The sequence below is a fragment of the Microcaecilia unicolor genome, chromosome 6, assembly GCF_901765095.1.
Source record: "Microcaecilia unicolor chromosome 6, aMicUni1.1, whole genome shotgun sequence".
NCBI classification, from domain to species: Eukaryota; Metazoa; Chordata; class Amphibia; order Gymnophiona; family Siphonopidae; genus Microcaecilia; species Microcaecilia unicolor.
The window spans coordinates 146,957,522-147,239,090 of NC_044036.1; the positions used below are offsets into that span (position 1 = coordinate 146,957,522).

General features: G+C 43.8%; 2 protein-coding genes across 2 annotated transcripts; both read left to right on the forward strand.

The window, feature by feature from the left end:
* Nucleotides 1–379: 379 nt before the first annotated feature.
* Nucleotides 380–215,227, forward strand: FRMD4B (FERM domain containing 4B). The gene is made up of 23 exons (XM_030205557.1): nt 380–541; nt 34,920–34,985; nt 38,460–38,554; nt 49,961–50,053; nt 77,873–77,957; nt 120,401–120,457; nt 121,225–121,247; nt 143,605–143,688; nt 152,380–152,445; nt 154,789–154,846; nt 158,284–158,370; nt 192,156–192,232; nt 193,766–193,904; nt 194,310–194,451; nt 198,012–198,145; nt 198,233–198,352; nt 198,732–198,960; nt 199,521–199,577; nt 200,187–200,334; nt 202,186–202,311; nt 203,538–204,340; nt 211,127–211,262; nt 213,848–215,227. The coding sequence occupies exons 1-23, from the start codon at nt 380–382 to the stop codon at nt 213,966–213,968; spliced, it is 3,108 nt and encodes a 1,035-aa protein (XP_030061417.1). The 3' UTR covers nt 213,969–215,227.
* Nucleotides 215,228–242,436: 27,209 nt separating this feature from the next.
* LMOD3 (leiomodin 3) lies at nt 242,437–268,352 on the forward strand. The gene is made up of 3 exons (XM_030206943.1): nt 242,437–242,865; nt 262,893–264,401; nt 267,379–268,352. Exons 1-3 carry the CDS (start codon nt 242,572–242,574, stop codon nt 267,403–267,405), a joined length of 1,830 nt encoding a protein of 609 aa, XP_030062803.1. The 5' UTR covers nt 242,437–242,571; the 3' UTR covers nt 267,406–268,352.
* The last annotated feature ends 13,217 nt before the right edge of the window (nt 268,353–281,569 follow it).

The following is a 281,569-nucleotide window of genomic DNA, read 5'->3' on the forward strand; positions in this document are numbered from 1 at the left end:
GTATTATTCTCTTTTTGTTTGTTAATAATCTTTATTTCCATGCCGTTTCGTTTCCTTTCCTCTGCATAAGAGGAGTGGGGTTTACAGCCAGATCATGTGGAAAGGGGGTTGAATTCGGATATCTCCCGCTAGCTGCAGAGGTTTGACTCTGATGTCTGTAAGGAAGGACGAGGCTGCTCTGTGAGCTTCTGGTCGAGCTCAGCTACTACAGGCAGCTCCAGAGTTTGCTCAGGAAGCACTGACAGGGGGAGTTCGTCTGAGGCTTAACCCTGGACTTCTCCCCACCCTGCATCCCACGGAGCAGCTGAGCATCACTCGGTCAGCGGCCAGAAAGCAGAGGAGCTGCAGTGGCGCTGCCCGGAGAGATTTCCCCGGAGCCATGGCTTCTGCCTTCCTGTGTGGGGTGGAAGACCTGCTGTACAGCGGCAGCCGGTTCGTCTGGACCCTGACCGTGTCCACTCTGAGGAGGTGGTCCACGGACAGACTGAGGACGTGTCAACATCTGCTGAGGACCTGGTGCGGGCTCCGGGATGTCTATCAGGTACAGAAAAAGAAATGTTCCAGCGCTCTGTGCCGTGCACAACCTGCCCTTCCTGGAAGTTGGCTGCTTATTACTTCAGGTTACAGGTTAAAGATGCTGCGTGTGCACCCAGAGGAAAATGCTTCCTTTACCATCCGCGCAAATACCACATACCTCTAAGAATCGCGGCGATCTTGAAATCAGAGGTATTGTTAAATATACCTAGATCAATTCTTGGCATGCTAGGGGGGGGGTATCCAGAATGGGTTTGAAGATGTGGAGTAATGCCCGTCTCTGTCGCAGCTTTTGCTTTGTTGATACCTTACGGGACCATTCTGGGTTCAACTTTTCATCCAAAAAATCTGGCGCACAGCCAACTTTTCTACTGGATGAAGGGAGCGGTGAGGTTGTAGCTCTACTTTCTGATGAGCTGGGCTGCATGAATACGTTCAGAGAAAAGCACTTCATCGATGTAAGTTAAGAGCAAGTGAGAGAATTAATTCAGAGGAGGGAACTGTATAAAGTTCATTGAGGAGTTGGCTAGCCAAGTCCCGCTTACTCTTCTGTTCCTTGGGTTGGCTAGCACTCCTGGTGATGCAGGAGCAGCATTTATAGCTCCTCCTGGGGTTGAATTGTGTAGAGAAAGAAAAGATTCTCAAACACCAAGAAACGGAGTCCATGAAAATGTGGCAGAAGCAGACAGGAAATATTGCACAGTGTTTGGGGTGGCAGAAGCCTGATTAAAAGGAATTTCAAAGAACACCTGGCCAGGGTGGCTATGCATGCAACATCTTATAAACTCTAGAAGGAAACTGTCTTTGGTTCAATGCAAGCACTAAGGCAACTGTTATAGCAATACAATTGAGAGACTGAGGTCATACTCAGCATACCCTAGTTTAGGAGTGATGTTCATTAGTACCACCTTGTATTCCAAAAAAAACAAGCATAAAGGGCTTCCAATGTAAGATCAAACCATATACTTCATTCAAGGGTTCTTGTAAAAGAGGTTTTCAGCAGCTTTCTAAATAGAGATGATTTCAATCAATATATACATGCAGTAAAGAGAGGTGCAGGATTCTTTGACCCTCTTATATGCCATTTTATGGGGGTGATGTTATAAAGTGTAAAATAGCTTTTTACATGCTATAAAATTCTGGTGTGTATAAAATTAAAACCAGAAAACTTAAATACTGCTATAATTACCTGGAAGAAGAGTAGTAGAATAATTACCAGATTTATTGTGGAATCCCTCAGCATTCCTCACCTATTATATAATTCAACAAGGTGATAAAAGGACCAGTTTCACTGTGATCCCTTACAACATGGTCAAGAAAACTCCACTCAAACACAAATAATGCAAAAAATACTGGTTTTTGATGAAAGTTTGCCAATTTATTCTACTGCTCTTCTAGGTAATTATTGCAGTATTTATTCTTTGTTTTTGATCATTTTTCCTGCTATCCCATGTTCTATTTAGAGCTTATAAAATAGCCTAGGGATATAGGCTTGTAAAAATATGTAAAGGTACCAAATGTGTAACATGTACTTTTCTATGGAAGAAGTAGAGGTGTTCTCAGGGGTCAGAGGTTAAGCAGAGCTGGGCGGAGTTACGAGACGTTTGCCTATGTTCTAACATACACATGTTAGTCAATCAGACCATTGTGCCCGCCTCAAGGCAGGTGCAGATGTCTGTGGTTTCAGATGGAGAAACAGATTAGGAAGGGACAGTACCAAGAAGAGAAAGTGTACTGGAGCCATAATAAGTAGTAACAAGGAGAAAATCTAAATGTAATGAGAAAATGCCCCAGAGCAGAGGCCCTGAGTGGATCGGAGTGGACCTGGGAGTCACTCCAGAGAAGGCTGTGAGGATATGCAGATAAGCTGCAAGTCCTCCACAGCACCTGAAAGGCAGACGGTGGGAGAGCCGGGCACCTCTCAGCCAAGGAAAGGTTTACCAGGGATTGGGCTGAAGCCAGCATTCCTCCCCCTGAGGGTTCTGCAAACCTCTTCCTATCTGTCCGAAAGACCAACCCGAGCAGGTGAACAATTCTGCAAATAAACATGCAGATGTATTTTTTTCCCCAATGAGTTCATAGTTCACAGAATAACACCTCCCAGTCCTCTGCCCCAGGTCTCCAGGGTTTAATGTACCCACTTGCTGTGCTATGTTGCTCAGGAAATGCCTTATGTACCAAAGCAACGGGAACATCACCTACGGCACTACGTACCCTCTGGAGATATTGATCACAAGAAATACACAGAAAGCACAAACCGTCCATCTGTGAACATCTCACAGCACTGGCAGGGCCAAGTCTGTCACAAGAAAGCTTCCCCAGATTTAGGAGAAATCTTTCATGTTGACTGTCTCCTAAATTGGTATCTTTCTGTTTTGCTTCTGCAAATAATAAGTCTGCTCAAGAGGTGAGAAAGAAAAGCAATAACTAGCTGTACAGGTCTGTTTATAGGTTCTGTGTGGCCCGTGGGGAGAACAGAAACCCAGTGGGAATTTGCGTTACAGTTATATTGCTTGCTCAAAAGATTCAGGTACAAAACAACCTTCATAGGCACCAAAGGGCTGCTTTTACTAAGCGACGGTAAGCCCAACGCAGGCTTACCACTCGCTATAACGGAAGTACCGCTGGGCTACTGCAGCAGCCTGGCAGTACTTCCCACCCCTACTATGCCGTCATTTCCGGCGCTACAAAAATTTGTAGCGCCGGACTGTACCCAGTGGTAATCCTGCCCGGTTGCCACTGCATTATCATGGAAGCCCTTACCGCCACTTCGATGGGTGGCGGAAAGGGCTCCCCCCACACCCGAAATGGCCGTGCGGCAAGCGCTTTACTTGCTGCCTGGCCATTTCCTGCAGAAATGCGAGACCGGCCCTTTTACCACCTGTGGTAAAAGGGGGCCTTGGCGTACATGTAAAACACGTGCTGACTCCAACGCCAGCCCCCTTTTGCCGCAGCTTGGTAAAAGGGGGCCAGACTGAGCTAATGGGACAATATTGCCTAAATTGCAAAAAGGAGAGGCTCCAAGATCAGAGCAGTAGGGGGAGGTCAGGCTATTGACTACTAGAATCTCTACAGATCTGAGGGTGTTGGTGGTGCAGAAACAGGGGTGAAGACACTGGCAGTAAGGGGACCTTTTACTAAACTGCATTAGGTGCTAATGTACGCCAAATGCAGCTAAAAATACGAGAGACGTATGTGTTAGGCGGTGAGAGTCTGATATATACGGACGGGGAGAGGGATCTTGGGGTGATAGTATTTGAGGATCTGAAGGCGACGAAACAGTGTGACAAGGCGGTGGCCGTAGCTAGAAAGTTGCTAGGCTGTATAGAGAGAGGTGTGACCAGCAGAAGAAAAGAGGTTTTAATGCCCCTGTATAAGTCGTTGGTGAGGCCCCACCTGGAGTATTGTGTTCAGTTTTGGAGGCCGTATCTTGCTAAGGATGTAAAATGAATTGAAGCGGTGCAAAGAAAAGGTACAAGAATGGTATGGGATTTGCGTTACAAGACATATGAGGAGAGACTTGCTGACCTGAACATGTATACCCTGGAGGAAAGGAGAAACAGGGGTGATATGATACAGACGTTCAAATATTTGAAAGGTATTAATCCGCAAACGAACCTTTTCCGTAGATGGGAAGGCGGTAGAACTAGAGGACATGAAATGAGATTGAAGGGGGGCAGACTCAAGAAAAATGTCAGGAAGTAATTTTTCACGGTGAGAGTAGTGGATACTTGAAATGCCCTCCCGCGGGAGGTGGTAGAGATGAAAACGGTAACGGAATTCAAAAATGTGTGGGATAAACATAAAGGAATCCTGTTCAGAAGGAATGGATCCTCAGAAGCTTAGCGGAGATTGGGTGGCAGAGCCGGTGGTGGGAGGTGGGGCTAGTGCTGGGCAGACTTCTACGGTCTGTGCCGTGAAAATGGCAGATACCAATCAAGGTCAGGTATACACAAAAAGTAGCACATATGAGTTATCTTGTTGGGCAGACTGGATGGACCGTGCAGGTCTTTCTCTGCTGTCATCTACTATGCTACTATGTAAATGGAGTACTGTGGGATGCACTTAGGCATCCTACAGTAACTCTGAAATGTGTGCGCAGTAACTGCGCTAAAAATTATTTGAATTTTTCTCAGGGGACATGTCATGGACAGAGAATGCTCATACAATCGGCTACTATTTTTCAGTTACTTTTTGGATATCCACATGTAATCAAAAGTAATCATATATATACTATATATAAACTATATACAAAATTATCTGTAGTTGGATATATATGATTACTTTTGATGGACAGAGAATGGGCATTCCTGCACTAACCAGTTAGCAGATCTACATTACTGCGCACTGACTGGTTAGTGCAGGAATCAATAGCACATGAATCCCTTACTACCTACAAAACTGGGTGGGAGTAAGTGCTCACTAGGGAATGACATGAGAACAAGGATGGGGAGAGAGCTCACGGGGATGGGGCGGGGACAGGGCAGGGATGGGGCAGAGCCCACAGGGATGGGGACAAACTTTGTCCCCCCCCCCTCGTCTCATTCTCTAATGATGATGATGTTTTAATTTTTGGGGAAAAACAAGTAAAAGTGCTGGCCAAAGCTAGTAAAATTGCATGAGGGCTCCTGTGCATTCCTGCTACCAGTACATCTTTTGAGAGGACATTTTCTATTGTGGGAAGGACTATGGAAGACAGAAGAGCTAGACTGATTCCTGAGATTGTTGATGACTTCATATTCATCCACAGATTTAAAAAATCATAACAGTGCTTTATAGGGCATATTTCTCCCCAGCTAGGACATACAAAATTTTGTACCCCTGTACATTTTAACAGGGTGGATCAGGGTTGCTTGGGGTAGTAAAAGTCAGCTATTGTTGGGGTTGGAAGGGTAGAGGATGGTGGGGTGGGATTTTTATTATAGTTGTTCATTGTTATTCTTGTTTTTTTTATTTGTGATTTATAAACAAGAGTTCTACAGAATATTGTTCCTTTATATACGTTATTAAAAAGATTTAAATATAAAATAAGGGATCAAGGCTTGTGCATATGAGGACAGAGCCCGCAGGAATGGGGTGGGGATGGGGACAGGGTGGGGATAGAGACAGAGCCTGCAATGATGGGGCGGTGAAGGGGACAGAGCCCACAGGGGGAAAACTTTGTCCCTGAGTCATTCTCTAATGCTCATGTGGTAATTTTTGAAAAATAGCTGCACACTAATGTCAACATTAGCACATAGCCATTAATAGAAAAAATAGAAAATCAGCTATTTTACAGCAGCAGTGAAAATGGCCTTAGCGTGCAGGAAAGACCCACATAAGGGTGCACTAAGGCTACTTTTTGCTGCAGCTTAGTAAAAAGGACCCCTAAAGTAGTTAAGCTACTGTGTCAAAATGACAGGCAATTCCGGACTGACCAGACTTGGTGGTCCAAGAGGTTCTTATAGAATGCTACGCTATTTTAAAATGATTCAACAGTGCAGGTGCTTGTGGAAAGTGTGCAGGGGATTGGTGCAAAAAGTACAGCAGTGCAGGTGCTTGTGGAAAGTGTGCAGGGGATTAGTGCAAAAGGTGCAGCAGTGCAGATGCTTGTGAAGAATGTGCAGGGGATTGGTGCAAAGGGTTCAGTAGTGCAGGTGCTTGTGGAAAGTTTGCAGTGGATTGGTGTAAAGGGTTCTGCAGTACAGGTGCTTGTGGAAAGTTTGCAGTGGATTGGTGTAAAGGGTTCTGCAGTACAGGTGCTTGTGGAAAGTTTGCAGTGGATTGGTGCAAAGGGTTCAGCAGTACAGGTGCTTGTGGAAAGTGTGCAGGAGATTGGTAAAAAGAATGTAGTAGTGCATTTGCTAGTGTTAACAGTGTAGGAGGTTGGTGTAAAGGATGCACCAGTGCAGATGCTAGTGGAAAGTGCACAGCAGTGTGGGAGGCCAATGGAAAGGCCAGTATAAAGCTGATTTGCCTTACAAATACCTTACTTGGCACTGGGAATAGCAGGATTCTGTGCACCCCTTCCATAAGGCTGTGTTTCAGTGTAGTAGGGAATGTACTAGGATTTCAGTAAGTTTTTTAGCGTCATCTAGAGGGCTGAAAGAGCAATGAGGAGTAAGGATGTCTGAGGAATTATGAGAGTGTCCAGAGAACCTGAAGCTCCACCATCTTGTCTTTCGAGCAAGTCCCTCAAACAGGGGCACTGGTGCATCTCCTTTTGTGAGGCAAAGGGACGCAGTGTAGAGTCCTGATATGGTGGCCAGCCAGTAACACACTTCTGATTGTGGACCTGGCACAGATGAAGTTTTCTCTACCTTAAACAAAAGGATTTATTTATTTTGACTCTCTTTTGTGAAATGGCCTCTTCTGATATGTGTTACCTCAATACAATGTACAGGTTGATATTTGATATGGCCAATATAGAGTGAGGAGGAGTAGCCTAGTGGTTGGGGCTCCTGGCTGACAACTAGGGGAGCCTGGTTCTTAATGATATACATAATTTACAAAAGGCTCTATTTCCAGTGTTCCTTTTATAAGATGCTATAACTGTTTTGCGTGGTTGGACTTAAAAGTCCATTTTCTGATCTAGACCCCCTACACAGAATTGTCTTCAATTTATTTATTTATTTGTATATTTATTGGAATTTATTAACCACCTTTATGAATAGATCCATAGTCTGACAGATCTATTTCCTTACCTATCCCTGGTTAAATTAATTCATTTCACGGTGATAATGTCTCCAGAGATCTTTTCATTCATATTCCAGATATCTCAGAAAACATTTTTTACTAGCAGTCAGAGGCATTTTCATGATTCATTTCTACTTAAAATGTAGATCACACATTTTATTTTCCTGCTACCTTTTTGAAAAGTACAATAAAGGACCCAGGTGGGTGATATTTGAAGAAAGAAATGCATTAGATAATGAAGCAGCTAGAGACGAGGGTTTACGTCGACTGTAGTCAATGACACATGTATTTTACAGTCTTTGTATGATGCAAGAGATTAGATCTATATCCAATTATAAAGTATAATGCAGCTTTGGGATTAAGTGAGGACAGTGAGTAGTGTCACAAGAAACTGGCTGTATAGGAGGAGAGAAGGTAGTTGAAATTTTTCCCTGACTACCTGAAACCCCCATCAATAATAAGTGATACTACAATCAAGGTAAGGTATACACAAAAAGTAGCACATGTGAGTTTATCTTGTTGGGCAGACTGGATGGACCGTGCAGGTCTTTTTCTGCGGTCATCTACTTTGTTACTATGTTACTGTCCCTTCTTTAAAACTCTATAACCATCCATCAACATATCTACATCTCCTGCCATCACCTCGCATATTACTACCATTCACCTGCACTCATTCCATACTTTTATAATCAAACAATATGAATATACAAAAACCAAAACACACAGTTCTTGTCAACTTTTAATGCGCGTATTCTACAATCACCAATCAACACACACACATACCATATTCTACATGCCAGTGTGTCTTCTTTTTCACAGCATCATCACTTTGAAATGCACTGCCCTTTGCCCTTCATACCACACTTTCATATTTGAAATTTTGAGGGCAACTGAAGACGGATCTTTTTTTGCTCACTTTCAGTGTTGCATTGGGGACAGCAGTGGCCTAATGTGATCAATCTGATTTCCACCTCCAGCTTGGTTTCTTTTAGTAGGTGGTGATTGTATTCTTATATCCTTTTCTTCTCTCTTTGACCTCTCCTCCTTTTGTCCTATCATACTGATTGGCGTTCCATTCCACTCTAAATATTATTTATTACTAGTACAACTACTAACCAACCCAACCAACAGACGTTCACACTATCTGTAACAAACAGCAAATGCATTATTTACAATGTATTGTAAGCCACACTGAGCCCGCAAATAGGTGGGAAAATGTGGGATACAAATGCAATAAAATAAAATAAATAAATAAAAATATTACTTATAATCATCAACCAGTTAACCAACACACAAAAACACCATACTGTCACAATCAGCAAATACACATATGTCACTACAGCCATTAACCAACTGATTCGTGAACAGAAATACACACACACACACATAACGTGTCACTATCACCAAATACACTTATGTTAGTAAAACCATCAATCAACACATACACACACCCTACTATCATCATCAACAAATGCATGTTTACCATGTCCTCTAAAAATACCTAAACCATTGTTAATCAAAACTTACAGTAAAATACAAGAAGTGACTTTGAACTTTTCCAGTACAAGACTTGGAAACAGAGCGTGAAATATTCACTACTGAGTATGATGCAAAACACTCTAAATTAGGGGTGGGCAGCTTTGGCCCTCAATGGCCACAACCCAGTAGGATTTTCAGGATTTCCCCAATGAATACGCACAAGATCTATTTGCTTACAGTGGAGGCAGTGCGTGCAATTAGATCTCATAAATATTAATTGGAAAAATCCTGAAAACCTGACTGGGTTGCAGCTTTCGAGGACCAAGGTTGCCCACCCCTGCTCTACATGATCTAAGATTAACTTTTTGGGAGGCAGCAATGGTAAGTTTAGTTTGATTTCTTGCAGGGAAACTGACCTGTAGGACATTAAAGTTGAGTGGTTTCTGATATTATTGAGAAGGTGATTAATAAACATTTTCAAATAATAAAAATAACTACTGTACACACTTTGATAGCTTTCAGGCTTGAAGGTGGTGTATATGAAAATATTGAAATAAATAAAAAGGGGGAAAACAAATTATGAGAGGGAAAATAGAGATCAGCAAATATGGAAATTTCTATGCATATATGTTCAAAAATACATATTTGTATTTCACTGTCAAAATATGTGACATATATATTTCTCCAGTGCCTAGAAATCAGTGCTCTACCTTCAGAAGAATGTTAATTTAGGATACGTATGTTTCAGCAGGGACAGAAAAACAATAGTCAAGCTGTTCCATTACCAGGAGATGGCAAAATTCTCTAATCCTCCATGGAATATCTTAACTGCATTGTGTTGTTTAGAAGAAGAGGGTCTTGCTATTTATTTATTTATTTTAAAAATGTATGATCCACGTTATCTAAAAGTCTTAGTTGGTTACAAAATGCATAATAAAATCAGCAAACACTAAAACATATCATATAAACCGATGACAGCTTAGGGCCTCTTTTCTCAAGCTGCGCTAGCGATTCCTGTGCGGCAGTGCCGACGGAGCCCATTCAGAGTGAATGGGCTTTGTCAGCATTACCACACCAGTAGCTGTTAGCACGGCTTGATTAAAGAGGCCCTTGGTCTACAAACGATTGTTGGATTAGGCAAATAGAATGACATCTCAGGAAATGCCTGCAAGCATGGCATTGGCTTGGGGTGGGGACAAACGGATTCAGCATTATTATACTCGTGCTTTCCTAGCACTCAGAGTTGACTTGACGTCCAGCAGAGGATCTATTGACCCCTGAGGAAGGCTTTTTGCCAAAACACAGACCGTGTAGGGTCCCAATAAACTTTGCTTGGAGCTCTTACTCCGGTGTTTTGGCTCGTCACTTGGACTTGTTTTCTTTCACCCTGTGTTTGGTTTTGGGGACAAAGGAGTAACAGAAGAGTCCCCTAAAGTTCTTTCCTACCTCTTCCCTTCAGTGGTGTGGGCCTCCCTCATGCTCCGTCCTGACCCTCCCATCCACTTCTGTCTCCCTCTTCCCGCAAAAGTAGACGGTAGCTGTTCTTTGGCTCACATTGGCTATTGATACCAACTGGATTTGGGTTGATGACCCCGCATAATGGGTCAAATTCGCCCCAGGGCATTGCATGTCTCTTTCTTTTCCCACTCCACAGTTTTTGTGCTTAAATCTCACACCTGAATTATGAAGAAGTAAAGAAAGCTTGTGCGTGCTTTTTGAACTAACTAGTTTCTAATCCTCATCTTCTAGGGCTATTGGACAATCTAGCCAATCACAAAGTGTTTTACTAACATGAATACATTGTTGTTGCCATAAGGGTGTGTTTATAGGTTAGTCAGTTCGGAAGCTTATTTTTCTCTAAACACCACCTGTCCTTTCATATCAGTGCTGCCTTCTCCATGTAGAATAATGTCAGAGTAGAAATGATCCAAAAAAAGTATTAATCACATTTGAGTTGCTACACGAAATAGTGTGAAAACTGAGGGGTACTTTTATGAAGCTGCGTTAAGGTTTTGTTAATGTCCAATGTGCTGTTAAATCTTCCAGTACTGTAAAAAGCCTATGCTACCTGCTTATGCGTGACGGGGGCACAACCAAAGATTGGCCTGCTGTGATAGCTAGTACTCCAGCTCAGCTATCAACAGCACAGTTGCTGTCAGCGAAATTTGCGGCTGTGCTCCCCCTGGACATCCAATGCCCCCAATGTGAGTCCCCACCCTATGAGATATCTCCTGTCCATTCCCCCTCTCTCAAACTCCACTGCTTGATGTTTCAAACTCCGCCATTGGGCCTAAACACCTTCTCCAGCCCCGCACCCCCCAAAGCTGGACCCTTACCCCCTCCCCCACCCACTTTTACCTTCCCTAGGACCTACCTCTGGGTCTTTATCAGTAGTTCAGTCAGTGGTGTAGCCACAGGTGGGCCGGGGCCCACCCACTTAGGGCTCAGGCCCATCCAACAGTAGCACATGGTAATGAAAATGCTGCTTCCAAAATACTGGCACCTTCGCATGCTCAGTTTTCAGCGCATGCCTGCTGCAGACTACCAAGGTGGAGACGGAGAGAAGCATTTTCCCACCAGCTGAGATATTTTTTTGATGTGGGGGTGGGGGAGAGAACATTTGGTGCCCACCCACTTCTTGTCTAGGCCCACCCAAAATCTGCTGTCTGGCTATGCCCCTGAATTTTCAGTAGTCCTGGCCAGGTCTAGAGCCCGAGGTGAGGGGGCACATTTTAGCCCTCCCCCCCTGGTGCCACCGACCCCCCCCCCCCCCGCCATTGCCGACATCCCCCGCCGCTGCCAGCACCATCAAAAACAACTTTGACCCCCCCCCCTGCTGATGACCCTCTCAACCCCCCCCCCCCGTCCCCACCCGCTGTCGCCTACCTTTGCTGGTGGGGGACCCCCAACCCCCACCAGCCAAAGTCTTCTTTCTTCGTTTGGTTTCTGAGTCTGACTTCCTGCACGTACAACGTCCCCCGCCAGCAAAGGTAGCAGACGGCGACAGCAGGTTGATAGTGGGTTGGCGGCGGGAGGGGGGGTTGAGAGAGTCATCAGCAGGGGGGTCCAGGGCCAAATCTACAGGGGCCCAGCCCCCTGTGGCCCCATAGTAGCTACGCCCCTGCTCTGAGATGCTGTCAGTGAGTAGAACTGAATTAGAAGATTTCACATCATCACTGAAAATCAGCTCCTAGCATGACCTGACAATTAACTGGCTCTACAGTTGATTTCCATGTGAGTAGAATGAGCCAAAGAATCCTTGTGATGAACAGTAGCACAAATTCATTTAATAAATATCGGTAAGAATCATGGCTTAATTTGCACTTGAATAGGAATTGACCCTTGTTTGGTTTGCTGCCTGCTGAAGATTAGGGAGGAATGAGGGAGACCCTTTTTGCATGCATTTTGTGTTCAGAACCTTGTTATTTCACGCACTTGCCGGCTCTGAACATTTTGCAGTAGCAAATGCAGGCGGTAGTCTGGTTCTAATGGTCTCTAGCACCCGTATTTGCTTCTGAGCATCTGCCTGGTGAGCATAGAAAGTCAGGATATTTGCAACCAAGTGTGGCTTGATTGTCCAGGCGTCTGCTGTGAGCAGCTCTAGTATCGAGTTAACAGGGAAGGTCAGAGTCTCCCTGGAGAAGCTGCCTCCTCCCGTTCCGGGTGCAGAGATCTCTGATAGGGCACCGAGCAGAAATTGACCCTATGACACTGTCATAGCTAGCTTGAGAAAAAAATGAGCCATGTGCTGTTTCCCACGCTGCTGTTCTACTGATTTTTGACCGTGCAATAAATGTGTTTCCTTTACTAATTAAAATGCTTAGTTAGCACTGTTTCTCAAGATACATCAACGGGGATGTCCCAAGTTACATGCTGAACATGATTGACTTGCTAGCCAGAAATGCTGACCCGTCCTCAAGATTATATCTCACCCTGCACTACCCCAGCTGGAAAGGCTTTAAGCATGGATCTATTCAGGCGTCAAGCTTTCCCTTAATCAGTGTGCAACTATGGAATGCACTTCCTAGAGACATAACCAGTCAGAGAGACTACCTTACCTTTCGCAAGGCACTAAAAACGCATCTGTTTACCAAAGCATTTTCTCCGGGAACAATGTAGGACTATAGACTCTGCCAGTTGGCATACATGGATCCTGTTTAGTCCTATTCTTTTGTACTGTTATATGTAAAGTATCCTTTCTTTCTTGCCCTTCTACTCCACTATTCTCATTTGTATCTGATATCACCCGGAGTTCTCTCTCTCTCTCCGGTTTATGTAAGCCACATTGAGCCTGCATGTTTGTGGGATAATGTGGGGTATAAATACATTAATAAATAAATACTGAAAACAAGTTTGCAATATCTGTCTCTCTCTTTTGTTGATCTTCAGTTCCCTCTCCTTTCGTTTCAACTGGAACTAGCTTCCACTAGGGTTACTCTTCCATGAGCCCTTTATGTTCAACTAACCCTGTGATCGGTTTTAAACTTCAACTAAGAGCCACAGAGCACAGATTCCTCCACAATCCAAATTTTTGTCCAGAAAGTGTGGTTGTTGAGCAGTAACGGGAATTCCCTCGGTTAGGGTCTGTGGACATGCCCAACAGAGTCTTTACAACCATGGCTATTCCACAAAGCTGAAGCAAGAGTCATAAATTCAATTATCCAGCACATCAGGGCACAGGAAGGTTACTGAGCCACTAGGTTGACTCCCTCCATTTCTTTTCAAAGAAACTTTAAAATAAACCAATGTATCAAGCAAGAGAACTTGCCAAGTGGTTTAATATTTCTGTTTTCGCAAAACATGATTCATGTCGGAATATCTCCCCCCTGAGTTGACAATTGCTTCAGATAAGTTAAGTGATTTCTTGAAGATTCATTTAAGAGTGCAAGTGTGGTAAATATGATTGCTTAAATATGAGTTCACAGGAATCGATGGTGGGTGAAGCTTGATGATATGATCCTTTTATAGTTTAATATATTAACATGTAAAGGTTAACACAAAGTTTTGTCTGATACATTGTAGTCGTACTTGTTTGACTTAATATTTCTCTGGCCATCCTCAGTCAGACCTCTGAATGAAGCAATGAATTTCTCTCTCATTGTTAAGAATAGTTTTAATCTATGGTTGGTTATAATTACATATTAACTAGTCTAAGAGCCTGTCACAAATTATGCGGGTTCATAGTCAAAATGATTTAGCCAGGCAGGAAAGGATCCCAGTTGCATTTAGACCCCTAAGCCCAGCTCTAAATGCGTAACATTAGAAGCACGGATACCAAGTTACGGTAGTATTCTGTAAAAAAAATCTAGTCAGCTCCTACCACACATCCTCGGGGCACCTAAAATTACCCTTAAATTATTCTTGTACAAGCCTCCTCCACAGCCCCCCAAAATAATTGTTTTAAATGGCACAGTTTATCTTGTATAGAACATTCAGAAACGAGAAAGCACAACAAGTCAAAAAGAAAATATGCATGCCGTAAGGTTTTATGGTTTCATGGAGAAGTTCATAATGAAATCCAGGTCCTTCTCTATATTTTGCAAGACAAAAACTGTATTTAATAGTTAGCCAGAGAAAAGGAAGGTGAAATAGATGTGACAAAGCGACATGTGCCGGAAATGTGAGCTTGTCCAGCCTACAAGCTGAGCTGCCAAGTCGTTCTGTAAATTTAGCTTTCCTCACCATGATCTTTCCAACTATCTTGGCTAGACATATTTCCATCTGAGTTCATTAGAGAACTCGTGTGGAATAGTTGGCTTAAATGAAACAAGTTTCAGTTTTGTGTTGTCTTTAAGGCAGACAGACACAAACATTATAACCAGACTGTAAACTGACAGCTCATTTCTTACAGGAGGACAGCATGCCAGAAGGAGAACAGAGCCTTCTATTTACCATGATTTACTTTCACACTCAGTTCCCCTTCTTATTCTGTGCACAAGCATGTTAGATTAGAAATGTAATTCCAGCTGTTTACTTTAAATATTAGTCAAACTGGAAACTCAGTCTGCCCTCACAAAACCTTCCACTGAAGCATCTATCTTTACTATGCAATCTGTTCAAAAATCACCTGCACTTACCCCGGTGTTTCTACATCGTTATGACCTTCTCTTCTCAAGTCAACATGCGCCCCCATCTGTTTCCTGATCTTTGCACTGTGCTTCCTCTTTACCTTTTCTCTCATCCCCTCCTTCCATTTGCCTTATTAGGGATGTATATTCATTAATGCACCTGAAAAAATAGAGGCTGATATTGATAGTGGTCAGTGTTTTTTTAAAACACTAATGCTGCAAGTCACAAAATACTCACATTCAGCTCCATCCTTCTGTGGATTAGGAATTGGTTATTGGATAGAAAACAGAGGGTAGGGTTAAATAGCCATTTTTCTCAATGAAGGAGGGTGAATAGTGGAGTGCCACAGGGATCTGTAGTGGGACCAGTGCTATTTAACACATTTATAAATAAACTGGAAATCAGAACGACAAATGAGGTGATTAAATTTAGAGATGACAGAAAACTATTCAAAGTTGTCGAAACACAAGTGAACTGTGAAAAATTGCAGGAAGATCTTAGGAAACTGGAAGACTGGGCACCCAAATGGCAGATGAAATTTAATGTGGACAAATGCATAGTGATGTCCATTGGGAAGAATAAAATGAATCATAGTTACCTGATGCTAGGCTCCACCTTAGGAGTCAGCAGTCAAGAGAAAGATCTAGGTGTCATTGTGCTCAATTCTGGTCGCCATATCTCAAAAAAGATATAGTAGAATTAGAAAAGGTTCAAAGAGGAGCGACCAAAATGATAAAGGAGATGAAACGCCTCTCATGTGAGCAACGGCTAAAGAGGTTAGGGCTCTTCAGCTTGGAAAAGAGATGACTGAGGACAGATACAATAGAGGTCTACTAAATCCTGAATGGTGTAGAATGAGTAAAAGTAAATCATTTTTTCACTCTTTCAAAATGTACAAAAATCAGGGGACACTCAATGAAATTACATGGAACTACTTTTAAAACAAATAGGAAGAAATATTTTTTCACTCAAAGATTATTTAAGCTCTGGAGCCCGATGCCGGAGGATGTGGTAGCAGCAGTTATTGTATCTGGATTTTATTTTTAAGGTTTGGACAAGTTCCTGGAGGAATCATCCATAGTCTGCTATTGAGACAAACATGGGGAAGTCACTGCTGTCCCTGGGATTTGTAGTATGGAATGTTGCTTCTCTTTGGGGTTCTGCCAAATTCTTGTGATCTGGATTGGCCACTGTTGGAAACAGGATACTGGGCTAGATGGGCCCATTGGTCTGACCCAGTATGTCTATTCTTATGTTCTTATCTAGTATCTGGAAACCAGCTGGCACTGAACATCTGGAAATCAGTGCTATCAGTGGTATCATTCAATTAGGGGCAATAGTTGGACCAGCCTTTTTGCTGTCCTTACGTTCAGCTCCAGCCAAGCTCCGTCCAAAGATGGCCTTTCACTGTCTGAATAGAACCCAGGCAGTCAGAGACAATGTTCAGCAGCACGACCCAGTTAGTACCAGTGAAAATATTTTGCTGGCTGGCAATTGTCCATTTAGCAGCACCTGTGAACCAGATGTGCCTTTGAGTATCAGCCCAGTTTAGTGCATGCAAAATTGATTTAATGCACATTAACCTACAGATTAACATGTGTAAAGCCAATTTGCACTTATTAGAAAGCTCTAGTAAAACAAATGTGTGAAACAAAACCAAAAAAAGTCTGAAAATTTGGGGAAAAGGACAAACGAACTGAAAACGATCCAATAATGCTGTTGCTGCACATATCTTTAGCTTTTATGTCAATGTCAAATGTAAGGCTTATTTATCATAATTTCCCTGTAGCAAGAGTTCTATGTGATTTACAAATTAAGAAAACCCAAAGTAATCCTAAATGGTTGATAACATTGTATACTTGAAAACTAACAATTAACACTAAAAATAATATGCCTTAAATCAATACAGTATAGATTCTTTCTAAGGTCTCAGTAACTAATAGAGGAATATTTCGCACATTACTAACAAGAATAGAAATCAATAACAATGTCCAAAAAAATGTGTCTTTGCCAGTTTACAAAACTTTAAATAATTATTCTCAATTCTGAAGAGGATTCCATAAAGGTACTGTAATGACAACAAAATAGTATTAAATATCTTATGAAATCTCATCTTACCAAAGGACATTGGGTGAAGAATTAATTGGTGAACGGCCAAACAAGGATCTTAAAACTGCATTGATCAAAAGATATGAAGTAGAACCATATAAAATCTGACGCAATATACACAACGCTTTAAAAGAGACACGCTCCTTTACCGTAAGCCAATGCAATCTCATCATATATTCTGAAACTCTGGTAAATCTGTTTAGTCTGAAAATTAATCTTATTGCAGTTTTCTGAATCGACTGATTTCCATATTCAACACATTGAGATAATGAAGCTGAGGATGTATTTATTTTAATCCCTTCTCCTCTTTTGCCAAAACCCAGGTCTTCATTTCCCACTTTGCTACACCGTGTCCTAGCAGACTTCTTGAGGTGGCTCATCATGCTTCATCTCTGGCACACATCACATCCTGTCTGAAAATCCATGTTTTTCAAAGTTGCTTACAAATCTTAAACCCTGGCTCTGCCTGAAACCAGCCTAGTTGATTTTAACCATGTCTGACTATAATACAGTAAATCCTTAATTCTATAAATTTGCATACACAATTTTATGCTTAGCGTGCAACATTGGATATACAAGTTATAAAGTAGTGTCAGTTGAGCAGAGAATTGCATGCAATAATTAGCTGCTAACTGGCTATTGACTGTAATGTTGTTAATTGATACTAATTAGCAGTTACGCTTGTAACTGCTCTTAGGATCCTGCATCTTGCATGTGCAAAATCCATAGTGCACAACTGCCATGGGTGTGGATATAGGAGGGACATAGATGGGTCGGGGCGTGCCTAGCACTTGCACGCACAGGTTATAGAATGCTAGCAGATACATGTGTAATTGCCTACAATTAGACACAAGCATTTACACCAGTAAATGAGCTTGCAGAAGTGCTCATGCTTTAGGGGCCTTTTTACTAAGCCGCGTAAGCGTCTACGCATGCCCAATGCATGCCAAAATGGAGTTACCACACAGCTACCGTGTGGTCCTTGCAGTAATTTCATTTTTGGCGCACGTCTGCTATGCACGCCCCCAAAATATATTTTTTCTGGTGTGCTTCAGCTACGCATGCCAAGTGGCATTTGGCACACGTAGGTCATTACCGCCCAGTTACCGCTTGGTCAATGGCTGGTGGTAAGATCTCATACCCAAAATGGACGCGCAACAATTTTCATTTTGCTGCATGTCCATTTTCGGCAAAAAGGCATTTTTTGCAGGTGCACTGAAAAATGATTCTGCACACGCCAAAAAATATGTGTCTACACTACGCAGGCCATTATTCAGCCACCTTAGTAAAAGGACCCCTAAGTTAGGTATGCAAATGCAGACTTACTCTGGTATTCTATAATGGCAACTGCATTGCACGCACAACTGCTGATATAAAGCTTGTGGATAGAATGCATCATCCCAGTGCATATATTTACACAATCTATCCAGAATTACCTATTAAATATATTTCCTGAATCTCCTTGTCTTGTGCTTTGTGACTAAATTTCAAGATCACTGAGCAGGGCCATTCTCTGATGTGTGTGTGTTCAACACAGCAGTAGACATAAAGGCAAGCGATCAGGTGAGCATTGCAGCTCTGCAGTGGCTTTTGTCCACTCTAATTACAAAAGTGGAGGTTCAAAGAAGCTCCCAGAGGTGAAAATACCTGGTATAGCTATTTCACACAGTCCAGCCATAATTTTACTAACAAATGATGCTGATGCTTCTCTCAGATTCTCCCTCTAATATTCTTTCCTCCTTTCTTCCTGTGAGGAAATCTGTGTTCCCAACAGGAGGAAAAGCTTGCCAGGTGCCCTTGGCCTGGATTGGCCGCTGTCGTGGACAGGATGCTGGGCTCCATGGACCCTTGGTCTTTTCCCATTGTGGCATTACTTATGTACTTTGTACCATGATGATTGACCACTAGAGGGCTCACCTGTGACTCGGAGGGTTTTACTGATTCACTGTTCCAGAAGGGAATAGAGATCAGGGAAGAGAATCCACAGAATGAGGCTGGGGAGGTAAAACCAGACTAGGGAATGGAATTTGAACTGTGCTGTTTATGGAATTCGATGCCAAGGAGTCTTTCTGTGAGGCAGGATGATTCAGTGTTCAAACAGAATCTGATTTGATTCATAATTAGCAAACTGGACTGATGTGCAAAAAAAAACATGTTAAATCATCATGTGTGTTTGTGCTTAGCAGTATTCCCTCTAAGCTGTGCATGCACATGGATCAGAAAGGGAGCACATATGCCTAACAACTGCATGCACCAAATGTTGTCTGGCTTTCTTTGTTGTGAACATAGGCTATTCTGCAACACATTGAGTTGAGGCTGAAAACTTGCCCAGAAAATGTTTTTCATGCATACATGAGCCAGCAAAAATTAGAGAGAACGTTGATTCTTAGTCCTTCTTTCTTACCTACTACTAATCATTTGTATAGTGCTACTAGATATATGCAGTGCTATACACATTATATGCAGGTACCTTATCCCTAGAGGGCTCACAATCTAAGGTTTTGTACCTGGAGGGTTAAGTGACTTGCCCAAGGTTACAAGTAACTGCAGTGAGAATTAAACCCAGGTCACTACGATCAAAGTCTGCTGCACTAAACACTAGGCTACTTCTCCACTCCTTCTTATCTATTCTAATGGAAATTTCTTCCGTGGTGGCATTAGCTTAGTTTATAATTTGGAGATGAACCAACTGATCCATGTGAAGGTCATTCTATAACCAGGTGTTTAAGCGCATGTTATATATGTAAATATTTAGAATACTAGCACTTACATGCCTGTGTAATGCTAGCAGGTTGCCTAAGTGCTATTCAGCAAATACTTGGTTATCTTACATAACACATTTTTGCAAGGGGGTGAGGGGGTTAACAGGGCAACACATAGGGAGGGATCATTCTTGTGCAGAGATGTCAAGTTATCCAGTTCCAGGCTGGAGATTTTGGGATAGTCTCAGATTTCTAACCACCCCATCACAGTGCATTATGGGACTTGCAGCACTACAAATCCTACCCTGCTTTGGGATGTAAGTTCAAAACCAGTACTGGCCAAAATCTCCAGCCTGGAACTGGGTAACTTGGCATCTCTGGTAACTTACAGAATAACGTACAATGAACCTTGATGTGACTCAGCATGGCTTATCTTCTCTTCTCATGATTATCCTTGATTTGATTGTGACTGTTTTAAAATATAATATTTTTGTGAACTTATGATATGTTTCATTTTATGTTTGGTTTCTGTTTCTGTTATATACCTGTAATATCCACATGACTATGCTCTTCATCTCTGTAAGCAACTCATTGGAGCCAGTGACTCATAAAGGGAAAGGGAAATAGGACTTGATATACTGCCTTTCTGAGTTTTTTTTTTTTTTGCAACTACATTCAAAGTGGTTTACTTATATTCAGGTACTTATTTTGTACCAGGGGCAATGGAGGGTTAAGTGATGTGCCCAGAGTCACAAGGAATTGCAGTAAACGGGGGGGGGGGGGGGGGGGGGGGGGTAAGTTTTTGTGGCTAGGTCCATTTGAAAAAGCTGAATTCCCTCAGTATTTCACCACTGACACATATACTTTTACCTTCAAATTTCTTTCTTACATTTTGGGGGTGGAAGTTGATAAGTCATTGACATTTTCATGTCATGTAACGTAGGAGTGGAGGAGTAGCCTAGTGGTTAGTGCAGTGGACTTTGATCCTGGAGAACTGAGTTCAATTCTCACTACAGTTCCCTGTGACTCTGAGCAAATCACCTAACCCTCCATTGCCCCTGGTACAAAAATAAGTACCTGAATACAGTGGTGGAAATAAGTATTTGATCCCTTGCTGATTTTGTAAGTTTGCCCACTGACAAAGACATGAGCAGCCCATAATTGAAGGGTAGGTTATTGGTAACAGTGAGAGATAGCACATCACAAATTAAATCCGGAAAATCACATTGTGGAAAGTATATGAATTTATTTGCATTCTGCAGAGGGAAATAAGTATTTGATCCCCCACCAACCAGTAAGAGATCTGGCCCCTACAGACCAGGTAGATGCTCCAAATCAACTCGTTACCTGCATGACAGACAGCTGTCGGCAATGGTCACCTGTATGAAAGACACCTGTCCACAGACTCAGTGAATCAGTCAGACTCTAACCTCTACAAAATGGCCAAGAGCAAGGAGCTGTCTAAGGATGTCAGGGACAAGATCATACACCTGCACAAGGCTGGAATGGGCTACAAAACCATCAGTAAGACGCTGGGCGAGAAGGAGACAACTGTTGGTGCCATAGTAAGAAAATGGAAGAAGTACAAAATGACTGTCAATCGACAAAGATCTGGGGCTCCACGCAAAATCTCACCTCGTGGGGTATCCTTGATCATGAGGAAGGTTAGAAATCAGCCTACAACTACAAGGGGGGAACTTGTCAATGATCTCAAGGCAGCTGGGACCACTGTCACCACGAAAACCATTGGTAACACATTACGACATAACGGATTGCAATCCTGCAGTGCCCGCAAGGTCCCCCTGCTCCGGAAGGCACATGTGACGGCCCGTCTGAAGTTTGCCAGTGAACACCTGGATGATGCCGAGAGTGATTGGGAGAAGGTGCTGTGGTCAGATGAGACAAAAATTGAGCTCTTTGGCATGAACTCAACTCGCCGTGTTTGGAGGAAGAGAAATGCTGCCTATGACCCAAAGAACACCATCCCCACTGTCAAGCATGGAGGTGGAAATGTTATGTTTTGGGGGTGTTTCTCTGCTAAGGGCACAGGACTACTTCACCGCATCAATGGGAGAATGGATGGGGCCATGTACCGTACAATTCTGAGTGACAACCTCCTTCCCTCCGCCAGGGCCTTAAAAATGGGTCGTGGCTGGGTCTTCCAGCACGACAATGACCCAAAACATACAGCCAAGGCAACAAAGGAGTGGCTCAGGAAGAAGCACATTAGGGTCATGGAGTGGCCTAGCCAGTCACCAGACCTTAATCCCATTGAAAACTTATGGAGGGAGCTGAAGCTGCGAGTTGCCAAGCGACAGCCCAGAACTCTTAATGATTTAGAGATGATCTGCAAAGAGGAGTGGACCAAAATTCCTCCTGACATGTGTGCAAACCTCATCATCAACTACAGAAGACGTCTGACCGCTGTGCTTGCCAACAAGGGTTTTGCCACCAAGTATTAGGTCTTGTTTGCCAGAGGGATTAAATACTTATTTCCCTCTGCAGAATGCAAATAAATTCATATACTTTCCACAATGTGATTTTCCGGATTTAATTTGTGATGTGCTATCTCTCACTGTTACCAATAACCTACCCTTCAATTATGGGCTGCTCATGTCTTTGTCAGTGGGCAAACTTACAAAATCAGCAAGGGATCAAATACTTATTTCCACCACTGTATATGTAAACCACTTTGAATGTAGTTGGGAAAAAAAACCCTCACAAAGGCAATATATCATTTCCCTTAATTAAAAAAAAAACTTTTACATATTGAAGAAACTGAGAGCAATTCGTAAGTATTTTGACCCAGCTAAGTTTAGGCTGTTAATTCAGACTTTCACAATAAAGGGACGGCTATTATCTCTTTCTTGAAAGCCCAGTGGTGCTTTATTGTCTGTGCTGTATATTTGTATGCTGTATTACCCTCTCTTTTGTTACTGCAAAAACATTGGTTAGACAGGTGCAGCTTATACAGAAAACAGCGACATGGCTGATATATGCAGCTCACAAATTTGATTCAGTCACCCCAATTTTATGGAGTTGCATTGGCTCCCTGTGGACGCCAAAATACAATTTAAACTTTTCACCATTTTTCTTAAAATTATAAATGGTGATGCACTGCCTTATGTGATTGGATTACATTCCTTCACAGTGATCCTGCTTATAAGGCTGGTAATCAGATGTTGCATTTTCCATCAGTTAGGTGGATTAAATCACGAAAAATGTTTGATTCTTCACTTAAATATCAAGTAGCTTCACTTTGAAATTCACTGCCTTCTCAGATTCATTCACTTACAAACTATCTGATATTTAGAAAGACCTTAAAACCTTTTTTTATTTAACAAATATGTATCATTTAAAAATTAGATTGTGTTGGGTATTAAGATTGCAATTCCAGGACTGTTTAGTTTATCCAGTTTTTTTAAAATTTTGTAATCCACATAGAATTGTTGAAGTATCTGCGGAATAGAAGTTTGTGTGATATAACATAACATACAGCGGAATTCTCCACATCACTGTTCCCAATTTCTTGTAGCAGTACTGTGGTAGAAAAATAAATGATCAGTTCCCCCAAGGCAGGAGTTCAAATGTTGGACCGGATATTTTCCTATGTATTTCAACATGTCAGGATTCAGCACTGCAATTTATGTATGAAATTGATAGCCGCTCTGAGCATGTTTCACAAGAAAGCAGAATATAAGTTCCAGCACAAGTTGACGTTCTGGGGCTCATACAAAGCAACTCCAGTTTTCTGGCATTTAACAGTTTTTCCTGGCTCTGCTAAGCAGGGTTTCTGCACTGTGTCAGCTCATGTGAAGTGCTGCTTTCATTTTAACAGTGCAGTTTCTCTAGATTCTTTAAAAGGTTTTTTTCTTTGAATGCAAGGCTGTTCTCCTAACTCTTCTACCTCATTAAGGAGCATTCATCTCCAGCCTACATGTTCCTTGTTTTCTCCCACACAGTGCTTACTATTATAGCAAGGACTGCTTTCTGTCAGAATACACAGCAGTTTGGAGGGGAATTCTATAAATTGGCCCTTAGTCTAGGCACCTCAATGCAATGCCATGGGCTCGGTGCCAAGATCCAATAGTGCAAAGAAGAGGGTCAAACCTCCACACCTTGGAGCACAGCAAGAGAACAGTGAATGGACTCGAAACATGGTCCATGTTGAGTCCATCAAGTGGGTTTGCATTTGTTTATGTATTGCCCTCCTCCCCTCCACCCAGGCTCCCAGCTCCATCTTTTCCAGCATTGCCCTCCTCCTTGTCTCCCATCTCCCTATTTTTCAGCATTGCCCTCTCCCCTTGACCCCCATCTCCCTCTTTTCCAGTATTGCCCTCCCCCCTTAGCTCCATTTTTCCTGCATTGCCCTCCCCTCCCATTTTGGCACCCATCTCCCTCTTTTCCAGCATTGCCTTCCCCCCTTGGCCCCCATTTCCGTCTTTTCCAGCATTTACTCTCCCAGGCCAACATCACTCTCTCTTTCTCCCCTTCCTTCCCCCCCATAGTCTGCCATTTCTGCTACGATCTCTTTCCCCTCTTCTGTTCCTCCACAGGTCCTGCATCATTCTCAATTACTCCTACCTATTCTGGTTCCAATCTCAAAATGGCTGCCATGACCTCCAGCAGTCATCCCACAAGATGGCCACTGGAAGTTTCAGAAGTCATTTTGAAGCAGGAGCAGGTGTGGACAGGAGCAAGTGGGGATTGCTTCTGCCCCCACTAGCCACTGAGTCCAGCAAGATAGGCTGAGGAGGGGGCTGCCGCTGGGGGTTGTCTCAGGGAGCCAGAGACAGGGGTTCCCTGTTTTCATACTTTGCTTTCTAATTGAGAAGATGGGTGATGTCTAGAAGTGAAATTGATATAGGAAGTTTCAATACAGGGGATGTTTTATACTTATCGCTGACATCATGACAATTATGTCAAGCTCCTTACCATGCCCAAGCACTTCTAAAGCCATAAGATAAAAGAACCAAACCATGCGTCCAACAGTTCAGACAGAAAGCTTCATCCAAGCTAATGGAGCCAGACTCACCTTAACTTTCTTTTTATCTGATGGACTACTTCAGAGCTACCAAGTTATGCATTTTAGGAGGGAAACATTTTGGCCATTCCTGGTTTTAAATTTACATCCCAAAGCAGTGTAGTATTTGTAGTTCGTGTTTCCCATAATAAAGTTGACAGAAATCCAGGCCCGGTCAAAAAGTCTCCCTTCTAGAATGGGTAATTTGGCAGATCTGGGACTTGTGATTGATACTCTGTGTGGTTCTACTGAATGATCACTGTCTCTTTAAAGGGAGGTGTGGTAGCCGTGTTAGTCCACTCTTAAAGGTTATCAATAGAAATCAAACAAAATAAAACATGGAAAAGAAAATAAGATGATACCTTTTTTATTGGACATAACAATACATTTCTTGATTAGCTTTCGAAGGTTGCCCTTCTTCGTCAGATCGGAAATAAAGGGACAAATAAAACCTTTCTCTTCCCAGTCTTGAATGAAAGTTTAGTAAATCAGGCCCATAGGAAAGGTGAAAAGTGATTATATATATATATATATATATATATATTTTTTTTTTTTTTTTTTTTTTAATGAAAAGCTGCAAAGTCTCCTGACTCACACTGAAAGGCTTTTGTTTCTGAATCTGTAATCAAAGCAACAAATGTCATTTCCTTGAGATAAAGTGGAAGCAGGAAGGGACTGGGCTTGCTGTGCCCCCACCCCCCCCCCCCCCTCCATTTCCAGGAGCTCATACTTATAGGGATTACAAGTACGGGTATTGTTTGTGTAAGAGCATTTAACTCTTTAGATTTTCTCTTTTAACTGCTATGGATGGACCAGTTTTGAGGTAAGAGACTCGTTGTCATGATGTTCTCCTGTGGGCAGCTGGAATTTATCCTGGTTATTTGGACATTTGCTTTAAAAATAAACCAAAATCAGCCAGGCTGCAGAAGGGACTAAAATTAGCTCACTACCTTAAGTCTTTCCTTGCAGGCTCCCTCCTAGCAGTTGTGCTGTGTGACCCATTGGGCCTTTCCATTCTGCTAAGAATGATTTGGGGTGTGTTCTCTGCCTTGGAAAATGCAGGTTTCTAGTGTTATTTGTATTACTTATGTTGTTTATTTATGGAATAGCAAGTTATTTTTCTTTGAACTACCCCAGATATATACTGATTCTCTATTCCATCAATGTGATTGTAGTTGTATTATACTGTAAGCCACATTGAGCCTGCAATTAGGTGGGAAAGTGTGGGATATAAATGCAGCAAAATAAATAAAATAAATAAATTTAAGCTTAGTTCCGTATGCCTGCAGGTCTGGCCTGTAGACTTTGCAGCTGCCTAAACTCAGAGCACGATTCTGATTTCACAGGTCTTCATCTAACTGTTCGAGCAACTGCTGTGAGCTGCGAAAACAAGCGGAGCAAATGAACTTGGTTAACTGGCACAGCAGCCCTTTTCATTTGGAATTATTGGGTTGCTTCTGTGCCTGGAATTTATTCAAGTTTCTCTCTCCCCCCCCCCCCCCCCCCCCCCCCCACCATTATTAATCTTTTGTAGGACTTGGCACCGAAGCACAGTGGCACATATGGTGCTCGTTAAGCATCTTTCAGAGGAGACCCTTTGATGAGAACCCTTGTTTTGCTTCGAAAGCTAAGCATAGGACTCTTGCCATTAAAACCATTTAAATAAGAAACAACCTCTGCATAATTAGACAAGCAGAAATGTCATGCCTACTGCCTATAATGAATACTTCATAGTAGGCTTATCTGTTGAGGCAGGCTACATAATTTCCCGCTGTTTATAAGGAGGAGGATTTTATAGCTACAGATCTTCACTGCATAAAGATATACATTTTGCTCTGGGAATGCCTAGTATTTACTGGTGCCTAGAATTGCAGAAGCCTGTCTAATGCATTACATGCTTGCTGCAGATATGTGTGATTCGGGGTTTGATATGTGCAGTTCAGTCCCTCAAGCACAATAGTACTATCATCATGATTTGGATTTAATAACTTGCCTCTTCAAGTCCAAGCTCAAGACAAGTTATGATTCAGGTGCAGTAGGTATCTCTGTGTCTCACAGGAGGTTTGCAATCTAGGGGCTACATTTATTAATGTGCATTAAAGTGTTAGGAATTGTCAATGTGAATTATGGAGGCTAAGTAGGCAGCTGTTTTAACCATATGTTATAAAGACACATAGGGCTGGATTTTATATATCAATCCTAACAAATCAGCGCTGAAACAAAATATACCTAGGCATATTCTTTAAACCACATTTAAATTTAGGTGTGGTCTATAGAATATGCCCAACACCCACTTTCTGAGACTATATTTAGTCACGGCCATTTACACCAATGAAAACCTGATGTAAAAGCCGCCACCTAAATCAATCGCAGAAAGGGCATTGTCTGTAACAGTGCACGTAAATTCTAGGAATGCCCATGGTCCGCTCTTGGCCATGCCCCCTTTTCAGATCCACATCTTAGAATTTACGTGCATCACATTAGAGAATAGGCTGGAATATCCTTTTTCCCATCTTATCCAAGCATGTCTGCAACCTAGATAACCCCGTCACCTGATCCCCACCCAGTGGAACTATAAACTTCCTTAAAAATACTTACAACTGATTCCAAAAATAAGATTAAACAATAAAGGGAACAGCAATACCCCCTGAGGCACTCCACAATATACAGCATAGTCCCTCATCTGACAATCTGCTGTAACCGACTGTAATCCCCGTATAAATAGGACAAAACCGTGTCAATACCTGATCTCCAATACCCAATGTTTTCATGTTTTTATCAAAAGCCCACAATCCACAGTATCAAAGGCTGCACGAGGTCCAGCAGCACTAGCCCTGAGTCAATCTCTTTATCCAAATACAACCTGAGATCATCTAATATGGCCGCCATGATAGTCTGCGTGCTGTGCAAATACTTATATATGCCACATATCTACTAGGCTAGGCAGTTTACAACTCACATATGAAAGGGAAAAATGCAAATAAAGTAACATCACAGATAACACGATTAATACTTATGATGAAAAGAAGAAAAAACGAGACCTACTATAGTGGATGAGAACATTTGATCATTATTCCCTTGCTCTTTATTGAAATTGGCAGTCCTGCAGCGCTTGTTCCTGAACCTGACTACACACCAGGCTGCATTACCTGTGTAGTCCATTTTCTTTTAAAGAATAGCTCAGTATCTCTTAAGTATGTGATTTTCCAAAGATGGCTGAACACAGTCCCTCTGAGTCATTAAAAAATTGTGTGTGCAGAATTCAATTAAATAATGAGCTAATTAGCACCAATAATTAGCTCCTTAAGCAATTATTGGCACTAAGTTTAGGTGCAAGCTGAAAAAGGGGGCCTGGAAATGGGAGGGTCTTGAGTGGAAAGGGAGCGTTCCTTACATTTACGCATGTTGTTATAGAATGAGGAGGGATACGGGCCTAATTTAGGCATGTATGTTTGCACCATGTTTCAATAGGTGCAAATGCCTGCACCTAAAGTTAGGTATGATTCCTGGGCGTAAATGCTATTCTATAAACCGCACCTAATTTTAACCGTGGCTTATAGAATAGTGCTTTTTTTCGGTACCATATGTAGAATTCACCCCAGTAAGTACAGTAAGCAATGTGACTTGCAGGTGAATTTTTGAAAGAGAAGGTAGCCCAACTTCTGACACAAATCGGGAGATGGGCGTCCTTCTCGCAAGGTCGCCCAAATCGGCATAATCGAAAGTCATTTTTGGGTGCCCTAAAGTGCTTTCCGTCGTGGGGACGACCAAAGTTCATGGGGGCGTCGGCAGTGTAGAAAAGGCGGGACTGAAGCATGCTTAGGAGATGGGCATCCTCGGCTGATAATGGAAAAAAGAAGGGCGTCCCTGACGAACACTTGGCCAACTTTACTTGGTCCATTTTTTTTCACGACCAAGCATCAAAAAGGTGCCCGAACTGACCAAATGACCACCGGAGGGAATCGGGGATGTCCTCCCCTTACTCCCCCAGTAGTCACTAACCCCCTCCCACCCTCAAAACAAAATCTTTAAAAATACTTTTTTGCCAGCCTCTATTCCAGCCTCAAATGCCATACTCAGGTCCATCGCAGCAGTATGCAGGTACCTGGAGCAGTTGTAGTGGGTGCAGTGTACTTCGGGCAGGTGGACCCAGGCCCATCCTCCCCCTACCTGTTACACTTGTGGTGGTAAATGTGAGCCCTCCAAAACCCACCAGAAACCCACTGTACCCACATGTAGGTGCCCTCCTTCATCCCTAAGGGCTATGGTAGTGCTGTACAGTTGTGGGTTTTGGGTTTTGGTAAGGGGGGGGGGTTGGGGGGCTCAGCACCCAAGGTAAATGAGCTATGCACCTGGGACCTTTTTCTGAAGTCCACTGCAGTGCCCCCTAGGGTGCCCGATTGGTGTCCTGGCATATCAGGGGGACCAGTGCACTATGAATGCTGGCTCCTCACATGACCAAATGGCTTGGATTTGGCCATTTTTGAGATGGGCGTCCTCGGTTTCCATTATCGCCGAAAACCGGGGACGACCATCTCAAAAACGTCCTAAGGACGGCCATCTCTAAGGTCGACCTAAATTTCATGATTAAGGCATCCCCGACCGTATTCTCGAAACGAAAGATGGATGCCCATCTTGTTTTGATAATAAGGGTTGCCCCGCCCCAGTATAAAATGTTTTGTACATTTTTGGGATCTTGCCGGGTATTTGTGACCTGCATTGGCCACTGTTGGAAACAGGATGCTGGGCTCGATGGATCTTTGGTCTTTCCCAGTATGGCAATACTTATGTACTTTACGGGGCCATCCTGCGAGGACACCCTCATGAAAACTTGGGCACCCCGTTCGATTATGCCCCTCCACGTGGATAAAATGTAGACGAACTAGTGGTTTACCGTGTGGCCAACTTTGGCTTATTATATCTTTTAACTGTGATGAAAAAGGTAAAGCCACCTGCAGGGAATCACAGCAGAATTTCTCTTCATTAATTTGAACAGAAAATGTTATACCACAACTTTATTGTATTTCATTGGACAGACCAAGGTCCAATTACTATAGTTCTTAATTCCAGCATTCCAGCTGTGATAAGGAGATTCAACAACAGAAAAGCCAGCTTAAGCAGCAGACAGCCCTGAAATAAAAGAAAATAAAATATTCTTAAAATATTACAGTTCGTAGAAGTGCAACAAGAGGGTATTAACCAGAATACATAGAAATTCATTCAAGCCCATGCCTCTTGCTGCGACTGGCGGCAGCTCAGTCCTGTGATAAGTAGTGAAAATATAATTCTTGTGAGCAATATTAACCTCTTCATCACCATTGCCCTCTTGTCTAGGCATCTGAAAGTGCCTCCATTAGGACACTCATGACAACTGATCGTTTGGAGGGTAATTTGGGAAAGACTTTCTGGATGCAATTCTATAAGTGGGAACCCTCTGTTTAGGCACTCTGAGGTATAGTAGGGTATTTTCTTTTCCTGGAAAGTTTACAATAAAAGTTTGTACTAGACGGTTAAGTGACTTACCCAAGGTCATGTGGAGGGGCATTTTCGAAAGAAACTTCCAAGTTGCAATTTGGACGTCCTTGCAAAATGGTGAAATCTAGAGACGAGGAAACCCGTATTTTCAAAACAAGATGGACGTCCATCTTTTATTTTGAAAATACCATCAGGGACGTCCAAATCCTTAAATTTCGCCATCCCTAGATTTGGACGTCCCTAGACATGGTCGTTTCTGATTTTCGGCAATTTTCGAAACCAAAGACGTCCATGTCAGAAATGACCAAATGCAAGCCATTTGGTCATGGGAGACGCCAGCATTTGTAGTACACTGGTCCCCCTGACATGCCAGGACACCAACCGGGCACCCTAGGGGGCACTGCAGTGGACTTCACAAATTGCTCCCAGGTACATAGCTCCCTTACCTAGTGTGCTGAGCCCCCCCACCAAACCCACTACCCACAACAGTACACCACTACCATAGCCCTTATGGATGAAGGGGGGCACCTAGATGTGGGTACAGTGGGTTTCTGGTGGGTTTTGTAGGGCTCGCTGTTTCCTCCACAAACGTAACAGGTAGGGGGGGATGGGACTGGGCCCCCTGTCTGAAGTGCACTGAACCCACTAAAACTGCTCCAGGTACCTGCATACTGCTTTCACGGACCTGAGTATGACATCTGAGGCTGGCACGACATATTTTTAAAGATGTTTTTTGAGGGGGGGTAGTGACCACTGGGGGAGTAACGGGATGTCATCCCCAATTCTCTCCAGTGGTCATGTGGTCATTTCGGGCACCTTTTTGTGCTTTAGTCGTAATTAAAAACAGGTCCAGATGAAAACCTCCAAGTATTCGTCAGGGACGTCCTTGTTTTTTTTGTTTATGGGTCACGCCCACATCTTGCCTTCGTTACACCTCCGACATGCCCCCTTGAACTTTGGCCATCCGTGCGATGGAGTGCAGTTGGGGACATCCTAAATGGGGTTTCGATTATACCGATTTGGACGTCCCTGGGAGAAGGACATCCATCTTCCGATTTATGTCGAAAGATGGACGTCCTTCTCTTTCGAAAATGAGCCCAAAAGCATCACAGTGTGTTTTGGACTGGGTTTCCCTATTTCACAGTTTGCTGTTGAAACCATTAAGCAATACTTATCCACATATGTACAGATTTGAAAGGGGCGTGCCTAAGTTTACCTGCACTAAAGTGACGTTGCCCTATTATTCTATAGTGAGTTAGGTATGCTTAATGCCATTATAGAATTGGCATTACAAGCGCTTCTTTGTCACACAAATTTAGGGCCCTGTTTACTAAGGCACGTTAGCATTTTTAATGCACCTACAATTAGCGCGTGCGCTAACTGGGTAGGCGCCTATGGGGATATTGTAGGCGTGAACACAGTTAATGCACGTACATGGCTAACGTGCGTTAAAAATGTTAGCGCACCTATAACGCAGCTTAGTAAACAGGGCCCTTAGGGTCCACTTGATAGAATTACCCCTGTCATTTGAACAGACACACACACACGTATGGCAATTTTGATAACTTTTGGCAACAGGTTGTTTATTTCTACTCTTTTACACAAAGTTCAGATCACATTTCAGGTTTCCTGTTTACAGAAAAGCCAGCAGATTTTATTTTTTACTTGTCAATACTGTGACGTCTAAAAATATTCAGCTGCAGACAAAGAGGATGTTTCTCCTGGAGCTGAGTGAGTTACATATCCTGCACAATCTTCAAACAGTAGGATGTGACTGGGAAATTGGTTTAGGTTTTTTAATATTCCTCATGAAATGGCTTCTATAGGGGCACAAGTTATCAATGCAGACAAAAGAAAAAAGTGCACACAGAGCCCCCCCCCCCCCCCCAAAAGAAAAGCACCATAGCGCTCTGTTTGGAAAATATATATTTAATAACATCTAGTATAACTATCAGATTTTATAACATTATGTTTCAAATGCAGGGTTCTGTTTTTTCTTATTTGGTGCTTTTCTGCACACTGGTTTTCTTTCGTCTGCATTCTTGCGGTGTACTTGCTTCTGTTTTAATTGTCCTTTTTTTGGCATGAGTTTTTATGCTCCTTGAGGGGAAAATTTGTTAAATTTGTACTTTCAATCCATGGTATATTTTGAAATAGGACCTCACACAATGTCCCACTGAAAATTCAAGAGCAGGAAGTGCAGCTGATTTGCACCTTCATGATAGCACCTAAAGAACAACTGCTGACCCTCTCTCCCCCCCCCCATCCCACCCAAAAGCGGAGCCAGGATGAGGCAAGTTGACGGTGTGGGGGGAGTGAGAGCGGACTTCCGCCGGTGCCAGCGCACATTTTCACTGCAACAGGATGAAAACAAATAGGCGCCGGCAGAACTCTGTTTGGGGGAGTGGCCACTCCCCTGGCGCCCACCCTAGCTATGCCACTGGTCCCACCCATTTGAGGCAAAAGTACATAGTCTTAACTACCCAGAGGGTAGTTACAGTGGCATAGCCAGGAATATTTTATGGAGGAATGTCTCCCACGCCGTCCCCCCATCTCACGTGCACCCTGTCTCCCTGTGCAGCTCTCTCCCCGATACCTTAAAATAATCTCTACTGCAATCTTCACCCAGGCATCAGCAGTAACACTCATAGGCTGCCTGTGGCCTGCACCAGGACTTCCTCTCTGAACTGTCCCACCCTTCACAAAACAGGAAGTTGTGTCAGAGGGGGTGGGACAGTTCAGAGAGGAAGTCTGGAGCAGACCACAGGCAGCTACAAGTGTCACTGCTGCTGCCTGTGTGAAGGCTGCAACAGAGATGATTTTAAGGGGGGAGGCCGGGTCTGACAGGGGGGTGCATACGCAACACACGCATCTTGTATAAATCCTCCACGGGGTAGTTACCTGAGCAAAACCTTTTGAAAATTATCCTTAAATTGATATGACACCAAAATATGTTATTGCCTGCTCTTCCACAGAAAAAACAGCTTTTTCTATGTGTGATTTTGGAACTTGACATGGGCCGTGTTTCAGCGATTAAGCACATGCATCAGGGGTCACAAGAAAGTTCAATATTGATAAATTTTGCAGTGACACCACTATGGGCAGCTTTAATGCCCCACACCTAGATATTAGAATGAATGTGAGGAAATGATAGAATTTTATCATTTATACACATATCCGTAGGTGCCGACTCCATGGGTGCTGTGGGTGCTCGAGCACCCCCAATATTTCACCCGCCGGAAGTCGGAACCGGAAGTTCCCTTCGCCAGCCCGACCTGCCCGGTGTCTGCCCTCTTCTCCCTCAACAGTCCTCTGCTGGTCTGCCCTCGCCTTCCTGCGTGCTGCCCAGAATTTTAAAAGTCATCTTACCTCGGGGTCCCGGCAGCAGCAGTGAAAGGTGAGCAGGCTCGGTGCTCCAGCCTTCCTTTCTCTTGTCTCAGCTCTGGTCCCGCCCTTGTGGAAACAGGAAATGAGGGCGGGACCAGAGCTGAGACGAGAGAAGGAAAGGCTGAAGTGCTGAGCCTGCTCGCCTTTCACTGCTGCTGCCGGGACCCCGAGGTAAGATGACTTTTAAAATTCTGGGCGGCACGCAGGAAGACGAGGGCGGACCGGCGGAGGACTGTTGTGGGAGAAGAGGTCGGGCTGGGGTTGGAACTCGGAGGGAGGGAGGGAGGGCCTGGAACTCGGAGGAGAGGGAGGGGGAGGGAGGGGGGGAATGCACCACCTGTAAAAAAAAAAAATTCAGCACCCCCAATCATTTTGAAAAGTTGGCTCCTATGCACATATCTGTGCATTTTGCTCATGCTCTGCCCAAATTCCACCCATACATATGCCAACGGCAAAGTGCATGTCTTCAAATCATGGGGCATATTTTTCTGCTAGGCAGTATTCTGGTAGAGGTCATTGGTACACAAAAGTGTCCACTGACATGCATAAATGACACCATTTACACTTCTTTCTATCACCTAATTTGGGGCCTTTTTTTATCAAGCCGCGCTAGCGGTTCCCGAGTGGCGATGATGACGGATCCCATTCAAAGTGAATGGGTTTTGTTGGTATTACCGCACCAGGAACCGCTAGTGCGGATTGATAAGAGGTCCTTCAGCATGTATGAAAAGAAGGTAATTTCTGGCAGTGGAGCCTGAATCTGTTCTCGGTTTCACAGTCCAACAGCTTTCACTAACAACTTCAACAAAAATTGTCTGATTATTTGGTTGGGGGAGGGGGAAAGAGGATTGAAGATATATTGTTGCATTGATCCCAATGATACATTTTAAATGGCAAATTTGGGGCTCTGTTTACTAAGCTGTATTAACATGTTAACACTTGTTAATTGTGGATTAATGCAGCCGAATAAATAGGACTCTTAATCTAGTGAATCAGCCAAAAGAAACTGAGGTCCATTCTGGAGGGATCTATTCTTTTTTTGTTTGTTTGTTTCAATAAATTTTTATTGCAAAAAAATCCCTCCCCTGGAACAATATGGAGAACACAAAAGAGAACTACGAAACCCATACTGGAGAGATAAATAACAAATTAGCAACCCCCCCCCCCCCACCTCCCCTCTACCCCCTCCGCCCCCATTAACAAACCAACAGTAAAGGGTGTTCACTGTGGGTTCTTCAGCAAACACCTGCCAAATGAACCCTCCCACCCATCTCCAGAGGAATCTATTCTATGTATTTTGTCTCCCAAAGTCTTTTGCAGAATTACAGACTTGCCAGTTCTTGAATGTGGTTAATGAGCACAAGCCACAAAACAGTACAACAAGCAAATGTCCATTGTCTGCTGAATTAACCATGGAATTCCACAGTTCTGCCAGTCAACTGATGACTTGCTTATTTCTGTTGCAGATGACAGAGGGCAGACACTGCCAGGTGTGTCTCCTTGATGACAGGAAGTTGGAGCTCCTGGTTCAGGTAAAGACTTTCTGTCCCCATGGTTGGTGTCCCTTAGGCTAGAGCAGTGGTATCTAGAGATAAACAGGATTTTCAATAAAACCTCACCTCCCTCCTCTACTGATACTACTCAAGAATGTACTCTGACACTCTTCAATGTACTGTGTTCAGTGTATTAAGTGCAGTAATATATTAAACTAGAAATTGTCTTTGAAGTATGCTACATAGCGTTGACTGGATCAAGGCTGATTAATCTTTGGTGACTGGTAATCATAAAATCTGCATTTGGCATCACAACCAAATCTTGGTGTCATCCGCAAAAAGGCAAACTTTACCTTCTAACCTTTCAGCAAATGCCCTACTTTACTATGCATCATGTGTTTATCATACGAGTATAATAATACCTGGTGCCCCTCCTACTTCAAATTTTTAAAAGGAAAGCTGTCCCTAAAAACAAGCTTGTGGGTCCACAGGTACCTGCAATCTGCCTGAGGGGTTTTCAGATTACCTTCTACCTATTATATATCTCCCTCTCTCTCTCCTCCAACCCCCTCCCCCCAGGATCCCCTTTCCTCTGTACAATGTATGATTCTAATAACATAGCTTTATTCCAAAACTACCTAGTGATGAAATTTTTGAAGTTCTCATAGGTCCTAATTTCACTAAGCTTCTTTTAGGGTTAAAGATGTAAATGGCTATTGGTCAATGTTAGGGCAAGGATAGGGGTGGCTAGCACAGATTTTTAGCACTTGGCTCCATATTTGGGAGCTTAATCTAGACAAATGAATAACAGACCTAAATTTAGGATCCTAGATTTTTGACTCCTAAATGTAAGTAAATTTTCAGCTGAAAACTTAAGAGTTTGATTACTAAAGTGCGCTAAGCAGTTAGCGTGTGAATAACACACATTAAGAGTGGTGTAGCTAGAAAGTGAGCCTGGGTAGGCACAGGCCCACCCATTCTTGGCTCAGGCCCACCCAGCGGTGGCGCCTCTCTCCTCCTCCAGCAACCTGGCATCTGCTACCTCTCTGAATCCCTCAGTGCCTCCCCGGTGTACCTCAGAGACGACCCGGTGGCTGCAGCGATTCATCTTCATTGCCTGCACTGGCCCCCACAGGCTTTCCTCTGCCACATCCCATCAGTGAGGAATGATGTCAGCGAGGGTGGGACGCAGCAGAGGAATGTCTGGGGGGGGGGGGGGGGGTTGGCACAGGTAATGAAGATGAAACACTGCAGCTGTTGGGATGCCTCTGAGGTACACTGGGGAGATGGGGCAGATGCCAGTCTTTGAGGGCACTGGGGGAATTGGGAAGGACAGAAGAAATGCTGAGCTAAGGGGGGAGGGGGTTGGAATGGCCCACCCAAATTAACTGTGGGCCCACCCAAAATAGTAGGTCTGTCTTCCCTATTGCACACAAGCACAGCAATTCCTACCACTTCATGACAATGTATGCTAATTCACACGCTAACTGCATGACATGTTGTGGGGCAAGATATAGTTTATGGGGGAGGAATGGGCATGGACATTGCAGTTAGCACAGGCAGGGCCGCCGAGAGACTGGGCCGGGCCCGGGGCAAGGTCGCCCCCCTAAGGTCGCCGCCACCGCTGCCGCTCCCCCCTCCACCCCACCCACGAGGTCGCTACCGTTCCCCCCCCCCTGAGATCACCACAGCCACTACTCCCCCTCCACCCCCCCCCCAAGGACGCCGCCACCGCTCCCCGCTCCACCCCCCCTGAGATCGCCGCCGCCGCTTCCCCCCTCCGTCCGCCACCGGGTCGGGCCCCCTGCATTGAAATCGCAGTTTCACCTCCGTGAAGGCAGCGCTGCAGGCAGCAGATCACCTCCCTTTGGCCCTCCTTCCCTCCTTGTGTCCCGCCCTTGTGGAAGTTACGTCAGACGAGGGCGGGACACAGGGAGGGAAGGAGGGCCGAAGGGAGGCGTTCTGCTGCCTGCAGCGCTGCTTTCACGGAGGTGAGACTGCGATTTCAATGCAGGGAGCAGACGGTTGACAATGGAGGGCGGGTGGAACTGCAGCGCCGGGCCCCCCTTGGAGGCCCGGGCCCAGGGAATTTTGTCCCCCCTGCCCTCCCCCCTCTCGGCGGCTATGAGCGCAGGTATACCTACCATCTCCTACACACTGTGTTAATTGTGAATACATGTAAGGCTCAACAAAGAACTTTTCTATGTGGTAACTGTGGGGAAATGATGGGAACATCCCATCTGTTGTCACACACCGGGCATTATTTTTTTCCCCCCATTTAACATGTGATAAGTGCAATTCTTTAGTAAACAGGCCTCTTAGGCTTGGCTGAAAGTAGATGCCCTAACCTAGACACTTAAATGCCTAAATTTGGGCACTGAGGAGCCAATATTCCAAGGGTTTAGGATCCTAAATTTCAGAGTGAGTCTGTTAAATTGACCTCTTTGAAGATTCACTGAGGGCTGAGGGACCTAATGAAACTATTAGGTCCAAAATTTAGGAACCATGACCCTTCACCTCGGACTCCGGACCCCCCTCCCGCCGATGTCTGGCTACGCACCTTGCAGAAACAATCCCCAATTGCTCCTACCCCTTCCAAAATGGTGCCAGCGAGCAATAACGGTAGTTTGATGGTACTACCATTAGGGGTCAAGCTACCATATGCAGTTGTACTGTATCATATCTATATTATTGTACTCCTATGTAACACTATAACTAGGAGTCATGGCCACCATTTTGAACCCAGTGCCAAGGAGCAAGCTCGACTAAGGGTTGCATCTGCCCCAAACACACTAAATGCTCGGGATGAAGAAAGGTAGTCCCAGGGGGGCCTAAGGGAAGATAGGAATGCTTTGGGTGATGGGTGGGGGGGATATCATTGCAGGGGAAAGGCGAGGGGCAGTTTCTATTTGTGATCACTGAGTTAAGAAGCACCCGGGCACATCAGTCCATGGCTTAGTGGCCCAGTGCTCCCAGGGTGTTGAAATGACGTTGGTTGCAAAGCTGATTGCAAGCAGAGTTATTCTTGAACCACAGGATTGACTCACGTGCGATACTCGCTCCCATCATAGATTAAGGTGTGGTAAAAGTGAGATTTTACTGCACCTTAACTACTGTCCTTAATTTAGGAGAATTTTTCGCTGAATACTTAGGAGTACAATTCTGGCTGAACAAATTTAGGGGTCCTTTACTAAGGCGTTCTAAATGCTAAGCCACCCATTATATTCCTATGGGCATCTCATCATTTAGCATGCGCTAAAGCCTTTAGCGTGCCTTAGCAAAGAGACCCCTTAGTAAATTTGTGAGCTCATTTTTTTTTCAATATGAAGTGCACAGCTTTTTTTTGCTGTTGATTATCAGTCTTTGCCCCATCATACAATCAAAGCTCACGTACTGTGAACCTAACGGTCATTCTTAAGTCCTCTCTTATAACAAGTAACCAATTAACACAACGGAACGTCTTTGTTGAACATTGAAATTAAACTAAACCTTGTGAATTAATTCTTTTAATAGCCCAAGCTACTGTCTCGGGAGTTGCTGGACCTAGTAGCATCTCATTTCAACCTGAAAGAAAAAGAATATTTTGGCGTAACGTTCATTGATGATACGTAAGTCAAATTATATGTTTATTACTATTGCAAAGATTTTGAAATTGAAATGTACTCCTGTCGTTTATAAGTACCTCTGTAAACAACCCCCCCACCCACTTAGGGCTCAGGCCCACCCAACAGTAGCACACGTTTAGCGGTAGCTGGTGGAGATCCCAAACTCTGCCAGCTGAAGACTTCCCTCTGATTGTAATGAAAACGCTACTCTCCACGATACCTGCACCTACGCATGCTCAGTTTTCAGCACATGCCTGCTGCAGACTGCCAAGGTGGAAAGAAGTGGGGGTTTTTTCCACCAGCTGAGATATTTTTTTGGTGGTAGGGGGGAAGAGAACACTTCGTGCCCTCCCACTTCGTGCCCAGGCCCACCTAAAATCTGTTGTCTGGCTACGCCTCTGCCCCCTCTCCTCCAGTGGTGTTCCTTGGTCAGCTGCCACTCAGAGCGGATCGCCACAGTACACCCCACTTCCAGGTGCAGCGTAGTTAGATTTCTGTCCCCCTGCAACTCTCAAGAATCTTAGTGCATGCTAACTGCCATGGTGCTGCATTAACTGCAAGTGCCCACTCATTGTCGCGTTACCAGCCAATGTGATATAGCAAATAGACCCCTCTATTTTTAACCATGTAAAAGCACCTAAGAGTTTGAAAATTTGCCCCGTTATGTTTTTGGAGGCAATAGTAATATTTGTAAAATGTGTGTCTGAAACCAGAAATTACATTGACCATATAGAACATTTCTGCTGAACCATTTGAATATCGGAAATAGAACATGAACCGTAATAACTTACACATCAGACAATCCAAAAATGATTGCTAATGCAAAAGGAAATCATTGCAAGAATCCTATTAAAGTAGTCCATAAGAGGATTTGCACATAATTTCTAGCTGAAATACAGCACCAGGAAAACGTTTTTTCCCTTGTGGTAATTGGACAGGATGCATTTGTCAAAATTAAGTTAACCGAAGCTTTACTCGAAGATTCAATTTAAGATGCTGGCACACCATAACACTTATTGAGCTCTTCCAGGGAATGACTGAAATCCAAAAGACACAACAGATGTCTGAAAGAGGTAGCTTTGCACTTCTCCCCTGGAGATTAATCTATCCTCTCTGCAGTGCAGTCAAGCTTCTCTGAACAAGCGATTGAATTTTTCACGCCTCTCCAACCTCAGATTGCCACGCCAGAGGCATAGCCTGTAGATAGCATCAATGGCCTCCTTGGATCAGTCATTTCCACTGTGAATTAGGGGTGTGCAGGCAGAACATTTTTTGTTTATTTTTCTGAGACATTTTTGAGAGACTATCATTTTATGTCTTTTTTATTTTGTTTTTTGTTTTGTTTCATTGCATGCTAATTTGTTTTACTGTTTGCAAAGGAAAAATAATTCTCATGCACATTCCTAAGAACCCCAAGTTTAGCATGAATGAAGTATCCAATTACAGACCGGTGGCCAGGGCCACCGAGAGGGGGGGCAGGGGGCAAAATTCCCCGGGCCCGGGCCTCCAAGGGGGGCCCGGCGCCGGGGTCAGGCCGCTGGCGCTGCTGTCCCCGGTCTCACCTGCCTGCCTCCTTGGCTCCGGGCCCCCTTCATTCAAAGCGGGAGTCGCAGATCGCGTCTCTTCTGGCCTTCCCTCCCTGTGTCCCGCCCTCGCGGAAACTGGAAGTTACATCAGACGAGGACGGGACAAGGAGGGAAGACCAGAAGAGATGCAATCTGCGACTGCCGCTTTGAATGAAGGGGGCCCGGAGCCATGGAGGCAGGCAGGTGAGACCGCGGACTGCAGCGGCGGGAGGAGTGACTGGGGGTGGCAGCGGCAGGGGGAGCAACAGGGGTGGCAGCAGCGGGGAGGAGGCGGGGCGGCCTTGCCCCGGGCCCGGCCTAGTCTCTCGGTGGCCCTGCCGGTGGCCACCATACCACTGTTAGTAAAGGCAAGGCTTTTTTTGAGGGGGGTACTGAGTACCGGCACCTTTTCCATTGTCTGCTAAAATTGACCCATGGACCTCAAGTTTTAATGAAAGAGCTTAGGCTCTACACACGAATTCTGCCTTGCCATAGCCTCTGTGACTGGTTGCAGAGAGCCTGGCTATTGAGGGGTGGGGTCCCTCGGTGATCACCTCACTCCTGAAGGGTGGCCTAGCATTTGAGTACCGGCACCTTTTTTGCTAGAAAAAACTGAGTAAAGGTGATGGAAGGTCTGGTGTCCAGTCAACTCATGGAATACCTTCTGACCAGTGGCATAGCCAGTATGGGGCCACGGGGGCCTTCGTTCTGTTTCTGTGAGTCTGAAGTCCTGCACGTACAACATGCAGGACGTCAGACTAGAACGAAGCCTTTCGCGGGATTGGGAAGCAGGGGCGTAGCCAGACAACAGATTTTGGGTGGGCCTAGGCAAGAAGTGGGTGAGCACTAAGTGCTTTTCCCCCGCCCCCCCCAACCACCACCCAAAAAATATCTCAGCTGGTGGGAAAATGCTTCTTTTCACCTTGGTAGTCTGCAGCAGGCATGCGCTGAAAACTGAGCATGCGCAGGTGCCAGTATCATGAGAGTAGCGTTTTCGTTACCATCAGGGGGAAGTCTTCAGCTGACAGAACTTGGGATCCCCAACAGCTACCGCTAAACATGTGTTACTGTTGAGTGGGCCTGAGCCCTAAGTGGGTGGACCCAGGCCCACCTGTGGCTACGCCACTGTTGGGAAGAAGAGGGCGTCAGCTGGCGGGGGTTGGAGTCCTCTACCAGCAAAGGTAGGTGACGGCGGGTTGACGGCGGGAGGGGGGGGTTGAGAGGGTCATTGGTGGGGGGGGTCAAAGTTGGTGGCAGGGTGGTTTGGCAATGGCGGGGGGTCAGCGGCACCAGGGGGGGCTAAAATGTGCCCCCTCACCTCGGGCTGTGGACCCCCCTCCCGCCGAAGTCTGGCTACACCCCTGCTTCTAACTCATAATGTTCTACATAGTTCTCAATCAGGGTTTAGACCTGCATATAGTACAAAGACAGTTCTTACCACCTTGATAACCAATTTCAGGATAGACCTAAGTCGGGGCAAGAAAATTTTGATTTTACAATTTGTTATGTCCAGCACTTTTGACACGGTTGATGTATTTTACAGAGTCTGATGGATCAGTTTGGCATTTATGTTGAAGTCCTGCAGTGGTTCAATGGTTTCTTAAAGTCAAGACAATATCAAGTAGAGTTATCTGGTAGCATTTATTCACCCTGGCTCTCTCTCTCTCTCTCTCTCTGTGTGAGGTGCCCCAGGATTCCCCCCTTTCTCCCTTTCTGTTTCATATAATGATGGCCCCACTCAGGGCCGGTCTTAGCAAGTGCGGGGCCCTATGCAGACCAATTTGGTGGGGCCCCATCCTAGCCCCGCCCCCACCCCAGCTCCACCCCATTGATAATATTATTCAATTTTTAGAAAAAATTTTATTTATGAAATTTCAAATAAAGACAAATGAAGCTAAACTTGTACAGAAAAACTGATTGAAATAATAAGCACAATGCTATCATGAAACTCCCCCTCCCCAGAAATTATTCAGTTCAAGTCCACTACAATTAGTAGTTCCAATTCTCATAACCCCGGGTGGGGGGGGGGGGGGGTCAGAGGTGCGGACACACAATCTCTCCACTGCAAAACACTATACACAAACTTGTGCAAAACACACTCATAACCTTACCAAACCATAACAGCACTAATTCCAAGGACAGGATGAGCACAACCAAGGCAGAACTGTAATTACACCAGGCTCTAAAACACCAATACACTACCTCGTAAAAAAAAACAAGACAAAAAGGGCTGCAAATGCTACACGCTAGCAGGATACTAGGGCGGATACTAGGGCGGGACACTGAGAATGAACGAATCAGGAAGCTTCTACATTCTGCTAGAGACGTCGGGTGCACTTGGGAGGGGAGGAGCTCTTTCAGCGACGATGCCTGCTGTGCTGTCCAGTGTCCAGTCAGATTCCAGCGAGTCGGCGACAGAGGCGGGTAAATTTAAAAGAAAAAGGATCCTTGTTGGTAGGGGGGGAGAAGAGGGCACCAGGGCGGGCAGAATAGCGTGTCGTCGGATCGCCGCTGGCCCTGGGAAGAGACTGACTGAGGCGCCGCGCGGGGCCCCCCTAAGCGCGGGGCCCTATGCGGCCGCCTCGGTCGCCTCGGCCTAAGACCGGCCCTGGCCCCACTAGGTAGATTATTGGAATCAAATGGCTTTAATACCTTTATTTACACTGATGATGTCACTATTTACATAATAAACCTATCCTAGTGCTGTGGGACCAGAAATTATATATAAATCACAAAGTTAACCTTAAATAGTTTGAGCTTTTTGTCTCATTCACTTGCTCTAAATGAATATAGCTGAGGCAGACTGGCTGGTAAAATGTTAAGAACGTTACTGATAACTCTGGGAAGCCCTTCTCTTTCGAAAATAAGCCTGCAAGTGGCACTGCCCAGTTATGTGTGGGCCAGCCCGTGTGATTTAACCAAGCCGAAGGCTTTCCAGCCTGGTTAAATCACTTTGAATATTGACTCAGTCATCTTCTGCAACTTGATTTGCAGCTAAAAATATTAAAATTCACTACCTCTTTAGCACACACTTTCACCATTAACATGTGTTATTACATAAAATGGGACTACTAGTAAAATATGTGTATTACTAGCCGTTAAGCCTGTTAAAACGGGTGAGTATTGGTCTGTTCTATTTTCACAGTTAATTCCCTCCCTCCCTCCCTCCCAGCTCCAAGGCCCCATTCCCTCCCTCCCGGCTGCAAGGCTCCTCCCTCCCTCCCGCCCTCCTCCAAGATCTCCCTCCCTCCCTCCCAGCTCCAAGGCCCTCCCTCCTTCCGAGGCCTCCCTCCCTCCGAGGCTCCCCTCCAAGCTCCAGTCCCCCGCCCTCCAAATTTTATAAGTCATCATACCCCGTCGGGTTACAGCGGCAGGCAGCAGCAGTGAAAAGCTTGTGAGCTGTGCGCTTCAGGAGCCTTCTTCTCTCCATTGGTTAGCCTCACCCAGCTCACCGCAGCAGCTTCGCCCAGGAACATCACGCTTCTCTCCGTTGTTTAGCCTCGCCCAGCTCGCCGCAGTGGCTCCGCCCAGTAACATCGGGCATGATGTGGTGCGCACTCACGCCACCATCTTTGACCCCCATCCCGGCATCGATCCCCCCCTCTTTCCACCATCGCCGTATTACCTCCCGTGAGTCCTGTCGTCAGTTCGCCTCCATCGCTCCGTCCGTTTCCCTCTCAGTTCCGCCCCCTCCTTCCCTCCTTCCTCCTCTGATTTCCATGCCCATGTCCAAGACCTGCTCCCTATTGGGCTGTACTGCTGGTGGAGGCAGGGCTTGCACTCTATCAACGTTCGGTCTCTACTGTGCATTTGCAGGTGAGTCGGTCACATCTCATTTATATACTACTACTACTAATAACATTTATATAGATTGATAATATTTGAAATCATTTATGATCTGGCTCTGGGATACCTAAACTGTTTTGTCTTGCTATTTCCTGCAACTAGGCAAAACATTCAATGACTGTCCTATTTACATTTTCCAATTATGAAATCTCAGAGACATGAGAATTCATGTTTCAACATTTCCCTATTGAGCAGCAAAATGCTGGCAGGCGCTTCCACATGTCAGATCTAGTTATATAATTTGTAGGAAGAAACTGAAAACATTTCTCTTTAAGAAGTTTTTTTTTTTAATGAAAGTTCATATGATCTCCTCTGATGCCACTGTATTTGACTGTAAAACATTTTGTTACATTTTCCTAGGATGGCTGGCTACCTTTTGTTGTAACCCACCCAGAACCATTCAGCTTGTAGCGGAAAAAGAGACTTTGATATTGTATTGTATTATATTATATTAATAGTGTTAGAGCTTGCTAATGTGATGGTGTGTGTTGTTATCTCTAGCTTTAGGTCATGTGGTTTTTAATTTGCCAAGCGGATGTAGGATCTCAAAAGGAAAAGCAGCACTCTTCCATTCTCATGCCCTGCCTCCTGGGGTTCGACTGTTAGTTCAGCAGAGTGCAATACGTTTCATAAAGCTGTTAACACAATATGCTTCTATAAAGAGTGAGCACCAGCCTTATTCCCTCAGTGCCCCTAATTTAGTGAAAGCTTCCTTACAGAAATGAAAAGTCTGCCTTCTGGAATCCTGTATGAAGTCAGGTTCTTCCCAACCCCCTCCTCCATAGGAGCCGGCTCTGTGGGTGCTGTGGGTGCTTGAGCACCCCCAGTATTGAGAAAATTCCTTGTATGTGTTCAGGGAGGGGTTATTTCCATCAGGCTTAGCACCCCCCAATAATTTTGAAAAGTTGGCTCCTATGCCCTCCTCCCACTTTTCAGGTGTGTGTATTCAGGAAAGATGTTCCTTTCTTTTTTAGTTTTCATGTCATTTTTTACATTTTGTTTTTCATTTTGCACAAAAGTAGTCCAATTTAGTGTGTTCTAAATTGAAAAACACATTTGTGTGTGTGTGTCTGACTGTCTGTAAATGACACAAAAAAGAAACAATTTATTTTAATGTCAGTTCTGTATTTTGAAATACCACTACCTCACTCTTGTTTCTCAATGGGTTTTACTAAATGCTTGTTGCCCTTTGGATACAATATAACATGTGCTTACATAATACAAGGGAGCTACAGTACCTTATGTAATGACTTTAATCTGGTTCCTTTCACCACCCATTTCCTGTCAGTCACCCTTGGGAAAGACTTGCAAACAATAAGTGGTTTGTTTGAATAAATGCACCTAATTATTTTTTTTGTAAGATAAGCTTTGTTAAATATTAAACCAGAACATATCGATATTTACACCCTGAGCAGCCCAAAGTGGTCACCATTGTTTTAAATGCTAGCTGCTGAGAGATTCTTCTAGCCAGGTGTTCAGCACTGGTATTTATTTATTTATTTGTTGCATTTGTACCCCACATTTTCCCACCTATTTGCAGGCTCAATGTGGCTTACATAGTAACATAGTAGATGACGGCAGAAAAAGACCTGCACAGTCCATCCAGTCTGCCCAACAAGACAACTCATGTGTGCTACTTTTGTGTAAACCGTACTTTGATTTGTACCTGTGCTCTTCAGGGCACAGAGCATATAAGTCTGCCCAGCACTATCCCCGCCTCCCACCACCGGCTCTGGCACAGACCGTATAAGTCTGCCCAGAGCTATCCCTGCCTCCCAACCTCCAGTCCAGCCTCCCACCACTGGCTCTGGCACAGACCGTATAAGTCTGCCCCGCACTATCCCCGCCTCCCAACCTCCAGCCCCGCCTCCCACTACTGGCTCTGGGTAGTGGGAGGTAGGGTAGGGTACTGTGAAAGGTGTTTGCCCAGTCGGCTGATAACAAGTACAAGGTTGAAGAGTGATCGTATGAGGTATATGTGGAGGGTCAAGAGGGATGAAGATTGCGTGTTGTCCAGTATGGTCAGAGTCATGCTGTGTTGCTGGGTGAAGAGGTTTACGTGGGGTCGTTGGGGTAGGTCATTGTGAAGAGGTTGGTTTTTAGTGATTTCCTGAAGGTCAGGTGGTTGTGGATTGTTTTCAAGGCTTTTGGGAGGCCATTCCATAGTTGTGCTCTTAAGTAGGAGAAGCTGGATGCGTATCCACATTCCGACCAACTGGTTCTACTTTTCTGGATCTTGGACCTTGGTTGTAGAATTGCCCTGAGAGGGCCCGTGTATGAATTCGGAGTATGCACACAGGGGGTCTTTTATTAAACATGGTAGCGTTTTTAGTTTGCAGTAAGAATCAGGTGGTGATAAATGCTGAGACACCCATAGGAATATAATGGGAGTCTCAGTATTTACCACCAGCAGATTTCTACCACGAGCTAAAAATGTGGCTTAGTAAAAGACCCCCCATAACTTGGCCCATCCTTGTAGTAAACCACAGTATGTATTCCACTACACACAACATTTATGCAAACTCATGAATATTGAGCTGCCGCAATGCAAAAGCATTCAAAGCAGCTCATTATATATGAAAGTTTTGAAAACCAGTGTGCAAAAACATCCTTGCAGGTTGGAAAACAGACAAAGCAGATACGTATGTGAAAAAGTACAATATTTAATTTGTTAATTTTATTTTGATTAAATATTGTACTTTTTCACATACGTATCTGCTTTGTCTGTTTTCCATCTTGGAGTTTGCAGATTGATTGCCCTTGTTTTCTTGGACCTTCCCTTAAAACATCCTTGCATGCTGGTTTTTGCAAAAAATGATATCCTTTTTGGAAGTTGTCTGAAGAACTTCATGCAAATAAGGTTTCTACCGGGTTTGTTTACATACAAGATCCAGTTGAAAACATGATGTATGGAAAATTGCAACTTTGGAATGCAGTTTGGCCTCAAACTGACTTGAGAAAGATCACACCGAGCCAGTGGCAAAGATTAATCTTTTACTCTTGTTCCAAGACACAAATCTAGATGCAGCAGAAAAACTGAAGAGTAGTACCCTTGTAGGCACACAAACCGAACAAACATAACAAGGGTGCCCGAAGAAAGAGCAAGAGACGATATCCGAACCAACGTCTTTATTAAATCATCCAGGACTCGAAAACTAATCGTGTTTCAGCCCCCAGGGACCTTCCTCAGCAGTCTTTATATGGATGGCTGCTGTGGTTAAGCTAAGCTCAAAACAATATGGATGTTGTCAAATGTCTCCTCCTGCAGCTTACCAGCCCAGCTCTCCCTCTCTCTCTCTCTGGGGCTCTTGACACACTCCCGTGCATTACACCGCACCTCCTCCTTGGAGTACTCCGTTTTACAGGATTTTAATGTTGCATTGTCTTCCAGTTTTCTGTGGAAATGCATCCTTTCCATTTTTGATTATTTAAGCTCTTTTCAATAGTACACAGTTCTGTATTATTTTTGTACACCACAGAAAGATTGTCCAGGGTTTGAAAGAAATCTGTTTTCCACAGTACTTGTGACCGTCCAAAATACATCTGTCTTGACATGTCTCTCATATTAGTAAATTTGATCATGTAACACCATTAATCATTCAACATCTCTGGTTAAGGATTCCCTACTGGATTCGGTGTAAATTGTACCCTAGTTCACAAAGCACTGCACTTAGGTTGCTTTCTCGGCTGCTCATTTCTTGTGTTTTTCATGTGGTTGGTTGGTTCTCTTCCTAGTCTCTGCTGCATATCTTGATTTGACCAGGAAGAGTGCTCTGTTCTCTTTCTGAGACCCTCATCGTGGAACCTACTTCCTGTACAAGTACAACTGGAGCCTTCCTAGCCCAAATTTAAGGCTGCTCTAAAAACCCACCTTTTCTCTCAGATGTATGAAGGCTGTACGAGAGGGTACCTCGTGGTGCACATCTGTCTGCTGCCTGCTTTTTCTGTCTCCTCTCCGATTTCTTTTCTCCTTTCCATTTTTATAGGGGCTCTTTTACTAAAGTGTGCTAGAATCTGGGCTTTAATGTATTGTATTGCAGAATTTTACACGCACAAAACCCAGATTTAATGCAGCAGCTTTGGGGGGAATCCACGTATTTTTAATTGCAGGTTGTGCATTAATAATTTCCATTAAGGAGTGGTACCTGCAGAGAATTAAAGTGGGAGCACTTACTGCCTTCTAAGGCGCTGCCCTTTTACAAAGGAGCATAAGCACCTACGCGCATCTAGCATGCGCCAAAATGTATTACTGCATGGCTACCATGTGCCCTGGGGCGATAATTCTGAATTTGTGCATGCAGAAATCTTGCATTAGAAAATATTTTCTACTGCGTGGCGCTTACCTGGCGGTAAATGGCATTGGGCACACGCTACATGCCTACCACCCTGGTAGAGTGCGAGACCTTGCCGCTAAGTCAGTGAGAGGCGGTAAGGTCTCAGGCCAAAAATGGACACTTGCTGGTTTTTATTTTGCCGCACGTCCATTTTCAGTTCCCTTTAAAAAAGGCCCTTTTACCAGGATGCAGCAACAAGTGGCCCGGCCCAGGAACAAAAGACGCGCTCACACAGCCACAGGCCACTTTCTGCCACAGCTTAGTTAAAGGGCCCTTAAGTGCTCTCCTAAGGGGGAGGAGGGGATCTGCGTTAGCTAGTTAGGACTAGATTCAGCTAAGAACTCTGCGCAGAAAAAAAAACTGTGTTAAATGATATTCTATAAAGGGCGCTCCGAGACGGATGCCCTTTATAGAATAGTGTGTAACGCTGTAATATATGCCCAACTTTGGGCGCAAGCATTTTTGCCAATTGCAATCAGGTGTAAATCCCGCACGCAAGTTGGGCACGGACCTGCCGAATTCTATAATGCTGTGCATATTTTAAAGGAACACCCCGGACCTGCCTATGTCCCTCCCATCTTTATACCCCTTTTTTAGATCCACGTGGAAACACATGGGACCGTAAGTGTAGTTCCACGCAGATCTGCCATTTTTTGGCCATTTTGGCACCTTGCTTCAGTCATGGCATTTTAATACTAGGTGCTATATACAGAATTCCTAGTTAGTGTACGGTAAAAGGAAATGGGACTTGATGTATTGCCTTTCTGTGGGTTTTGCAACTACATTCAAGGCATTATATAGAGGTACTTATTTGTACCTGGGGCATTGAAGGGTTAAGTGACTTGCCCAGAGTCACAAGGAGCTGCAGTGGGAATTGAACGCAGCTCCCCAGGATCAAAGTCTGCTGCACTAACCACTAAGCTACTCCTTAATATAACATATTAGCTAGCTAACAATTCCATGACCATCTCTGCCACAACCCTTGAAAGAAAAATTTCAGCAACGCTCGGGAAACTACCAGAAAACACCTTAATGCGGTTGTATGGTAGCTTGATTCCACGCATTAAGTACTAGATTCTATATACGGCACCTGAAACATCGGCAGCGGAAATATTTCTGCAGAGGCATATTCTGTAAACCACGCCTAGATTTAGACACAGTTCATAGAATACGCCTAGCAGCCATGCCAGCTCCTAACTCAGGGTGCATCCATTTGTGTCAAGTTATGCACCAAATAGGAGTATTCTATAACTGTGTGCATAGATTTTCGGAATGCCCACAGTCCGCCCATGGCCATGCCCCCTTTTAGACAGCGGGCATTAGGATTTATGAGCACTACTTTATAGAATATGCCTAGCAAGTTGTGCGTATACATTCTAATTTATGCCAATTAGTTAAGTGGCAATTATTGGCGCTGATTGACTTGTTAAGTAATTAAATTGTGCATGCAAATCCAGAATATGACCGGATTTGCGTGCGCAATTTTGGTCATGCTATATAGAATCCGGGGGTAAGTAACTAATGTATTTTACTAATTGGTCCCCATAATTGGAGTTCTTTTCTGTTTTTATTATTGTTTTGTACATTGTCTTGGTTTATTGAAAAGATGGTATATTAAATCTGAATAAACAGAAACAAACAGTTCTTCCTCTATCCCTTTGCAGGGGTCAAAATGTGTGGCTGCAGCTTGATCACCGAGTTTTGGATCATGATCTACCCAAGAAACTTGGTCCTGTGATGTTGTTCTTTGCAGTTCGGTAAGTTCTTCTTTCATGCTGTGCGATTATTATTGATTATTTAGGAATTAGATTCATTTTCTAGTCATTAGAATTTTTGTGCTTCATTTTTTGATGGACTTTTTCTCTGGTTTTGGGATATTTTTGTCTTGTTCAGGCTTTTTTAGGGGGAGGGGATTTGCACATAACCTTTTTTGTTATTTTCTAGTCAAGGCATATTTTTCCTTTTTTTTTTTAGATTTGGTCCCTCTCTCACCTGCTAATTGATATTAATTTAGAACAGACATTTTCCTTATTTTATAATTGTTGGTATTTATTTTGTTCAAATTTGTTCGATTTTTTAAAAAATTCTTTATCGCTGGAAGAGTCCAGTTGTAACACTGCATACAAGAAACATATTTTAAATATTTACCAAGAGTTTGAAAGTATATGAAAATATAATTTGTTTTGTATTATTCAAACAAATTGATCAGTATATAAAAATACCCAATAAAGCTTGATATTTCTGATCCAGACTATTAGCACAATAATGTAAACAGAAGCTAGATAATTCTCCCATAATCATTGGTTGTCTAAAACAGGGACACATGGGCCAGCCCAGAGACTCAACAGGAGTGTTGCAAGGTGATTTCAGTTCCCAGATCTGAATCATTTATTTACTCTTTCCAAAAATACTAGGACTAGGGGGCATGCGATGAAGCTACAAAGTAGTAAATTTAATACAAATTGGAGAAAATCATTCTTCACTCAACATGTAATTAAACTCTGGAATTCGTTTCCAGAGAATGTGGTAAAGGCAGTTAGCTTAGCAGGGTTTAAAAAGGGTCTGGATGGCTTCCTAACTGAAAAGTCCATAGACCATTATTAAATTGACTTGGGGAAAATCCACTGCTTATTTCTGGGATAAGCAGCATAAAATGTATTGAACTTTTTCGGGATCTTGCCAGGTATTTGTGACCTGGATTGACCACTGTTGCAAACAGGATGCTCACCTTGATGGACCTTTGGTCTGTCCCAGTGTGGCAATACTTATGTACTTAGATCTACCACTCTCTGAGTTGGCTAAAGTGTAGATACTGTGGGAATTGTGTTCCCAGTCCCTGGGGAGAGGGAGTCAAAGGAGGAGAGAGGTAGTAAGGACAATAACATGGGTTATATTACCATTGCACCTCGTTACTATGTAAATCAGTGATTCTCAAACCTGTCCTGGGGAATCCCAGCCAGTCAGATTTTCAGGATATCCACAATGAATATTTATGAGATTGATTTGCATACACTGCCTCCTTAGTATGCAAATCTATCGCATTCATATTCATTGTGGTTATCCTGAAAATCTAACTGGCTGGGGTTCCCCCTGGAGATTACAAAATGCAGTTTACAGTGAATGCCTATGAAAATAATACGAGCTCAAAGTTGGTGTTCCTTTCCCTTCCTGGAAGCACATTCAAGTGGAGGGAAAAGATTAAAGGTGAGTAAATGAAAATGAAGGAAAACAACACTGTAAAAAAGAACACACTCTCTGATACAACATCCAGCTCATTTTCGAAAGAGATCGCCGCCCATCTTCCGACACAAATCGGGAGATGGGCGGCGATCTCCTGAATCCGCCCAAATCGGCATAATCGAAAGCCGATTTTGGGCAGCCTCAACTGCATTCTGTTGCAGGGCCAACGAAACTTCAAAGGGGGCATGTCGGCATGGTAGCGAAGGCGAGACGGGGGTGTGCGTTGAGATGGCCAGCTTCGCCCGATAATGGAAAAAAGAAAGCCGGCCGTCACGAGAATTTGGTCCACTTTATTTGGACCTTTTTTTCAGGTCCAAGTCCCAAAAAAGTGCCCCAACTGACCAGATGACCACCGGAGGGAATCGGGGATGACCTCCCCTGACTCCCCCAGTGGTCACTAACCCCCTCCCACCCTCAAAACAACAACTTTAAAAACTTTTTTGCCAGCCTGTATGCCAGCCTCAAATGTCATACCCAGCTCCCTGACAGCAATATGCAGGCCCCTGGAGCAGTTTGTAGTGGGTGCACTGCACTTCAGGCAGGAGGACCCAGGTCCACGCCCCCTACCTGTTCCACTTTTGGTGGTAAATGGGAGCCCTCCAAAACCCCCCAAAACCCTCTGTACCCACATGTAGGTGCCCCCCTTCAGGTCTTAGGGCTATGGTAATGCTGTAGAGTTGTGGCCAGTGGGTTTTGGGGTGGATTTGGGGGGCTCAGCACCCAAGGGAAGAGTGCTATGCACCTGGAAGCTAATTGTTTTATTTTTTAATTTTTTTTTTATTTAAATATATTTATTGACATCAATGGTAAACAACTCAACATGCTGTATTTACCCAACATACAAGCAATAAGATAACATGCTGAAACCATATAACGTGTATATGTCCCTTCCCTCCCCCTACCATCCAACCCAATCCACCTCCCCCCCCCCCCCCCCCACTACTTTTAAACCCAATAACTAAGTATGCCTGGGTTGCCCACATTCTACAAAACTTGGAAATGTATCCAGGGACTAGGCTAAGAGTACAAGCCCGACCCCTCCCTCTCCCTACTCCTCATCCATAAACATGTACTTTTTCCCATCCATACCATCCTTAACATGCATTGATAAGCAAACTTCGTCCCCTTGGGCTAAGAATTTTAATATATGGCATCCATATCCCGAGGAATGTCTTCCTACGCTTAGGCGATGATTTCGAATCTCTAGTCTCCCAAGAAGCTAAAAGGTGCACCCGATTACGCCAATGCCAGTAGGCGGGCGCCTCCGGAGAGGTCCAATATTGCAGTATACACTTTCGAGCCACCAGACTCAGCTTTCTACATAACAGAGTTGTAGGAGCGCTCAATGAAGCAAAAGCCCTTGGTTGGTCTAGCAAAAACTGTCCCTCTGTTCCCTGAACTTTATGCCCTAACCTGATCAGAAACCCTCGAACCCGCTGCCAAAACGCTCGCACCTGTGGGCACTGCCACAATGCATGATAGAAGATGCCTGGACCCCCCCCCCCCCCCACCTCCCACACACACACACATTTACAACAGGTAGAACTAACCTGCCCTAACATATGAGCCCATTGTGCTGTGGACATGTATCCCCGAAGGACTATTCTGTACCCACACTCTCTCAACCGCTCATCCGTACTAGCTGCCGAAGGCCTCTTAAAGTGGCCTCCACATTCCTTAATGTTAATGCGTATCCCAAATCTTGTTCCCATTTTTGTTTGAGTCCATCATACCGTCTCTGGTGTATACACCGCACCAAAGCCCCATTCAAATCAGAGACCGAATGCCTTTCTGCTACCAGCTCTTTGAAAAAACCTCGGATTCGGTCTCCCCAACGTCCCCTCAAAGAAGGTTGATGTAAGGACTTAATATAATGTTTAACTTGCACATAGGCAAACCTATTACCCCAGGCCACTCCCACCCTATTCTGAATAGCTTCAAAAGGCAACACCTCCCCATTATCACACAACAAATGCTCTAAGCGCACAAGTCCCTGCTTCCCCCAAGCATCAAAAATCGGATTATCCATCCCTGCTTGAAACGCCACATTTCCTACTATCTGTAAAAAGTCTGTGACACATGATTTCCCCCCCCCCCCCCAGTTGTCGTACCCACCACTGCCACACCTCACAAAGTGGCTGCAGCAACACATTGTTTTTTAATCATGGGGGTATCATGCTACGAGGCAGGTGCAGTAGCGCCATTATATCATATGGAGCAAAAAGAGCCTGTTCAAGATACGTGGGTGTGTAATATTGAGTCGATTCCAACCAGTCCCCCAGATGACGCAGTAAACATGCCTGATTATAAATGAACAAATCTGGGTAACCTATACCACCTTGTTTCCAACTCCCAACCAACATTTTCTGACGCGTTATCCGTTTCAGATCTTTCTGCTGCAAACGGATAGGCAAAGTTTGTAGAACATACAACCAATGGGGAAACAGCACCATCTGGATCAAATTTATACGCCCCATTAAATTTTTAAAAAGTGCTCCCTAGGGTGCCCGGTTGGTGTCCTGGCATGTCGGGGGGGGGGGGCAGTGCACTAGAAATGCTGGCTCCTCCCACGCCCAAATGCCTTACATTTCGCCGGGTTTGAGATGGCTGGCTCCGGTTTCCATTATGGCTGAAAATCAGAGTTGGCCATCTCATCTAACCCCGGCGAGCGATTTGGCCGGCGCCAAGTGTATTTTGAAAAAATGCTTGGCTCCGCCCCTTCACAGAGCCGGCCCCGAAGATGGCCGCCCATCAATTTGGCCGGCGCCATTCGATTATGCCCCTCCAAATCAACTAGGGCATAAGGTAGGAGAAATAAAAGTTTTGGACAAAATAAAAAGGTGATCTGAGAGTAAGACCAAGAGCGGAATCAATAAAGGCAAGAAATAGTAGTAGTAGTAGTAGTAGTAAATGGGCAAGCTGGTTTTTTGAAAAGTCTAATACTACCATTTCTGTTAAGGGAACAAATGGATTTGCACATGATTTAAGGTATTGCATGACTTCACTTTTAAGAGGCTGAATCATCAGGAGTTTCTTCATAACTACAGAATGGGAAATCATTCCTCAAGGAGTAAAACCCAAACCTGTGCTGACTTGGAGAGCAATAAAGACATAAACTGGATATTTTGTGGGCACTCCAGGGGCAGAGTTGGCACTTATATGGTTCTTCATAGCCAGTTAAGTGCTGAATATCATACTTAACTAGCTATTTTTTTTCACCAGCTCTGTATACCCAGAAATTCAGTGCCAGAGTCCAGATGTGGCAGGTGCAATGCTACTGGCGGTCAGCAAAACGCTGATCGTCACCAACTGAATATCACACACACACAGAGGCCAATAATGAGCTTGAAAAGAACAGAATGGATCCAATGAAGGTCACACAGCAATTATTTATTTAAAGTAAACCTGACGTGGCCATGTTTCGCTCAAAGGCTGCACCAGGGTAATGCTAATAGGGTTTACAAACAAACTCCCCCTATTAGCCAAATTGAATTCCAGAAAGCAAAGCAGCAGACCTCCTTCAAAGTAGCAGCGCCTTCATCTGGGATCCCTTCCATTCTTTGGTTAATTTATGGATCCATATCACTCTCTCTTTTTTGGATTGGACACTAATAAGCCTGCACCACAGCAATCAGTGTTTTTTTAAAATGCTGGCTGTCATGTTTTTTCCTATAGCCAAATATTCTGTACCAGGCCATTCCTGAATATTTGCACTGAACAACTAGTTATTAGGTAGATGCTAGGAGTTACCCAGGTACCACAGATATTAGGCTGCAGAAGCAGGTAGTTACTTAGAACAGCCATTTTTCTATCCTGAGTTAACTGGCTACCAACCTAGGTACCACTGCTGAATAAATGGCTTATCAAAATAAGCCTGGCTCTTCTCTCAAGTCTTTAAAACATTTAGTGACTGACTGACTATATACTCATTCCACACACTGTAATTTAGACCAGTTAATTATATCTTGTTTAAATGTACAAAGATCTTACCTTGAGTTTAGCCACCCATCTGTTTATCCCAATTGACTCCGTACTACCCATCCTGTCCCCATCTATATATCTGTACTTAGCCTCTCAGCTACATGGTAAGCTGTATTGTAGAAATATCTAAATATTTAGGTGTTTCATTGGTATTATGCTGATATCATATTATAGCTATGTTATTTGAATGTTTTTTCATGCTGTCTATTTTGTAATTGTTTGTATTGTACTGTACTGATAGTCTCCATATTTCTCTTATATGATTGTTTTATAATACTGTTAAATGTGTATATTTATGATACTGTATCATGTTAGTCCTATTACTAGGTTTCAATTTGCCATTTCCAAGTATTCCTCATTTATTGTATACACGTTTATATTTTGTCATTTTAGTACTGTTATGCTGTTAACAAACTTGTAAGTTTTATGTACACTGCCTTGGGTGAATCTCTTCATAAAGGTGGTTAATAAATTCCAATAAATAAATAAAAGAAATGTCTAGAGGGGCTTAGTTATCACTGAGGGTTACCATTAAGACATGTTACTTTAACCGTTAACCCCAGTTATTAGTACCTAGTCTCATAGCTTCAAATGGAACCAGTGGTAACATTGCACAAGTTAGTAGTCAAATTGCACAAGTTAGTGGTCAAATAACACATCTTGGTGAGAAACTATCAGTGTGGGCTACTGTTAAGATATGCTATTTTACTGATAACCCCAGTTATTAGTAGCTAGGTCTCATTACATAAAATGGGACCTGTGCTAAAATAGCACAAGTTAGTAGTCAAATAACACATCTTAATGGTAGCCCACATTGATATTTCCCCCCTTTAGTGTGAAGAGTTTCAGTCTCTAGTAACCAAAGCTGATATTGTGATGTCATAATGCCTCATTCCACCAATGCCTAAGAGTCAACCTCATCAGTGATGTCACAATGGCTTGATTCTCCTATACTTGGCTCACTTTTATTACATATAGCAGTGATTCCGATTTCTAGAGACTTTTCTTTTTTCTTTTGTTAAGAGGGGGAAGTTAAGATGTGTAATTTTACTGTTAACCCCAGTCATTATTAACTAGGTCTCATTTTATTAAATGGGTCCTGTACTAAAACAGCACAAGTTAGTGGTAAAATAACAGTGATAATGTCCCCACTAAAATACTAGCACTTACGTATAAGTGTACAGTTACCCATGAAAGTGCCAGCAGGGCACCTAAGCGTTATTCTGCAATGGCATACTTAACTTACATAGCATGTAATGCAAGGTGGCAAGGTGGGAAGGATATGGATAGGGCTCCCAGTTATTTGTATACCTTACAGAATACTGTAAGTTGCATGAGTTCCTGCTGCATTTAGGTGCTTACAGTTGCACTGGCTGTATGGCTGGTGTAACTGCAGGCGTGTAAATGTTAGGTGCTCTGTTACCAGGTTACGCTAATATTCCATAATATCTGGTCACTCAGATGCCATCACAGAATAGGCTCCGACCGCATATCCTCAGGATACCTAGATGGAAGTGCCCAATAGTAGAGCATTGGGAATTAGTAAAAATGGATTCTTTGGGTTTAACTTCCAGTTCAAATGTTTATTGCTAACAATGTGCAGAAAACTTGCACTCAGACTCAGTCCAGGTAAATTTCAACTTGGTTCAAGTCTGATGTCAGGTTCTGTTCAAGATCTAGCAAGAAAATGCATCAACATTTCTCAGGATTCCATGGGAAAATCCGACTAGATTCGTGGGAATCTGCACACACTCTGACACAGATTTGCTAAACACGGAGAGGGTTTGATATAAAATGTTACTGTGTCTGAAAAGAACTGTTTCTATTTCTTTTCTGGCCTCAAGTTCAAAAATCAGAGCTAAGCTGCCAGGATGTTGACAATCACATTAGCAGGAAAGGACCGTGAGGATGTTGTCATCTCTCAAACCAATTTATGGAACCCACAAACATCTCGCAAGTTCATCCCACTAGTCTGCGAACTGTAGTTTAAAAAGCTTACAACATCCATTTGTATCTAATAGTATTAACATTGTATTACTTTGTGAGTTTCCAGCAAGGGGCAGTGTCTACCATCATTGAAAACCAAGTTCAGCATGTCACTATGAGAGGATTCAGGGCAGTAAAGCAAAGTATCAGCGAATTGCCAGTACATTTCTAAATGACTTGATGCTTAGTTTAAATCCTCTGCTGTTGGTTTGGTTCATTTAGATACCATAAACAGAACCTCAGTGTGCCAGAGCAATCCTTGTAAAACCAACCTCAGTAAATCAGAATTTAAGTTTGAACATGAATACTGCCACATTCAAACTAGGACAAAGGTGACTCAAATTATTTGAGACAAACTTTGATGACCTGAACTAAGTTAAATGAGGTTTGTCAATCTCTTGGGTAAAGTATGGTCTACTGTACATACACGTACCAAAAGAAAAATTAATTTAAAAAATCTGCTTGGTTGTTATGACCTGGTGAATGTGAGCCCTTGTACTCCGACTGAGCACGGCGAAGATGAAGTGGCACCGCACTCGATCAGGCAGCCAGACAACCCCTAGCTTCACCTGGGGAGCGACCACCGTTCCCTGGGAGTTGAGCCCCCAGGTGCAGGCGGCCACCAGGACTTCTGGAACCAGCTGGAAAACACTTAAAACCCTCTGGGGCAAACTCAGAAGCTTAGGGCTTAAAAGAAATGTATTTTATCAAGAGCAGTACCCCACAGTTAAAGAGAAATATATTGAAGGCACATTAATCTACAGGAATTTTAGCTCATTAAAAATATTTTTTTTGGAAAGGAATGGTTTCATCTGATGTAAATATTTCTCCATTTAAGTGACACTCTTGAAACTACTGTTTTATTTCTAGACATTTCCCCATTGTACAGGACATTCCAAACCACATGTGGTTTCATGAGATAGCACATTACTTGAATTGTTTACATTATCTCACAGTAACATATGTGTTTTCTCTTTCGTTGTTCTTTAAATGCAAACGCAAGAGATCTTAGATATGGCTTCTTGACCTTTAGTTTGTCAACTGAATCCTGACTGTGTTAGAACTGCATTTTATATCATTCCTTCCTAACGAAGGAATATCTCCATTGTTGGCACCATAAATGATAAATCAGGAAACTGAGATGACGGCAATTGTTATTTATATGAAAGCTTGGTGTCTCAGGGGCATAGCTATCAATGGGGGCTGGTATTAAGATGTATTATTTTACCAATACTTGGAGCTATTTTAGCATAGGTCCAATTTTATGCAATGAGACCTAGTTACTAGTAACTGGGGTTCATAATAAAATAATGGTAATATCCCCTTGATAACTTCCCCCTTAAAGAAAAAAGAAATGTCTCTAGAAATCGAAATGTAACAGAAGTCTTCCAAGTATAGGACAATCAAGCCATTGTGACATCACTGATGAGGTTGGCTCTTAGGCATTGATAGACTGAGGCATTATGACATCACAATATCAGCTCTGGTTACCAGAAACCAAACTCTTCACCCTAAGGGGGGAAGTTAAGATGTGTTATTTGACCACTAACTTGTGCTGTTTTAGCACAGGCCCAATTTTAGCAATGAGACCTACCAGTCAATATTTAGTGCTATTTAACCGGCCAGGAACAGCTCCTGGCTGGTTAAATAGCACTTAACCAGCTATCCACAAACATTCAGCAGTGGATAGCTGGTTATCTCCTGCTGAATATTCGTGATCAGCGCATACCCTGGATTCTATATAATGCATAGATTTAGGCACCAAAATTGGTGCAGATTCTATAACACCCTGTGTAACTTAATTGGCTTAACAAGCTAATGAGCGATGATAACAGCACTTAAATAGATAATGAGCACTAATTGGCACTGATTAGAATTTAGGCGCACAGGTTGCTAAGCATATTCTGGAACGATGTGTGCTGAACTTATAATGTGTGGAGGCAAAAAGGGGCTTGGTTATGGGTGGGAAAATAGGCATTTCATGGGCATTCCAAAATGTAGGCACCTAGTTATAGAATATGGCCCAGTGGCCTAAATGGATGTGTGCAGATATCAGGGATGAAATAGCAACTAAGTGTATTCTATGATTGGCGCCTATATAGACACTGATTATAGAATAGCTTAGTCAGCACTGATTTTTTAGGCGTCACGGAGCCGGCCAAACTTCAAGGGGTCGTGTCGGTAGGGTAGCGAAGGCGGGATGGGGGCGTGCTCTTGAGATGGCCAGTTTCGCCTGATAATGGAAAAAAGAAAGCCGGCCCTGACAAGCATTTTGCCGGCTTCACTTGGTCCTTTTTTTTTCAGGGCCAAGCTTCAAAAAGGTGCCCCAACTGACCAAATGACCACCGGAGGGAATCGGGGATGACCTCCCCTTACTCCCCCAGTGGTCACCAACCCCCTCCCACCCAAAAGAAAATGTATATATATTTTTTGCCAGCCTCAAATGTCATACCCAGCTCCCTGACAGCAGTATGCAGGTCCCCGGAGCAGTATTTAGTGGGTGCAGTGCATTTCAGGCAGGTGGACACAGGCCCATCCCCCCCCCCCACACCTGTTACACTTGTGGTGGTAAATGTTAAGCCCTCCAAATCCCCCCAAAACCCACTGTACCCACATGTAGGTGCCCCCTTCATCCCTAAGGGCTATGGTAGTGGTGTATACTTGTGGGGAGTGGGTTTTGGGGGGCTCAGCTCCCAAGGTAAGGGAGCTGTGCACCTGGGAGCTATTTTTGAAGTCCACTGCAGTGCCCCCTAGGGTGCCCGGTTGGTGTCCTGGCATGTCAGGGGGACCAGTGCACTACAAATGCTGGCTCCTCCCATGACCAAATGCCTTGGATTTGGCCAGGTTTCAGATCGCCGGCATTAGTTTCCATTATCGGCGAAAACCGATGTCGGCCATCTCAAACCCGTCCATCTCTGACATTTGGCTGGCCCCAACCGTATTATCAAAATGAAAGATGGCCGGCCATCTTTTTTGATAATACGGTCCGGGACTGCTGTTTGCGGCGATGACCATATAGATGGCCAGCACCGTTCGATTATGCCCCTCCACATCATGCAATATAGCCAGCTAGCTGCATATATTCAGTGCTAAATTAACAGGCTCATTTTCGCAAGAGAAGGACGTCCATCTATCGACATAAATCAGAAGATGGACGCCCATCTCCCAGAGAAGTCCAAATCGGTATAATTGAAACCCGATTTTGGACGTCTCCAACTGCAGTCCGTCGCAAGGATGTCCAAATTTCTAGGGGGCGTGTCGGAGGTGTAGTGAAGGTGGGACGTGGTCATGCCTAACACTTGGACGTCTTTGACCCATAATCAAAAAAAGCAAGGACGTCCATGATGAACACTTGGACATTTTCACCCGGACGTGTTTTTTTTACGAATAAGGCACAAAAAGGTACCTGAAATTACCAGATGACCACCAGAGGGAATCAGGGATGGCCTCCCGTTACTCTCCCAGTGGTCACTAACCCCCTCCCACCCTCAAAAAACATGTTTAAAAATATTTTGTGCCAGCCTCTATGCCAGCCTCAGATGTCATACTCAAGTCCATGACAGCGCATGAAGGTCCCAGGAGCAGTTTTGGTGGGTACTGCAGTGCACTTCAGACAGGCGGACCCAGGTCCATACCCCCCTACCTGTTACATTTGTGGAGGAAACAGCGAGCTCTCCAAAACCCACCACAAACCCACTGTACCCACATCTAGGTGCCCCCTTCACCCGTAAGGGCTATGGTAGTGGTGTACAGTTGTAGGTAGTGGGGTTTGTGGGGCTCAGCACACAAGGTAAGGGAGCTATGTTCCTGGGAGCATTTTATGAAGTCCACTGCAGTGCCCCCTAGGGTGCCTGGTTGGTGTTCTGGCATGTCAGGGGGACCAGTGCACTACAAATGCTGGTTTCTCCCACATCCAAATAGCTTGCATTTTGACGTTTTTGACATGGATGTGTCTTTGGTTTCGAAAATCACCGAAAGTCAGAAACATCCAAATGCAAGGACGCCCAAATCTAGGGACGTCCAAATTTAAGGACGTCCTTGGATTTGGACATCTCTGACGGTATTTTCGAAACGAAAGATGGACGTCCATCTTGTTTCGAAAATACGGTTTTCCTCACCCCTGGATTTGGATGTTTTACAAAGACACCCAAATCACAACTTGGACGTTTCTTTCGAAAATGCCCCTCTATGCGGCCTTATCGAACAGCACAAATAGCAGGCCTATCTTTGGCTGTAATAAACTTAACCCACCAACACTGAATATTACCTTAGCCGTTTAAGTTTATAGCAACCGAAAAAAATCCTCTGTGTGGTAGTGTGAGCGGAGTTGATGCAGGAAGCCTTCATAAAATACATCCGGACAAGGGAAAAAAATGAAACAAAATCCCTTTATTAAACAAATACTAAACCCTGTTACCTCACAAGTACAGTAAATAAAGAATAAGTTCTCTTTAGGTTCAGGAGCAAACTTCGCACAAGCCTGTAGCTGACAGGCCTCAAGCCCACAGTACATACAGCTACTTGCAGGATTGCACAATGCAGGGCTGGCTCTAACCAAACCTCAAGGGCAGGCTACCTTAGCCAGGTTCTGGTAGCCTACACATAAGCAGAAGAGATTTACACTGCAGGGCGGCTTCTCTCCTCCCTGTTCTGTGCTGAGGGCTTTTACTTCCTGCTCACTGTTGAGCCCCACCCTCATGGACAGACAGCTTAACATCCCTATGTTGGCTCTACTTCAGCCTCTGACATGGCAGGTTTAGGACCACCTGCCATAAGGTGGCTGAACTGAGGGCCACCGAGAGACTGAGCCGGGCCTGGGGCAAGGCCACCCCTGTTGCCGCCGCTGACCCCCCCAATCCCTACCACTGTCGCTTCCCTCTCCAGCTCCTAGGCCGCCGATGCTGCAGTCCCCAGTCTCCACCCGCCCACCCCCAGCCCCGTCGACAGCCTCCCTCCATCTGCCACCAGGCCTCTACTACTACTACTACTACTACTACTATTTAGCATTTCTATAGCGCTACAAAGCATACGCAGCGCTGCACAAACATAGAAGAAAGACAGTCCCTGCTCAAAGAGCTTACAATCTAGGCCCCCTGCATTAAAAAAAAAATCTCTAAATCGGCAGCACAGCAATGAGTAGCGCCTCACCTCTGTGTGAAAGCGGCAGATCGCCTCCCTTCATGCCCACCCTCACGGAAACAGGCAGTTACATCAGACGAGGGCGGGACACAGTGAGGGAAGGCCCGAGGTGATCCGCCGCTCTCAAACAGACACGAGGCGCTGTGCTGCCAACTAGAGACTCTCCCTTTTCGGGACTGCAGCGCTGGCGGCCTGGGAGCAGGAGAAGGAGGCCCGGGCCCGGGGAATTTTGTCCCCCCCTGCCCCCCCCCCCCCTCGGCGGCCCTGGCTGAACTGCAACCTCAGTGAGGGAATGTTCCTTGAGACATCTGCTACTCTATCATTCACTCCCTCACCCCTGGATATTCAATGCCTGTTACTGGAAACGGCCCGACACTGAATGTCCGGGCTCAGCATTGACCGCTGGACTTAGCCAGCCTGCCTCCAGTGGGCTGAATATCAATATAAATTTATTGTTTGTATACCACCATATCCCTGATAAGGGTTCACTACAGTTCACGTTAGGTAAGGTGGTTGTCCTTAGGGTTACATCAGTGAGTGGGAATGTTTCACAATTAGTTAAAGAGAAGTTTCACAATCTACTTAGACATGTTACATATTTCGTTGGTTTTATATTTTCTGTAAAGATATTATGTATGCACTCGTTAATCAGTATCGTTGAATAAGTAGGTTTTCAGTTTTTTCCTAAGGGTAATATAGGAGTGTTCTGGACGGATTGAGGAAGGTAGGAAGTTTCATAGGTGAATATCGGCTCCCTAGTTACTAATAACCTGTCTTAACGGTAGCCCATTTTGATAACGTCCCACCTCAGTCATAATACTGATTTCCATTCTAGCTAGCATTTTAGTTCTTACACCTCCAATCTGAAAGCCTGATGGTATAGCTCTGTCTAGTTGAGAAGAAATATCAAGGGGTTAATTCTATAACTGTGCGCCTATATGTAGAGGCCAAGATGGTGCCTGACTGGCACATATTCTATTATGGAAAGAAGGCACCCACTTTCCTTTATAGAATATTAATATATCTGAGTAAATACACATGCATGCACTTAGGTATAAGCAGTTACGCCAGTCATAAAGCTGGCATAAGTGTATGTTCTTATGTTCCAGAGATATGCATGTAACTTTTCTATTCTATAAGTTACGCACATAAGTGTGAGTCCCGCCTGGACTCCGCCCTTGTGGGTGCCTATCTACATTACTGGAGATATGTGCGTGATTATAGAATAACACTTAGGTATACATGGCATGTACAGTATGGACTAGATTCAGTAAATGGTGCTCAGATTTGGGCGCCAAAAAAAAATGAGCGCTGAGCGCTCCAGGTTGGGCACTGTTTATAGGATAGTGTTTAACGCTGGAATCCATTCCTAAATTTGGGTGTGAGGATTTTCATCAACTGAAACCTGGTGTAAATCCTCATACCTAAATTAGACATGGATCCCCCAAACTCTATAATAATGCGTGCATTTTATGAATGCCCCTGACCCGCCTATGCCCCTCCCCTTTTCAGTTGCACACTAAAAAATTTACACATGCATCTAATATAATAAAACACACCCTCAACGTTCTGAGGACAACGTTCTGAAGCCATCTGACGTCACTCCCAGGCTGAAGGGTTCGTGGATTCGTGGTGTGAAGCCTTCAAGCCAGCCAGCCGTCTCTGCCCCGCCCTTGCGTCAAACGTCATGATGTCGAGGGCGGAAAAAAAACCAAACAATTCCGGCAGCGCAGCGTCAGGGAAGGAGGCGGCGCTCCCAACATCTCTAGCCTTCCCTTCGCTGTGTTCCGCCTTCTTCTGACGTCAAGGATGACGTCAGAAGAAGGCAGAACACAGCGAAGGGAAGGCTAGACGTCGGGAGCGCCGCCTCCTTCCCTGACGCTTCGCTGCCGGAACCGCCACGGAGGTAAATTTAAAAAGAAGGAAAAAAAAAAAGGAAGTTGGGGGGAGAGAAGAGGGTGGCCAGTAAAGTTGAACAATGGGAGCGGGAGGGCAGGGGAGAAATGACAGCATGGATGCGAAGGGGGGGGCATGGATGCGAAGGGGGGGGGGGGAAAGAGGGCGGGCCAGGCTGGGACATGGGAGAGAGAGGAGCATGGATGCGAGGGGGGTCATGGAAGGGAGAGAGGGGACTTGCTGGAAAAGGTTGAATGGAGGCGGCAGGGGACAGAGGAGCATGGATGGGCATGGATTGGGAGAGCAGGGCTCAGGGAGAGAGGGGAATTGCTGGAAAGAGATGAATGGAGGGGGCAGAGGACAGAGGAGCATGGATTGGGAGGGCAGGGCTCAGGGAGAGAGGGGGAATTGCTGGATAGGGATGAATGGAGGGGACAGATGGGCATGGATGGATATGGATTGCAGGACAGGGCTCAGGGAGAGAGGGGAATTGCTGGATAGGGATGAATGGAGGGGGCAGGTGACAGGAGCATGGATGGGCATGGATTGGGAGGGCAGGGCTCAGGGAGAGGGGAATTGCTGGATAGGGATGAATGGAGGTGACAGATGGGCATGGATGGATATGGATTGCAGGGCAGGGCTCAGGGAGAGAGGGGAATTGCTGGAAAGGGATGAATGGAGGGGGCAGGGGACAGAGGAGCATGGATGGGCATGGATTGGGAGGGCAGGGCTCAGGGAGAGAGGGGAATTGCTGGATAGGGATGAATGGAGGGGACAGATGGGCATGGATGGATATGGATTGCAGGACAGGGCTCAGGGAGAGAGGGGAATTGATGGATAGGGATGAATGGAGGGGGCAGGTGACAGAGGAGCATGGATGGGCATAGATTGGGAGGGCAGGGCTCAGGGAGAAGGGAATTGCTGGATAGGGATGAATGGAGGGGACAGATGGGCATGGATGGATATGGATTGCAGGGCAGGGCTCAGGGAGAGAGGGGAATTGCTGGATAGGGATGAATGGAGGGGACAGGTGACAGAAGAGCATGGATGGGCATGGATTGGGAGGGCAGGGCTCAGGGAGATAGGGGAATTGCTGGAAAAGGATGAATGGAGGGGGCAGGGGACAGATGGGCATGGATTGGGAGGGCAGGGCTCACACTCTCTCTCTCATATACAATGTCTTTCTGACTCTCACTCTCACACACTCTGTCTCACACTGTATCACATTCACTCTCTATGTGCCACACAGTCACTCACACACTCGCTTGGTCTCATACACTCACTCTCACAGAGAATCTGTGTCTCACACACACTCTCTCTCTCACCCACACACACACACTCTCTCTCACACTGTGTCTCACATACACACTTGCAAACACTCTCATTCTCACACACACACTCTCTCACAAACACACTCACACCCAGACTCACTCTCTCTCACACACACACACACACACACACACACACACTCACACTTTCACTCTGACTCTCAAACAGCCACTCTCACATACACTCTCCCAAACATACACACTCCGAGGAAAACCTTGCTAGCGCCCGTTTCATTTGTGTCAGAAACGGGCCTTTTTTACTAGTCTTTATAGAATACCGCCTAGCAAGATGCATGTGTAAATTCAAATTGTTGCCAATAATTGATTATTAGTGACCAATAACTACGCAATTAAATTACGTACACCAATTGGGCATGTACCCAAATTTGCATGCACAATTTTGAGCACCATGGTTTACAATTTGGGGGTATATAATTGAACAGAGGACACGTCATAAGGGTGGAAGTTATCTGTTATCTCGTTGGGAAAACCAATGAAACCAGCAAGCAATCCATTCAAAGTTTATCTGTTCCAAGAAAAAGACTTTAGTCAAAATAAACTACTTCAGTTGAAATTATTTCATAAACAGTGCATTTATCACAGGTGGCATCCATCTACACCCAGTCTTTCACAACATGCACAATTATATCTTGATTAGCGTTATCCCTCCAAGGAGAATTGAAGCAACCTTTCAGTGATCAACATTGCTGCTATCCAGGAGCATACACTATTAGGGGCTGAGGAAATATACTTAATATGAGCATTCAGGCCAAAAATTGCCATTTTGTATAGTTCACAGGATTATTTTTTGTTTGTTTTATTCAGGATTTTTTAGGTTTCATTTTTATTGTTTCGGGTGCAATGTCCTCAACAGTTTGTGTGTTTATCACTTGGACATTTTTTTATTTTCGAAAATGGTCCAAAACATAGATACACTGAGCACAACAGTGTCTAGCAAATGGCCACTTTTGAAAAAAAAAAAAAAAAAGAAGACATTTTTCAGGTTCGAAGATGGCCACATTTGTTACTGGATTTTTGGATGTTTTCTGCAAAACGTCCAAAGTTGGATTTAAATGTCATATCAAAAATGCCCCTCCACATGTCTTTATAACAGATCAATGCTAAAACTGCTGAAATCGTGGCTACATTCAGCCATGTACATTTACACCAAGTTGGGAGGAAAATAGTAAAGTATAATACATCAAAATTATGTATAGCAATTTATCAATAAAATATACAAATTCCCAGTCTCTCTTCTGCAGCCTCTCACTCAGTACTCACGAGATTATGGTCTCTTCAAAAAGTATCTGAAGCATGTCAAGGATTCGGTCTGAAATGGTGTAAAGACAAATGAGAGAAGGAATAAGAGGTGACAAATATCAGGAAATATACTGCACAAGGCATTTACAAATGAACAGAAAATCAGTTTTGAAACCTCCCCTTTTATATAAGGGTGCTTGAGGCCCTTATTGGCCAATCAGATTAGATTTTTTTCAGGGCTTTTTATTTATTTAAAATTATTTATATCCCATACCAACTTCAAATTTGGGTGGGCTATAACAAAACATACACAGTAAAGTAAAACATCAATCACATACAGTTTAAATCAAAATCTAAAATACACATAAAAATCAAATAAAAATGTAATACATCTGAGTATACTGTTTGACTGTACTGTCAAAACTCCTAATCCAGGAAAGAATTGAGCAAAAAATGTGCTTTGAGTAAGTTTCTGAAAGCCAGGCAAGATGGTGCATTGCAGACTGTGTCAGGTAAAGCATTCCATGTGGTTGGCCCGGCAGATCGAAAAACAAACTCTCAATAGATGTTAAGCTGATCAGTCTTAAAGATGGTACTTCTAGTAGTCCTTTATTAGCAGATCTTAATGGGTGAGAAGGCGTATAAATTTTCAAAAGGGAAGCGATACGAGAAGAAGTATTGTCATATAGGGCTTTGAAAATCAACATCAGAATCGTAAAATAAATCCTAAAATGAATAGGTAGCCAATTAAACAGAAGAAATACATGCAGAACATGAAACTATGAATATCAAGCGTGCTGTAGTTGTATCCTTATCTCTGCTTAAACAATGAGATGATTGCTAAATTGGGTTCTTAATTGTACAGATGTTACAGCTCTTGGGTGTGCAGCATTAAAAAAAAAAAAACATCATGCAATTATGAGCTGGAACCACACCACAAACAGAAGCCTTCAAGTCAAATGAAAGACATGGAAGTAACCCCAATAAGGAATGAGCACACAAGATGCAGCAATTCTCTGTCTCATAATAGAAATAATGAGCTTGTTAATTAAAAATGGATTCTCTATTCATATTTCTCCCTGATGGAGTTTTAATTTCAATCCAAACTGATTATCTTGGAAAGATGAGGAGGAGGGAAAAGGGATTTCATTCACATTTCTAATCACTTAAGTATTTTTCAGAAATGGGACTTTTTTTTTGTAGGCATGATGACTTCAGAAACAAAAGCTAGTTCTCATCATGCATGCTATTGTTTTGCCACAGATGTCTGTCATTCAACTTTAGTTACTCTCTAAACCTCCCAAATAAGTCTCTTTAATCAGAGCAGAAGACACAATTGTTTGGACAAGATTATAGGGTGATGTCTATTGGAGGTGACACCTGCTGATACTGGGAAGACAACATTCAAAAGCTCTGCTTTATTTTTGGAATAATTGCCTTGCAAGATGCCTACTGGAATTTGTAGATTTCGTATGTGGGAAAATAGTTTTGGAACAAAACTGAGAAGTAGGACTGTTAGCTCCTAGTTTCATCAGCTCAATAGTATGCACATATATGACGATTCGCCTGTGCATACCAGTTTGCATATGGGCATAAAATTGGAAGAGAGTGCACATTAAGAACTGGATTCTATAAATTTGTATGTCCAGATTTCCAACTAGTGTGCAAATTTGGGCACACAAATTATAGAATAGTGTCAGTTGCACGCCTAATTCATTGTTAAATTAGGCGCCAATTGGTCTTGACTACCAAGAATAGCCTTTAAGTGGCATTAATTGGTTCTACTTGGCATTAATTTTTAGGTATGCATGCAAATAACTCCACTTATATTTCACAAATCGAATCCCACAGTCTAAGATAACAAATGACAAAATAGTAAACTAGAACCAAGAAGTATGACCAACAGCAATACAGACCCAAATATTTCTATAATATGCATAAAGATGGTACTCAACAATTTCTACTAATTACTTTTCTCCTTTCTTTTTTTCTTTTTCTATTACTTTTTTATATATATTAAAGAGAGCCCTCAGCAAAAAAAAAAACACTTTTTTTAGGCAATACATTTCTTTGCCAGGTGGTATAGCACTTCTTTCATTGGGCAGCTCTTAATTTTTTGTATGTGCTATTGCCTATCTCAGTAGTGCCCCAATTCCAAATAAATAAATCAAAACGTGAACTTATCTCAAAAAGGTTTTTAAAAAATATCGCTTCACTCTCCTGAAATCGCTATCTTCAACCGATTGACTGGCTTCTAGGGGCATTTCTAGGGGAAGCCAGTCAATTGGTTGAAGATAGCGATTTCAGGAGAGTGAAGCGATATTTTTAAAAAACCTTTTTGAGATAAGTTCACGTTTTGATTTATTTATTTGGAATTGGGGCACTACTGTGCACATTTCATGACTTTCATTCCGACCTGAAAAAAAAATGAACATGAAAATTATAAATTTCATAGTATCCATCCCTAGTAGGTCCAGTCTATTACAATGTGCTCAAATTTGTCCACATTAAAATACAGGCATTCTGGGAAAGGGGCATTTCAAATTATACTCATGGACGGGTTCAATTCTGGTCGCTGTATCTCAAAATAGATATCGCGGAATAAGAAAAGGTTCAAAGAAGAGCAACCAAAATGATAAAGGGGATGGAACTTCTCCCATATGAGGAAAGGCTAAAAAAGTTAGGGCTCTTCAGCTTGGAAAAGAGACGGATGAGGGGAGATATGATTGAGGTCTACAAAATCCTGTTTAGAATGGGTAAAAGTGAATCGATTTTTTTAACTCTTTCAAAAAGTACAAAAACTAGGGGACACTCAATGAGGAGAGCCATGGGATAGGAGGTAGTGTTCTATTGTGGATTAAAAACTGGTTAAAAGATAGAAAACAGAGAGTAGGGTTAAATGGTCAGTATTCTCAATGGAGAAGGGTAGTTAGTGGGGTTCCCCAGGGGTCTGTGCTGGGACCGCTGCTTTTTAACTTATTTATAAATGACCTAGAGATGGGAGTAACTAGTGAGGTAATTAAATTTGCTGATGACACAAAGTTATTCAAAGTCGTTACATCGCGGGAGGATTGTGAAAAATTACAAGAGGACCTTACGAGACTGGGAGACTGGGCATCTAAATGGCAGATGACGTTTAATGTGAGCAAGTGCAAAGTGATGCATGTGGGAAAGAGGAACCCGAATTATAGCTACGTCATGCAGGGTTCCATGTTAGGAGTCACGGACCAAGAAAGGGATCTAAGTGTCGTCGTTGATGATACGTTGAAACCTTCTGCACAGTGTGCTGCTGTGGCTAAGAAAGCAAATAGAATGTTAGGTATTATTAGGAAAGGAATGGAAAACAAAAATGAGGATGTTATAATGCCTTTGTATCGCTCCATGGTGCGACCGCACCTCGAATATTGTGTTCAATTCTGGTCGCTGTATCTCAAAAAAGATATAGCGGAATTAGAAAAGGTGCAGAGAAGGGAGACGAAAATGATAAAGGGGATGGGACAACTTCTCTATGAGGAAAGGCTAAAGCAGCTAGGGCTCTTCAGCTTGGAGAAAAGGCAGCTGAGGGGAAATATGATAGAGGTCTATAAAATAATGAGTGGAGTTGAACGGGTAGATGTGAAGCGTTTGTTCACGCTTTCCAAAAATACTAGGACTAGGGGGCATGTGATGAAGCTACAATGTAGTAAATTTAAAACGAACCGGAGAAAAGTTTTCTTCACTCAGCGTGTAATTAAACTTTGGAATTAGTTGTCAGAGAATGTGGTAAAGGCGGTTAGCTTAACGGAGTTTTAAAAATGTTTGGACGGCTTCCTAAAGGAAAAGTTCATAGACCGTTATTAAATGACTTGGGGAAAATCCACTCTTTCTGGGGTAATGCAGTATAAAATGTTTTGCACTTTTTTGGGATCCCTCCAGGTATTTGTGATCTGGATTGGCCACTGTTGGAAACAGGATGCTGGGCTTGATGGACCTTTGGTCTTTCCCAGTATGGCAATACTTATGTACTTATGTAGGTTACATGGAAATACTTTCAAATCAAATAGGAGGAAATATTTTTTTCACTCAACAAATAGTTAAGCTCTGGAACGCATTGCTGGAGAATGTGGTAACAGCGGTGAGCATATCTGGAGGAAAAGTACATAGTCTGTTATTGAGATAGACATGGGGAAGCCACTGCTTGGTAGCATGGAATGTTGCTACGATTTGGGTTTCTGCCAGGTACTTGAGACCTGGATTGCCCACTGTTGGAAACAGGATACCTGGCTAGGTGGACCATTGGCCTGACCTAGTATGGCTATTCCTTACGTTCTTTTGATGTGGCACTAATGCACTTAATTTTATGCCTTTATTTTACGTTTGCATACATAACTCAAGTTTCATACTTAACGTATGCAGGTATTCTGTATGTAGCCTGATTTGTTGTGGTGGCTCCAAAGGCCAACCAGATTACATACAGGGCCGGATTCAGCAAATGGTGATGAAAAGTAAGCGCCGGGAGAAATTCACACTCAGCGCTGTTCTATAAAGGGTGCTCTGGGCTGAATGTTCTTTATAGAATAGCCCTTAGTGCATATTCCTGAGCCCAGCTTTGGGTGCAAGAACTTTACCAACTGAAACTTGATGTAAATCCTGATGTACAATTGGGCGTACGGCCCCTAAATTCTATAACTCTGACCCACCAATGCCCCCTCCCATAGCCACCACCTCCTTTTTGGTTGCACACATGAAGATTTGAACATGGATCTTTATAGAGTCTCATGCAACCAGATCCACATGCAAATTCAAATTAAAGCCAATTAACGTCAATAATTAATGATAATTTGAAAGGTATTAATCCACAAACAAACCTTTTCCAGAGACGGGAAGGCAGCAGAGCTGGAGGACCTGAATTGAGGTTGAAGGGGGGCAGACTCAGGATTAATGTCAGGAACGGAGAGGGTGGTGGATATGTGGAATTCCCTCCCGCGGGAGGTGGTGGAGATGAAAATGGTAATGGAATTCAAACGTGGGTGGGATAAACACAAAGGAATCCTGTTTAGAAGGAATGGATCCATGGAATCTTAGCGGAGATTGGGTGGAAACTCCGGTAATTGGGAAGCAAAACCAGTGCTGGGTAGACTTCTAGGGTATGTGCCCTGAAAATGGCAAGGACAAATCAAACTTGGGTATACATATAAAGTATCATATACCATGTATAATGAGTTTATCTTGTTGGGCAGATTGGATGGACCGTACAGGTCTTTATCTGCTGCCATTTACTATATTACTACAACAGTTATATTATATTATATTTGTAACATTTATACCCCGCACTTTCCCACTCACTAGCAGGTTCAATGCAGCTTACATAGTAAGTCATGTTAACAAAGTGTTATAAAATGGATGTAGCTATAATATTGTAAGTAGAGAGGTAATCATTTATGTGTGGATAGGTATTGATAGTTATTGATTGTTAACAGCTCATTAACTAATTTATTTGCATGCAAATCTCAGGATTGCACACAATTTAGAGCACCGAAATTTGTGCACTATTTATAGAATCTGGGGGACATGGTTTATCTTGTTTTAATTCACAACCAAACTTCAGGTTCTCAGCAGAGAAGCACTTCGCTCTGCTTCGCTCATGCTGAATTAGAAATATAGCAGACCAAGGCAGAAACTGAACAAAATGGGTTTGGCACTTCCTTCCCTTCTGGCCTTGTACGCTCTCAGACTGACTCAAAAAGTGATGTGGCTTTCCCTTCTACCAATAATGGCTTGGGGCTTAGGGCAATTGCTTGGGTTGCCCAGACCTGGTGACGGCCTGCAGCAGACAGTGTGGGTATTTCCAGTGCATAACTCACACTATCAGTAGCTTGCATTGGTGTCAGCTTTTTAAAAAAACCAGACATAGGTAACTAAATATAAATTTCCATTCATCCACAATTATGGGAGAAGCAGAGACAAAGGAGCATTTCAGTGAAAAGGAATTCTACTTAGCCTAGTGGTATTCACTGATGGACCTTGAGGGCAGTAAACAGATCAGATTATCTGGATGCCCTTATTGAATATGCATTCTTTCTCACACAAGAAGACAGAATTGCATCCCCCCCCCCCCCCCCTTCTGTGCAGCACCATTGGTTGCCTGTACAATATCGAATCCAATATAAGATTCTTACAACCACACAAATTATTCCACACCAGTGTTTTGCCTTATTTGTCATCTGCTATTATAGCACATACTGTATCTAGGACACTAGGATTATTACATGACAGTCGATACCTCCTGTTTGAACTGCTCACTGAGACTCAGATATGCATTCTTCTGCAGTGCACCTCTGCTTTCTTCAGATTTAAAACGGGACTGAAAACCTAATTATTTCAGCAGGCCTAGGAGGTTTATTGACAACTGATGCAGATAGTCTTGGAGCAGGCTGCCACTGCTTTTTTTCTTTGTATTCTCTTCTCTCCTATGTGAAATGGTGTTCCTTTCCTATTTTATTTATATTTTAATTTGTAAGCCGCTCTGTTGTGTTCTCATGAAGGATGGTATAAGTCAAATAAACCATAATCATAATCATGAGATAAATTTGCATACGTGCTACCTCCATTGTATGCAGATCTATACGATGCATATTCATTAGGGGTATCCTGAAAACCCAGCCCATATATGTCTTTCAAAGACTGGAAGTGAATACCACTGAATTAGCCTATCAAAGACTGCAGGTTAGTCCCTTGGACTTCACTCCTAGTCTTTGAGGGCCATCAACCTGTTAAGCAGTGGCGTTCTGACCCTAGCTGACACCCGGGGCGGATCGCCGATGCGCCCCCCCCCCCCCGGGTGCAGCCCCCCCCTGGTGAAATTGACACCTCTTCCCCCCCCCCAGCGAAATGACACCCTACCGGGTGCACGTCGCTGGGGGGGGGTGCCGCGGCGCGCGCCTGTTGCCCTGTCTCCGAGTTCGCAATTTGCATGTGTTCACTGCTCCCTCTGAGTCTGCCCCGGAACAGGAAGTAACCTGTTCCGGAGCAGACTCAGAGGGAGCAGTGAACACATGCGAATTGCGAACTCGGACTGAGACAGGGCAACAGGCGCACGCCGCGGCACCCCCCCCCCCAGCGGCGTGCACCCGGGGGGGGTGTCATTTCGCTGGGGGGGGGGGGGAAGAGGTGTCATTTCAGGTGCACCCAGGGCAGACCGCCCCCCCCCCCCCCCCCTTGGTACGCCACTGCTGTTAGGTTTTCAGGATATCACTAATGAATATGCATGAGACAGATCTGCATACAATAGAGGTAGCATGCTGACAAATTCCTCATATGCATATTTGTTTGGGGTATCCTGAAAACATGAACTGTTGATGGCATCTCAAGGGCTGGAGGTGAAGACCGAGGGGCTAATCAACCTGATAAGATTGTTCTTCAGTGGTAAAAGACTCCCAATATCCTCACAACCACTCTGATTCCTTTGGCCTACCTCTGAAAAGTGTATGATTCATCAGCCTTCTCCCATACTAATACAATTTATGGATGGTTAGGAATAGATCTCCCTGTGTGGTCTACTCACATAAGGCTGATTTAGGACTTTGTTAACTTCAGTACAGAATGTAACTTCTGATGGCTCAACCACTGCCGATATGCTAGTTCCACATTCTTCACTGGCTCTTCACTGGCACTCTTCACAGGCTTCTTTCCTCCTCCCTTTTCAGAGCACATGCTCCCATCATCACTCTCCCAGGAAGAACTAGAAACTTTGGATGGGTCATTGCACTTCCTTTCCATGGAGCACAACCAATTAATCGCACAGAGGTGCACAGGACTGTGCCATTGTCCACTTTGATTTAGAAACTACTTCCTGATTTGATAAATTTGGCTTTGGTAGAACCAAAAACTACATGAAAATCATCTTGTTTGGGAATCTTTCAAGTATACATGTAACTTTACATTCATGCTGCTTACTAAAAAGCTGGCCTTTCTGTAGAAATAATCAGATATTTTTTTTTCTCTTTATCATTTATCCTTTATTAAGCCTTGACATACTATGTGGAGGGGAATTTTTGATATGATATCTACATCCAATTTTAGACGATTTGCTGAAAATGTCCGAAAATAATGTGGCGAACATAGCGATTTTTGAACCAGAAAAACATCTATCTTTTATTTTGAAAATGGCCATTTCTTAGAACTTTTGTGCTCAGTACATTTTTCTTTTGTGAACATTAAAAAAAAATGTCCAATGGAAAAACACACAAAATAAACTATTGGGGATATATGGGAGGCCAGCATTCTTAGTAAATTGGTCACACAGACATCCCAGCAGAGCATTGGGGCACCCTAAGGGGCAGTGCAATGCAGGGCTGCCGAGAGGGGGGGCAGGGGGGACAAAATTCCCTGGGCTTCCAAGGAGGGGGGGCGGCGCTGCAGTCCCCAGTCTCACCTGCCTGCCTCCTTGGCTCCGGGCCCCCTGCATTCGAAGAGGCAGTCACAGATCGCCTCCCTTCGGGCCATCCCTCCCTGTGTCCTGTCCTCGTGGAAACCGGATGTTACATCAGATGAGGGTGGGACACAGGGAGGGATGGCCCGATCTGTGACTGCCTCTTCGAATGCAGGGGGTCCGGAGCCATGGAGGCAGGCAGGTGAAACCGGGGACTGCAACAACAGGGGGAGTGACAGGGGACAGCAGCAGTAGGGGGAGCAATGGGGGCGGGGGCGGCAGCGACGGCTTTGCCCCGGGCCCGGCCTAGTCTCTCGGCGGCCCTGCTGCAATGGACTTCACATAAAAGGTCTCAGGTACACATCTCACCATTACCCCCTTATATTATATGGTGAGCCCTCCAAAACCCAGCAAAAACCTACTGTACCAACTGTATACTACTATGATAGCCCTTATGGCTGCAAGTGTCACCAACAGGGCCACCAAGAGGGGGGGCAGGGGGGCAAAATTCCCCTGGCCCGGCATTGGAGTCTCTCTCCCTCTCCTGCTCCCAGGCTGCCGGCACTGCAGTCCCCAGTCTCCACCTGCCTACCCTCAGCTCCATCAACAGCTCCATTCGGTCTGCCATCGGGCCCCCTGCATTAAAAAAAAATCTCTAACTCGACAGCGCAGCGCCTCGTGTCTGTGTGAAAGCAGCAGATCTCCTCGGGCCTTCCCTCACTGTGTCCCGCCCTCGTCTGATGTAACCTCCCATTTCCCTCAGGAAACTTTGGGCACCCCGTTCAATTATGCCCCTCCACACGGTTTATGTAGAAACACACTGACTTCACTGCTTCACAAGTATTAGATATTTCGCACCAATGTTTCTCTAAGCTGCACAGGAATCCCTCCCCCCATTCCTGATGGTTGGGTGTGGTGCATTTATATTGGGGGTCAATATTCAACATGATTTAACCAGGTAGAAATGGGTCTGGCTGGTTAAATCACCTGTTTGAGGTTAACCATTCATTTCCAGCAGCCCTTGATTAGTCAGCGCTGCTGAGAATAACCGGTTAATGCCAAACTCAAAACCAGCTATTATGGGGCATTCCAGGGGCGGAGTCAACACTTGGCCGGTTAAGTACTGATATTCAGAAAGAACTTAACTGGCCAGGTTAACCACATAAGCAAGACTGTATAAAAGTCAGTCCTATCTTTATGTGGTAACCCTTAGCCGGTCAAGTGCTGAATATCCCACTTAACCAGCTCTGCAAACCTGGAAACTCAGTGCTGGTGCCCGGACATGGCCTGGCATTGAATTTCTGGGTTTAGCACCAGCAGTGGTCAGCAAAATGCTAATTGCCACTGAATGAACATCAGGCCCATGGGATTTTCAGTCATGAGCAGAGCTTTTTTTTGAGGGGGTACTTGGGGGTACTGAGTACTGACACCTTTTCCATTGTCTGCTAAAATTCACCCATGGTCCCCAAGTTTTAAATGAAAGAGCTCAGGTTCTACACGACAATTTTGCCTTGTCATAGATTCTGTGACCGGTTGCAGGGAGTCTGGCTATTGTGGGGTGGGTGGGTCCTTCAGTGGCCACCCCACCCCTGAAATGTTGCCTGGCATTTGAGTACCAGCACCTTTTTTAATAGAAAAAAAGCACTGGTTATGAGAGATAGCTAGGTCCCTTGGGAGTCCAGCAGACCCCTCAATTAAAAATGCAATATTGAAGCTCCTACTGGAGGTGGAGATCTCCTGCAGCAGGTTTGACACAGATAAATATACCAACTGTTCTCTTCTAGTAAACTATCATGTAGTTGTGTTCATAACAAGAAAGAGCACTAAATGAGGTTACTATTATATGTCATGTCAATTAAGTATGTTCTGGATGATTTTGATGGACATGACACACTGGCTTGTCTTGATTCATTCAGACATAATGGTTGTATACTCCCAGCAGGATTGGTGTGTACTGACCTGGTTCTGTTAACTGCATTTTAATTTTACTAGGTGCTTGGCAGTCATTACAAGTTTAAAAGTCACCTTGGGAATAAGTTGGTTTATGGGATGAAGTAAGTACCCATAAAAATCTTGCATTTCTTTATTGCATATTTAGTGTTCTGGTCCTTTCTACCTCCACTCAACCATTTGTAATTAGTATGCAGAAAAGAGAAAACTGTTTAGTGTACAGGGAAACATCCAGGACTCTATTAATGCTGGTAAGAAACATAGCTTCCTTCTATTATGATGGGACACAAGAAATGAGCACAGCGGCAGGATCTTGGATAGGAAGAAACACTGTTAAAAACCTGAAATGACCTTTAAGGGGGTTGTGTTTTGTTTTGTTTTCCCAGGTTTTACATTGAAAGTATTTCCTTTCTAAAGGACAACAATACAGTAGAACTATTTTTCCTGAACGCAAAGTCTTGTGTTTTCAAGGTAATGTAACATGTTTTGATTACGAAGCCCTACTCAATGGCATCTCATTTAGGGGGAAGTAGCATGGGCTACTGTTAAGAAGTGTTATCTTATTGATAAACCTATATATTAGAAATTAGGTCTCATTGCATAAAATGGGATCTATGCTAAAATAGAATGAGTTAGTTTTAAAATAACACATCTTAATTGTAGCCCAAGATGATAACTTCCTTCCTTAGTGAGAAGAATTTCAGTCTCTGGTAACCAGAGCTGATATTGTGATGTCATAATGCTTTATTCCACCAGTGTCTAAGAGCCAACCTCATCAATGATGTCACAATGGCTCAACTATCCTCTACATGGCTCACTTTCCCCCCTTAGTGTGAAGTTTAAGTCTCTGGTAACCTGATATTGTGATGTCATAATGCTTCATTCCACCAATGCCTAAGAGCCAACCTCATCAGTGATGTCACAATGGCTTGATTGTCCTATACTTGGCTCACTTTTTTTTTTTATTACTTTTATTACATATATCAGTAATTTGGATTTCTGGAGAGATTTCTTTTTTTCTTTAATTAAGGGGGAGTTATTATCGTAGACTACCGTTAAGATGTGTTATTTTTCTGTTAACCTGGGTTATTGGAAACTAGATCTCATTGCATAAAATGAGAACTGTACATGCCAACATTTGCACATGGGTTACATGCGTAAATTATTAGAATAATGACATATATGCACATGTGTGTGCACATACACTGGTGTATGTCAAAATTCTTGCTAAGTGCAATTCTGTAAAAAAAATGCCATATCTTGCACAGAGCATATTTTACAGGTAGGTATACACATAGGCAGAGCTTGGGTTAGACCCACATTTATACACATAAAACTTATAGCCTGCTATAAGTTACATGTGTATCACCATCATTTCTATGGCTGATGTAAGTTATAGGTATTTATTTTTGCTGTTACGCTTCTATTCTATAGAGGAAAGTAGGTGCTTATATTCCTTTATAGCAAGGTTGTCCAACCTGGGTCCTTGATGTCTTCAATCCATTTGGGTTTTCAGGATTTCCCCAATGAATATGTATGAGATCTATTTGCATGCACTGCCTCCATTGTATACAAATAGATATCATGCATATTCATTGGGGAAATCCTGAAAACCCGATTTGGCGAGAGCCAAGACTGGACACCCCTGCTTTATAGAATTGACTCCATAATACTATTTATAGGCAACTCAGTTATAGAATCACCTCCTTAATGTGTACACAATATGTGCATTTAAAATGAATGTGTGAAAAAAAAAAAAAAAAAAAAAACTACCAAAACTTGGAAAATTTCTGAAAATAAAATTTTTGGTTGCACACATCCCTACCACTTACATGGGTTCATTGCATGTGCTTCAAGCATGGAAAGGGTCTCCTATGGTCACACTGTTATCCCATTAAAATCTTTTTTTTTATATGTGAAAATTGGTATTAGCCACAATCTCTGAGTCTTCTGCCAGAGTGGTGATTAGTAACTGTACTCTTGAACAAAAGACTGTGGGGCAACAAACAAGCCTTGGTACAAACTTCACAGGGTTCAAATCAGTAATCAGAGGTAATTTTGCCTTAATTATGGCCTGAAGAAGAACTGAACTTACCTAACCCCAACCTTTGGAATACCTCTAAACTATGCTGGTAAAATTACACACCTTATTAAACAGGGCATGTAATTTTACTGTCATATAGGACGGGCATATTCAAAGGGCCCACTTCTGTAGGTATAGTGTGATTTTACTCATGGAAATGGCTTTGAATATTGTACTGGTATAAGAGAGATGAACTCTTCTGGAAAGGAAACAATGCAGCCAAGATCTCCCAAACCAATGTCACAGGTACATACCATTCATTATAATAGTTCTCCCACAGAATCAGACTGGTTGGGGCAATTCTCAGACTATCCATTTAGGTGCAACAGCTGTGAGGACTTGATGCCTCATTTTCAAAAGGAAAGTTCCCCTGCCAAAATTACCAAGGATACAAAGTAAAACATGGCTCTGAGAATGCCTCCATCTCCTTCCCCCTCAACACACACTTATAGCCAAATTAAGGGGTCCTTTTACTAAGCCACATAAGTGTCTATGCATGCCGAACATGCGCCAAAATGGAGCTTTTGGTGGTAATTTCATTTTTGGTGCGTGTCCGATACACGCGTTTGAAAAATATTTTTTATTTTCGGGCGCATGTAACAGATGCATGCCAAGTGGCATTTGGCGTGAATAGGTCATTACCACCTGGTAACCCATGTGAGTCTTTACCGCTAGGTCAATGGCTGGCGGTAAGGTCTCAGACCCAAAATGGACGCGTGCCAATTTTCATTTTGCCACACATCCATTTTCAGCAAAAATGGCCTTTTTTACAGGCACGCTAAAAAATGGATTGGTGCACGCCCAAAACCCGCGCCTACACTACCGCAAGCCATTTTTCAGTGCGCCTTTGTAAAAGGACCCCTAAGTGAGGGCAAGTTCAGACAGATGGTTTACCTGCAGAAGGGGATTTGAAAATTGTCCTCACAGTGTGAAATTTTCAACAGCTGTCTGTATTTTGGGGATGGGAGGCAAAAACACACAGATTTTTTGCATTTTCAAAAGGATGAAAAAAGTATCCATAGAAAAATCAGGTGCAACTCTCTACAGTACTTTTTCCCTAGACAATTTTCAGAGTGAAAGTATTAACCTATTCCCAGTTTAAGAACTGATGCAAAGATTGTGGAACTACTCACAGACTTTACAAATATCCATGTAGCTTTGAAAATTGCTCCCTTTATGCATACTGTAGTGTAGAGACTAGAGAGCTAACCAAAATTGCAAGGATGACTAGGACATTTATTCCCATTGTGCTGTAGAAAATATCCACCACCTCAATTATTCATGTGTTGTGTGTGTGTGTGTGTGTGTGTGTGTGTGTAAATATAAATATATATATAGGTAAATGGCTGGCCGAGACTTCCGAGACCTGTGAGTACCGCAGTAAGTCTGGGCAGCCATTTTGAAAAACACAGTGGCACTGCCGCAGGACACAGCACAGTAGTGATCAAGGAGGTTAGCGGGCAGGAAAGAGGGGGGGTTCTTTCCTACCCCCGAAGAAGTCACTAGACCACCAGTCTTATCAAGGTAGAACCAGGGGGGCAGCAGCAGTGCGAGAGGTGGGGGGGGGGGGCGTTGTCGCAGCAGTGGGCAGTGGCTGAGTGGGCCACAATGAGCTTTACCTCCCAGGGGCCCTGACCACTGTCAGTCCTCCCCCGAGTACACCAGAAAAGTGACTACGTAGTTCAGTATGTGTATAAGTAGAAGTATACAGGATCAGACAGGAATCTAGAGGAAACAGGATACAAGAACAAATGTAGCAGTTTGGCAAGACCACAACTGCAAGCAAGGACCAAACTGTGTAACCAGGAAGAAGCCAGTGCTGATGCTGATCTGAAAGTCATATAACCTGATTATTAGAGCTGTTTTCTGGAAAGCCAATGAGATAGCAACAGAATGGAGGGTGGGGGAGGTGCGTAGAACTAGAACTGGTTTGTACAAGATATGAAATATAATTTGAGATGGAAGTCCCTGGGGCACCAGTTCAAGACTGGCTGTTCCTAACAATATGATATTATATTATATATATATATTCCTTCATACACAACAAAGTACTGATTCAGCCTAGCAAGGGAAGTGCACTTGGATGAAATTGGCAGCTACAGTAAAGAGTTCATGACCTTTTCTGTGACAGCCAATCGTATCCTATGCCAGTGTATCCCCCATATCTTGTTCTGTCACTGTGATTGGCTGCAGTTGTGAGAAAGCCCAAAGTCAGGACTTCTGATCTTGAAACACTTCCTCGAGGTGCCAAACCCAACCAACCTGCTGAACTTGGATGGGAATTGTCTGGCAAAATACTCAATGGCAGGGCTGGTGCAAGAATACTGGCTGCTCTGAGCAAGCCTTTAGCCTTGCTCCCCCCTCCTTTAATTAATTTTCAAGCCCCTAATCTGCACCACCACCACCCCCTCCCCCAAAACATCATGCTTTCCAAATATTAAACTTGTCAAAAATCAGTTACCAAGGTAAATGGGTTATTTGAAAATTGCCCACTCTTCTTGCATCTAAAAATATGTATTAATGGGTTTTTGTGTTGCAATCAGGATCTATTGTTTTGCTTTGACTGCAGCTGATCTTTTTCTGCCTCTCATGCCCTAGGCGAATGCCTAGTCTTGCCTGACGGTTGAGCAAGCCCTGTTCATTGGTTATTGTGGATACGAAGACTAATTTAGTGACTCCTTTTACAAGATTCATACTTGACCTAACTACGGCTCATGCTTCTAAGGAACCTTGTTGTGCTTCTGAGAGTGTCTATGGCATTGCTCAGAAAGCTCAAGATCTTAATTACACAAGCATATATTTTTGGGAGAAATAAAAGAAAGATAAACAGCCCCTGATGATTTTTTTCTTTACAAAGCCACAATATCCGTTGGTTATGAGGCAGCAGAAAAACCAGATCCTCTATTTTCTTAAGGATCATCGTCATTGCATAAAATATCTGTCATTTTATAATAATACTATGGGGTTCCTTCAAGCAAATTAAAAAGGAAAAGTTTATACTTAATTAATTAAATGTGATAATTACTCTATATAGAGGTCATGGAAAACTATGACTGGAAATTGCTCTGAATCATGAACTAAGACATTCCATATAGAACTACTGGAGGCTGCTTTCTAAGGAGTCCTCTCACCAAGCTGCGGGAAAAAGGGCCCTGCGCTAGCGTCGGGGGCTATTTTTCCCATGCGCCAGGGCCCTTTTTACCACAGCGGGTAAAAAAGCCTCCAGCATATTTTACAATATTGGACATCATCAGACACGGCTTATTGGCATTTATTGACAACCTGGGAGGCGAGGGATGCAAGAGGGTCCCCCAAGGGGCGTAAGTCCTTTTTGGCGATCTGGAACCCTTACCTCCAGATTTTGAGTCCCCGGGGGCGCAATCTTCTGCTTAATAATATGAGATAGGATTGAGATATGTCATCCTAGCTCAAGGAATGTTGAGCTTTAAGATTTGATAGCTTCTGAAGGGGTGGAGGGGGATTGACTAGTAGTAGGGAGAGGGTGGGGTTCTGAGTATGGGGGTGTGGGATGGGGGAGGGGGCGTTTGGTTTATGGTTGAGTCTATGTTGAATGTAATTGCTTGGGTAAACTACTTGTTTTGCTAAAGCTGTCAGTACGGGATAGGGGGTAACATGATAACGGGGGAGGGGGTTGGATTGGGGGAGGGGAGGGAGAAAATAGGTAAAACTTTGATGATGGTATGGATGCTTTATGTTTTTCACTGAGTATAGTTTGTAATTTTACATTGTTATTTACTTAACCTTATGGTTATGTTTGATATTTTGAATCATAAATAAAAATGTTGAAACATAAAAAGCCTCTAGCACACATGGCCATGCAGTGAGAGAACTTTATCACATGGCCTTGCGGCAGGGACCTCATTGAGATGGCGATAAGGGCTCCTGCTCTAACCCATCGGTAACCAGGCAGTGCGCAGCAATGCCCAATTACCACCGGGTTCTCACCACGCAAGCCACAGGGGTTTTCTTTTTCCCCCAGAAATAGCACGGGCTTAAGGCGGGACTACCGCTGGCGCCACTTTTGATTCCCCCCCCCCCCCCCGCCACTGCTGCAAGGTACCGTTGCTGGCAGGGGACCCCAACCCCTGCCAGTCGAAGTCTTCTTCAGAGCTGGTCTCTGGCGCGTTCGCTGATCTGTGCTGCTGTCTTCTTGAGTCCTGATGTCCTGCACGTTCCTTTAAGTGAAACTGAGCATACATTTTTTGAAGAATGTTTTCTGATTTTTTTTCTTAGTATTCAACTGCAGGTTTCTTGTTTGAAAGCTTCGTACAAGTCTAAATTATCAATTGCTTTCCTGTAGGCAGTGAATGAGAATGCATGTTTAATTAAAACGCCCTTTTTTGTAAAGAGGATCAGACTCCGGTGGCCCTGTCGAATGTAGTTAACCAGTCGTATGTGATGCAGAAGTAATGTCTATGTACAGCTAAGATTCTCCAGCTGGTCATTAATGAGGAAGGGTGAGCAAGTCTTGATATTTACCACACTGTAACTGTGAACTTTAATCCTACATTTCTCAGGGTTATCAGAACAGTCAACAGGGCCATAGCTCAGCCTCATCCTTATGACCTGGATGTATCTAGCAACACTGTCATAGGATTAGGGTTACCATACGTCCGGATTTCCCCGGACATGTCCTCTTTTTGAGGGCATGTCCGGGGCGTCCGGCAGATTTTGCCCCCGCCCACGTTTGTCCGGATTTCTGGACAAACGTGGGCGCGGCTGCGGGCAGGCGCGTGCGTGCGGTGGGCGTGTGGGCGGGCGATCGGCGCGTGGTCTCCCGTCCCCTCCCCTCCCCTTCCTTACCATGTTCCCTGGTGGTCTAGTGACGTCTTCGGGGCAGGAAAGAGCCCCCTCTTTCCTGCCCGGAGCGCTGCCTCCCCTGTCTATCATCCTTCTCGGTCTGGCTGGGGATTCAAAATGGCCGCCGAGAGTTGAACTCTCGCGAGGCCGCTTCAACTCTCGGTGGCCATTTTGAATCCCCAGCCATACCGAGGAGGATGCAGCAGGCAAGGGCAGGCAGCGCTCCGGGCAGGAAAGAGGGGGCTCTTTCCTGCCCCGAAGAGAAGACGCTACTAGACCACCAGGGCTAGACAGTAAGTGAGGGGGGGTATGTGATGGGGGGGAGGAGACTATGTGACGGGGGGGGGAATAGGGGCGGAACCCGGACCTGAAGGGGGCGTGGCAGGGGCGGGGCATGAGGCGGGGCGGGGGCGGGGTAGGGGGGCGTGACATGTGTCCTCTTTTTCAGAGGACACAAAATGGTAACCCTACATAGGATTTCATAAGAAGTATAGGGTTCAATTAAAAACAGTGGTGGAGGCGAGGATGAGGGCACAGCACCAATGGGAGTCTACTGCACATAGCATCAGATGTATAGCCTGCCAGGGCTGGGTCACTAACATATCATCTTACTTCTCTCTGTCTCCACCCTCTGCCAGCAAGGGCAGTGTGCAAATAGATTGAGCAGGTACATACTTACTGTCCCCTTGGCTATTCCTGCTCCTCCCAAGCATCCATTTTAAAGAGGAAGCAAAAAAACAGCCTTCAGCACAGCAAGCATACAGTTTAGTTGAACTGTCCATGAGGTCTCCATTGCTGCTGGGGAGGGAGAGGGAAGGAAGCAGAGGAGGAAACTGGGAAGAGAGAAAGATATGAATTGGAGGCACACCCCCATGTGAAAGAGAAGGAGGGGACAAGACAGAGTGGGGGCTGGTAGGGGAGATAGAGATTGCACTGTGCATGTGATTCAATGCAATGTAAAAGTATCACCTTTCTCTATACACAATCAATATGACAAACAATGATAATTTGCTGAAATAAGATGGTGCCAGATCGGGGCAGGGGTGACATTCATTGTCCATTCTGGATACTGTAGGAGAAAACAAAAACCATTCCAGGATGGTGACCTGGCAGACAATCAGCACAGATTATTATTGCTGTTTTTCATATAGTGCTATGAGGCATACATAGTGCTTTTTCAGATCTTTGCTCCTTGGGACTAACAAAATAATCAAGATTAACAAGACACACAGAAAAAAAAACCTGTGATTCTGAAGAATAACCCAGGTACATTATGAGTGGGATTAATCATTATCAGGGCACGGATGAGGCCTCTTAGGAGGTTATATAAAAACAGCTAGTGAGTGGCAGGACTCTTGAAGAAGAGAGCGACTAACTGGGATTCACTTGAGCAGGGCCGGATTAACTCTTTAGTATCCTCTATCATAATACAGGAAAACCAGCAGTGAAGGAAGCAGCAGGTAAGAAATGCTATTTGCCAACTCCTCCTGACTGGAGGGCAATGCACAAGGAGAAAGGAGAATAGGCAGACCTCTAAGGGCAGCAGGGGCTCTGGTTCCCCTCCCTATCCCATTCCCCCCAAAATACACTTACATGCATATATCCTTCTGCCAGCAGCCAGCTTACTAGGGCAAAAATCTGCATTGGAAGCCATTGAATTAGCCCACTTGGAGGGCCTGTCTTAAACACGTGAGTCCTAGGCTGGTTCTTAGTTTGCCTATGCCTTTATCCTGCCCTGCACTTGATAACAGGAACCACTTTATGCAACTGGGGAACACTGCAAGAAATCAGGACTGTGCCCCATAGCCAAACTATAAAAGTTAGACAGAGTGAGGCGGGTGGGTAGGTAAGGGGTTGGGTAGGTGGGAAATAGGAAACTTATTTCTTAGATTGCCTCGAGAGGTCTTAGAGCTATGGAGGTGGCCACATAAACCAAATTGTGTTCAAACACACAAAACAGCAGTATTATTTAAAGCAAATAACCTTTTCTTCTTTTTTTATCTACAAAGGTAGGTAGCCAACTCCAGAAGGGCTTATGTCAACTAACGAGGTTCTTCCAAGTTTAAAACCTAATGTGTAACAGTGACCAAAATTAACATGAATAAATTAGCCATCCCTGATATGTTAGAGCAGTTCACTTATCGGAACTTACTTAAGAATAGGAAAAAGCAGTGGAAGCAGGATAATATTCTGAATATTGGATTTCTCTTCATAACATTTCACTTCCCTGTGTGAAACTTGAGTAACTATTTCACTATCACTTGCGCCCTAGGGCAGGGAGTTACTGGGCAGCCAAAGGGACAGCTCCACTATGCAAAACAAGTTATTCTAGTTCCCCTAAGCACTCATTAATAACAGAGCAGACAGCTCACCACATTGCACAATGACAGATGAATCCAGAAATGAAGCCTAAGCCCGGGACTCTGATGCATCTGCTAGGCCTGCAGGTTCCCTCTACTCTCATGAGACATGGAGAAATGCTGACCTAACACCATGACCCCTTTATCTCTCTCAATTGCCAGTGTATGCCAGCACAGATAATTTGCTTTAAGGCACATTTTGTGAGGATCATTAAATATATATTTGCAGATACAGATTAGAGGACAATTTTAGAAAAGCCATTGAGCAGCTAGGATATCCAACCAAGTCGGTTAAACATCCAGCAATTTACTGAAAATTTATACCCAAGAAACTACCCACCAAACTCGTTAAATTAAGCAGGTATGTCCTTTTCAAAAAAACCCTCCCTGCTCCCAGCAGTCCCACCGTCCAGTGCTTACCCATCCACCCCAAGCCTCAAACTGGATAATCTAGCTCTGTCCTAAGATCAGATCCTTATAGACGCTAGACTTGGTGTCACAGTCCGGTCCCACCCAACAAGGACATGGTCAATAAGTACCACCCCCCCCCCCCCCCTTCTATAGAAATCTTGAGAGATGTTATGCCTCACCCATCCTAACAGGGTCATAATGAACATCAATTCAACCTGCAACACTTTGAATTTGGAAGATCCAGGGCAGGAGGGTCATGCACCCTCCCCTGCCACTGTCATTTTGTCAGAGACCTTGAAGTGGTAGGCGCTGGGGCCAGGAGACCTCCCTGCATTTACAGAATTAATAAAACATGCAACTGTCTCCAGCAAGTTTCCATCATTTGTTATGCAATTACCCCTGGGTTTTATAAACGGCGACTAAAGTTGCACGTGCAAATCACCGCACGTAGCTGATTTGTGCACGCAACTTAATTGCTTAATCCAATCAGCACCAATAATTGACTGCTAATAACCAATTATTGGCATTAATTGACCTTAATTAAGATTTACACGCAGATCTATTCTATAATGATCCATGCATAAATCCTATTGTGTGTAAAGTTTGGGGTGGGCATGGCTTGGGGCATTTCGGGGTGTTCCAAATTTTTATGCATATAAATACAAAATTCAGTCGAACCGTGCCTAATTTACACACCAGGCATTTCCATCTGCTTTTAGCATTGCTAGTGCCTGAACTTAGGGGTGGTTTATGCCCTATGTGATATTGTATAAAGGACATATAACCTTTAAAGAATAGAGCTCAGCGTGTAAATCTTTCAGCGACGATTTTTAGGCGACACTTATAGAATTTGCCCCTTACTGTATCGATAACTTTCTTGCAAGGTATTCATATCAAATCAGGAGACACAAACACAAAACAAACCAAAAATAAAATTGGAATCTGAATTGCAATCTTTATTGCAGAAAACATATAAGGCCAGATATTTGTAGAGGCCAGAAATTGGAGGTGAGGGGTGCAAACCAGGAAAAAGGACCATGGCACACTGATTAATAAATTCCTCCGCCTTGACACACTGTTTTGTTACTTTAAGATCCTTGGACACCATCATCCCAAGGTCCCTCTCCCTGTCTGTGCATATCAGCTTCTCACTACTACTACTACTACTACTACTATTTAGCATTTCTATAGCGCTACAAGGCGTACGCAGTGCTGCACAAACATAGAAGAAAGACAGTCCCTGCTCAAAGAGCTTACAATCTAATAGACACCATCATCCCAAAGTCCCTCTCCCTGTCTGTGCATATCAGCTTCTCACCTCCTAGGACATACAGCTCCCTTGAATTTCTACTCCCCAAATGCATCACTCTGCACTTTATTGCATTAAATTTTACCTGCCAAACATTGGACCATTCTTCTAACTTTTGCAGATCCCGTTTCATGTTTTCCACTCCTTCCAGGGTGTCCATTCTATTGCAGTTCTTGACATCATCTGCAAAAAGGCAAACCTTAGCTTTTAACCCTTAGGCAATGTCGTTCACAAATATATTAAACAGAATCGGCCCCAGCACCAATCCTTCAGGCACTCCACTACTCACCTTTCCTTCCTCCAAGTGAATTCCATTGACCTCTACCCTCTGGCATCTGTCCGTCAACCAGTTTCTAATCCAGTTCACCACTTTGGGTCCTAACTTCAGTCTGTCAAGTTTATTCAAGAGCCTCCTATGGGGAACCGTGTCAAAGGCTTTGCTGAAATCCTAGTAGATTACATATAGCGCTTGTCCTTGATCCAATTCTCTGGTCGCCCAGTCAAAGAATTCAATCCAATTTGTTTGGCACAATTTACCTTTGATAAAATCATATTGCCTCAGATCTTGTAACCCATTAGATTCCAGGAAATTCACTATCCATTCCTTGAGCAATGCTTACTTTTCCAATAACCAAAGTGAGGCTTACCGGCCTGTAGTTTCCCACTTCATATTCGCCACTTTTGTGAAGAGGGACCACATTCGCTCTTCTCCAATCCTGTACAACCTCTCTCGTCTCCAAGGATTATTAAACATCTTTAAGAGGACCTGCCAGAATCTCTCTAAGCTCCCTCAATATCCTGGGATGTGTCCCATCTAGGCCCATGGATTTGTCTACCTTCGATTTTTCCAATTGTTCATAAACACTTTCTTATATCAGTGGTACAGTGTCCACTCCATTCTTATATGTATCTTTGCCAGTCGATTATGGTCCCTCTCCAGGATTTTCTTCTGTGAACACAAAACAAAAATATTTGTTCAGCACATTCACTTTTTCCGCATCGCTCTCCACATAGTGGTCCACAGCATCTTTCAATCTCACAATTCCATTTTTAGCCTTCCTCCTTTCACTAATATACCTGAAAAAATTCTTGTCTCCCTTCCTTACATTTTTAGCCATTTGTTCCTCCACCTGTGCTTTTGCCAGATATTATCTCTTGGCTTCTTTCAGTTTCATCCAGTTTTCTTTTCTATGTTCATACAGTTTTTCTATATTTCATGAATGCCAACCCTTTTGCCTTTATTTTCTCAATCACTTGCTTGGAGAATCATATGTTTCCTCTTTTTCTTGCTTTTATTTATTCTCTTCACTAAATGTCAGTAGCCATTTTTATAGCTCCTTTCAGCCTGAACCATTTTCTTTCCACTTCTCATATGTCCTCCCATCCCATCAGCTCTTTCTTCAGGTATGTCCCCATTTTACTAAAGTCAGCATGTTTGAAATCCAGGACTTTGAGTTTTGAGTGACTGCCTTCTGCTTTAGCTATTAAATCAAACCAAACCATTTGATGGTCACTACTACTCAGACATTAGACACACTTTCCCCACTTATAAGGACCAGATCCAGCGTTGCTCCTTCCCTTGTGGGTTCCGTCACCATTTGTCTGAGCAGAGTACTTTGAAGGACATCCATGATCTTTCTGCTTCTTTCCGATTCCACAGATGGAACTATCCAGTTTGCATCTGGCAGGTTAAAATCTCCCAGTAACAGCACTTCCCCTACCTGGAGAATTTTCATTGTAGTTGTTCTCTTACACTCATCTCTTAATGATGATTAAAAGAGAAAATTCATGGGTCATAAACTGAGAAACATCCATTCCCAATGAGAGTCTCTTTCATATCACGGCTGCCAACACTGCTGGACTGTATTTCAGGGTTGGCATTCCTGAGATATAGTGAGAAGATATTTTCCTTGCATGGGGGAGTAAGACAGGAACAAGATTAGCCATTAATGGTACTTAGTGGAATGTGATCTAATACCCCATTTGCGTCATCTTCCTCACTTTGAAGGAAGGTGTATTACGCTTATCGGTAATTCAAATTCCTGAATAATATTCAAGAGTTAGAGAAGAGGCAGGAAATCACTAGAGAGAAAGAGAGCAGGAAATGTAGATTCCTGGCCTTTCTTAGAATTTAATGCATGCTGTATGCCCTGGCTAAGATATAATGAAATCCAAGTTCTTAAAATGTACCACAAAATGTTGTTTGTGGCTGAAAATGTTTCTTCATTTGCATGCAATTAGGAGAATACTGTAGATCAGTTTGCATTACTTAAACTTAATTACATGCTGATTCACCTAGATGCTCCAAGTATGGTACAACAATTGAAAGTTTGGCAAAGATTTACAGTTCAAAATATAATAAAATACAAAAAAAAGATCATAAACCTAATACGAGGCACAAAGTCCAGCTTTCTGTACAAACATCAAAAATATAATCACTACAACAAAATAAGGGATCCTTTTACTAAGCTGCAGCAAAAAGCCAGAAAATGGCTGAATTTCTATTTTCCATTTTAATGGCCCTGCGCTAATAATGCCATTAGTGTACGGCCATTAAGTGAGACCTTACCGACACCTATTTTGTAGGGGGTAAGGGCACACACGCTAATCCTTTCGCTAATCAGTTCGCACGGTAATGTAGCTGTGCTGATTAGTGTGGACAAGCCCACTCTCTGCCCTCAGACACGCCCCCTGAGCCAAATTTAAATTTTATTTTTTAGCACATTGGTAGGACATACATATGTCAAAAGTACCATGGGACACCTCAGCGCACCCTGTGATATGCCATTTTAAGCTGCGGCAAGCATGTGTTATTGCTTACTGCAGCTTGGTGAAAGGACCTCTCAATGTGCCTGTATCTGCTGGGTTATACATTTGTACTAACACAAAACTCACTCAGCTGTACTCCAAGGAAAGCCTATTTATATACATATAAAAAGTATAGATAGGATCAATCTCTGTCAATAATTACATGTATGGATATGGTGATAAACTTTGCATAGCCCAGTTTTTGCATGTACAACCGGGTTTTACACACAGACAGCCTTTTTAAAATTAAGAGCCAACGGGTAAATATCAGGTTTAAATTTAAATGGCCATTTAAAGCTATACATAGATTTTTCAACATGGCAGCTAACCATATAGGGGGATATTCTATATATGGCAAAGTAGTATTTAGGCGCGGTATATAGCATACACTTAGTTGCTATCCCAGCACTTAACACTAAGCGTGTCCATTTACACCAACGAAAACATGGCGTAAATCCCGGCACATAGATTTAGACGCACTGGGCCATATTCTATAACTATACAAGTAAATTTTGGAATGCCCACGAAATGCCCATTTCCCTGCTTATAACCATGCCCCTTTTTGCCTGCACGCATTAAAATTTAGGCACAGTGCATGACAGAATATGCTTAACAAGTTGTGCGCGTAAATGCTAATTATTGTCAATTAGTGCTCATTATTGCTTGTGCTTTTAACAATGCTGATTAGCTTGTTAAGCCAATTAAGTTACAAGCATTGTTATAGAATGTGCTTGGATTTCAGGCTCATTTTCGAACGAACAGGATGCCCATCTTTCGATACAAATTGGAAGATGGGCGTCCTTCTCACAGGGTCGCCCAAATCGGTATAATCGAAAGCCGATTTTGGGCGTCCCCAACTGCTTTCCGTTGCAGGGATGACCAAAGTTCACGGAGGCATGTCGGAGGTGTAGCGAAGGCAGAACTTGGGCATGCCTAACACATGGATGTCCTCGACCCATAATGGGAAAAAAAAAGGGCGTCCCTAATGAGCACTTGGACTTTACCTGGTCCTGTTTTTCTTACGACCAAGGCACAAAAAGGTGTCTGAACTGACCAGATGACCACCGGAGAGAATCGGGGATGACCTCCCTTTACTCCTCCAGTGGTCACTAATCCCCTCCCACCCTCAAAAAATATCTTTTAAAATATTTTGTGCCAGCCTCAAATGTCATACTCAGGTCCATCACAGCAGTATGCAGGTCCCTAGAGCAGTTTTAGTGGGTGCAGTCACTTCAGGCAGGTGGACCCAGGCCCAACCCCCCCCCCCCCCCACCTGTTACTCTTGTGGTAGTAAATGAGAGCCCTCCAAAAAGCCACCCACATCTAGGTGCCCCCCTTCATCTGTAAGGGCTATGGTAGTTATGTACAGTTGTGGGTAGTGGGTTTTGGGGGGGGATTGGGGGGCTCAGCACACAAGGTTAGGGAGCTATGTACCTGGGAGCAATTTCTGAAGTCCACTGCATGTGTCCTGGCATGTCAGGGGGACCAGTGCACTATGAATGCTGGCTCCTCCGATGACCAAAGGACTTGCATTTGGTCGTTTCTGAGATGGACATCCTTGGTTTCCATTATCGCCGAAAATCAGAAACGACCAAGTCTAGGGACGACCATCTCTAAGGACAACCTAAATTTCAAGATTTGGGCGTCCCTGACCATATTATCGAAACGAAAGATGGACGTCCATCTTGTTTCAATAATACAGGTTTCCCTGCCCCTCCACCGGGCCATTTTGCGAGGATGTCCTCAACAAAACTTGGGCATCCCTTTCGATTATGCCCCTCCATGCACGCTATATAGAATCCAGGGGATAGTGACAAATATTCATCCGGTGGCGGCAAGCGTTTTGCTGACTGCTGCTGGTGTTATTCCTGGATACTCAATGCCGAGTCATATCCAGGCTTTGGCATTGAATAATCAGTTTTTGCAGAGCCGGCTAACTCAGTGGTTCCCAAACCTGGGCCTGGAGGCACCCCAGCCAGTCAGGTTTTCAGGATATCCACAATGAATATTCTCGACTGAGATTTGCATGCAAATATCTCTCATAAATATTCATTGTAGATAACCTGAAAACCTGACTGTCTGAGGCAGTGGCGTAGCAAGGGCGGCTGACACCCGAGGCGGGTCACCGCTGCGCACCCCCCTCAGCGCGCACCCCCCCCCCCCCCCCTCGGAGCGCATTCTTACCACTGTTGCTCCGCCCCGAGTGCATGTCGTCGCTGGGAGCTGCGTCGGCTCCGCTGGTTCCCTGCTCTCGCTGCCCCAGAAAAGGAAGTAACCTGTTCCGGGGCAGAGAGAGCAGTGAACCAGCGGAGCCGACCCCCCCCCCCCCCCCCCAGCGGCGTGCACCTGGGGCGGACCGCCCCACCGTCCCCCCCCCCTTCCTACGCTACTGGTCTGAAGTGTCTCTAGGACCAGGTTTGAGAACACTGGGCTAACGAATAGCCGGTTATGTCAATGTTCAGTACTTAACTGGCTATGGGTTACCACGCAAAGATAAGACTGACTTTTATGTGGTCCTCGAATATCAGCACTTAACCAGCCAAGTGCTGACTCTGCCCACGGAATGCCCCCAAACTAGCCAGTTTTGAGTTTGGTGCTAATTGGTCATTTTCAGTGGCTCTAACCAGTTAACTGCTGCTGAAGGTGAGCAGATAGCTCTGAGCAAGCCATTTAACCAGTCAGCGGCCGTTTCTAGCCGGTTAAATCGCTTTGAATATAGACTCCGTCTTTAAATATTTAAAGTTAAATGGCAACCACTTTGCTGAATGTTGACCTCATGATGTACAATTATGCATTTTATACGATCGTTCTGTGAGGGGGGTAGTGCTGTTCAGTTGAATTATCAGAGTCTCAGGAGTGGGGCAGTCTGGAGGCCTGAAAGGTAATTGAGAAGAGTCCAAAGCTGAAGCTTCACCTAGGATGCCTATGGTTCAGCCTGCTTACCAGACTTCTGTACAAAACAGTGTCAAAAACCTGACCAATATCTAGATAGGGAACTGGGTTTGGTACCTACTATAGTTTCGTGTGACCCTGGTCAAGTCACTAATATTCTTGTGCCAGCCTTGGAGCCTCCACATTGAGAGGTTAATATCAGCAGTTGTCTTTGGTCGGGTGATGGCTCTTTGACTCACTGGGAACAAACGGAGGTGGCAAATCTTCATCCCTTAGATTTTTGCTGCCCTAGGCAGAGGCCTATTGTGCCAGTGTATAAATTGAGGTCACATGACTCCAGTTAATACAAGGACACTCTTTTATAGCACTCAGATATACAGGATGGAAAGGGGTTGAACTCAACCAATTCTGCCCACTCTTTCAGCCCTTGTAAAAAACCTATGAGTTACTTTCTTATAATCCAAATCACTAGCGATCCAATCAAAGGATGACTTTCACTAATGTTTACCTTTTACACACCCTGTTTGTGGCTAAGGCTAAACTTTCAATGCCTACACCCAAATGTATTTGCTAATGGTGTTATTATTTAAGCATTTTTCTAGCAAAGAACATTTATCACATTAGACACATTCACTAAATAGAGAACCCAATTCTTCAGTATGTAATGCCACTGTAAACACTTCAGAAACAGTGACTTCATATGCAATTCAGCCAGAACAGCTGGATTGGAAAGGGAGTAAAGGTCATGTTTGGTACTCCAGTTGCTTTTTACAGTGATATGAGTACTGGGTGTTATCAAGAATGGATTAACCATTAAGAGAACAAGTCACTGGTCTAGGATTTCACTTGGACAGGAGCCCAACCAAGTGTCAACCAAAACCTACAGCACTTCCTAAGAACATAAGAATAGACATACTGGATCAGACCAATGGTCCACCTAGCCCAGTATCCTGTTTCCAACAGTGGCCATTCCAGGTCACAAGTACCTGGCAGAAACCCAAGATTCCAGAATTCCAAAGAGTAGCAAGATTCCATGCTACCTGGAATTATTATTCCCTCTCCCTCTCAGCGCCATCTGAAACTAAACATGACCAAGACTGAGCTTCTTATTTTTCACACCAAACCAACATCTCCTCCTCCCCCATTCTCTATTTCTGTGGATAACACTCTCATCCTTCCTGTCTCATCAGCTTGTAACCTTGGGGTCATCTTTGACTCCTCCCTCTCCTTCTCTGCACATATTCAGCAGACTGCTAAAACCTGTTTCTTTCTCTATAATATCACCAAAATTCACCCTTTCCTTTCTGAGCACACTACCAGAACCCTCATCCACACTCTTATCACCTCTCGCTTAAACTATTGCAACTTGCTTCTCACAGGTCTCCCACTTAGCCATCTCTTTCCTCTTCAATCTGTTCAAAATTCTGCTGCACAACTAATATTCTGCCAGTGTCGTTCATAGCCACCGAGAGGGGGGGCTCGGCTCCGCAGTCCCACTCACCCTCCGTCGTCGACCGTCTGCCACCAGGCCGGGCCCCCTGCATTGAAATCACAGCGCCTCTCACCTCCCTGTGTCCCGCCCTCATCTGACATAACTTTCGCAAGGGCGGGACAAGGAGGGAAGGAGGCCCAAAGGGAGGCTATCTGCTGCCCTGCTGCCTGCAGCACTTTCACACGGAGGTGAGAGGCGCTGTGATTTCAATGCAGGGGGCCCGGCCCGGTGGCGGACGGAAGGGGGCGGGTGGAGGGGGAGCAGTGGCGGCGACCTCAGGGGGAGCGACGGCGGCAAACTCGGGGGGGGCGGCCGGGGCGGGACCCCAGGGGCGGCCTTGCCCCGGGCCTGGCCCAGTCTCTCGGCAGCCATGGTGTCGTTATGCTCATATTAGCCCTCTCCTCAAGTCACTTCACTGGCTTCCTATCCGTTTCCGCATACAGTTCAAACTCCTCTTATTGACCTATAAGTGCATTCACTCTGCAGCTCCTCAGTACCTCTCCACTCCCATCTCTCCCTACATTCCTCCCCGGGAACTCCGTTCACTGGGTAAATCTCTCTTATCTGCACCCTTCTCCACCGCTGGGTAAATCTCTCTTATCTGCGCCCTTCTCCTCCACCGCTAACTCCAGACTTCGTTCCTTTTATCTTGCTGCACCATATGCCTGGAATAGACTTTCTGAGCCGTTACGTCAAGCTCCATCTCTGGCTATCTTCAAATCTAAGCTAAAAGCCCACCATTTTGATGCTGCTTTTAACTCCTAACCCTTATTCACTTGTTTAGAACCCTTATTTTATCATCCTCACTTTAATATTCCCTTATCTCTTGTTTGTCCTGTTTGTCCTAATTAGATTGTAAGCTCTGTCGAGCAGGGACTGTCTCTTCATGTTCAAGTGTACAGTGCTGCGTACGTCTAGTAGCGCTATAGAAATGATAAGTAGTAGTAAAGAAAAGCTCTAAAGTAGCCTATTCAAATACACCCTGGGCTTATAATGCTAAAATATTTTAGTATGTAGTTTTCTGCAATTTGGTGTGGACCAAGCCTGGAATTATTATTCCCTCTCCTAAGAACCTCCCCTACTGCTCCCTCCCTTATGCCTTGTTTATTTTCTCCGAATCTGCCTTTGCTAATCAAGCAGCGGAAGCAGTGGCCCGTCTCATCTCTCTCTGGGCAAAGTTACATATGCCCTCCAAATATCTAGCTTTCCCAACCTTGAATCTGCTCATGACAGGCTTACACCGTCAGGCAGTATGGACTCTTGTAATTAGAAAGGAACCCAGTATGTAGTAGATATAATAAGATAGTTTATTACAATCTTACCAATGGTAATACAGGTAGGTTAAGCATTCACATAATGGAACCGCATATCATGGCACGTCCTCTCTCTCTAGCCTTCTGGAGTCTCCCTTCTCTGTTCGTCTTCTCCTCTCATCTCCTTCTTCTTCTCGTCTCGTCTCGTCTCGTCTGAACTAATACTCCTCAAACTGCTGCTTATATACAATTTTGGCCCTATTCATTTCAATGGACCCCAGCTGTCTCAACTGGGCTCCTAGTCCTTATCAGTTGATTAGAATGACTTCACATGTACCCAAACCTTCCTGTAGCCCCCCCTTTGGATGTTCTCACCTGGGGTGCAGCTGACCCAGCACTATCTCTACGTAACCATAGCAATTCTTGCTTATGACGTCTTGCAGGTGCCAATCTCAGGATTGTTTATAGAGTAGATTGCCCCCACCCTTGCCAGTTCAGCACTTGCCACAGTGAAATGTAACTGTGTCACAAGCTAGCTCTCTTTTGTATCAGAGATGATTCTGATTTTAAGAAGCCTAGCTCTTATTATGAGCCATTGGCCTGTATTTTACTGAGAGCAAGGGCTAGCATAACTCTTCAGCCTTAGCATAGAAGCTAGCCCCTAGCCAACCAGGCAGCTAGAAGTCCAGCCCCTTCTGGGTCATAGTCAACCCAAGGAATGCTCCTGCAATGATACACCATCCATCAATCCGTAAATAATGAAGCAACTACAGAAGGCAATCACTGGAGCAGACTCTCAGTGGCGGGGGATATCTCTATTCTGCCAACTGGAATCCTCCCTCTGCCTATGAAATCTATCAACACCCCTCATACAGTTCTCCAAGATGTTCAGCAGAAACAAAGTCTGCAATTAACATAGTAACATAGTAGATGACGGCAGAAAAAGACCTGCACGGTCCTCAACTCATATGTGCTACTTTTTGTGTATACCCTACCTTGATTTGTACCTGTCCTCTTCAGGGCACAGACCGTATAAGTCTGCCCAGCACTATCCCCGCCTCCAAACCACCAGTCCCGCCTCCCACCACCAGCTCTGGAACATACTGTATAAGTCTGCCCAGCACTATCCCCGCCTCCCAACCACCAGCCCCGCCTCCCACCACTGGCTCTGCCACCCAATCTCGGCTAAGCTCCTGAGGATCCATTCCTTCTGAACAGGATTCCTTTATGTTTATCCCACGCATGTTTGAATTCTGTTACCGTTTTCTTTTCCACCATCTCCCAAGGGAGGACATTCCAAGCATCCACTACTCTCTCCATGAAAAAATACTTCCTGACATTTTTCTTGAGTCTGCCCCCCTTCAATCTGATTTCATGTCCTCTCATTCTACCGCCTTCGTATCTCCGGAAAAGGTTCGTTTGCGGATTAATACCTTTCAGATATTTGAACGTCTGTATCATATCACCCCTGTTTCTCCTTTCCTCCAGAGTATACACATATTAGGTTTAAAGGGATCAAGAAGAGAATGAAAGGAAACCTAGTGCTTAGGGTTTGATTCAGTTGAAGAAAACTGATGGCAGATGGAAAAAAAATTGAATAAAAGATCAACTTTTTCCCATCTTTTTATGCAAATTTCTTCTCCTGACAGTATGAACTGGCAAGATGTGCCTGTGCCAGCCAGAAGTTCAAATTCATTGGCCAACAAAAGCCATTGCATAGCAACACCTATCTTCCCCCTCTCCGATTTAAGTGCATAAACTGTGTATTATGTCAAGACTCCGCCCTCAATGGACAGAAAATTCTAACTCATCCCGTGTACCACAGTGCAGTACTTTGTGCCCTGAGCCATAGGCTAGCGAGTCCTATATCACACTTTTTCATTAGCACATCTTTTTAAGTGCTTTTTATTAGCATTTTAGAAAAGAACTGTTTGTCATCCTAGCTCCACTTCCATTAGAGATTGTAGTTCGGTCCTGGTTTTCTGACTGCCATTCCTGTGTAATGTATTGCTTGTTGTCCTGTAAATTCCATTGGGTTGGTTAGTCAATAAAACAGGTCCGAACTACAGTCTTTAGTGGAATTGGAGCTAAGTTGGCAGTATATTTGAAGCTTGAATTTAGATTACTGTATGTTACTAAACTGGAATAAAACAATCTCAATATACATATCTTCAGCATTTCTTAAATAAGACAGACAGAAGGAAGAAGAACTGGATCTTCAGAAAATCCAAGAACCAGAAATGAAAGAGTTTCTGTAGAAAGGCTGCCTATTTTATTAAACAGGTTCTTATGATTTAGAAAAGGACTAGGTCTATGTATGGAGACAGACAGAGAAGTGGAGACAGAGACAGGCTGGTACAAGATATGTTTCACATACATTTATGATGATATATTAGGCTTTGTCCGACGTGGCCTATTCCAGTGTGTAAGGTTTTGAAATATAACACACCACTGCAGCTAACACAGTGCTGTCAAGATTATTACTAAGCACTGCGGATAACATCCATTCACAGGTCATGCATTTGAACGACTTCTAGCAGCTGTAGGTCTTGAGCATTCATCTGCCCCTAAAATTCTTTCTGTAATGTAAACAGTCAACCCTTCTTGCACAAGGGCCAGATTTTCCTATTTTTTTGGGTCCCCTATGATTACAAAGTTTGACCTTGCAAAATCTTAATTTAAAAGACCTAAATCAAAGAGACAGTGACCACTTTTAGCATTGCTTTCTGAAAAAAGCCTGTTTATTACCTCCCAAACTATTCCACCTAGAGCCACCAACCAGCTTATAATCGAAAGACAAAAACGCCTATATTGCGACCTAAATCGGGAGATAGGCGTTTATCTCCCAAAAACGAATAACGCGGTATAATCGAAAGCCGAACTTGGACGTTTTCAACTGCACTCCATCGCGGAAGCGTACAAAGTTGACGGGGCGTGTCGGAGGCGTGGTGAAGGCGGGACTGGGGCGTGGTTATCACCCGAACAGGGATGGGTGCCTTTCAACAATAATGGAAAAAAAGTATGCGTTTGTAGCTAGAATTTAGGGCACTTTTCCTGGACCCTGTTTTTTCACTAATAAGGCCCCAAAAAGTGCCCTAAATGACCAGATTACCACCAGAGGGAATCGGGGATGACCTCCCCTGACTCCCCCAGTGGTCACTAACCCCCTCCCACCAAAAAAAAATGATGTTTCACAACTTTTTATTTTCACCCTCAAATGTCATACCCACCTCCCTGGTAGCAGTATGTATGCAGGTCCCTGGAGCAGTTGTTAGGGGGTGCAGTGAACTTCAGGCAGGTAGACCCAGGCCCATCCCCCCCTACCTGTTACAATTGTGCTGCTTAATGCTTAGTCGTCCAACCCCCCCAAACCCACTGTACCCACATGTAGGTGCCCCCCTTCACCCCTTAGGGCTATAGTAATGGTATAGACTTGTGGGCAGTGGGTTTTGAGGGGGATTTGGGGGGCTCAACACACAAGGGAAGGGTGCTATGCACCTGGGGGCTCTTTTACCTTTTTTTTTTTTTTTTTGTAAAAGTGCCCCCTAGGGTGCCCGGTTGGTGTCCTGGCATGTGAGGGGGACCAGTGCACTACGACTCCTGGCCCCTCCCACGAACAAATGCCTTGGATTTATTCGTTTTTGAGCTGGGCGCTTTCATTTTCCATTATCACTGAAAAACAAAAACGCCCAGCTCACAAATTGTCGAATAAAACATGGACGTCTATTTTTTTCGAAAATACGGTTCGGTCCGCCCCTTCACGGACCCGTTCTCGGAGATAAACGCCCATGGAGATAGACGTTTTCGTTCAATTATCAATTATACCCCTCCAAATGTTCAGAATACATACATTTCTCTATAAAAATTAGAAACAACTTCCAAATAGGGATTCAGCCTAAAAAACACAACATTTACTTTGCTGAGGAACCCTAGCTATCATAATGCCTGATCTTGAACTTAGATGACATTTGGCAATGCAACAATGCTTTCATACAAATGGAAAATCAGTGGAGCTGAACAGTGGTGTAAGTTTAATCCCTGACTGGCTGCTGTTCTACAGGAAAGTGAAGGAACCCTTTTCCAAAGTACTTGAAAGCTTCACAGGCGTATTAGCTTTCTTGTATAAAAGGAGGTTATTCCCTAAACGTAAGAACATTTAGGATTGTTTCACATGCAGCCATGGATTTTTCAGCTATACCAGTCTGTATAAACTTACTGCTTGTGTGCTGTACTCCAGCAAAAACACATAGCTACGATAAACAATGAGATGTGTCAGTCTGAATACTTATGTTAAATGCCATGCTATGGACACTGTATCCAGGATATAAGTTAAGTCTATTTGCTGTTTTTGTCCCTGAAAATCTTCCAAAAATATAACCAGGTAGAACGTTCCAGCATTTAAAAAGGAGATATTATTTTGGAAAAACCTAAGTATTTTTCTGAATTTCGTGCCTTTGGATCTGACAGTGCATTGCGTTCAGTTCTGGTCACCTTATCTCAAAAAAGATATAGTGGAATTAGAAAAGGTTCAAAGAACAGCCACCAAAACATAAAGGGGATGGAACTCCTCTCATATGGGGAAAGGCTAAAGAGGTTAGGGCTCTTCCGCTTGGAAAAGAGATGGCTGGAGGGGGGAGGGATATGATTGAGGTCTAGAAAATCCTGAGTTGTGTAGAACGAGTAGAAGCTAATCAATTTTTTATTCTTTCAAAAAGTGCAAAGACTAGGAGACACTCAATGAAGTTACATGGAAATAATTTAAAAACAAATAAGAGAAAATATTTTTTTCACTCAACAAATAGTTAAGCTCTAGAATTCATTGTCATAGGATGTGATAACGGTGGTTAGCGTATCTGGATTTAAAAAAGATTTAGACGGGGGTCACGTGATGCTGTAAGCAACGGTGGACGTGGGTCTCATCGTTAGCTCCGGAGTTCGCTCCTAACCTAACTTTTGCGACGACTTATATTCCCCCAAGAGCCGAAATAAGCAGTGGTAAAGGCATAGGAGTGCATGGACAAATTTCTAATACAAGCAGGGATGTCAGCAGCCGCAAAAACCTCTAAAAGAAAAGAGGATAGACTCCGAGGAGCGGAAAACAAAATGGCGCCGACATCGCCGTCTGCTTCACCGCCTCAGAAGCCCTCGGACTCGCTAGTGTTGGAGCTCACGGAGGCGGTAGTACATGCGCTAGACTCGCGCTTCACCCAACTAGCGGAGCAGATCGCTGGGATTACGGCAATTACCTCGGAGTTGTCCCGCCGCGCTGGTGAACTAGAAACGCGGGTGTCGGAGGTAGAAGACGTCCAGAACAGCCATGCGGAAAGCATTGTGAAACTGGAAAAAGCGACTAAAGAATATCAAGAAAAACTGGATGAATTAGAAAATCGTGCTAGAAGGGAAAATCTGAGATTTGTAGGGTTTCCTGAAACATTGGCTGACAATGAAATAAAAAATACATTAGAAATATGGTTACAAGCACGGTTTCCAGAAGCTACTGAAGGAAATGATATTCATTTGGACAGAGCACATAGAATAGGCCAGAAGCAAACGAGGGACGCTAGGCCAAGAGTGATTATTGCCAAATTCCATCGATATGCACAGAAAGCAGCAGTACTTAGATTGTACAAAAGCAATAAAGAAGAAGCAAAATTTGAAGGCAGTGCCATAAAAATATTTCAAGATTATTCAGCCACAGTGGCGGCGCGACGCCGAACATTTACGCCGGCCTGCTCTAGACTAGTGGAAAAGAAACAAAGATTTATGCTTCAATATCCTGCGCTTCTGAGGATACAAACGAGTAATGGGTGGAAATCTTTTGAAACAGCTGAGGCTGCCATGAGCTGGATGAACACTGCAGAAGAAAGAACATGACTTCTCTGCTTGATATCTGAAAGTGACCAACAGTATTAAGGAAACTGCAACAAGCAAAAGATAACATTTTGAATTGTGTTAATAGTAAAGGACAAAAAGTTTTACCTATCAGATAAGTATAATTACCATGTTAATTGTTGGAAGATTTGTTAAAGTTAAAGGGAATATAAGAGAATCTAGTAAGTATCTTTGAGGAGGGGGTTGGGCTCCGGGAGCATCAAGCGGACCCGTGTGTAAGATAATAAACACGCTAGAAAAGGTACAACAAGATGGGGGGGATAATACGATAGGGGGAGGGTTAGAAAGAAGAGGGGGATGGGAGGGACAATTTAAGCCAAGATCCATGAGGTACCATATAAGATATCGACTCCAACATAAAGTGGAAGTCAAGTTGGAAGGTGAAGGGTCCAGGCTGGGGGACCCGGAGCCTTGGAAATGGTTAAAACTTTGGCTTTACTCATATATTTACAAAGGCAGTGGCTAGGCCAACAAATGTACGCCTGGTGTCCTGGAATGTGTCGGGGACAACCTCTCCAATAAAAAGATCTAAGATCTTGGCCCACCTAAAGAAACATAAAGCAACAATAGCATGTTTACAAGAAACTAAGCTCTCTGATTTGGAGCATCAAAAATTGAAACAACAATGGGTGGGAGATTGTTATTACTCATCTGCAGATGGCCGTAGAGGAGGCGTAGCCATACTTATAAAAAGAGGCATCCCCGGCATATCCAGGATGGTAGAAAAAGATAAAGAAGGAAGATACATATTGGTACACTTGAATTATTTAGGGTATGAATATTATATCTGTGGAATATATGGGCCAAATACAAGAGATCCAAAATTTCTACATACCTTGGTACAATTAGGTCTCAAATATGACAATGCCCCATGGATACTAATGGGTGATTTTAATCAAGTTCTAGATCCTGACATGGATCGATCAGTGGCGATGGCCTGGGGAGCGATGCGAAGGGGCAAGGGAATGGATTACTTATGTAAAATGTTAGAATTAGTGGACCCCTGGCGCCTTTTGCACCCGACACAACGAGATTACACACATCTTTCCAAAGTACACAGGTCCTGGTCGCGGATAGATTATATACTGGTAACCAACACATTATTCCCAGCAGTACTTGAAGCGGAAGTGGGTCCGATGGCAATATCGGACCACACGTTAATTTGGGTGGAGCTGGCAATGGGACCTCCAGTGGAACAATATAGACGCTGGAGATTCCCGGCTTATTTATCAAACAATCCTGATTTTCGAGCATTCTTAGAGAAGAAATGGGAATTATATGCAGAGATGAATAAGCAGCACCAGGATACACCGGGACTATTTTGGGAAGCTTCAAAGGCGGTTATTCGGGGAGATATCATTAGCTATGTGACGGGTAGAAATAAAAGAATAGCGCAAGGAATAATACAATTAGAACGCCAATATCTACGCTCCAAAAGAAATCATCAAAGTAATCCAACTAAGGCACACTATGAACAAATGATGGCTGATTTGGCAGGACTAAACACACTAATTCATGAAAGGACACAAAAAAATTTGACACATAGACGATTCCAATATTATAAATTTGGGAATAGAAGCGGGAAACTATTAGCAAGACTAACAAAGGTATGGGCTGGGCAGACTTTCATTCATACATTAAAATCTATAGATGGTACCAGAAAGCATAAGCCAACAGAAATATTACAGTTATTTCAAGACTACTTCTCTGGGGTATATAAGGCAGAGCCAGAGGTGGAAAATACAGTGATACAAGATTATTTGGAGGATTCAGGGATGCCGCAGTTAACGCCAGAGATGACAACCCAGCTGAATGCCCCGCTAAGTTTACAGGAAGTGGAAAAAGTAATTGTAACTCTTTCGGGGGGAACGAGCCCAGGGATTGATGGGTTCTCAACAGAATATTATAAAATGATGGCCCATAGAATACTGATACCATTAACAGAATATTTTGAGGAGGCAATAGAGCAAGGAAGATTATTTCCAAAAACGAATGACGCGCTTATAACCCTGCTACCCAAACCAGGGAAATCGCAGGAAGACTTAGAAGCATATAGGCCAATATCCCTATTGAATGTAGACCTTAAAATATTAGCTAAGGTACTAGCAGATCGTTTAGCACAACATCTCCCACACATTGTAGCTGATCATCAAGTAGGCTTCGTGAGGGGGCGACATCCAGGTCTTAATGTCCGCAGGGCGTTATTGGCATTGGCACACAGTAAGGCCTCAGGAGAACCATTATTATTGACAAGTTTGGATGCAGCCAAGGCTTTTGACAAAGTAAGATGGGGATATTTGTTTGAAGTGTTAAAATATATGGGCATAAGCGGATGGTATTTTAGAGCAGTGTCTATTCTTTATGCAGAACCAACAGCACATATACTGGCGAATGGTATGGTATCCCCGGCGTTCCCAGTACAAAGGGGCACAAGGCAGGGATGTCCCCTGTCACCTTTGCTCTTTTTGTTGTATATTGAACCTTTTTTGAGAACGGTGGGGAGGAATGCCGAGATTGCGGGGGTGATGATCCCTGGGTTGCCAATTAAAATATTAGCTTTCGCTGATGACATCTTGCTTACACTGACGGACCCGCAGAATTCCTTATCTAATCTTTTAGAAGCAGTGGAAGAATTTAGTTATATTTCTGGTTTTATACTAAATAAACAAAAATCAGTAGCACTACCGACCAAACAGGAAATAAAAACAAGGTGGGTGGGGCCATTCCCATTACAATGGAGCATGGAAAAAATTAAATATTTGGGAGTTTATCTTTCCCCCCATCTAGATAACGTACATAAAATCAATTTAGAGCCGCTGTGGGAGATGACAAAAACAACCTTATTGATGTGGCAAAAGCTTGCCTTATCACTCTTCGGTAGAATTGCCATTTATAACATGATTATAGTACCGAAATGGATGTATGTGGTACAAGTGTTGTCGTTATTCATAACCCGTAAAGAGGAACTAGATCTTTATAAACTACTCAAACAATTTTTATGGAATGGGAAACGAGCTCGAGTCAATATGCAACAAACGTATTTGACGAGGGCCAAAGGAGGCTTGGGAGCACTTAATATCAAATGGATATCAGTAGCGGGTTGCATGCGACACATAGCAGATTGGCTTAGAGGTACATCATATTTCACATTCCCAGAAGCAGAGTGTAGGATGCTTAAAGAAGTACACTTTAGTTATTGGTTACATGTGGGACTTAGCAAAGTAACAATACAAAAATACATCAAACCATTGTTTCTCCCACTTCAGAAAACATGGACATGGCTAAGTAGACTCCTTGGTCTTAATGCGAAAGTCTCACCCTTTCTGCCGATTGGAGGTAACATAGACTTCCCAGTGGGGAGCTCTTCTTTAACATTTTGTAAATGGAGGGAGGCGGGTATTTTCTTTTTGTTCCAAGTTCTGCGGCAGGATGGAACGTTAAAATCTCAAGAGGAAATGCAGGGCTGCCAAGGGATGGAGATAAGAGATTTTCTGGCATATGAACAATTAAATCACTATATTCGGTCTCTCCCGGGGTCATCGCTACAAATCAAAGTGCAAGAACAAATAACAGAGGTCTATGATCTAGAGGCCCAGAAATCAGTACCACTGAAATATTATCACTTGCAGATACGAGAAGCTATGCCTATGGTACATTACACAAAACTGACACAGATGTGGGAAAAGGAACTGGGTTGTAGCATAGGGAGTACTGTAATACAGACCTGTTTACAGTTATGTTATAAACAGTTTGGGTCTGTTGAAATAAGGGAAATGCAATATAAATTTTTGATGAGACTTTATATATCACCGCACAGAGCATTTAAAGCAACATTGAGACCACAGGATGACTGCCCAAAATGTGAGAGGCAAGGAGCACATCTAGGACATATGTTTTGGTACTGCCCACCAGTATTGAGATTTTGGTTTCAAATGTGTACACATGTGTCAAGGATGTGGATGATTCATTGGAAGAGTCACCCACGGCTATTATTTGAAGAATTCACAAATCACGGGTCCAGCAAAGTTGGTTTCCGACATTTTCAGAGGCGATCAGTGATGATGGGTAAAAAGACAATTCTTAAATTGTGGTTGCAAAAAGAAAAGCCATCTGTCCAACTTTGGAGAGCAAACATGATTTCGCTCAGTGCAATGGAAAGAAAAGAGGCATCGGATTTAGAGTCATCAAAAGGTGAACAATATCTTCAATGCTGGATGCCCTTTTTGAACACATTAACTGCACGGGCACGTAGTAGAGTACTTAATGGATAATAATTACTGAATAGAAGCTTGGCACGAGGGGGGGAGGGGGGGGAAAAAGGGGGGGGGAAAAATGACATAAAAACTGAATGATGATAGTTAGAAATGAAGAGTTTTATTGTATTATGATTAGTGGAATTGCATGTTATGAGGTAATCTGCATCATGTTGGATGTTGTCTTATATTCTTTGTCTTTCTGTCATCAATAAATATATATAAAAAAAAAAAAAAAAAAAAGATTTAGACACGTTCCTGGAGGAAAAGTCCATAGTCCGCTATTGAGACCGACACGGGGAAGCCACGGCTTGCCTGGGATTGGTAGCATGGTATCTTGCTACTCTTTGGGATTCTGGAATCTTGTTACTATATTGGGTTTCTGCCAGGTACTTGTGACCTGGATTGGCAACAGGATACTGGGCTAGATGGACCACTGGTCTGACCCAGTATGGCTATTCTTATGTTCTTAACTGAGTTCCATTGCATAAGAGCTGTAGCACAGCTTGGATCAAGTTCACAGGAAGGGTTGCCACATCACTCAGATCAACATGAAGCATCTGACTTAGGTCAGGATTTGCTTCCATTTGTTGCACATAGTTCTGATTTCTCTAATTAAAATAGAATATGCAACTCTATGCAGCTTGTGAGTCAAAACGCAGATTGCAACCCCTTTTCTGGTGTGATTTGGGTGGAGTGCCAAACCTAATTTCATCTCCCAGTTGGCACAACCCCTTGGTCTAGATCTGCCTGTGTTGGAAGGATTTCACATGGTTCAAATGTTACTGAACTAAAAGGTCAAACCTAGCCCACAACTGACCCCTTGCAGGAAGAAAATGATATACAGCATTACTAGCACCTTAGGAGTGGATAAAAACGCTGGTCTAGGCTCTGAGGAGGCCAATATTCTCATAGATGTCTAATCTCAGGTGTCTGGAGTAGAGAGACAGCCTAATATTAGAGCAGCAGGCTTAGAACCAGGGAAGTCAGAGTTGAAATCGTGCTTCTCCCACTGATGTCAATTGTGATCTTGAGCATTCTCTCTTCACCCTACATTGCTTCAGATGCAATTTAAATTTAAACCCATTTGGGCACGGAAATAACCACAGTACCTGAACTGTAATGTGCCTTGAGGTCAGATTTGACAAAGGCAAGTAGTTAAAAGCCAAATCTTTCTAAATACAAAAATGTCCCCTTCCTGAGCACCTAAATTTAGGTGTCTAAAAAGTGCCACTTGCTACAATATTAGATGGTGCCAATCCCAAAAGGAGGGTGTAGGGTGTAAAAACTAAGGGGTTGATATTCAGCTGGCAACGGTGAGCATAATTTTAGCTGCCGGTAACGTTATTCCCAAATATTCAATGCCAGACCGTGTCCAAGCACTTGCATCAAATATCTAGGCTTATGTGGCCGGTAATCGCTCATGCGATATTCAGCACTTAACTGCCTAAGCAACACTGCATAAAGATAGGACTAACTTTTATGCAATCCAATTTATTTATTTATTTATAATGCTTATACCCCGCTCTTTCCCACTCATTAGCAGGTTCAGTGCAGCTTACATAGTATATCAGGTTAACAAAGTAACATAGAGTGGATGCAGCTGTAATATAGTAAGTAAAGAGGTGATCGTTTAGATGTGGATAGGTAAGATGGGCAAGAAAGGAGGAAGGCAAAGGTAGGGGAGTGGGGGGGGAGGGTGTATATTGGGATTAGCGTGTTGTTAAGTATGGAAGAGTGTATAGGGAGGGGTAGGAAGAGGGATGTGTTAGAAAGGATTAAATAGGGAGCATATTTCAGGTTCAGTCTTCGTGTTAGTCTGATCCGGGTAGCGCAGATGGACTCATAGTCTAAGTCAGGTCATTTGTGTAGGCTTTCTTGAAGAGGTAAGTTTTTAGCAGCTTCCGGAAAGGTAGATGGTCATTGACTGTTCGAATGGATCTTGGTAAGGCATTCCATAGTTAGTTGCCTATGATGGAGAAGTTGGATGCGTAGTAAGTTTTCTACTGCTTAATTTAGCTGCTTAGATGGTTAATGTGGTTTTGCCAAATCTGACCTCACGTCACATGAAGGACCGACAGAATGGACAGGTGTTTCGAATGCTCACATTAAACTAATTCAAAGCTTTAGCAGACAAATACTACAATAGGAAACCAGATGTTGAAAATATGTGGAAATTGTTCAAAGAGGAACTTCATGACATCTGCCTAAATACATCGTCAGGCATGAAAGAAAGAGTGGATAAGTGAACAAACTTGTATAAGGAGGTGAAAAAAACAATTCAGTCATTACTTGCATCACAATTTATATTACAGTGGAATATTTATAATAGTAATCTACAGAATCAAATATTTTCTGCCTCAATATGCCTTGGGAGTTGTGGGATCACAGAGTTCTTTTAGACCAGGCCAGACCACGATTACTTTAAAGACCACCTAAATGCTGTGTGTTCATAATCAGCGCCAGAGAAAATCCTTGTCTGAAGTCATGTCCTGCTTCTGATTTTGCAGTGTTACTCACAGGCAACCTGCATTTACACTGAGAAATCAAATGTTCTATACTAAAGTGCTTTATAAAATATTTAGTTTCATACCAGCAGTGGCCATTATAAGCCTGGTACATCCTACTTCCATCTATAAACAGTGCTTCTGGTTAATCTCTTAGTTCCAGGAGTCAGTGTTCCTGCTGTCCAGGGCTCAGCCTCTGATGCTGTCTTTTGAAATGGTGTCTTGATGTCACAGAGCTGGCCAGTTTTTAGTTTTGACCAAAAAATCTCCCTCTTGGAACTGTACTTGTTGCTTGCCTGCTTCCTTTGGGGGAGGGGAATGGCAAGGAGCAGGGAACTCAGACTAGCGATGGGGAGAGGGGGACCTCCCCACTCCCCCTTCCCCCTCCTTAGGGTTACCATATTTGTTCCCCCAAAAAAGAGGACACATGCCCTGGCCCTGGCCCGCCCTACCCCTATCACATACCATCCCACCCCTTTCACATCCCCATCTTGCCCCGTCACACCCCTTAAAGGGATCCTATTCTCCCCTCCTCTCCCCTTACCCTGCTGTACTGCCCTGGTGGTCTAGTGACCTCTTCAGGGCTGCAGACTGTCTTGCTCTGTCCCGTATCAGTGCCAATTCAAAAGAGCCCCCTCTTTCCTGCCCTGAAGAGGTCACTAGACCACCAGAGCAGTACAGTAAGGTAAGGGGGAGGGGAGGATAGGATAGGACACCACTAGACCCTTCAAATCTGGACAAACAGGCAGGCTGGCAAAACTAACCCGGTTACCTGGCCATGTCCTCAAAAAGAGGACATGTGCGGGAAAAACCGGATGTATGGTAACTCTACCCCTCCCCTCAAATTGGCAACTATTAGCTTTCTCTCTATTTCTTTTCCACACACACATAGCAGAGCTGCCAAATTACCCATTCCAGGAAGGAGACTTTTTGGCCGGTTCTGGTTTTAAACTTACATTCCAAAGCAGTGTAGTATTTATAGTCCATGATTTTATCCATTGACATCAGTGCTGTAGGTCCCATAATGCACCAGAACTTTTCAAAGCTCCTATGAACACACATACACACTCCATCCCCTCCTCCGAGGCCAGCTGTCACCATCCTAAGCTTTCCCGCCTGTTACAGCTGTAGCTGCAGCAGGGTAATACAATAATATGTTTTCACACCTTTTTATTTCTTAATATACTCTTACTGTCTCATTTGTCATCTTTGTTATTATTATTTCGTGTTTCATTTCACTAGGCCTTTCCTGTTAATTCATTTTATCTTTCTTCACATTTCCTCTTTCCTTTGATTTCTAAGTGTCTTTCTTCTGTTATTCATTTTATTCTCTCAGCATTTCCTCTAGATTTTTCAATCTTGTTTTCGTCTTTCTTTTGCTTGTGTTATAGATTCCGTTTCATCTGTTTTCTTTATTCTTCCTATATTACTCCATTCTCTTTTCCCTCTCCTCCTAGTCTCTCTCACTTCCCTCGCTCCTCGCCTCCCCACTGACTCATCCTTCCCCACCTCTCCATAATTCCTTCAACTTTCACTTCCTTCTTGCACCCCTCCCATCCTTTTCCCTTCCCTTCTTGCTTATTTTCCTGCACACCACTCCTCTCTCTTCCTTTCTCAGTCCAGTTTTGACCCTCCTCGCTCATCTCATAGCCTAGTGGTTACTGCAGCAAACGTTGATCCTGGGGACCTGGGTTCAAGTCCCACTCCCACTGCAGCTGCTTGTGACTCTGGTCAAGTCACTCAACTACTACTACTACTACTACTTAACATTTCTAAAGCGCTACTAGGGTTACGCAGCGCTGTACAGTTTAACAAAGATGGAACAGTCCCTGCTCAAAGGAGCTTACAATCTAAAGGACAAAATGTCAAGTTAGGGCAGTCTAGATTTCCTGAATGGAGATATAATGGTTATGTGCCGAAGGAGGTGGTTATGTGCCGAAGGCGACATTGAAGAGGTGGGCTTTGAGTAAAGATTTGAAGATGGGCAGGGAGGGGGCTTGGCATATGGGCTCAGGAAGTTTATTCCAAGCATAGGGTGAGGCGAGGCAGAAAGGGCGGAGCCTGGAGTTGGCGGTGGTGGAGAAGGGTACTGAGAGGAGGGATTTGGCCTGAGAGCAGAGGTTTCGGGTAGGAACGTAAAGGTAGAGAGGTAAAGAGGGGCTGCAGATCGAGTGCATTTGTAGGTAAGTAGGAGAAGCTTGAACTGTATGCGGTACCTGATCGGAAGCCAGTGAAGTGACTTGAGGAGAGGGGTGACAGGGCCGTGCCAATACGGTAAGCGAGGTAAGCATGGCAGGGGGGCGCCGTCATTTGGGGGGCGCCCCCGCACCATGCTTACCTCCTCGCCCTCCCACTCCCATTGCCCAACTGCCCGCGCTCTCTTCTCTCCTGCAGCAAGATCCCTTTTTCTTTTTTTAATACTTTTAATTTTACCTCTGTCCGGCAGCACAGCGTCAGTGCAGGAGGTGGCGCTCCCGGTCTAGCCTTCCCCTTCGCTCATGTTCCGCCTTCTTCTGACGTCATTTCCTTGACATCAGAAGAAGGCGGAACATGAGCGAAGGGGAAGGCTAGACACGTCGGGAGCGCCGCCTCCTGTACTGACGCTGCACTGCCGGGTGGTCACGGAGGTAAAATTAAAAGAAAAAAGAAAGAAAGGGAATAGTTGCCGGAGAGCAGGGGAGAGAGAGGAGCATGCAAGGGCAGGGTTCATGGAAGGGAGAGAGAGGAATTGCTGGATAGGGTCAGGAATGAATGGAGGGGGCAAGGGACAGATGGGCATGGATTGATGGGAGGGTAGGGCTCAGGGAGAGAGGGGAATTGTTGGATAGGGATGAATGGAGGGGGCAGGGGGCAGGGGACAGAGGGGCATGGATGGATATGGATTGCAGGGCAGGGCTCAGGGAGAGAGGGGAATTGCTGGATAGGGTGAATGGAGGGGGCAGGGGACAGAGGAGCATGGATGGGCATGGATTGGGAGGGCAGGGCTCAGGGAGAGAGGGAAATTGCTGGATAGGGTCAGGAATGAATGGAGGGGGCAAGGGACAGATGGGCATGGATTGATGGGAGGGTAGGGCTCAGGAAGAGAGGGGAATTGTTGGATAGGGATGAATGGAGGGGGCAGGGGACAGAGGGGCATGGATGGATATGGATTGCAGGGCAGGGCTCAGGGAGAGAGGGGAATTGCTGGATAGGGTGAATGGAGGGGCAGGGGACAGAGGAGCATGGATGGGCATGGATTGGGAGGGCAGGGCTCAGGGAGAGAGGGAAATTGCTGGATAGGGTCAGAGATGAATGGAGGGGGCAAGGGACAGATGGGCATGGATTGATGGGAGGGTAGGGCTCAGGGAGAGAAGGGAATTGCTGGATAGGGATGAATGGAGGGGGCAGGGGACAGATGGGCATGGATGGATATGGATTGCAGGGCAGGGCTCAGGGAGAGAGGAGAAACTGCTGGACATAAAGGGGAGGGAAGAGAGATGAAGGAGATTAAATGAGGGAAAAGGAAAAGAGGAGAAAAACTGCACATGGATGAAGAAAATAGGCAGAAGCTGAGGACCAGAAATGAAGAAGAAAGGAGGAAAGGAAAGAAATAAATGGAAAGGAAGCCCTGGAAACGGAGTTAAGAGGACAGATAGCAGCAGAATCAGATACTGGGCCAGCATGATCAGAAAAAGAAAGTCACCAGACAACAAAGGTAGAAAAAAAATCATTTTATTTTCATTTTAGTGTTTGGAATATGTCCACTTTGAGAATTTACATCTGCTATCTTATTTTGCAATGTATAGCAATTTGTTTCTAAGAATATTGCTGACAATTCCTGTCAGTGTGGTAAGTGGTGAGTGATCATTTTCACCGGGGGGGGGGGGGGGGGGCGCCAACTGATAGTCTGCAGGGGGGTGCCAGAGACCCTTGGCACTGCCCTGAGGGGTGATATGGGCATATCAGTACTGACGGAAGATAAGACATGCAGCAGAGTTCTGAACGGATTGAAGGGGGGATAGATGGCTAAGTGGGAGGCCAGTGAGTAGTAGGTTGCAGTAGTCAAGGCGAGAGGTAATGAGAGAGTGGACGAGTATTCGGGTGGTGTGCTCAGATAGGAAAGGGCGAATTTTGCTGATGTTATAGAGAAAGAAGCGACAGGTCTTGGCTATCTGCTGGATATGTGCAGAGAAGGAGAGGGAGGAGTCGAAGATAACTCCAAAGTTGCGGGCAGATGAGACGGGGAGGATGAGGGTGTTATCAACTGAGAAAGAGAGTGGAGGGAGAGGAGAAGTGGGTTTGGGTGGAAAGACAAGAAGCTCGATTTTGGCCATGTTCAGTTTCAGGGGGCGGTTGGACATCCAGGCAGCAATGTCAGATAAGCAGGCCGATACTTTGGCCTGGGTTTCTGCAGTGATGTCTGGTGTGGAGAGATAAAGCTGGGTGTCGTCAGCATAAAGATGAAACCATGAGAAGAGATCAGCGAGCCCAGGGAAGAGGTGTAGATTGAGAAAAGAAGGGGTCCAAGGACCGATCCCTGAGCAACTCCAACAGAGAGTGGAGGAAGATCCATGAGAATGTACTCTGAAGGTACGGTGGGAGAGATAAGAGGAGAACCAGGAGAGGACAGAGCCCTGGAACCCAAATGAGGACAGTGTGGCAAGAAGTAGGTTGTGATTGACAGTATCAAAAGCGGCGGATAGGTCGAGGAGGATGAAGATGGAGTAATGACCTTTGGATTTGGCAAGGAACAGGTCATTACAGACTTTAGATAGTGCCGTTTCTGTCGAGTGTAGAGGGCGAAAGCCGGATTGAAGCGGTACGAGGATGGCATGAGAGGAGAGAAAATCAAGGCAACAGCTGTGAATGGTGCATTCAAGTATCTTGGAAAGGAAGGGCAGGAGGGAAATGGGGGCGGTAGTTGGAGGGACAAGTAGGATCTAGTGAAGGTTTCTTGAGGAGTGGTGTGACTACAGCATGCTTGAAGGTGTCAGGGACAGTTGCAGTGGAGACAGAGAGGTTGAGGATATGACAGATAGGGGGGGTGACAGTAGGAGAGATGGTGTTACCCCAGGTGCAAATTAGTGCCTGTATATACTATGTAAAACATTTTGAATGTAGTTGCAAAAACTACAGAAAGGCACTATATCAAGTCCTATTTCTCTTTCCCTATTTGAGATTTCTATGTGTCAACATTTTTATTGATGATTCCACCTGGTAACACATCCATTAGAGTACATACATAACAAATTGTAAAGCTATCGTTCTTATGTACATTAATCTTAAGTTGCTATCATCAGTTTTTGTTTTTATAACAGTACCCTATCTTATCCCCCTCCCCCCTTACTACCTTCACTTTTCCCATGTACACTGAAAGAAACCATAGTCAGCTTGTTACATTAAACTCAAACCGTAATTCCAATAGTAACACTTTACATTATTCCGTGATTGAACCCCTTATTACTATTATTCCCCCCCTCCCCCCCATCTTTTTAAATACTCCATGCTCATTCGTAATCCGTTCATGTTCTAGTCATAGCCATCCTCTTCATTTTCCTATATTTAATGTGTTGGTAAAGGTTCACTGCCTTACTGGTGCTTCTTAAAGCTCTATATACCATTATCTTCTCTGTCTATTGTATTCCTTGTCCAGACCCCCCCCCCCCCCCCCCCCCCAAAGATACCCTGAGACTCCCTCTCCCTCATGACTCTTCCTTCTCCTTCTTAATGTGTAGAAAATTTATTTAACACTGCACTTCTCGCTTTATGGGAAATACTTTGCAAATATTTATTCCAAATAGAAACAAACCGCTCTCTTTTCTTTGGAGAATCCTGAGCTTCCTATTTGAGATTTCTAAATGGAATGTTGCTACTATTTGAGATTCTGCATAGAGTGTTGCTAGTGGAGGAGTAGCCTAGTGGTTATTGCAGAGGACCTTGATCCTGGGAACTAGGCTCAATTCCCACTGCAGCTCCTTGTGACTCTAGGCAAGTCACTTAAACCTCCATTGACCCAGGTACAGATAAGTACCTGCATATACTATGTAAAACACTTTGAATGTAGTTGCAAAAACCACAGAAAAATAGAATATCCAGTCCCTTTCCCCTTCTCTCATATTTCTTTTTTCCCTTTCCTGTCCCTCCCTCTAGTCTTGCCTTTTCTATCTCTTTTCCCTCCTTTATCCCCCCCCCCAAACCCTCCCCTCATCTCTTTCCTTTCTCCCATCTGTGGTCTTCCTCTCCCCCACACTCCTTCCTTCTAGCCCAATCTCTTTTCTGCTCCATTCTTCCCAGCACTCACTCACACCCTCCCTAGCACACTTTCTGATGGTCCTCTTGCCCCCCCCCCCCTCCCAACCAGGTCCTGCTTATCACTTTCCCCATGAACATCTCTTCCTCTCTTCCCCCAGATCCAGCATCTTTCCCTTTCCCTCCCCCCATAGGACCAGCATATTTCCCTCTCTTATCCACCCCCCCACCAAAGTTCATCTCTTTCTCCTTCCTCCCTTGCCTACCCCACCACCCAGTGGGTCTCTATTTCATAGCTCCCTTCCTATTGGGGTAGTGACAGTTAAAAACAGAATCCAGCACAGGGGACCTTCACACTCCTGTACCATTGATGGTCCTTGCCATCTCACCCCCTCTAACTCAGAGCTGAATTTATTGTGGTCCCTAGTCTGTAACATTTAAGCAGTGGCGTACCAAGGGGGGGGGCGGTGGGGGCAGTCCGCCCCGGGTGCACGCCACTGGGGGGGTGCCGTGGCGCGCGCCTGTTCTGCAGCAGACTCAGAGGGAGCAGTGAACACATGCGAATTGTGAAATCGGACTGAAACAGGGCAACAGGCGCGCGCCGCGGCACCCCCCCCCCAGTGGCGTGCACCTGGGGGGGTGTCATTTCGCTAGGGGGGGAAGAGGTGTCATTTCGCTGGGGGGGGGGGGCCCATCGGCGATCCACCCCGGGTGTCAGCTAGGGTCGGAACGCCACTGCATTTAAGAGACCCTCCTTGTAATTTTCTTTATTTACAAATGCATTTCAGCTTTTTTTTTTTAGTGAAGGATGAGATCCTAAACTGTAGCTTGTCCAACTTACATGTATCCGACACTGCTCTAATGCCACTTCCTGTTGCAGTATGGGGCGAATCGGCAGGGACCTTCAGTGACACAGGAACATGGAGGCTCCATGGAGCTTGATACTGTTTTTAGATCAGTTGCTGTGTTGGAGGAAGGAAGGTATGAAAGAGAGACATTGGGCCATGGGGTAAGTACCAACAGAAAACAGGGCAGCACGACCAGCAGCAAAATTTAGATGTGCTTTTTAATGCAGAGGGCCACATAGGCATCGCCCCTCCTCCCCAAACTATGCCCATGCGTGCAACTGGTAACTTGACAGCTCTGTACACCTCTGTGTTGCAATGGGGGTAGGGGCGTAGGCAGACACCCAACTTTGGGCGGGCCTGGGCTCAAGATAGGTGGGCAGAACACCCTGTCCCACGAGTGATTTGGTCTCTCCCTCTCTCGCCTGCATGAGATATGGTCTCTCAAACATCCCCCCTTCCCTGCATACCTTTTAAATAGCAGATTTTCACTGGCAGCGAACAGCAACTAATACACACTGCTCATGCTGGCTCCACAGCCTTCTCTGTGATGCAACTTCCTGTTTCCACATAGGTGGGAATACATCAAAGGGATGGCTGTGGGGCTGGTGCGAACAGTATGTGTCAGTCTGCTCACTGCAGGCCAAGATCTTCTATTTACAAGGTATGCAGGAGGGACAGTTGTTGGGAGTTTTCGGCTGGTGGGGCTTGGGGATCCCTGCCGGCCACATCATAGGTGTGCTGCTACTGAGTGGGCCTGAGCCCACCCGGGCCCACCCTTGACTACGCCACTGAATGGGGGCAAAACCATGACTGGATTAGCCTGTTCTAGAGTGAGTTGGCAACCCTGCTTCATGATCAGAGTGACAGACTGGTAACTTAATAACCAGGGCTTAAATTCTGCTTCTCCCACTATTGCACTTGGCCCACAGGACTCACTTTATCTCCCATTTCCTCAGGCATCCACTTAAATCATAAACTGGTTGGGAAAAGAGACTTCTTGTACTTGGCTGTAGTGTGCTCTATAAATGTAAATGAATAATGAGGGGCAGGGTTTATAATCCTGGACTGCAGCCTTTCAGTTCATTATTATGTACTGTTCTAGAAACTCAGAAAAACAACATTGCTGTGGCTGGCATAGACTTTTCACTGTATTTCTAGTATATGTTTAGCCTACAGAAAATCCCTGTGATGTGAGCCAGGCTAGCACTTAGCCAAGAGCTGTGTTTTTATAGCACCATACAGCAAATACTAGCAAAAAAAAAAAAACAACAACAACAAATATAATATCACAAAATGTAGCAAAAGTTAATAAAGGTATGAAAACGAGCATTCAAATACTGCCTAGTAGTGCACTGAAATAATGAATCACTGGATGGAAGGCAGAGCAGAGGAGGATTAAAGTTTTACTAGGGAATGACTGGGAGCAAAAACAAATTCAAATGTTAACAGTAATTCTGAAGTCATAGGCAAAATAGAAGTTTGTGAGATGTATGTTTTATTTATTTAAATAAAGTTCTGGGGTTTTTTTCTGGGGAAAGAGACTCAATGGTGTCCCTTTAAAAGGAACCTTCCTGTTCCTGTTCAGCTGATGCCAGAGGTTTTCCTTTGATAGAATGAGTCAGCACAGCTGGCAGAGGTCTGCTGCTTCCCTGACTCCCATGGCTATTTGGGTGTGGCATCAATCACCTGTGTACCTGCTGTGGACTCTACTGATAGCGGACTGTGGTCTTGTAGACTGATAGGTTGCCAGGGAAATCCCTTTGTACTCCTGTAGATTATAATTCTGTTTCTGAGCCCGCTGAAGGAGTGCCTTTTCCTGCAGTAAGATGTTCCAGTTCAGACAGCTGGGGTCCCCTTCCTGACTGGGGGGTGCTGATGCAGTAAATTTGCATTAGAGCAGGGGTTCTCAACCCAGTCTTCTGTACTGAATATGCATGAGACCTGCATACAATGGAGGCAGTGCATTCAAATCTGTCTCATGCATATTCTTTGTGTGTAACCTGAAAACTTGACTGGCTGGGTCAGTATATCCCAAGGACTCGGTTGAGAATCCCTGTGTCAGATCCATGCGCGGATGGCTTAGCACGAGGCTTCCTACTGCAAGCCTAATGCCAAATTTCTGTGTGTCAATGTACTTAAAAAATTATAATCAAATAGGAGTTGCACAGTACATTGTACACTAACCCAGGGAGAGCACACACCACACATGTGCTAAGGGCAGCAAGTGTGTCTGCACAGAATCAGCTCTTCCAACCTACCTCCCCCAGTCTGTCTTTTTTTTTTCTTTTACCTATGCTCCTCATGGAGGCTATGAAATCAGTTGTGGGTACTGTTATGCTCGCAGCAAAAAGGAGTCATTAAATTATCACAGATTCTACTTCAGAAGAACCAAGAAATGATAAGTAGTAATAGAAGTAGAAAAATCCTAGTATTGAGCTTTCAGACTTCTCTGCATCTGGGCAGAATAGCTGTGACATTACCACTGATTTTAATTTGCTATACACTGATGTCTAATGCTAGCAAGTGCACCCCACAGTATATTAAAGCTGCTCTCACCCTACCCAGTTTACTGCATCTGCCCCTGGGTTTCTCTTGGGATTGGATTCTGAGAAGGACACCATCCAGTTTTCTGGATACAAGTTCAGCACCGGATCGAACAGAATCCTGAGCCTTAGGGCTGCCTCAAAAGCTGCTGCAGGGTCCCTGGTGTGCAAATCAGGAGGAAAGGAGAACCAGGGGTGATATAATACAGACATTCAAATATTTGAAAGGTATTAATCCGCAAACGAACCTTTTCCAAAGATGGGAAGGCGGTAGAACTAGAGGACATGAAATGAGATTAAAGGGGGGCAGACTCAAGAAAAAATGTCAGGAAGTATTTTTTCACGGAGAGAGTGGTGGATACTTGGAATGCCCTGCCGCGGGAGGTGGTGATGAAAACGGTAACGGAATTAAAAAATGCGTGGGGTAAACATAAAGGAATCCTATTCAGAAGGAATGGATCCTGAGAAGCTTAGCAGAGATTGGGTGGCAGAACCGTGGGGGGAGGTGGGGCTAGTGCTGGGCAGACTTCTAGGGTCTGTGCCCTGAAAATGGCAGATACAAATCATGGTCAGGTAGCACAAAAAAGTAACACATATGAGTTCATCTTGTTGGGCAGACTGGATGGACCGTGCAGGTCTTTCTCTGCCGTCATCTACTATGTTACTATGTATGTTTTTACTATGTTACTATGTAATAGGAAAGCTTAATTAACAAAAGCCATAGCAAACAGGTTTCATTAGTGCAAAACATAAAGGTATCCGTCCATGCCAATTAAACGGCAATCTCACTCTACTATAAGCATCACTGCTTGTGTATGAGTATGAAATGAACTCTGACACAGCAGAAAAAAAAACTATTATCCTCGGAAGTAAGTCTCCCTATGCGAGGGGGTGAAACCATCCTGCTTTAAACCTAAAGATAGTATTTTACTGTGATTAGTGTCTACAGGCAGCATCCCCGATTGCAGGTTGCTTTCACTTCCATGCTGTTTTATGAATGGGGAACAGATAAGACTATGATGCAGGAAGGGTTGTTAGCCGCTCCCTGCTCCTGACATGGCCACCCCCATGCCTGGGCATATGGTATGATCCGTAGCTGAGCGCAGCCTGGCAGTGCAGATCCGTGACAGGCTCGGACTCCACGGGTCTGGGTTCCCTCCCGCTACCCTCTTCGGCCACGGACTTGTGTTTATTTGTCTTTTCTGTGCAAACAGGGCCAGATCGAGGTGGAGAGCGAGACTGTCTTCAGACTGGCTGCCCTGATCCTCCAGGTAAGAGATCCTCTTTAAAATGCTGTTTCCTAAACCTCCTGGGAGTGAGCTGGTTGTCCCTAGAACTTGTTGCTTTTTTTTTTTTTTTTTCTTGCAAGCGGCAGGGTATTATTATTCCTCCATCCCCTGCTGAGTCTTCTGCCTGTTCACTCCTCGCCTTTGCATTCCTTCTGCAGTCTTAGAGCGTCTCGGATGAATTATGTTCTTAGAGAACGAACTCTTTAATCTGAGAGATAAACGTGCAGTCCGGTTTGATAACTTTCTGCATTAGGCGTAGATTAGTTAAGAACCTCAGTAGGATTCTGGTGTCGGAACGAAATAGCTTACAGTTTTATCAGTTCAGCGCTTTTAGTGGAAAATCAGGAAATGAGAGGCACTGCAGTTTTACACTGGCTAATGTTATATCGTATATCAAAGTTTTCATTTTCATAACCATCGGGGGCATTCTTGTCTTATTAAAAGAAAACGCTATGGGAAGGGGGGGGGAGGACGCTTTATCTTTCAACTTTAACATGAAAGCACATACAAGGGAAACTAAAAATGTTGACAAAAAGAAACAGACGAATGCGACCCTCACTGTTAAGAGTGGGAGGCGATCATGGATTAAGTAGGTGTGTTGCATTCAAGCTGCCTTTAGCTCGCATTGTTTGCAGTTAGAGATCTGACAGCTGAGTGCAGTGTTCGTAAGCAATCATTTCAGCATATACCGTGCATGAACCTGGCATGTAGATTTTTCATCTTCTGTTATTTTTTTTTTTCAATTGTAGGAAGCAAAGGGGGACTATAGGAGGTACGTACTCTTGTTTTCCGTTTCCATTGCTGATGTATAGACGGTTCTGATTTAATAACGCATGATACATTTTCAAGTGTTCATATAGTGTTTTGTGATGTGAAAGGGCCGCTTTGGGGAAACATGCAGTGGTTTGGTTTCTAGACATTATTGATTTGTATTTATTTGTGGGTGAGATGAAGGGAAAGCATTCTTGCAGTTTCAGTCAGATTTGACATGACTGTCCTTTGCTTGTGCCTGTCTGAAAGGCTTGGGTGCTGTTTTTGTGACATGAGTAACAGCCCTGTTATATGCCTCTGGAAACATGAAGTTTGCTGAAGAGCTGAATATGTTGCTTTCATTTGCAGCTGGGCTCAAAGGGGGTCCTCACCCCTCAGTGCACTTGACCCACCAGCTCTCATTAGCACACTCCTGCCAGACTTTGCTGGCATGAGCTGCCCAGCACTGGACAATCGCTGGACTGTTTATGTTTACCCTTGAGTTCACTTGCTACCTGTTCAGCTGTGTTCAGTCGTCTGACTGTGAGAACGGGTAGTGAACAGGAAATCCTTCACTTTGGAAGACCTTCCTGCGCACGTACAAATCTGAAAGGTTGACTTTGAGAGCAATTAATGTTTTACTGCTGATATGACCTCTGCATGAGAAGAGAAGGTTCAGTCCTCAGACAAGCAGAAGTCAAGCAGAGTAAGGGGGGAGAGGTTGGTGAACAGTTCAAAACAAATGCAGCAAGGAACCTCACAGAACACCTGAATAGAAGGGATACAGAATCCTAAAGCAATACATTGAGCCTATTGTTAGTTAATAACAGAAACATTTTGATAGTTATAGCTGTTCTGTGCCCTGTAGGGAAGATTTGGCAGTAACAAAATTGAATTAACAGGTTCGAGGAACATAAGGTCTAAGTGTTGTTGGGTTTTTTTCAAGGATCCCTTCTGATGGAGGGGGAAAATTATTTTTTTTAATAAATTGGGCCTCTTAATCTTATGTCCCCTGAATTCAAAGAAGCAGAATCAGAACCAGAATAGCCAGGTAGACCAGTGAAGCATTGTGTGCTGTATTACAGCAGATTCTCCTTCACTGTGAAACCAGGCACCGGAAAAAACATGAGACTGTTACACGCAGACTTACAGTTTTGGAGATATGATGGATTAAACTCTTGAGTATTTTTACTGTACTAGGTTCACCTTACATATGAAAAGTGTAATAAAATAAGTGTAATAAAATAAAATATGTTAAGCTTTCATGTGTTGATTAAGGATGCACAGAGTTTTTGCCTTGCAATTTCCCATGTCATTTATGGGAATGTTTGGGGGGGGGGGAGGTGGCATTTTTTCATTATTTATTTGTTACATTTATATCCCACATTTTCCCACCTATTTGTAGGCTCAATGTGGCTTACATAGTACCGGAGAGGCCTTTGCAGGCTCCGGTGTGAACAAATACAGGGTGATGTTGTAGTAAGATCAAGTTCATGTGGCACAGCCACATTAGGGAATCGGAGAACGGAAGAGTTGTGTTATGTCCATTACGTTCTTTAGTTTTGTTGTGTTGCCAAGATCAGGCATTTATGTTGAATCGGTAGGGTATGCCTTTTTAAACAGGTTAGTTTTTAGTTTTTTTCCGGAAGTTTAGGTGGTCGTACGTAGTTTTCAAGGCTTTTGGTAATGCATTCCACAGTTGTGTGCTTATGTAGGAAAAACTGGACGCCAAAGGCCTAAGTTGATTTGTATTTGAGTCCTTTGCAGCTTGGGAAGTGCAGATTTAGGTACGTTCGTGTTGATTCGGATGTGTTTCTAGTTGGTAGGTCGATCAAGTCTGTCATGTATCCTGGAGCTTCACCATAGATAATTTTGTGAACCATAGTGCAGGTTTTGAAAGCAATGCGTTCTTTGATTGGGAGCCAGTGTAGTTTTTCGCGATGGGAGCAATGTCATTAAATGGTGTGGGCTACTGCTAAGACATGTTATCTTAGCACTTTGGGAGAATTTGTCAAGTAGCTTTATGGCCTCAGGGCTGCCAAGAGACCAAACTGGGCCCATGGCAAACAATCTTGAGGGACCCCCTCCCCCCACACCCAGCAGTAGCTTACTTCTCGCTTGGTCTGCCCGTCTCCTGTTTGCTGGGTTATCGCGTGAACTCTGCATTGCCAGCCACAGGTTCCTTCTTCCTGCTGCGTCCCCTCCCACCTATGTGCAAATAGGAAGTACTTCATATAGCAGGCGGAACGTGGCCGGCAGAGCAGAGTTAATGCAATAATGCGCTAACCTCGCACACAGGATCAGGAGACCCATCCAGTTTTCTGCCTGTGCCTGCCTCCAGAAACCTGAAGAAAGTGGCTTTTCGCTTGCTGGACCCACTTGGAGGCTGGTCCCAGGGAAATTTTGCCCCCCTTCCCCCCCACCTTGGCAGCCCTGTATGGCATTAACGCACCTTAATACACGTTAAGGGAATTAGCACATGCTAAAATCCATAGGCATAGAACGGGCTTATAGCATTTAGTATGCATTAATTCCTTTAATGCACGATAAGACCATAACGCTGTTTGATGAATTCCCCCCTAACTGGTGCCATTTTACCGCAGGTCTCATTTTATTCAGTGAGATGTAGTTACTAATAATTGGGGTTAACAGTAAAATAACATGTCATAGTGGTAGCAATAGCCCGTGTTTTTAACCTACACCCCCAAAGAGTGTGTGCTGTTTTTGAAGAGTGTGCGCTATTCATGAAACACACAAAAACTTGAAATTTCATGTTTTTTCCTGTCATTTTCATTTGAAACAACAATGGAACTATCACTTCAAAAGAATACACATCCCTAACATTTATATGACTACAGTTGTGGCTACTTATTTACATAAACAGATCCTAATACCTTCCCTGTAGAGAGGCTGATCTTAAATGTATGATCTGTGAGCCTCTTGATTGCTGCTTTATTTTGAGTTTTTGTGATCCTGCCTGTGAATCAAACTGCAGCGCAAGATTCACAGATCATAGTTTTGACCCTCCTATCATTTTGGTGTAAATTATATGGTGCTTGAAAGGAGATTCTGGTGAATATCAGGTGATCCAATGCCCCTATGTTTTCCAGACTATCCACATATATTCCCTTCCCAACCTCCAACTGTAAGTATTACAGGAATTGAAAAATTCTTCCAGGATTTACTTGTTAGGAACAAAGGACTAGATTCTATATATATCATACCTAAAAAAATCGGAAACGAAATACACCTAGGCATATTCTATAAAGTATGCCTAAATTTCTGTACGGTTTATAGAATACACTAAGCGCCCGCACGCGTGACTATATTTAGTCGCAGGCAGTTACGCCAAGTAAAACTTGATATAAATGCTGACGCCTAAATTAATCCACAAGATTATCCACGGTGAATCTCCAAGCTATATGCTCAATCTGATTGACCTTCCAACTAGAAACATGTCTGAAGCTTCACAAACTTACCTCAACCTGCATTACCCCAATTGTAATGGACTCAAGTACAAAACCTATTATGGATCCAACTTCTCCTTCTTAGGTAGCCAACTCTGGAATGCCCTCCCCAGACATATCCGATCAATCTGCGACTATCTACCCTTTCGGAAAGCACTAAAAACCCATCTATTCAAGCAAGCCTATCCAAATGACCCAGACTAATCCTTTGAACCCATCTATGAACCCAACACATATCCAGGCAACAACGACACTGACCTAAATCTCCTACCTTACTCCCTTCCCTTTGCCTATCTCTACCTACTTATCTCGTTTATTATTCTGCTATTCTTAACTTATACTTTCTCTAACAATATACTGTATTCCCTATTACTATGTAAGCCGCATTGAACCTGCTTTTAGTTGGAAAGCGCGGGATACAAATGTAATAATAATAATGTATGGGCCGGGTGTATTCTGTGACCACGCATATAGATTTTAGGGCACCCCGACATAATAGCCCCGACAAAACAGTCTTGTAACAAAGTAGCCCTTGACAAATCAGCCCCTAACAAAATAGCCCTTGACAAAATGGCCCCCTAGAAAAAAATAACACAACACAAAAAAAGATGATAAACTACAAGTGAAATCTTCACTGATAAAGGCTCCTACCTGCATATTGAAATAAACAAAATCCTATAGCTACCAATTGGCATTCATGATCTGTTCTGCTGTTTAAGGAAACTATTCTTTCATCAACATGCAAATTAAAAAAAACAAACAATATTGTCATCGTTTTCATAGTCTTACCAACCTTATCCTGTTTGTTAAGGTAAGATTATTAGGAGAAAAATGCAGTGCCTTATTCTGGGCAGCCTGATCGGGCTAATTTGACAGGGGCTATATTGTGGGCAGGCCGTTTTGACAGTGTCTGTTATGTCGGGAGCTTTTTTCTTTGGAGCTTTTGTGTCGGGACTAATTTGACCGGGTACCAGATTTTAGAAACGCCCGTGGCCACACCACCTTGTCAACTATGTGACTTAGAATTTACATGCATTACATTATAGAATACGCTTAGTTCTGCATGTAAATTCTAATTAATGCCAATTAGTGTCAATAATTGATTAAGTGGCAGTTATCAGCGTTGATTAGCTTGTTAACTGATTTAAGTTGTGCACTCAGATCCAGAAATACGACTGGATTTGCACGCACAACTTAAGTTGTGCTATATAGAATCCAAGGAAAATGTCATATACTTGCCCCACCCCACCCCGCAACCAGAAATGTTTGGGAGAAGGTGGTGGTGGTGTGAGCTCATGGTGAAGACACACCTCCTATCTCACTTCAGTGATGCCCTTTCATTCCTCCTCCCCTGTCGACCCAGGCACAGTCAGCTCTCCCCCGTTCTCTTCCTTTATTTCTTCACCTGTCCTTCATCAACTGTCTCCTCCTCTTGGCCCTTCTGCTGCTGCCACCACCTCCCAGACCTCAGTCAGGGCTGAAGACACCTCCTCCTCTTGGTCCTCATTGGGCTCCTCCCAGGCCCAATACTTTGCTCCCAGTTGGAAATTCCTTCCTCTTGGGCCCCTGATTGGGGCAAAAGATGTTCCCTGTTTTTTCCTGCTCTCTGGTCCATTACACCAGCCATGGAAGCCCACCCTAGGGGACTAAAAAGATATCACCAGTGTTTGTGGGTAGTGGAAAGCAGAAAGTTGTATAGGTCTGTATCACGTTCTTAAAATCTGCATTCTAATCTCTAAAATGGTGTTCACTATGTACAGTCTTATGTTGAATCTTAACATATATTCAGTGGTGGACTTCCTTGTTCTGTCACCTGGTGTCAGTGGACAACATTTTCTCAACCACTTCTTCCTCTCTTTGGACGCTCATTAATTCCACAGCCCTAGTGGATTATAGACTTTACCCTTATATATTCTACATCAAGATGGTTTCTTATTTATACTGTATAATCCTCTAATATGACTGCAAAAGGTAGAGTTTGCTTGATTAAATGAAGTTGTTCTCTCTAAAAGCCAGTATATTAACAGAGAAGGAACTTCCATATTCTTTAAATAGCTGACACGTTGGATTTCCAATCTAGCCTGCAATGATAACTACTGACAGGAATAACATAACACAGACACTGTAATGAATTCCTCATAGCCGACAGATGTTTGAGAGACTAGGGTTTATCATTACACGGGTGATAAACACAGTTCATTTAAAAGAAATAAAGAAATCCTGCAGAGTGCAGTCAGAGCATAATTTAAAATCCAGGAACAACAAATTTGATCATAACAAGAAAACAAGCAATTTATTCTGCTCTTGGCCAGGGAAAAGTACGTTATGCATTTTCCTCTGGTTTGTGTTGGTACAATAGAAATGATATAAAACAGGAAAATGAGGGCAGCTCTCTGGTTTCCCTCCAGGAAACTGACCGAATTTTGCACATCCCATGCACCTGTACATTTTATTTATTTTTATGTTTTATTTATTTATTTTTGCTTAGTGCATGTGCTTTTTTTTCATACTTAAAAACTATGCATGGATCAGCAAACAAGTACGCAGACGTCTGAGACGCAAGTATCTGGAAGGTCCATATGCTTGAGCATTTGTTTTGAAAGCGGAGTACTGGTGTGTGTGCACTTTAAAGAGTCCATTGTACAGGACGTGCTTAACTTGAGATTTTATGAAGTTGCTGGAAGGCATGAGGATGGCTTAGGGGAATGAAATCTTTAAGCACTGTTGAGATGAATTGCAGTGAACAGCCAGCTCCCCTGAAGGATGGCACAGCTGCACACTTGAGGAATTCCCTTCTATCCTAGCAGCTGACATCCTTGTACATTTTTCTGCAGAAGATAACAGTGACAGAACAAAAATTAGGGAGCTTACTTGTTGGAAAAAGCATATATCAGTTCATGGATCCAGCTTCTCATATATAAGTACACAACTCTGGGTGAGCCCGTTGCAAAGCCCTGACGAAGGAGTGCCAGGGCTTTCTGGGCTAGAGGTGTCCCTCACACCGCCGGAGCTGAACCTTCCTCCTTGCCCCGCCAAAACTAGGGAAGATGAGAGCCCGCTTGGTGTGGAAGGCGCTACAGGTGGGCAACCATTCGGCAAGTCATCTGTGGGAAAGGCTGGGGAAGACCTGGAGTCCGGGAGAACGCAAGGAGAGATAACCTTAATGGCTGTCTGGAAAGCTGTCCAAGACTTGACTGTGGCTGTAATGAAATCTACAAACGAAGTTCACCAAATTGTGAGTAAAATAGAAAAGGTGGATGACTCAATGGAACAAGTAAAAACAGACTTCGCAAATCAAGCTCAACAATTTAAAACGGAAATAAAAGATATTAAGTCCTCGGAGCTTTAATTGAAGACAAATTTAAAATCCATCGTAAAATTGAGCAAATGGAAAACCATAATAGGCGTTTGAATTTGAGACTATTGAACTTTCCAAGATCTTCTTTAGTAAACTCAAATGACCTATTTAAAATGTACCTACAAGAGATATTACAGATTTATTTATGACATTTATATCCCACAATATTCCCGCTCATGGGCAGGCTCAATGTGGCATACAATCTATATATATAAAAGGCAACCCCAACGTTCTGAAACCTCCACAGAAGTTGAGGCGCCCGAGATATCCGGTGTGCCCTGGAGTGTCTGCACCGCCCTTGCGTCAAAACGTCATGACGCGTCAAAACGTCATGACGTCGAGGGCGGAGCTAGTGACATTCGAGGGCCGAAACGGCCCACAGCGAACAAGGCAAGTAGCTTCGAGGGACGGAGGGAGGGGGCCCCTTGCTAGCGCCCGTTTAATTCCGCTCAGAAACGGGCATTTTTTCCTAGTAATTAATAAGCAAACAATAGTACAAAGTACAGTGGACAAGGTCACAGGAGAGAGAAAGAAAAAAGAAAGGAGGGAGAGAAAGAGAGGGGAGGAGATAAGTTTTCGCAGAGGGAGCCGTAGACTAAAAGGGTATGGCACCTGTAGGGGTCTTAGTGTATGCACTGCCATAAAGGAAGGTCTTGAGCCGCTTCTTAAAGGTCGGGTGATCTGAAGTGAATTTGACCTCTCGAGGCAACCCGTTCCACAATTGATAAGGTTTATCATATTCTTCAAAAAAGGATCTGGTTGTAAATTTATCGAGAAATGGTCAAAGAGATTTACAAGAACCTCAAAATTTGACTGCTTCCTTGGAAGATTCTACTCTTGAAATAACTGATCGTGGAACTCTGATTGCTCAATTTGTTTTTGAACAAGATTTAAATCATGTGTTAAAGTTATACTATAAAAATTCCTCAAAAATGTTTCATGGTCAAAAAATATGGATTTATGCTAAGTCATCACAGGAAAGGCGGAAGAAATTCCTAAATTTGCGAAATGAAACAAGGAATATTGGGGCTACATTTATGCTGGCATATCCCTGTAAATATAGAATAACATATTTGGGGAATAAGTATGTTTTTCTAGAACCATCCCAGCTGCAGGCTTTCTTGGATCAGAAAAAACTAAACAGCCAGTTAAGGGAACCAACAACAGTCAGCTAATAATATTAATTGGTTTTCAGGTTATGTCGATTTATTTAAAATAGTGATGATATTTCTCCTTGATTTGCTTATCACCTCCTTTTATTGTTTATTGAGGTCTAAGGAAGAGTGTATAATTTAATTCCAGATTGATGATCAAGTCTGGTAATTAGTATTTGTTATTTCCTGTAATGTGATTTTCTCTGTATTTCCAAACAAGTAATATATGACTTGTGTTATAAAAATTTCAATAAATAAATTTAAATATAAGTACACAACTCTGGAATGCACTCCCAAAGGCCGTGAAAACTACGTATGACCACCTCAACTTCCGGAAATCACTAAAGTCTTATCTGTTTGAAAAGGCTTATCCTAATGATCCAACTTAATCACCTGAATCCAGCAACTCAAGTAAACCCAGGCTTGTTTTGAACTTAGTGAACTTTATATAACTTCTCTCTCTATGTTTCCTATTGTGTCTGTACATATCTATTTCATTTGTAATACATTGCTCTATATTTGTTTTTTGACCGGAGGAGGCTTTCGCCCCACGGCGCTATGTAAGCCACATTGAGCCTGCAAATAGGTGGGAAAATGTGGGGTACAAATGTAACAAACAAATAAATATAAAATGGGAGAAATTCTGTAGATCTCTACCTTGAATGCTCTCTGTTAGGAATCATGACATAGTGCTGAAGATACCTGCTAATTAATTTCATCCTCATGCCACTTCACTCCGTTTGCTATCAGTCATTGCATGTTTTGCCACCTTAAACAGTAACTTGTATTCTTTGCAGTAAGCAATAGTTAAGGAAACCCTCTTGTAAGTACAATATGTATTTTAGTATTACTGTCTTTCTGTAAACAATATCGTTTTTTTGTTCATCTGTGTCATCTTCGCTGTTTTTTGATCGCTGATAATTGCCACCAGAGATAAGAAAGCTTGCCCTAATGACCCAGCTTAACTTTTTAAGCCCACCCACATGATTTCTGCCCTGACGATTATTATACCTTTGACCATGACTCACAATCTCCTTATGCTCATTCCTCAATCTCTTCCTCTCCATCCTTCCTACTCCTTACCCCTCCCAATCTCTTCTCCCTTTGCTCATCCTATCTTTGTTTACCTCTCCATGCTCAATTTACATATCCTCAAAACCCCACTACTACTATGTTTACTTCAACTTGTAACGTTCTCCTTCAAGACTTTGTAATTCTATTTACTATGTAAGCCACATTTAACCTGCTATGTGTGGGAAAGCGCAGGGTACAATAGTAATTAATAATAATAAAATAATAATAATGTACCAAAACTTCACCTGCTTCGTGTTCTGTATGATGTGTTCTCTTTGAGCATAAAAATGATGCATGTTCATGGTAACTGCCTATCGGCTTGCTTTTTCTTTGTACCATAAAGAGTAATTTAATAGCTGTTGTATGGAGGTCTCTGTTGAAAGCAATGTTAAACTGGTCTTTTCTTGACATTTGAACAAGTTGTACAAATCAGATGTTTATGGCCGGATCTCTTAGCTTCATGAGAAGCCAGTTGCCAGAGAGTGGCTGTAGACTTGCTTTTGTCCTAGTCCTAAGTAAAGAGATCAGTGCTTTTGGACAGTGAGAGAGTAATGAATCTGGAAACTATAAGTCCTTATTTATCTATAGAAAAGGAACAGTATAGAGGGCATGACAGGGGCCAGCTTTCCTGTCCCTCTACACAGTCCTGATAATGTCAGATCTGCTTAGAGTGGACCATCTCTATGGCTCGAGGATAATTCAGTTTTCTGGTTTTGGCCTATTTTATTGAGAGTATCAAATTGTGACTGCTTGTTAATAATGCAGACAACCCAGAACCAGCCTTGATGGTGGCACCAAGACCTGCACCCTCATGGTGGGTGGAGGAATTTTTCCCTTATTCCCACCCCCCAAGCAGTCTTATCTAGCACCATCCACAGCTGGGGTGGGAAGAAGCCCCCTACCCCACCCCCCTATCCCCAAACGTGCCTTTTATGACCAGAAATTGGTAATGCCCCTTAAAAAACCACCATCATATCCCTGAAACAGTAATACCTGTTGCAGCTACACAGGTCGTGACCCCCAAAGTCAACCCTGAAATATGTATGCTTGGAAGGGGACTAAGACCACCAACACAAATTGTTTGTCACATGGACATATGGCTCGGGGAAGAGGAAGAGGCTTACCTCTTTCACCATCTACCAACAAGGTACACTGCCGTTTTGTCTTCCAGATCCTTTAAAAGAGGTGGCGGCACAGCCATGCACTTTCCTTAAGCTCTTCCAGTCATGAAGCTCACTTCTAGCATGTTAACCTATAATGAGGCTCATGTGGTTAAACTTCCCTCTAGTACCCCACTCTATCTAGTTCTGTTCAACTGTTCCCCATCTCTGAATTCTTTGACTTGGGAGGGGATTTACCAGACTGAATTGCATGAATTTTGTAGACTCTTTCCTATCAATGAAATAGATTTCTTTGTCCTTTTATGTTATATTGATTTTGTAAACTGCCTTGTCTTGGTCCCTAGATAAGGTGGTGAAGCAAATGCCTAATAATCAGCTGATCCCTGTGTTTTAGTACTTCCCTCTGGGAGTGACCACAGTGGAGCAGTTGAAAGGACTGGTGTGTCTGTGAGGAGACTCAGTGAGTCTTGGGGGGGGGGGGGAGTTGAGTAAGTTTGGGAGTATGTTGTCTCCTGGCTTTCTGATGAGTTCTGGTTTGGGGAAGGAGAAGGTCAAGCTTCTGTCTCTAATGTCTGTGAAACTGAGAAGGACCACTTGCCTGTGTTTTTGGCAGTCTAGTGGAGTAGTACCTTGCTCTGCTTGCTGGACTTGTGTACGGCACATTAGCTTTGGAAATTTCCCATTGACATTATTTTTGAAACATCACTACTTTGTCGTCTTAGACTAGAACTTGTGGGCTTTGATCCTTGAAATAGATGATCCCATCTCCCATCAGAGAATCCACATTCAGATCTAACAGGGAGTCAATAGGACAGACACTCAGAAACCAGTGAGCCCCTCTGCCTGTTATATATCCTCAGAGAAGGGGCTATGCTTAAATAAACAATCCTACTTAAACCTCTTCACCCAAGACACAGCATGCCTAATGATCGTACTGGACAACACACAATCTTCATCCCTTCCGACCCTCCACATATACCTCATTCGATCACTATACAACCTTGTATTTGCTATCAACCGACTGGGCAGACGCCTTAACGGTACTATGTAAGCTACATTGAGCCTGCAAAGAGGTGGGAAAATGTGAGATACAAATGCAACAAATAAATAAATCCCCAAAGACAACCATAATTCTGAACTTGTCCTCCTTTTCTAGAATGGTGCAGAGAGGAACCTTTACAGACATCTATTTCCTTACTGCTCCCTCTGCTGGCAGAAGCTTTGCTTTATCTGTCAAGGCAGCTCTTGTGACTCTGGGCAAGTCACTTAACCCTCCATTGCCCCAGGTACAAATAAGTATCTGTATACAATATATAAGCCGCATTGAGCCTGCCATGAGTGGGAAAGCGCGGGGTACAAATGTAACAAAAAATACAAAAAATAAAATAAAAAATGCAACTGTTTCATGGCTAGGTAACAGCAATGCATAGCTCCAGTCCAGGGTAGTGGTGGTGCGATGGCGGCTTCTTTGATTTTTTTTTTTCCTGCTGCTGTGCGATGGCGGCTTCTTTGATTTTTTTTTCCTGCTTCTGTGCGATGGCGGCTTCTTTGATTTTTTTTTCCTGCTGTTGTGCGGTGGCGGATTCTTTGATTTTTTTTTCCTGCTACTGTGCTGTATCTCCAAATTGAATCTCCAGAATGTCACAAACAACTTGCAGTCCAGCTCACACCACAGTTAGCAAGAACTTCCCTGGTTGTCTTGGAAATGCAGCATCATCTCACAGTGGTTCAGGATTAATTAATCTCCTTTGCTCTCTAACCTTTCATCCAAGTCCTGCAATTACCACACACATGGGACACTTTTTTTCTTTTTTCATAGTGAAATAAGAATACTACCCTTGATGCAGCTGATCAGAGTTTATCCGAATGTTAGTGTTGGCCTAGGTAGCTCCTGTCTCAGGCGGTAGTGCTGGGGAATCTGAACATGGTGATGTCCATAGCAGTGCTGAGAAGCTGCATGGCCTTCAGAGTGGAGAGCTGACATGCTCTTTATCTCCCCCTAGGGGCAATCAGGTAGGAAGACTGCAGAGTGTGTGACAAGCATTGGGCCAGGGTGATGTGCATTGGCAGATGCCTTAAAACCTGCTTCTGGCCCAGGATGTTGGTTATAGTCAACGGGTAGAGGGAAAAGTTGCCACAAGCTGGATGGGAAAACCCCATGAATCAAAGGTTCCTTGTGCCTGATTTAAAATGAGACTCTGAGAACCAGAGCTGGCACAAGCAGAAGTGAGTGGGGTACTCACAGGGTGGTACTAAATTTAGAGGAGAACTTGTTTACTATAGACATCTTAAACCCTACCTACAGTGCAAAAATCCCTTTTCTCTGCTCTGCTGTGAATGATGAAACCCATGGTACCTTGAGCTAGATCTCACATTATGGAGGAAGTCTCCTTTTTAATTGAAAGGACCTTGTAGTGCTCAGTGTTGTACAGTTCAAGCAACTCCTATGCAAGTTAAAGATAAAAAGCCTGAAAGCATAAGAAGCATGATGACAAAGCAAAGTTGATGCAAGGATAGTGGACACCCTAGGCAAAGCTGTAGTCTTAACCCCCCCCCCCCCCCCCCCCCCCCCAAACAAGATTTTCATAATTAAACTCAAGAATCATGATAATCACACACAAATCATATCCAACAGCACAGCCCTGTAATTCTTTGCCTCTCTTTTCCTTTGTCTTTGCATATTATTCTCCATCTCTACTTTTCTATCTGACAGACCGGCATTCCTATCTCTTCCTTAATTTTTGATTGTAAAGTGTTTTGTTTTTCCTTCAAGAAAGTACAATAAACATAAACATCAGATGTCAATTCAAGTATGTGCTGATGGTTCTTTGAGTTTGTATGGCTGTCAGGATCTACTGTTTTGCTTTGTTTGCAGCTGCTCCTTGCTGCCCCTCCCCCCCCCCCCCCCCCCCCCCAGAAGCTGCCCCCCCCCCCCCCTCCAAGCAACTACCTAGACTTTTCTAAGGTTGGTCCAGCCCTGTGTCAAAAATTACCCAAAAGAGGAAGAAAAGTTTAATCTGTTTATTAAGTGCTTCGTCACCAAGCCAAGCCATACACTTATCTGTGGCCAACTGGAGTTCCTGAACCTCCCTCTCCACTTTAATCAGAGGACTTATTTCAGCCCTGTGGATGATAGTTTGAACTGCACTGCAGTTTGAGCCTGTGTGATCCACAAACCTTCAGTAACGCTTGAACGACTGTGCAAAGACCTTGAGCAGTCCAGAAATGGATGAGAAAATCTGCCTAATCTATCTTCACCAAGGATATCAGTCAGGTGGGTGTCTAGGAGGGTGATTCTTTAACTGTGTTTCTATATACAGGCCATTCTATAGAGGAAAATAGGTGCCTGCTTTCCAGTATAGAAGAGTAGTGTAACCCAGTATATGCTCGGGTAAGCTCTTAGCCATGTGCATATGCCTAAGGGCCAATGATACACATGTAACTTATAATATTCTTTAAGTTTTGTGCATGAAGGTGTGTCCTGAGTGGAGTGGAACAGATAGATGTGAATCACTTACTTACTCTTTCCAAAATTACTAGGATTAGGGGACATGTAAAGAAGCTACCGAGTAGTACATTTAAAACGAATCAGAGAAAATATTTCTTCACTCAATGAGTAATTAAACTCTGGAATGCGTTGCCAGAGAATGGTAAAGGCAGTTAGCATAGCAGGGTTTAAAAATGATTTGGATAATTTCCTAAAAGAAAAGTCCATAAGCCCTTATTAAGAAGGACTTGGGAAAATCCACTGCATATTCTAGGATCAATAGCATAAAATCTGTTTTGCTGTTCTGGGATCTTGCCAGGCACTTATGACCTGGATTGGCCACTGTTGGAAACAGGATGCTGGGCTTGATGGACCTTTGGTCTGTCGCAGTATGGAAATGCTTGTGTTCTTATGTAATATGCATGTATCTTACAGAAGAGCGTATAGATGCCTATCCAGCATGTACACAAATATGCATATATGCTACTATTATACGCATAACTGGTATATAAATATTAGTGCCTCCTTTATAAATTACCCTTGTGGTGTTTAAACCTAGGTAGTTTTCCAAGTGACGATGTATTGTATTGTATTGTTTTGTTCTACTTTGAAAGTTTTGGTTTGTTACTTGTTTCGCAGTGATTTGGAAAGGTAGGCTATAAGTTGTAATTAAAATTAAAAATTCTGTATTCATGGGTCTTTTGTCACCTAGAGTAGGCATAGAGGGTTAAGGAAATCCATTGAATAAGGACAGGCTTTAACAACAGTTAACTTGCTCCAGGATCTTTCCTGTTTCAATCCCCACTCCCTCAAAGTTTTAAGGGGGAAGACAGTATTCACAATATTGTTCACGTCTGGAACACAAGGGAGGTTTTGTTAATTGTAAAGTACCGGTAATTATATGCATTGTGGAAGTAAGTTGCATGTCCACACACACCCCTGTTTACAAAGAAGGATATTTTTTGTTAGGCTAAATTTTGAGTTGCTGTCTTGAATTTAGTTGCAGTGTTGGGTCAGATGTTTTCTGTATATAAGGGCTCTAGGCAATGAGAGAAACATGATATTTCTAATAAGTACTGAGCAATATTGTTCCCATGCATTAACTATTTAGAGCTCTCCACAATATATGAAAAAATGATGTATGTTTTGTGAAATAATTTAGAATTTCTTAACAAGATTGAAATATAGTCACAGGTCTCCAGTGGGCTTTTATATCCTCTTAATATTTTCATATACATCCATATCTACTAAGACTTGTGCCATACACCTCAGGGTTTTGAACCAGACATGATTTGTTGCTGCAGGTTCATGACAAGAAGAAAGATTATACGATATAATTTTTTGTTAACATGATGTGATTGCTTTTATATTTTATGTGCTGAACATCAGTATGGTTAAAATTTATGCAAACTCAAACCAAATAGTACAGGACAGAAAAGAAATTACATACTGACTTTGAACACCGCATTACAGAGTAAGAATGGATGACTCAAGGCTCTGAAGACATTTTGCCAGTAGATAATGGATCAGATTCAGAATAGGTCCACAGTGACAAAAGCCATTACCATCAGCACATCAGTCAGTGACCTTGTGAGTAAAGGAGGAATTATAGGTTAGTGAGGAGTTAAAAAAAAAGGTTTGGACAAATTCCTGGAGGAAAAGTCCATAGCCTGCTGTTGAGACAGACATGGGAACCAACTGCTTGTCCTGGAATTTATAGTATGGAGTGTTGCCATGATTTGGGTTTCTGCCAGGTACTTGTGACCTGTCTTGGCCACTGTTTGGAAAACAAGATACTGGGCTAGACAGACCATTGGTCTGACCCAGTATGTCTACTCTTAAGTTGAGCTGGCTCTTTGGGTACTTGAGCACATCTAATATTAAGCAAACTCTTTGACCGTGTCCAGGGCGGGGTAATTTCCATTGGGTTTAGCACCCCCAATAATTTTAAAAAGTTGGCTCCTATGCTTGGTAGCATCAGACTGGTTTACTGGTGATGGTCATTTATGGTCAGAACCAATTGGCATTTTGTTGGCTGTCTCGGCTAAGAATCCAGTACATAGAGACGGAATCATCTTCCCATTTATTGAAGCTGTTTTGTCCTCCCTAAAACATAATGGAGCAAGTTGGGCTGTACTGAACATTCTGTACCTGAATAGATGGAGAAAGCTTCCATCAAGTGATATCAGCCTGGTTATAATGCCGTATTTTGATGGTGGTGGTGGTAATTGCTGTTCCCTCTAAACCAGGGGTTCTCAACCCAATCATTGGGACACACCTAGCCAGTCAGGTTTTCAGGATGCCCACAATGAGTATGCATGAGAGAAATTTCTATGCACCTCCTCCATCGTATGCAAATCTATATCTTTCATATTCATTGTGGGTATCTTGAAAACCTGACTGGCTGGGGTGCCTCCCGAACCAGGTTGGGGAACCACTGGCTTAGGTGCACCAGGAAGCTGTAACAGAATTTGTACCAACCTCACCCACTGTGGCACCTACATCTTGGTTGCCAAATTTATAGAGTTGCTCAGAAGAAGGGTCTTATTTAGGAATTGTAATGAAACGTACTGGACTGCAATTTGTAACAGCTGATAAGTATTTTAGAGTAACCATGCATCTCTGTTTTCCTGAGAGGTGCAGTTCCTGTTTGCCTGGCTAATATTGACATGGACTCCGGGTTAATGCATGTATACAGTTAAATAGTACCAAGATGAAAGCATAATAAATGATGGTCTGGGCAAATGCTGCCACCACTCCTAATCTTAAGTGGCAGGTGGAGTACCTTTTATGCACACAAGGCAGAATTACAAATAGTGGTCTGTCATTAAGGCTGTTCTTTGAGGTGAATTTGCATACTCATTAGAAGAGGCGCTTTGGTCACTCAGACCTTGCTTCAGATGCTGTATTGGCTGGCTGTGCATTTTCAAGGTGCCAAAACATTCTGTTCTGTATTGTAGTATCTGTCAGGCTTTGAAAGCTTACAGCTGTAAAATTATGAGACCTTAAGTCGGCGTGTGTGCAATGAGAACTGTATATGGTATTTTTATTAGGCTAGGTAGAGATTCCAGAGCTTGTTAATGAATTCTTGTACTGAAAAACTAACCTCCCCAACTTTATGGAGACTCTCGTTACCAAACGTTTCTGGCAGTGGCTTTTTTGTTAAAGCTCATTTCCCATAGAGACAGAAGGCCTTAATGAATCAGGCCTTTTGAAATTGATTTTCTTTGTTTTTGTGTAAAGAATGTCACAATCAATTTTCAGTGTATAGGAAAAGGTTTGGGGAGCTGGTCTGCTGGCTTATAGGACAAGTGCCAATCTGTCTCTACGGGAAATGAGCTTTAAAAAAAAAATCCACTGCCAGAAACGTTTGGTAACGAGTGTCTCCGTAAACTTGGGGAGGTTAGTCTTTCAGTACAAGAATTCATTACCAAGCTCTGAAATCTCTACCTAGCCTAATAAAAATACCATATACAGTTCTCACTGCAGTTTGTGCTCCTTGGGTTGGTCTGCACTTAGAAATGCCATGAAGATAGGCATCCATAGCCAAGGGGTAAGGGCTGGATCTGTGGTCATAGCATTGACGTGAAACCTTGATGCCCAGAATCAGGGCCCATTGTTTTAAGGTTTTAAAGGAGCCATATTATCTGGGGAATTGTATAAATGATGCCTAATTATGTTCTAATTAGGCACCCAACTTTGTCATGGAAATGCATTCTAACAGATGTAAGATGCCAAAACGGGACTGAAATGGCACATCAGCGTGCACGCCGTTATAAGATAGTGCCTGTTTTCACAGGCATGGGCGAATCAGGCCAGTCTGGAAAAATTGCGCACAGCGGATGCATACCCAGCTTGTGCGTCAGCTGAAACCTGATGTAAATCCTGGCACCCAAAGTTGGGCAAGGAATTCAGTGCCCAATGCTATTCTGTAATGAGCGCTTATCCCAGATCAGTGACATAGCAAGGGTGGGACGGTGGGGCGGTCCGTCCCGGGTGCATGCTGCTGGAGGGTGCAGAGAGCAGCCGCGCGCCTGTTGGCTCCGCAGGAGTGGAGCCAACAGGCACCCGGCTGCTCTCTGCACCCTCCAGCAGCCAAGAATGCATCTGGGAGGGGGGGACTTGATGCGCCAGGGAGAGGGTGTCATTACACTGGGGGGGGAGGCTTGATGCGCCGGGGAGAGGGTGTCGTGCTGCACCCTGGGCGGATGGACGCCACTACACCCGGGGGGGATGCACAGCGGCGATCCGTCCCGGGTGGCAGCCGACCTAGGATTGCCACTGTCCCAGATGCCCTTTATAGAATAGTGCTGGCTACCCAAATTTGGGCACCATTTACTAAATCCGGCCCTATATGTTCCCATTCTCCACCCTTATCCAGCATGGGTCAACTGATCATTTGAGGGGAGGGATTGGATAGGAGGGAAAAAGCTAAGAGTCACAGCAGTGGCATAGCTACAGGGGGCCACGAGGGCCTGGACCCCCAAATATTGGCTCTGGAGCCCCCAGTTTGGATTGTGGGGGGGGTCCCCAACCCCAGCCAGCTGAAGCATTTGTCCTGTGCTGGTCTCACTTTATTGCCTACCCTGTTCTTCTCAGTTGCACCATGCACACTCGTTTCAGTGAAACTGAGCATGCGCAACACTTTACGCGTTTCATTAAAATGAGGGTACACGGCGCGACTGAGAACAGGACAGGCAGTGCAAGACCAGCATGGGACAAATGCTTCAGCTGGGTTGGGGACCTCCGTCGGCCAAGGTACCTTCATGCAGCGGCGGCAGGGGGTGGTGGCGGGGAGGCGGGCCAAAACGTGCCCCCCCCTCACTTTGGGCTCTGGCCCTCCCTCCTGTCGAGGTCTGGCTACGCTCCTGGGTCACAGTGTCAGATCCAACCTTGGCGTCATCTGAGTTGGAGAGCAAAAGAGTGTACTAGATCTACCAGGTCAAGAAATATATTTTGCAAGGGGGGAGAGGGGGTTGCAGCAGCTAAATTCACTGATAACAATGATATTAGCTTTTTCGATAGAAACCCAAAATGTGGCTTCCGCTCTCTCGGATGTCATTTCTGATATTTGTTTGAAGTGGTCTGATGTATCTGGTAGTTTCACTGCTCCTTCTGCTTCATACTTAGAATTTTAGGGAACTGCTCATTTGAATAACACTTCGTTCCTTCCAAGCGTGACTCATGAGTTACTGTTTAACAACAAACATAAGCTGCCGTTCTTCACCCAGGGATGAGATCTAAGAAGCAGAACCCACTGATGCTCTTCTGTTATGCTACTAAGTCTGCACACAGGAGTTGCATTTGGAGGTTCCATCAAAAATCGACATATGTCCATCCCCGGGAATACGCATGTAGGTTAAAGCGCTGGCTACGTGTAAGGGAAGGATCAGGTTTACAAGCTTAAATGTGGGAAATCTCATACGTATGCAAACACTGGGCTTTCTAAAAGCAGGTTTTAAATGTGTTCCCTATAACCGTGTACAAGCTGTATCTCCATATGAATGAGCTCCAAAAATAAGGGCCAACATTTTGCTCGTACTGAATAGGCAATGAGCTGATTTCCATTATTTTTTTTCAGTTTCGTTAAGCACATTTGCGTAATCTTTGTGAACATCACAAACACACGATTATGTTTGCTGTATTTAATGAACAAAATGACTTGATATGAAGTCTTTGCGGCATCACGCTTCGGCCTTTGTGTGCGTTAGGTCATGGAGAGCTCCTTCTCTGCTGTCATCTGAACGGGTTAGATATTAGTTCACGAGCTCCCCAAATACCTATGAAGGAATATAGTAAATCTTTCCAATTGAATCTTGGTTAAGTTCAAATAATGGGTCGGATATGTGAATGAATTTTCTCAGACGGACGGAATGGAAAAAAACCTTAGCTCCATCTGGCCTTGTGTGAGTGTTTTCTATGCGGTGCTTCATGAACTTTTTCTGGCATTTTCCGGGTCAATGTCTCTTTAATTAATAAACAATTTTATATGTATCGTAGGTTCTGCTATACAATCTGTTCCTTGTACATCAGTTATTATGTTCTTAAAACATGTATCACTTGATATTGAGTCTGTGGCAGTATGCGACATCTGAGCCGCTCTCAGCCGCTGCCGAACTGACCCCAGATAGTCAATGCCAGAGGATGCACAGCTCCCAGCATTGAATATCCAGGTATCGGTAGTCACCTGGAAGTTAACCGGGCATTTGCCAATATTCAAACTGGTACCCAGTGAAAACTTTAGTGCATAAAGTTAAGACAGCCTTTTTGCTGTCCTAACTTTATGTGGTTACTTTGCCGGTTAGCAGACTGCAAATCACCGCTAACCCGCTAAGCAGGTGCCTCCTCCCCCAACCCGCCCCAAACTTAAGTGGTTAGGAGATGGCCAGTTAGGGCAAGATTCTATATATGGCACTAAAACAATCGATGCTGAAAAAATCGCTATACTATAAGCCACGCTTAAAGTTAGACCCAGTTTATGGAATAGTGCTTATGCCGGGGAATCATACCTAACTTTAGGCATGGCCATTTACACCAACCAGAGGCGTAGCTATGTGGGGCCATGGGGGCCTGGGCCCCTGTAGATTTGGCCCTGGACCCCCTGCCAATGACCCTCTCGACCCCCCTCCCTCTGCCAACCCTCCATCGCCTACCTTTGCTGGCGGGGGACCCCAACCCCTGCCAGCCGAGGTCCTCTTCTTCCGGCGCAAGGCTTCGTTCTATTTCTGTGAGTCTGACTTCCTGCAGGACTTTTATAGAATTAGGGGGTTAGCGGCGATATTCAGGGGCACTAACCAGCTACGTGGTTTGCCTAGGGTGCCCAGTAATCTTGCACCAGCTCTACCTGTGGTCCAACCACTAACCATCCCTCTCTGGAGCTGCTGATGTGACTCCAATGTCTTATTTATTTATTTATTTATTTATTTATTTATTTATTTATTTATTTATTTAATTTTATTTTATTTATTTATTGCATTTGTATCCCACATTTTCCCACCTATTTGCAGGCTCAATGTGGCTTACATGGTTATGTTAACATTGTCATTCCAGGATCTTAAATACAGTAGTATTGTGTCATCCGAGCCCACAGAGATATTGCTCCGTTAACTATGCTTGTGGCTTTTATTAAACAATTTTTCCAGAGTGCAGTAATTGTTCCCCCCCCCCCCACCCCGTCCTCCCTCATGCATTGCATTGATTAGTTCATTTAGAGGCCTTTTCCAAAGCAGCAGTACATGTACCGCCATGTTGCCGCTCGCCAAATCGGGCCTATCGCCAGAATCGCTCAGGTACCCGGCGGTAGTTCTGGTTTCTGATGCACAGCAACTAAGGAGTGGCCTAGTGGTTAGAGCCAGTGGCGTAGGAAGGGGAGGGGGCGGTGGAGCGGTCCGCCCCGGGTGCACGCCGCTGGGGGGTGTCGATGCCTCGCTGGTTCCTTGCTCTCTCTGCCCCAGAACAGGTTACTTCCTGTTCCGGGACAGAGAGAGCAAGGAACCAGCGAGGCGCCGACACCCCCCCAGCGGCGTGCTCTCGGCGGATTGGCCCTCCCACCCGCCCCTCACCGCCTTCCAGGTATGTTCTCGCGGGCGGGGCGGGGGGTGTTGCGCTACGGAGGGGGGAGGGTGCGTCGCGCTGCACCCGGGGGGGGGGTCACAGCGGCAACCCGCCCCGGGTGTCAGCTGCCCTCGCAACGCCACTGGTTAGAGCACCGGTCTTGCAATCCAGAGGTGACCAGTTCAAATCCCACCGCTGCTCCTTGTGATCTTGGGCAAGTCACAACCCTCCATTGCCTCAGGTACAAACTTAACTTGTGAGCCCTCCCGGGACAGAGAAATATCCAGTGTACCTGAATGACCTTGAGCTACTACTGAAAAAGGTGTGAGCAAAATCTAAATAAATAATTAATAAATAAGGTGCTAGAAAATGCTTATGTAGGGAGCATGCCCAGTGCTGTGCTACTGCTGGAGCCCCTAACTGGTGGAGCGGCAAGGGCTCTACCAGGAAATGAGCACGCGGCAAGTGTTTCACTTACTTCATGGCCATTTCCATTCCCCTGCCCAAAATTTCCTATTTCTGGGCAGCGGTAAAAGGGGGCCTCGGCATGCAGCAAATCACTGCAGGGCCCCTTTTACCGCCAGTTAGCAAAAGGGTCCCGTAATTTGCAGTTGAAAGCCTTCTGTCAATTTTTAAATTTGACTGATGCTTCTCTTCCCTCTTCTGGTTACGTTTGTTTCATATGTAATCCTGAATTTAGAGATGAGAAACCTGGGGGGCAAAAAAAAAAAGCATTTTTGAAGGTTTTTCCTCATTATTTTTGATGCTAATTGAAAGGGAAATCTGAAGGCAATGCAAAATCTGGCAGACCTGCTCTGAATGATGCAGTGTGTGTTTTTCAGTACCGTTTGAAATGTTCAGGCGATTCCCCTAGTGAATCTGGGGAGAGATCTAGAATTTCAATTGAATTTGATTTGGGATGAATGGTCGGAGTTTGACTGACTTTGCTGGCATCATCTTGCTGGTTGATATTGGTATACCTGACACCTTAAATACAGGTTTGTCTTGTGAGATGGCTGTAAAATAACACTGTAACAGTTCCATGACAACTGGAATGTGGAGTGTACTATTTGAAGCTAACTCCATTAGCCAATGCTCTTACAGTGGCCAGAAGTACATGTCCGAGGCTCTGAAAGTATTCCATTGTATCCTTCTGTATTTCAGCGATGAAACCACAAGAAAAGATTTAAAGGCACTGCCTGCTCTCCCAACCAGAACGCTACAGGAGCACCCCTCCCTTGCTTATTGGTAAGTACTGTATATGTTCATGACTGATCTTGTATGTGGTTGCAGTGTGAATATGATGTATTAGCTCTCTGTTTTCAAGAGTTGTAATACCGGCGACTTGTTCTATGTGTAATAGGGTTAAAAAAAATAATAACTTTTTTTTACCTTTTTGGGGCTGCTTGTGGCTCCGCAGGGCTGCAGAGGCGGTCCGAGGTGTTTCTGGACCCATCTCAGGGTCTGGAGATAGTCCAGGGCCAGCTCTTTTTTTTTAATGTTGGGACCCGTTTTTTAGGGTCCAGGGGCGTTCTGATCCTCTTTGGGCCATTTTTGACCCATTCCCTGGTGGCCAGTGGCTGCCAAGAGGCTTTGGGGGTCTGGGGCTGGGAGCCAGTAAAAGACACAACCAGCTGCGATGGTGGCCTGGCCATGAGTGTTGAGGGAGAGGCAGCCACCTGGCAGGAAAATGGCCGGCTTTAGGCCTAGCCTGCCGGATGGAGCACTACTTATGCAATGAACATTCAGTAAAAATATCAATTATAAAAAAAAAAATTAAGCACTTTCTCTGAGGAAGGTTTATATGTGCAGTGTCTGGGGAACTGTTGTCCATAGGGTTGAAATTTTTTTTTTGTATAAATTAAAAAACAGTTGATCAGTTCTGAAACAAATGAAGAGATTCTTTGCTCTAGAGTTCACTTGTTAAGACTGAAGTTCCTTTATTGTACATACCCCTAGATTCTGTATCAGTTGCCCAAATTTGGGCATGGAGCCCAGACGCGCATGCAAACTAATTAGTCAGTTGGGTGCTAATTGGTTGTCATTAATTGAAGTTAATTGGCACTAATTTGGATATACACGCTATTCCTTAATGCTGCTCACCCAAAGTGTTTGACGCGCAACCCAAAAAGGGGTGTGGCCATGGGAGGGGCTTGGGTGGGCCAGGGTCGTTCTACAAAAAGCCCGAAAAAGAACTGCAATATATAAAGGACAGACAACAACAAGAGAATAGACACAGGAAATTAGACCACAAAGTGCAGAACTACGCTGACTGCAAACTCCCACAAGGCATGTCCACTGTGCAAAAGAGGCAAATAAAAAAAAATCATCCAGATGCCTCAGTAAATAAATGGATTGCAGACTTGTCTTAAGCCTAGCACAGGAGGTCTCCAGATGTAAAGGTGAGGAGGGAGAGAGAGCATTCCAAAGAGAAGAACCGTACACTGACAATTCGGCATCTAGTGGAGGCAAGGTGAGCCTGATGAAGCGAAGGCACTGCCAGTAGACAAAGCTGGGAAGAACAGGGAGCTCTTGTCAAAGAATCTGCTGGCAAATGACACGATAGGTAAGCCAGGATATGGGCATTGTAAACCTTATGAATCAAAACCAAAACTTTTTAGAGATAATTCTATGATGAATAGGTAACCATGTTCAGAGTGCATATGGGTCTCCACAGCCAATGAGGATAATTGGAGTGGCCTAGTGGTTAGAGCACCGGTCTTGCAATCCAGAGGTGGCCGGTTCAAATCCCACTGCTGCTCCTTGTGATCTTGAGCAAGTCACTTAACCCTCCATTGCCCCAGGTACAAACTTAGATTGTGAGCCCTCCTGGGACAGAGAAATATCCAGTGTACCTGACTGTAACTCACCTTGAGCTACTGCTAAAAAAAGGTATGAGCAAAATCCAAAATAAATAAAATAAAAATAAAAGTACTCTGTGCAGGTGGATAAGTACTCACAAACTCTTTGATCTCACTTTCTATGTTAGGCCAGTAAAGCTGGTAGCATGTTGAATATATACACATTAGCATCTCTGATCACAGTGATTTGGCTATGATAACCCTGTGTATAAAATGCCATTCTGTATTATTTCATTCCTGAAAAACTAGAATTCCCTAATTTCAGCTGATGTTTGCTTCAAGTCCAGCCATCTAGCCAGGACAATAATCTTCAGCAGGGCTGCCGAGAGGGGGGAAAGGGGGGACAAAATTCCCCGGGCCTCCAAGGGGGCCCGGCGCCGCAGTCCCCTCCAGCCGCCCCCCTCCATCCACCACTGGGCAGGGCCCCCCTGAATTCAAATCATAGTGCCTCACCTCGACCTCACTCCATGTGAAAGAAGCGCAGCAGCAGCAGTCTGCAGATCGCGAGGGTGGGACTCAGGGAGGGAAGGCCCGAAGAGAGGTGATCTGCAGACTGCCGCTGCTGCGCTTCTTTCACACGAAGCAAGGTCGAGATGAGGCGCTATGATTTGAATTCAGGGGGGCCCGGCCCAGTGGTGGACGGAGGGGGGCGGCGACGACGATGACCTCAAAGGGGGCGGCCTTGCCCCGGGCCCGGCCCAGTCTCTCGGCAGCCCTGATCTTCAGTATTTGCAAGGTCTCATCTTATGCAGAGTGCTGTATGATCTGATACAGCCTCCGATCATTCAGATAATCCGCCTGGTTGACTTGTGCAGTGTCACTTTGTTCTTTTTGCACCTACCAAAATCCTGAGATGCTCAGTACAGCACTGGACCTGCTAATGGTTATCTGCAGTGGCTTTGCAGAGTGCAGTGGCATACTAAGGGGGGGGGGGCGGTCTGCCCCGGGTGCACGCCGCTGGGGGGGTGCTGCGCGTCTGTCGGCAACTCTCGTTCTCTGCTCCCTCTGGCCCCGGAACGGGTTATTTCCTGTAACAGGGCAGAGGGAGCAAGAAACGAGCGTTGCTGACAGACGCGCGCCGCCACCCCCCCCCCCCTCCCAGCAGGTAAAGATGCACCGGGGGGGGTGTCGTTTCGCTGGAGGGAGCTGCCCCTTCCACGCCCTCACCTCCCCCCTGTCATCTCGCGAGGCTGCTTCAACTCTCGGCGGCCATTTTGAAACGCCGAGAGCCGGACTCACCACAGGACAGGAGGATGCAGGGCAGCTAGCAGCTCCGGGCAGGAAAGAGGGGGCTCTTTCCTGCCCCGAAGAGGTACCTCTAGACCACCAGGGATTGGGATAGCAGAGTAAGGGGAGGGGGGATAGTCGCGTTTCGCCGGGGGGAGGGGGTCGCGTTGCACCCGGGGGGCGCATCGGCGATCCACCCCGGGTGTCAGCCCCCCTAGGAACGCCACTGGCAGAGTGTGTCGCTTATAAACATCTCAGGACCCGGTTTATAAACAACATTGAGGTTGAAATGTGCAGCATCAACAACCTGCTCTAAGATTGCCTGGGTGCACACAATAGCTGCTTTTTGAAGATTGCTATCAGAGGATTGTGGTCAGTTTTCTGTAATTATGTCTCAGCCATAGAGAGAATGATGAAAGTTCTGGCAGGCAAAAACAATGCTGAGAGAGTCTTTCTCAATTTGTGTGTATTTTGCTCAGATGGGATAAGTGCCCTGGATGTAAAAGCTGAAGGCCGACCTTTTTGCTTTAAGCAGCAGGCCGAGCCCTTTTTCATTAGAATCACTCTGCATTACAAGGGGCTTGGTGGCATCATAGTACCTCAGCACAGGGGCAGCAGTGACCAAGCTTTATTTGCTGCGCTGGCTGTCATGCTTTAGAAGGCAGTGCTAAACTGCTTCTTTTTCCAGAAGCCTTCTCTAGGGCTCACATATCTTATACAGATACAGCATGCATTTCACTAGGTACATAAGTACATAAGCATCGCCATGCTGGGACAGACCAAGGGTCCATCGAGCCCAACACCCTGTCACCGACAGCGGCCAAAAGAACAAGCAATTTGTCCCGCCCATCCTAGAAATACTGTATTATTCCCTCGTCCATTCAATAACATTCTATGGCCTTTTCCTCCAGGAAGCCGTCCAACCCTTTTTCGAAGTCCGCTAAGTTAACCGCCTTAACCACCTTTTCCAGCAGCGAATTCCAGAATTTAACTATGCATTGAGTGAAGAAAAATTTCCTCCGATTCGTTTTAAATTTACCACACCGCAGCTTCATCACATGCCCCCTTGTCCTAGTATTTTTGGAAAGCGTAAACTACAAACCCACTAAAAAACTGCACTGATTTTACAGCTGCAGGCGGTGGCATATCCTGTGTGGCTTTAATCTTCACTGGGTCCGCTTTCAGGCTCTGTAAATCCATGGAAATGCTTCTTTCACCTTGAGTTGTAATTTCTTCACACTGAGCCATAGCTTCATTTATCTGCAGTGATCCGTTAGGGCTAAAATCTTGTTATCCTGGCCATGCTCTGTTTCCTCATCAGAGTCTCCACAGCCAATGGGGAGAATGTCGTCTGCTATTGACTCAATTCCATTGAGTCCAGCCAAATGTTCAGACTGCTTCCAGTGATACACTTCTAGTTCTACAGATACTCCAAATGGTAGTTAGAGCCATTCTGGACCCTTTGGTCCAGAATGTGGTCATCAGACTTTTCTCATCTAGGGGGTCCTTTTACTAAACCACGTAAGCGTCTACGCATGCCCAACGTGTGCCAAAATTTATTTATTTGTTACATTTATACCCTACATTTTCCCACCTATTTGCAGGCTCAATGTGGCTTAGAAGTAACCGTAAAGGCATTTGCCGTTACGGTTGATAACAAATACAAGATTGTGTTGTGGCCAGATGAGGTAGATGTGATTCAGACGTCATTGGGTTGAGGGGAATGATGATAGTAAGTTGTCCAGTATGATCCTTGATTATGTTGTGTTGCTGGATGTGGGGAGTTATGTTGGATCGGAGGGATAGGCTTTTTTGAAGAGTGTGTTGTGGTCAGATGAGGTAGATGTGATTCAGACGTCATTGGGTTGAGGGGAATGATGATAGTAAGTTGTCCAGTATGATCCTTGATTATGTTGTGTTGCTGGATGTGGGGAGTTATGTTCGATCGGAGGGATAGGCTTTTTTTGAAGAGGTGAGTTTTTAATGATTTCCTGAAGTTTAGATGGTCATGTATTGTTCTCACAGCATGCGGGAGTTCATTCCATAGTTGTGCGCTCATGTAGGAGAAGCTAGATGCAAATGTTTTGTATTTTAGCCCTTTGCAGTTGGGGTAGTGTAGGTTTAGGTATGATTGCACTGATCATACCTAAAATGGAGTTACCGCCCAACTACCACATGGCTCTTGCGGTAATTTCATTTTTGGCATGCATCTGATAAATAATTTTTATTTTTGAACGTGTGGAACAGGCGCGCACCAAGTGGCATTTGATGCGCATAGGTCATTACCACCCGGGTTCTTTACCGCTAGGTCAATGGCTGGCAGTAAGCTGTCAGACCCAAAATTTTGATTTTGCCACACATGCATTTTTGGCCAGAAAAAAAAGGCCTTTTTCACAGGCGCGCTGAAAAATGGATTGGCGCGTGCCCAAAACCCGTGCCTACACTACCGCAAGCCATTTTTCAGCGCACCTTTGTAAAATTCCCCCTAATTTACATTGCAGGAGTGAATCGTGCATCAGCAATTGTAAACAAGTGAGCTTTGGGCAGCTCATATAAGACATCTTCCAGTATTTGCATGCTACGGTGAGATCTCTTCACTGAAAGGTATAGAAACTTAGGATCAGTAGAAATTCTAAGCTTCTCAGGCTTTATTTTAGTACTATATTGCTGAACCAGTCGGTTGGGTCAGTCACAGGTGTAATATGGTCATCTGCTTCCTTCTTCTTCAACTGGGCTTTTACCTCTGGATTTACAACAACTGGTGCATTGTATGAACTGGATCAACCCAAGGAGCTCGCATGTCAAACTAGACAGCAATGGTTTTGGATTTACTTTCACTATCACAAATTCAAGCTCATGAGTACGTCTGTGTCTGCTATATTGCATTTGAAAAAGTCTCAAGGATGCCATGAGCTCCTCTGAATGCAGCTCCATGGGTCGTGTGCATTTGATATACCGCCTTTCCGTGTTACAACCAAAGGTTAAAGGTGACAACCAAGAGGAAGTAGGAAAACGGTGAGATATAATAATGAACCACTAGGTGGCATCAGCATAAATTAACATCTGAAACAGTACTCTGTCGTCAGCAGAGGATAACATATTCCAAAAAATAGAAATAATTACCAATAGAAATATAAGGAGCTAAGAAACTATAATCTAATGCCTGTTTACCTATTTAATATAGACTTTGCCTGTCGGTTTCATATGTTTCCATACCATATTAATCACAATAAAGATCTAGGCGTTTCAAACTATTTGTTGATGTCATTTTATTTATTCTGTGTTCTAGATTTGAATTGGTTAGAACCCAAAGAGTTGTCATTCTGTAGTTTGTCAAGTTTCAACAGTTTGAGCTTGTGTTGATATTTATCAGATTTTAAAACTGAAAAGTTATTCAGGAAAGAACAATCCATTCAGACTAAATACATTTGATGTTATGGATGACTTGGAGCTGCGGCCATGATTCAGAAGGGGATAACGTAAGAACAGTAAGGCCCATTTAACACTGAACGTTGACTTTGGAATTCAGACATCCAGGTCAGGATGTGCTCAGTTCTGGCAGTTACTTTATTTTAAAAAAAAAACCTTCCTAAAATACTTTTATGAGGACATGCAGGTGTGCACACGTATTTTCTAGCATGCATAGCAGGAACAGCTGTTTTACACATATACAAATGGAAAATATTAGCAATATGAACCCGGCAGCTTCCATGTGGGAATGTCAACGTTTTGCAGCGATGTTGCAACTTCCATCTGGAAGCAGTGGCGCTTTCGTGTGCGTGTATCCAGTTTTACAAACCTAAATCTTTTAAGTGCAGCCAATAAAGCAGTGAGGCCACAATTTTTATTTTTCTTCATTAATAAAACAATGGGTGTTTAATGAGAATTATTCCCTAAATTCCTCCTATAAAGCCATGACCAGAGCAAGCACTGGCGTCGGCACGTGTTTTACACATGCGCCGAGGCCCCCTTTTACCACAGCTGATAAAAGGGATGTCTCGGCTTCCTGCAGGAAACGGCCGCGCGGCAAGTAAAGCACTTGCCGCGTGGCCATATCGGGGGAGGGGAGCCCTTACCACCACCCATTGAGGTGGCGGTGAGGGCTCCCATGTAAACCCGGCAGTACAAAAATAAATAAATTTTTGTAGCACCAGAAATGACGGTTCGCTAGGGGTGGGAAGTACCGCCGGGCTGCTGCGGTAACCTGGCGGTGCTTCCTGTGTTTTGAGCGGTAAGCCCGCATTGGGCTTACTGCAGCTTACGAAAAGGAGCCCTTTATTTGTAAACTGCTTTGATCTGCCTATTGGCAAAAACAGTATATCAAGACTAAAAAAACATAAACATCAAATCTATGCTGAAAACCCACCTTTTCACTACTGCTTTTGGCTCCTAGCCACTACTCATCTGCCTCCCCCCTTGTTTCTTTCTCACCCAGTACTTCCCTCGCCCTTAATTGTCTTGTCTGTCTGTATTATTTTAGATTGTAAGCTCTATTGAGCAGGGACTGTCTCTCTGTGTCAGGTGTTCATGCGCTGCGCGCGTCTGGTAGCGCTATACAAATGCTAACAATAATAATAATAAACATGTAGATTTTTGCCCTGCTCAAGGCTCACTTAAACCACACCCCAGCATACCCCTTGAAATCTCTGCCTGCAGTGGATCTCCGGGTATACATAACGGCTTTCTGCAGTCGATTTGAACAACACTGGTTTGAACTCATTTAATAAAGAGGACCTTTATACATTATCTAAGACTATTTTTGTGTCATCTTCGCTGTGTCCCTAGATACCTCCTGATTTGTACTCTACAGTAGTGCAAACCAAAAATTGTAGTTTCGTTTCCTGTGTCATGTCCAGAGTTTTTTTCATTTTATTTGAAGTTATTTTGGTTTGATTTTGTGTGGTGGTTTTTTTTTGTTTTTGTTTCAGCAACAATGTTGTCAATAGTATTCTCATGGTTTTTCCTCTTTGTGGCTTTAAAATTACTTGGTAAATGTTGTTGTCATTTCCTATGTCATTTCGATTGAATGCAGATCCCTAGTGTACACTATTGGTTCCATACATAACCAAGAAAGATATAGTAGAACTGGAAAAGGTGCAGCGAAGGGCAACAAAAATGATAGCGGGGATGAGACGACTTCCCTATGAGGAAAGACTAAGGAGGCTAGGGCTATACAGCTTGGAGAAGAGACGGCTGAGGGGAGACATGATAGAGGTATATAAAATATTGAGTGGAGTGGAATAGGTGGATGTGAAGTGTCTGTTTACGCTTTCCAAAAATACTAAGACTAGGAGGCATGCGATGAAACTACAGTGTAGTAAATTTAAAACAAATAGGAGAAAGCTTTTCTTCACACAACGCATAATTAAACTCTGGAATTCGTTACCGGAGAATGTAGTGAAGGCGGTTACCTTGGCAGAGTTTAAAAAGGGGTTGGATGGTTTCCTAAAGGACAAGTCCATAGACCGCTACTAAATGGACTTGGGAAAAATCCATAATTTCAGGAATAACTTGTATAAAATGTTTGTACGTTTGGGTAGCTTGCCAGGTGCCCTTGACCTGGATTGGCTGCTGTCGGGGACAGGATGCTGGGCTCGATGGACCTTTGGTCTTTTCCCAGTATGGCATTACTTATGTACTTATGAAGAAGAAGGTTACCTTTGAAAGCTCATTAAAAAATGTATTTAGTCCAATAAAAAAGGTATCATCTTATTTTCTTTTCTATGTTTTATTTTCTTTCTATTGATTTAACCATACATAACCTTGAAATAATATTTGCTTCATCGGTTTCTAATTCCATAGCCGATCAGGGCCTGAACTTGATTTGCTTTTGTTCCTTCTTGTTTTACAGTGAGGACAGAGTGATTGAGTACTGCAAAAAGCTGAAAGGTCTCACCAGAGGGCAGGCTATTGTCCAGTGAGTACATTACTTGCTTTGCACTGACTTCTGGAACCTTTACAAGTGGTTGGGCAATTTGTAGTTCTGGATTTTTTCAGCGCTTGCAGCTGTGAAATTGTAACAGATTTTATTTGCGGTAGACGGCACAGTCAATCCTTGGAGGAAAGACTGGCAGCCACATGCAGGAGAGAAGATTGGGTAACCACAGCTTCTGGAGAACTGGAACGAGCAAGTCATGTCTTGTTGGAAGTGAATCTTAGACCTGTGTGCAGCTGGTTTTGTTAACAGGAGTGCTAGCAGAAGGGATGTTTGCAGTGGTCGAGAAATTACTTAAAATAATCATACTTTGAACGAGCATAAGAGTAGCCATACTGTGGTCAGACCAATGGTCCATCTACCCCAGTATCCTGTTTCCAACACTGGCCAATCCAGGTCACAAGTACCTGGCAAAAACCCAAATAATAGCAAGATTCCATGTTACCAATCCCATGTTTGTCTTAATAGCAGACTGTGGACTTTTCCTCCAGGAACTTGTCCAAATGGGAGTCATTGCTGACTGCTGCAAGCTCAGTATTGCTCCCTGAGTTTCCAGTGCTAGCATTTCAACTGGCCACTATTGGAGACAGGATGGTGGTCTTCGTGGACCTTTGGCTTGATCCATGATGATATATCCTATGCTCTTACCAGTTTGAAGAGTACTTGAGGAGAAATCTAACATATTTACCCCCTCATTCTGTAAACTTAGTGCCTAAAATCTAAGTCATTTGTGCACTAAAATTATACAATACTAGCAGTTACCACATTTAAGAACTGTCCTATAACTGACACACGCAGCTTGCTTAGCAAGTAAATGCAAGGGGGGGGGCGTACAAAATGGGTGGAGCATAGGCGGGGCTTCCACTTAATGCCGTTACATATTAATGTGCCACATTTAGGCCAGCTATTGGTATAGCATCAGTGGGTGGTTCTAAATATGAGCGTATAAATGCTGACTCACGTTGTTATATCTTGGCTCCCAGATCCCATTATAAAATTGGAGCTCAGTGAACACTCAGTTGTAGAATTACCCCTGTAGAGGGTCTGCCTTTTATTCAGTGCTGTGTTACCGGCCAGGAACAGCTCCTGGTCGGTTAAATCGCCTTAAGTTGGCTGAGCGATAATATTCAGCACAAGATAGTCGGCTATCTCAGCTGAATATTTGCGTTTAGCAGCCTGCCCGGTTACCTGCTATGTCGCGTGACATAGCTGGTTAGTGCCAATTTTTATTGGCTGACCTGCCAAAATTAGTGGCCAGATAGACCCACATAACTAGCAGGTCTATCTTTGGCTGCTGTTACTTAGCAGGTCAGCTGATGAATATCGGCTTAACCAGCAGTATGTATGGTAGCCAACCCCCCCCCCCCCCCCCCCCGGGAAATTCAATGACAGTCGCTGGGGGAGGCAGCCTGGCTAACTCCCATGGTCTGAATATTGATCCCGGTAATTTTATAAAATTTATTCTACGTATAGGGCCGGATTCTATATATGGCGACTAAAATCTAGGCGCATTATTTATGTCTACATTTAGACACGGTTTATAGAATAGCGCATAGGCCAGGTGGACGTGCCTAAATTTAGGCGCATCCATTTACTTCTGTGAAAAGCTGGTGTAAATGCCTGGGCCTAAATCTAGGCGCGTTCACCCAAATTCTATAACCATGCGTATAGATTCGATTGATGGCCCGGACATGCCTACGCTCCTCCCATTGCCACACCCCCTTTTTGACTACATCCACTGGAATTTACATGCAGATCTTTTTAGAATATGCCTAAAAAGATGTGCATGTAAATTCCAATTGTTGCCAATTAGTGTTTTTAATTGGTTATCGACCAATTATCAGCACTAATAGGCTCGTTAACTAATTGAGTATCATGCATAAATTTGCACACACACAATTTAACGCTCACTACCCGGCACGCCATATATAGAATCCGGGAGATAAAGTCTGCTTTACATGTATAAAGGGGCTTTTCTACAGTTGTGGAGCCCAAATTCATATGTATTTGATAGAAATGCATGTACACACGTACAGTACAGCAGTGTTTCCCAAGTCCAGTCCTGGAGTACCCCTTGCCAGACAGGTTTTCAGGATATCCACAATGAATATGCATGAAAGAGATTTGCATATTGATTATGGATATCCTGAAAACCTGACTGTTCAAGGGGTACTGTAGGACTGGACTTGGGGAAACACTGCAGTAGAGTTCACGCACACATTTTATATCTGCTGAAACCCGTCTCACACAATGGCGGGAAGTGTGACTGTTGTGCTGGTGGTCAGGAGATGTTTTCCTCAGGTGTGCCACACTTTCTTTTAACAGGTATATGACAATAGTTGAAGCTCTTCCAACCTATGGTGTCCACTACTATGGAGTAAAGGTTAGTCCATACTGGTGGATGGCGTTATTGTCGCAAACGCTAAAATAGAAGCATAAAAGTGAAAGTGATTCCATTCACGTGGAGCTTACGTTGTGTCTTTGTGCACCAAAAAGTCTGTGACAAGACACAGTGGGCCCGATATTCAAAACAATTTAAACAGCCAGGAGAGGACAAATCAGTTGTCCGGGGCTAACTGGGCTTTTTCAGCAACACTTAACCAGATAGTTCCACTGAAAACACCCGGTTAGCACCTAAACCAAAACTGGTTATTTTGTGGGCATGCGACACAAGAAGAAAACAAACCCTCCACAGCAAATGGTCAATCAGACAAAAAGAGTGGAAGGTACCAAGCCAAAGAACCAGGGCAACTAAGGTCCAATTAATTGATAAAATCCAAAGGGCATTCCAGGGGCAAAGTCTACTACTACTACTTCTCGTTTCTATAGCGCTACTACACGTACACATACACAGCGCTGTACACTTGAACATGAAGAGACAGTTCCTGCTCGACAGAGCTTACAGTCTAATCAGAACACACAAGCAGGCCAGATAAGGAGAAAGAGTAGCAAGATTCCGTGCAGAATCCCAAAGAGTAGCAAGATTCCGGAATCCCATGACTACTACTACTACTACTTATCATTTCTATAGCGCTACTAGACATACACGGCGCTGTACACTTGAACATTAAGAGACAGTCCCTGCTCGACAGAGCTTACAATCTAATTAGGACAGACAAACAGGACAAACAAGAGATAAGGGAATATTAAAGTGAGGATGATAAAATAAGGGTTCTGAACAAGTGAATAAGGGTTAGGAGTTAAAAGCAGCATCAAAAAGGTGGGCTTTTAGCTTAGATTTGAAGATGGCCAGAGATGGAGCTTGACGTACCGGCTCAGGAAGTCTATGGTGCAGCAAGATAAAAGGAACGGAGACTGGAGTTAGCAGTGGAGGAGAAGGGTGCAGATAAGAGAGATTTACCCAGTGAACGGAGTTCCCGGGGAGGAATGTAGGGAGAGATGAGAGTGGAGAGATACTGAGGAGCTGCAGAGTGAATGCACGTATAGGTCAGTAAGAGGAGTTTTAACTGTATGTGGAAACGGATAGGAAGCCAGTCATTTTGGTGATATTATAGAGAAAGAAATGACAGGTTTTAGCAGTCTGCTGAATATGTGCAGAGAAGGAAAGGGAGGAGTCGAAGATGACCCCAAGGTTACGAGCTGATGAGACAGGAAGGATGAGAGTGTTATCCACAGAAATAGAGAATGGGGGAGGAGGAGAGGTTGGTTTAGGGGAAAAGATAAAAGTCCAGGGGTTATTTTATCCGACACTGTGCCGGCTAAAATAACCACATAAACAGGAGCACATAAAACTCAGTCCTATCTTTATGCTATAAGTTAAGTGCTGAATATTGCACTAGGTTTTATCTGGTCCCGTATTCTCGGATATTCAATGCCAGTGTCTGGACATGGCCCAGCATTGAATATGGGGGATAAAGTCAATGGCAGTCATGGAAAATGCTGACCACCGCTACCTGAATATCGGTCAGGGGTTTTCTGATTAAGGGCAGGGCCGACAGAATATAGTAAACAAGATAATCTTGGAGGGGGGTTGGCACCATTTTGTATCTTGCTTACAATGATGCCAGCTTGGCCGTCCAGCACTGAGTCTCTGACTCCTTCCAACAGGAAGTCATCGGAGGGCATGGGATGCGGCACCAGTGGAGTGCGGGCCTGTGGAGGAAGGCCTGTATTCATCACTGAGGTAGGGGTGGTAGCGACAGGGGGCCCTGGGAAGGGGGAGCAGCAGCAGTTGCAGTGGCAGCCATGGTTGGGGGGGGGCACAATCAACCCTTTCTCCATCTCTGATTAAGGGGAATGCTTTGGGTAGCAAGGATGAAGGACTAGCCCAGTGGTAAGTGCAGCGGCCTGATAACCTGGGTAACTGGGCTCAGTTCCCACTGCAGCTTTTTGTGACTCTGGGCAAGTCAATTAACCCTCTGTCCGCAGAACTTAGCCGGCCAGCGCTTGAATATTCGCGGATAGCCGGCTATATCGCGCTAATATTCAGAAGAGATAACTGTCGTGTTATTTAACTGGCCAGGAGCCATTCCTGGCTGGTTAAATAGAGCAAGTCAGAAAAAGTGGGAATTGTACTTTGGCTTCCCAAGGACAAATGACAAGAACTCAAGAATTTCCAGACTGAGAATTTATTGATACATGCAGATTCGACACAGTACTGTGTTTCGACCGTAGGGCCTGCCTCAGGAGTCTAATAAAAATACATATTATATATATATATATATATATATATATATATATATATATATATATATATATATATATAAGATTCTGTGCCAAGTCTGCATGTATCAATAAATTCTCAGTTGGGAAATTCTCAACTTCTCGTCGTTTGTCCTTGGGAAGCCAAAGTCCCAATTCCCACTTTTTCAGACTTGTTTGCATTCTCCGTGGGATTAGAGTGTTCTTCCGCCTTGGCAGACTTGTTGGTTAATTTGAGCTGAATATCGGGCCCAGTAGCTATAAGATTAACTGGTAGGGAGTGGACCACCCCTTGTCCTCCCGCTGAACGGAACCCTTCAGGGAGCACTTGAATGAACAACATGTTCACTTTGATAAAAACGGACCAAACATTGCATATTCAGCAAAAATACAGGAAAGGGAAGATGCTGGGTGTTTGTTTTTTTTTACAGACATGATCTCTCCTCTGATAAGAATCTCTTAATCTGCCAGGTCCTTGCAGCCACTGCCTACTTCCTTCTAAACATCTGTCAAAATTAGCAACAGTTTGACAGAAAAGATGAATCATAATCTTTTACGTACAGTATTACATTTTGCTTTAACATTTTATGAGTAAACACTGTTCAACCTTGGTCTTTTTTTTAAATTAATTAATGCATATTCCCCCCCACTCCCTCCCCCTGATATTCTAAACTATTTAACTGGCCAGGAGCCATTCCTGGCCGGTTAAATAGTATTTAAGAACCTAACTGCCAGTATTCTTAGTTAGCACCTAGCAGGTTAGGCGCATTCAGCGCCTAACTGGCTATGTTGAGCGGTCAAAATATGCCACTTAAATAGCAGGCCTATCTTTGTCCGTTAAAAAGTTAACCGGTTAGTGCTGAATATCAGCATAGCCGGTTAACATTTTAGCGGCCAAAATAAATCCGGATTTAGAATGCTGGTTGCCGTGTGACGCTCGGCATTGATTATCCAGGTTTAATGCCAGTGGCGGACGGCAAACACGCTGTCCGCTGGTGGCTGAATGTTTTGCCCATTGTATATATCTAAACAATATACGATTATAACTTGCGGCTGTCTTTTGAAGGAAAGTCTATGCAAATATTACTTCATCTGTGTGAATGCTTCTTGTGTCCTCACACTTGGGGTGATGGTGCTGCTACCCCCTTTATTCCTCAGGACAAGCAGGGAATTCCTTGGTGGCTCGGGATCAGTTATAAGGGAATTGGCCAGTACGACTTACAAGACAAAGTGAAGCCCAGGAAGGTAAGCGCCTCTCTTTCACAATGTACAGGGTTTTTTGCAGCTTTATTTTTAGGTTCAGTGGCAGCATTTGTACAGTGGAGAAGGGGGATGGGAGGTGAAAGCTCTTTCTGACAAAGGCCATAAGTAACTTGTTTCTGTGGGTGCTTTGGAGGGGCATAATCGAATGGGGGTGCCCATCTATAAGGGCGCCCATCTCTAGGGATGGCCCCATAAAGAAGCGTACACGGCCCTATTATCGAAACAAGATGGGCAGCCATCTTTCGTTTCGATAATACGGTCGGGGACGGCCAAATCTCAACATTTGGGCCGCCCTTAGAGATGGCTGCCATTGGTTTTCACCTATAATGGAAACTAAGGGCGGCCATCTCAAACCCGGCCAAATCCAAGCCATTTGGTCGTGGGAGGAGCCAGCATTTGTAGTGCACTGGTCCCCATCACATGCCAGGACACCAACCAGGCATCCTAGGGGGCACTGCAGTGGACTTCACAAATTGCTCCCAGGTACATAGCTCCCTTACCTCGGGTGCTGAGCCCCCCCCCAAAACCCACTACCCACAACTGTACAACACTACCATAGCCCTTAAAGGGTAACGGGGGGCACCTAGATGTGGGTACAGTGGGTTTCGGGTGGTTTTTGGAGGGCTCCCATTTTCCACCACAAGTGTAACAGGTGGGGGTGGGGGGGGGATGGGCCTGGGTCCGCCTGCCTGAAGTGCACTGCAGTACCCACTAAAAAAAAATGCTCCAGGGACTTGCATAGTGCTGTGATGGAGCTGGGTATGACATTTGAGGCTGGCAAAAGTTAAAAAAAAATTTTTTTTGGGTGGGAGGAGATTGGCGGCCACTGGGGGAGTAAGGGGAGGTCATCCCTGATTCCCTCCAATGGTCATCTGGTGAGTTCAGGCACCTTTTCAAGGCTTGGTCATCAACAAAGGGACCAAGTAAACTCGCCCAAATGCTCGTCAGGGCCACCCTTCTTTTTTTCATTATCGGCCGAGGACGGCCATCTGTTAACCACGCCCCCGTCCCTCCTTCGGTACACTGCTGACACGGCCCCTTGAACTTTGGCCGTCCCTGCGACGGAAAGCAGTTGAGGCCGGCCAAAATTGCCTTTCGATTATGCCGATTTGGCCAGCCCTGAGAGAAGGCCGCCCATCTCACGATTTGTGTCGGAAGATGAGCGCCCTTCTCTTTCAAAAATAAGCAGGTTGGACACAAAAGGCTGGTCAGGCTGTTCTACCAGAGTCAATGGATGAATTAAAGGTGAATTTAGAATTTGAGATCTAAGGCGCCCTTTTACTAAGCCACGTAGGTGCATACACGTTTGAACTACCACCCGGCTACTACGTGGCCCAGGCGATAATTTCATGTTTTACGCGTATCTACTAAGCGCGCCAGAAATTTTCCGGTATTCGGCGCTAACCAGGCAGTAATCGGCATTGTACGCGTGTAGACCATTACCGCCCGGTTAATGCATAAGACCTTACTACTGCTAGGTCAGTGAGTGGCGGTAAGGTCTCAGGCCCAAAATGGACGTGCACCAATTTTTTTTCGGCCAAAAAATAAAAGGCCTTTTTTGCAGGTGCGCTGAAAAAATGGACCTGCGCGCGTCCAATACACGCGTCTACACCAGCGCAGGCTTTTTTTTCGATGCACCTTAGTAAAAGGACCCCTAAGTTACTCAACTTTCAGTCCAGGTCTCATTGATGGATTTGTTGCAGTCACCTGAACGTGTTAATATTGGAATTCCATCGGCATAAGGATTTTTTACATTCAAGGACTGATTTTTGTTTGAGTGATCTAGGAATCACCAATATGGAAGGACCATTTATACTCAGTTGGGACCGTTAGAATGTTCCAGAGAACCTACAGAGCAATGAACAGAGACAAGTGGATTTTATATATTTTATATTCACAACTATTGTTTGGGATCTATTAATTTGACTGGTTTTGGAGATATACTTCTGTCTTACCACCAGGCTATCTTTATACTTTCAGTATTTTTTAATTTTTTATATATGCAGTGCTCAGTGTTGGTTATGGTTCTGATTTACCATTATATGTGGTAACAACGTGCAGCCCAATACAAGACGCTACACGCGTCAACCTTTTCTCACATGAGCACGCAGTTTTGGAATACATTGCCGCGCAACTTAAGAACGATCCACGAGCAAGCTTCCTTCCGCAGATTATTGAAGACCCATCTTTTTGAAAAAATTTACGGAAAGAGCCAAAACACATAAAGTCCACACTTACTGTTCATTAATGCATCATACATCCACTTCTGAACTCTCATCCCCCGTAATCTCACATCACTCATACCTTTACTCACAGAAATATGTATACCATATGTTTTTATGCCTTAATATTGCCCTCTAAGCTCCCATTGTCTCCTTCCAATGTTTCAATGTTTGTGTTCCATTGTTACATTCCTTAACGACACTTCGATTGTCTCGCATAACTCTGCACAATGTAATCCATAACCAATTTGTAACAAATTGTATTTCCATCATTTATTTCATATTGTAAGCCACACTGAGCCCGCAAAAAGGTGGGAAAATGTGGGATACAAATGCAATAAATAAATAACCCATAAGCATCATTGCACTGTGCCTGCCTGCCTGCCTATTATTCCTTTTAATGACATATAAGTATGCTGTTGTACAATTTTTAAATGACGGCAGGAGCAAAACTGTCACAAGCACCTCCCTGTGCTTGTGACAGTGTCGCTCCCGCTTTACAGATATGTTCCCTTGAGAATGCTGACATGGTGAAACGTGGCCCCATGTAGGGAATAACAACGGAACGCCGATTTTATACCACATCACAGCACTATCACTAGGGTGTCAACAGCTGCAGTCTGGTAGAAACCCAGCATTGGATTCCAACACGCCAAAATAAGATAGGTGCAACTTGTTCCTGTCGTCATTTAAAAACTGTATAACACCATACTTATATGTCATTAAAAGGAATAATAGGCAGGCACAGTGCAATGATGCTTATGGGTTATTGGGCTGCACGTTGTTACCACATATAATGGTAAATCAGAACCATAACAAACACTGAGCACTGCATATATAAAAAATAAAAAAATATTAAAAGTATAAAGATAGCCTGGTGATAAGATAGAAGAAGTATTTATATATTTTATGTCAGAGTTATGATTGAGAGATACATTTAATGGATGTTTGATATAGTAGTATTTAATAAAATTGCATAAAGTTTGAAAAGCATGTAATTTACAGTGTAATAGTCATCACAGTAATTGAGAGTTTTAAAGTATAGTTGATGACAGTAGAAGAGTATAAGGAGCTCATATTTATGCATGAGAGTAATTTGCATACAATGGAGGCACCGCCTGCAGTTTAGCACAGGGAGACAAAGGTTGAGGGAGAGTGGACACTGCAGCTGCAAATGGAGCAGGAAAAGCCACCAAGGTTTGTTTTTGAAGCAGAGAAAAACACATTTGCCTATTTTATCTCCGTCAGTGGCTGCTTCTTTACTCCTTGACGCACAGCCTCAAGTGCTTTTTTTTTTTCCCTGCCTTTCCTGGGTAGCCTTAAAGCTCCTGGTTTGCTGATGGCTAGTTACTTTGTAGGACAGCAACCAGAAGGTGGCTGACAGGATGCAACCTGCTTGTCTGGTGAGAATTTTCCCTTCTGTTTGTATTTATTCCTAAATAAATATTGACAGGTTTAGATTCTTTAGTTTCAATGTCAGGCCCTTTCATCTTTTGCGGTGATTTTGTCTTTATAACATATGACTGCATAAACCACAGAGTATATTTACGTTTGTTTTCGTGACCTCCATACATGCTCTGTAGGCTCACACTCAAAATGTGTATGTGCTGTACAAACACCAGGGGCTACATCTCTGAGTGCGGGGAGGGAAGGGGGGGCTAGATGTCCTCCTGCAGCAGTAGTTGCTTTTCCTTCTATGTTTTTTACTGGTTTCTGGAGGTAAAACTCCGTCCCCGAGAGCTGCTGTTAAAAAGAGAACCTGAATATTCTTCTAGCTGCGGGGAAGTAAAGCTTTCAAAATATTTAGACACAGTACAGCTGGTTATTTGCCCAAGGGATAGCTCGTGGTCCACTAGAATGCAGACACCTCTGTTTGCACACATGATGTAACTCATCTGAGGTGAAGTGGGATCCTGGGTCTGACATCACATCCTGTTTCCATGGAAATGACATCATTGCCAACAGAAGATGATTTTAACTGGGGAGAAGATTCACAAAAGCAAAACTCTGGTTTCCATGAGAGTATATCATCGCTCGTTTTAAGAGCAAGCAGATGAACTGTCTTTAGAAAAAAAATATATCAACTGATCGGTATCTGAAACATTTTAAACTGTTTATATTTTATTCCCCACAACAACTCCATAAACGGTGCTTCCCGTGTTCAGTTCACGCGACAAGTTTGGACTGTTTTTTCTTTTTTTTTTTTTTTGCAGGATTTTCAGTAAGTCTATCCCTGGGTTGCACAGTGGATGGATGTTGTAAAAAATAGTTCCCTCTGGAGTTTTGGAATGTATTTCAGGGAAAAAAAATAACCATTTCATCATACTGAGTTCTATTTTCAAAAGCTGATATGGAACACAGCCGTCTAAAATTTATGGAATCAACATATCTAAAATTTTTAACAGAGTAATTTACACGACAGAACTGTGTGTTAAGTTGCAGAATTTTAAATGGGAAGTAAGTATGTGCAGTATTTTATTTTGAAATTACCTTGAGTGAAGTACCTTTACACCTGCCCTCGTGCATCCACACATTTGCTGGTTTATTTCATGCACTAAGGGGCCCTTTTACTAACAGAGCTGCCAAGTTACCCATTCCAGGACTCTTTGGCCGGTCCTGGTTTTAAAAAGCAGTGTGGGACTTGTAGTCCATGATTCTATCCATTGAAATCAGTGCTGCAGGTACCATAATGCACCAGGATGAGGTTGGCAGAAATCCAGGACCAGCCAAACAGTCTCCCTCCTGGAATGGGTAACTTGGCAGCTCTGTACTAAGCAGCGGTAAAAAAATAGCCTGTGGTAGCGTAGGCACATGTATTAGGTGTGCGCCAGGCCAGTTTTTACCGCATTTACAAAAAAAGGACTTTTTTTTTTAATGGGACAGGAAAATGGCCTGTGGTAAAAATGAAACCAGCAGTGCTCCAAACCGGCCTGAGCCCTTAACACCACCTGTTGATCTAGCGGTAAAGGCTCATGCGCTACATGTGTGATGACCGGTCAGCACACGCAAAGTGCCGATTGCCGCTGGAACTGGCGCACGTATGAGGAAATAATTTGTCCATGAGTCATGGGCATACGCCAAATCTGAAATTACCATCAGGAGGGCGTGCTGACCTAGCTGTAGTCTCATTTGGGCGCGTGCTGCACGTGCGTAGAGCTTACCGCAGCATAGTACGAGGGCCCCTAAAACACAGCCAGACTCGATGTGGTCTGGATTTTTGATGCGTATGGACGTAGAGGGTTTTATGGGGGGGGGGTTAGGTTTGGAGAGTGAGAGAGGAGCAGGGCCACCGAGAGACGGAGCTGCGGCTGCCTCTGCCCTCCACTCCCCCTTCACTCGGGCAGCCGCCACCCCCCACCCCCTTACCTTCCTGCGTCTGCTTCTCCCTCAGTCTCTCACTCTCCTGCTTCTGTATGCCGGGACCTGGGCCATCGCTTTAATGCAATTACCTGGGTCCTGACACACAGGAGCAGGAGAGAGAGAGAGACAGACCCCAGCGCTGGGCATCCCTTGGAAGCCGTGCCTGGGGAATCTTGCCTCCCTTCTCTGTGGCCCTGGGGGGGGGGGAGTTAAAATATAATGTTTGTTGCCTGGGTTAATTTCTGTTGTTGCTGTTTATTATCTTCAATACCTTTAGATTGTATAATATTTGAAATAATCAGGCTACCTGAACGTATTCGTTCAGTGCTGGGTTGTTGTTTTCTGTTGACCGCTTAATAAAAATTATTAGAGCTTTACCGAATAGCATATTTTACTATTTGTCTGAATACGAATAATGAAAAATATTATTCAGCCGAATACGAATACCAAATTCAAATAATGGGCATTTCATTTTAACATAAAAACAAGTAATAAAAGAAGTAACGTGAAATGAGAAATCAAGTGTTTATTTCAGTAGGATTTTGCACAGTAGAGCCCCAGATTATTTGTATTCAAATTTAAATCACTATTTGGCAGAATACAAATAATGTATTCGGAGCCAATCGAACCAAATATGAATATTCAGTACAGCCCTAAAAACTATATTTAAAAAATACTCTAATGCGCGTATTTATAAAATGTGAAATAAGTACAAACCCCGCCCCAGAAATTCCTCTGCCCAGGTTGGATAAACTGAAGCCTGTGAAGTTTAGACACCTTGAGGCACAGTGTTATAGATACTGTTCTTATGTACCTAACGTATGTGTCAGGATTTACACCAGGTTTCAGCAGGCGTGAGTTAACTTTGAATGCGGGAATCCACGCTAAGCGCTATTCTCAGCCCACTTCACCCTTTATGGAATAGCACTTAGTGTGAATTTTTCCCAGTAACTTTGAGCACCTTTTACTGAAGTCGGTCCTATGTAGCTTTTTACATGATGGGAGAGGGGAGGGGCTGACAATGCAGCAGCCCCAAGAGAATTATTTAACACTTGTGTTTAGTTTTTCCTTTTGCTTATTGTATTTTTTGTTTTTTTTCTTTTACAGATTTTATAGATTGTAAGTGATTTCGCTTTCATTTTATGTTAACTTTTTTTTATCAAGGAACTTTTTTATTATATTTTCTTTTGATAAATGAATTTATATTCCTGTGGGTGTCTCGGCGTTTACCGCCAGCTGATTTCTACCGTGAGCTAAAAATGCTACCACGGCTTAGTATAAGACCCCCGCAGTGTGGTAAAACCAGCACTGGCTCAACTTGACCCTCTATACATGGCGCTGTATGGTCCTTCATACTTATAATGATGAAGGAATATTTGCTTGCCTTAAGTATTTATATCTGCTCACGTTTCCTAAGTGGAAAAACTGAGACTGGTGTGGCTGGGTACAATTTCTGCTGACCATGCTTGAAACTATTTACATGTTTTTTTTATAGAGCCTCTGCCTCACCTGTTCTATAAATATTTTCTGGCCTCCACCCCTGCAGTATTTTAAATTGCAGGGGAGGAGACCAGAAGATTTATGATTTTCCCACAGTCCCAGTTGCTAAAAGATGGCTGTTCTTGCAGGTTGATGAAAGACTGCAAATAAAAATAGAATTTTGCATAATATAGCTGCTCTATACCTAAGCAGCACATTATTACAATTGTTCCATCATATAACTTGCACTGAAAGAATAGCTGATGGCTTGAGCTGCCTACTTTGCAGGACCTGAAAATTGATTCTACATTAGAACATACTTATCAAACAAACAAAAAAAAAGCCATGTTATCATAGAAAGCGGACAACAATTTAAAATATAACAAAACACAGCTTCATTGATGCAGAGAGTGGCAGGTACAACTCAAGCCACCTTAGAGACCCTTTTACTAAGGGACGCCTAAACGTGGCCTGTGCTGGTGTAAGCGCATGTTTTGGACGCATGCAGGTGTATTTGTTTAGCGTTCATTTTTAGGCTGAGACCTTACCGCCACCCATTGACTTAGCGATAAGGTCTCATGCACTAACCGGGCGGTAAGCGGCGCATAAACTGCTGATTACCGCCAGGTAAGCGCCACACAGTAGAAAATAGCAAATATTTTCTACCGCGTGTTTTGGGTGCGCATCAAAAATGGAATTACTGGCCAGGGCACGTGGTAGCACCAGTTTGACGTACATCGGACACACATAGGCGCCTTTGTAAAAAGGCCCCTTAGCAGACTAGATGGATCATACCAGTCTTTATTGCCGTTGTTTACTGTGTCATTATGGGGTCCTTTTACAAAGCCGCGGTAAAAAGTGGCCTGCGCCAGTGTGGGTGCGTTTTCTAGATGCGCGCTGGGTCCTTTTTTAGTGCGGCTGGGAAAAAGCTGGTTTTTTAACGGGCCTGTGCTGGTATTAAAACTATCAAGTTCAAAAACTAGAACCAGGACAATTGCTGAAACAAGTCACAAAAGCACTGTCCCCACCCTCTAAATTATAGGTGTTGTAACCCAGTACTACCGATATCTTCTTATATTCAACAATAACTTTATAATTTTAAAGAGTGCCCTCAGACAAATATCCACTTTTTTTCTTCAGGCAATATATTATTGCCAAGTGGTATAGCACTTCTTTCATCGGGCCTCTCGTGTTATTTTTTTTTTTAATGTGCTATAGCCTATGTGATAAGTGCTATCTATACTCTCAAAAATCAAAACGTGAACTTATCTTTTAAATATAATATCAACCACGGGGCTTCACTGCTTCTCCGGTCATAAATTTCGACCCATCGGTTGGCTTTGAACCAAAATGTGTTTTTGGATGATAGTGGGATACAAGAATGCATATATACATAAACTAGTAAAAAAGGCCCGTTTCTGACACAAATGAAACAGGCGCTAGCAAGGTTTTCCTCGGAGTGTGTATGTTTGGGAAAGTGTATGTGAGAGTGACTGTGTGTGAGAGAGAGTGAAAGTGTGAGTGTGTGTGTGTGTGTGAGAGAGAGAGTGAGTCTGGGTGTGAGTGTGTCTGTCAGAGTGTGTGTGTGAGAATGAGAGTGGTGCAAGTGCGTATGTGAGACACAGTGTGAGAGAGAGTGTGTGTGTGTGTGCGACACAGATTCTCTGTGAGAGTGAGTGTATGAGACCAAGCGAGTGTGTGAGTGACTGTGTGACACATAGAGAGTGAATGTGATACAGTATGAGACAGAGTGTGTGAGAGTGAGAGTCAGAAAGACATTGTATGTGAGAGAGAGTGTGTGTGTGTGACAGAGATACTTCCCTTCCTCTCTCTCTCTCTCTCTGGTGTCAAGCCCCCCCACCCACTCTCTCTGTTGTCTGAGATTCCCGCCACTGCACCCAAGCAATTAGTGTGCTGGAGGAGGGGGAGAGAGAGAGAGTGTGTGTGTTGGGGGGGGGGGGGGTTCAGCTTGGAAGAAGAGGGGTGCAGGGGGTTCAGGAAGCGCTACCAGATGTGAGTGAGAGAGTGAGTGTGTGTGTGTGTGGGGGGGGGGGGGTTCAGGAAGCGATGCCAGATGACAGAGTGTGTGAGTGTGTGGGGGGGGGGAGGGCAGGAGGTTCAGGAAGCGCTGCCAGATGAGAGAGAGAGAGTGAGTGTGTGTGTGTGGGGGGGGGGGGTTTCAGGAAGTGCTGCCAGATGAGAAAGAGTGAGTGTGTGTGTGTGGGGGGGGGGGGGTTCAGGAAGTGCTGCCAGTTGAGAGAGAGAGTGAGTGAGTGTGTGTGTATGGGGTTTCAGGAAGTGCTGCCAGATGAGAGAGAGGGTGTGTGTGCGTTGTGTGGGTATGTTGGGGGGGGGGTTCAGCTTGGAAGAAGAGGGGTGTGGGGGTTCTGCAAGTGCTGCCAGATGAGTGAGTGTGTGTGTGGGGGGCGGTTTATTAAGCATTGCCAGATGAGAGTGTGTGTGTTTGGGGCGTGGGTTCAGGAAGCACTGGCAGAAGAGTGAGAGTGTGTGTGGGGGGGGGGGGGAGGGTTCAGGAAGCGGGGCCAAATGAGAGTGAGTAAGTGTGTGGGGGGGGGGGTTCAGGAACGACTGCCAGATTAGTGAGTGTGTGTGTGGGGGGGGCAGGAGTTTCAGGAAGTGCTGGCAGATGAGAAAGAGAGAGTGTGTGTGGGGGGAGGGGGGTTCAGGAAGCGCTGCCAGATGAGAGTGAGAGAGAGAGTGTGTGTGTGTGTGTGTTGGAGGGGGGTGTGGGGGTGTTGGGGGTTTCAGCTTGGAAGAAGAGGGGTGTGTGGTGCTGCCAGATGAGTGTGTGTGTGGGGGGGCGTTTTATCAAGCGTTTCCACATGAGAGTGTGTGGGGGGGGGGGGTTCAGGAAGCGCTGCCATGAGAGACTGAGTGAGTGTGTGTGTGGTGGGGGGGGGGGTTGCCAGATGAGTGAGTGAGTGTGTGGGGGGCAGGGATTTCAGGAAGCGCTGCCAGATGAGAGAGTGTGTGTGTGTGTGTTGGGGGGGGGGGGGGGCGTTGAGGAAGTGTGGCCAAATGAGAGTGTGTGTGTGTGTGTGGGGAGTTTCAGTAACCACTGCCAGATGAGTGAGTGTGGGGGGGGCAGGGGTTTCAGGAAGCGCTGGCAGATGTGAGAGTGTGTGTGTGTTGGGGGGGGCGTTGAGGAAGTGTGGCCAAATTAGAGTGAGTGAGTAAGTGTGGGGGGGGGGGTTCAGGAAGCGCTGCCAGATGAGTGTGTGTGTGTGTGTTGTATAGTTCAGTTTTGGGGGGGGGGGAGGATCCTGCTTTGAAGAAGGAAGGAAGCGCCTCCTCAGCGCGATGCCCCCCCCCCTGCCGCCATCCCACCCACCACGATGCACCCACCCACTGCCATCCCACCCACCTTCGCCATTGCACCCACCGTCGCGTAGTTTTGCTGGCAGGTGACCCAAAATCCCGCCAGCAGAAGTCCTGTGTTGTCTGCTGAGTCTCACTCCAGCGATCTTCGGCGTTGCTTGCTAGCCTGTGCAGGGCGGGGTTCTGTGTGTCTGACGTCCTGGACTCCGGAGCTTTGGAGGTGGTTTCCCTCCAGATTTTTTCCGCGGGTGGGTTGGGAGGTTGGTAGGCTGCGTTTCCTAGGCAGGGGGAGGAGTAGGGAAACACGCTCCACATGTTTCCCTACTCCTCCACCTGCTTGGTTGCGATCCCCATTCCCTTCCTTTAGTTTACTGTTCTGAAGACAACGTTCTGACGTTTGACGCGTGGGCGGGGCACGGGTCAGTGGAGTGGCTTCACCACCATGAATCCACGAACCCTTCAGGGAGTGATTGAGTGACTTCAGAACGTTGTCTTCAGAACGTTGAGGGTGAGTTTTATTATAGTACATAAAATAAATTAGGGGCAAAAGGTGCAAGTTAGTAGATAAGCTCCTTTTATTTTTTGGAGAGTTGCATGCTGTTTATTAGTTTAGCAATTGTACATTGCTTTGGGCCGTATTGGGGTAAGGCGATTCATTAAATACAATTAAATAAAATTAAACTTGTAATACTTTATTGTCATGCATGGAGACCAGGCTCCACTATTACTGAGCTATCATGCTGGAAAGCTATTCTTTTTAAATCATATTTTTTAAATAGCACCTGGTTCTAAATCTACCGCTACTTCCTCTGTTTTCTGGTGGCTTGTGAGGTGATGCAGAACATAAGTACATAAGTGCTGCATTACTGGGACAAACCAAAGGTCCTTCAAGCCCAGCATCCTGTTTCTAACAGTGGCCAATCCAGCAAGATCCCAAAACAATGCAATACATTTTATGCTACTTATCAATAGCTTATGGTTTTTCTTTTAGGAAGTTATCCAAGCCTTTTTTAAACCCTGCTAAGCTAACTGCTTTTACCACATTCTCTGGCAACGAATTCCAGAGTTTAATTACACACTGAGCGAAGAAATGTTTTCTCCAATTCATTTTAAATTTACTACTTTGTAGCTTCATTGTGTGCTCCCAAGTCCTAGTATTTTTGGAAAGAGTAAACAAGGGATTCACGTCTACCCTTTCCAATCATTATTGTATAGACCTCTATCATATCTCCCCTCAGCAGTCTTTTCACCAAGCTGCTTCATTATGTGGCCCTTACTAACTTAGGGGTAGATTTTCAAAGGGGTTTAAGCAGGCAGGAGAGGATCCAGATCAGTGGGCCATGAGAGGATATTCAGCGACACTGTGGCACTGTCCGGATAGTACCAGGGCAGTCCATAGATGAGTTGGTGTGGACCTTGAATATTTGATGCTGGTACCTGCATGCCTAATTGGACAAAGGACCACCCAAAAAAGCAGGAGTGGAGTGGTAGCCTAATAGTTAGAGCAATGAGCTGAAAACCAGGAGAGGTGGATTCCAATCCCACTGTTTCTTCTTGTGATCTAGGACAATTCACTTAACCCTCCATTGCCCCAGGTACAAATTTAGGGGGTATTTTACTAAGCCATGGTAGCATTTTTAGCTCGTAGTAGAGGAGTGTGGTAGCCGTGTTAGTCCACTCTTAAGGTTATCAATAGAAATCAAACAAAATAAAACATGGAAAAGAAAATAAGATGATACCTTTTTTATTGGACATAACTTAATACATTTCTTGATTAGCTTTCGAAGGTTGCCCTTCTTCATCAGATCGGAAATAAGCACAAGCTAATCAGAAGTAAACTTCCATCACAGACTGAAAAGGAACAGAAGGGCACACGTCCCTGTAATTTATCCAGTTGCAAACTATGCCAAAATATTTCACAGGACCCCACAGTCATCCACAAAGGAAAGATATTCAACATAAAGGGATCTTTCACTTGCTCATCTTCCAATGTGGTATATATCATTCAGTGTAAAAAATGTAACGAAGGATGCTATATTGGAGAAACAGGCCAGATGCTTAAGACAAGATTCAATTTACATAGACATCACATGAACAATACAGCCAGTAGGGCCCCCACCCCGGTGGGACAGCACTTCACAGAACTAGGACACTGTACCAGTGATTTCACAGTGAGAATACTGAAAGGTAACTTTAAAACCATACAAGAACGTAAGACCTTTGAAGTCAGAATGATTGAATATTTTAACACCCAACAGAAAGGACTTAACAAGGATCTAGGGTTCCTAGCCCATTATAAACCATAAAGCTGTATGTCTCTGTTGATCACCCCACCCCTCACCTATCCACACCCATCCTGTTAGAATATCAATGATATGCTTTGATGTCCCCATGCATACCTCCGACCCACCCCCATCCTCCCACCCTGTCAGACTGTCATAGTAATGCTTGAATGTTTTCACTTATATACACTGTTAGCTAGCACATTTGCTTATTTCCGATCTGACGAAGAAGGGCAACCTTCGAAAGCTAATCAAGAAATGTATTAAGTTATGTCCAATAAAAAAGGTATCATCTTATTTTCTTTTCCATGTTTTATTTTGTTTGATTTCTATTGATAGCTCGTAGTAGAAATCAGCTGACATTAAATGCCAAGATGCCCAGAGGAATATAATGGGCGTCTCAGCTTTTACCGCCAGCTGATTTCTACGGTGAGCTAAAAAACGCTACCACGGCTTACTAAAAGATTGTGAGCCTTCCAAGGATAGAAAATATCTACTGTACCAGAATGCACAGTGATTCAAAAGCTTGCAGGCAGCCTATAAGAAAACTCTGGAATGAGGGGACATACGATGACGTTAAGAGGAAATAGGCTTAGGAGGAATCTAAAAAAGTATTCATTCACAGAAAGGGTGGTGGATGCGTGGAATGGCCTCCCAGTACATAAGTACTGCCATACTGGGAAAGACCAAAGGTCCATCAAGCCCAGCATCCTGTTTCCAACAGTGGCCAATCCAGGTTACAAATACCCGGCAAGATCCCAAAAATGTACAAAACATTTTATACTGCTTATCCCAGAAATAATGGATTTTCCCCAAGTCCATTTAATAACGGTCTATGGACTTTTCTTTTAGGAAGCCGTCTAAACCTTTTTAAAACTCCGCTAAGCTAACCGCCTTTACCACATTCTGTGGCAACGAATTCCAGAGTTTAATTACACATTGAGTGAAGAAACATTTTCTCAGATTCGTTTTAAATTTACTACATTGTAGCTTCATCGCATGCCCCCTAGTCCTAGTATTTTTGGAAAGCGTGAACAGATGCTTCACATCTACCCGTTCAACTCCACTCATTATTTTATAGACCTCTATCATATCTCCCCTCAGCCGCCTTTTCTCCAAGCTGAAGAGCCCTAGCCGCTTTAGCCTTTCCTCATAGGGAAGTCGTCCCATCCCCTTTATCATTTTCGTCGCCCTTCTCTGCACCTTTTCTAATTCCACTATATCTTTTTTGAGATGCGGCAACCAGAATTGAGGTCATAGACGAGGACTGTGTCAGAATTTAAGAAAGCGTGGGACAGGCACGTGGAATCCCTTAGGAAAAGGAAGTGGTTACAGAGGATGGTCAGACTGGATGGGCCATTTGGCCTTTATCTGCCGTCATGTTTCTAAATTAAATAGACTAGATATGTGAACGTTAACTGGCAGCCACATAACTTCCAGTTCTGCCAGGGACCCAGATGGGAATGCCAGTTCCCGAACATGACCCAGAACTGAATATCCAGGTTTAATTCAATCCACAGCAGTCAGCATTTTTAAAGCCTGGTTAGTTGTCTGTCTGCCACATGCTTCTGGCGTTACGGAGGTGTGGTGTTCCCTAGTCCTGTTCAGACCTGAATCTCCCATGCACATGGGTTTCCTGCTTTTTTTGATTTATGTGTTTTTAGAACAGCAGAACAACTATTTGTTTTTAGCCCCTTCTGAATGACTCTTAGTTTCAGGAAAACCCCAGTTGTATCCCTGCTTTGTAACTTGTATGCATATCCTCTTGAACTGTTCTCTGGCTGATGTTTGCAAGGGCAATTCAGTGGCCCCTCACTGTGCTAAGCAGGTTGGGATGTGTGGAACACAGCTGGCAAGCTGACATCTTCTGTTTGTTTCCCATCAGTGGGATACCAACAGTGTTGGCGATTCACCAAGTATGTCTGCTCAATAACCTTATTAACAGTATTTCTCAATGTAGTGCAATCAAACCAGAGAGATTCTTCTGCTTTTCAGAGCTATCCTTGATATATACCACTAATCAATCTGCAGTTCTTCACTTGTCAAACATGTCTCAAAATATCTCTATCCAAGGATGCTTAAAGAAAGAAGGCTGAAATTAATATCTGTTTAGAGAATATGGGAGTTTTGAGGACTTTGACATATAGGTTTAAAAAGTGTTTCTTTCTTAGCAGAGTACTTTCCAGAGAGATTTTCAAATTAATTTTTTTAGCTCTAAATCAAGAGTGGTTTTTCTGTGGCCATGATCCCATTCACATGGCCACAGAAAGCAAATGACCCTTAAGGTGGACTGGACCAATGACATCCCATGGAGGGCCTTCCCAGGACGTGACCCCCAACACAGGTTTTGTGAGGTCATTTGAGATCCCAACGCAGAGTCTCAGCAGCTCTGGCCTAAACAGAAATACACATCACACTGTTCATTTCAATTAAACAAAAACAGATTTTAAAACTAAACCTGCATGTCACTCTACTGGTGTTCAGTCCTTTGTGGATGGGTCAGAATTAAGAATGTCTGGGTCAAAATTAAATGGCTGAGCGTTAAAGACAAGTATTTCTGTACAACACGGAGATCATAAGAACATAAGAGCAGCCATACTGGGTCAGACCAGTGGTCCATGTAGCCCAGTATCCTGTTTCCAACAGTGGCCAATCCAGGTCACAGGTAACTGGCAGAAACCCAATAGATTTTCACATCCAGAACCGTGACTTGATAGATCAGGTTTGTTTGTGTTGCTAAACTGCTTTTTTGGGTGTACAGTCAGCAGAGAGATTTCTTGCTGAAAGGTAGCTGTGAAGATGAAAGATGAAAATGGAATTTAGGTTGCGAGATATATATGCCACACCTACAGAGTTTACACCTCTTGGAAAGATCAACAGTATTAGCGTCCTGGTTTAGGAACTGAGATCCAAGCTTCATCAAGAGAGGAGTATTTTTTTTAAGTGTAAATGATTTTTATTCAGGATCAAGCATATCCAACATCCAACAACAAAATATCAAGTCTAAACATGATCGTCACTCAAGCAGTGCAGAACAATAATCAAAAACAACAAAGAGCTGGATAACATTTGATCCGGTTTTTGTTTTATGAAAATACGCCCCCTCCCTCCCCCCCTCATTACCCTAGTCCTTCAGCAAAACAACAATGTGCGTTCAAAATCACCCCCCTCCAACCCCACCACCCTTGGCGTGAACAAGATGGAGTATTTTTATTTTAAATGTATATTCTGCTTTTCTCACAAAGGCTTAGAGAATTAACAATAGTATTAGAAGATTAGTGTACAGTAAGAGCATTTGAATGTATTTAAAACATGACAGAGCTACAATGCAAACTCCAGATAGTCCTTTTGCAGTGTGAAAATGCTCTTACATACAATAGAGCAATTATTAAAATGTTGTCACCTGATTTAACATTTTTTTTTAACTTGAGTTGTCCCTGCATACAATAACTGCTCAGCACGTTGCTCTAAGTATGCAAAGACCCTCTTCTGCTCTGTATGTTTTTCTCGTGGGAAAGAATTTGCTATTGGAATTCTATTGGGAAGAGGAGTGATTTATGGAAACCTTAGATTGAAGGTCATTTAGGGACCCTTTTACTAAAGGTTGGTAGGGCTACCGTGTGGGTAGGTCACAGGAAAACGACATTACCGCAGGGTGGTCCCAGGCACATGACACTAATTCTGCTGTTTTCAGCATGCGCCGTTTCCCTCACCCAGAAAACAAATGTTATTTTCTAGCATGGGGGGTGTGCACACAGCCCGGTTAGCACATGAGCCCTTTACCACCTTCTAAATAGGAGGCGGTATGGGCTGGGGCAGTAAATGGCCATGCACCAATTTTTTTTTATTAGCCCATGGCTATTTACTGCCTCCATTGAAAAAAAAAAAAGGTTTTTATAGCCACAGTAAAAAAAGTGGCCTCAGTGTGTGGCAAATCCACATGCCTACAGTACCGCAGGCCACTTTTTACCACAGCTTAGTAAAAGGGCCCCATAGGAGTCATCATTATTGTATGTTTTTACGGGGTTCATCAGAGCATTTTACTGTAAAATCAAAAATGCTACGTAAAGCTACAGCAGAGACCAAAAATTGATCCTGTTGTTCTTAAGAATGAAACAGCCTACGAGCAAAAAGCAAAAGTATGATGCTGCCGTTGTGATTTATAATTTAAAGCAACATTTTCGATATTGCCATGTCAACTGTGTTCAATGGTCTGTGTGGGTTCATGGTACAGTTGCATGAGTAATTAGAAGTCAGGCTCAAAACAGACAAATTTTGCTTGGTTATTAGTTTGATGGCTTTTCTAGATTGTTTATCTAATCAGAGTTCTTACTGCTGTTAATGCGTATACATTAGACTATAATAAATGTTTGGCTTAATGCAAGAGCTATTCTAATAAAGAAAAGCAATGCAAAAGTATGCAAAAATAGCTTATTATTAGCACAGCAAAAAGCTACACATGTTAAAAAGATGAAAAATGCAACTTAGGTCCAACTTGTGTAGACATACTTTGCTATCTGCAGCGTGCATCATTTGCATCTCATTAGCATCAGGTATTAATAAGCATTGCATTTATAGAACCCAGAAAATGAGGATCATAAGGCCCTTTTGAGTTGACAATTTCACTCCTGGTGCAATGCCATAGACACTGGTTGATTTCTGTTTTCACTTTTTTGTGTCAGGAAATCCTCTGTGCTTATCTTATGCTTCCTTGAACTGGGTTACTGTTCTGTCTCCTTCTTCCCTTCAGAACTCCAGAGTGCTGTGTGTTAACAGCCAGTATTAATGCATTTTATTCCTTTGCTCCTTTTTTATATGTAAAGTTCACCTATCTCTAGTGTTTAATGCCACGATTGGAGCTTTACAGGGGGGAAACATTATTCAAAGTTATTTTTAACACATTTTTCTAGGACATTCTTTTTTTTTTTTTTTTTGGTCCTGTTTATTTATTTATTTGTTGCATTTGTATCCCACATTTTCCTACCTATTTGCAGGTTCAATGTGGCTTACATAGTACCGGAGAGGCGTACGCCGACTTCGGTATGAGTTACAATGTGATGTTGTGGTAGAATAAGGATCATAGGAACAGTAGTAGTAAGAGTTTGGAAAAGTAGATGGAAATAGATGGGTGTAGAGTAAATCCATAGAAAACTGTTATGGAAAAATGTGTTTTTTTTTAAACAAAATTGTTTTATTGAAGGGGAATTTTCTTTGAACGTCTGTATACATTTATTTGTTCTCACCCTTTCTCAAGGATGCCTTTTTAATTTGAAACATTTTGCTTCAAATGCTGTGACCAGAGAGATGCATTCAGTGACATACTGTGGGTGTCCAGTGCCAGATCCAGTGTAAACATTTTCACCCTATGAGGAAAGGGTAAAGCGGCTAGGGCTCTTTAGCGTGGAGAAAAGACGGCTGAGGGGAGATGCGATAGAGGTCTGTAAAATAATGAGTGGAGTGGAATGGACATGAATCGCTTATTTACTGTTTCCAAAAATACTAGGACTAGGGGGCATGCGATGAAGCTACAAAGTAGTAAATTTAAACTGAATCTGAGAACATTTTTCTTCACTCAACATGTAATTAAACTCTGGAATTCATTGTCAGAGAATGTAGTAAAAGCAATTAGCTTAGCAGGGTTTAAAGACGGTTTGGCTGGCTTCCTAAAGGAAAGGTCCGTAGACCATTATTAAAGTAGACTTGGGGAAAATCCACTGCCTATTTGCATTTTGGGATCTTGCCAGATACTTATGACCTGGATTGGCCACTGTTGGAAACAGGATTCTGGGCTTCTTGGACCTTCGGTCTGTCCTAGTTTGGCAATGTACTTGTGAACCCCTCCCTCCAACTCACACCCCGTCACAGAGACTCTTTTTTTTTTAACCCTCTAGCTCTTCCTCCCTTGCCATCCCTCCCCCATTGGTACGTGACTGGATGCATTTACATTATAACCATATACAATTCTTGTTTTGGGGCCTTTAATGATTGGTGGGATTGTTCCTCTGTAGTATTCTCTCTCTCTCTCTCTCTCTCTCTCTCCCCTTCTTGGTAACTCACAAGATTCTGTCTCAAACACTGGGGAGCTTTCTGCTCCTCTTCTCCCTTCACACAATGCTCATCAACACCAGGCTTCTTATAATTAAGGGTTTTATTAATGGCCATTTAACATACTCCTCATGGCTTATTCCTTCTTTAACATCTTTTCCAGAGAGAGCTTCCCCAGTGTTTCCATCTACTACCCACAGCTTTTCACCACTGTCTTAATAAAGCTGCCTGCAGCCCTCTCCCACCTGGTCCTCAATTTCCCAATCAACTTCTGGCTTCTCACTCTCCTGCCTAGAGTCCTACCCCTGACTCTGATTCCCTTCCTGCTGCAGTGCATTCTGGACCTTGTAGTTCCCTGCCTCCTCACAGCAGCCATCTTCTCTGAGATTGAGCATAACACCTCTTATGTCCAACCTGAACTGGGCTCTACAACATATGGGAATCTGAACCAAGAACAAAAACATGCTTGAACTATGAGGCCAGGGCAGAAAAGTGCTATAGAAGTGGTGTAGTCCAGCTGGGGACCCAGTAACAGCCATGAAAGTTCAACGATTGGGTTCAACCAGGAGGAAGGTGTGAGAATCGGATCTTGAGCCTGCCACATAACTCTGTTGAAACTGAACTCAAGTTTTGTAAGGGTAGGTCATTTTCAGTAGGATCAAAGTTGAAAAAGCATGGCTGTCTCGTAAAGCAGAAGAGACAAACACATTCCAAACTGGGGCTGAAACCTATCTTGATTGCTTGGCATTGAAAAGGGCGCCTTTAAAATGTTACTGCATGCAAACTCGATCATACGTGCATAATCCACTTACACATTAATGTCTGTGGACTTGTTAAACTCTTTAATGAGTGTAGACTTTAAGTTATAAAAATGAAGTGTGTGAAACGAACACAAGAAACACCTGAAAATCAGGAAAAGATTTAGGACAAATCTGAAAATTGAGAACTTCTTGGCCATGTATATCCTGAAAATCAGGAAAAGATTTAGGAAAAATCTGAAAATTGAGAACGTCTTGGCCATGTATATCCCACGTTCCGTTTGGTACATAGTACAACACAATTTTGCTAGAAAATGGATAGGTCAATGGTATATCGTATAGCAGAGGAGTGTTTGCTTAGCCTGGCATACTTTTTCTAAGACATTTGGTCTGTTTTGTGTGAGTGAACAGCTGCAGAGCATGTGTCAAGTGCATTATTCAGCAGAGTGTCTGGTGAACAATAAACCTACTGTAGGCACTTGTGCTGTGTGTACTAGTTGTGGAGGATGACACCAACATTAGAGAGCAGACATGGGCAGCTGAATTCCTCCTCCATCACGTCCTACTCCTGGTAGCTATTTTATTCAGTAATGAGTAAAGGTGCAGAAGAATATTAGGGCAATTGTGCTAAACTCTAAAGGGCCCCTTTTGCCACAGTGGGTAAAAGGTAGGGCTTCCTTTTTTTTTTTTTTTTAAGAAATGGCTGCGTGGCAAGGGAAGCATTTGGGTGGCCATTTCGGGGGGAGCCCTTACCACCACCCATTGAAGTTACGGTAAAGGCTTCTGCATGCACTAACATGCATTGCCTGATTACCACCAGGGACACACCGGCACTAGAAATATATATTTTTGTATCACTGGGAGTGGGAACTACCGCTGGGCTGCTGCAGTAGCCCGGCGGTACTTCCTTTTTAGCGAGCGGTAAGCCTGTTGCTATGTGAGCATTTGCTGCCATCCATTTTGTAGGCAGTAAGGATTCATGCAGTAAGGGTTCATGTGGTAATCCTGCAGTAAACAGTTACCCCACAGTAATGTAGATGCGCTGATTAGCGCAGACACGCCCCCTCCTAAAAAAAATTTTAAAATACACTAGTGTGCAGGTAGCGTGCACAGATCATGAACTCACCACAGGATGCCGGAGTGTGCCCTGTGTTAAGCCATCCTAATTTGCGGGAAGAGCATGCTAGCGCTTACTACAGCTCAGGGGCGGACTGACCGTTTGGGCAACTGGGCAGTGCCCGAGGGCCCAGAGGCTCTGCCCGATTGCTCGCTGCTACCGCAGCACATTGCAACCCTTCCCAATCCTACCTTACAGGGCCTGGTGATTTAGTGGCCATTGCGGGGGCAGGAAAGAATCCCACTCTTTCCTGCCCCCTGCCACTACTCTGTGTTTTAAACATGGCTGCCGAGACATTCGAGATCCCCAAGACTATCGCGGTAAGTGTTGGCAGCCATTTTGCAAAACACAGCACCGCCACCACTGGCCAGGCACAGTAGCAGTAGCGGGCTGGAAGGAGTGAGGTTCTTTCCTGCCCCCCAAGAAGCCAGTAGACCACCAGGCCCTTCAAGGTAGGACCAGGGAGAGTGACAGTGGGGGTCCAGTGAGATTTACTGTGTGGGCCCTGACCACTGTCGGTCTGCCCCAGCCACAGCTTAATAAAAGGACCACCTAAATGTTTAACATATGTTTTGGTCATGATTCGAAGGCAGTAGTCTTCGCAGGCCTGCGAGCGATGGTTTCTCTGTGTGTTTTATATCCAGACGGGCACCTCACTCGCTGCCAAGGTAATAGTTTGCATTTTGCTGACAGCATAAAGCTGGGGCCTGTGTGAATGAGTAATCTGCTGATGATAGGCATGTTCTGCTCCGTGGTTCGTCTGCAGTTCTACACTGCACTTTATCACATGTCTGAGGCTTAATGACTAATTAGCAAGTACTCCTTGGAATCTTGCCCCATCCCTTTAAAATGTCTCATATCCTTTAAACCAGAAAATCTTTGGAGAACTCACTTATTAGTTCTCAGCATATTGAGAAATAGGCTGCTGTGTGCGTGAAAGGGAGGTTTTCTCCAGCGCTATCATTTTGGTGAATGATGATTTTCTCATCTCTTCCCTGCCTGCTTCACTGAACTTGATATCTTTCCCTGTTGTATATGGTGGTGTTTTGAAATGACATGAAAACATCAATGAGGTTTTGGTATAATTTTGCGTCGATTTCTATCTGGCACAACGTGAAAAACAAGTGAAATACCTTGTTCTACCTTGCACTGAAGTGCTTCAGCATGTGTCATTTTTCAAAATTCAATGAAACAGTGACAAAGCAAGAAATTATTTTTTTTTTTTTTGGGGGGGGGGGGTTAGCATGGGGGATACCAAGCACACCATTTCTTCTGCTTCACCTAGCTTTCCTTTTCATCTTCCCTCCCTTGCCCCTCACTCTCCACCTCCCCCCCCCCCCCCCCCCCCACCACCACCACCACCACCACCAAAAGTAGACTTAAAAATATTTTAGCTGGGTGGGGATTCCCTAAGCCTCACCAGCTGAAGAAAAACACCCCCCCCCCCTCCCCAAGTCAACTGAGTAGTGCATTGAAGAAGTTGGCAGACAATAGTTGAACTTTGAGTTGCTGTCACCAACACTGGTTGACAATGCACTGTAATTAACCCTCATGTTAACTGTACGGCACTTCTTCCACCCCCTCACATTTTTTTTTTGTTACATTTGTACCCCGCACTTTCCCACTCATGGCTGGCTCAATGCGGCTTACATGGGGCAATGGAGGGTTAAGTGACTTGCCCAGAGTCACAAGGAGCTGCCTGTGCCTGAAGTGGAAATCGAACTCAGTTCCCCAGGACCAAAGTCCACCACCCTAACCATATGAAGTTAACGTGTATCTGGGTTTTAAAAAGGTTTGGACCAGTTCCTGGTGGAAAAGTCCATAGTCTGTTATTGAGACAGACATGGGGAAACAACTGCTATCCCTGGGATTTGTAGCTTGGAATGTTGCCACGTTTTGGGTTTCTGCCAGGTACTTGTGACCTGACTTGGCCACTGTTTGGAAACAGGATACTGGGCTAGATGGACCATTGGTCTGAGCCAGTATGGCTACTCTTATGTTCTTATGAAATTAGTGTGCACTAACAGTTAAGAACATAAGCTCTGCCATACTGTGGCAGACCGAAGGTCCATCAAGCCCAGTATCCTGTTTCCAACAGTGGCCAGTCCAGTTCACAAGTACCTGGCAAGATCCCAGAACAGTCAAACAAGCAGTGGATTTTCCCCAAGTCCATCTTAATAATGGCTTATGGATTTTTCTTTTAGGAAAGTAGCCAAACCTTTTTTAAACCCTGCTAAGCTAACTGCTTTTACCACATTCTCTGGCAACAAATTCCAGAGTTTAATTACACATTGAGTGAGGAAATATTTTCTCCAGTTTATTTTAAATTTACTACTTAGTAACTTCATTGTGTGTCCCGTAGTCCTAGTCGTTTCGGAAAGAATAAAGAAGCAATAAACTAAATCCATGGAGGGTAATGGATTAAAAATGCAATTAAGGCACCTGTTTTAAAAAGAAAAGTAGATGACTACTTTTGTTAATCATATATTTAGTGCAAGTGGCCCACTGGCTGCTATAAATTCCTGCGCCTCGATGGTAGCAAGAACACGCATAAATAATGGCATTTTATAAGCTGCATAAGTACTTGTATAGTATCTTACTCTCCACCCAAACCTGCCCATGTGCATGCCCACACTAAAGGTATGTGCCATGCAAGCAATGCACGCATTTCATGCTGGCTGGTATTTTTAGAAGAGGTCATTTAAATGTGTAAGGGGCCTTTTACAAAGCAGCAGTAAGCCCATCGCAGGCTTACTATTCGCCAATCTGGAGCTACTGCTGGCCCAATAGGGCACTGGTGGTATTTTATTTCCAGTTCTAGATATTTCCACAGGCACTAACCTGGGAGTAATCGTGTAGCGCCGCACGCTACCCGGTTACTGCAGAGTTAGCAGGGAAGCCCTTATCACCAACTCAGTGGGTGGCAATAAGTGCCCTCCCTCCATGGCCATGCAGCAAGTGAAATCTTACTATATGGCCATTTCTACCAGTGTCACATAAGCAAAGGACGCCATTGCTTAAGGTATCGTGATGAAGCTAGATTGCAGAGTGAAACGGAGAGCACCGTTGGGCAAAATTGCAAAAGCTAAGTAACATTATTTGTTTAAGCAAGTGTTAAACATCACGATTCTGACTATCCTTGATGGGTTATTTCATTCTTAGCCCACATTTACATACAAGTGGAGTTTTTTATGACTCGTGATAATAACGGAGTCAATGAAATGCTGGCATTGATTACATTTATTGTTTTATTGCCATGTGATGACTATTGAGATATTTTTCTCCACTATAAACAGAAAAAAAAGCCTTCAAACTGATACTACTTACATTTCAATATTTAGGTTGTTCTAAACTCCATTCAGCTTTATATTAGTACATTTCTTTTATCGGCTTTTTTGCCCACTGTGGTAAAAAGGGCCTTAGTGCACAGCAAAAACGGCCCCCACTGCTAGCGCAGGGCCCCTTTTACCACTGCTTGGTAAAAGGACCCCTAAGTGCATCTAAATGGCTAAACTACTGGCATTTATGCACATTATGCCTGATTCTATAATAACGCGCATAAAGCCATGCTGCCTCATTGCATCCCCTTTTCAGTTGTGCAACTTAGAAGCTTCGCACAGAACTTTATAGAATACAGATAGACGGATGTGTGTATAAAATTCTAATTATTGCCAATTAGTGATGATAATTAGCTCGTTAGTGATCAGTTATTGGGCACCAGCTTTTGGCAGGTTTAAATGCCGATGCACAAAGCTAGGCGCAAAGGGGGGGGATTCTATATATGGCACCTAAAGAAATCCACACGGAGCAAGTTTCCGCATAAGCGTATTCTATAAATGGCACCTAGATTTCAGCACGGTATATAGAATGCACTTAGTTGATATCCCAGGAAAATGTGGCGTAAATCTTGGTGCGTAGATGTAAGGGCAGAGGGGCATATTCTATAGTAGTGCGTGTAAATTTTGGAACACCCATAGCTATGCCCTTTTTGGGCTGCAGGCGTTAGAATTTAGGCGCTCTACGTTACAGAATACGCTTAGCAATTTGGGCACATAAATTCTAATTATTGCCAATTAATGCTGATTATTGCTTGTTAAGCACTGTTAAAAACGCTGGTTGGCTTGTTAAGTCAATAAAGTTACGCGCGTTGTTATAGAGTACGCTTGGATTTCGTTGTGGAGTGCTGGGCCCACTATATAGAATCTGGCAGAACGGGCTTGTTTAGTTAGTACTCTATAAAGGGCGCTCTTCACGGAGCATCCTTTGGAATTAGTAGCTTAGCGCAAATCATCCCGGCGTCAAGACTTTGGATATGGAGGCATCAAAAGTTCATTTCCATAAAGAGATACTTTGCTGGAAACACATTCAGAATTCATAAGGGTTATGCAGATGGTCAGAAAGTAGCATCTTAACAACTGTGTTGGGCTCAGCCTAGGTTCTTGTATTTGACTGCTGCAGTTGGAAAGGCAGGTACTATCCAGAATGAATGTGCTAATTTCTCTAGCACCTGAGAATTATCATAACAGGATCCAAGAACCTACTGCAGATATTCCCAGTAAAATATTTTCTTTCCTGCCTTGGGGCAGGGGTGAGTTCATATGAACTATAAATGAGTTAATTTAATGACTAGGAGGTTGACGCCTTTTGACGTAAAATTTCTAAGCTTCTGTTAGGTTGGCTGTGAATAGAATGGTAGCCAAAATACTTTTGTTAAGAGAATCTCTTGAAACTATCTTTCATGAAAGAAATAACTTTTACATTTTGTACATAGGTGAACTCAAAAATGACTTATGTGGATTTAATTACTTGCTTTATCGAGTTCAAGGCAAGTTATATTTCAGATATAATAGGTATTTCCCTGTTTCAGAAGGCTTATAAGCCTATGGACTAGATTTTTTTCAGCTACATTAATGCATTAACATTTATTGCTGCTATTTAACATAAACCCCATTGTTGTCAGTGTGTTCTACTAGAGATGTACGTTTGTGTGAAACGTCTTGGGATACGTCAACAACATTTCCTATGTCATTTTTAATCCATAATGACAAGAAAAGTTCTGAAATTTAATTTTTTGCCTTTGTTATCAATAGCACATAGTATTGTTCAATAATCGGGTATGGTATTGATAATATTACCTCCAAAATGAAAGAAAAAGTGTAAACAAAAAATTCCTTAAGTGACACAGGAAACAAAGCAAGACAAAAATATTTGGCCAGCAAACCCCCGTTATTCACTAATAATGTGTATTGGTACTTTTTCCGCGTTGACTCGTTTAGGAGGTTCTTGTGCACCGGTGAGAGTTACGCCAAAAGGGTTCTATTATATATACGCATCACATTTGCTGCCGCAATTTGGTACTGTACGTTGGCGTCCTCTTCGACGTCCATCACCAAAGTAGGATTCTCATAAGTTTGTGTGACTCCTGACGCAGGCGCATAGGCTCCAAAACACGGATCTGTGTCGAGTCCTGTGACCATTTGATGTTGTAGAATCCTGACAGTTCCAATAAAGATATTATTTTAATGGCTTTCAAGTGTGTCCTCTGATTTTCACTAGAAAACCATGCATCCATCCATCCCTACTTTTTTGCGTGGATTTTTTTTTTACGTAGGGTTTGTTTATACTCTTCTGTTTTGGGTTGCTACTTACTGTAGCACATTTCTAGTAGCTGTATTGGTCCTAGAGAAGTCTGGTAGCCTTATACCTAACCTACCAAAAAACCCAATAAAACAGATAACACTGTGGTAGGTTCCTTCTGCGGGCACAGAGGTTCATCTACTACAATCACACTTATTTGTTAGTCCTTCAAAAAGTCCAGTGGTCCTTGCTAACATTCTCGCTGTGAACTGTGGCAGTACGTTGTTAACTGTGGTATTATAGGTGCCGGGTTTTTGACATTTTGAAATGGGTGAAAAACCTCTTATAAGTGCTGTAGTGTGTTTTTATTTGTAAGTGGAAGAGAGTTCTAAACACGGTTACTTAGTAACCTTGAGTGACTGTGTTCCATTCACATCCAGCATGAGACGATTCATTACCCGCCTAAAAGAGCATGCAACAGATAGCTTTATAAGTTTCCTGTTGAGCAATTTATTAAAAGAGAATGAACCAGTCAACCACTAGAAATACTACCAAGGTCACTCATGTGAACCACCCTATTACAGACTGGCCTATAAGAACTTTTTAATCCTGTGATCTGCTCAGTAGGGACTCCTTTTACTAAGTGGTGGTAAGCCCAACACAGGCGTACTTTTCACTATACAGGAAGTACTGCCAGGAAGTACTTCCCGCCCCTAGCGCGCCTTCATTTCCGGTGCTACAAAAGTTTATTTATTTTTGTAACGCCGGAGTATACCCGGCAGTAATTAGGCAGTGCAGCGCACTGTCTGGTTACCGCCACGTTAACGTGGGAGCCCTTACCGCCACCTCAGTGTGTGGCGGTAAGGGCTCCCCCCCAAAAAAAAAATGGCCGCACAGCAAGTGCTTTACTTGCCGCCCGGCCATTTCCTGTAGGAAAGCAAGACTTCCCTTTTACCAGCTGCGGTAAAGGGGGACCTCGGCGCACGTGTAAGACACGCGCCAACGCCAGTGCCGGCCCCCTTTTGCCACAGCTTGGTAAAATGGACCCTAAATATAGAATGCTTGGAGTTTTAGGTTTCTATACTGTACTGGCATTTTTATGTTTCCTTGTTTTGTATTTGATATTTTTCCCATGAACTGATCACTGAATACATTCTTCCTACCTCTGTCTTCTATGCACAGGCTGGAACTTCAGGGGTACTGAAGGGAAAACTAAGACATGCAGGGCAAGCCCAACCATTAGGCAGGATCAGGGGATTGCCTTGGGCAGCAATTTCTGGGGGAGGGCAAAGAACAGTGGTAGTCAAAGCAGAACAATAGGTCCTGACAACTACACAAAGTCAGAGAAATAACAGATCGTTTTACCAGCACGGACAATGGGCAATTTTCACATTGCCCATTTACCGAGATTATTCTGATATTGAGGGTTAATCATGAGTGTTGGGAAGAATCAAGGGTCCTAAAATTTAATTTGAGGGCTGGCCCTCAAGACACACCCTGGTTGAGGTGACTAACTACCTTTTCTCCCATTTATCTTGATATTTTCTTGTGAGGCTGGAATCATAGGGTTAAAGGTTAACTACTTTATCTCTGACACTCCAAGCAGCCTGTGATCTTTGTAGAGCCCAGTTCCAGAAACGAAATAGGTAGGGAAGCAGAATAAGCGATCAAAATACCAGAATAAAAGCAACAGTCTGTACAGGAGGGACTGCAGAGAAGTAGAATACAGAGGAGCTGTAATATTCGATCTTCCTGTATAACCTGTTGAATTCCTGGAATGTATAAGGCAGTCACAGCCCAGTGTGTTAAATGCTGTTCCCAGGGAAGAAAATACTTCAGTAAAAACTTAAATCTGACTTCTGGCAAACTGAAAGGCTGATCTGGTGAACAGATGATTGGTATTCATTCCTGGATCTGTGAGAAGTGGTGTGTGTGTAAATCTCTTCTCGGTCAGCCTCCCTCTTTCATATCTGTTGAACAAGGGTGGGTTAGAGGAGGTGCGGTTCCCGTGATGTCACTGGGGTGTCAGTCAGCTGTTGGGATGGGTAGAACAGCGAAACCAGATTCCTGCCTTTTGAGAAGGAGGAAAGCTAGGAAGTGTGTCCTTCTAAGCAGACAGAAAACTGTGGATATATTTTCATTTAACTATGAAAGCTTTCAGACTATAGAACTCAAAATGAACCTCTGAAGTTTCTACTGACGCTTGGTAAGGATTACACTTTTATTGTCTTTTCTGCCTGTTTATCGTCTGTGTATAGAAATGTGCAAAAGAAGCAAAAGCATGCAGATTTCAACTTTATAGGGGTAAATATAGAGAAATATACATTTTAACTGTGGTTACTGCGGGTCAGGTGAACTGAAGAGATTTTCCATGTTATGCCTGTGGAAAAAATGCTCAGTAATCTGGCACTCTGCTCCCGTAAAGGCTGATTATTTACATTCATATAGACTTTATACTGGGAAACCTGAGTACATGACTCCATCTGGTTCCAGCTATAATCTGTTTTTGCATTGCTGGGTGCAGTCTAGCACCAACCTGTGGCTCCTGAACAGCTTCTTTTTGGGGAAAAGCCTTCATTTCTTTTACAATTTTTAAAGATGAATTACTACGCAGTGACATTTTTCAGCCTGAAATGTTTCCTCAAGTATGTCATCGTAACCTTGTTGACAGAAGAGAGACATTTATATGTGTTAAAAGCGTGAGGGGCAGATTCCGATGTTAATGAAGCCATAATTCAAAGTTTGTAAAACGCTGGCTGAAGCAGCGCTCTGTGCTGTGAGATGTTTCTAGAATCGCAGGCTTTATATGAGGGTTAATTCTATAACACGGCACCTAATACTCTGGTTATGGCATCTTTTTTAAGCCAAAAAATAGGTGCCTGTTTTTCCTTATAGATTCCTAGCACAAGATGCCAAAAATGTGCTTATATTTAAAGCGTGATCCTTACATCAGCCCTATAGCAGGTGTAAATGCCCAGGCCTGAACTTGCATAAATAATAGACTTCTGTCATTTATATGCGTACTTGTGTGTTCTGCCCATGTGCTGTCCACTGGCAAAGTAACATAGTAACATGGTAACATAGTAGATGACGGCAGAAAAAGACCTGGAGAGTCCATCCAGTCTGCCCAACAAGATAAACTGATATGTGCTACTTTTTGTGTATACCTTACCTTGATTTGTATCTGCCATTTTCAGGGCACAGACCTAGCCAGCACTAGCCCCGCCTCCCACCACCTGCTCTGCCACCCAATCTCGGCTAAGCTTCTGAGGATCCATTCCTTCTGAACAGGATTCCTTTATGTTTATCCCACGCATGTTTGAATTCCGTTACCGTCTTCATCTCCACCACCTCCCGCGGGAGGGCATTCCAAATATCCACCACTCTCTCCGTGTAAAAAATACCTCCTGACATTTTTCTTGAGTTTCTCCCTTCCTCCAGGGTATACATGTTCAGGTCAGCAAGTCTCTCCTCATACGTCTTGTAACGCAAATCCCATACCATTTTTGTAGCTTTTCTTTGCACCGCTTCAATTCTTTTTACATCCTTAGCAAGATACGGCCTCCAAAACTGTACACAATACTCCAGGTGGGGCCTCACCAACGACTTATACAGGGGCATTAAAACCTCTTTTCTTCTGCTGGTCACACCTCTCTCTATACGTGCCATCAAATTACAGCTAGTATTTCCCCACTAGTTAGTATTCTATAACAGGTACTGTATATACTCAAGATTTTGGGATAAAAAAAAAAAGCCACAAAATTGAGGCCTTGGCTTATAGTCGAGTCACAAGAAATTTTCTGTGCTTCCCCACTCCCCCACGGTGACAAACACTTCTCTCCGTCACCTCCCCCCTCCCCCCATGACTGTCACTTCTCTTCCTCACCTACCCCTTTCCTCTCTCCCACAGTGACTGACACTTCTCTCTCACTCCCCCCCCCCCCGCCTGCCCGCCCACTTGCTGCAGTGACTGGCATTTTCCCACTCCTTCCTGGCTGCTGCTACTGCCGCCACCACTGACATAGAAGAGAAAGCAAACTGGTCTGGTGTGGGGCCTTGAGCATCTGCATATGCTCAAGGCCTCCTGGTTCTTGCCCTCTCAGAGAAGATGGGAGCCAGGAGATCTTGAGCAGCCAGGAAGGAGTGGTAAAATGCCGGTCACTGTGGGAGGGAGAGGGGTTGGTGGGGGAAAAGGTGCTGCACACCAAGGGGGAAAGGGACAAATGCAGGACACTACAGGAGAGGAAAGATTACCAGTATTTATTTATTTATTTATTTATTTATTTGGATTTTGCTCACATCTTTTTCAGTAGTAGCTCAAGGTGAGCTACATTCAGGTACACTAAATTATTTCTCTGTCCCAGGGGGGGCTCACAATCTGATTTTGTACCTGAGGCAATGGAGGGTTAAGTGACTTGCCCAAGATCACAAGGAGCAGCAGCAGGATTTGAACTGGCCACCTCTGGATGTCAAGACCAATACTCGTAACCATTAGGCCACTATAAAGCCCACCAGCTTATACTCAAGTTAACAGTCCCCCCCTTTTTTTTGGGGGGGGGGAAACTGTTAACTCAGCTTACACTCAGATAGGCTTATATTTGAGTATATACAGTAATTATTCTGTGTTCGTGAGCACTTGTATTGTTTTTAAGGAAGAGCAGTATATGGAATAAAACTAACCATAAACATAAACATCCGGATTCTATATAGGTTGCCCAAATTTGGGCACCCAGGGCAGATGCATGTGAAAATTAATTAGTTAACGAACCTGTGAGGGAGTCCATAGGTTGCTGCCACTTCCTCACAGATTCAGGGCCACCTTAAAGCCCCTAGCCCCACCCAAGAGGGGAAGTGACACAGGAGGGCTGGAGCCAGGAGGTCATGACCCAGGAAGTATAAAAGGCCGGGTCTGAGTTAGGTTTGAGGGGCCCAGAGGAAAGCAGCAACGGCCACTGCAGATGCCTCTACCTTGAAGCTGAGAAACTGCAACCATTATGTTCACGTAGACCAAGCTCATCTTGGAACATTTAAGAGTTTATATTTTGACCTGGCCGGCTGCAGGCCAGCCTTGAATGCCTGCTAGAGACTATGCTGGTAACTCTGGATCTAGGGACCAGGCCCGAGACGTGCTGCTGAGGAAAAGACAGACATTCCCCCAGAAACACTGTTCTTACAGATCCTCTCTTGATAATGTCATAACAACACTCTGTTGGCCACATAGAGCCTGCAAATGGGTAGGAAATGTAGGGTACATATGTATTAAATAAACCACATCAACCCAACCAATCATCAAAACACACCTCCTAAACTATCCTAACACCATCTTCTATAATTCTTCATCCATCTTCTGCTTTTTGATTGTATCCAAGATCATGTCATGACTTTGTCATAACAACACTCTGTAAGCCACATTGAGCCTGCAAATAGGTGAGATAATGTGGGGTACAAATGCAATAAATAAATAATAAAAAAAATAAATATTGTTTTCTCCCATCCTGTGAAGTAAACAGGATCCCTTCCTGGACACTTTTAATAAAATATTATTTGTTTTCACCGTAACTTGTCTTACCAGGCTCTGCAGCCAGCCCTCGCTCACAGTACCACAGAGCAATTAACAATTATTGATGTTAATTGGCACTAATTTGTACTTATGCGCACATCTGCGAATGTGCTATTCTGTAACACTGCGCGCACAACCCAAAGGGGGTGTGTCCATGGGAGGGACATTCCAGAACTTTAGGTGCTGTGTTAAAGAGTACTGAGGTTGTGCACCCAAGTTGGGCAGCAGGATCTACACCAGGTTTCAGCAGGCATAAGTCCTCAAGCTCGGGAATCCACGCTAAGGCCTAGTCTATAAGAGATGCTCAGGCCAAATCATCCTTTATAGAATTTCCTGACGCCTAATTTTGAGCTCCATTTACTGAATATTCCCCAAAATGACTAGACTACCACCATTCATGCACCTTCTGTAGCCAAACCCTAGGCCCCCCCCCCCCCCCCCCCCCATGTATTTAATGGCACCATACACAGGAAATCTCTCTCTGTTATGTAGTCTTTAGGGCTGGATGCCGTCCTTCATTGTCACTGTAAATGTTATCATTTGAGGGGGGTCTTTTACAAAGGCGCTAAACACTAGAGACGCCCATATATTTCTATGAGTGTCTTTAGCATTTAGCACATCCTTATTTTTACCAAGCGCTAAAAACACTAGTGCACCTTTGTAAAAGGAGCCCGGAGCTAGCTCCATATCAGCCATTTATTTATTTAATACATTTATATCCCACATTTTCCCGCTAATTGCAGGCTCAATGTGGCTTACAGAAAACTATAGTAAGGCTTCAGTGCATGAAGTACAATTATACAATAAGTAAGGTAGTAAATATCATTTAAAACAATATGCAAAAAGATAATAATTAATGTCCTTAAATCTTGTTAAAACTAGTAGTTAATCAAAATTGTGTTGAACCTGGAGAATAAGCTTTCTTAAACAGTATGGATTTCAGTAATTTTCTGAAATTTAGGTAGATCTGGGTAGATTTTACTGATTTAACATGATCTCAGTATTTGGTGCTGTAAAAGGTTTTGTGCTCGGTTTAATCAGTGATGACATATTGGTTGGCAGTGCATTAGAGGTGTTTGTTTAGTATTTAGCTGGGTTAATATGGAGTCAAGTTAAAGGAAAAAGTTATTGTTTTCACTGTAATGTGAACTGGTAGGAGAATACAAGTCGGCCTAACAGGAGAAAAGCATGTTTCTTTTAATGTAATGTTTGGATGAAGTTATTTCTAGTTTTGAAACCATGGAAGGAAGTATAAAAGACTTGATTTAGAAAGCATTTTTCCCACTGAATAATTTATAAACGAGACCCACACTTCTCTTCCATGATCTTTAGTAAGCACATTTACCTCCTCCCCCTCCTTCCCCTGTTTACAAAGTCACGCGGCAATGCCAACACAGCCTGTTTGAAGGTGAATGGGCTGTGTTGGCATTACTGCACTGGCAGCCATTAGCATGGCCTTGTAAACAGGGGGATTTAGTGACTGTTCTGATTGACAGAAGCTGAGGTATTAAGGGTGAATCAAGTCTGAATTGTAACAGGGAGTGGAAAGTGAAGAGTGCTTTTAGTCCCTGAAAGATTCTTGAGCAGCCATCTTTCTCTCTCTATCCCCAGCTATTGGGGGAGGGGGTGGGGGGAAAAAAGACTCTTGCTGGAAATGACCTGAAGAATGCTGAGCTTTAACCTGGCTTTAATTTTGTTTCTAAAGACATAGTAAATGACGGCAGATAAAAGACCTGAACAGTCCATCCAGTCTGCCTTTAGCTTATTTTTTTTCCTACAAATTTATAGACTGTTAAACTTGGATTGTGTTTCAACATTTTAAGGCTTCACTAGGTTCTGCCTATATACAAAGCAAATTTTTATCTGCATAAATATTAATGCCTGCTAGTTTGGGCATGATTAAGATCTTTAATTAGCTAGCTGCCTGCCCTAGGTTTGAATACATTGTAAACAGAAATATACGGTAGAGGAAAGCTCTAATGATCTGTAGGTTTTACTCTTCTGTTCTTTTTTTTCACACTCTTGTAGTTGTTTCAGTGGAAGCAGCTAGAGAACTTGTACTTCCGTGATAAGAAATTCGCTGTTGAAGTTCACGATCCTCGCAGGTGAGGCTAATTTCATTTCTGAGCCAGCTCAAAACATGCAGCGATCTCAGGGAGAAGTGTCAAGCAGATAACTTCACTCCATCTTTCCCAACTGGATGATATGAAGGGAAATTATAAGATCAGATAGAGAGGGGTCTATTTTCCAGTTGTAACATGACCTATGTTGTAGCGACAGATTAACTGTAAAGTTTCCACATGCAGATATTATGAAGGGCTTGCGTTAATTTAATTAGGTAGTGGTGAAAAGACAACATTATGGTTATATCAAAGCGATTTACAGATAAAATTCAGCTAGAATGGAACTCCAAATTATACAGACCAGAAAGAAAAAAAAGGAAGGTATGAGCATAATGTATATAATGTACTATGTGATAAATATATATTTTTTAAAAAACTTACTGACCTTACTTTAAAAAAATAAATTTCAGAATGTTTTTACATCAGGTATTTTCTGTGAGTGTAATTTAGTATGTGATTATATCTATGGAGCAGGGACTGTCTTTCTGTGTCAGGTATTCAGCGCTGCGTGCGTCTGGTAGCGCTATACAAATGCTAATAATAATAATCACATACTATATATATATATATATAAAATTTTATTAGGATTTATTTACCACCCTTTTGAAGGAATTCACTCAAGGCAGTGTACAGTAAAAATAGATCAAACATGAGCAATAGACAATTACAGCAGTAAAAATATTCAAAAACAATACAAAGTATGGCATGATATGCTACTTACAATGTCAACACAATACGTAATAGAGCATTACAATTGATAGTGAAGGGTAAAGCAAAGAAGTAATATATAAATAAGTAAGAAAGTAGAAAGAGTTAGAAAGTAAGATGATTTAAAGAAAGTTGCACATGAGGTCAGGTGGTTACATATTATCTCAGCTAGGGTAGGAGTTGATATATATATATTTATATATAGCCAATATTTAAAAACATGTATTTATTTCTTAGGATTTATTTACTGCTTTGTTGAAGAAATCCATCCAAGGCGGTGTACAGCAAGAATTAGTCAAAGATAAGCAATAGACAATTACAACAGTAAAAATATTCAAACAGTACATAGTATGGCATCGTATGTTACTTACATCAACACAATACATATTAAAATATCTTAATAGACAGCATAGGATGTAAGCAGAGGTTGGATATGTAGAGAGATAAGATAAGAGTAATAGGAATTAGACAATAAGGGGACTAAATTAAAAAAAGTTGCACATGAAGTCAGGTGCATGAATATAATCTCAGCTAGGGTAGGAATGGATAAGCAAGTCCTACTACAGTACATACAGTTAGCAGTGGGTGCCGGATGCATACACGCTGGACCTGATATTCAGCTGGCGGCGATCCGTGTTTTGCTTTTTCAATATGCTGCAAATTTGTCCAGTGTTTCTTGCATATTCTATATGTGAAAGAGTCCAAAAGGCAAGTGTTGGTTGTAGCTAGAAGTGAATCAGGTGTGCAGTCAAAGTTTCCAACTTTGAACAGAAGTTTGGTTTAGTTTCCCTATGTTTGATTATCTAGAATACCAGTGTCAAGAAGAACCTTTGGACAGAGTGGATTTGTGGTACAGACCTGGTATGCAAACACTTCGCTGATCAAATCCATCTGGGTGATGGCCATCAGTCAGCATCAGTTTTACTTGGACAGGAAACAGAGCAAAGTAAGTTACCGGACAGGTTGCCATAGACTTGTTTTTAACTACCTGGCAAATGTTGTCAGTTCAGAATATAAGGCGCTCTTTGAAGAGCTGAAACAAGAACTACAGCAGCTATTGTAGATGTCAACTTGATGGGATGCATCTTGGCATTCCTCCAATGCAAAGGGCTGGCACTGCAGTTTTAGATATCAGTCAGATTTCATGTTTCTCTTTTTCGTCCTGATGGAATCAAGTTCTGCTTTTTTGTTTGAAGGATCATGGGCAGTGCCATGCTACAGTAAAACATTAAGAATTAGGCAGCGGGAAGATCAAAACTGTTAGGTTGCTCTTTGAAATGGGAAGTGTGACATGGGACTTTTTGTGATTAGTAGAAGACTCATTAATTTGTTGTTTTTTTAATTCCTGTAGGCAAAAATTCCCTCTGCTAAAAGTTTAGACAACATTGCAATGGAGCTTACAGAAACTGGAACTCCAAAGAACTCCAAACTGGCCACTCTGGAAGGAAAGAATCCACTTATTATGGCAAGCAATGGCAGTTTGATCTCTTCAGGTAGGAGCTGTTTCTCCCGCCCCCCCCCCCCCCCCACCCCCGTCTTTATCCCCTCCCCTACTTTGAATTCTTAGCTTGAGCTAGCGTAGGGAAGGCATGCTTAAATTTAGCTAAATAAATGTCATTTGATGAAAATGCCTCATTCTGAGATGTAGGAAAGATTTTGGACTTGACTGTGTAAATAAGTTAAATTTCTAGGCAGCCACTTTCTATTGTTAGCACATCTGTATGCTTGAGAGGGGAGCTGTGAACCCCCCCCCCCCCCCTTCAATCTTCCTTAAAAGTATGTGATCTATTCCACCACATGCTTACTTATAGTTGGATTGAGGTGTTGCTGGGAGCATGTTTTGACTGGGTTCGAAAGGTAATGCGTATAAACTGTATTTTCAAGCCTAGGTATGTTTGCTGAAGAACGCGTATGAAATCAAAAACACAGGTGCAAACGAAAGTTGCTTCATTACATTTTCAAAGGAACAGGGCACATGTAGTTCCTCTGAAAAGTGGTGCAGAGTCCATAGATAAAAAGTAGCCACACAGGTTGTCCTTCCTATGAGCATATTCAAGAATTTTTATAGAGGGCAACAATTCTTTCACATGTTTTTTTAGCATTTGTGGTAGTTTGGAAGAGAGCGTTTTGCATTGTCGTGCTTACTGGGCTGTATTTATGAAATTTAGGGAAGTGTGAGATAAACCTGGGCAGGTTTAATTATGAGGAAGGAGAGTTCAAGTAGAGTTTATGATACTACAATATAAGGGGAATGAACGCATGGATATGCTGTGCAGTCAATAGCTACCATCATGTTCTACAATTGTTTGTAAGACAAAGGTGCTGATTTTCAAAGCACATAGACTTACAAATTAACTTTGCAAGTCTATGGGGCCCTTTTACTAAGTCGCATAGGCGCCTACGTTCACCCAATGCACGCCAAATTGGAGTTACCGCCCGGTTACAGCGTGGCCCTTGTGGTAATTTCAATTTTGGCACGCATCTGAAAAATATTTTTATTTTCTGGTGCACGGCAGCTATGTACATAGACCATTACCACCTGGTTACCACGTGAGACCTTACCGCTAAATCAATGGCTTTCGGTAAGGTCTCAGACCCAAAATGAACGCGCAGCAATTTTCATTTTGCCGCATGTCCGTTTTCCGCAAAAAAATAAAATAAAAAGGCATTTTTTGTAGGTGCGCTAAAAAATAATTCTACGTGCGCCCAAAACATGCTTTGCGTCTACACTACCGTAGGCCATTTCTCAGCACACCTTATTAAAAGGACCCCTATGTGCTTTGAAAATGAGCCTCATAGTCTGTTAAATAGAAGGGTGCTGTAAAAGGTATGAAAAGGCTAAAGAATAAGGGGACTCATTGTGTAATGCAAGAGTATCTCAGTAACCAGCACACTGGCGGTCAGTGGTAGCGCTGCGCACTGTCCTTCAGAAAACCTGGGCTCAAATCCAGGATCAGATTACTGCTCACTGGACCAATCGGTGATTAATGTTTGACAGGTTTCTGAACTGTGACAAGTTGCTTCCTTTTCTACACTGCATTTGGAGAGGAAGGTGAAAGTCACCAGAAGCCCCTATTCCAGTACAGTCTCTTTTTGAGGTCCATCACTCCTGGAAATTTCTTAGAGGCAGTGTTTATTTATTTATAACATTTATACCCCGCACTTTCCCACTCATTAGCAGGTTCAATGTGGCTTACATAGTAAATCAGGTTAACAAAGTGATATAGAATGGATCCTCAGAAGCTTAGCCAAAATTGGGTGGCGGAGCAGGTGGGGAAGAGAGGTTGGTGGTTGGGAGGCGAGGATAGTGGAGGGCAGACTTATACGGTCTGTGCCGGAGCCAGTGATGGGAGGCGGGAATACTGCTGGGCAGACTTGTACGGTCTGTGCCCTGAAAAAGGCAGGTACAAATCAAGGTAAGGTATACACATATGAGTTTATCTTGTTGGGCAGACTGGATGGACCATGCAGGTCTTTTTCTGCCGTCATCTACTATGTTACTGTGTTACTATGGGTGCAGCTGTAATATAGCAAGTAAAGAGGTGGTCGTTTATGTGTGGATAGGTAAGATGGGCAAGGAAGGAGGATGGAAGAGGTAGGGGAATGGAAGGAGGGTGTGTATTGGGATTAATGTGTAGTTTAGTATGGGAAAATGTAAGGGAGGGGTAGGAAGAGGGATATACTAAAGGATTGAATAGGGGAGCATATTCCAGGTTCTGTTCTCATAGTCTGATCCGGTAGTACCTGTGGACTTGTAGTTTAAGTTTGTTATTTATAGACACATGAAGTGGTGGTGGGGAGGGGGAAAGGGTGCAATGGTGACACCTAGTGGCTAGACTTAGGTCCCACCATTGAGGTCTTCACAAAAACAGTTGTTAGAAGTTCCATCTTTTCTGCAGGTTCGCCTAGAAGAGCGTATGTCTTCCATTTTTTATGTTAAAGGTCCTAAATTATGGAATGTGTTGTCCATTGAACTTAGTTCTATGTAGAATATTGCTCAGTTTAAGAGAGAATTAAAAACCCATACGTTTACTCAAGCATATAGGTCAATAAAGTTATGAAATTGTTTTGTTTGACAGCAGCACTCGATGCTTTGTTATTGTCATATGTAAGTTTGTATTAGTTGTAGCAATGAACAATGTTGTATCGTTGTGATACTTTTCATTTATTATTGTGTTAAAACGTTTTTACTTTGTATGTAATTTTGTTCCCCCGCTTAGACTGTGTCAGATACAGTGGGCTAAAAATAAAGTTTTATTATAATTATGACTCTGATTAAAGATCATTCCTGCGATGTAATAATTAAAAAAAAGAACAAACTGTAGACAGTACTACTACTACTACTACTTAACATTTCTAGAGCGCTACTAGGGTTACGCAGCGCTGTACAATTTAACAAAGAGAGACAGTCCCTGCTCAAAGAGCTTACAATCTAATAGACAAGTGAACGGTCGGCATTACCAATTCTGTATCACATGTTACATTTTCCATAATGTGTTGAAATGTTCCTTTGTCAAATCTAGAAACACAGGGGTGCTTTTACTAAGGTGCACAGAAAATGGCCTGCAGTAGTGTAGATGCGTGTTTTGGGAGCGCGCAGAATTATTTTTTAGCGCACCTACAAAGAAATGCCTTTTAAAATTTTTTGCCGAAAATGGACATGCGGCAAAATGGAAATTGCCATGCGTTCATTTTGAGTCTGAGACCTTACCACAACTCATTGACCTAGTGGTAAATGCTTGCGCAGTAACCGGGCACTAATGGTCTACACGCATCAAATTCCACTTGACGCGCATAGCTCCCGCGCATCAGAAAATAAATATTTTTCAGATGTGTAACAGACACGTGCCAAAATTGAAATTACTGCAAGGGCTATGCGGTAACCGGGCAGTAACTCCAATTTGGCACACATTGGACACACGTAGGCGCCTACACGGCTTAGTAAAAGGGCCCCACAGTTGGATAACTTTAGGCTTCCATCCATTCTTGCAATGAAGGGAAGCTCTATTTGTCAAAAACTAAAAATGTCAATAATAGAAATGTCCTTCCCCAGGTTCTCAAGACTCTGAGGTCAGTGAGGAACAAAAGAAGGAGAAAATCAATGAACTGAAGAAGAAAGAGAAAGCGCTGCAGGAAGCTCTCCTGGAGAAAGTGGAGGAGTTGAAAAAGATCTGCTTGCGTGAGGCAGTGAGTGCCATCACCCCACCTATTTTCCAAACAAATCATTGCACCCACGTTCCTTAACGATAACAAAAGCACTTCCTTTACTTTTAGGAGCTGACAGGACAGCTGCCGGCCGAATATCCACTTGGCAGTGGAGAGAAGCCACCACAGTTCAGAAGACGTATTGGGACATCGTTTAAGCTAGACAGCAACCTTCTTCAAAATGAGGAGGTGGGTGAAAGAAAGCAAAGCCTGGACAAATTTGGGGTTTCTGTGTGTTAATGAATTATCAGTTTATTTGGTTTATACCAACACATAGCAAATAAAAAAAAATGGTGAAAGAAATACCAGAAGCATGATTATTTTGATGAAATCCTAATCCCGTTTTTTTTATAAAACAAGAAATTTTTACATATTTTATACTTTTTACAGGTGATATTCTATAAAATTAATGTTGTTATATCAGGAGCAAAGTGCCATGTTTCTATATTTCTAAAGATTTGTAAACCCTACTGTTGGAGTTGGCTCTGTTGTAAGAGTTTGTCGCTCCATTATTGATTCATTATGTAAGTGTGCTTCCCATTGACCATTAAAATCAATAATTTTTCAGAATCCCTATTTACAGAACTTGGAGAGCAAGTTTATCATACAGCAAAAAATGGTAGAGGCGGCCAAGAAGCTGGCCAGCGAGCCTGACCTGAGCAAAAACGTGAAACGGAAAAGGAAGCAAGACTATGCCGATGCAATAAAGAAGCTCCAAGAGATTGAGAATGCCATCAATGAATACCAAATAAAATGTGGCAAGAAACCTACAAAAAGAGCATCTCTTATTTTGTCAGGTGATTGTGCCCAAGATAGAGATGGTTGTTTTTCATGTTTTGTTGCGTATCATTCAGAACAAATTCAAACACTCGCAAACCTTTGGGGGGGGGGGGGAGGGGTTGTGTTTTGTTTTGCTTTGCACTGTAAGTAGAATTAAGGCCTTTGACATTTGAGATAGGCAAAGTGCAAGCTTGGCAGTATTCGGCAGCTTTTGAGTGTATTGACTATGAAGAAGGTTGACATAAAGAGAATATTTTAGAAAGAAAAAAAACCGGTGAGGGTCTTTTTTATGGTTAGAGTTCTTAACTCCAAAAAAGTTGATAGATGAGTTCAGAGGAGACTCCGAACAGGATAAGAACAGAAGTGTAGATGGTCTGAACTGAATTGACCCCTGTTTCCAGAGCAATAGGAGTGGGCTTCCACAGCCATATTTTCATATTTGTAGTGTTCATCATTATCTAGTCTTTCTGAACAGTTCTGATGAAGCTGTTTGGGAATCTGAAGCCCTCTAGTGATAATTTTGAGCCTCTCCCCCTTTCCTTTCCTTTCCTTGACTTGATGTTTCTTTGCTTTGTAGATGACATCATCCCTTCAGAAAGTAGTTCCTTGTCTGACACAACCACATTTGATGAAGGTATATTGCAGTGTTTTCATTTCCTGACCTGATGGGCGGAGCTTTTACTCTTGAAAGTTAATCACAGATGATTTAAAATAAGCTATAGGTGACAGTACAATAAAAAGGTGGTTCGCTGACCCATATTTCTGCTTCAAAATAAATGCTAATGTATAGAAACAGTAAGCCTGTAATTTGTTACCGTTCCACACAGAGCCGGTTTAACCATTTGGCAGACTAGGTGGTTTCTGAGGGCAGTAGATTCTGGGGTGGTGGCAAAGGGCAGCCACGGTAAAAAAAGAATGAATAAACAAGAGGTCCTGCCAGCCACACAAACTCACGGAACCATCAGCAAATATTTTTAGCAGTGGGAGGGTGGGCAATTTCAAATATCTACCTGAATAAATAACTCTTTGATCGATAGTTTTTGGAAACTGCCCTCGTTATGTATGATGTCTAGTTATGCTCATTTGCAGGGTCATTCTGGGAGGGTCAATAAAATGATCAGAATGTTAGGGATCTGAAAAATAATTGACTGGGGGGGGGGGGACACAAGATGAAAGGTTTTTCTATGGTACCAGTCCTGCTTCTGTGAGACAAAACCACTAACATATTCTTCTCTTGTAACAGTAGATGATTCCCACAGTACGACAGGCCAGAGACCCGGCTGTGTTCTGGGCTCACCAAAACTTCGTCCTCCAAAGTCCCTTGGGATAGAACGAGTTCACTTTAGAAAACCCTCTGCCAGTGAACAGTTCATAGATGCAAAGCAGCCCAGGTAAGAGACAACTTGTGTTGTGAGACCTGTGCATGTCTGTATGTCATTTCAGATTAAATTACAACCTTCATATCTAAACAGATTATTTCATCATTAGCTGCTATCCTGTATTATTGGGAGGGTTTTGGCTGAGGATGGAGAGCAGCAGCAGCTTTCCTTCTGCTTCTTTTAGATTTCCATCCTCAACTTGTTCTACGGCACTATGAGATATCGATTGGTCTCATTCTTAACATCTCTCTGATCTAACCCAGCCGTCGCAGTCAGAGGAAAGAGACCCTTATAACCTGGTGTTCATGTACCTGAATCGTGGGATCAGACTGGATCCTTCTGTATAGAAATCTTTTGATTCTTGTAAACTTTAAGCTAGCAGAATGGAGTAACATTATATATTTTTTTTATATTTTCATTTGCAGTCGATTCATTAAGATTTTTTTTTTCTGGAAACAGGCAAAATCTCTTTCTAGATCTGGCTAGTATCCTGTGTTTTTTGTAGCAGTCCTATTGTATTGTGGGAAGAGGGTGTGTGCCCTGGAGGTCAGAAAAACCCTTAGGTTTTGGAAACCTGTAGATGTTAATAGGATTCAATTAGCCTGATCGGTAATTACCATCCTGAACCCAGCCTTTAATCTAGGTGATTATTTATGGGTGGGGTTTACTTAAGTGAGAATCAGTGCAATAATACCAGTCACTGAATTCGTTCTAAAAAAAAAACGAGTCCCTGAAGAGGTCAGTAGGAAAGAGGACGGGAAGATGAGCACTGAGGTATGGCGAAGAATGAAGTGGCCCCTCTAGCCTCAGAGTTCAGGTGGCCATGTTTACCACTATGACGTGACGATACCAAAAAGAAATGTATAGGTTTTTTAAAAGTACAGTCCACAAAAGCAGACCACACGTCTTCTAATAGTTAAAAAAGGCTTTTATTCTTGCCACTTTAAAACACAACCCGACGTGGCCACATTTCACCTCTCCAGAGGCTGCGTCAGGGATTATCAACTATTAGGGTCTCAAGAGGCGAAACGTGGCCTCGTCGTGGTTGTCTTCTAAAGTGGCAAGAATAAAAGCCTTTTTAACTATTAGAAGAGGTGGGTTCTTCTTTTGTGGACTATACTGCTCTTTCTGCAGAACTCTGGATTTCCTTGTAGGTTTCTTAAAATGCAGGGCATGCAGTAATGCTATAAAAAAAAATCGACTGCTCTTTTTCAGTAAGTTTGTATTTTCATTCGACCAACACTGACATGTCTGTCTAAATGTTTTTATCTTAAAGTATTAGCAGAGCAAGTGAATGGGATGGAACAGGTAGAAAATGGTGATTTATACCTTCAAATAGTTACTAGGATGAGGGGACTGTCTGGGAAAATTTGCACTAGCAGATTTAAAACATTGACACTAATAGTTTTTCATGTACAGTTAACCTATGGAATTTGTACAGGACATGCTAATATAGAGGGCTGGTCTGTCCACTAGACAGACTAGGCATCTGTCTAGGGCAGCATGATGTAGGGGTTGGCATCGGCACTTCATCTCCAGCATGTCTTTCCTCCCTCACCATGTCTGATGCATCCCTCTCCTTCCTTTCTTCCTGTCTTATCTTCCTTCCACTAGGGAAGCCACAGTATAGTCAGCATCTATAGAAGATGCATCAGAGCTGGCTCAGAGCCTTGAGGGATTTTCCTATTAAGATCTGGCATGCCGGCAACCATTGGATACTTTTGGTCTGTCCTAGCACGGCACTGCTTGTACTCTTGAGTTCCGATCCACCAGTAGGGCTCTGAAAACTGTATTCTTGTAATTAGGCAGGTCCAAGTGCTTTAGACTCGTTTTGGCTATTCAGATGCTTCCTTCTCTTTATAGTCATCGAGAGGCTTTATCGACACAGAGCAGCCCGCACAGAGCTCAGGAGCGGCAGTACCTCGGAGGCAGAAGTATGCCCACAACACCGGTTCTAACTCGCAATGCCTACAGCAGTACTCACTTGCGGTAAGACAATTGATTTGAGTTGGCTGATTGATTCTTTTTCTCACCATCATAATAAGAGGTGCCCTGTTTCATATTCCTTCATCAGGAGCTGTATGTGCAGCCAAATAAATCAAATTCTTTTTCTCACTATCATAACTTCATTCGGCTAAGCCCATTTCTTTGGGCGAATAAAGTTATGATGATGAGAAAAATAATTTATTTGGCTTCACATACAGCTCCTGTTGAAGGAATATGAAATGGAGCACCTCGTAGAGCTGCAATCAATTTCCGAAATGCCACAGCTAAGTGATATACATATTTACATCACTCTGGTAGTAGCGACTTTATGACTGAACTGGGGGCATGTTCTGATACACTATATTATATTGTCTTTATGGGCATATTCTTTTTGATATTTTGAATACACATTCTTTAAATTTCAGTTTATATATCACGTTCACATAAGAAATCACAGGAATGTGTGAACATGGTCACCACAGCAGAAGTAGCTACCAGCTCTGTCGTCATCTACAATATAAAACAGAAAGGGTCTTAGTACCGATATGTTCACTGTCGGCAGTTTTCAGGTAGTGAAGCCGGGAAGGATAAACTCGTACAATTTTTGCCTTATGTGCTCACAGACTTCACTGACTGTCTTGCCGTGTCCTGCAGCCTTTCTGTGTGTTCTTTATTATTTTCTAACTGTCTGAAATCAAAGTAGTTCATACTCTTTCTACTGGTTCTGACATGATGCTGAAGCACTGCCCGGGTACCCTGTTTGGCACAATAAGGCCTACCTGTAGCAGGTCCAGTATACCCTAGACTACTATTAGCTTCGCTACCAGAGAGCTGAAGAAATTCTGGAATACATGTGGGGAATAGAACTGTTAGTTTGAATACCACAGGTTCTGATGCTGCAATCCTGGTTTTTATTCTTTTTTTTTTTTTTTGTGAATGTGCAATGTCACCTGTAATGGTGACCTGAAATTTGTAAGTGTCTGCAGTCTTGTACTGCACTGCTCAGCAGCTAGGCTACAGCACAGAGATTAAGATTCAAAGAATAAATTATATTTGCTCTCATTAAACTTAGTTCACAGAAAACCATAAAATCTGGCTGTACCGGTGCTTGTTGGATGCATTCCTGCAGTTCCATTGTTCAGTGTTTACATTAACCTTTCAGCTTGCTTACTTTCTTTCCTCACCCAACCCAGAGCAATCAGTAGTCATTCTCTTTTTCTTATTTCCAGCCCCGACAGTTCACCGCAGCACTGCAGGCAACGCAGCGGAAGCTTGGAGTCGGAAACGCACCCAGCACCTGAATCCACCGAGAAGCCACTTTTCTCCATCTCCAAAGCCCAAAGAAGCAACAGCACCGAAATACTGGATGATGGGTCGTCCTACACGAGCCAGTCCAGCTCAGAGTACTACAGCACAACACCGAACCCCAGCCCGCAGTTTGCCACACAAACACTCGACAACCGCACGAGGGACAGAAGAAGGCACAAAAAGCAGAATATTTCTGCAGCAAATTCAGGAAGCATGCCAAATCTAGCGCACAAGGATATGAGGAACAGTGTTTACCAAATGGGTCAAAAGCAACCTTCCTCTGGTTATTACACCGCAGGGTATTCACCATACACAGACTGTGAACTCTACTGTAATGGAGGGTACATTTATGAAAATGATACAGAAGGGCAGTACAGTGTTAATCCTTCATATCGCTCCTCAGCGCACTACGTCTATGATCATTACCGAGAATTAAGGTTCCAGGAAGAACCAATTGAGCGCATAGCTCACAATCCATATGCGACCCTGCGGCTTCCAAAGAAAAAAGCTGCAAAGACAACTGAGGAGATAACCAAAAACATTAACAAGGCCTTAGTAGCGGAGCACCTGCGTGGCTGGTACCAACGCACTTCCTGTCAGAAAGACCAGTACCAGTCTATTCAGACAGCCTTTGACTCCGAGAGAGGATCGCAGAGAAACCTGGGCTACTCTGTGATGCATGGACCGTGTTCACCGAGCAACAGGGTTCCTTCCTGTTCATCAGGTAGCTGAGGGAGCTCCTTAGCTCTTTCCCTGCAATTTATATAATGAGAATAATTTTCAAAGCCAGTTACTTGTTGGAAAATTGTCTTCAATAATCTGACTAAAAGTACACATGTGCTTCCTTAGTGTATGTATTACAGAGAGGTGCTCCCACAGGTCGGGGGAGTAAACATGTGTTTTGCAGTTTCAAATGTACATGTGCCATTTTTACTATCCCTGCACTGTCATTTGATACAAAGTACACTGGCACTTTTAGCATGTGGACTTTAATTTCAGAGACAAACTACCCACATAGTTTGTTTTTGAAAATTAGCCACATAGGGGTGTAGTTATCAACATGGGCTACCATTAAGACATGTTATTTACTGTTAACTCCAGTTATTAATAACTAGGTCTCATTGCATAGAATGGGACCCGTGCTAAAATAACATGTTAGTGGTAAATTAACATGTCTTACCAGTAGCCCATGTTGATAATTTTTCCCCTTAGTGTGAAGTGTTTCAGTCTCTGGTAACCGGAGCTGATATTGTGATGTCATAATGCTTTATTCCACCAATACCTAAGAGCCAACCTCATCAGTGATGTCACAATGGCTCGACTGTCCTATACTTGGCTCACTTTTATTACATGCAGCAGTGATTTCAATCTCTAAAGACATTTCTTTACTCTTTAAGGGGGGTCATTATCAACATGGGCTACTATTAAGACAGGCTATTTTACTGTTAACCTCAGATAAATAGTAAATAGGTCTGATTGCATAAAATAGAACCCGTGGTAAAATTACAGGTCTTAAAAGTAGGCCATGTTAATAACTACACCCCCATAGTATGTACACTAAAAATACACACATACATTGCAACAAGGTGGCTTATTATTATTTGTTACATTTGTATCCCACATTTTCCCACCTTTGGCTTATTATTATTTGTTACGTTTGTATCCCACATTTTCCCACCTTTTGCAGGCTCAATGTGGCTCACATATAACCGTTAACTGTGTTAGCCGATTACGGTTTGAACAAATACATAGTATGAATGAATACAAAGTGATATTGTGGTATAATGAGGTATATGCATGGTAGGAAACAGTTGGGGGGGGGACTTGGAAAGGGGGAAGAAAAGTCAGGTAATGTCCGTTGCAGTCTTAGGTTATGTTGTGTCGCAAGTGACTGGTATTTTTATGTTGGGTCAGTGGAGTATGCTCTTCTCAACAGGTCTGTCTTTAGTGCTCTCTGAAAATTTAGATAAATTTAAATAAAATTTATTGGACGTTGGCCCCTGAAGTACATTTAAAAATAAGTTAGTAAACAGAAAATGAAATAGTTTTATTTAGAAAAGAGAGCCATGGATGTTGTCATGTCAGAAATAGACTTTGCCACCTAAAAGTAAGAGATGTCTTTACCTGGAATAGGCAAATCCACTTTTTAAAATTTTGGAACCCACTAAAAATGTGTGACCTTGTGTTCTGATACTTGGCTATGAATTTTGACACTTTCTGGTTTGATGTGGCCACGAGTAAGGGCCTATGTTATGTAGCAGAAAAGCGAACCTTGTTCCTCTCTTTCCTGACCGAAATTGCTGCCAGCTGATGCAGTATCTGCTGCTCACACTCAGAGATTGAAAGGTTTAGCATGTGCACAACAGACATAGAGCTCATAATGACAGGGTAGGGGGAAGGGATAAGGGGTGAATTAATTCTTGTATTGTCAAATTTCTGCACTCGATTTTTATTTTGGAAAATTTTATGCATGTAAAAATACACACCAAGATTTATATGGATAAGATCTCTAAATCAATGAATATAAAGAAGGCACCTGGGCACCTGCTTTCCTTTCTAGAATACTAGCATACCAGGTAAAAATAATGGGCCTGTAATTTAGACACAAAATGCCAGATATTTTCGGGTTCAACAACCACACCAAAAGATGGAAAGGGTCCAAAATATTTATAGACAAAAATAAAGCAAGAACCCTAAAGAATACTTTTATCACTTCTACAATATGCTCTTAACCAAAATTTGAACACATGGTAGGAAAAGAGGGCAGAGCAATGCTACTTGTAGTCAATCAGCGAGTAGATATAAGCATTTTTTGCCATCATCAGTCAGAAAAATCTCCACATTCTATACATTAGTTTAAATTTGTTAATTTATTTTAAGCACCAGCAAAAAACAACCTGTCGCTAGTAGCAACAGTACAGTACAAAAAACAGCTGCACTTATCTTGGGTTTCTGCCAGGTACTTGTGACCTGGATTGGCCACTGTTGGAAGCAGAATACTGGGCTAATAATCTGAACTTATGTTCTTAGAATGTGGAGGTTTTTCTGACTGATGATGGCAAAACATACTTACGTCTGCTCGCTGATTGACTACAAGTAGCATTACTCTGACGACTTTTCCTCCATGTGTTAAATTTTGCTTAAGAGCACATTGTAGAAGTGATAAAAGTATTCTTTAGGGTTCTTATTTTATTTTTGTCTATAGGTATATTCAGGTAACATATAGCATTGTACTAAGTGCATAATCGTGATGTCCACCCATGTGAATAGTTACAGAATAGTGCTTAAGCCAGTGGTTCCCAAACCTGGTCCAGGAGACACCCCAGCCAGTTAGGTTTTCAGAATATGAATGAGAGAGATTTGCATGCAGTACATGCAGGTATCTTTCATGAATATTCTTTGTGGATATCCTGAAAACCTGAGTGGCTGGAATGCTTTTCTAATCATTTACACGTGTTTTCAGTGTGCATATGTTAACTCATTTATAGAATTACCACAGAAGTGGACTTGTATTTGATAATCAAATTTTACATGCATTAATATCTAAAATAAACCAAGGAATGGCTACAAATGGATTAATAATTCCAAAACTTATCTGAAATTTTATTCCATGTAAACCCCTACTATTTAGCATGCATTAGTGTTCATCATTTTCCTGCATCATGTCAAAAGTTTGTTGCAGAACATAAGCGGCCTAGTCAAAACAAGGTGTGAAAGCAAATGGACTCACAGTTTTCTTGTGCTCCTTTTGTCTGAAAATTAAAGATGGCCCAAGTCGATTTTCAAAACTTCAGGATGCTTTTTGAAAAGTTCGAAAGGTTCCCTGAACCCCAAGTTATGTGACCAATACAGTAGATCATGCCTGGGAATTATGGTAGTTTTGGGGAACTCCCAAGAGCACCGGTATCTGAATTTTGACATTTCCCTGTGTCTTTTTAGTGCTAGTTATTGACACACTTGGATCATTTTCTGTCAGCAAGAGCCTAAATGTTCCTTTCAGCCACTTTCTCAAGAAGATATTTCCAGAGAAGAAAATGAAATTGAAAGGAGTGGTATCTCTGTGCTTGAATAAAATGCCTAGTTCATTAAAAATATAATATTTTAAAATGTAATGAACCCTAGACATGAATGAATTGAGTCACCTCCCCATAAGGAGGCCAGATTTGAATTACTTTTGGTAGTGTACCTGGACAGCTTGGGTCTGGCCTGAAAACTTGTTTGCATCTGATGAAATGAATTCTTGTCTTTGACAATTCATTGGTTAGTAGTCTATAAAGTCATACCGGCCTCTGTCATTGTTTCTACTCCAGATGCTAAAACCAGTGGTGTAGCTAAGGGTGGGCCTGGATGGGCCCAGACCCACCCAGTAGCAAGACACCTATGATGTGGCTGGCAGGGCTAAGCCTTACCAGTCAAAAATTCCCAACAACCGTCCCTCCTGCATACCTTGTAAATAGCAGATCTTTGCCTGCAGCGAGCAGTGACTGATACATACTGCTCGCACCGGTCCCAGAACCTTTCCTCGGATGTATTCCCACCTAGGCGGAAACAGGAAGTTGCATCAGAGGGAAGACTGTGGGGCCAACGAGCAGTGTGTATTAGTTGCTGCATGCGAGGGAGGGAGGATGTCTGAGAGACCAAATGACATGCAGGCGAGAGAGGGAGAGACCAAATCATTTGTGGGACAGGGTAAAGTTCTTATGCCCACCCATCCTGGGCCCAGGCCCACCCAAAATTGGGTGTCTGGCTACGCCGCTGGCTAAAACACTTCTTTTTTGACATGCAAAAGGGGCAATTACATTGCATTACATTTGTCTCTTACAGTCCACATATACCCACACAGAGTTCAAGACAGAGTAGAAAAAGAAAACAAGGCTATAAAACCTAGGAGTGTATAATAGGACAATTACGTAGTGCCACAGAGTAGGAAATTCCAGTAAAATTAACATGATGTAATATTAATTTTCACAATAATATGGTCTCTGAACAAAATAGTTCTACAACTGGGCACCTGGAGGCAGCACAGGGAGTGTGCAGATTCCGTTATAGTTTATTTTATTCATATTTGCAGATTAAGGCGGTTTACAATCTAAAACCCAGAAGTAATAAGAAAAAAGAAAATTTGAATAGGAAAGAGGAGCCATGCATTCAAGGTCATACAAACTGTGTAAAAAATTAGAGGGGATAAAGGAAAGGGGAGGTGTGGGAAGGGAGACAAAGGAGGAAAACTAAGAGGGGAGGAGTTGAAGGGCAAAAGAGCGGTGGAATTCGGTGATCCAGTGAGAGAAAGACTACAGTCTTCTTAGGTAGGGAAGGGAAAGGGAAATGAGACTTGACATACCGCCTTTCTGTGGTATTTTGCAACTACATTCAAAGCAGTTTACATATATTCAGGTACTTATTTTGTACTAGGGGCAATGGAGGGTTAAGTGACTTGGCCAGAGTCACAAGGAGCTGCAGTGGGAATCAAACTCAGTTCCCCAGGATCAAAGTCCACTGCACTAACCATTAGGCTATGCCTCCACTCATTCCACCAATAAGAGCCAACCTCATCAGTGATGTCAATGGCTTGATTGCCCGATACTTGGCGCCCGATACTTGGCTCACTTCTGATATTGTGATGTCATAAGGGAAAGGGGGAAAGGGAAATGGGACTTGATATACTGCAACTACATTCAAAGCGGTTTACATATATACAGGTACTTATTTTGTACTTGGGGCAGGTCGAAGGCAGGATGGAACAGTCAGGTTTATTTTTAAAGCTACAGTAAGTCAGTTTAAATGTGTGTGCATTTAGGCACACTCAGTTATGCCAGGTCTATGACGGGGATAAATGGGCACCTGAGTGCAGCACTTATGCACATAACTTATATTCTGTAAATTATGTGCATAAATTGGAGACACACCCATGTCCTGGCCATGCTCCATCCGTATGTATGCCCCCTTGCATTTACACACTAACCCCCCCCCCCCCCCGTTTACTAAGCCACGCAGCAATGCCGACACAGCCCATTCAGAGTGAATGGGCTGCGTCGGCATTAGCACACGGCAGCTTCTAATGCGGCTTAGTAAACAGGGGTAAGGCATTTGTGTACATATAGAATATTGTTGTGCACACAGCTCACACGTATAACATCAGTATTGTATAACATCAGTGGCGTTCCTAGGTCGGCTGCCACCCGGGGCAGATCGCCGCTGTGCACCCCCCCCCCAGGTGCAGCGGCGTCTGTCCCCCCTGGTGCAATGACACCCCCCCCCCCCCCCCCCCCCCCCGGCGCATCAGCACCCACCCCGGTGCATTCTTAGCTGCTGGGAGCAGCCGCGCACAGCTGTCGGCTCAGCTTGCCCCCTCTGCTCCGGAACAGGAAGTAACCTGTTCCAAGGCAGAGGGAGCAGGGAACCAGCGGAGCCGACAGGCGTGTGGCTGCTCTCTGCACCCCTCCAGCAGCGTGCACCCGGGGCGGACCGCCCCCACCGCCCCGCCCTTGGTACGCCACTGTATAACATTGCACACAAATGGCACCTGACTTTAGTCACCTTGTCACAGAATGAAAGGGAAAGTTACACCTTTACAATTTCAGCTTTGATCTTTAATTGCCTCTCTCAGAGCATTTTCCAAGTAATTTGCTATAATGTAGAAGTTGCTACCCATTGCCGTCTCAACTACTAAAAGCTTTTCCAACAAACTGAAATTCAAACTTCACTTTTGGGGAGCTGGGGTTTTTCCCTTATTGATCTGCTTCCTCCAGCCTATAGAGACCTAACCTGTTCTGCCTGTGAACCTTCTCAGGCGGCTTAAGTGGAGAATCAGGGGCCTATTTATTAACAGTGCTCATTGAGGTTCAACAGTGTCAGGGCCTGCCCCGCCATTAGGCAAGATTAGGCTATCAGTCAGTAAAGCTACACAAACTAGAGAACCATCAATGTGTACTTTCTCCTCTAGACAGTGTGAGTATTTTTCAGATTGCTCATTTAATAGGGTCAAGGTCATGGATTTAAAATACTGGCTTTTTGTGGTACAGCCAAGGTAGTTTACATTTACTATAAGCAGGTACTTCCTCTGTCCCTAGTGGACTCACAATCTAAGCTTTTTGTACCTGAGGCAATGGGAGGTTGGGTGGCTTGTCGAGGGTCACAGGGAACTGCAGTGGGAATTGAACCCAGGTTCTCACCCACTGCACTGAGCATTTGGCTACTCCTCCACCTGGCTAAGGGGCCTATATACTAAAGCTTAGCGTGTGCTAATGGACTTTATTGTGCTGTGTGCCAAAAAATGTTGTGTAGCAGGGCGGAAGAAAGAGGGCATGTATCAGTATTCACAGAGGGACTCAAGATTAATAATGAGAAAGCAAATTACTGTGCACGCTCATCTTACAGTCAGATTATATGGCTAGATTTTTCTGTGGTTAAGTAGCAGAAAGCCCCGAGTTCCCAGGGGCCTGCCATGTGCATTAAGGAAATCTTCAACCAAGCACAAAAATAACTTACCCATCTCTCCTTCAACTTTTAGTGTCTACCCCATATGTGGTTGGAAACCAGAGGAGCCACAACACCACCCTTGGGTTTTCTGATTACGACACTCTATCTCATCAGTCATACACCAGTTGCTACACTAACATCTATGGTCCCTTGATACCAGTGAGCAGGTGAGGAAAGATTGCAGTCAGACTTGCTTACCTGTCTAGTTTGCATTCCACTCTTCCACCAACCTCAAAAGATGTCTATCTGTGGTTCCAAGACAGCTGACAGAGAAAAGACCTGTCCATGGTAGAAACGGCTCTGGTTCGTTTCAAAAAGATGATTTCTGGATTTAGGAGTCCTTTTACTAAGCTGCAGTAAAAAGTGGCTTGCAGTAGTGTAGGTGCAGGTTTTGGGCGTGCGCAGAAATATTTCTCAGCGCATGTACCAAAAATGCCTTTTTAAATTTTTTTCCAAAAATGTACGTGTGGCAAAATCAAAATTGCCGCGTGTCCATTTTGGGTGTCTGACCTTACCGCCAGCCATAGACCTAGCGGTAAAGAATCTGAATGGAAAACCTATGCCCGTCAGATGCCACTTGGTGCACGTCTGTTGCACTCATCCGAAAATAAAAAATATTTTTCAGACATGCATAGCGGATGCGTGCCAAAAATGAAATTACTGCGAGGCATGCCGTAGTCAGGTGGTAAGTTCATTTTGGCACGTGTTGGGCGCGCATAGATGCTTATTCGGCTTAGTAAAAGGGGCCCTTATTTCCTTATCATTCTCAATATTTGTTTGCTGGATTAAAGTTCCTGACATATTGAACCCATGGGAATTTTTTATAGTAAGCAAATAACATAATATACAGAGGAAATGATTGCCCATATATTTGAGACTTTCTGTCTGATTACCTCTCAAATTGGGTTGATAAACACACATCATTAACAGTTACCATCCTTCCCCCTCCCCCTCTGTGCCAAGCATTTCAAAATCCTGATATGGCTTTGGTGGTCCCTTCTACTAGTTAACCACTCCAAGCACCAACCATTTTCCAAGTGAAGAAGTATCTTCTCTTGTTTCTCTATGCCCACCCCCCCCCCCCCCCCCCCCCCCCCCCCCCCCCCGGCTACCACATCATGTTGGCACCATCTCTGACCTTATACCATGGAAGACCTGTCCCTGCTACCCACTTGACCTGTCCCTCCTACCCACTCCCTGTGTTTGTTAAAGCATTTGAAATTTCCCATCAGTCTCTCTGCCCCTTATCTCCAGTGAACACACCCTACATACCCTAAACTTGTTTGTGTCAAAAACAGAAAGAATTATGGAAGATTAAAACCATGAGGGCCTGTCTGTCTGGTCTGTCTCTCCTCAACGTTCCTTGACACTTGTCCCATGCTTTCTTGAATTCAGATACCATCCTCATCAGCACCATATCCATCAGGAGGCTGTTCTTTGTATCCACCATCCTTTCTGTAAAGAAATATGTCCTTACATTACTCCCTCTTAGGGAATAGATTACATTAGTACATCTTGGCAGTGAACCGAAACAATATATAATCTCTCAGAATAAAACTGTTTACTTGTCCCATGATTACTGGTGTTCATTGTTCTCTTCTGTAATGTCTTATGGCTCATGGGGTTTAAATGCAATTCTATAACTGGGCATCTGCATTTAGGTGCCCCTCGTGGGCATGAATATATAGAATACTTGAACATACATGTCACAGATTTGATCTACTACCTTTCTGTGGCACAACCAAAGCAATTACACAAAACAAGCAGAAGTATCCCCCAAACAACAAACCACAAAAAATGTGAAACAAAAACAAAACATAGGGGGTAGACCAAATGTATTTCCAAACAGTAGGTTTATTGAAAAAAAAAGACAACGCAATCCTGTGTTTCGGCACCAACAGCTCCTGCCTCAGGAGTCAAACAAATTGTCTCAGCCACTGATGATAAACAGTAAACAAATAGGCTAAAAAAAATCCTTAGCGGCACACTACTATGTTTGGTTTATGCTGTACCAAAGTCTTCGATAACCTGCATAGCCAGTTAAAGGTGATATATCAAATCCAAGTAGTCGTAATACCACCACTACTTTGGCCTCTCTTTCAAAGAGCCGTTTGATTTTTAATTGTTCGCGTTCAGTCATATGTGACTTGAATCGTGTTGCCTTACAATAAGTTGCTGAAGTAGGCATGAAGACATCCAGTACTTGAGGTTCAGAATGTCTTTTTATACAGTTGAGCATTTTGATTTGCTGACTTAATTAACCTGTTGTTTAGCAACCTAATGATTCTGGGTTTCCCTTCATCTTAAGCAGATGCCGTTAAAATATTCTACTTTTTAATCAGTTTGTAACTACAGCCAGCCCTGAGTATACTACGAAACAGCATGGAATGTTTTTGTTCATTGAGGGAATTAACTCATGGTTAGTTCACACTATCTGCCACAGGGCTCATCTTATTCCTGTGGACCCTGCAGCAGATAACCATAAATAAATAAACCCCCAAATGAGAAGATAAAGTCTAGAGAAGTGGGATGGGGACCTGAAAAGCTAGGGTTCAAATCCCACTTCATCCCCTGATGATCCATTTGACCTTGGCACTCAGCCCTAGCAAATTTTCAGAGGGGCCAATTACAAGCATAAATTCTTTGAACACCAGGCCCTGTGTATTTAATTTGTCCGTAGTTCTGGTACTCAGAAGTTCTTTCTGTTTCAGCGTCTTTCCCGGTTGTGATTTTGTGTTCTGTTCCTTTCCAGACCATGCACAGAACCAAGCCAACTGGATGACCTTGACAGCAACCAGGTAGAAGACGGCGTGCCCGGCCACGAGCAGGAGATATTTTGGCATGAAGATTCAAAACCAGGGACATTAGTTTAATCATCTGCCAGTCTTCCTCCAAATGACCAATCATCTCCTTGTGTGCCTCATCCAATCTGCTGCTTTAATAGAAAATGTTCAAAAACACTGATGGGGAATACTTTTGCAAGCAGAAGTCAAGATGGCGTACAAGTAGTGAACATCACCTTGCAAGTGGGACAATCTATAGCATTAAACAGACGGGGCTGAACTAATCTAACCAACAAGCAAAAGCACTTGGTTCAAGGATTTTAAGAGATCCAGTGAGCGCCTTTTGGAAAGCACTGAAGGCAATTCTGATGCTCTGAAAGAGAGACTCACTCCTGGACGTAAAAGGGATCTTATGAGCACAATTCAGAGACAATATTTTAATCAGCCGTGAATCCGAAGGAAAAGGAAACGAGGGAGCAGGGATTGACGCCAGCAAAGACCAACGGATGTGTACGAGGGATGCAGTTGGCCATGGATCTTCCCCGGAAGGCACGCTGGACACTAGGCATTGTCAGAATGAATTGCAAAATGTGTTAGGAAACATGTTGAAGAATTTGTAAGCACAACACAATCCACTTCCAAGAAAGTATGTGATGCCATTGTGTAAGAAAGTCATGTAAATGTATAAATATTTATATACAGTAGTGGACATCTTAAAACAGAAGTACTACTTGGAAAAAATTTACATGGTAAGGTATAGTGGAAACAATCTTACATTTGATGAACAGTCTAAGACACAATTTTAGTGTCCCGACGACCTTAAAACTTTTTGTATTGATTGTACAGATCTGCTGGCCAGGTATCTGTTTTCCTACCCCAGGGCTCTTTATAATGTTAAACCAATGGCATAAAGAGAAACATTTGTTATCTCAACTTGTCTTGTCGATGGCCAGTATTCTAAGGTGGATGCAGGAAAGACCACGCCGGTGCCTTAACATTTTGGGCATTAGAAACAAACATCGAATATGAGTTCAGAGCTTGCACTGTGATGCTGGATTGATGGAACCAGGTTTCAAAACTGCAGCAGCTGGAGGAAATGGGATTCACACAGCTCAGACGTACAAGGACACTGCTACCTCTGGCTAACTACCATGACCTCTGGATTCTCTTGCCCACAGTTTCCAGAGCAAGCACGCTGTGCTTCTGAAGCCAATAAATAGGTGCTTTCTGCTAAGGCTATTCCTGGTTGGCACTGTATTCTGTATGTAGAAACATTTCTCTGCAACTTATTTTTTATATATTTTTACCTGCACTCCAAAACATGTAATATATACACAAGCCTGAATTTGTTTAAGCTGGTCCTTAGTCATTTTTTACTATTGAGGTTTGAAGAAAAAAAAAAAATATTCCCACGAAATAATTTATTCCTTTTTCATATTTGTATAGTCTACACGGCCTACTCTATTTCTGAACTGGAGACCTATTTTGTATAGGTTGAAGAATAAAGCATGTTTGTTATGTTGGATAAATTGGTTCATTATCCTGCTTATAATCGAAAGAGAAAAACGCCTATATTCCGACCTAAATCGGAACATGGACGTCTTTCTCACGCGGGTGCCCAAATCGGTATAATCGAAAGCCGATTTTGGGCATTTCCAACTGCACTCCGTTGCGGGAACGAATAAAGTTGATGGGGGCGTGTTGGAGGCGTGGTGAAGGCGGGACTGAGGCGTGGTTATCGGCTGACCAGAGATGTGCGTGCTAGGCCGATAATGGAAAAAAGAAAGGCGTTTTTAGAGAGAATTTAGGTCACTTTTGTTGGACCCGTTTTTTTCACGAACAGGTCCCAAAAAAGTGCCCTAAATGACCAGATGACCACCGGAGGGAACCGGGGATGACCTCCCCTGACTCCCCCAGTGGTCAGTAGCCCCCTCCCACCAAAAAAAAAAATGAACGTTAAACACTTTTTTTCCAACTTGTAAGCCAGCCTCAACTGTCATCCCCAGCTCCATGACAGCAGTATGCAGGTCCCTGAAGTAATTTTCGTTTAGTTGGTGCTGCGCGGGACCCATGCAGAGAGGAAAAATCGGAAGAAAAAAAAAAAAACAAGCACGATAGTAAAAGGGGGAATCAATCCAGCAACCTTCTGATTACAAGCTCAGTGCCCTAGCCAGTGCACCACATTATTCAGTTGCTTAAATGTTCTTCCCTTTCCATTAAGTCCCTCCAAGTTTCTGTCAGCCTATCACAGCTGTTTAGCTGACAGATGCCAGCTAAATGAGCTGTGATTGGCTGACAGAAACTTGGAGGGACTTAATGGAAAGGGAAGGACATCTAAGCAGTGGTGCACTGGCTAGAGCACTGAGCTTGTAATCAGAAGGATGCTGGTTTGATTCCCCCTTTTACTATCTTTTAATTTGGACGTCCCTGACGGCACTTGCTTGCTTGGTTTTTTTTTTTCTTCCGATTTTTCCTCTCTGCATGGGTCCCGCGCAGCACCAACTAAACTAAAATTGCTCTGGGGACCTGCATACTGCTGTCATGGAGCTAGGTATGATATTTGAGGCTGGCATAGAGGCATCTCAGGGGGACCAGTGCACTACGAATGCTGGCCCCTCCCACGACCAAATGCCTTGGATTTGGTCGTTTTTGAGCTGGGACGCTTCGGTTTCAATTATCGCTAAAAAACAAAAACGCCCAGCTCAAAAAACGCCCTAATCCAATGTATTTTCAAAAAAAAAGATGGACGTCCATTTTTTTCGAAAATACAGTTCGGCCCGCCCCTTTACAGACCCGTTCTCAGAGATGGACGTTCTTACACATAGGCGTTCACATTTGATTATGCCCCTATATGGCACTCTGTACTGTATGAAAATAATTGTAAGCAAGAAGCTTCATGCAGACCTAGGAATGCACATTTTTTTGTGTGTATCCGGATAGAGTAGGCAGAGGCAGCTACTCCACTACTGAAAGTTCACCCTGCCACGGGAAGGGACGTTTCTGCCTGGCCTTGTCATTGATTTTTTTAATGGCCGCCTGACATGGCATGGAGGAGGGGCAGTATTCACCCCTCTATGTCCTGTTTGAAATGTGAAGGTCATTTTAATTTTGCTTTGATTCCATCTTCTTTCTATTACAGGATCCTCTGTGTTTATCCCACACATTTTTTAATTCCATCACTGTTTTCATTCCCACTACCTCCCTAGGGAGGGTATTTCAAGCATCCACCACTCTCTTCATGAAAAAGTGTTTCTTACTGTTACTCCTAAGGTTACTGCCCTGCAGCCACAGTTCATGTCCTCTAGTTCTGCCTCTTCCTTGTCTCTGGAAAAAGAAAGGCTCTATAATTTTAGTTGAAGTCTGGCATCTACAGTACAAAGACATTACTGCTCACTAGTCACATTGCAGAACTCTAAAAAGTTAATTAAGGATATATAAATCAAAAGAAGATTGCAAGGATATGGTTGAGATATTTGAATGTCTCAACGCACAAAATGAAAACATTTTTCAGCAGAAAAGAAACTTGGAAACAAAAGATTGTAACAGGCTGGCTGCAAGGGAGAGGACCCTGGAGTAACATTTAGTAGCTTCTTCAGAAAAGTATTAGATGCATAGAGCAATCCCCGCTCTCTATCATGGAGAAAGTAAAAAGCAAGAAAACATGGAATAATCACAGAGAGGCTGATGTAAAGTGCGACTTAGCATGAGTTTGGCAGACAATTTTCTGCATGGTTATGGCTGCCCTATTCAGAGAGGAGTTTAGTGCACAAGAAAACTGCACAAATCAGTGCACCCTTAATTTAAATGCAATACTAAATCCAGAAGCAAGAGGTGCATATGTGATCGAAGACTTAGTGATCAATGTTCAAAAGGGTTTAACTGGGCAGGATAGGCTTCTGCATGGAACAATGCTGAGCTGGCCAACTGCCAATATTCACTGAGTAATGCCACTGAAAATCTCTGCTACGTAGCCATCCCTTGACTGCCTAGGTTAGGGGTGGTCCAGGAGCAACATTAGGGTGGAGCACCAACGTAGGCATTAGTGATATTTAGTGCACTATCCGGCTAAGTAAGTGCATAGTTAGGGCAGCAAAGCACCCATCCTAACTTTATGCATCACAGTTAACCGGTTAAGTTCCAGGTCAGTGCTCGTAACTGGATCTTCAATGCTGGGAGCTGCGCATGTCCCAGCATTGCTAGGTCAGCCAAAAGCTGGAAGTGGTTTGCAAGGTACCTACTGCCATGGGCTCAGTATTAACCCATTGCTGCCCAGGTTTTCTAACGAGGGTATTTAATGCACAATCTGAGGATGAGTCGAGTTAGCTCACTGTTTTGTGCTAGGTGTGAACTGCCCACAACATTTTTCTTCTTTTATTGAAGGGGATGGGGGAACAAACTACTGAACAGAATAGAAAAAGATAAAACAGTAGGAAGATGAGACATTGAGCCAATCAGGCCACCAAGTAAGGGGTTAAGAGGTGGTACCATAGCTGTGAAATGATGGCCAGTGCACAAATTATAGAAATTTACATATCAAACAATATTTATGCACAATACACACATTTGGCATTTCAGATATGCTAATATATATGGCAATGTTTGCGTAAGCAATTCTTGCCCAGGTCCTCGTACAGTCTCTGCACAAGATACTTATTCTGCTACCAACACACACCCGAAGCACTAGAATTTATTTATTTTTATTACATTTGTACCCCGCGCTTTCCCACTCATGGCAGGCTCAATGCAGCTTACATGGGGCAATGGAGGGTTAAGTGACTTGCCCAGAGTCACAAGGAACTGCCTGTGCCTGAAGTGAGAATCGAACTCAGTGATGATTGTGATGATTGGCACGCTCACCTGTGTTTTTGCACATACAAAATTGTTTACTGTATTGCTTTACACATGTAATAGGAAACTGGGCTTGAGCACAGAGCTCGTTATGTCAGCATCAGAGGATCCTTAACTGCAGAGGTGAGTAAGGGAAGCAAGAGACAACGGTGAGCAAAGACGTTGCAAGGAGAAGTAAATGGGGCAGACTAGACCAACCTTATTCAGTCTGCTCAATATTTAAACTCTACCATCAGCATTTATTTTTTTCCAATGTCATTGCAGTGTTTCAATATGTTAGGTATACTCAGTGCCACCATCTGTATCATTCATTTGAGTATTTATATATTGCTTAGACCTAAGTGGTTTACAGTTTCATTTTACAGGTACTGGGTTGGGCTCATAGTCTAGGTAGTACATAAGAACATAAGGGTAGCCATAATGGGTCAGACCAATGGGCCATCTAGCCCAGTATCCTGTCTTCCAAACAGTGGCCATGCCAGGTCACAAGTACCTGGCAGAAACCCAATTAGCAGCAACATTCCATACTACCAATCTCGGGACAAACAGTTGCTTCCCATGTCTGTCTCAATAGACTATGGACTATTGCTCCAGGAATTTGTCCAAACCTTTTTTAAACCCAGATATGCTGACTGCTGTTACTACATCCTCCAGCAAAGAGTTCCAGAGCTTAACTATTCGTTGAGTGAAAAAAATATTCCTGTCTATTTGTTTTAAAAGTATTTCCATGTAACTTCCTTTAGTGTCCCCTAGTCTTTGAACTTTTGGAATGATTACAAAAAAAAAAATCTACTTACTTCTACTCATTCTGTACCACTCAAGATTTTGTAGATCTCAATCATATCTCCCCTCATCCGTCTCTTTTGCTAGCTGAAGAGCCCTAACCTCTTTAGACTTTCCTCATACAAGATGAGTTCCATTTCCTTTATCATTTTGGTCGCTGTTCTTTGAACCTTTTCTAATTCCGCTATATATTTTTTTGAGATACGGCAACCACAACTGAATACAATACTCAAGGTGCGGTTGCACCATGGAATGATATAAAGGCATTATAGTATTTTTGGTCTTATTTACCTTCCCTTTCCTAATAATTCCTAGCATCCTGTTTGCTTTTTTGACTGCCGCCGCACACTGAGCAGAAAATTTCAGCGTATTATCTACGCCACCACCTAGATCTTTTTCTTGATTAATGACCGGAAGATTGGAAGGTGGCCAATGTAACGCCCATTTTTTAAAAAGGCTCCAGGGGAGATCCGGGAAATTATAGACCGGTGAGTCTGACGTCGGTGCCGGGGAAAATGGTAGAGGCTATTATTAAAAACAAAATTACAGAGCACATCCGAGGACATGGATTACTGAGACCGAGTCAGCATGGCTTTTGTGTGGGGAAATCTTGCCTGACCAATTTACTTCAATTCTTTGAAGGAGTGAACAAACATGTGGACAAAGGGGAGTCGGTTGATATTGTGTATCTGGATTTTCAAAAGGCGTTTGACAAGGTACCTCATGAAAGGCTACAGAGGAAATTGGAGGGTCATGGGATAGGAGGAAATGTCCTATTGTGGATTAAAAACTGGTTGAAGGATAGGAAACAGAGAGTGGGGTTAAATGGGCAGTATTCACAATGGAGAAGGGTAGTTAGTGGGGTTCCTCAGGGGTCCGTGCTAGGACCGCTGCTTTTTAATATATTTATAAATGATTTAGAGATGGGAGTAACTAGCGAGGTAATTAAATTTGCTGATGACACAAAGTTATTCAAAGTCGTTAAATCACGACAGGATTGTGAAAAATTACAAGAGGACCTTACGAGACTGGGAGACTGGGCGGCTAAATGGCAGATGATGTTTAATGTGAGCAAGTGCAAGGTGATGCATGTGGGAAAAAAGAACCCGAATTATAGCTACGTCATGCAAGGTTCCACATTAGGAGTTACGGACCAAGAAAGGGATCTGGGTGTCGTCGTCGATAACACACTGAAACCTTCTGCTCAGTGTGCTGCTGCGGCTAAGAAAGCGAATAGAATGTTGGGTATTATTAGGAAAGGTATGGAAAACAGGCTTGAGGATGTTATAATGCCGTTGTATCGCTCCATGGTGCGACCGCACCTTGAGTATTGTGTTCAATTCTGGTCGCCGCATCTCAAGAAAGATATAGTAGAATTGGAAAAGGTACAGCGAAGGGCGACTAAAATGATAGCGGGGATGGGACGACTTCCCTATGAAGAAAGACTAAGGAGGCTAGGGCTATACAGCTTGGAGAAGAGACGGCTGAGGGGAGACATGATAGAGGTATATAAAATAATGAGTGGAGTGGAACAGGTGGATGTGAAGCGTCTGTTCACGCTTTCCAAAAATACTAGGACTAGGGGGCATGTGATGAAACTACAGTATAGTAAATTTAAAACAAATCGGAGAAAATTTTTCTTCACCCAACGTGTAATTAAACTCTGGAATTCGTTGCCGGAGAAAGTGGTGAAGGCGGTTAGCTTAGCAGAGTTTAAAAAGGGGTTGGACGGATTCCTAAAGGACAAGTCCATAAACCGCTACTAAACGGACTTGGAAAAATCCAAAATTCCAGGAATAACATGTATAGAATGTTTGTACGTTTGGGAAGCTTGCCAGGTGCCCTTGGCCTGGATTGGCCGCTGTCGTGGACAGGATGCTGGGCTCGATGGACCCTTGGTCTTTTCCCAGTATGGCATTACTTATGTACTTATGTATGACCCCCAAGGTGGACCCTAGCATCATGTAACTATGATTTAGATTATTTTTTCCAATGCGCATCACTTTGCATTTGTCCACATTAAATTTCATGTGCTATTTGGATGCCCAGTCTTCCAATTTCCTAAGGTCTTCCTGCAATATTTCACAGTACGCACGTGTTTTAACTATCTTGAATAGTTTTGTATCATCTTCAGATTTAATCACCTCACTCATCGTTTTGATTTCCATATCATTTATAAATATGTTAAATAGCACCGGTCCCAGTACCGTTCCCTGCGGCATTCCACTGTTCACCTTCCTCCATTGAAAGAAATGACCATTTGAGTAGCCTAGTGGTTAGTGCAGTGGACTTTGACCCTGGGGAACTGAGTTCAATTCCCACTGCAGCTCCTTGTGACTCTGGGTGTCACTTAACCCTCCATTGCCCCAGACAAATAAGTGCATGTATATACTAGGTAAACCACTTTGAATGTAGTTGCAAAACCCATAGAAAGGTGGTATATCAAGTTCCTAATCCACACCAGAACTTTGCCTCCTATCCCATGACTCTTTAATTTTCTCAGGAATCTCTCATGAGGAACTTCATCAAAAGCTTTCTGAAACAGTAGTATGTTGTACTACTGTTGTACCTGGGGCAACAGAGGGTTAAGTGACTTTCCCAGGGTCACATGGAGCTGCAGAGGGAATTGAACCCAGTTCCCCAGGTCTGCAAGCTGCTGCACTAACCATTAGGCCACTCCTCCACTCCTTATTAAAATAAGTGATATTTATCCGCCATCCCTTATAGCTGTGCAGTTTAATTTAGGACAACCTTTGGGTTATCTTAAGTTAAACTGAATAGCTGAATATTTCTGGCTATCCATAGAGTTGGGTGGAAAGTCCACACTCTGCCTGGCACTAGCAGGATCATGCCAGGGGAGTCTGTAAAGATTTTCAGCAGTAGGGTCCGGATACTGCAGCTGGTAATTCATGGAGAGGGAACTTATCCAGGATGCCATCACACGGGTAAGTGTTTTTCTGTATCAGGCCATTTGTTTTAATGCAGCTAATGGATGGACTTCGAAAAGTGCTTCCTCTTTTTTGAGAAATGTTCATCAGAATTGCATTCATAAATTAAATAACAGGTCTGAGATTTGTTGTGAGGTAATATATTGAGGGGTGGTGTGTCACACACAGCCAGCAAATTCTTTTATCAAGCCCGTGTTCCAGTCCCCCTCACATCCCTACCACCACCATTACACACACACAGTGCATATACCTTTGCACACACAGCCTGCTGCTCTGATATAGTGATAACACACCTCCAGTCTCTCTCTCCTCTTGCTGTTTCTCACTTCTGCTGCAAAACTCTCCTTACCCACTTCTCCCCGCACAGGTGGTCTCTTTGCTAGAAACTGATCAAATTTTGGTTTCGGCCAAAAATGATGGTGCACTAGCCAAAACTGTGCTGTGCATCCCATGCTCCCTCCCTCCACTCCTGAACAGAAGGCGCAACCCCATCTCCCCCAGGCCTACCATTTCATTGGTGTTGTACTGGGTAGCTAGGGCAGGAGCAATCCACAATCACTCCTACCCACACCAAGTCCTCAGTCAAAATGGCTGCCAGCCACAAGACTGGAGGTCCTGGCAGCTATTTTTGACTGAGATGGGATTGCTCCTGCCCTCACTATCGACTACACCACCAATGAAATTGTAGGCCTGAGGGCGGACCTATGGCTGGGTCTAGGAGGGGGGAGTGAAGGCTGTTCCCATTCGGGGCCAGGGCCCAGCCAGTTTGGGTTTCGGCTTCAGTTTTGGAGTAAATTTTTTCGTGTTATTTTTCAGAAAAACAAAAGAAAATATTCAAAATGAAACAAAAAAAAAATGTCTGATGTTGAGCCCATCAAAGAAGTTAAACATACTGAGGCCCAGGACAAATATTGAGAAGAGAGTCCCAAAAGCATCAGCAAGCTGTATCTCCTTCACACTGAGGCAGGCTTGGAGCTACCTATAGTACAGGGGCCTAGGACAACTGTCATGTTTGCCCTTCCCCCCAGGCCCTTTCCCCATCCTTCCAGATTCCTCCTACCCTATCACTGTGAAAAGTGGAGGAAGAGCGATTCCCAGTCACTGCTGTCTCATCGACGCCTAAGAACATAAGAATCGCCATACTGAGTCAGACCAAAGGTTCATCTACCCCAGTATCCTATTTCTAACAGTGGCCAATCTAGAATGGCAACAGCTGATCTGAGGTTGGCACAGTTTTCAATATTTGCTGTACAAGAACATGGTGCAGGCTGCTTGAAAGAGGCAGGTGTCCTTTTCGTGTACAGCAAACACTGAAAAAGATGCTGATCAGCTGGTGTCATTCTGGAATATTTCAGAAAGGCAGAAGCAACTGCAAATCGTTCCTTCCCCTCCCCCTTTTCACACTGCAGTGGGATAGGATTGGTCTAGGAGTGATGAGATAGCTTAGGTGGAGGTGGGGGGGGGGAGGGAGGAAAATAGAGGGGGGTTGGAGATGGGTTTTATTTTTGCAGTAGCATGGGGAAGGGGTCTTGGAGCTGCTGCTTTGAAAACAAAACTTTGTTTTTCATGAAAGAAACGGGAAATTGTAACTAATTTTCCTATTTTGTTTCAAATGAAAGCACATCCTTAATATTTACACCACAAGACCTCTTAGCTGCTCAAGGTCAGCATCTCTTGCAAAGACAGATACTTAAAACTGTGCCTACTCATAAACTACAGCTATAAAAAAAAATCACATAAACATTAAAATCCTCCTCCTTCCTACTACACCCTAAAGATAAGCATTTTTTTCATTCTGACTGGAGAAATTGAATGCATCTGAACAGAATGGGCCGTATGCTCTCTAGCCTACCCTAATTAAAGCATATATATTTAAAATTTGGAAAATGTGCAAAAATGAGAAGCTGTCCTCATTACTGACTCCTTACTCGCCTGTCCTTCAAGTGTAGGAAACCAGAGGTCTGATTTGCAAAAGATCTTGTATTCTGTGTCTGAGAAGAGGTGTTTATTTATTTTATTTATTGCATTTGTATCCCACATTTTCCCACCTTTTGCGGGTTCAGTGTGGCTTACAATAAGAAATGAATGATGGAAGTACAATTTGTTACAAATTGGTTATGGATTACATTGTGCAGAATTATGCGAGACAATCGAAGTGTCGTTAAGAAGTGCAACAATGGAACACAAACATTGAACATTGGAAGGAGACAATGGGAGCTTAAAGGGCAATACTAAGGCATAAAGACATACGGTATACATATTTCTGTGAGTACAGGTATGAGTGATGTGAGATTCCGGGGGATGAGAGTTCAAAAGTGGATGTATGGTGCATTAATGAACAGTAAGTGTGGACTTTATGTGTTTTGGCTCTTTCCGTGTTGATGAACCAGGTCCCAGAGAATACTGTAAAAGGGGTCCGCTTCCGCCTCTTGGGTGGAGCTGGCACGCCTGCAGGGCTCCCAGGGTTCCTGGACAGAATACTGCTGATACTGGGACTCAGGGCCAAAGTATTTTATTGTCAAGGAAACTTCATACCAAAAATCATAATTAGTTCTTTATAACAAAAAGGTACAGCCCTCTTAATATAGTCATCAAAAGAAAAAGGTACAGTCCTCATAAGATAATCTTCAAAAGAAAAAAAAAGGTACAGTCCAGGTCCCAAAATCCCTCAGCAAAACGTTCAGCTCCTCAAGACCTCACGTCTTCTATTAGGGCATTAGCTTTCCCTTCCCCCTCCTTCAGCCGGGTTTAGTAAGAGTTCAGCACACTTCCAATATAGCACAACAGTTCAGAACAAATCTTCAGGGACAGTCTTTGCACATCAAACCAATACCACAAATCTCCTGCCTTTTCACAGCACAGAGGGAACCCTGTAAGGAGCAGGGTTGGCAGTTTCTCCCACCTCTCAGCACCACGCCAGGTGTGGCCTCCTCCACTGCCTTCAAGTGCTGGGCAGGGCAACCTTTGAATTCTCCCACTCCATGATAGCTGGCTCCTCTCCCTTAGGCAGTTCTAGTGGCAGGCTACTTCCTTCCGCCACATACTCCATGGAATCGCTCTCCATTCGTTTCCCCTCTCTCCTGGTGACAGAGCCTCCAGGAAATCTGCTCTCCCCTTCTCACAGCTGGGGGGAATTATATACTGATGGAGAAGCCAGGGAAACTGAGCTTCATCCTTCCCTCGCCCTCTAGTGGGGAAGGGAGTAACAGGCTCACCCTGCCTCGAGCCATTGCTGCCCCTGCTGGGACTGGAAATCCATTCCATCTTTTTAGGACTACTCTCCTCACTCATTCTTACAAGGACTTCTGGGACCCGTAGTTCTGGGCTCAACTGCTTCACTGGGGAATCTCTGGGGTTTGCCTTGTCAGTGGCGTACCAAGGGGGGGGCGGTCCGCCCTGGGTGCACACCGCTGGGGGGGTGCCCCCGCCTGTCGGGAGCATGGAACGAGCAAAGCCGACAGGCACGCGGCACCCCCCCCCCACACACAGCAGGTAAAAATGCACCCGGGGGGGGCGCATCGGCAATCCGCCCTGGGTGTCAGCCACCCTAGGAATGCCACTGTGCCTTGTCACAATACACAAGGCTGATTTTTCACTGTCATACATTTGCCATCTCTGGGAGGATTCGCTCCCATAGACAAAGTCAGACTCTGGCTCTTACATTTTTTTAATTAAATGTATTTCTTTTTTAAAGATATTATTTACAGAGATTTCTTACATTCTGGAAGATAAAAAAAAACTGCGCCTACATTTATAATTACTTTCATGTTGACCATCAATAAGACCCTACATTTTACAGACAAGAAAGCAAGGTAGTAAAAGAAAAATCGGTGGTGTTCTTGGGTCACAACTTATTAAAAGGATTAACATTTTTAGAAGCTCAAATGCCTTCCTCAAATGTTGTGTGGAAATGAGACTTTTATTAACCCAGCAAATACCAAACCTGTCCTAGGTATCCCAGAATATTAACTATAAATATAAGTGAATTATTTGCATATATTGAGTCCCCTTATACATAGGTTTATCTCATGCATATTCATTATGGATATCATGAGAATAATAATAAATCTTATTATTTCACAGCACTACTGGCTGTCTGGTGGGGTTAAGTATGTAGGTGCAACTTTTCCCTGCCCTAGAACTTATCTAAGTGGGTGTTGGAGCAAGACTTGAATTCTGACATATGTTTTTTCAATCCTCTGCTCTAACCACTAAGCCACATCTCCTGCCTGAGTAGCTATAGGGACCTTGTGAAGGTGTGGAAATCATATTCTCAGGTGATGGCTTGAGTTCTATTCAGCCACTGTGTTTTTGGTTTTGAATTGGAGTAAAGAAATACAATGTCCTCTTGGAATACCCACAACATCGCTGGTTGGTGAGTTTGTTGATCTTTTTTAAAGTGTCTGGCAGTGCAGCAAATTACCGCTCCCTTTCTAATGGAAACCAGAATTTTAGTTCTTTGCACATGGTCTCCATTTGGATACATTGTAACTAAAACTTTGTTTATCTGTTAAAGAACATTTTTTTGATTTACTTGTTTTGAGGGAAGGCTTGCTTGCTTGGTTAATAAGTCTGACTATAGGTGTCAATTCATTTCCCTGGCATAAAATACAGATTCCAGAGGTTTGTAAGCATCCAGTGACACCTGTTGGTCAATGAGGAAATAGCAAGAACCTGAAAGGGACTTTTTTTAATACGTGTTTTTGTATCTTACATAATTCTGTGGTATCTGATAGGGCCAGGGGGCAGATTGACCACTGGGACAATAGGGCAGTGTCCAAGTGCCCAGAGCAATAGGGGCCCTCTCCTCTAGCCTCCACGTAGTTTTGAGTATTTGTTTTATAAGTGGTTTTTTTTTGTAACCTGCTCAGATGGCTGGATGGGCAGGCTATAAATGTATTAAATAAATAAAACCCAGACTTGTTCAATCTGTTGGTAGCTCTGCTGGAAATTATATCACTGCAAACACGCAGGCCTTTCAGTTGAAGGACCTTCTAGCTCCACCCAAAAAACTACATACTATATAGATATATACCTGGGTGGAAAATTAGAACATGGTTACCTCCAGCAGTCTTCTTCCTAAAAACCTGGTGTCTATTGTCCCAATACGATAAGAAAACAGAGAAAAAAGTCTCCCCTTCTTTTTTTTTAAACAGCTATATGAACAAATAAGAGTATCGGAAGCAAGACTAACACTGCTTGAAAACAATCCCTGCGCTCCCAGACAAATAGTAAAACAATTGCCAGGCACTCAAAGCTTAAGGTACCAGCCTCATAAATGTTTGGGCTCAAAACCATTCATAGATAATGCATGAATGCTTGGTGGTCTTTTTTTTCTTCATCTTTTCCTTTCCCTCTCTCACCTGATTTTTGTGCTTTCAGGTGTTTTTTGCACTGACTGACCGAAGGCCGCCGAGAGGGGAGGCAAAATTCCCCCGGGCCCCCAGGGGATCTCTTTCTCTCTGTTCCTGACAGGACCCAAGTGATCATGTCCTGACAGGAGCAGGAAAGGGAAAATTCAGGCGCCAGTCTCCCCTTGGAGGCTGGGGAGGACCCGGAGCTCCCTCCAGCACTGCTTTTCTGCCCATTGCAGACGCGCATGCTTGGTTTTGAAACTGGGCATGCCCTGAAAGGAAAAGCAGCTGCAGGGGCAGGCGGTCAGTGCTGGAGGAAGAAGTCTTCTGCTGGTGGGGCCTCAGGATCCCCGCCAGCCAAGGTATTTTAATCCTGTTGCAGCAACGATTGGGGGGGGGGGGGGGCAGCGGCCCTGCCCTGGGCCTGGTTCAGTCTCTCGGTGGACCTGGTCTGACCAACTTACCTATTTTTAACAAAAAAAGACAACTATGCAGCCCTCAACACAGGTTATCACTACTACTTATCCTATATAATAACTAGCCGTTGAGCCCGTTAAAACGGGCTGGTGGTTCGCCACCCCTCCTCCCCCCGAGTGGGTTGCCGCCCCCCTCCCCCGAGTGGGTCGCCGCCCCCGCCGCTCCTCCACCCAGCCCATCTCTTCGCTATTCAACTTACATCTCCGCAGCAGGCAGAGATCAGCTGAGCTCCCTTCGGCCTTCCTTCTCTGCCTGTGTCCCGCCCTCGTGTGATGTAACGTCAGCGAGGGCGGGACACAGGCAGGGAAGGAAGGCCAACGGCAGGTCAGCTGATCTGCCTGCTGCAGAGATGTAAGTTGAATAGCGAAGAGACGGCCGGGTGGAGGGGGTGGCGGCAGCGGCGACTCCGGGGGGGTACCAGTGGCAGCGACCTCGGTGGTTCCCTCCCCTTCGCGCAGTTTCCCTCTCTGTCCCCCCCCCCCCCGTCATCACGTATTGACGCGGGGGCGGGACAGACAGGGAAGTCTCTACTGCGCATTTGCGAGTGAGTATGGTCACTTGCCATTTATATGTTTGACTCTCACCTCCAACTTTCTGACTTGCCTGGGACTGTGGCTCATTCCGAGTTGGTCTGCTAGGCTCCGTAGATCAGGCTGACATCACCGTAGCCATTATGATGTCAACTTCAGAACCTGGGGGGGGGGGAACATGCCTCACAGCTGATCCATGTCCAGAGGAGGTTCGCTGGAAATGGGTGGCTGGAGGGGGGCAGGGGAGAGAGGAGGGTCGCTGGACATGGGTGGCTGCAGTGGGCGCAGGGGGAGAGAAGGGTCACTGGACATGGGTAGCTGCAGGGGAGCCGAGGAAAACCTTGCTAGTGCCCGTTTAATTTGTGTCAGAAATGGGCCTTTTTTACTAGTAATTTCTATAATGCTTCTAGATGTATGCAGCGCTGTACAAGTTATATGCAGGTACTTTCTCTGTCCCTAGTGGACTCACAATCTGAGGGGCCCTTTTACCAAGCTGTGGCAAAAGGGGCCCTGTGCTAGTGCCAGTGCATGTTTTTGCCATGCGCTGAGACCCCTTTTACCACAGAAAGTAAAAAGGCAGAAAAAAAGAATGGCCGTGCGGTCATTTCATGGCAACCACTTACTGCCATCCATTGAGGTGACAGTAAGGGCTCCTACGCTAACCTGGCAGTAACTGCAAGGTCACTGCTTGAACCTTCGGCAGCCATTTTGAATTGGCGCCGGAATGGGAGGCAGCAAGACAGTCTGCAGCTGCACCGGACAGGAAAAAGGGGACTCTTTCCTGCCCCGAAGAGGTCACTAGACCACCGGGGCACTACAGTAAGGTAAAGGAGGGGAGAAGACACCCTTAGGAGGGAGTGACAGGGGTGGGGCAGGATGTGACAGGGGGCGGGTGGGTTGTGGCAAGGGGAGGGGCATGTGTCCTCTTTTTGTGGGGGAGCAAATATGGTAAACCTATGTGTGCCAACCCTTTAGTAAAGGGGCCCCTAAGTTTGAACCTGGGGCAAAGGAGAGTTAGGTGACCTTTCACAGTGTCATAAGGAGTCACAGTAGGAAATGAACCCAGTTCCCAAAGATCTCAGTCCACTGTGCTAACCATTAGCCTACCATGTTTGTTTCAGTATCTACTATAATAATTTGCACCTCCAATGTTCTGAAGCTGACTGCCAGGAAGTTGAAGCCCGGTTCGTAATGTCTGAAGCCTTCCAGTGACATCACCGTGGTGCCTGTGAAACCGCGACGCGTCTCAAGCACGGGCGCTATGAGTTCACACCACCTTCTCCATCCCCTCCCAGTTCAGCAGTCCACCCCCCTGCCCTCCCCTTCCGAGTTGCAGGACGCCCCCTCCCTACCTCCTTCCACTCCCCTCCGAATTCGATGTCCCCCTCTCCTCCGAGTTCCACGCCCCCCCCCCCGCCTCCCTCCTTCGAAGTGCAAGCAGGACCTGTCCTCCGGCAGCCCCTCGCCTTCCTGCGTGCCTGCTCTAATTTAAAAATTGTTACCTCGGGGTCCGACGTCAGCATTGAAGACGAGTGGTGCTTCACACTGCCTTCCCATCTGTCTGAGCTCTGCCTCTGGTCCCGCCCTTCCGGAAACAGGAAATGAGGGTGGGACCAGAGGCAGAGCTCAGACAGATGGGAAGGCAGTCTGTAGTGCTGCTCGCCTTCAATGCTGACGTCGGACCCCGAGGTAACAATTTTTAAATTACAGCCGGCACGCAGGAAGGCGAGAAGCTGCCGGAGGACAGGTCCTGCTTGCACTTGGAGGGAGGGAGGCGGGGGGCATCCTGCAACTTGAGGGGGAGGGGGGCTGAAACTCGGACAACAGAGAGGGACAGAGAGAGGGAGGGGGCCATGGAACTCGGAGGGGAGGGGGGCATGGAGCCTTGCTAGCACCCCATTTCATTCCTCTATGAATCGGGCCTCTTTTACTAGTATGCAATAAAATGTAACTGATCTGTCTAGCTCCTGGTTTGTTCTGAAAGTGATGGTTGATCAAATTACAACATTCTTAGAGAGCTCTCAGACTTTGGATATTTCCCAACTGGGCTTTCACGTTGGCTGTTGTGCCTGGACATCACACTTGCTCAGCTTTGTTCTTTCTTTTAGACCTCTCCCATTTCTTCAGCTTAATTGTCCATTTTGTCTTCCTGCAATGCTAGATATCGGTTACCAGGGCTACAGGATGCTGTTTTATCTCTTGGATTTCATCTTTCCTTTTGGAGAAATTACAGTTTCTTTAGTGTTTATATAAAGAACTAAGGGATTCTTACTAACAATTAGCCCACACTGAATGCCCAACAGCTCATTATACACCTACAAGCAAAAAAAAGCCTGTTTCTCCAAAAATGAAATGGGCCCTAGGAAGGCTATTGTGTAAGCGATTTCTCCTCTCTCCCCTCCATGTCCAGCAATTCTCCCCTCCCCTCCCATCCAATCCATGTCCAGCGATTCTCCTCTGCTCTGCCCTCCCATCCAATCCATCCATGTCCAGTGACTCGCCCCAGCCCCCTCCTGCCCCCCTTTTAAGCACCCGAATTCCAGTTCAACCCCAGCCCTCACCTACCCACCCTCTTCTCCCACAGCAGCCCTCCTTTCTTTCCTGCTGCCCTTCCTTTAAAAGTTTTATTTTACCTGAAGTCACAGCAGTGTCACTGAAAGCGGTAGGCTTGGCTCAGCTCGCCTTCCCTTTCCTTCCCTCTCAGTGTCCCACCCTCCTCCGATGTAATTTCCTCTTTCCAAGAGGGTGGGACACAGAAGGAAGGGAAGGCTGAGGGTGAAACGATTACGTAGTAGCTCATTTGCATGCGGTTACAAACCCAGTCAGCCAGCCATCCAGGGACACAGATTGACCAATTATTATATAGAGAGATGGGTTGCATGCACTTAACACACCCTACTCATATTGGAGGAGTGGCCTAATGGTTACTGCAGCAGGCTTTGATTCCAGCATCCTGGGTTCAATTTCCACTGCATCTCCCTGTGACCTTAGGCAAATCACTTAACCCTCCATTGCCTCAGGTACAAAAACCAAGATTGTGAGCCCTCTAGGGACAGAGAAGGTACCTGCTTCTGTATGATTGTTCTCCACTTGAACTTGATGGTAAAGCAGATTATAAATGCCCCAATTAAAATAAATCCATTAGCACACCATAGTAGAAAGACCTTTTAACACCTTATGAGCATGCCTGCATTCTTATTTTGCCTTGTTCCCTATTTTTTAGCTTTTCATTAAGGGGCCCTTTTACAAAGCTGGGGTACTACAGCAAAAAATGGCAATAGCATGAGGCACACTGAGATGTCCCGTGGTAATTTTGCCATGTGCATGCGCTACCTACACGCTAAAAAATAAAATCCATTTTTTGGCACAGGGGGTGTATCTGGGGCCAGAGAGTGTGTGTGTTCTGCACTACATAGCACAGCTGCTTCACTGTGACTGCCTGTTTTGTCTAATGGTTAAACTATTCCAGCAGCCTTGCCTTTCCTTGCTTTTGTAGAATTTACATAAGTACATAAGTATTGCCATACTTGGACAGACCAAAGGTCCAGCATCCTGTTTCCAACAGTGGCCAATCCAGGTCACAAGTACCCGGCAAGGTCCCAAAAAAGTACAAAACATTTTATGCTGCTTATCCCAGAAATAAGCAGTGGGTTTTCCCCAAGTCCACTTTAATAATGGTCTATGGATTGTTCCTTTAGGAAGCCGGCCAAACCTTTTTTAAACCTCGCTAAGCTAACCGCCTTTACCACGTTCTCAGGCAAAGATTTCTAAAGTTTAATTACACATTGAGTGAAGAAGCATTTTCTCCGATTCATTTTAAATTTACTACTTTGTAGCTTCATCGCGTGCCCCCTAGTCCTAGTATTTTTGGAAAGAGTAAACAAATGATTCACATCTACCCGTTCCACTCCACATTATTTTATATCTCCCCTCAGCCGTCTTTTCTCCAAGCTGAGGAGCCCTAGCCGCTTTAGCCTATCCTCATAGGGAAGTCGTCCCATCCCCTTTATCATTTTCGTTGCCCTTCTCTGCACCTTTTCTAATTCCACTATATCTTTTTTAGCCTAATTCTCAATATGAGACAACTCCTTATTTATTTATTTATTTATTTATTTATTTATTTATTTATAAAACATATACCCCCCCTTAAACCTAAGCGGCTAACAGCATAACATACATAATGTAAAAACAACAATTACTGCCCACTTGACAAAGAAACAACAAAATAAAGAGTCCATCTTCCAAAGGCCGCCCCCCCCCCCCCAAAAAAAAACAAAGGGGCACTTCAGGTCATTTATTATAGATGTCACAATTATATCTTCCTATTGGTACCTGATCACATGTGTGACTATTTGTGAGCGCTGTGCAGGGTGTGGGTATCAAAGGCTCAAATAGCAGGGAGGGGGGAGCAAAATATTATCTATCAGCCGGTCCTGCTGTGGTGCAATCCATAAAAAGCAGACACAACTTGCCGCAGTCCATCAAAAGCTAAAAGAATACAAAACAAACAGCATGGCAGAGTCTGTAGAACATGCCAAGAAGGGGGGGAGGAAATCGTACCCTGGCAACAGAAGGTGCGGCTAGGAGAAGCTACAGGAAGTAATACTAACCAGGTCACTTCCATGCTCCATCTCCTCCTCCCTGTCACCCAGAGTAAACACACACAAACCATTTGGCTTATAAGGTCGCAGCTTTATTGACATACATCAGCATATTCAGCTCCCTGTTCTCAGCCTGCTGTCCAGAGCCAGCCTGCACTCTGATTCTTCCACCTCCACCCAGATTCCAGATAGAGATGACCTCCAGTCCTGGGTGGTTCTGCACCCTGCAGCGTAACCACCCCTTGAAATGGTTGTTACTGGTTTAGGGTCCTGCCTCTCCCGAGCTGCTACAGCCCATCCTTCCACTCTCATTTCCCTAAAAAACTTTCCCCAGAGGGTGGGAGGGTGGGTGCAAGATTGGAAAAAGAGGCCAAACCTCCTGGCTCACCCTTTTTTATGCTGTATCTGTACCCCACCTGCAGGCCGATCTGGTCCCAGCTTATGGCCTTCCCTGCTGCTCAGCGGCCCAGTAGCTCTGTGGCACTCTGGAAGAGTGAAATCCGCTCTGGGGTTTAATCAGACCACAGAATAGGCATAAGGGTTTTGCACATGTGTTAACCCAGAAAAGGCTATTGCTTGTGACCATCTTGGAAAGCAATTATGAGTTAAACCTGGACTGTGTTACGATCAATGCAATGACAAGTTACGATCACTTATCCAGTTCAATAAACATTTCAGTTATTATTTGTTACATTTGTATCCCACATTTTCCCACATATTTGCAGGCTCAATGTGGCTTACATAATACCGTGAAGGCATTCGCCAAGTCCGGTACGGGATAAGTACAAAATGTTGTAGTGGGATAAGGAAGATAAGATTCAATCAAGTTGGGTTTGAGGTATAAAGGTTTGTTAATGTCCAATACGATCTTTGATAGTGAATTGTTGAAGGGTTGAGTCATTTAAGTTGGGTCAGTCAGATATACCTTTCCGAATAGGTGAGACACTTTAATAATTTTCTGAATTTTAGATGATTGTAAGTTGTTTTCACCACTTGTGGCAGTGCATTCCACAGGCGCGTGCTTATGTAAGAGAAGTTGGACACTTGGGTTGTCTTGTATTGAAAGGAAGTCCCGGAATGAGGGGGCATAAGATGAAGGTGAACAGGTACAGACTCAGAAATAACCTAAGGAAATACTTCTTCACAAAAGGATGGTGAAATTTGAGCAACAGACTCCCAGTGAACGTGGTGGAGATGAAGACTGCACCGGAATTCAAGAAAGCTTGGGACAAGTACACAGGATATCTAAAGGAGTTATTCTTAATCCTCTGAGTGTTTTGTGGTTCCTGAGTGGATGAGCTGACGGGACCTGGACCTAAGTGAAGAGCAGTCTCTCGAGTCCCCTAACTCACAATAGTACACCCTGGTTACAAATGTAGAAAACAGAATGTGTGAATAAAACACATAAAAATGAAACAAAATTACAAATTTAAAGTACAATGGAATAAAAGGCATGCCCTAATGATCCAACTTAAATGCCTGAACCCTTCTACACAAGGAACTCACGCTAGTAAAGGACATAACGCAACTCTTCCTCTCTGTGATTCCCAACTGTGTCTGTAACACATGAACCTTGTTCTACCATAACACCATTTTGTATTTGTTCTTACCGACTTGGCGAACACCTTACGGGTACTATGTAAGCCACATTGAGCCTGCTAATAGGTGGGAAAATGTGGGATACAAACGTAACAAATAAATAAATAAAAGCATGAAATACACATTAAAAACAGCTAATACATCATGATATCAGAAACAATACAAGAAACACAATAGCATACGTACATAAGTATCGCCATGCTGGGACAGACCAACGGTCCATCGAGCCCAGCACCCTGTCACTGACAGCAGCCAAAAGAACAAGCAATTTATCCCGCCCATCCTAGAAATACTGTATTCCCTCGTCCATTCAATAACATTCTATGGCTTTTTCCTCCAGGAAGCCGTCCAACCCTTTTTTGAAGTCCGCTAAGTTAACCACCTTAACCACCTTTTCCCGACAGTGAATTCCAGAGTTTAACTACACGTTGAGTGAAGAAACATTTCCTCCGATTCATTTTACATTTACCACACTGCAGCTTCATCGCATGCCCCCTTGTCCTAGTATTTTTGGAAAGCATAAACAGACGCTCCACATCAACCTGCTCCATTCCACTCATTATCTTATAGACCTCTATCATGTCTCCCCTCAGCCGCCTTTTCTCCAAGCTGAAGAGCCCCAGCCTCTTTAGCCTATCCTGATAGGGAAGCTGTCCCATCCCCTGTTTCATCTTTGTCGCCCTTCTCTGCACCTTTTCCAATTCCACTATGTCATTTTTGAGGTGCGGCGACCAGAATTGAACACAATACTCGAGGTGCGGTCGCACCATGGAGCGATACAACGGCAGAATAATATCCTTAATTTTTGTTTTCAATCCCTTTCCTAATGATACCCAACATTCTATTCGCTTTCCTTGCCGCAGCAGCACATTGAGCAGAAGTTTTCAACGTATCATCAATGATGACACCTAGATCCCTTTCTCGGTCCGTGACTCCCAACGCTGAACCTTGCATGTCGTAGTTATAGTTTGGATTCCTCTTTCCCACATGCATCACTTTGCACTTGTTCACATTAAACGTCTTCTGCCATTTAGACGCCCAGTCTCGTAAGGTCCTCTTGTAGTTTTTCACAATCTTCCCGCTACTTTGAATAACTTTGTGTCATTGGCAAATTTGATTACCTCACTAGTTACCCCCATCTCTAGGTCATTTATGAATATGTTAAAAAGCAGAGGTCCCAGCACCGATCCCTGAGGGACCCCGCTAACTACCCTTCTCCATTGCGAATATTGACCTTTTAGTCCTACTCTCTGTTTCCTTTCAACCAGATTTTAATCCACAGTAAAGACACTACCTCCTAGCCACTGAAAAAAAAACATATCCAGTGGAGATGCCAATAACTTAGGGGACTCTTTTACTAAGTAGCGCTAAAAAGTGGCCTGCGTTAGCCCCAACATGAGTCTTTCCTGCTTGCTAAGGCCACTTTTAGCACTGACGGTGAATGGCCGATTTTTCTGATTTTGCCAATAATGGCCACACGCTAATTTTCCCATTAGTGCAAGTCCATTAGCTCGTGAACATTGACCGACATCGATTTTATAAGCGGTAAAGACTCAACCACTAATCCTGCACTAATCAGCTTACAGCAATGCCCACGTGCTAACTGATTAGCATAGCCACGCCCACTCTTCGCCCCCAATGCCAAAAAATACATTTTCTTTTTTAGTATGTGGGTAGCGCACACACAAGCAAAAACTACTGCGGGGTGCCTGAGCGTGACCCACGGTAGTACGTTTTAATCTGTGGTAAGCATGTGTAATACCACAGCTTAGTATAAGGGCCCCTTAAGCAATAGAATTAGAAAAAAAAAAAAAGACAGATTTTCAGGTGACAGTGAAATGGTTAATAATCATCATTCAAATTGTAAAGCAAGCAATTCCAAATTGAACTTTAAGATTAGTGCACACTAAAGAAACATTTCTATAGGGTCATTTTGTGTAGCTGTAATGGATAGATGCAATCCTATTAAATTATGCTTTATTGGACAAACAATGCATTTTCTGAAGAACATTTTTACCAGTGTGTTTGCCTTCAGTAACACTGATAATGTTTTGTTTTATTTTTGAAGGGGGCTCCATGGTAATTTCTTCCCACTGCTTCTGGCCTGGCCACTTGCTTGTTATTATAAAAAAAAAAAAAAACCGAACCATCTGACCATCCGTAATCCCTATATTGCATTACAGCTTGCTGCGAGACATATTCGGCACATCTAAGTGTTTGTCAATTTTAGCCTACTCTATCATGTTTACGAGCCTTCTGAAAGCACAGCATATTCACAGAATACTGCAGCGTTCCCTGCCCTTCCTGGCTAAGGACCACAACAGGGTTTCCATGAATATTTCAATTTCTCCCGCATAATAAACCACAAAGCCAGCAGTAAGGGATCTACCTTAAACTGCTGGAAGTCAGCCGATACCATGTCAGTTCATTTAAAAATAGAATCCATTTAACATTTTAGGAACTTGAGGCATGGTTTCCTGACATATGGTGATTTGGCACATTAACTTTAGATTTTGATAAAGGCAGGAAGATGTTGCCAAATGGACAACTCCTTCCTTGTATCGATGTTTAGAAGCAGGGCTGTGCCTGGGCAAATTAAAAATGTTAGCACATTACAGGAGAACATGGGCCGGGAGTAGTTTGAAATCTAGGTTCAAAAACGTTACAGCAGCAAACAGAGAACTAGAGAATTCAGGCGAAAGTAGAGAATGACACGGGGAGGGGGACCCGCGGTATCCACGGGGACTGGGCGGGGACAATGGCTGTGGGGGCAGGGCAGGGACAGATCTCACGGGTACGGGGCGGGGATGGGAACAGAGCCTGTGTGGATGGGGACAAGTCCCCATGTCATTTTCTACTCTGAAGCCTGTTAACGAACTGGACTGTTATTTACGTTTGAGTGATGCAGACGATATTTTGATTTTTTGGAAAAACAAGCAAACATGCCCGCCACAACTAGCAAAATTTGCATGGGTGATCCTGTAAATTCCTGCTACCAGCACATCTTCTAAGTTGCTCATTTTTATTATTGTTTTCTATGTGTGATTTATAAACAGTCGCACAGCATATTGTTCCTTTTTATACTTCAATAAAGATTTAAATATAAAATCATAAGTGTTCAGGGTGAGGAAAGAGCCCACGAGGATGGGGCGGGGACAGGGACAAACTTTGTCCCCACGTTATTCTCTAGGTGTAAGATCCCATCTCTCCTAGGGGTCTGTGCTGGGACCACTGCATTTTAACATATTTATAAATGATCTAGAGATGGGAATAACTAGTGAGGAAATTACATTTGCTGATGAGCCAAAGTTATTCAAAGTTGTTAAATCACGATTGTGAAATATTGCAAGAAGACCTTACGAGACTGGGAGACTGGCTGGAGTGGGCTTCAACTGCAACTCCATTTGTTGGAAAGTAAGGACAGGGCCAGACAAACTTCTATGGTCTATGTCCCAGAAACACCAAAGAAACACCATGATCAAGTATTTTACATCACATTCATTGTTGATTTAATCATGAGTTGATAATGAGTGTGACAACTGGGCAAACTGGATGGACCTTTCAGGTCTTTATCTGCCATCACTTACTATGTTACTATCCTGCTTATTTTCGAAGGAGAAGGCCGACCATCTTCCGACACAAATCGGGAGATGGCCGGCCATCTCCTAAACCCGGCCAGATCGGTATAATCGAAAGCCGATTTTGGCCAGCTTCAACTGCTTTCTGTCGCAGGGCCAGCCAAAGTTAAAGGGGGCATGTCGGCAGGGTACGGAAGGCGGGACGGGAGCGTGGTTATGAGATGGCCGGCTTCAGCCGATAATGGAAAAAAGAAGGCCGGCTCTGACGAGCACTTGGCTGGCTTTAATTGGTCCATTTATTTTTAGGACCAAGCCTCAAAAAAGTGCCCCAACTGACCAGATGACCATCAGAGGGAATCGGGGATCACCTCCCCTTACTCCCCCAGTGGTCACCAACCCCCTCCCACCCAAAAAAAATTAAACATTTTTGTGCCAGCCTCTATGCCAGCCTCAAATGTCATACCCAGCTCCATCACAGCAGTATGCAGGTCCCTGGAGCAGTTTTTAGTGGGTACTGCAGTGCACTTCAGGCAGGTGGACCCAGGCCCACTCCCCTCCCCCCCCCACCTGTTACACTTGTGGTGGTAAATGGGAGCCCTCCAAAACCCACCCACCCAAAGCCCACTGTACCCACATGTAGGTGCCCCCCTTTACCCTTTATGGGCTATGGTAGTGTTGTACAGTTATGGGGAGGGGGTTTGGGGGGGCTCAACACACAGGGTAAGGGAGCTATGTACCTGGGAGCAATTTGTGAAGTCCACTGCAGTGCCCCCTAGGGTGCCCGGTTGGTGTCCTGGCATGTGAGGGGGACCAGTGCACTACAAATGCTGGCTCCTCCTACAACCAAATGGCTTGGATTTGGCCGGGTTTGAGATGGCCGCCATTAGTTTCCATTATCGGCAAAAACCAATGGCGGCGATCTCTAACGCCAGCCCAAATGTTGAGATTTGGCTGGCCCCGACTGTATTATTGAAACGAAAGATTGCCGGCCATCTTGTTTCGATAATGCGGTCGGGTATGCCGCTTTATGGGGCAGGCCATATAGATGGCCGGCCCCGTTCGATTATGCCCCTCCATGGGGCTCATTTTCAAAGTACTTAGACTTAAACAGTTTCACAGAACTGCTCCCTACGGTGCCTCCTGGGATGTCTGGGGGACCAGTCTACTAAAAATGTTGGCCTCTCCTACATCCCAATAACTTGATTTTCTATGTTTTCCACTTTTTTTTTTAATGGCTTGAAAAGATAAATACACAGAGCACAAAAGCTTGTTACAAATGGTATTTTTGCAAAAAAAAAAAAAAATATATATATATATATAGAGAGACATTTTGCAGTTTTGAAAATGATCACGTTTTCTATTCGGATTTGAGACGTCTAGCGCAAAATGCCCGAAGTCCGACTTGGACGTCATATTAAAAATGCCCCTCCACGTAACTTTGTAAGTCTAAGTGCTTTGAAAATACACCTCCTCGATACTCTGTTCTTGAGTATCTGGGCTATGTCCCTGCATTTTCCTATAGAAGGGCACCTCCACGTTCCTCCATAACAGTGGTCTCAGTGACCATCTCAGTGGCCCAGGTCCATCAGGCCTCTGTGGCAGCTTCCATTATTGCCATCCTCTATGTGTTTTGATTTGTTCAAATGTTTCCTAACATATGGAAAATATAAGCACTATTACTATTCCAACCCTACTACTACTACTACTACTTGTCATTTCTATAGTGCTACCAGACATACGCAGCGTTGTACATTTGAACATGAAGAGACAGTCCCTGCTCGAAAGAGCTTACAATCTAATTAGGACAGACAAACAGAACAAATAATGGATAAGGACAAAGAGTAACAAGATTCCGTGCAGAATCCTAAAGAGTAGCAAGATTCCGGAATCCCAAGACTACTACTACTAATTATCATTTCTATAGTGCTACTAGATGTACACAGACAAACAAGACAAATAAGAGATAGGGAATTACTAAGGTGGGAATGAAAAGTATGGGTACTGAACAAGTAAGTAAAGGTTAGGAGTTAAAAGCAGCATCAAAAGGTGGACTTTTAGCCTAGATTTGAAGACTGCCGGAGATTGAGCTTAACGTATTGGATCAAGGAGTCTATTCCAGGCATATGGTGCAGCAAGATAAAAGGAACGGAGTCTGGAGTTAGCAGTGGAGGAGAAGGGTGCAGATAAGAGAGATTTACCCAGTGAACGGAGTTCCCGGGGAGGAGTGTAGGGAGGGATGAGAGTGGAGAGGTACTGAGGAGCTGCAGAGTGAATGCACTTATAGGTCAATAAGAGGAGTTTGAACTGTATGCGGAAACGGATAGGAAGCCAGTGAAGTGACTTGAGGAGAGGGCTAATATGAGCATAACGACACTGGCGGAATATTAGTCGTGTAGCAGAAATGAAATACTGCTGAATTATTATTATCTTGTAAATTGCGAACCAGCATGGATATTGGTTTTCTTGGAGGCCCCAGTAAGCACTAGCGGGTACTTACGTCATGCTAAAATGCATTATCGTGGGATGCGCTCAGACATCTCGCAGTAGTTATGGGATTGGCATGTGCTATCCACGTGCTAAAAAAATAGTTTTATTTTATAGCAGGGGCATGTTTGCAGGTGGACAGTAGATGGAGAACACCCTCACCCCCAGGCAGCACTCACCCCCCTCCTCCAAGCAAGAGAGTGCGCTATTGGTTCTGCCAGTCCCCTGCCCCCTCAGATGTCAACTTCCTGTTCCAGGACAGAGTCGACAGCGTGTGCCTGCTCCACGCACCCCTCGGTACTGGCAACCGGGGCAGACTGCGCCCACCACCCCACCCTAGGTACACTAGAGGTGCCTTGCGCTAATCAGGTAGCGTGGGTAAATCACTGCATACTGCCCAATTAGCAAGGGGCTGTTGTAAATAAGAGGCAGTAAGGACGCTCATAATAATGGAAAACATGGCCACCAATGGGGAAATAGAACCTGCAGTCATTTTGCAGCCACGTTAAAGTGGCTTCAGCAGGCGGGAAATACTGCAAGTCACTTTTTAGAGCAATTTAGTGAAAGGGCCCTTTGGCTTGTTACAAATGCAGAAACACGGGTGCAGCGGAACAGAATCAGAAAGCCTTGCCCTCTGTTTGCCAGGAACAGACTTCCTGAGTGGCAGTGGCATACTGAGGGCAGGGCGGTGGGGGGTGGGGGGATGCTGTATCCTGGGGGGGGGGTGTTGTGTTACACCCGGGGGGGGGGGTCAAGCTGCAACCAGGGGGAACAGACGATGCTGCACCTAGGAGAAGGGGTGCACAGCGGCGAAGTGCCCCGGGTGGCAGCCGACCAAGGAATGCCACTGCTGAGTGGGGTGGGGGGGTGTCATGTGCCCTCTCCAGCCACATTCAAATCCAGACTAAATACTCACCTTTTGAGGTTGCTTTTATATGTTGACCATTTCTCTATAATATCTACATTCTCCTCAAATCTCTCTCACTTTGTTTGTCTTGGCCAGATTTTAAGCTCTTTAGAACAGGTACTGTCTCTCATTTCTGTCCGTGTGCTCCTGGTAGTGATTTAGAAATGATAACTTACTTCTGTGCTAATTTATAAACGCGTCTTGATGAGAGAGAGAAAACGATGGTTGAAAGAAGTCATCCTGTTATTCGAATCCTCTAGAAAGCCAAAAAGTAAATGTATCACTCAATGGAGAACGCACACCAGCTGCACTGAAATGTCAGAAAGGTTTGTGCAGCTGACACAAGCTGCTGAAAACAGAGTATGGCATTAACTCCATAAATTCTCTTTAGGCAGCCAGGCACAGCTTAATATAGACTTTAGACTAAGTCCTCATCCCAGTGTCCCCCGTGCTGGGATCAAGCACGATCTCTGTTCTTCAGACATACAAAGTGTACTAGCCTGGTGATATATAATTGATATTGTTTTGGCCTGCTCGTAATTTCAGCTACTTTAATTCTCGAAAACTTTATTTTCCACCTGAAAATGTCTGAATATAGCCAAGAATCTGACCAAGAGGAGGTCTTCACAGGGGACATTGACGAAGATGAAATCTTAGCAAATCTGTCCCCCGAAGAGCTCCAGGAGCTGCAATTGGAAATGGAAGCTCTGGCGCCGGATCCCCGTGTGCCTGTCGGAATGATCCAAAAGGATCAAACTGAGAAAACCCCGACAGGCAACTTTGATCATCGGTCTCTCGTCGACTATCTGTACTGGCAAAAGGAAGCCAAGCGCATGCAGAATGAAGAGAGGGTGCCCGCCACCCTGCTGCCTTCCGAGGTAATTAGGAAAGGCTCTGTGTTCACCTTAGCAGAGCTCACTCTGTTTTTCAAATGCTTTATAATCATTTCCTCTGGTTTGCTGAAATATCATTTCCAATTATTTTTAACCTATAACCAGCAAAGAATCAGCTGTTTTCATCTTCCAGGTTGTTTATATTTCAAATCTGGGATGATCTTCCCCACTCACTACAAACTGACACATTTGGAAATCCTAAACTTTTATGGAAGCATTATTTTATAACATAGAAAGTAGCGTAAGCCACATTGCGATTGTGAATCTTTTCACCTATTTGAAATGTATATAAAGCAATCAGATAAAGGAATTAGAAATCATTACTGAGATTTATCACTGACCTATTTTAGGTATATGCTAGGTTATAGAGCTGAAACACTTATTAGAATAATGCTACTGTAACTTACATTCAATAATTTATGAAGAAGTGTATAAAAGTACTTTTTATGTATACAGTAACTATAGTGATTAAGATGTTTATCAGAAGTAAGTTTGCAAGTTAATGAACACCAAATATAACATGTTTAGGACAAATGTATCACAGAAATACATACAGCAAGTTGGATTTTGTTTTCTTTGTTCGGTTGTTTGGCTTTGATGGTTAGTTCTCAGAAGGGTGTTACAACCAGGGGCGTAGCTACATGGGGCCATGGGGGCCTGGGCCCCCAGATTTGGCCCTGGTCCCCGCCGACCCTTTCAACTCCCCTTCCCATTGCCGCTAACCCTCCCCCACCATCGGGTACCTGTGCTGGCGGGGGTCCCCAACCCCCACCAGCCGAAGTCCTCTTCAGCCGGTCTCCGGGCCGGCACGTTGCTGCAGCTGATGTGGAAGCCTAGGATTCTGTTTCTGTGTGAGTCGTCCTGACATCCTGCATGACTCACCCAGAAGAAACAGAATCCTAGGCTTCCACATCAGCTGCAGCAACGCGCCGGCCCGGAGACCAGCTGAAGAGGACTTTGGCTGGCAGGGGTTGGGGACCCCCGCCAGCACAGGTACCTGATGGCGGCGGGGGACTGGGGGGAGGGTTGATGGTGGTAGGAAAGGGGGGTCCACGGCACCATGGGGGGCTAAAATGTGTCCCCTCGGGCTCTGGCCCCCTGGTTACAACCTACAAATTATCTAGTTTTTTCCAAGACCAATCCAGCTAGTAGATCTACCAGTCTAAGGAGAGTGGAGGAGTAGAGTAACTAAAGGGAGGAAGTTATCAATGTGGGCTACGGTTAAGATGTGTTATTTTACCACTAACTCGTGCTATTTTAGCAAAGGCTTATTTTTTTTCTATCACATTTTGCACTACTGGTTCAGATGTTGATGCTGTCCCTTCTGGATTATTGTAACCTCTTTATGTTGGATTGAATGCTAAACTTTTATACAAATTACAAATAATATAGAATACTGCAGTGGGATTGGTTTTTCGCTTGAAGAAATATGATAGTATCGCTCCATATGTGAGGAACATCACTGGCTCTTTTCTCGAGGCGCGTATGGAGGCATATTTTCAAAGCACTTAGCCTCCCAAAGTTCCATAGAAACCTATGGAACTTAGCCTCCCAAAGTGCTTTGAAAATATGCCTCATTGTGTTTAAAATGGTTTGTATGATTTTTCATGTTTTGTGTGGTAGTATTTCAAATTGCTCATTCAATGAAAAAGGTAATGGAATTCAAACGTGCGTAGGATAAACACAAAGGATCCTGTTTAGAAGGAATGGTTCAGCACAATCTTAGCGGAGATTGGGTGGCGACGCCGGTAATTGGGAAACAAAACGGGAGCTGGGCAGACTTCTATGGTCTACGCCCTGAGAATAGGAATGGACTGGAGTGTAAATTTTGAGGGGCTTCGGCGCTAGCTTCAGAACTTTTAGTACAAGAAGAGTGCTGGGCAAACTTCTACAGTCTGTGCCCTGAGAAAGGCGAGGACAAATCAAACTCGGGTATACATATAAAGTATCACATACCATGTAAAATGAGTTTATCTTGTTGGGCAGACTGGATGGACCGTACAGGTCTTTATCTGCCGTCATTTACTATGTTACTCTTTGGGGTTCTATATGGAATGTTGCTACCAACTGGGATTCTAGAATCTTGTAACTCTTTAGGATTCCAGAATCTTCAGAATTTTTAGTACAAGAAGAGTGCTGGGCAGACTTCTACTGTCTGTGCCCTGAGAAAGGCGAGGACAAATCAAACTCGGATATACATATAAAGTATCTTGTTGGGCAGACTGGATGGACCATACAGGTCTTTATCTGCCGTCATTTACTCTGTTTTTCAGTCTCTCTTTTTACTTCCTCTTGGGTGCGTGGTAGCTTTTTATTCAAATTTCCAGCATCTAACGGTGTACGGTTTAATTGCTAAGTTGATGCTCTTTTTGTGCAGTTTCTATTTGGAATGCACTACCATCGTGTATTTGCTTAGAGGCGAACCATAAGCAAATGCATAGAAGGCTGAAATTTTTTTTATTTGATAAATATTAAGTAGAAAGTTCGTCTCCACGGGTTGGCGATCTGTGGTCCAAAAGTAAGTGAGGAGGAGTACAGGATCACCCCCAAAACACTGGGTTCTTTATCCACCTTTTACCACTAGCCAGCAGTATAGGGGTAAATTCTATAAATAATGCTCAAAACTACATTGGCTCCCAATTAAAGAACACATCACCTTCAAAATCTGCACTATGGTTCACAAGATCATCCATGGTGAAGTATCGGGATATATGACAAACCTAATTGACCTACCAACCAAAAACACATCCGCATCAGCACGACAATACCTACACCTTAACTACCCAAGCTGCAAAGGACTAAAATACAAATCAACCTACGCATCCAGTTTTTCCTACATCAGTACACAGCTATGGAACGCACTACCAAGACCACCTATGACCACCTCCAATTCAGAAAAAATCTAAAAACCCACCTGTTCCAAAAGGCTTACCTTAAATGCCTGAACTCAGCGACACTACACCACCACAATTCGTATTGATCACCAAACAAACAATCTCATCTGTTCTTACTGTCCTCCATACGGCCCCACCACATGTTCCTTCATGTGGTCCCTACCTTTCCTACCCCAACTCAGTGTCGTAGCCACAGGTCCAATAGTAGCATACATTTAGCGGTAGCTGATGGAGATCTCAAGCTCGGCCAGCTGAAGACTTCCCCCTGATGGTAACAAAAACGCTACTCTCCACAATACTGGCACCTGCAAACGCTCAGTTTTCAGCCCATGCCTGCTGCATACTGCCAAGGTGGAAAGAAGCATTTTCCCGCCAGCTGAAATATTTTTTTTGGTGGTAGTTGGGGGGGGGGGGGGGGGGGAGAACACTTGGTGCCCAACCACTTCTTGCCAAAATTCATTGTCTGGCTACGCCCCTGCCCCAACTCAACCATTATCTGCATTTGCTTTACTCCGGAGTCTATTAACACCTCTCCGGTATCATGTAAGCCACATTGAGCCTGCAAATAGGTGGGAAAGTGTGGGGTACAAATGTAACAAATAAATAAATAAGGTGCCATAAAAAATTAGCACACACCCTTTCTAGAATAGCGCAGAGTGCCAATTCCTGTGCTTAACTTTAGGCACTAGACTTACTCCTGCTGAAACCTAGTGTAGATGCTGGTTCCCAAGGGCTCCTTTTACCAAGCTGCGGTAAAAGGGGACCCTACAGTGGCATCGGTACGTGGATTTGCCGTGCGCCAAGGCCCCTTTTACTGCATGCTAGGAATTATTAGGAAAAGGATGATGAATAAGACCGAAAAATACTATAATGCCTTTGTATCGCTCCATGGTGCATCCGCACCTTGAATATTGCGTTCAGTTCTGGTCACCGTATCTCAAAAAATATATAGCGGAATTAGATAAAGTTCAAAGAAGAGCAACCAAACTGATAAAGAGGATGGAACTCCTCTCGTATGAAGAAAGGCTAAAGAGGTTAGAGCTCTTCAGCTAGGAAAAGAGACGGATATGATTGAGGTGTACAAAATCCTGAGTGGTTTAAGAACGAGTAGAAGTAAATCAACTTTTTTACTCATTCCAAAAGTGCAAAGACTAGGGGACACTCGAGGACGTTACATGGAAATACTTTTAAATCAAATAGGAGAAAATATTTTTTCACACAACGAATAGTGAAGTTCTGGAACTCTTTGCCGGAGGACATGGTAACAGCGGCTAGAGTATCTTGGTTTAAAAAGGTTTGGACAAAATCCTGGAGGAAAAGTCCATAGTCTGCTATTGAGACAGACATGGGAGGCAACTGCTTGCCCTGGGATTTGTAGTATGGAGTGTTGCCACGATTTGGGTTTCTGTCAGGTACTTATGACCCAGCTTGGCCACTGTTTGGAAAACAGGATACTGGGTGAGATGGACCATTGATCTGACCCAATATGGCTACTCTTATGTAAAAAAAAAAATGAAATGACTGTGTGATAAGTGCACACTGGCCCCCACAGATTACACCCTGGCTCCCTCTACATTTGACCCCCCTGCCGTCGCCACCCGCCCCACCGCTGCATCAGGTACCCTGTTTGCTGGCAGGGGTCCCCAATCCCCGCCAGCCAAAGAGTTTTCTTCAGCGCCGGTCAACTCTGGTGCCTTCGTTGTGGGATCATCTGTTTCTGACGCCTTACATCCTGCACCGTGCATGTAGTCCCGTGCAGGACGTAAGGCGTCAGAAACAGATGATCCCACAATGAAGGCGCTGGAGTCGACCGGCGCTGAAGACTCTTCGGTTGGCGGGGATTGGGGTTTGCCAGCAAACAAGGTACCTGATGTGGCGCCAGGGGAGGGGTTTGCAGTTGCGGCGGCGGTCCAAAGTTTCGGCAGCGAGGGGGGTTGGTGGCGGGGGGAGAAGGCTAAACAGTGCCCCCCCACCTTGGGCTCTGGCCCCCCTCCCGCCGAGGTCTGGCTCCCCCCTGCTTGACCACACAGCCATTTCCAGGGGGATCCCATACCACCACCTATTTAAGGGGCAGTAAGGGCAATAAGTACCTGAATATAGGTAAACCGCTTTGAATGTAGTTGCAAAAAACCTCAGAAAGGCGGTATATCAAAGTCCCATTTCCCTTTCCCTCCCGTGCTAACCTGGCAGTAACTGGGCAGCATGCGGCTGTGCTCGAGTACCACCAGGTAAGCCCCTGCCACCCAAAATATTCTCTGTCTTACCGGAAACGGTGCACAGTGGGGATGGCCCTACCGCCGGGTCCCACAGTGGGCCAGTTGTAGTGCCGGATTGGTGCGTGCCAATGGCATGGTAGCTCTACCGTAGCATGGTAAAAGGGTCCTCAAGTTAAGGTGTGCTGAGGAACTCTTCAGTAACCTTATGTGCAACTTTTCAGAATGCTCCTGATATGTTCATGGCTGCACCACCTTTTAAGATATGCGTTATGGGGTTAGGCGCCATGCATTATAGAACAGAGCATACATATACGCATGCAAATTTTAATGAGTGCCAATTAACTTCAGTAATTGGTTGATAGCACCCAATCATTGATAATTAAGGGTTCATTACTCAATTAGCACATGCATCTTGGGCGTGCATACAAGCTTGGACATGCAAATATGGGTTCCATATATAGAATCTGGGGGATAATATGTAAGTTAATGTATTCAACAGCGCAATATAGGAGCAACTGCTTTAATTTCATTACTGTCTTAAGAGGAAACAGACACAGCACCTGCTAATTGGGTCAAAGAGAAGCTGAACTAGTACAAGTCTAGAACTTGTGAGCAGCAACAGAGATTACCAAGGCTCCAACCCAGGCGCTTTCAGATATATATTCATAATTCAGTCATCTAGGAAAGTACTTCTTTAAGGAGAGAGTAGAGTTCCCATTTGTTCACCTCATGTTTGGATCAGAAAAGGCTGCAGTAACCTGACTTCAAACTCGTAGAGATTTTTCAGAGACTTTGAGCAGAGAATTGTGGTTGCCATGTTAGTCAACCTGGATACATGGGAATAAGGTTACCGTTTAACAAACAAGTTTTAGGTGAGATCTTTCTTAGAGCGTTAAAATCTTAATGTGAGACTTTCCCATGCTCTAAGCCCAGAGTCAACATGGCAGAATATAAGGCATTTTTGAATATTTTCTTTCAGGTCATGCTGTGCACTAATCAGGGGCTTAGCCAGACCTCACGGTGGGAGGGGGCCAGAGCCCGAGGTTGGGGGCACATTTTGAGTGCTGCCCCCCCCCCACCGCCTCAATCCCTCACAAACAAATACCTTTGCTGGTGGGGGTCCCCAACCCCCACCAGCCGAAGCCTTCTTCAGCGTGATCTCCGGTGCGTCAGCGTGCACAAGAGGAGCAAGAAGAAAGAAGAGCAGGAGGCAGGCAGCGAACGCGCCAGAGATCGCGCTGAAGAAGGCTTAGACTGGCAGAGGTTGGGGACCCCCACCAGCCAAACCAGCAGCCCGGATGAAATTTGCGGGGGCCCAGGCCCCCATGGCCCTGCGTACATAAGTACATAAGTATTGCCATACTGGGAAAGACCAAAGATCCATCAAGCCCAGCATCTTGTTTCTAACAGTGGCCAATCCAGGTCACAAATACCTGGTAAGATCCCAAAAAAGTACAAAACATTTTACACTGCTTATCCCAGAAATAGTGGCTTTCCCCAAATCCATTTAATAATGGTCTATGGACCTTTCCTTTAGGAAGCTGCCCAAACCTTTTTTAAACTCCGCTACCACCTTTACCACATTCTCTGGCAACAAATTCCAAAATTTAATTACATGTTGAGTGAAGAAAAATTTTCTCCGATTTGTTTTAAATTTACTACATTGTAGCTTCATCGCATGCCCCCTAGTCCTAGCATTTTTGGAAAGCATGAACAGACGCTTCACATCTACCCGTTCAACTCCACTCATTATTTTATAGACCTGCATCATATCTTCCCTCAGCCGCCTTTTCTCCAAGCTGAAGAGCCCTAGCCGCTTTAGCCTTTCCTCATAGGGAAGTCGCCCATCCCCTTTATCATTTTCGTCACCCTTCTCTGTACCTTTTCTAATTCAACTATATCTTTTTTGAGATGCGGCCACCAGAATTGAACACAATATTTGAGGTGCGGTTGCACCTTGGAGCAATACAAAGTGGAGGAGTGGCCTAGTGGTTAGGGTGGTGGACTTTGGTCCTGGGGAACTGAGGAACAGAGTTCAATTCCCACTTCAGGCACAGCTCCTTGTGACTCTGGGCAAGTCACTTAACCCTCCATTGCCCCATGTAAGCCGCATTGAGCCTGCCATGAGTGGGAAAGCGTGGGGTACAAATGTAAATAAAAATCCTCATTTTTGTTTTCCATTCCTTTCCTAATAATACCTAACATTCTATTTGCTTTCTTAGCCGCAGCAGCACACTGAGCAGAAGGTTTCAACGTATCATCAACGACGACACCTAGATCCCTTTCTTGGTCCGTGACTCCTAACGTGGAACCTTGCATGACATAGTAACATAGTAGATGACAGCAGAAAAAGACCGGCATGGTCCATCCAGTCTGCCCAACAAGATAAACTCATATGTGCTACTTTTTGTGTATACCTTACCTTGATTTGTACCTGTCCTTTTCAGGGCACAGACCATATAAGTCTGCCCAGCACTATCCCCGCCTCCCACCACCGGCTCTGGCACAGACCGTATAAGTCTGCCCAGCACTATCCCCGCCTCCCACTACCGGCTCTGCCACCCAATCTCGGCTAAGCTTCTGAGGATCCCTTCCTTCTGAACAGGATTCCTTTATGTTTATCCCATGCATGTTTGAATTCCGTTACCGTTTTCATCTCCACCACCTCCCGCGGGAGGGCATTCCAAGCATCCACTACTCTCTCTGTGAAAAAATACTTCCTGACATTTTTCTTGAGTCTGCCCCCCTTCAATCTCATTTCATGTCCTCTCGTTTTTCTGCCTTCGCATCTCCGGAAAAGGTTCGTTTGCGGATTAATACCTTTCAAATATTTGAACGTCTGTATCATATCTCCCCTGTTTCTCCTTTCCTCCAGAGTATACATGTTCAGGTCAGCAAGTCTCTCCTCATATGACTTGTAACGCACGTCTTTATGAAGGGGCGCTAAGTGCATCCGTGCTAACTTAAAACAGGTTTTAACATGTAGGTTCCTCTTTCCCACATGCACCACTTTGCACTTGCTCACATTAAACGTCATCTGCCATGGCACTAATATTTGCAGTACTACACTTTACCTGTGAAAAGTTAACACAAGATCGCTTACCGCCTCTTAATAGGAGGCACTGAGAGCTCCTGCATTAACTCAGTGTTAGCCAGTTAGCACATGCTAATGTGAACTCGCTAGCTGGTTAAAACTTCTCCACTCATGACACACCCCTCAAAAAATACTTTCAAAAAATAGCTAACGCATGAGTTAGCCTGTGTTAACAGGCAAAATATCGCAAAATTCTTTAATTCGTTTTGTGGTAGCCTGATTTTCACATGCTAAGTGCACATTAGGACTTAAAAACCAGGACCCCTTAATAGTTCAGTAGCAAGCTTTCAAGAGTTTTCCTGCCCTAGTATTAGATCAGTGAAGGAAAATAAAGGCAGTTGCACGAGGTTTAAATAGTAGAGTCTTCGTCTATCTGCATACTGTATGTCTTTACAGTCCAGTAGGAGGGAGTGGTGGGGGTAGACAGAGGTGATGAGATGATAATATTTTACAGCTGAAAGATCCTGTTTCCTATAATGGGTGAGAAAGCCAGATTCAAATCTAAGTGTTGAAAAAGGTTTGAAGGGGGCTGTGACTGCGCAAGGAGGGTCTGTGCTTTTGGAAGTAGTTTGAAGGCTGGCTTGGAGATAAGCATTTGTCCATGCAGTGAACACACAGAAAAAACCCAACATGCATTACAGGGATAATTCTATAAATAAGCTGCTAACATTTATATAGCAAATATGTGTTCAAACAAATCCGCAAACAAGCGGAGAACTTGAACGCCCAACGGGAGAATACAGGTATAGGAGAAAGTGGGATGTTTGACCATGGAAAACCAAAGCCTGGATAGATTGATCTGTTTTCAAATCTATGCTGAAAACCCACCGTTTCACTGTTGCTTTTTAGCTCCTAGCCACTACTCAATTGCCCTCCCCTTGTCCCTTCCTTCCTTCTCACCCATTACTTCCCTCACCCGTAACTGTCTTGTCTGTCTTATTTAGAATGTAAGCTCTTTTGAGCAGGGACTGTCTCTTTGCATTAGGTGTTCAGCGCTGCGTGCGTCTGGTAGCGCTATACAAATGCTAATAATAATAATAAATTGATCTTAAAAACTCTTTTTTCCATCAATAAACAAGTGTTTTTAAGATCAATCAATCCAGGCTTTGGTTTTCCGTGGTCAAACATCCCACTTTCTCCTATACCTATAGCAAATATGCCCATAAATGACTAGAATACATTCACAAAGGCATGAAATGCCTATGTGCTATTCTGTACTTACACAAATACCTTTGATAATATGTATTGTACAGACAGGTGTAGACATGGGCAGAGTGTGAATGGAGAATGTGGGGGCTCACACCTGCACGCTTGCATGCATATCACTGGCTCCCAATTAGATACAGGGCTAAATTCAAAGTCCTGGTGCTTGCCACAAAGCCATGCCTGTTGGCTTCCCAGTCCCCTCTCCAATGCATTGAGTTTTCATACTCTTTCTCGGGTTCTTTATTCTAGCAAAGATAAACTATTATTTGTCCCGCCTCCATCCCAGACTCGATGAGTTATTACAAGAGACTCTGCATTTTTTATTTATGCCAGTGCCATTTACAACATGGTTATGATGATTTACAATAAAATAATAAACTAATAACTTAGGGAAGGGGAAAGTAAGAGAGAGAAAGAAAGAAAGGAGACAAATAGGCAAAGTATAAAAGGGAGAGGAGGAGAGAGGGAAAAACTACACAACCTCACGCTATTCCAGTCTGAATCAGCCCCCTCCAAACGCCTACTGGAAGTCATAGGTCTTTTTTTTTTTTTTTTAATAAACTTTCATTGGTGACATCAACAATTGAACCATTCCAGTCTTAGCACAATGACATAACATTTTCACAACCATGAAGTCATAGGTCTTTAACACTGCCTTGAATTTTGGTAGGGCGGCCTCTAGTCATAAGTATTTTGGATGGATGTTGCAGAGAAGTGGAACCAAGATTTTAAAAAAAATGCAGAGTAATAACCCATCAAGCCTGGGATAGAGTGGAGGAGTAGCCCAATAGTTAGTGAAGTGGGATAAGAACCAAGGGAACTGGGTTGAGTCCCAATGCAGCTCTTTGTGACCCTGGACAAGTCATTTAACCCTCCATTGCCCCGGGGTACAAAACAGATTATGAGCCCAATAGGAACAGAGGAAATACCTGCATATAATGTATGCAAACTGCTTTGGTTGTACCACAGAAAGGCAGTATATCAAAAGTTTTACCCTTACCCTTTATGGAAACAGGCTCCCAATATGCATATCTAGGCGCCTGTCTATGGAATTGCCCTTCACATGCATCTTCGTTATCTGCTGTGTTAACAGTTAATGTGTGGTACTATACCATACATTAAGTGTAAGGCACAGATCCCGCCCATTCCCTATAGGAATTAACGCATGTTAAGTGTCAAACTGCTGCATGAAATGTTAGCATGAGCATGCACCAATAGTGCACGCTAATCCCTGTGTTAACTGATTTAAGAACTTTAGTAAAATTGCCCAAAAGGGCTAGATTCTCTATATGGTGCCTAAAAAATTGGCGCTGAATAAACCCCACGTAAGCAGTATTCTATAAGCTGCACCTAAAATTCAGCGCAGTTTATAGAATTAATGCTTAACCAGAGAGGTCGCATGTAAATTTAGGTGACGTCATTTGCTCCAATGTAAACGTGGTGCAAATGCCCACGCCTTAATTTATGCGTGGAGCACTGTTATTCTACAATTACGCCCATAACTCGAAACCATGTCCCCGTTCCACCCTGAAATGCTCATGACCCTCCCATTTCCATGCCCCCTTTTTTGGACCACATGTAAATTTTAGGCGTGGATCTCGCACCTAACTTTACATGGGTAAGTCCCAATTAAATCTAATTAGTGCCAATTGCTTAAGCCAATTTTTGCCACTAATTGGCTCATTATTCTATTAAATTGTACATGCATATCAGGAATGCACCTAAATTTACATGCACAATTTTTGTCAACAATTTATAAAATCAGGGGGAAAGTGTTTATTTTGTGTTACATAATAACACCCAAGGTTAACATTTCAGATACTGGGGCCCTTTTATGTGCAGTGAAATTATCTGTCTTCAGCACTTCTCTGATAGTAATAATCTATGTCTTTTGGCGTGATTTAATAATCTATGCTTATCTTTTTATTGTTAGTCAATGCTGTTTATTGCTTGTAAGCCACATTGAACCTGAGCCAGTTTGGGATAACGTAGGGTATAAATATCATAATTAAATAAATAAATAAATAAATCTGGGCTTCATGTGTTCTAACATGGGACTTTCCTGCACAATAAGCCCAGATTTTTTAACACAGCACTTTTAGGGCTTTTTATTTACATTTTTTATTTTCGGGTTGTGTAGTAATGTTGTCATTAGCGCGTGAGACCTGCAAAAAATTATCATGGGAGCACCTACTGCCTCCTATTTAGAAGCCACTGTGCTCCTGTATTAACTCTGTGCTATTCAGGTACTCCCGGATTCTATATAGTGTGCCTAGAGATCCGCACCAAAAGCCAGGCATATTCTATAACAACACATGTAACTTAATTGGCTTGACAAACTAATTAGCATCGCTAATCTCACACTAGAAAACCAAGCGAAAAATACAACAAAGCAAATGTTCCACTCAATGTGGAAACTCAAAAGAGTAAAACCTTTCTTCCCAAGGGAAATATTCCGCAGCCTGGTACAATCAATGGTGCTAAGCCACCAAGATTACTGCAATGCAATTTACGCCAGATGCAAAGAACAAATCATCAAGAAACTCCAAACTGCCCAAAACACCTCAGTCAGACTCATATTCGGAAAAACAAAATACGAAAGTGCCAGACCTCTAAGAGAAAAACTGCATTGGCTCCCACTTAAAGAATGCATTGCGTTCAAAATCTGCACCCTGGATCATAAAATCATTCACGGCGAGGCCCCAGTCTACGTGATAGACCTTATAGACCTACCAACCAGGAACACAAAAAGGTCAGCACGCACATTCTTGAATCTCCACTATCCCAGCTGCAAAGGACAAAAATACAAATCAACATATGCTTCCAGCTTCTCCTACATAAGTACGCAACTATGGAATGAGCTACCAAACGTCACAAAAGCAACACACGAACTAGCAAACTTCCGGAAATCACTGAAAACCTATCTGTTCAAAAAAAGCATACCACTATGATCCAGCCTAAAACACCAGACAGAGAAACTTTTACCAGGACTGACCAAAACTGAACTCTTTATACGTCACTGCTTAATTTACTCTGTCACTTATGATCCTTAATGCAACACCAATCTGCATTTCGCACTCCGGAAATGGCGATCGCTATTACGGCATCATGTAAGCCACATTGAGCCTGCAAATAGGTGGGAAAATGTGGGATACAAATGCAACAAATAAATAAAATAAAATAAGAGCACTTAACACACAGTAATTAGAATTTATGCACACAATTCACTAAGCGTATTCTGTAACTCAATGTACCTAACTTCTAACATGCACAGGCAAAAAGGGGCATGGAGATGGGCATTTTGAGGGTGTTATAGAATATGGCTCTCTGTGCCTAAATCTACATGCTGGTATTTACGCCACATTTTCATTGGTATAACTGGAGGCATGTTGATTTATTTATTTTATTTGTTGCATTTGTATCCCACATTTTCCCACCTATTTGCAGGCTCAATGTGGCTTACAATGCTCCGTTATGGCATTCGCCATTCTAGAGTGGAAGTTACAATTGTTGTTACATAGAGAATGGGTTGATATGATAAAATTAAGCATACAGGCATAAAAAGAAATCAATCGAAATGGAGGGCGAGTGGTAAGGTGTTGTGGTTACAGTTATTGGACGTTGTGGTAGGCTTTGTTGAAGAGATATGTCTTCAGAGATTTATGAAAGTTAGTTTTATGCGCTAGGATATCAACTAAGCATATTCTACATACCGCACTTAAATCTAGGTGCTGCTTATAGAATATGTTTATATAGAAATTCTTTCCATGCAGATTCTTCAGGCGTCATAGAATCTGGCACTTAGCATGTGCTAATCACAACGAGCTAGCCAGATAACACAGGAACACCCACTCTCCACCCATGACACACCCCTTTTAAAAAATGTTTTTAAAAAATAGTTAACGCGTGCTTAGTGCTCAAAAACAGGCTAAATACCACAAAGCAGTTTAACATGTTTTGTGGTGGCCTGTTTTCTTGCAGTAAAGCTGTGTTAAGAGCTTAACACCCCTTAGTAATAAGACCCCACAGTCTTTTTATCCCCAGATTGTTTAACGATAATTTACTGCCACATTAGTTACTATTGCACAATGCACATTTCTGATGTTTTTCTTTCAAGCCTACTTATTCTAGTCAACCAACAGCCCAAATAAGTATCAGTTCACATTACTGTCTGGTTTATTGCAAAATAGAACTCTGCAATGCAGTGCATGAGTTGCCATCTAAGTTCTGATATTTTATATTGGACCACTGTAATGATAATCCAAGGACATAGTGGCATATGAGCTTCTGAGGTCGCAGCTATACAGGGAATCCTTAGAACTCAACCTTTCATTATTCTTTTGTTGGATAAAAGAAAGATATTATAACCTAAAAGAATCCAAGAGAGTGTGTGTAGGTCTGGGAAACAACGTGTCCATCTCTCATTGCCTCTGGAACTTGCTTACACTGTAAATGTACTGGGGTAGGGTCATACTGTTTTGATTTACCCAATTTAATACACTCTAAATGCAAAGGGATCAATATTCAAAAGGATTTAACCAGTAGCATAGCCTAGCATAGCCACAGAGGGGGGCCTTGCTGCCAAAACTGTAGCCCCATTGAATGGCTGGTAGGGATGCCCAAACCCCACCAGCCTAAGAGATCCACTGCCCAAACCACCCCTCATGTTCCCTCAGCAGCGAGGAAGTCGACAAAGTGCTTTCTAGCCACTGATGGCAGCACTCCCCATGCTTGCTCAGTTTGCGTATGAACTGAGCACACAAGAGACTGCTGGCATTGCAGGTTGGAAAGCACACTGTTGACTTTCTTGCAAGGGGCTTGAGCATCCCCACTAGCAAAAGTATGATTTCTAATACAGCGTTGGGGGGAGCAGAGAGAAAATGTATTTGCTGCATTTGTATCCCACATTTCCCCACCTATTTGCAGGCTCAATGTGGCTTACATAATGCCAGAGTACAGCTGCCACTTCCGGATCTGAGAAATACAGATTAGTATAGCATGTACATTATACAGTATAGCATTGTTATTCATTGATGATAGCATAAATTTCAAGGTGGTATTACATTGGAGTTCATAAATGAGAGAATAAAGTAAAGGGTGATTAGACAGACAAATATAGAAAAGTTCATTTACGGTATGGACAACAGGTCCCCTCCATAGCCCAGTGGCGTAGCCACAGGTGGGCCTGGGTGGGCCAGGGCCCACCCACTTTGGACTCAGGCCCACCCAAAATTGTGACACTCTTGCTGTGGCTGGTGTGGATCCTCAAACCTTGCCAGCTGAAAATTTTCCCTCCTTGGGCAGCCAGCGCTCTTCCAAATGACAACCAGCAGCACTTACATTGAGCTGGCGCTGAGACCGGCCCTTCTGCACATGCTCAGTTTTCACACATGCAAAAGCACTGAGCATGCACAGCCTGGACAGCAGCATCAGTATGAGGCAAGTGCTGCTGGATGCCGTTTGGAAGTGTGCTGGAGGAACTCTTTAGCTGGCAGGGTTTGGGGATCCCCGCCAGCTCAAGTATTTAATATTTGGGGTTTGTGGGCAGGGAAGGGTGGAGAAAGGAGCAAGAGCAAACCGGAGGAGGGGCCGAGTCGGGGCAAATTCCACGCCCATCCACCTTGGGCTCAGGCCAGTGGTGTGCTGGTAAATTTTTAACAACAGGCTCTCTCCCCGGTCCACCTCGGCGCCCCCCCCCCCTGTCCACCACTGCGCCCCCCCTGTCCAACTCTGCGCTCCCCAAAATTGCAGAGCTGGCTATAGCCAGTGGGTGGGGGGGGGGGGGGGGCAATGCATTACTCTCTCCAGGAAAAAAAAATTAAATGATCCCAGGTTCCAATCTAATTCATGTTTAATGTGGGATAAAATGCCATAAATAAGTAAGTAAATATAAACTTTTAATGTTGAGCACCTGATTTTCAAAGTGAACATATTCCAAACACTATAATGAAAATAAAATGATTTTTTCTACCTTTGTTGTCTGGTGACTGTTTTTCTGATCATGCTGGCCCAGTATCCAATTCTGCTGCTATCTGTCCTCCTAACTCCGTTTCCAGGGCTTCCTTTCCATTTATTTCTTTCCTTTCCTCCTTTCTTCTTCATTTCTGGTCCTCAGCTTCTGCCTATTTTCTTCATCCATTTGCAGTTTTTCTCCTTTCTTCCTTTTCCCTTATCTTATCTCCTTCCTCACTCTTCCCTCCCCTCCATCTATGTCCAGCATTTATTCTCTCTCCCCTCCTCTCCCCCTGCCCTCCATTCACCCATGGCCAGCGACCCTTCTCTCCCCTGCCCTCCATCCACCCATGGCCAACGACCCTTCTCTCCCCTGCCCTCCATCCACCATGGCCAGCAGCTCCCTTCTCTCCCCTGCCCTCCATCCACCATGGCCAGCAGCTCCCTTCTCTCCCCTGCCCTCCATCCACCATGGCCAGCAGCTCCCTTCTCTCCCCTGCCCTCCATCCACCCATGGCCAGCAGCTCCCTTCTCTCCCCTGCCCTCCATCCACCCATGGCCAGCAGCTCCCTTCTCTCCCCTGCCCTCCATCCACCATGGCCAGCAGCTCCCTTCTCTCCCCTGCCCTCCATCCACCCATGGCCAGCAGCTCCCTTCTCTCCCCTGCCCTCCATCCACCCATGGCCAGCAGCTCCCTTCTCTCCCCTGCCCTCCATCCACCATGGCCAGCAGCTCCCTTCTCTCCCCTGCCCTCCATCCACCATGGCCAGCAGCTCCCTTCTCTCCCCTGCCCTCCATCCACCCATGGCCAGCAGCTCCCTTCTCTCCCCTGCCCTCCATCCACCATGGCCAGCAGCTCCCTTCTCTCCCCTGCCCTCCATCCACCCATGGCCAGCAGCTCCCTTCTCTCCCCTGCCCTCCATCCACCATGGCCAGCAGCTCCCTTCTCTCCCCTGCCCTCCATCCACCCATGGCCAGCAGCTCCCTTCTCTCCCCTGCCACCCCCTCCCGACTTGTTCCGCAAATTCTCCTGCTTCCTCCCTCCCTCCTGATCAGGTCCCTCACCGACCCTACCTTGGCCATCAAATTCTTCGGGGCAGGCAGTGTTGCCTGCCCGCTGCCATCGCTGACTTTCCTCCGCTGCCTGATCGCGCTTCAAAATGGCCACGAGACTTACAGAAGTCTCGCGAGGCCGCCTCTGGAAGTCTCAGCGGCCATTTTTAAAGCGCAAACAGGCGGCGGAGGAAAGTCAGCGATAGCAGCGGGCAGGCAACACTGCCTGCCCCGAAGAATTCGATAGTCAAGGTAGGATCGGTGAGGGACCGGATCCGGAGGGCGGAGGGAGGGAGAGCCGGCTCACCCTTTCCAACAACCGGCTCGCGAGTCCGGCCAAAATTTAACAACCGGATCTTGCGAGCCAGAGCGAGCCGGCTCCAGCACACCACTGGCTCAGGCCCACCCAAAATTAGTCATCTGGCTACGCCCCTGCCATAGCCCACCCCTGGGCAACCCAAAAATGGACTGCTGGCTATGCCCCTGGATTTAACCAGGCAGGAGAGGCTCCTCAGAGTTAGATCATGCCAGCTGGCCCATCCGCTAATATTTAATGGCACTATCTGGTTAGTGCCGAGGAAGTCCATAGGCAAAGTCATGATGGCCTGGAAGTTATCTGGCACCGTAGCTATTAAATGCTGGTGCCTAGATAGTTAGCCAGGTATATTGGACCACATGGTTAGCTATATAGGTATAGCACTGACTATCGGCCATACCTAGATAACTTCTGGATGCTGCCAACACTTGGATTTCAGAAGTACCAGATGACCACTGTGGGCTGAATATCAGCTGGTAAAGTAACAACAGTAATATCGTAACCAGCACTAAAGGAAGTACAAGCACAAGATAGAGGGGGAGGGGGAGAGAGAAGGGAGGTGGCTGCATAGAGTTTTTTAAAATTGTGTTTTAATATTTATTGTTTATTTTGGTTGAATGTTATTTGATATTATGTCTGCTTTGGAGTTTGTACATTATTTGATATTATGCCTGTTGGGGTGAAACGGAGGTGGCCCCCGTCGAACATAAAGATAAGAGTGCTTTACTTTTGTTATTAAACGAAGTAATGCTGGAAGTTTAATAGTTCAGCAATTAAGAATCATACCTTTAGATAAAGTTAAAATGTTTGATAAAATCTTGAAAAAATTCTAATAAGTAAACAGTGGAGTTTTTACACCCAATGATAGAATCTGGGCGGGTGTTACTTTTGATGTTAGTAACCTCGCTCTAAACCTGCGACTGTCTGTCCCAGGTTTCTGAGGGTTTTCTCCACTTCTAAGCATGTCATTTTGAAACTTTGCTTCCTAGAGTCACTGCATATTTTGTATCATATTACGAGGACAATAAAGTAACCCACACTACAGTTAACTAGGGAAGGGCAGCCAGAAAAGATCTTTGTGTTTTTTTTCTTTTAAAATGACTATCGTTAATATTGTGCTCTATTTCCAAATAATGTGCACTCTTTCTCGATAGTTTTTTCCCCCCATAAACACAGAATGGGGAGAAATAAACTTTAATTTATTAGGCCTAAAGTCAACATAACATTAAGAAAAACTGAGGTGATCATTTTAAGGACCAGCATTTTGATCTTTAGAAGACACTTTGTCACACAAAGGATAGATAGTGTTTGGATTAAACTAAATGAAAGATGTATGGTTTATATGCTCATTTAAAAGCAGAATTGGCAAATTTGTGTTAACAAAATTGTATTGGAGATTTGGTGGGGGGGGGGGGGGTGTATCCCATAATTCAGTGGAGCATTAGAGGAAAGTTGCCAATTAGCAACCTTGAAAAATCATGCTGAAGTTCTTTCCCAACCACCTATTAAGAAGTATGATGTATTGTCACATGGAGAATGGTGTAGCCGCCCTTTAAATGTATCTATATATATAAAACTCACCCTCAACGTTCTATTGGCTGCTGACGTCACTGAAGCCAAGGTTCGTATGTTCGAAGCTCTGAAGCCTCGAAAATCACAGTCTCTGGGCCCTGCCCTCGCGTCAAACGTTATGACGTTGACGGCGGAGGCGGAGCAATTCACCGCCCTCACGTCAAACGTTATGACGTTGAGGGCGGAGGCGGAGCAATTCACCCACATCGACGACGGGTGGGGGCGGGAGCCACAGGAAAGCCTTGCTAGCGCCCGTTTCATTGGCTCCAGAAACGGGCCTTTTTTTTACTAGTAACATATATTTAAAGCTATATAAATTTTCAGAAACAGTATTCCTGTAAGTGCTGAATTTGACAATCTACTGTGAGCTACATGGTTAAAATTATATACATCCAAGTGCTGACACATATATAGCAGAAGTTATACATTCAGGGCTAAATCATGGTGCCTGAAAATTCTGCAATGGAAAAAAAAGTACACCTAGGCGTATTCTCTAAAGCACACCTACATTTTATAGAATAGGCTTAAATTTCCATGCAGTATATACAAGACGTCAAGTGCCTCTTCACGCAACCAAATTTAGCCACAGCCATGGCCACTGAGAGACTGGGCCGGGGACAAGGCCGCCCCCGGGCCCCCTCACCCCCACCCAAGGTCGCCGGGACCCCCCTCCACCGGGCCGAGCCCTCTGCATTGAACTCACAGCGCCTCACCCCCGAAAGCACAGCAGCAGAACGCCTCCCTTCGGGCCTCCTTTCCTCCCTGTGTCCCGCCCTCGCGGAAGTTACATCAGGCGAGGGCGGGACACAGGGAGGGAAGGAGGCCCAAAGGGAAGCGATCTGCCGCTGCTTGCTGCGCTTTTGGAGGTGAGGCGCTGTGAGTTCAACACAGGGGGCCCAGCCCTTTGGCAGATGATCAGTCGGAATCAGAGTCGGAGTCAGAGCCGAGGGAGGGAGGGCGGGCGGATGGGACTGCGGCGCCGGGCCCGGGTAATTTTGTCCCCCCTGGCCCTCCCTCTCGGCGGCCCTGGCCACAGCGATTTATGCCATGTTTTACTTGGTGTAAATCCCGACACACAGAGCGGGTGTATTCTATAACAAAGCGCATAGATTTTAGAAACGCCCGTGCCCTGCCAGTGGCCATGCCTCCTTTTCAACTATGCAACTCAGAACTTAAGTGCATCATGTTATAGAATACACTTAGTGAGTTGTGCACTTAAATCTTAATTAATGCCAATTAGTGCTAATAGCTTAACATTCAATTGGCAGCGCTGATTAGCTAGTTAACCAATTAAGGCGCAATGTATAGAATCCCAGGGTCAGGGACTAAATTTCACTGAACACATTTTGTCCATCCTCACTCCACTTCCAAACCACGCTTTTTTATAAACATAACTGTAGCAATATTGTAAATAAAATAGCCACTGTTATATGTTCAGTTACCAGGAAATGATTTATGCAGCCAGTGCTGTTACTAACCCCCATAAGTACTTCTGGATATCAACCTCATACTGTTTAATTATGTTATTAATCTTCAGTATTGGACTAGTTATGTGAAATATTTGTCCTTATGTTTTCTAACGCTAAGTAAAGCTTCATTTATGAATTTTAGAGATCATGGAATTTAAGTGGTTTACTTAAGTAGCAAGAAGAAAATAAAGTCACTGAATCTACTACCAATGTTTTCAACTCTTAATTTGCCTTTCCTAGAGAAATTTTTCAAGCAAAGATAATACAGTTGAAGAGGGGGAACACAAAGACACAAGTTTTGATCTTGAAGGAACATTAGAGAGATACACCGATCCAGTCAAGGAAAGGCCATTTCAAAACTCTACTGATAGGAAACTCGACAAAAGAACAAATGATAAGTACTCAAAAGCGTCACATGTGTATTCAGAAAATGCAAATGAGTCAACCAATGAATCTGATATATCAACAAGAGCTCAAAATGAAATTAAAGATTCTAAGGATTACAGCATGAGAGAAGAAGATGAGAATGATTTAAAGGTGCCTGCACAAATCGAAAACAAAGAAAAAAGCAGGACAAACGACGAGATACCAAGTAAAACACTGACAGAGCCAGTGGCAAAATATGAAAATCAAGAAAATGGTGAAAAGAAAATAGGCAAGCTAAACTTGCCCAAAAAGTTAGCACTGGATACTAATTTTATTAAGATGACTGCAAGACCCTCTGGAAACCAAACAAATTTAGATGAAACCTTGGAGAACATTCGAAAAAACAACCCAGATGTGAAAGAAGTCAACTTGAACAACATTGAAAACATCCCAAAAGAAATGTTAGTGGACTTTGTCAATGCAATGAAAAAAAACAAGCATGTAAAAACCTTTTGTTTAGCAAATGTGGGAGCAGATGATAATGTGGCCTTCGCTCTGGCTAATATGTTGCGTGAAAATCGAAGTATTGTGACTCTAAATATTGAGTCTAACTTCATCTCAGGCAAAGGAATAATAGCTACTCTGAGGTGTCTACAGTTCAACGAGGTGTTAACTGAACTACGGTTTCACAATCAGAGACATATGTTGGGACACCATGCAGAAATGGAAATTGCGCGACTTCTGAAGAACAATACTACATTACTGAAGATGGGCTATCATTTTGAGCTTCCTGGGCCCAGAATGGTGGTCACAAATCTGCTCACTCGAAATCTTGACAAACAGAGACAAAAAAGGCAAGAGGATCAAAGGCAGCAGCAAGCTAAGGATCAAGAAGATATTATAGCCATGCTGGCGAATGGGTACGGGTTGCCTCCCGGAATCATACAAATGTTAGGTGGGCCTCTTCTCATCCCAAGACCTCCTACACCTTCTTCCCCAAAGTTAGAGCCATCCATGTCCCATGACACGCACCTGAGACAAAGAAGCGACCAGGTGAACACAATTCCTGAAAGACATAACAGTCCTGAACCAGTGTCCTTTAAAGAGATCAAGCTCAAGAAACGTCAGACAAAGTCAATTGCCCAGAAGCTTTCTGAACCATGTGAACAAACCAGCCTCCGCGACATGGTCAAGCTCAAAAGAACAAAACCGAAATCAAGCATGCCAAGTGATACAGAGTCGTCAGAGCGAGCCAACCTTAAAGATGTGATCAAGACTCTGAAACCAGTTCCAAGAAGGCGACCACCTCCTCTTGTTGAGATGACCCCTAGAGATGAGTTATTGAATGACATCCGTCAGAGCAATGTAGCTTATCTTAAATCGGTAAGTATTCATAAAGCAGCACCATTTTCAGTGAGCAGTCAATGAAGGAGCATGTTTATTGAAGCATTTAAAGGGCAATTCTATAACAGCATACTCATATTTACATGCAACTTGAGTGCATACATGTACAGAATACTGGAACTTTTGCAGGCATGTACACTTAACATGCATTTGTGGCAGAAAAACACCTGAGCCCTATTCTGTAAGGGTGCATGTAAATGGCATAGTATGTAAATACATGGGAGTGTTCATGACAAGGGCACAGGCGGGGCTCCCAATTAAGTGCACAACTTACATAGAAACAGAGAAAATGTAGGCAGAAAAAAGCCATATGGCCCATCCAGTCTGTCCATTCATGCCATCTACTCTCCCTATCACTCCCTTAGAAATCCTATGTAATTGCCCCAAGCTCTCTTGAATTCAGATACTGTTTTCGACTCCACCACTTCCACCAGGAGGCCGTTCCACGAATTCACTATCCTTTCTGTGAAGAAGTATTTCCTCAGGTTACTTCTGTCTACCCCCTTTCACCTTCATCCTATACCTCCTCATTCCAGAGCTTCTTTTCGTTTGAAAGACTTGCCTCCTGTGCATCTATGCTGCATAGGTTTTTTAATGTCTCTATCCTATCTCCTCTCTCCCACCTTTCCTCCAAAGTATACATATTGAGATCTTTAAGTCTGTCCCACTCCCCTTACGTTTTATGACAAAGATCATCATCTGGCCATTCCCTTGGTCTATTGCTCTCGCCTTAAGTCTACTTGTCATTTTGCCTTATTTTTCAAAGCTCCTGCTCTCTGGAACTGTCTTCCCCCTGACCTCCAATCTGAGCAATCCTATACTAAATTCCATTCTGCCCTAAAAACTTCTCTTCACTAGCTTTCCCCCAGAGTTCTTTCAGGTGAGTTGGGTTGTGCCTTGGGCAGTAGAGGATCTTTGCCTAGTTTCCTCCTTTTCCTGTCCTTTGAGTTAATGGAGTTCCTTTCCATTGTTTTTCTTTAAGTTTGGTTTTGTAAACCACTTTGGTTACCCAACTGAAAGGTATATCAAGTATAATAAACAATAAACGACCATTTTATTAGCCACCCTCTGGACCAACTCCATCCTGTTGATATCTTTTTGAAGGTGCCACCTACAGAATTGCACACAGTATTCTAAATGAGGTCTCACCAGAGTCTTATACAGGGGCATCATCGCCCCCTTTTTCCCATTCCTCTCCCTATGCACCCAAGAATCCTTCCAGCTTTCGCCATCTCGTTTTCTACCTGTTTGGCCACCTTAAGATCATCACATACAATCACACCCAAGTCCCATTCCTCTTTCGTGCCCAAATGGTCAGTCTGCCCCTGCTCATAGGGGATAATTCTATGCACTGGGCACTAATATTTACACACCAGTTTTACATGTGCATGATTAGAATGCCAACATATACACATGTATGTGTGCACATAAGCACGTTAACGTCGAAAAGCCACCTAAGAGCTATTTTGTAAATATGTACAAATCTTACACAGCATGTGATATACATGGACAGTCTGGGTGGAGCATGGATGGGACTCTCAGTTATGTGCATATCCAGCTAACACCGTTTACGGTACTATGTAAGCCACAATGAGCCTGCAAAAAGGTGGGAAAATGTGGGATACAAATGCAACAAATAAATGTACACCAGTTCTATGGCTGGCATAAGTACTCAGGCCTAACTGCTTGGGAGCTTATAGATCCAGTATACTAGTCTTCTATAAAGGAAAGGAAGCAGGGTAAATTGGCCAATTTTTCCATTTTAAATATTAGTGACCACATGCTAATTTTCCATTAGTACATGAGCCTCTACCATCACCTATTTGTAGGTGGTAAGGGCTCATGTATTATCAGTTAGTGAGTGGCAATGTAGCTGCACTAACTAATTAGCCCAGAACATGCCCATTCTCGGCCCCCAATGCTAACAATTTTTTTTTAGCGCCGATTTCAAAACTATCAAGGGATGTCTGAGCACGGCCCATGGTGAGCCATTTTTTGCTGTGGTAAGCATTCATTAGTGCTTATCACAGCTTAGTAAGTGGATCCCTAAGGAATCCTGTTAGACAATGAGTTATACTGGGGCATAAGCATATAAGCATTGCCATACTGGGCCAGACCGAAGGTCCATCAAGCCAAGTGGAGGAGTAGCCTAGTGGTTAGTGCAGTAGACTTTGATCCTGGGGAACTGAGTTCAATTCCCACTGCAGCTCCTTGTGACTCTGGGCAAGTCACTTAACCCTCCATTGCCCCTGGTACAAAATAAGTATCTGAATATATGTAAACCGCTTTGAATGTAGTTGCAAAAACTTCAGAAAGGCGGTATATCAAGTCCCATTTCCCTTTCCCCATTTGAGATTCTAAATGGAATGTTGAGATTCTATTGCTACTATTGGAGATTCTACATGGAATGTTGTTACTCCACTAGCAACATTCCATGTAGAAGCCTGCCCTTGCAAATCAGCAACGTGGCTGCGCAGGCTTCTGTTTCTGTGAGTTTGACGTGCAGGACGTCAGACTCACAGAAACAGAAGCCTGCGCGGCCGCATTGCTGATCTGCAAGGGCAGGCCTCTACATGGAATGTTGCTAGTGGAGGAGTAGCCTAGTGGTTACCACAGTAGACTTTGATCCTGGGGAACTGAGTTTGATTCCCACTGCAGCTCCTTGTGACTCTGGGGAACTGAGTTTGGTTCCCACTGCAGCTCCTTGTGACTCTGGGCAAGTCACTTAACCCTTCATTGCCCCTGGTACAAAATAAGTAACTGAATATTTGTAAACCACTTTGAATGTAGTTGCAAAAAACATCAGAAAGGCGGTATATCAAGTCCCATTTCCCTTTCCAATAGTAGCCAATCCAGGTCACAAGTACCTGGGTAGATCTCACAACAATCCATTTTTTCAAGGTATCAGGATCACTGCTTAGCTATACATTAATGTCTTGGTCTTCTTTTTCTCCAGGTACCATTGCCAAAAGAGTTGGAGTAGGACACCACGTTCAAACATAAGCCAGAAGGACTAGTCAAGTGCTCTTTCAAGACCCTTTTAAGATTGTTCTTCAGACACCAGGTGGTAGATACATGTGGGAACAACATTGTACACATAATTTTAGCAATATAATGAAATGAAGATGCAAAGAGCTGATATAAGAGAACACTCAAAACAGCTGTGAAAAATGTTTGAATCCCAGTTCTCCAGGTGTCTCTTTTCTCCAGTGAGTGCCAGTGAACTTCCCTCAATGCTGAAAGCTTTGCAAAATGAAACCCTACAGTTTTCATTCACTTTGGCCGCTATTCTGCAAAATTCAGCTAGGTAACAAGCAAACAAAAAAAAAAAGCTCAGAGGAATAAAATCTCCCTAGGCCACAAAACACTGAGCTAAATATGCCAATCCCCCAATCCTAACGTCTCTTTACTAGCAAGAGAAATAACGCGACATCCGGCTTTAAACCTATTTGGCCACTTGTGGAAGATGGGTTTATTTATTGGATATGTACTATTTGTTTTAAGTATTGTTTTTAATTTGCCAATGTGGCCGCTGTGTTCGGCGTTTGTTTTTCAGGTTGAATGACCTTTTAGGCTGTGGGGGGTGGTATAGAAAACTTTTTAAATAAAAGAAACAAAACCACAAGTGGGATTTGGGAATTTTGCAGAATAGAAGAAGCCTTAATCATTTTACAAGTTCTCATCTTCTCCTGCAGTCTTGGAATCAAAAACTTTCAATTGTTTTCATGTTTGATGGTATGTAATTGTTTCAAATTATTTTGGAACTTGGAAGCAGCTCCAGATGAGTGGACAAGCTTCTTCCTCCATGAGAAAAAAGAAAGACTGTTTTCCATAATGTACACCCATGGACTGTCACCTCCAATCTGCAGCACCACAAACCTTTCATTCATTGGAGCCGACTCTGTGGGTGCTTCAGCACCCCCAATATTGAGAAAATTCCTTGTATTTGTCCAGGGAGGGGTTATTTCCATTGGGCTTAGCACCCCCAATAATTTTGAAAAGTTGGCTCCTATGCTTTTATTTGCAATGCTAAACCATGATTTCCATTCAGAGACAGAAAAAATATTTCCTAAAAGCTGGGTAAGAATGCACCTTTCAGCACTTATCTATCCTTTTTCTCAGAGAGCACCTCTCCACACAATTGTCCAATAATTTTATAGCAAGATTTTAGCTTTGGTGCTACAGATTTCAGTGTATTTTCTCTAGGCCATTAACTGCATCCTATCCTAGGGCATTAGAACCATCTGTTGTGACATACAGAAAATATGGTATGTCTCACCACTGTGTTCCTCCAGAGATGAATTCAACATTTCAGGCTGGGCTCATCATTGATGTAGAGACAATTTATGTTCCAGGGGTACAACTAATGAAAATCAAAATTGGATTTTTACCCCCAAGTAGGCATAAGATAAAGCTAAATTATCCTGCTACCACCATGGCAGCCATGTATTATTAGTAACACCAGTTAATTTTGCTGCCTCACTTGCTATTTTAAACTATAACCTCATCAGCCTGAGCAGGTTTCTCTTGCTGAGTTTGGTGGTACAAGTTTTAATCTTTTCCAAACGTAGAGTCCTGTTTACTAAGGTGCATTAGTGTTTTTAACACGCCCACAATTAGCGCATGTGTTAACCATGTAGGGCCTATAGGGATATTGTAGGTGCCTACACGGTTAACTTGCGTGCATGCTTATTGTGTATTAAAGACACTAACGGGCCTTTAAAGTGGCTTAGTAAACAGTGCCCTTAAATATTTCTTACCCAGGATAACTAAGTCTGAAGAATTACAGAAAAGAATCATGCTAGATCCTCATTAAATATAACGTGCCAAGTCTCTGTTATTAAAGGAAAAGCACTGATTACATAAAGGCACCTACTCTTTGTTTAAATAATGTTGGGCATCTTATCTCATCTACTGGCAACAGGAGTCACCTCAGCCCTAGTCTTGTTTGCCTCCCACTGAGAAAGACTGGTTTCACTGAATGGCGACAGAAAATCGAAAGTCACGCGAAAACCACTACAAAGAAAATGTTCAACATGATGTGGATACTGAAACGTGTAAAACCATATCTCCCCCTGAAAACTTTCCGGAACTTGGTACAATCCATGGTACTTACCCACGCTGACTACTGTAATAGTATTTTCTTAGGCTGCAAGACCCATATCCTGAAAAAACTTCAAACTGCCCAAAATACAGCAGCGAGACTCATTTTTGGCAAATCTCGTTTTGAATGCACAACACCTCTTCGTGAAAAACTTGATTGGCTTCCTATCAGAGAATGAATCAACTTCAAGGTCCACATATTAATCCATAAGATTATCCACGGCGAATCTCCGGGCTATATGCTTAATCTGGTTGACCTTCCCATCAGAAACATGTCTGAATCTTCACGAACTTACCTCAACTTACATTACCCCAATTGCAAAGGACTCAGATATAAAACCTATTATGGATCCAATTTCTCCTTCTTAGGCAGCCAACTCTGGAATGCCCTCCCCAGACCTATCCAATCAATTAGTGACTATTTACCCTTCCCTTCCGAAAATCACTAAAAACCCATCTGTTCAAGCAAGCCTATCATAATGACCCAAACTAATCCTATGAACTCTTTAACCCAACATATATCCAGGAAACTACGACAATGACCAGACTACTTCTCCCAACAAAATTCCCTATGCTTATCCCGTATCCCATCCCTCTCCCGCCTCCTCTACCCCTCCTCCAGCGCTCACCTAACCTTGCTTATACCTCTCCTACTCCCTTCACCCATGCCCTTCTCTACCTATCTTGTTTGTTATTCGGCTATACTTATATTTTCTCTATCAATACTCTGTAATCCCTATTACTATGTAAGCCGCATTGAACATGCTTCGAGTGGGAAAGCGCGGGGTACAAATGTAATAATAAATAAATAAATGCAGAGCTATGCAAGACAAAATGATACAGAATTTGGGGCCGTTTACTAAGCTGCGCTAGAGGCACGCTAGCATTTTTACCGCCACAGTATTCCTATGGACACCTACACCACTTGTGCTAATTTTGCACATGCGCTAAAAACACTTTAGTAGGGTATTTAGCCTGCTATGGAAATAGATATGAGGAAAGTCACTGCTTGTCCTTGGGATCAGTAGCATGGACCTTGCTACTCTTTGGGATTCTGTCAGCTCCTTGTGACCCGAATTAGCCACTACTGGAAGTAAGATACTGGGCTAGATGGTCACCCTTAGAGATGGTCGTCCCCGGGCTAGATGGACCCAGTATGGCTATTCTTATGTTCTTGTCTCTAATAGCACTTAAGAATTATCTTTGTGTTAGAACATACTCCTCTGTTGCTTAACTTCCTGCCGTCCCTCATTTGTATCTCCTGTTTCCTCCATGCCCCAGATGTTCCTTATTCTCTGTTTGACCTTGAGTTAGTATGATGTACTTTTCATAAATGTTGTTAGCCACATAGAGCCTGCCATGGTGGGATTATGTGGGATACAAATGTTCTAAATAAATAATAGCCTCACAATCCTCCATAGACTATACCACAAAGGGGAAGAAAGGGAGGGAAGGGATTTTAGATCTGTCTCGCACTTATTTTTCTTTTTCACTAGTAGGTCGAGGTGAGTTACATTCAAGTACAGTAGGTATTTTCCTGTCCCCAGAGGTCTTACAAGCCAAGGCCCAGATTGTCAGAACTCCAGGTTTGTTCTGAACAGTGCTGTAAAAATACTGCCGGAAGAGCACAGAAAACAACTTCTCCCTAATGCTCAATGCTAATGAGATGCAAATATAGGCATGCCCATAGCACTGAGCATTTGGGAGTTCAGCGGAAGGATTGTGTTTGGTGCATGTGCAGAAGAGTTCCGGGATAAGGTCGGCTCCTGTGCCTGAGAAAACCCAAATGTGAAGCACACACTGGGGTCTGTTTCCTGCGACCTAAGTGTAAGCATTTTAAATTTTTTTTAGCTTGGACACATATTTAAACGCAGGAAACAGACGCCAATGTGTACTTTCACTTTTGGGTCAGCTGTGACTTGTGCACATTCGTTGCTCACGACCAGCACTTACGGGCTTGTACGGGCTTCCTTCTGCTTTCAAAAGCAGTCAAAACCAGCAGATTTTGAAAAAGGAAGAGAGGATTTCTCATTATTCTAACACCCTAATGCTGCTCCAACCTGGTGTTATTTTTTGCAGCGGTAAGGCAGTTTTGTTTCAGGCGCTCTTTTCTGAGCATTGGAATACAAACAGTCTTATTTTCCAAAGAGAAGGGCGCCCATCTTCCGACACAAATCGGGAGATGGGCGTCCTTCTCCCAGGGTCGCCCAAATTGGCATAATCAAAAGCCGATTTTGGGCATCCTCAACTGCTTTCCATCGCGGGGACAACTAAAGTTCACGGGGGCGTGTTGGAAGCATAGCGAAGGCGGGACTGGGGCGTGCTTAACACATGGGCGTCCTCGGCCGATAATGGAAAAAAGAAGGGCGTCCCTGACGAGCACTTGGCCGACTTTACTTGGTCCATTTTTTCTTGCGACCAAGCCGTGAAAAGGTGCCTAAACTGACCAGATGACCACCGGAGGGTATCGAGGATGGCCTCCCCTTACTTCCCGAGTGGTCACTAACCCCCTTCCACCCTAAAAAAAAAAAAAAAAAACTTAAAATTTTTTTTTTGCCAGCCTGAAATGTCATACCCAGCTCCATGACAGCAGTATACAGGTCCCTGGAGCAGTTTTAGTGGGTGCAGTGCACTTCAGGCAGGCGGACCCAGGCCCATCCCCCCCACCTGTTACACTTGTGGTGGTAAATGTGAGCCCTCCAAAACCCACTGTACCCACATGTAGGTGCCCCTCTTCACCCCTTAGGGTAGTGGTGTACAGTTGTGGGGAGTAGGTTTTGGGGGGGGGGGTGTTGGGGGGCTCAGCACCTAAGGTAAAGGAGCTATGCACCATGGGAGCAATTTCTGAAGTCCATTGCAGTGCCCCCTAGGGTGCCCGGTTGGTGTCCTGACATGTCAGGGGGACCAGTGCACTACGAATGCTGGCTCCTCCCATGACCAAAGGGTTTGAATTTGGTCATTTTTGAGATGGGCGTCCTTGGTTTCCATTATGGCTGAAAACCGGGGACGACCATCTCTAAGGTCAACCATCTCAACATTTAGGTCGACTATCTCTAAGGTCGACCTAAATGTTGAGATTTGGACGTCCCCGACCGTATTATCGAAACGAAAGATGGACGCCCATCTTGTTTCGATAATACAGGTTTCCCCGCCCCTTCACAGGGCCGTCCTGCGAGGACGCCTTCATGAAAACTTGGGCACCCCATTCAATTATGCTCCTCAATATGACCTCATTTTCATGAGCTTCACTACATTAGCATGCTACTTGCGTTGTTCGTCAGTGTGCTCATTTGTTCCCACGCTCCGGGCCTCTTGACCATTCTGCACAGGTAAATGCGGGCACTATGCTAGCACTATTGGCCTCTAGCATCCGTGTTTACTTTTCAGCATCAGGGCCTAAATTTATACCTGAGGCAATGGAGTGTTAACCGACTTGCCCAAGATCTGAACTAGGCTTCCCTGGTTCCCAGCCTGCTGCTCCAATCATTAGGCTCAATTCCCCTCACACTTAGGCTATTTTTGATTTACCTCCTACATGTTTCAGGCCTAAAAATATATAAATCACGCCGGGGTCATAGGTACCAGTGCTATGGATACCCAGTCTTGAGTAGATATCTTTACTATATCCAGAGAGGGGGTAAGTTGTGTTGACTTTAGCGTTCCCAATTAGATATAAAAATAGCTCGTATGCCCACGGCTGGAGTACTTCAGAAAGTCCTGGTCAGCAGTCAGGCACCCTGGTATAGTCTATGAAGGTGACGGTCATGTCTGTTCAGTGGCATAGCCCAAACTGATTTTTTTTGATAGGGCCCAAAGTTAACAAGGATGAGCACTGGGCAGATATTAACTCCGTCTCCAGTTCTCTTCACTTGGGTCACTGCTACTGACTGGATGGCCCTGACTCCACGCTGCTGGGGCCACAGCCAGGGCAAGATGAAGCCTTTGGCTGGATTTAGGTAAACAAGCAAATTGGGCACTATCATAATATAAATACATCTTAAAACTCTGCATTTATCCCTTGTGATTCAGACAGCAGAAGAAAACTGACAGAAAAGGAAGCAGTGCTGCTCGCAGACTGCTCCTGCGGACTGGAGACCAATGGTTCTTTCTGCCACCAGCTGACTTACCAGGGCAAAAATCTGCCTTGGGAACCACTGCATTTAAGAGGACTCCTCCAAAACATTTGAAACTTAGACTCCTGCCTACTTTACCTAAGTCTTAAAACTGCCCTCTTCACAACCCACCTGTAACTACAGTAACATAGTAGATGACGGCAGAAAAAGAGGAGGATTTGGGGGGGACACCGGTGCCGGAAAGAATATTTGAAGCGGGGGAGTCGGAGAAACTAAACGAATTCTCTGTAACCTTGGAGGATGTAATGGGTCAGTTCAGCAAGCTGAAGAGTAGTAAATCACCGGGACCTGATGGTATTCATCCCAGAGTATTAATAGAACTAAAAAATGAACTTGCGGAGCTACTGTTAGAAATATGCAATCTGTCCCTAAAATCGAGTGTAGTACCGGAAGACTGGAGGGTAGCCAATGTTATTCCGATTTTTAAGAAGGGTTCCAGAGGAGATCCGGGAAATTATAGACCGGTGAGTCTGACGTCGGTGCCGGGCAAGATGGTGGAGGCTATTATTAAGAATAAAATTGCAGAGCATATACAAAAACATGGACTGATGAGACAAAGTCAGCACGGATTTAGTGAAGGGAAGTCTTGCCTCACCAATCTAATGCATTTTTTTGAGGGGGTAAGCAAACATGTGGACAATGGGGAGCCGGTTGATATTGTATATCTGGATTTTCAGAAGGCGTTTGACAAAGTGCCGCACGAAAGACTCCTGAAGAAATTGCAGAGTCATGGAATCGGAGGTAGGGTATTATTATGGATTAAGAACTGGTTGAAAGATAGGAAGCAGAGAGTAGGATTGCGTGGCCAGTATTCTCAGTGGAGGAGGGTAGTTAGTGGGGTCCCGCAGGGGTCTGTGCTGGGTCCGTTGCTTTTTAATGTATTTATAAATGACCTAGAGATGGGAATAACTAGTGAGGTAATTAAATTCGCCGATGACACAAAATTATTCAGGGTCGTCAAGTCGCAGGAGGAATGTGAACGATTACAGGAGGACCTTGCGAGACTGGGAGATTGGGCGTGCAAGTGGCAGATGAAGTTCAATGTTGACAAGTGCAAAGTGATGCATGTGGGTAAGAGGAACCCGAATTATAGCTACGTCTTGCAAGGTTCCGCGTTAGGAGTTACGGATCAAGAAAGGGATCTGGGTGTCGTCGTCGATGATACGCTGAAACCTTCTGCTCAGTGTGCTGCTGCGGCTAGGAAAGCGAATAGAATGTTGGGTGTCATTAGGAAGGGTATGGAGTCCAGGTGTGCGGATGTTATAATGCCGTTGTATCGCTCCATGGTGCGACCGCACCTGGAGTATTGTGTTCAGTACTGGTCTCCGTATCTCAAAAAAGATATAGTAGAATTGGAAAAGGTACAGCGAAGGGCGACGAAAATGATAGTGGGGATGGGACGACTTTCCTATGAAGAGAGGCTGAGAAGGCTAGGGCTTTTTAGCTTGGAGAAGAGACGGCTGAGGGGAGATATGATAGAAGTGTATAAAATAATGAGTGGAATGGATCGGGTGGATGTGAAGCGACTGTTCACGCTATCCAAAAATACTAGGACTAGAGGGCATGAGTTGAAGCTACAGTGTGGTAAATTTAAAACGAATCGGAGAAAATTTTTCTTCACCCAACGTGTAATTAGACTCTGGAATTCGTTGCCGGAGAACGTGGTGCGGGCGGTTAGCTTGACGGAGTTTAAAAAGGGGTTAGATAGATTCCTAAAGGACAAGTCCATAGACCGCTATTAAATGGACTTGGAAAAATTCCGCATTTTTAGGTATAACTTGTCTGGAATGTTTTTACGTTTGGGGAGCTTGCCAGGTGCCCTTGACCTGGATTGGCCACTGTCGGTGACAGGATGCTGGGCTAGATGGACCTTTGGTCTTTCCCAGTATGGCACTACTTATGTACTTATGTACTTATGTACCTGCACGGTCCATCCAGTCTACAGTCCTGGTTTCTAGTGGCTAAATCATCAAAGCAAGATAAAACAGCTCCTGCTGTTTAATCTAATCACATGTCAAGTGAGGGCTAACTGCCACAGCTTTCTGCGCTCTTGAAAAACCACAACCCTGGCTGCACAGTCATATGGGAAAGGCTGCTTTTAAAAGCACCACTTATGCCACAGAGTTTCACCTCTCTCAAAAGGCTTTATCAAACTCTCTGCCTCCTACACAAGCAGCCTAACATGATATTCCATCCCACATCATGCATGCCCCTCTCATTTAGTCCTGTACGTAAAAAGATCAAGCACACATGTAGACAAGCCATATCTACAAGAAAAAACACCACTTTATAGAAGATATTTTGCTGGAAAAAAATTAAACTGTAACTTTTTGACTATACCTATTCGTGTTTTACCTTCTGAAAGCATAGCCAGAGAATGTTTTCAAAGAAGAGTTTCCTTCAGTCCTTGCTACTGATAGCATGTCAAAGCATAGCTGTGTGTGGGGGGGGGGGGGGGGGGGGGGGGGGAGTAAGGGAGAAAACCTCTTTAGGATTCTTATCCAAAAGGTATCATCTTATTTTCTTTTCTCTGTTTTGTTTTATTCTATTTCTATTGATTACCTTTAGAAGTGGACTGGCACGGCTACCACATCTCTCTTATCCAAAAGCAAGAATAATACACTGAAAAACAGAGAAATGGAGGACAGGCCAGGACTTCCCAAATCTGCCCCAGGGAGCTCTGTCAGTCAGGTTTTCAGAATATCTATAAATGAAGATGCACGAGAAACTAGTAGCTACAGGTTCCCAATATATACAAACTTCTCATCCATGTTCATTGTGGAGATCCTGAACCTCTGATCGTGAAGGCTACAGGACACATTTGGGAAACCCTTGTTTACATAGCATATCCAGCCAGCCTCACATCAAGCAGGGTCATCTATTCTGCCCAAGGCTTTAGACCCCCATATAGACAAGCTGGTCTGGCTTCTTCCCTCTTCTTCATGCACACATTAAACCAGGTGCATGCTCTGTACATCCTCCAGCCCTAGTCTCAGTAAAGTCACTTTCCCCATCTGAAAGAGAGAGCAAACTTCACCTCCATTGTAAGGAAGCAGGCAAGACCAAAGCACAGAGGCAGATATTTTCACATGAGAGATATCAAGCCAGGGCTACGAAAGAATGTATAATGTATTCACCTAGAGTAATAAGGAGGAAATACCAACTGCACAATTCAAATATTTTTTCAGTTACAACAGCTAAAAGATTGCTTTTTCAATTCAAAGGAGCAGCTTGAGTGCAAAACAGATTTTACTTACAAATCAGGGGTGTGCAAACTCAACCAAGCAGACATCAGCCTGTTCAATGTGTAAGAAGCATGACTTTCCTCGAAGATCTGCTGCAGAGGTTTGTCCAGGAAAGCTGCAGTTTTCTTTGAAGGGCATGGGTTTTGCCACAAACAGAAGTCTTGCTTTAGGAAAGGGCTTGTCAAAGTCCATGAAATCAGATTTTTCATCCCTAATTAGAACTCTGAAATTACCAGCCCACAAATCTGTACAACTTTTAAAACAACTTGCAGCACACCCAAGAGCAATAGGAATAAGTAGGGTTTTGCCTGTTTTAGCATGCCTTAAATGTTTCATACACATTGCTTTTATTTGGCACATTTATTCACAAGTTAAATACCAAAATAATTTTGGGGATACAGTCCCCCCCCCCCCCCCCCCCCCCCCCCGCTAAAAAACACTATTGATCCAAGGAAGGGCCATACTTTTCCATGTTTAAAAAACATGAAAAAAAACCCTACACTTGTGTATAAGAAGTTCTCTTGCATTATAAATACAAGCTGAACTGCTGCATTTTCTGCGACACGTGAATTCCAATGAAAAGGACTTTAGTCCACATTTTTTAAAATGCAAAACACCAGAACCTCAACCAGATGTAGATACAATGTGTATGATCTACACATTTTTAGCTCATAGTTGGTTGTGAAAAACCAAGAAATGTTCACAAAGACCTGTTTCCATTCTGCTCAGGTGGTCTATAAATTGGGCAGTATATCAAGTGATGAACAAATTGTATATATATATATATATATATATATATATTGTAAGCAGGTACCTCTAGGTGCAGCCAAGGATAGAACAATCTCCTCCAGCCACAGGCTCCTGTTACAGTCAAGAAATAAATGTCCACCCACAACTTCAATCTTGAAGACTTTATTCCATTCAGGTTTCTAGTAGACCTGATACACAGTTCCAACAACAGCATTCACCTTCAATCTTAAGCACATATAAGCCACCTGAAAGTGTGTGGCAAATAGTCCCCTTTAAGCAGTAGGCTATCAGCACATATCAGGATTCAATACAGGCTCACAGTCCGCTCCAGTCTGGGCTCTTTATCCAGTGCACAATAAGCAGTAGTTCAATTCCAGATAGAAGCAGTTCTCAGTTCATCATCACAGTTAAATCACAAAGGAGCAGTTTCTACCTTCTACTCTTTTTACCTTAAGGAGAGTTCAATACTTTAGGGACTCCTCATACCCAAGGGATTTCACCCTGCATCAGCTTCACTGGTAAATTCAATACTTTAGGGACCTACCTTACCCAAGGATTTTCAGCCTGCAAATACTTTTGGGACTTCCTCACACCCAAGGGATTTCAGCCTGCTTCAGTACTTTAGGGACCTCTCTTACCCAAGGGTTTTCAGCCTGTAACTGCTTCTCTCCCTCTGCTTCTCTCTCTTCTGGGACTCCTTCCCACCTGCCTAATCAATCCCTGGCTTCTGCTTTCACAACCATTCTTTCTCATTAGCTTCCCCCACACCCATATCAGCTGAGTTGAGCATTAGACAAATGATGAGCTCCTGCACACAGGGTTTCCTATCTCTCTTTCCTCCTAGTGGCAGCCCATCTACAAGTCCTGCCAGCTTACACCCATGTCTTCTCCCATTGCAGCTAGGAGTCCAGTCCGGGTTCTTCATATCACCCCCTGGCTCCTTGCCTGCAATGCCTTCTGGGACTTGTATTTCAGACAAAGTGCCTTAACCCAACAATCCTGAACATGACTATCACTATATATATATATCGGGGTTCACAGATGCGAGATTTTCATAAAGAAGTCCGAGTGCAATACTGGCACTGGGTAGTCTACACCGACTCTATCTGCCACCAGAAGGTACATGCCACTGATGGCTAGATTTAGCCCTGTACTACAGAGGCCTAGTCCTCTCTAAAATAGAACGAATGTCTTCCCAATGTCTTCGCAACTTTGATAAAAAGTTACACCTATGGAAGGTTAATGAATTTATAAGTTTTGGAGTTTGAGCCCACCTGCCCATATGGTTTTCAAGATATAAATACACAGGTACAACTAATTCCACCCCCCAAAGGGCTTACAACCTAAACAGGGGAGATAAGGTGACTGGCCCAGAACACACTGGAGGAAGAGGCAGACTGGAATATGAAATCTGTTTTCTCATATTCCCAGGCCACTGCCCTAACCACTAGACTCTTCCTCCTCCATGAATTTATGATGAATAATGGCAAATATTTCTTTCAAGTAAAACATTAGTATGAATTGTTTGCTAAGTTAAAGAAAAAAAAAAAAGTACCCCTGAAGACAAAAGCTTCACACCCACACCCTTCTGTCTTACTAAACTATGAGTTCCACAGTACAGGGACTGTTCCTTTGTGTCTCTACCCTGTGCTGCAGCCATCACCTAGTCTAGGACAGGATAAATAAGCAAGGCCACCTTAAGCATTAGGAGAAGTGGGTGGATCATCACCTAGAGCAGCTTCCATGGGACAGGAAAGAGCAGCAGCAGTCAAGGTGAAAAAAAAAAAAGGTTTAACAGCCAAAGGAGCAACCAGCAGTGTGTTCTTTTACAGACAAGGAAAGTGGGCAATTACACACACAATAAAGAGTTGATGCTTAAAAGTATGAGGGCAAAATACACACTTACACAGGCTTGTTCTTGGAAAAGTGGTGGTGGTGTGATCATGATTGAGTTTTAATTATCAAAATCTTGATGGGAGGGAGGTACAAGGCTGATGTTCTGCCTAATACCCTTGCACCAGCCCATACATGAACTGCTTGAACCTGATATGCGTATTTCTTAAAATTAATTTCCACACTCACAGTAACTTTTTAACTGGGGACCTAGGCTAGGAGACAAGTATGTTGCTTTCATCTAAGGTACAATGTATGTGTCTATATAAAATAAATATTCTCCCCATCATCACGTAACTCCAAGTACTTATGCATGTATTTCATAAAGATAAATGCCCAAGGCAGTGGTTCCCAAACTTGATCCTAGAGGCACCCCAGCCAGTCACGTTTTCAAGATACCACGATGATTATTCAGGAGAGATTTGCATGCATTGCTTCCACTGGCCTACGGGGGTCTTTTTAATAAGCTGTGTCAAAATGTGGCCTTAGCGCATACTAAAGTCCACACAAGGGTACATCAAGGCCATTTTTACCATAGCTGTAAAATGGCTAATTTTCTATTTTGGCATTATGGCCATGCACTAATGTTGCCATTATCTAAGTTACTATGTGAGCACTCCTCATCCATTTTGTAGGCAGAAAGGAGTCGCGCACTAATCCTTTACTAACCAGTTAGCATGCAGTAATATAGCTGCACTGTTTAGCACAGGACAGCCGAGAGGGTTCAAAACACAAAAAAGTAGCAAGAACCTTCAAAAGAGGGACAAATCCTTTTAGTTCACAACATAGATCAACCTCTATCTAGTACAACAGTGACCCTGCACAGGCCATGCTTCAGCACACAGCGAGCACGTCAGAGGTCATTCAGCATCAAAACATCCAATATGAACAAGTCCAGCCTCTCAGGCTGAAGGCAAACAATAGGAACCTTGTCCTTCAAGCACTAGATCGAGATCCCTAGAGGTTAAGCTACTTCTTGAGATCTCGATCTAGTGCTCGAAGGACAAGGTTCCTACTGTTTGCCTTCAGCCTGAGATGCTGGACATGTTCACATTGGAATTTTTGATGCCCAACGCCCCCAACGCAGGTGCTGTACGCCAAAACAGGGCCCATGTTGGGTCACTGTTGTACACAAGATAGAGATTGATTTACGCTGAGGAACAAAAAGGTCCTGTCCCTCTGATATGTTCCTTGTTACTTTGTGTGTGTCTTGGATTCTGTTTAGCACAGAACACCCATTACACACACCCTCAAAAAATCAAAAATATTTTTAGCATGCACAGATTTGGCAATTACCTTAGGACACTTGACAGCATCGCTCGGTTAAGTATGCATTAGCCTCGCAGCTTTGTAAATGGGCCTCTTTAATAATCGCTCCCACCCCAACTCCACTCCTAGACAATGTTATAAACTGTGTGTGTGGAAACTACTGGCTTAAAAAGATAAACCTGTGTAGAACCTGCAATTTAGATAAGCTAGAAAGCTCCAGCAGCACCCCGCTATACTAATCCCAAGGATAATCTTTTGCTCTGGCTATAAGGTTGCATACTTTCGACTATTTCGCTTACTAACAAGAAGCAACACTCCAGGCGCTGTTAAAAGATACCTTTATTTGTTTCCATGGTCTTCATTAATCTATTATACTCCTGGTGCATTAAACAAAAAACATATGATCCCTCAAAGCATTAAGAAAAACATGCCATTCCAGTTTTACAACTAAGAACATGTCCAAAAAGCAAGTGACAATAAGAAAAAAAAAAATGGCATGTGAACTTCATACATTTTCAGGTTTGCTGATTTCACTGTTGAAACACCATGCTCCTCTCCTCTCTTCCCCTCTCCCCCAAGAAAAAAAAAGCCTACATTGGGCATATTTAAATTACAAGTGAAGTCATTACTTTATCATCTCAACTGCTATCAAGTTAAATAGAAATGTATTTTTGAACTTGGTATGAATTACCCTAACCTAGTAATGTGTGCATTGTGATGCAGATATAAAATCCCCATTCCTTTTTGTGATGAT

Bases quoted from the DNA above. Each gene is read 5' to 3' on its own strand.
- FRMD4B (XM_030205557.1), top strand. From the start codon at position 380: ATGGCTTCTGCCTTCCTGTGTGGGGTGGAAGACCTGCTGTACAGCGGC. The intron at 120,458-121,224 runs GTAAGAGATCCT...TTTCAATTGTAG, and splicing joins TGGCTGCCCTGATCCTCCAG to GAAGCAAAGGGGGACTATAG. The intron at 192,233-193,765 runs GTGAGGCTAATT...TTGATTATCTAG, and splicing joins GAAGTTCACGATCCTCGCAG to AATACCAGTGTCAAGAAGAA.
- LMOD3 (XM_030206943.1), top strand. From the start codon at position 242,572: ATGTCTGAATATAGCCAAGAATCTGACCAAGAGGAGGTCTTCACAGGG. The intron at 242,866-262,892 runs GTAATTAGGAAA...TGCCTTTCCTAG, and splicing joins CCACCCTGCTGCCTTCCGAG to AGAAATTTTTCAAGCAAAGA. The intron at 264,402-267,378 runs GTAAGTATTCAT...CTTTTTCTCCAG, and splicing joins ATGTAGCTTATCTTAAATCG to GTACCATTGCCAAAAGAGTT.